The sequence below is a fragment of the Rutilus rutilus genome (assembly GCF_951802725.1).
Source record: "Rutilus rutilus genome assembly, chromosome: 6".
NCBI lineage: Eukaryota > Metazoa > Chordata > Actinopteri > Cypriniformes > Leuciscidae > Rutilus > Rutilus rutilus.
In genome coordinates, this window is record NC_140214.1 from 32,813,105 (window position 1) to 33,098,097 (window position 284,993).

General features: G+C 38.9%; 11 protein-coding genes and 1 long non-coding RNA gene across 18 annotated transcripts; 7 read left to right on the top strand and 5 right to left on the bottom strand.

The window, feature by feature from the left end:
• Positions 1 to 2,042: 2,042 nt before the first annotated feature.
• Positions 2,043 to 7,101, bottom strand: cldn15la (claudin 15-like a). Its single transcript, XM_084411576.1, has 5 exons — positions 6,755 to 7,101; positions 5,462 to 5,626; positions 5,265 to 5,346; positions 4,502 to 4,615; positions 2,043 to 2,924 (listed from the first exon to the last, which is right to left on the bottom strand). Exons 1-5 carry the CDS (start codon positions 6,969 to 6,971, stop codon positions 2,843 to 2,845), a joined length of 660 nt encoding a protein of 219 aa, XP_084267702.1. The 5' UTR covers positions 6,972 to 7,101; the 3' UTR covers positions 2,043 to 2,842.
• A 10,800-nt stretch (positions 7,102 to 17,901) lies between these two features.
• On the top strand, positions 17,902 to 25,693 carry crfb16 (cytokine receptor family member B16). Its single transcript, XM_084411570.1, has 7 exons — positions 17,902 to 18,214; positions 20,099 to 20,222; positions 21,952 to 22,139; positions 22,234 to 22,358; positions 23,510 to 23,657; positions 23,805 to 23,953; positions 24,815 to 25,693. Exons 1-7 carry the CDS (start codon positions 18,157 to 18,159, stop codon positions 24,917 to 24,919), a joined length of 897 nt encoding a protein of 298 aa, XP_084267696.1. The 5' UTR covers positions 17,902 to 18,156; the 3' UTR covers positions 24,920 to 25,693.
• A 1-nt stretch (position 25,694) lies between these two features.
• Positions 25,695 to 37,580, bottom strand: parla (presenilin associated, rhomboid-like a). Its single transcript, XM_084411566.1, has 10 exons — positions 37,206 to 37,580; positions 36,697 to 36,892; positions 36,116 to 36,229; positions 35,908 to 36,037; positions 30,005 to 30,100; positions 29,405 to 29,554; positions 29,235 to 29,305; positions 27,732 to 27,833; positions 27,545 to 27,642; positions 25,695 to 26,485 (listed from the first exon to the last, which is right to left on the bottom strand). Exons 1-10 carry the CDS (start codon positions 37,442 to 37,444, stop codon positions 26,359 to 26,361), a joined length of 1,323 nt encoding a protein of 440 aa, XP_084267692.1. The 5' UTR covers positions 37,445 to 37,580; the 3' UTR covers positions 25,695 to 26,358.
• Positions 37,581 to 38,920: 1,340 nt separating this feature from the next.
• Positions 38,921 to 51,673, top strand: mb21d2 (Mab-21 domain containing 2). Its single transcript, XM_084411563.1, has 2 exons — positions 38,921 to 39,241; positions 48,824 to 51,673. The coding sequence occupies exons 1-2, from the start codon at positions 38,986 to 38,988 to the stop codon at positions 50,092 to 50,094; spliced, it is 1,527 nt and encodes a 508-aa protein (XP_084267689.1). The 5' UTR covers positions 38,921 to 38,985; the 3' UTR covers positions 50,095 to 51,673.
• Positions 51,674 to 53,437: 1,764 nt separating this feature from the next.
• On the top strand, positions 53,438 to 127,728 carry fgf12a (fibroblast growth factor 12a). Of its 4 annotated transcripts, XM_084411571.1 has the most exons (6): positions 82,714 to 83,037; positions 83,986 to 84,033; positions 88,435 to 88,545; positions 109,264 to 109,367; positions 124,686 to 124,884; positions 127,502 to 127,728. In XM_084411571.1, the coding sequence occupies exons 1-6, from the start codon at positions 82,842 to 82,844 to the stop codon at positions 127,615 to 127,617; spliced, it is 774 nt and encodes a 257-aa protein (XP_084267697.1). In that variant the 5' UTR covers positions 82,714 to 82,841; the 3' UTR covers positions 127,618 to 127,728. The 4 variants fall into 4 exon arrangements, with proteins under 4 accessions (XP_084267700.1, XP_084267699.1, XP_084267697.1 ...); XM_084411574.1 differs by lacking the exons at positions 82,714 to 83,037; positions 83,986 to 84,033 and adding an exon at positions 53,438 to 53,493; XM_084411573.1 differs by lacking the exons at positions 82,714 to 83,037; positions 83,986 to 84,033 and adding an exon at positions 61,794 to 62,003.
• On the top strand, positions 68,047 to 71,632 carry LOC311292107. Its single transcript, XR_014627669.1, has 5 exons — positions 68,047 to 68,093; positions 69,116 to 69,148; positions 69,295 to 69,353; positions 69,535 to 69,700; positions 71,126 to 71,632. It is a non-coding gene; the product is annotated as an uncharacterized lncRNA (long non-coding RNA).
• Positions 127,729 to 153,929: 26,201 nt separating the features above from the next.
• On the top strand, positions 153,930 to 171,865 carry LOC311292103 (uncharacterized protein). 4 transcript variants are annotated; one of them, XM_084411579.1, is made up of 4 exons: positions 153,930 to 154,083; positions 169,174 to 169,257; positions 169,380 to 169,540; positions 170,079 to 170,871. In XM_084411579.1, exons 2-4 carry the CDS (start codon positions 169,174 to 169,176, stop codon positions 170,389 to 170,391), a joined length of 558 nt encoding a protein of 185 aa, XP_084267705.1. In that variant the 5' UTR covers positions 153,930 to 154,083; the 3' UTR covers positions 170,392 to 170,871. The 4 variants fall into 4 exon arrangements, with proteins under 4 accessions (XP_084267705.1, XP_084267704.1, XP_084267706.1 ...); XM_084411578.1 differs by lacking the exon at positions 153,930 to 154,083 and adding an exon at positions 168,069 to 168,382 and having other exon boundaries at positions 170,079 to 171,865; XM_084411580.1 differs by lacking the exon at positions 153,930 to 154,083 and adding an exon at positions 168,069 to 168,382 and having other exon boundaries at positions 169,032 to 169,257.
• A 1,824-nt stretch (positions 171,866 to 173,689) lies between these two features.
• cwc25 (CWC25 spliceosome associated protein homolog) lies at positions 173,690 to 191,895 on the top strand. Its single transcript, XM_084411565.1, has 9 exons — positions 173,690 to 173,841; positions 174,093 to 174,265; positions 174,493 to 174,729; positions 175,104 to 175,173; positions 175,606 to 175,745; positions 175,883 to 175,952; positions 190,406 to 190,611; positions 190,811 to 190,975; positions 191,223 to 191,895. The coding sequence occupies exons 1-9, from the start codon at positions 173,824 to 173,826 to the stop codon at positions 191,335 to 191,337; spliced, it is 1,194 nt and encodes a 397-aa protein (XP_084267691.1). The 5' UTR covers positions 173,690 to 173,823; the 3' UTR covers positions 191,338 to 191,895.
• A 776-nt stretch (positions 191,896 to 192,671) lies between these two features.
• Positions 192,672 to 193,432, bottom strand: sst2 (somatostatin 2). The gene is made up of 2 exons (XM_084411584.1): positions 193,223 to 193,432; positions 192,672 to 193,090 (listed from the first exon to the last, which is right to left on the bottom strand). The coding sequence occupies exons 1-2, from the start codon at positions 193,358 to 193,360 to the stop codon at positions 192,899 to 192,901; spliced, it is 330 nt and encodes a 109-aa protein (XP_084267710.1). The 5' UTR covers positions 193,361 to 193,432; the 3' UTR covers positions 192,672 to 192,898.
• An 11,748-nt stretch (positions 193,433 to 205,180) lies between these two features.
• Positions 205,181 to 231,989, bottom strand: nyap2b (neuronal tyrosine-phosphorylated phosphoinositide-3-kinase adaptor 2b). Its single transcript, XM_084411562.1, has 7 exons — positions 231,373 to 231,989; positions 229,547 to 229,752; positions 219,590 to 219,894; positions 215,961 to 217,046; positions 208,649 to 209,566; positions 207,452 to 207,549; positions 205,181 to 207,368 (listed from the first exon to the last, which is right to left on the bottom strand). The coding sequence occupies exons 2-7, from the start codon at positions 229,723 to 229,725 to the stop codon at positions 207,138 to 207,140; spliced, it is 2,817 nt and encodes a 938-aa protein (XP_084267688.1). The 5' UTR covers positions 229,726 to 229,752; positions 231,373 to 231,989; the 3' UTR covers positions 205,181 to 207,137.
• A 3,545-nt stretch (positions 231,990 to 235,534) lies between these two features.
• slc35d1b (solute carrier family 35 member D1b) lies at positions 235,535 to 242,082 on the top strand. The gene is made up of 13 exons (XM_084412729.1): positions 235,535 to 235,827; positions 236,229 to 236,262; positions 237,322 to 237,408; positions 237,497 to 237,564; positions 237,699 to 237,770; positions 237,887 to 237,955; positions 238,162 to 238,264; positions 239,018 to 239,110; positions 239,270 to 239,337; positions 240,826 to 240,904; positions 240,997 to 241,079; positions 241,386 to 241,438; positions 241,597 to 242,082. The coding sequence occupies exons 1-13, from the start codon at positions 235,646 to 235,648 to the stop codon at positions 241,605 to 241,607; spliced, it is 1,002 nt and encodes a 333-aa protein (XP_084268855.1). The 5' UTR covers positions 235,535 to 235,645; the 3' UTR covers positions 241,608 to 242,082.
• A 3,887-nt stretch (positions 242,083 to 245,969) lies between these two features.
• mier1b (mesoderm induction early response 1b, transcriptional regulator) lies at positions 245,970 to 276,247 on the bottom strand. The gene is made up of 13 exons (XM_084411678.1): positions 276,162 to 276,247; positions 275,138 to 275,162; positions 274,923 to 275,023; positions 271,914 to 272,102; positions 266,522 to 266,648; positions 266,376 to 266,440; positions 266,215 to 266,287; positions 263,932 to 264,083; positions 263,730 to 263,811; positions 262,547 to 262,641; positions 262,156 to 262,283; positions 247,365 to 247,492; positions 245,970 to 247,202 (listed from the first exon to the last, which is right to left on the bottom strand). The coding sequence occupies exons 1-13, from the start codon at positions 276,168 to 276,170 to the stop codon at positions 246,913 to 246,915; spliced, it is 1,464 nt and encodes a 487-aa protein (XP_084267804.1). The 5' UTR covers positions 276,171 to 276,247; the 3' UTR covers positions 245,970 to 246,912.
• Positions 276,248 to 284,993: the final 8,746 nt, after the last annotated feature.

The following is a 284,993-nucleotide window of genomic DNA, read 5'->3' on the forward strand; positions in this document are numbered from 1 at the left end:
AGAATAAGGAATTAATATGTGCTTTATAAGTAATAATAAACAGACAAAATCCTAGTTATATGCATGCTAATAAGCAACTAATAGTGAGAATTGGACCCCAAACTATAGTGTTACCGAATGAATTATACATTATGCATTATTAATGTTAATTATGAACCTGTATATAGTGGTTCTCCTCTGGCAGGTATGAAAAAAATAGTAGTTATTGATGAGCTAATGTGAATATCACATTTGAGACACTATTTCTTAAATAGTGCATCAAAGTTTCTTGTTAGTTAATGGTAGTTACTAGAGTGTTAATAGGGCATTACTCATTTGTTCCTGTGTATTTATTCATTGATGATGGAACAGTATTACCAAAAATTGAAATATATATATTCCAGTTTGTGGTCCTTTGTGTTAGGTTTTCATTCTGTTTTATGGACTTTTCGTTTGTATCTCCTTTTCTGGTGTTCTGTTCCTGTTTCCTTTGTTCCCCACATTATCGCTCTTCATTTGTTGTCATGGTTACTGTAGTTTTTGATAGACATAAACACAGAAGTTGTTTTGCTCTACACTTAGTTTATTGAACTGCCCTCTCCACATCTGTGCTCTCTGTTCCACGTCATGGGAGGAGGGGCTGGCCTTAAAGGGAAATACCACATAACTCTACAGCAGGGGTGCCCAATCCTACTCCTGCCGATCGACTGTCCGGCACAGTTCATCTCCAACCCTAATCAAACACACCTGTCTTTAATTTTCAAGTGATCCTGAAGACGTTAATTGGTTGCTTCAGGTGTGTTTGATTAGGGTTGGAGATGAACTGTGCCGGACAGTCGATCGGCAGGAGCAGGATTGGGCACCCCTGCTCTACAGTAACTAATGATGTTGTACACCTGGTTCTGGTTAAGTTTGTCATTTAGTCCTGTATATTTAAGCCCTGAATTTGGTTCAGTTCATTGTCCTGTTTTGTTTTTGAGCTTAAGTCAAAGCTGTTACATTTTGTAGGCTACTCCTGCGATTCCTGTATTTTTGATCATCTTCTTTGTTTTGTTTATTAATAAAGTTTAATAGCTGATACTGAGATCCACCTATCTTTGCTCTTCCATCATCTTCGTCTGCATGGCCCAACGTAAGACTTTGATTTCAGTTTTGGTTCCATTTGAATCAAAACTAGTTTAGCTTTACAGGGATTACACTTTGAAAGATATGATGTGAGGTTAGCCTGGGTTTCCTTATGCTGCCTTGCGCGCAGCGCGATTTTATTCACGCTGCTAGGCAGCCTGGACACCATGGACCAGATTTTCCCCTCAAAAAGGGAACCAATCACAGAACGGGGAGGGAGCAGCAAGACAATGACGACGTCTATGCGACACTCCGAAGGAGTTTGTTTATATCTATGGATCCAACATGGCATCAGACGCTACGTTACCTTTCGATGCAGCCTTAGATAGTGTTCTAAGTAGTTTAGCCGCTGAGCGCCATCGTGTACACATAAATCTCTGGCCCATCGTCTTCTTCCTCGTCGAATTTCTGTCGCTCTATGTCATCTGGTATAATACGATTGGCTATGAGCTACGTACAGGCGCATTTGATAGACATTCGTAGCACCCAATAAACGGCTGTGGGCATTCGTAAACCACGCCTCAAATACGAGAAAATGAACATGTGGTTCAATGAGACAAGGTCTGACGTTAGCCAGGCTAATGTGATGTGGTAATTGGCAACATTTATCCATTAATTTTCAGAAATCAGAACCATAAAATTGTCAGTTAAAAAATTATTTATTCACATTTCAATTTTGACATATTGTGTAGTAAATTGGGCATTGGACGGTCTCTACTCAAACTAAGCATGTTAAGAGGAGAAGGGCTAGTTGTTACATTAGGAAGTTGTCTCAAAGGCTATTTCTCAGTAACTATATGATTTTATATATTTTATTAAATGTTTTATTACAAATCATATTTTATATGTATTATATCAATTTGTGAAATCTGACATTCTCCTAATTACATGTCCAATTTCACCATATTTTTATGAACACATGTGGGATACATTATGATAATGTAGAAGTCATTATTGTTTTATTTAAACAGCCGGTCCCAAATACCAAATACAATGTGACAACATGCCCTGCCAGCTATCATGTGATCACGTGTGTTTGTTTCCTAGGGTAATAACAGTATAAATGTTACAAAGTGTTTCTGTAGCCAATGTGTAATATAAGTTCCCATAGAGAAATTACATTTCAAAAATGAACCTACGAGGAGAAATATTCTCTGCAGTAAAAATCTTTCCCCAGTCTCCCCATACATAAAAACACAAGTCTAAACACCATGGCAAAACATCTAGATAACACTTTACAATAAGGTTCATTAGTTTAAATTAGTTAATGTATTAACTAACATGAACTAACCATGAGCATTTGTTACTGTGTTGGTTAATCTTTGTTAACATTAGTTAATAATAAAAAAACAGCTGTTAATTGTTAGTTAACAGTGCATTAACTAATGTTAACAAGATTTTAATGAAGTATTAGTAAATGTTGAAATTAACATTAACAAAGATTAATAAATGCTCTATACATGCAGTTCATTATTAGTTCATGTTAACTAATGTACAGTAGTTAACTAATGTTCACTAACAAACCTTATTGTAAAGTGTTACCAATATCTAGATATCTTAATTCACAGAACATATTTTATTCCTGAAGGTCAGCATTCATGACAATTTAAGTGATCTTTACATTTGTCATGATTTAGTCCTAAAATGACAACAACAAAAAAAGTAGCAAAAACATAATTGAGTAAAACGACGTAACAAAAGTTCAGCCTTGTTAATATGGGTGGGTAATATGGGTGTCTCAAACGAAAGCTTTTGACGTCTCTGCAGTAGATGAAGCGGGAGTATAGATTGTCTTTGGCTTTCCACCTGGGTAGTATGCCCTGTTAAAAAGAGAAAAAAAACATTATCAAAAGTTCAAAAAACAGCAAGATTAGAAATATAAGGAGTAAAAAATACTATGACAATGTTTCCAGTTTTACAGAATGCCTGTTTATTAAGTATAACCGTATATTTCATTACGTGATATAATGTTAATATACCTACTTTATACTTTATAATATACCTACTAAGCAAAATCTGCATTTTTACATTACAATGTATAATATCCACCACAAAAATACTAGTGGCAGGTTTATCATAAGATGCCTGTTCATAGCACGGTCAATACTCATGTATAGACATTTACTAAATAGACTATTACATAGACTATTACTGGCCCACAAATGGCCCAGCCTTCCCCAACACGCCTCCCCTCCAGTCGCACTGCTCCCTCAGGTCATCAGACGGATCAGGGAGGACAGACAACCGTGGTTCCCAGAGTTGACACAGCTGCACTCAGCAGCCCTGTTGTGGGCCCTTCGCCTCTGACCTCTTGAGAGTCGTGAACACTATTTCTGAGGTTAGAACCCCGTCACAAGACGCCTCTAGGCAGTTTAGGCAGTCTGAGGAGCTCTTTGCGTGCTTCGGTGGCTGCACCAAAGGTCATCCGGTCACGAAGGAAAGACTGTCCCACTGGATAGTGGATGCGATTGCGTTGGCCTACGCTTCGATGGGCCTATAGTGCCCAACTGGAGTTAAAGCACACTCCACCAGAGGCATGGCCTCATCCTGGTATGGTCCAGCGGAGTGTCTATTGGCGACATTTGTGCGGCGGCTGGCTGGTCCTCGCCGTCCACATTCACCAGATTCTATAACCTGGATGTCCCTTGGAAGCACAAGTACTGTCTGTGTAAGCTGGCCATTGACCTCTATGTGAGCTCAACCCGCTAGAACCCCCCATGCGAGTCCCATGTTGTTGGGCTTTATATTACCCTATCTTAGCCTTGGCACCCTTGGGCCCTTATTCATACGTCCTGGGCCAGGGCCCCAGAATGATTGTCGTTTTGTAGTTCTAAGCACGGCACGATTGGACAGGGTTTCCATTGAATCTAGCGATGCAGTACGAGTGAACCGTATCCAAAGGGAACGTACTCAGTTACTAACGTAACCTTGGTTCCCTGAGATAACTGGTACGAGTACTGCGTCACTGGCCATGCTTTCACGCTGCACGACTCAGTCAAATTAACCTGATTCCCTATGGCAGAATGGCAGGCTTTCTCTCCATAGGTTCGTGCAGCTCCGCTGCTCAGCCATTGGTTCCTGCAGTTTTATTGCGTTATTCTATAATCTTCAGTAATCATAAAAAGAAAAAGAAATCCCATTGCATCTAGCGACACAGTACTCATTGCAGTTATCTCAGGGAACCGAGGTTACGTCAGTAACCAAGTACATTTTTCTTTGCATAAAAATTCCATATGTTTGACAGTATTTTACAGTAAAATTACAGATAATGTGATGTTAAACCATTCACAGGGTTTCCACCGTATATGGTAAGGTAACTTAAAGTTAACCAGTTAACTAATTTTTCTAGTTAATGTTTTTTTACAGTGTAGAGAATTGTCTTATGTGTGATATTTACCCTTTGTCTTTCGCTTGAGAGGCTCTTTTATAGGCACTGCACTGGAATGCACCACCCAGGATACACAGCGCTGCACCAGCCCAACCTATATAGAGACCAGTACCCAGCTCAAATCTGCAAACAAAGGCAGATAGTTAGGTGTATGTGGCTACTTAATATATCTGGAACAAATTTGTATCCGAAAGTGTGCTAAACCTGACAATAGACCTACTCCGTTTGAGGATGTCCTATTTTGTAAAACACAATGTACTTGATATATAATGAGTTGCCATCTATGTTTCTGTTGATTTCTTGGTCTGGTGATTCAGTGGGGAGTCAGATGTGTTTTATAAGGGTTGGAGCTAAACTCTGCAGGACAGTGGCCCTTCAGGAGCGGAATTTGACACCATTACCCAAGAGCAGGAGTATCCAAACTCGGTCCTGGAGGGCCACTGTCCTAGAGAGTTTAGCTCCAACTCGCCTCAACACACCTGCCTAGAGGATTCTACTATGCCAAGTAAGACATTGATTAGCTGGTTCAGGTGAGTTAAATTGGAGTTACAGCTGAACTCCAGGAGCAGAATTGGATACCCCTCGTTTAGAGGGTCATAGAGGGTCAATTGTAGAAATGCAGAACGTTTTCTGTAAGTGTTACGGTTAGAATGTAGATTAGAGTTAGGCTATAGTAATTAGCTGTATGAAAACAGAAGTCTATGGAATGTCCCCATTTAGATAAGTAATTGTGTGTGCATTTAAGAATGTGTGTGAATGTGAGTCTTCTCACCTGACGCCTCCATAGAACGGGTCATTGAATTCTTGAACAATCCGTGCAGCATACCAAGATACAGCCACCATAGTGCAAAGACCTATGGAGAAATAAATATTTCTCAATTATTATAGATGCTAAATAGGTGGAAACATGCAGACAACTAAATAGTAATAGAAACTGCATATTCATATGGACAATGTATTTCTGTTTACCTGCAAGGACGAAGATAATGCCGCCAATGACCATAGTCTTGCCTTTTGCCTCATCTGTTTTTGACCCAAACTTAATGCACTTCAGCCCCATGGTAGATAAAATTATACCGACCAGCCCCATGATCAGGGCGATGATCGTTAATGCTCGACATGCTTGAATATGAACTGAAAACAAGAAAAAAAAGAGTTTAGTCTTTGATTTTTGAGTTTAGAGTTTAGTCTTCTTTTATAGGCTATTGTAACTTTGGTGTGTGCAGGTTTACCGTTACAATATAGGTCAGACTTTCATTGTATCTAAAATTTGGTAAAGTGTTTATAAAATTATGCATATAAAAGGTTATCATTAATCATTATAGTGGTCTTTGTTATGATTGGCATCATTGATCTATGGTAGTGATAGGTGCTTTCATTAACACTGCATCATGAAGCTTCTAAACTTTTTTGAATCTTTTGTTTCGAATCAGTGCTTCAAAGCGCGCATCAAACTGGCCTATGTAGCCTACAGCAAACATCATACACTGTTTCAAAACGTTTTACAGTTTCAGTGGTTCTGCCGCTAGGGGCATTGAACTGGTAAACCCATGCATGAACTAGTGTATAATATGGTTTTAACTGATCTTGCGTCAGTTTTATTAATATAGATTAAGTTTTAATGACAAAAACAGTTTGTATGTGTTAGAGTGCTTCAAAACACTTAGAAAATAAAGATTCCAAAAGGAGGTTTTAGCAGCAATCTCATAGAAGAACCATTTTTGGTTCCACAAAGAACCTTTCAGTGTACAGATCTTAAAATAAATAAAAAATTATAGTGTGAAGAACATTTTAAAAATCCAAAGAAAAATTGTCCACAGTAAAGAAGCATTTGCGGATTATAATAGTTCCATTGATATACAATGTTCTTCGCAGAACCATTATTTTTAAGATTAAATCATTTTGCAAAGCAATTGTTTCAATTGTTTCGGAGTCTCAAAAAGCTCTGTTTCTTCGATTACTAGTGTATATGTTTATGATTTAATAAAAGCCAGTAATACTTGAAAAATTAAATCAAGAGATAAAAGTGGATGTAGGCGGTTCTCCATATTGTTACAACACAAAATGGCTGCCAGAGATTGAAAATGGAGAAAGAGTTTTACCAAGTTCCAGGTCCAAGTATAGTTCCTCAAAAATCCAATGCAAGATTCTAAAACAGTCTTGTATACGTTTATATTCATGATAGGAATTAATTACTCTTAAGGTGTGCTGATATTACAGAGCAAGCCTAATAACCTGGTTTCATTTTAAATTGGTTCCTACCTGGCAAGGCTAACATGGATTGAAAGTCTTGGCAGTTGGCCTTTCCAGTGCTGTCCTCGCCGCAGGCATGCCATAGGTTCTCATAGAGGCGGTTTGAAACGATTACGGTGCCTTGAACACTAGATATCTTCCAGTAGTCATTAGCCACAGCAAGGCCAGTAACCACCCAGCCGACCAAACACATGAAGAATCCAGTCACCTCTAATGCTGTCGACATTTTTACCCTTCGCACACAAAGTGAGTGTAATAGAAGATGGATAGAATAGGCTAGAATAATGTGCTAGAATAGTCCTGTGAACCTTTCTCTACTCCAGATAACCACGTTTGAATTTTTCTTCCGTTGAGCAGCAGGACTTCAACCTTTGTGGAGGGTCATAAAGCCATTGCCACACCCAAGAACCCACTCAGCTAATGACAATGATGACTGTTGATGATGGGTGTGATCGTTTCATATAGTGAGACACACATTTACTCTGGTCACACCATTACCATATATAGTTATCATATGATTGTAGTCTCTTTCTGTGATTATATCAAAACTAATGTAATAAATATTGCATAAAAATAGAGCCTACGACAATCTGAGAGTGTGACTGGCTCTTTTAGTCACCAAATTATTTATCCATCAATCCATTTTCCTAACTGATTGTCCTATGTATGATCGCGGATGCTGGGACTATCCCTGCGTCTCGGGAAAGTCCATCGCCAGGATAACACACTAAACTTTACACTCAGTTACCGATTCAGTGGAAAACTATAAAAAGATCCACTAACAGCATGTACCAATATGTGTTTAATATAAAAAAAAATTAAATCAGAGAAATCTCATATCAGTGTAATACTGGTGCTAGTGGTATTGTATTGTATTGCATAATTATTGTGAGCATAGTGCGAATGGTAATAGATCAAAAGAGAAACTGAAATGTCATTGCCAGTGACTGAGGGAACTGAAAAAAAATAAATCCCTTTATGGATGGGATAGCTGACTGGATAATCCCCTTCTACATGACATGATGACAAAAGTTGCCAGGACGTACTTATGTAGGACGCAGAGTTTGTTTCATACCGAAAAACATTCCAAATTGATACCATATCAGTTCAGACAATATTGAAAATATTGGAAAATATTGTCTCATTGATCCACATTTCATGGACTGCTTTCCGGATGGTTTTGCTGGGACACAATATTAATGGTCTTCTCTATGTAATATTGATGAGCAATACAAAGGGTGTCAGTTATACAAATGCTCCCCAGTGTACATCAGTGTGTCAGTACACACAGTAAGTGAGAGAACTTAATTTACAACAGGAATTAGCTTCAGGATTACACTTAAAGGATTTATTAATAAGTAAGTTTGTGGTAACTCTTTTAAAAAACGAATTTGTCAGTTTCCCTTTTTATTAATGGTAGTTGATGCTGTGAATAAAAAAGCATATTCATAAATATAAATTAAAATGATGTCTCTCTCTTTGGTTTCACTGTAACCTGTTTTCAACAGTTAGGACCATATTTGGGTCATATATCTTCATGGTTTTATGGCTTGCCAGTTAATGGTTGATTATCTTCAGAGCTCAAAGTCCAAGCTCTCTCAATAAACAGATGACTTCAGAGTTTCTTTGTTTTTCTCTCCCTCTTTTTCTCATTGCCAACCCATCATTTTTTCACTCTCTACCTCACTATCTATTGGAAGATAATAGTCTTAGTTTTTATTTTGTCATACAGATATCTATTATCATGTCCTCATAAAAGGCTATTAGCAGGTAGTGGAACTGTGTCATATGTAAATGAGCATTCTATAATTGCCAGAAAATAAAATAAATAAAAATGTAAAAGCTTTTAAGCAATTGAACATAACACAGAGACCACTGAGCTATTGCTTTAAGGGGCAACTGGGCAACACACATGATTACATTGTTATCCCAGCTAACAGGGAACATTCCCAGAACATTCACTAACGTTCTTTAAAACTTGTGTAAATGTTAGTACAAAACGTTATTAAAATAATGTTTTAGTTAATAAAATAACGTTCTTGTAACGTTGGTAGAAAACGTTCTTAGAACAACGTTCTTGGAACGTCTTTATGACGGTATTTGTGATTGATGAAAGTTCTCATAACGTTGATAGAAAAAGTTCTTAGAACAAGGTTCTTGGAACATCTTTATGACTTTATTTGGGATTGATGAACGTTTTCATAACGTTGATAGAAAACGTTCTTAGAACAACATTCTCAGAACGTCCTTATAATGTTATTCGTATTTTCTGAATGTTATATTTAGGCTATCATAAAACGTTCTGGGAACATTTATTTATTTATTTATTTTTATTTATTTATTTATTTATTATTACAGGGACAGTGCATATTAATAAACATTTCTGCCAATATGCCAGAGTTAGCCAGAAGGCTATTTTTCATCTGCAGTCCCCGGACAGATGTTAAAAGTCACCCTAAAAGAGAGTAAAATTACATGTTGTTTGCTGAACATTCATAATGTTAAGTACACTTGTTAACAAATGTGCGCTTCTTAACATTAGTTTACAATCACTAGATTTGTATAATATGACTATATATATCCATATGAACATTTTAAACATCACAGTAGTTTATAACACCACCCCAATAAACCAGCACTTATATAGCCTATTAATAAATTAATATTAACTAGTGCAAAATGCCTGTGCAAAATCAGTTTTTGTGAGTGTTTTTAGTAATTGTTGTTTTGGTGTGTTTGAGTGCTCATTGTTACAATTACACAGCAAAAGTTCAGTGACATTTTTATTTGTGGATGGTAGAAAGCAAATACTGATCCTGAAATAATGACATAAAATAAATGTGGAAAATTGAACTACACGATGCAGGGAGCAGGCTACACAGTGAACTCAGAGAAAACGCTACGCTTGAGCAAAAACAGTTTGTGAATAGGCTACTAAAAATTATGCCCGTGAAAGAGATTGTGAATGCATTGAATATGATATGTTTTGTTGGTTAACAGTAGCGATAACGTTAAGCGCACCAGAATGAAATATAATATTCAGAAGTAAACAGTATAGCTGACTTACAGATTCAGTTAACATCCACAAATGAATAAGTGCAACGATTCAGGAAGCAGGCTACACAGTGAACTCAGAGAAAACGCTACACTTGAGCAACAGTGTGTGAATAGGTTACTACAAATGATGGCAAAGTGCCCGTGCAAAATCAGTTCTTGTGATTGTTTTTAATAATTGTTGGTTTGGTGTGTTTGAGTGCTCATTGTTACAATTACACAGCAAAAGTTCAGTGACATTTTTATTTGTGCATGGTAGAAAGCACCAAGGAAAATTTAACTACACAATTTAGGGAGCAGGCTACACAGTGAACTCCGAGAAAAGCTGTGAATAAAATACAGTATTCAGAAGTAAACAGTGTAGCTGACAGAGTGTTTATGTCAGAATGTTTATTTTTAAACAGTTACCTTCTTTTACCGATATATTTAACAATATCTTTTGCATTTCTAATCCAAACAACGTCAAACTTGACACTGCACTTACTCCTGCCCATAGCAAGAAAACTGTCAAGTTTGAAATCCATTGGACTAACGGTTTGAGAGCTATGTTGTTAACAGACAGACAGACAGACAGACCTTCCTGTAATTTATAGATAGACTAGTGCAAAATGCCCGTGCAAAATCAGTTTTTGTGTGTGTTTTTAGTAATTGTTGGTTCGGTGTGTTTGAGTGCTCATTGTTACAATTACACAGCAAAAGTTCAGTGACATTTTTATTTATGCATGGTAGAAAGCAAATACTGATACTGACATAATGATATGCAATAAATATGGAAAATTGAACTACACGATTGAAGGAGCAGGCTACACAGTGAACTCTGAGAAAACGCTAGCTTGAGCAAACAGTTTGTGAATAAGCTACTACAAAGGATGGCCGTGAAAGAGACTGTGAGCGCATTGAATAGGATATGTTTAGTTGGTGAATAGCATAAGCTACTATTACACAGTAGCGATAACGTTAAGCACACCAGAATAAAATATAATATTCAGAAATAAACAGTGTAGCTTACTTACAGATTCAGTTAACATCCACAAATAAATAAGCGTGACGATTCAGGGAGCAGACTACACTGTGAACTCAGAGAAAACGCTACTTAAGCTCCGCTGCTTTCTTCTACCCTCTCTGTCTCTGGTCCTGCGCTGTGCTCACTCAGTGTCAGTGTGAGAGGGGGAGTGGCCAGTGGCTAGAGCGGCAAAAGTCAATGTGTGCTTCTTTTACCGATATATTTACCTTATAGGCTACTACAAATGATGGCCGTGAATAAAATATAATATTCAGAAGTAAACAGTGTAGCTGACTTAATGTTTAGATGACAGAGTGTTTATGTTAGAATGTTTATTTTTTAAACCACAACCCTCTAATGTCAGAATGTTTATTTTTTAAACCACAACCCTCTAATGTCAGAATGTTTCTTTTTAAACCACAACCCTCTAATGTCAGAATGTTTATTTTTAAACCACAACCCTCTAATGTCAGAATGTTTATTTTTAAACCACAACCCTCTAATGTCAGAATGTTTATTTTTAAACCACAACCTTCTAAGTGCTTCTTTTAGCACTTTTTTAATTCACGTGACGGAATGCCCACCTGGAGGGCAAATTGGGGTTTTTATAATGGCATTTATGCCTAGTATTAACATGAATGTCACGCAAACGCTTAACGTAAGTTTCAAGTTGAATCACCGTTTTATATTAATGTGCTCTTTTAATTTAAGCATACAGCCGCACACACACACATACGTTACACACAGATGAATAACCTTACTTCAAAAAATGTATATATTCCTGGACAAGCTACTTTTTTTTTTTTACAAGTGAATGAACGATTTGGTAACACTTTATAATAACTGCACGCTATTAATCAGTAGTTAAGCATTAGTAAACAGTTAATTCGTCATTTATAAAGCATTAATAGACATTAATAAGCAGTTTATAAATACAGTTATAAATGATTTGTTCTTGATTTATAAGCATATCTATAATGTTTAATAATTGTATTTTCATACTTTATTAATGTAAAAAAAAACTGTTTAAACACATATTATTATTCAGATATATAATAATAGTTACTTAGTGTGTTAATAAATGCTTTATTAACATGTATTTCTACTGTAATTCAGGGTTAATTCAGGTAGTTATAAAGCATTTAGTAGTGGTCAGTGAACTATTTTTGTGAGCTCATCACAAACATAGTTAACTGACCACTACTAAATGCTTTATAACTACCTGCATTTACGACATTTACTTACACTTTCTAACTGATCTTAATAATCAATGACAAGACCTAGTTTGTAAATAATGGTAAATAATGTAACTGGTTTGTAAATAATGCAATACTTCATTTAGAAATGATAAATTGATCATTAATAAAGTATGAAAATACAATTATTAAACATATTATAGATATGCTTATAAATCAAGAATAAAGCATTTATAGCTGTATTTATAAACTGCTTATTAATGTCTATTAATGGTTTATAAATGATGAATTAACTGTTTAGTAATGCTTAACAATTGATTAATAGCATGCAGTTAATATAAAGTGTTACCAACGATTTATTTGTCCAAAGGACAAGTACAAGACCAGGGTTAATGCCAAGCCCTGGTTTATACATTTTTATAATTTTATTATAATAGCTTCAGAAGACCTTTCTCAATGCTGCTATTGTCATACAATGAAAGTATTATATTCCTACTTCCATAGATACTATGGCAAATTAGTACAAATTAGAAAAGTTTAGCAGGTACAGAATTTTGATGCACATTATGTTATTTTCCCCTCAATGATGGAAGGTTTCATTTTCAGGTAGCTAATCCTTTAATGTGTTATGGAACCTTTCCATTGTATAACATTTGTAAGCTACATTTTAATCTTGTGTGGTTTAATATTTATAGTACTCAAAGCACAGCCTAAATAACTTAAGGGTTAACATTTATGGAGTAGCCACACTGTTATTATTAAATGTTTATGAAATAATAAATCACCATTAGTAACATCAGTCAGTCTGTTCACTTTACAGACGGGGCATGAAGAGACTGGACGACAGACTGGACCACAGTGCTAGTTTGGCACCCCCACACTACTTATATTTAAGGTTAGTTCACCCAAAAATGAATATTCTGTCAGTAATTATACACCCTCATGTTGTTCCAACCCCTTAAGACTTCCGTTCATCTTCAGAACACAAATTAAGATATTTTGCTGAAATATGAAAGCTGGCTCACTCCTCCATAGTCTTCTAGGCAATTTCATTCTACCGGCCCAGAAAGTTAGTAAAGACATCGTTAAAATAGTCCAAGTGACTACAGTGGCTCAATCTTAAAGGGATACTCCACTTATTTTGGAAATAGGCTCATTTTACAACTCCCCCAGAGTTAAACAGTTGAGTTTTACCGTTTTCGAATCCATTCAGCCGAACTCCGGGTCTGGCGGTACCACTTTTAGCATAGCTTAGCATAGATCATTGAATCGGACAGGACCATTAGCATCTCTCTCAAAAAAATGACCAAAGAGTTTCGATATTTTTCCTATTTAAAACTTGACTCTCCTGTAGTTACATCGTGTACTAAGACCGACTATACTCTCATTCCTGCGTAATAATCAAGAAACTTTGCTGCCGTACCATGGGTGCAGCAGGCGTAATGATATGACGCATGAGCCATATGAGCCAGCTCTCAGATTTCATCAAAAATATCTTAATTTGTGTTCTGAAGATGAACGGAAGTCTTACGGGGTTGGAATAACATGAGGGTGAGTAATTACTGACAGAATTTTTTGGTGAACTAACCCTTAAACACCGTTTTCATTTCATTTAAATGTTTATATCTTTAAATCTGATGGGGCATTGCAGGGCCATATAAGTGTAAGCTAAAGCAATTGCGTTTACTATCCAGTGGGATAGCCTCTGCTTTGTGACCGGATGACCTTTGGTGTGGCCGCCGAAGCACACAAAAAGCTGCTCTGACTGCCTAAGAAGGGCCGAGCGCTCAATATATACTCTTAAAGCCCAAACAGGGCAGAGTAAATTAGACTCCTGGCCATCCGCAGCTGGGGGAAAAGCAGAGAGAGAAATAACCAGTGCTCGAAAGTCGAGAGCACTTTGGGCACATAGCCATGCCTTGGTTTGAGGACAATCTTACAGTCATTAGGCCCGAACTCAAGGCAGGAGGGGCTCACAGAGAGAGCCTGCAAGTCACCCACTCGCTTGACCAATGCTAGGACTAGCAGGAGGGTGGTCTTCAGCGAAAAGGGTCATTAGTCGGCCAGGTGGAGTGGCTCGAAAGGAGGGCCCTGAGGACTGTGGACAAGTCCCATGTGGGAACCATGAGGGGGGCGAGGCAGGTTTGGCCTCTTGGACCCCTTCAGAAAATGAACAACCAGGTTGTTCTTGCCCACCAACCGGCCGGCCACTGGAGCGTGGAAAGCTGCAATGGCCGCCACATAGACTTTGAGCGTGGAAGGGGTACGGCCCTTATTCAATAGCTCTTGAAGAAAAGACAGAACCTATGGGATGTCACAGGACGTCGGGTCTTGGGAAAGGAGGTCCTTCCTCAAAGGAATTGACCACGGAGCTGCTGAGAGCAGCTGTGTCAACTCCGGGAACCACGGTTGGTTTCACCAGAGGGGGGCCACCAGAAGGACTGTGCATCTGTTCTCCCTGATCCGTCTGATGACCTGAGGGAGCAGCGCGTCCGGGAGAAATGTGTAAAGGGGACGGTTTTGCCATTCGTGGGCCAGCGAGTCACTGTCCTTTGAAAAATAAAGTTGGCAGTGAGAGTTGTCTTTTGAAACGAAGAGGTCAACCTCTGCCTTCCCGAAGACACTCCATATCATTTGAACCGTCTGGGGATGGAGCGTCCACTCTTCTTCTGAGGAGACTTTACCCCTGGACAGCATGTCTGCCCCTAGGTTCAGCCTGCCCAGCATGTGTCACTCTTAGCAAGCGCAGGTTTGATTGTGCCCATAAGAGGCGGTGTCTCACCAGTCTGTATGTCTGACTATCTGGGGGCTATCTGGATATGAAAGTATGCGCCTTTCAGATCCACTGAGAAAAACCAATCCCCTGGGCACACTTGCGAAAGGATTTGTTTCCACGTTAACATCTTGAATGGCCATTTCACAAGGGTGCAGTTCAGATGTCTGAGGTTGAGGATGGGCCTGAGGCCACCATCCTTCTTTGGAATGAGGAAAGGAATGAGGCAGCTGTAAAAGCCTGACTCGCTGTGGTTAGGGGGAACTATTTCTACAGCTCCTTTCGCTAGCAAAGTAATCACTTAGGAGAGGAGGACGTGAGCCACATTGCTCCCATGAAGCGGGGGGGCCTGCGAGCGAATTGAAACGAGTAACCTCATATGATTGTCACTCAAATCCAGCTTACACTCCGGGGGTGGCCTGCCATGTCCTGAGTCGAGTGGCATATGGTTGAAGTATTACAGGCTGCGTCTCACTCTGAGGTAGGAGAACAGCACCTGTTACAGCATTGAGATAAAATGGGTAGCGTTAAAGATGCTCTTTAGGGAGAAATATGCTCTATGAGTCTTACCTGATAATTGAGGAGAACGTCATACACAGTTGCCGAGCTGTCTGCGCTGTACTCGCTCTCGCAGTGCAAGCAGCACTGGGGAATCCTCTCGCTGGGGAATCCTCTCACTGCAGGGAGAGTGAGACATGCAAAATATCGACCGGCATGAGCTCACTTAGTCCCGTTCACTTAGCCCAGCGGCTCTGTTGTTGCTTCGTCTCATGCTTGAGAGAAAGAGAACGGTGGAGAATGAGGGGAGGAGTCATTTTCTTTAGAGAAACAGTCCATGAATGCCGCGAGACGAGACTCACGCTCTCGTAGTGACCGGCATGAGCTCACTTAGTCCCGTTCACTCAGCCGTGATTCCATTGTTTCTTCATCTCAGTTTGAGAGAAAGAGAACGTTTTTAAACAAACAGTTTCACTGCGTGATTTTATTAAAACTTCAGTAAATTGGAGAAAAATGAGTTTTCCCATTGCGTCTAGTGACGCAGTATGAGTATACCGTATCGATAGAGAACTTGGAGTCACAGATTAAAACAACCATTACAACATAAACAATACAGATCAAAGAACTAACTCAAACTGAGGACTAAAAGAGCAAACAAAAGGAACTAAATGGCACACAGGTGAATCGAATTAATAACAAGGCCAATCAAATCAGTAACTATGACAACCAATGAGGCGTGGGATCATGGGAAATTAGATCAAACTAAACAGGCTAACAGAAACAGGGAAATCAGAACATACACTTGACAGTTACTAGGGTTATTATTACTTTTCTATTTAATATTTATTATAATTCACAGGGTTCAATAATTCAATAATTCCATGAGTAAGATACATTTCAGACTTATTTATTATTTATCAAAACCTTTAAATGAGTGAAATCATTTAGATTGAATTCACAAATTCAATAGCATGTTGCTATTATGACAAATATTCAATTAAAATATGGATAATAAATTTACCTATTAGATTAAATTTACCTATTGATTTACCTGGGATTTTGCTTTGACTGCCATCTGTTATCAATAATTAATAGTTGATGTCATATTTTATAATGATGCATTTCTAAGAAGGATTTCAAGTCATTTCTACATTCTTTATACAAAGTTTAGCCAGTTTTTGACACAAATCAGAAATAATTGGAATATATCCAACAAAATAAAACAAATTAATCTACAGGATATTAATGTACAATAGGGTCTCGGTTCATGTTCATTTGACTTTAAACTTGTTTTACTCCTGCTTTATTTCTTTTTAGACCACAATACAGATTTAAAATGTTGGTTATAATTCTTCATTTCATCTGTCCACTGGATAGTTAAGTTACTTCAGTCCCTGACAATCCTACTGACATCTGTTCAACTAAATGTCACAGTTATCACAAAGGGTTGTAGGAAAACGCACGACGATGAAGAATCAGATGCAAACAGTCTTTAATAGTATCCACAGGTAATTAAACACAAGGCAGGCAAGGAAACACAACCATAGTATAGGTGAGACCGGACAAAACTCAAATGAAACACAAGGAAATAGAATCAGGTAATTAATAACGAACAGCTGAACAGAATGACGAAATCAAATGATGACGTGAGAAACTCAGGCGGGAAAACAGCAAACAAAGTCCAAACATAACAGAACCGTGACAACAGTGAAATAACATGAAACAGGCTAACAACAACAACCATCTTTGTGCTGTTTCACACAGAAGAAAGAGCTTAATGTTCTTAAGCTAGTAGTCGGCTAGAGGAACTGACTGTGCTCTTTAAAATTTAAGACATTTTATTTATTCATTTAAATTAATGTTTAAATAATGTTACAAATAATGTCTGGCAAACCTTATTGGTCCTCATCTGATCATATCAAAAATTGATCATATTTTTAATCATTTAAAATAAAAGACTCATTTTGGGTGTTCTCAGTTCTGGTTGTCCAGTGACTTCCTGCAAGACACTCTTCTGCCATCTTCAGGGTAAAACTTGACATTTCATGTGACAATTAGTTGCTTGCACAAACTTATTATTATTATCTTGGATAGTTTATTTTGTTTGGCAGCCTTTTAATTATATTTAAATATGAATTATGACTTCACTTCAGCTGATGGTGTCTGATCATTTCACCCCTTTTGTCATCATGCATATTCTGAGTGATGTCATGAACGTGCATATGAATTTTGTATATCTGTAACTGCACATTTGAGTCTACAAATATAGAGCGTTTTGTTACATTTATAAGAATGTTTGACTTATCTAATCTTATCTTATCATCTTATGTTTCACTGGAAGTCCATTCATTGGGCTTGTGATCATGATCCTATAGCTACCAATGATGCTACTGGTATTTTATCAAAAATATATATGTCGAATGGCAAACTTTATAAAGTATTTTTAATCTTAGATGTAAAATTCCTAAAACATGCATTTTCAATCCAGTGCAAAATGCAATTTCAAACAATTTAGGCTTAATTAACACACCTCATCTTACAAAGGGACTCTCCTTTTGTTTAACATAGTTTCATATAGTTTCGTAAATCTCATGCAACCGTAATTTTCAAACAGGTCCTACAGGTTTATTCCAGAGCGTGAGGTATCTCGCCCAACGAGTCATGCTGTTCGTTGCACCTTTCGTTTTTCAAGTCTCAAGTTTCTCCTTTAGGCTTGTTTACAGGCGCAGATAACATGAAGACTCCTCTAACACCATTATTTTCAGGGACCATTTTACTTGAAAAGGGACAGTGGGAAAACCCTGGACTCTTTTGGGTTGTTACAAAGGAAGAGGGATCCAGGACTTGACCAGGGCTGGCATCCACCGAGACGGGAGAACAGAAGGTTATGGGCAGCGGTTTGATCAAGAGCCTGTTTCCTCTGCTTCTGCACTTTACCATTAACTGTACGTATAACCTCTCAGCAACTACTCATCATGGTAGTGGGATACGTGATACAGTTTTTCTGTCTTGACGGCATAATTTTTTTGTCAAGGGTTAGGTCAATCTCAATCAGTCAATCTCATGACCTATTTTGTTTCCCAAATCATCATTAGTATTAACTTTTAGTATTCTGACAATTATAACTACATACATACAGGTCCAAAAAAAAAAAAAAAAAGAAGAAGAAGAAAATAAAGTTCAGGGGTCTTGTTTCTTTTAGTGGAATAGAAACCTGTTGTTCCATTGTATAAAATAGAGTTTGGCATTTTAAACCTGGCCTAATAGCAGTGGTGTAAAGTATTGGAGTAAATGTAATTAGTTTACTGTACTTTACTGTACCTGTTGCCTTGGCTTTTGGCTTGCTTAGTTGGGGACGTTTAATATTCAACAATATTATTGATCTGCCTTACTTAAGGTGGACGATGACGCAATTTTCTTCTAGAAACAAACTTTGTTGTATTATTTTCATGTTATCAATATGAAGCTGCTTTGATACAATCTGTATTGTAAAAAGCGCTATATAAATAAAGGTGACTTGACTTGACTAATGTTAAGCATCTTTCGGCTTCTTTGTAGTTTTACTGAGTATCAAAGATATTAGTAGTTTCAAAAGTATATGTACTCTTTACTCCAATACATTTGTGATAAGTAATGCAATTACTCGTAAAATTTTTGCATGGTATACCTAACTTTTTCTGCAGCACTATATTTCTGATACAAACAAAGCAATATTGTCATCTACTGGGAGGGTATTAGGTACTATATCTTACTCTGATAGTACTACATCTTGTGCGTTTTACCCTTCCTCACTCAAACTTGTCAACAAGGCGAATGTGAGCGCATTAGCAGGTAGTTGTGAATCGCAGGTGTTTCATACATGAGATGAGGACACGGCTGCAGCTGGTGATCCAGAACATCCAGTGCAATAGGCTTTGACTTAACAGTATTTTATTTTTCCATTATATTGAAAAGACCTTTTTGAGGATATTGGTTTACTTATGCCCACTTGAACTTAACTGAGACTTGAGTGAGATGTTTCTTGTGTCGACCTCGATTTATTGTGATTTTGAGGTGTTCATTTTAATTTAGATTTTAGAAAATAAACATGTGATTGTTCTCTTCACAAATCAGCTGTTTCTTGTTTTCCACTGGCATGTCAATTGGGTGTTGAGGACTAATGCATCTTTGAGCCTTTCAGCACGAGTAAAAATCAGATACTCTAAGACTTTTACTGGAGTAGTATTGGAATTGGTGACTTGTAATGGAGTCATTTACACTGTATCTGTACTTTTACTCAAAAATGTTTTTTAGGTATTCTTTACACCTCTGCCTAATATCATAACATGCGTATAGTACCATGTCAGTGTATTTACATACTTTTCTGATGCTTACAAAGCATTTCACTTAATCATTAAACAGTCACATATTTTTAAGTTACAGTAAATTTGACTTATTTTCCCTTCCACATTGTAACATTTATCTGAACATTAGCTTCTTTAGCTTTGGTGGAAATTAACTTATTGTATGTTTAACATAATAAAAATGTAAATAATAAAAAAATCAAAACAGTGATTGGTAAATCCTCTGTCGCAGTGCTACGACCCACCTTATTAGAGGTAGGGTGTATAGATATTACATTATGTTATGTAATTTGGCACCACAGTATTTATGGTCCTGAACATGTTTATGTAATGAATTTAAGGTTTGACATTCTCAAAATGCTTTTAAGCGATGCAAAGCGTGAATGAATGTTGCTTGAAGCTCTGAACACTCTGAGAGAATACAAGAAAAGAGAATACAATTCTTCCAAATGTATGTCAAATGTTAATATTGTTCATGCATTTCAGATTCAAGTACACTACCGACACCTCTTAACACCTCAATGCATTCAGTAAACATGAAGCACATTCTGAAATGGAGCCCCTTGCAGGCGTCCTGTTCCACTGTCAACTACTCTGTGCAATTTCAAGGGTATGCATATTTCTCAATGTTTTTTTTTCTTTTCTTTTTTTTTTCTTCTTTATTGCTTAGGAATACTGTTTAAAAATGCATTGTGTACAGTATGTCAGCATTTTATGTTATGATACACAATAAATATCAGACTAAAACAATGAAATCATCACATGACCAGTATGGCCACAAACTGCCCAGTAATGTATTTCTTTGCTTACTGAGCTATTGGTGACTGACCTGTCCTTCAAAAAGACTGGAATGCTTATTTGTGCTTCTGTACATTAAAAGATCAAATTCTGAGTTTCTATATCCAACAGTAACTGTAAAATGTAAGGTATTGTCACTTTTTTTTTAGCAGAAAAAAAAAATCACTTAAAGGGATACTATTTTTTGGAAATAGGCTCATTTTACAACTCCCCCAGAGTTAAACAGTTGAGTTTTACCGTTTTTGAATCCATTCAGCCGATCTCCGGGTCTGGGGGTCCCACTTTTAGCATAGCTTAGCATAATGAATTGAACCGGACAAGACCATTAGCATCTCTCTCAAAAAAATGAACAAAGAGTTTAGACATTTTTCCTATTTAAAACTTGACTCTTCTGTAGTTACATCGTGTACTAAGACCGACAGAAAATGAAAAATGAAAATTTTCTAGGCTGATATGGCTAGGAACTATACTCTCATTCCTGCGTAATAATCAAGAAACTTTGCTGCAGTACCATGGGTGAAGCAGGCGTAATGATATGACGCAGCACATGCCGCCTGATAGATAATAGGCTACTGAGCTGGGGACTATTATCAGGTGCTGCGTCATATCATTACGCCTGCTTCACCCATGGTACTGCAGCAAAGTTTCTTGATTATGTAGATCATGTAAAATGAGCCTATTTCCAAAAAAGTGGAGTATCCCTTTAAGTTAACACTTAAATATGACGTCACATTTATTTATAGCGCTTTAACAATATTGATTGTTTCAAAGAAGCTTCACAGAAATAAACAGGACAAAATTGATCAATTTATCAATTATGAAATTACTTCAATCTCAAGTCAGTTCAAGTCAGTGTCGGTGTTGCAAAGTTCAGTTTACATTCTAGACTGCAATTCGTTGAACAAGATGACGTTTATTGATGCCAAAAATAGGCTGGCAGAACAAGTATTCTTAATGTTTAATCTCCTCTCCAAGCAAAAACATGTTAGGCATCATATAGTCGTTGCAAAAACACTTTATTTTGTCTGCCAAAAAAAGACTGCCAGGCCAAAAAAAAAAAAAAAAACACTGTTTGGATTTAATAATCAAACGTTTAAGAATGATTGGATCATTATTGCAGTGATTATTATGTTTCTAGCATGTAATAAATGTTGTGATGTTATTTCCATCAAGAGGTGCATACATTTTTGGTCCAGATCTTGTATTGACAACACAAGAGTCCAGCACTCTGTAAAGTCTCCTCCACCTCATCCCAAAGACTTTCAGTGAATTAAGCTCTGAACTCAGTGATGCCAATTCATGTGTGAAAATGATTCTTCATGCTCCTCCCAAACATTCTTTCACAATTCGAGCCTGATGAATCATGACATTGTCATCCTGGAATATGGCCATGATATGTTTTTCTACATGGTTGTTTAAGAAATGAAAATCTACACACTCTATCAATTAGGGTTAAAAGAAACCCTAACATGCCAAACATATAACATGCTAGACACAGTGTACACTGTATCAATATTACTCATCTCTGATTCTCAATGTAGGGAGTATGAGTTCTACAAACTTAATGGAACTTGGATGAATGCGTATGACTGCCAAGAGATCAGTGAAAACAGGTGTGATCTCACCCATGACCTGGCCTCCAACTCTGACTACAGCATCCGCATAAACACGAACTGTGATGGACAAAAGTCATGGACACAACTACCAGCGACTTTCAACAGGAGAGACAGTTGAGCATTATTGGCATTATTTTTACAAAAACAAAATTAGAGATGTCTGAAATGGATCAGTTGGGTCACATGTCCATTTGTGGTCTTTTATAGCAGTGTTGCTGGCTCCGAAAATGACCGTGAATGTGGAGGGGGATCCCGTCCAGGTGGGCTTCAGTACAACACTTTCTGATATGACCGTCAACCTTAAAGTCTGGAAGGAGGGGGACGAACAGAATGTGAGAATATTTTCATACTTTCATTTTGTACCCACTATATTTAATGTGATATTCGCTATTAGCTCTCTGTATACAGTAGATGTCTGGCTTTGCTAATGAATGATGTGGACCTAAGAGACAGTAGGGGTGTAACAATATATCGTGTCACAATATATCGCAATACAAAAATGCATCAATATGTATCGTGGATACTAGTGACAATATGTATTGTGTATGGACAACTGTGTGAGAAAAAAAATCAAGTTTACAGAGTTTTAGTGTCAGTACTACATTAAACTACTATTTATAATTTTGAATATAATGTATAATAATACAATGGGGGAATATTTGTTGGACCTGATACCAAATATCTGTTGGCGCAAGCATATTCATCTAAAAGAATTCTGTATTTTCAGCTTTAGAATCATGAATATTTTTATTCTGGTGTCACTATTGTCCTGTGCATTGGGTTACCAGCACCAAGTGCAAGCCTATTCATTTACACACACATTGTAATATAAATATTTAGCATTTTAATCAACAGTGCATTTTTGTCAACCTTTTACCATATGTCTTGGAGTATCGCAAAAATATTGTATTGTGAGTTCAGTATCGTGATATGTATCAAATCGTGAAATGAGGATATCGTTACACCCCTAGTAGACGGCATATTTCATGAGTGTCACTATGTTGCTCAGAGATGCAACAGTTCCTACATTGGAACTTTCAATTGGAACTTTTTTTTTTTTTTTTTTGGGCCGAGCAAAAATAGACAAAAATAACTATGGCAATATTGTGTCTAAAACATGGTTACTTAATTATTCACTTCTGGCTGCAGTGAACTACCTATAAAAGCAATCATGCTGTCAGCTTAAATATTAACACAGTTATGATTGTGCGTGCTAATATTCGTAACAACAGCACGATTATGACTGTGATATTGCTTAAGCATAACATGTGGTGCCAGCATTGATATTACATCTTTCCAGTAGTAAAAAAAAAAAAAAGCTGGAAAATATGCCCTGTGAAAAGTACAACCTACTGAACAGACTGTACATCTAACACTCTTGTCTTCATTTGTGTAAAATAAAATGAAAGTAAGTATAAAGTAAATCAAATCTAAGCTGTCTGTCCTGACGGGTCGATTGTGACCTTGATGGTTGTCGTTGCAGGCCTTAATTTATGCGATCAGAGCTTACCCCTATCAATTTTCCATTGCCGCCCATCGAGGGCAAGAGAAGATGTGCTTCAGGGCAGAAGCAGTAGTAGAAGCCATTAACAAGATCTGCAGCATTGACACGCAATGCGTCATCATTCCTGGTGAGTGATCAGCGATCAAGGAAATGGTAGATAGATGTAATTACATGTCTACAGAATAATGCATTAGGAAGAAACTATGAAGATAATTGACAAGATGGTAAATGTAATACTATGCTTGTTCACACTGACCTGTGATTTCCTCTCTAGAGCAGACATCTGACTTTGTGAAGCCGATGATAGTAAGCGTCGCTGTAGTAGTAGCGGTTGTCATGGCCTTTATTATGGGATGGTCGGCAACACACTTTGGACCACAGATCAAAGAGATTTGCCACAGGGAGCCCATTCCCAGTGTACTGGTGAGTGTGTGTTTAACCTCATGATCAGTTCCTGTCCAGCAGTGCTGGCTAAGTTACTCTAAAAAAGTAATTAATTACTAGCTAATTACATATTCAACCGTGTAGTTAGATTACTCCACTAATTACTCTCTCTAAAAAGTATTGCATTATTATTCCTTATTACTTTCTAAATCCCATATCAACCTGGACCAGTTACATAATACAAGGATAGACATGAAACTGCTCTTTTAATTATTTCAAATAAACAATAATTACATGAATTATTCTTGAACTGACCAAAGTGTGGAGAGGGAGAAGTTTACATTAAAACATTCATTTTAACATTACATTCTGATGTTAAATCCACTATGGTTTTAATTGTTCTATAGTCTGTGTTTAATGCAATTACATCTGAAGTCATTTTCTCCAGAATTGCTTTATAGAAGAAATTAACTCATTTAATAATTGATTATCTTGATTTGGATCTGATAGATCTGATGCATAATTTTCACTGTAATGCTGCTTTGAAACAATCTGTATTGTATAAAGCACTATATAAATAAAGGTGACTTGACTTGAAGTAAGTGTAATTAAAAAATATATAATAATTTTAGTTAGGGTAACCCCTATTTTGTTTAGGGGAAAGTATTTAAATCACAGTTATTAGATTATTAAGTAATTACAATGCTGCCCAGACATCTGAATGAGCTCATCTTAATTTCCTTTAGAAACAGCTTTGTTTTGCTTTACAGAGCACAGTAGCCTACATCTGACCCGTTAAAATAGAACAAAGAAAATACACCAAACCATAACTATTTCTAGAAGTGATGACTTACAGTATTAGATAGAATGACCACTTGATCTTGTTTTTGTTTCCTCCAGCTTGATGACTGGCCCACCAGCACAACCATCCTTTGTACTGCTGTTCCACTGGAGCCCACAGACCTCCTTCTGCTGCCCGCAGTGCAGCTGGAGGGAACAGTTTGAGCGAGGTGGAGCCTCTGAACAGAAGGGCCTCCTCTTCCACTTGAAAAAGAGCCTCAGAGTTGCAAAGGCCTCTTCTCAGAACATGAGTTGAAACTTCAGACTGAATTACTGAAAAGTGCCTGAAGCACTGATGTCACGTGTAGATGGACTGCAGTTACTAACAGCCCGACCTTCTTAATTTAGACAGAAGAAATGGTGAGTGAGATGTTTTGGGCTGGGCGTTGAAATTATTCAGATCGCCTCTTGTTGGAAAATGGGACAAATGAAAGTCATTGATTTCATGCTGTATGCACAGCGAGGTAACAGTGTGGTGCTCTTTATTAGCATCTCTGTTTTTAAATGTTTTGTAATAAGTGTTAAAAATAGAATATTTCCTTTTTTGATCATACATGAACAACTGTGTGTGACCCGATTTGCCGTTTACAAATAACAATAAACACGTGGTGAATCAGAATTATAAGAATTATAGTCACATCACATTATTACATTCTCTATGTCTCCAAGATTCTATGGGATTATTCTAACTGTCTAACTTCCTGTTTTCATGTGCTTTGTGTACGTTTAAATATTTTAAGTGTAGTATCTCAGTATTGGTATGTTTACAAAAAGGTAAATTTTTTCTTAAGGTATAGCTATTATAAGTAATTTCCCTTTTTATAAGAAAAAACTCATGAAAATATGACAGTAAACAGCTATCTTAAGGGTTATCTACCTATTTTAAAGGAGATAAATGTCCACAGAAATCTGCAGTCAGCATTAAAGAAGAGATCATGCAAACTTTGAATACATTTATTGTCTCATAATATTTTGACAGTATTCTCTCCTGAGGTAGAAAGCTTTTCATGAAAGTCCACCAATAACTTTATCTAATAAATAGATTCATATTTTAAAATCCTTTGTAAAAACATAACACAGTCATGTTATATTGGACATGGATGCCTTTGGCCTGTATTTCAGTCAGATGCTCTTTTGAAACATTCATTCTCAGATAATCTGATCTCTTGTACAGACTCGTTAACATGCTGATGTCAGAGATTTGCTTATTCGATTAGTGACCAAGAAATAGTGCAAAGAAGTATTACATTTTAATTTTATTTTTTTCATAAAATCATAACACCTTGCTTATTTCCAGGTTATACATTAAATTCTGAATCCCAGATTTTCTATATGGTCTCAGACCTCACTATACACAAACATATTGAGCTCCACATACAGTAGAGGAGATCAATGCCTTTGTCCTCAGACAATAGTGCTGCTGCGAAATGTCATGAGGATTCTTTTTATAGGCTTCTGATAGGACAACAGTCTTGAAAAAAGAAGGTGAAGGGAGAGACACGTGTACTGAGCATCTGCACCAATTCTTTGAATTTACGTTAGTCAGTCTAACTGACTGTTTCTGAAATAAGAGGGTCCAGTGATCTTGAGGTAGCTGAATAATCCTAAACTTGACCACCACCTCCACCCGGTCGGGGTCTGCCGTTGGGCTTGTTCCTTAGTTCATGCCAGAATCTCACCAGTGGCTCACGGTTCCTCCAGATCATTTCATTACCATATGCAATGTACCACCTGGAAGAAGGGGAGAAAAGGAAATTAAAGGTGAGAGAGAACCTAACAAAAGTCCAAATGATTAAATCCCTCATGATAAATCACTTGATGAGTGCAACTATTTCTCTTATATTGAAACAGTAAGTTTTTTTTTTTTTTTTTTGTTATTTAAAGGGCGCATTAGTCAAATTGAGCCTATAGGCGGGTCCACAATGCGCGTACACTCTGCTTATTAAACACACAATGTGCAGCAGCACACAAACATTCCAAATATTAAAAATAAAAGGATTACAATGTAAAAGATTATCATAGTGTTCATAAAGATATGGTTGAATACGGCTTGTCCTGTAGATGGTCTACTTGCACGCTTTAACCTCGCATACAAGCAGATCCGTTTTCTCTCTGGAGAAGCGTTCAGTCTTTCTGCTTGCAAATTGCAAAAAACACACCCATTACTCATTAAGAAAATAGGGACAACCCATTTAAACCACGCGCCGGGTGCGCCGACCATTTTTCCTGTCGTTAAACTAGCAAAAGTGGATTCGGACACGACCTCGCACACTTGCGCCGTGCCTTTTAGACCATGCGCTTAGATCCTTAAATTAGGGCCCATGGACTAAAAGTGACAAAACGGATAGTTCTGGTCCTTGATTATGATTGGTTGAGCTGCGCTCTAAGCTGTTGTAAATGACTCTACAAACATAGACCTGTGACCCAGCCGCGGCTCGTCTGAATGGGCAGGCGGGGCAGAACCGTTTAATAAAAGCAGTAAGCCTCATGAAGCCGTGATTTACAGTGAATTTAGAACGGGCTTTTTTGGGCTTCCGCTCCGTGCCGTGCCTAACAACACCCCTTAGCTGATCTAAATTTACTGTAAATCATGGTTTCTTGGGACTTATTGCTTAATTTTGGTCTTTAGGTCTTTTTCTTTTTAGGTCTTTAATTCAATTCAGAAAAAAAAAACGGTAACATCTAAAGAAAAATGGGTAGATATCTATTCTTTACACCCCCTATAGAGGCACTGTTGTGAAATAATGAACCTGTTGAAATCAGTTGTGTGGAGAACAGTGAAGCACTCACACTCCAAACAGAGCTCCACCAAGATGGGCCGCATGATCAAAAAACCTCCATCCCAGAAGGAGACCAGCTATATCCAAAGCAACAAGAGCTTTCAAAGCCTAAAACATATGAAACAACATTATTGACATCTCACTCCACAAATACAAAAGAACAAGATACACCTGAATTATTTTACACTCTCACTTACATTTCCTGCAGTGAAGCTGACCATAGGAAGCAAGACGATGCCCAGCTTAGCTTCAGGAATCTTGGTGCAGACTGCTGCCAGAACCGTCATGATGGCCCCTGACTGCAGGACACAAATCAATACTCTTAAAGAGGGCTTTATAGCATTGAAACACCGGCAGTGTTTAATATTAACTGTTACGACAACTTTATAATACAGTTATAACAACTGAACTGCCAAAAAGGGAAGAAAAAAAATCTGAATTAAAAAAATTCTGGGCTTGTTCTGGGTGTTGCTGGGCTTGCTTCAATGACTATTTCATAAAGGAGAGATAAATACTTGTGTGTGTGTGTGTGTGTGTGTGTGTGTGTGTGTGTGTGTGTGTGTGTGTGTGTGTGTGTGTGTGTGTGTGTGTGTGTGTGTGTGTGTATATATATATATATATATTCCCCACAAAATATGCAGATTTCTTCATTTCTTCATGTTCAAAATTACTGCAATTTATATTAAGATGAAATATATAAGTTAATTGATATTTTAAATTAACATGTTAATCCCCCAACAGCATTGTTTTTTTTAAAGTTGCCATTGTCATTTTCATGTCCCCCCAAATATTTTGTTGTAATATCTGAAAATGCAATACATCAAAAGAAAGAACGGACATCTGCTTGATGTCTGCTTGAAAATGAAAAAATCTAGCTTAATAATGCATTCTTTTTTATCAACACTTGAATGTGGGTTGAAACTTTCTTAAGAAAAGTTTCATAAAAAAACAAATAAAAAAAACTTTTTGACCAAATAGCTAGGAAAGTCTCCTTTTTGTCAAAGACTGCGTCTGGATAGGATTCAGAACAATGATCAAAAAATAGTTGGAATAGATCGAGTCCATCAACACCCCCAAAGCTTCACAGTCCTATAGCTCGTCCTGGGTTGACATTTCATTCGGTAATGCTAGGCAGTTTTGATTTATATGTTGTTTAACATAATATAGTTGTATATAATAAATAATATAATATTATATGTTGATTGCGTTATTTTACATATTCATCTGCTTACATATGCTATAGTTTGTTTATGCTTCTTTTTCACCCCCGTTTTTTGATCCAGAGTTTCTGTACTCTTTCTGATGATGTGTCATAGCGCCCCCTAACATATAACGGTGAAAACACGGAATTCCGTAAATGGCAGGGAAGCGTTGTATCATAAATTACGGAAAATTTCATCAATAATGGGGAAAGAGTTAACTTTTACAGCTTTTAACATGCAGAAAAGAGTTTTTTACGGGAGTTATTATAGCATGTGCATTCATTAATTTGTTATGTTTGTTATGGTTATTAGATAGCAGAAGATTTTCTGGTAAGAAAATGCACCATGCACAAATGCACCCTGCACCAGATGCAACAAAAATAACTATGGGTGCTGTTACTATATCGTGGATTTGAGCATGCATTGACCAATAAGCATTCAATTTGTTCATTTATGATTGGCTTTTCAGTTGGATTTTGCAGGGCGCAGGAAACTCACCGCTCCTAGCGAAGGACCCAGGCGACCAGTAGCTGTCTTAAACACGTAACTGACAAATGTCGAGATTACACCTGAAGAAAGTACATTTATCAAATTAGACCAGAACTGTATATGTACTAAAATACAGACAGCTAATATTTTGTTTGTGTTTATTAAACAATTAGTGCTACCTCCAGACAGATAAAGGGCCAAAAACTGCTCTCTCCCAAGCAGAGAGACAATGCTAGTAGAGAAGGTCCATAGCACATACATGTTGGTCAACATGTGAATGATGGAGTAATGGCTGAAAGAAGAGAGAACCATGGGAAGGCAACGTGTCTCTGAAATAAAAACAAAGCAGGCTGAAGGTTGATGGCAAAACCTACCAGGAACATCTCGCCAAAAAATGGTGGTTACACACAAATCAATGGTATCTGTCAAAATAAATACACTTAAAGCAATAGTTCACCTCAAAATGAAAATGCTGTCATTATTTCCTCACCCTCATGTCGTTCCAAACTTGTATGACTTTTTTTTTTTTTTCTGCGGAACACAAAAGATATTTTGAAGAAAGTTTCCATTGTATTTGCCCATTCAATGAAAGGCAGTGGGATCCAGAAGAACATTGGAACCCAGTGACTTTCATTGTACAGACAAAATAAATAACACTGAGATATTTTCTGAGTATCTTCTTTTGTGTTCTGCAGAAGAAAGTCATACAGATGATGAATTTTCATTCTGGGTGAACTTTCTCAGTGAACCACATTGAATGACTCTCAGCACTCACTTACTGGAGGCAGGGTTAGATGTGAAGTACTTGACCAAAGAGCGTTGCATTGAAGGTATTCTCCAACAACACAGAACCAGAGTGTTTAGAGCTATGATACCTAAAAAACAAGATGATAATGGGGCGTGAACTAAAAGGCAGAAAGCAGACTATAGTGTGGACATACAGAAGAGGGCTTTTCACACTTGAAATATTTGTACCCTGAATGAAACATTGTAAACCCTGGTTAAACATTGCTTCACTTTCTTTTTTGTTTATTTAAAGGACAAGTTCGGTATTTTACACTTAAAGCCCTGTTTACAGATCGTTTCTGATGAAATAGAATGGTTAAGATTAAAATTTGGACACATGCTACTGTCCCGAGAATTTTAGGTTTCTTTCGCTTTCCCCAAAACCTCTAGAATGGGTGTATAGGTGCACTGGAACAATCCTTCATAAAACACATTAAACTTTCGTTTACAAAGACGTGAAACTCACCGAGTGGTCAGGGGTGTTCACTGATATGCTCACACAAAAATCGCTGCAAAAGATGCTTTCCAACAGGTTTTATCGTAGTTTTTGTCCAACTCCATTGAGTTGTATTGAATGTGCAGTGTGAGGTACGGTATTACTCCGCCGCTTCTTCTTCTGCTTCTTCTGTGTATTCAATGAAATGCCAGCGGTTTGCTTGCAATTGGCAAAGGTGCATTATCGCCACCAACTGGGCTGGAGTGTCTATTATTCAAGCTCTCAACGGAAGAATCTACGGGTGTGAGACGTTTGGAAAAATAGGTCCACAGTTTTACAACGAATGGTAAAACACCTGTTGGAAAGCATCTTTTGCAGCGATTTTTGTGTGAGCATATCAGTGAACACCCCTGACCACTCGGTGAGTTTCACGTCTTTGTAAACGAAAGTTTAATGCGTTTTAGGAAGGATTGTTCCAGTGCACCTATACACCCATTCTAGAGGTTTTGGGGAAAGCGAAAGAAACCTAAAATTCTCGGGACAGCAGCATGTGTCCAAATTTTAATCTTAACCGTTCTATTTCATCAGAAACGATCTGTAAACAGGGCTTTAAGTGTAAAATACCGAACTTGTCCGTTAACAGGGACAATGCAGAAACATATTGCTCTAATTTCAAGTAGCTGATGCTCTACATACAGGCTTTTAGCCAAAGGATAAATATCAGCCCCAATCCCTAGTTAGGCTTTAAAAAAAAACTAAACAATAATAACAAGCTGAGACTGTGTACCACCATCAACGTTTACAACCCTGCCCTTTTTTTTAAGGTTTCTTTGAAAAATGCTCCATTTTGTTTGCATTTTCAGTTCAACTGGCAAACTGATCCAAAGCAGTGTACCTTTAACTAAAAATGTGGATTGTGCAAATGTAGTTTTTCTCTTTGGTACTATGCAATTCTGATTAGTTGCACCTCTTACTACTCCGGGGTGCGTTTCCCAAAAGCATCGTTAGCCAACTATGTTCGCAAGTTCCGTCGTTATCAGCATAGTTTAACGAGTCAGTGTTTCCCGAAACTATCGTTCTAAATCGTTGGAACGACAGCTCTCGACCTGTGGTTAGAAGCATAGTTTCTAGTTTGCATGATATGTGGACTTAATATATCTTGAGCAAAATAAGCAAGTTGACATTCATTTAAAGCACCGTTTTTGAAGAGTGCGCATGTGCGAACGTGCTCTACTATGTAAGAACGAGCCTATGATTGAATCTGGAAATAAAGCAAAATAACTGAGAAAAAATGATCCTCAGATACCATGTCTGTAATTTATAGCAAAACATCTAGTATTAATTCGATCTCAAACAGATTCATTAAAAGAAGTTATTACTCCACCACGTGCATGACATCATAAACCAACGTGGTTGAACGACCACTTTGCGACAGTACGGTTTCGGGAAACAGTTGTGACTAGCCAGTTGATTTCTTCAACGATGCATCGTACTATGGTAGTTAAGCAGCGAGTTACGTCGTTGTTTGGGAAACTCACTCTTGTTTGGATATTAATTGGCATATGATATCTGGAGCAAGATTGTTTATACATTTAAAAACCATTTTAATTAGAGACAATTGTATAACATTTTCAAAACTAAGCAAACTATTTTTTTCTTTAAAAGATTACAATGATTCCACCTAACAGATTTCTTGTCCAAAATGTATAGTGTTTGTTTATATAAAGATCTAACAAGTTTAATAGTCAATTGAGCAACCAGACTCCAGACAGTCACACAATAAGATAAATGTAAGAAGACCACTGCATGCATGTATAACTTTCCCCAGGAACTAGGGACTTTGGGGTGGTACTCGGTGTGTTTCGACTGCACGGACAGGGGTCTAAATGAAGTTCTGGGTAGAAATTTCCCCCTCAGAAAGTCCCTGTTCGCGAGGTAGTACTTTTTCAAAGTTCAGGAACTTTCAGGGGTGGGACTTGGGCGCTGAACTGATTAATTGAGTTATTTTGATTGGCTGACTCCACACAGCATTTTATTTCAACCACCATTTTTAAAAGTCTTTATGATTTAAAAATATACGACCTATGAACCGACGACGAGGTTCAGGCTTTATTAAGCTTACATGCGGAGGACGAAATCCAGCTGGAACTGGAAAGCCGTGCGCAGTCTTACGTCACTAGACTAATTTGCCTAATCTTCACGGTACTTTAGACTGAGACAGCAACAGGTCTGGGGGGAAATAGTTCCTGGGACAAAGTGTTCCGGGTAATTTCAGTGGAAATGCGGTTTTAGCTGCTTTGGGGATATATATATATATATATACACACACACACGGTCTAATCATAAAACAATTGGTTTGTTTGATAGTTCTACACAGCATCTTTACATGCACATCAGATTTTAATAGAGAATCTAAAATAACACCTAGATATTTAAAATCATTAACTGTCTTTATTGCCTTTTGATTAAACTTAATTATGAAACCATTCACATTGCTTATAATTTCCCCAGGGTCAACAATTCATCCTGGGTATTCATGTGCTGCCGTAGGGGTGGGCGATATGGCAAAAATATCATATCATGATTTTTTTCAGGAAAATCACGATTCACGATTTTATCACGATTCTTTTTTATGTTGGTTTTACTATTTTGTGACTGAGCATTACAGCCAAACTAATGTCCATATTTTAAAAACAAAGCCTTAGGTAACAAAATATAAAATAAAAAAGAATGTCAGACAGGGGCGAAGATAAAAAAATGTGTCATTATTTTCTTTGTTATTAAATATTAAGATCAAAGATACACATTACACATACACAAATTAATATACAAATTAAATAAACAGTGCTTTATGTTTTCAGCTACAGTAGGTGTATTTAACAGTAGCATTGAAGAAAGTAATTAAATGAACAAATATGAAAATAAAACAAAACAGACTTCACTGTATAAATTATACATGATACTTATTAAAGCTACTATTAAAAGTTATCAGTCAAGAGCAGTGAGTAATTATCTCTTTGCATTTTGTTGTTTTATTAACATTAAAGGGATAGTTCCCCTAAAAATTCAAATTGTCAATTTACTCTCTCAAGTTCTTTTAAACTCGAATAAGTTTATTTCTTCTGTTGAAAATAAGTTATTTGGAAGAATGTGGGTAACCAAACAGTTGATGTACCCCAGTGACTTCCATAGTATATTTTTCTCCTATGGAAGTCAATGGGGACAAGCTACTGCTTGGATAGCCACATTCTTCAAAATATTAATATTAGAAAAATATTAGAAAATACTATAAGGAAATTAATACAGGTTTGGAACAACATTAGAGTGCGTAAATATTTTTGGGTGAACTATCCCTTTAAGGACAAGCGGCAGCGTGTTTACTATTAAGGCCTATTTATACTTCTGCGTCGGACCTACGCCGGAGCCTCTACACTGTAGGCAACACGTTGATTTTCATTTATACTTCTGCGTCGTTGTCCGCATTGACGCGCAATTACATTTGAAGAAGGAGCATGTGAAACCCGAGGGAGCGGTCCTAGCAGACCAATCACAGCGCTTGCGTCCGCGTAGAGTTGACGCGTTGTTAAATTTTTGGAGAGGTGCACGTCAGGGTACGCCGAAGGGTATGCGCGCTACACATAGCCTACGACGTAGCTATGGCGTGAGTTCGACGCAGAAGTATAAATAGGCCTTTACTACTGTCTCTAAGAGCTGCGCGCGGAATGTGGCTTTGCGTCTAATATACACGCATTTGACAAGCAGATTTTCTCTCAATTTTCTCAAGTTTGCTTTCACTTTAGACATAACTGACTTTGTTTATGTAAACCATGCGTGTATTTGACAGTATTAGCACAATAAGACTCGAAAGATAACTTAGTCCAGTATTCAGGTGCTGGTAGACAGGCTTTTAGTGCATGTGAGCTTCACATCTACGCGCTGAGAAACGCACACGTTAGAACAGCGCATCAGCACGCGAATTAAATGTTTAACCAACAAGGCATTAAAGCACATGCAAATTATGAACTGCAGTGTCTCGTTCCGCTGCGTTAACATTTTATGTGAATATACGTCGCGTTGTTCAGTATGTTGGGACAGAGGCACCAGAACAGCAACTGATAGAATGCACGATACTATGATATTTCTTCAAAAGCAGATCGTGGAGACATTTTAATTGTCCACGATCAAAAATCGTCATATCGCACACCCCTATGCTGCCGTTTCATACTGTACATCCCTAAACCCTGGGTTAACATCCTTGTTTGCATATTCACATATGTTCACATAACAGCTCTAGCATTGCACATCTATCAAGTTTTTTATTTAAAGGATTAGTTCACTTCAGAATTAAAAATGTCCTGATAATTTACTCATCCCCACATCATACAAGATATTCATGTCTTTCTTTCTTCAGTCAAAAAGAAATTAAGGTTTTTGAGTAAAACATTCCAGGATATTTCTCCATATAGTGGACTTAGCAGTTTCAATGCAGCTTCAAAGGGCTCTACACGATCCCAGCCGAGGAATAGTGAATCTAGTGAAACGATCTGTCATTAAAAAAACTAAAACTAACATTTATATACTTTTTAACCACAAATGCTCGTCTTGCACTACCAGTGATGCACCAATAATTACGTAATCCCGTTGAAAGGTCACTCGTGATGTAGGCGGAAGTACTGACCAAGTGTTTACAAAGCAAACGTGCATAGACTAAAAGTTTTTCGCCCTACCCTACATTTTCCGCCTACGTCAGGCAGTACTTTTCAACGTGATGACATAATGCGTGAAGTCGTAGACGTGCAAGACAAGCATTTGTGGTTAAAAAGTATATATTATTTTATTTTTAGAAAATTACCAATCGTTTTGCTAGATAAGACCCTTGTTCCTTGGCTGAGATCATGCAGTGGAAATTGTAATTTGGACCTTCACCTCGTTGGTTCCCGTTGAAGTCCACTATATGGAGAAAAATCCTGGAATGTTTTCCTTAAAAAAAACGTAATTTATTTTCGACTATATAACTAAGAATGAAATGGTATCTTTTTACACTCCAGTTGCGTTTTCAATCACTATTTAAAATTTTCCCCTCAAACGCTAAAACTACTGTTTATACAATGTGCAGTGTTTCTGTGACTGTCCAAAGCATCTAGTCGTAACATTCTAACTTGTTTCACACTGTGGAGAAAAATCCTGGAATGTTTTCCTTAAAAAAACTTAATTTCTTTTCGACTGAAGAAAGAAAGACATGAACATTTTGCAATGCACTCCGGAGCAGGGTTAGCACCACTTTTGCGCTGTTTTCATAACACTGGGTAAAAAGCACTGCAAATCCTACTTTTTAAAGTGTGAAACGTTCCTCAACTCTGGGTTAAAAGCGGTGTTAAGAACAACAATGACCCAGGGTTAAGCGCAGTGTAAAAAAAAAGCCCTAAGGCCCTAATCATATATTTTCAATGTAGAACCGACCTGTGACCGTCTTTTGTCCTTCACTGAGCCCACTCCACCAATCATCGACCACAGACATGACCAGAATCACCTGCTTCTGGAAGTGTGACAGTTGATTCCACCAGTTATGCCAGTATGTTGTGTTATGACCCTGCACAGAATGCAACCGCAGTGTGATGAACACGACTGGAAATTTTTCTGGTCTTATAAAACTGTTCTACACTGATACCTCTCCGAGTTTATCCCGCTTCTTCTCTTTGGCCTCCTCCATGGCCATCTGCACTCGTGACTTTACTGATTCATACTGCAAGATGGCAGCCGTGCCGAAGGAGCAGCCTGTAAACTGAAATGGTGTTAGAACAGCCTCTACAGAAACCAACAAATCAACATTTGACAAGCTGAATAAAGATCAATAATCATGCATAAAGAAAATATGTATGGTATGTTTTCAAAATGGCTCATTTTTTGACCAAAAATTTGCATGACTCCTCAAGTCAATACATGATACATTAGATCTCTGTAAAATGGCTTCTAAAGAAATCCATAGAATACTGGACATCCAGTATTATCATTTGTAAGCCATATATTTTGTAAAACAATGATTTAGTAGCATGCAAATGTCTCCAACAAGACCCTTAACAGACAGACTCACAATCGCGTTTTAATCTAAGTCGAGAATTAAAAATTCTTATCAACATATCAGATTTTACTCATTTCCATGACTTTTGCAAACCTGAAAGTCACAATTTTAAATGTAATAATCACATTTCCAGGTTTCTCATGATCGTGGCGGTAAGAAGAAAGACGTACCCCCACTGTGAACACCAGGGGCCTGAAGAGTCTATGTGGTTTTCTGGGTGGCAGTGGCATAGGAGGCACCGGTTCTCCTGGGGGTGGCACAGCATGCTTTTGACCCGCATCAGTCTCCTCTTGCAGACCTCTTTTTGTCTCGGATTGTCTCTGAGCTTTCTTGAAGCCACATCTTTGCTGAGGACGGATGGTTAATCTACCAAGCAGATTATATATGTTTTTAGCACCTTTCCCATGTTCTACCGTAATATAGGCTAGTTTTCCTGTTACATTCATTAGAGCAATTTGACCTTTAGTTTGCTATCTAGTGTGAGAACAGTATCAAAAACGCTCAGTGGAGCAAAACATATAGGCTATAAATCACAACCACGAGAAACTATAAGAGCCAACTTAAAGCACGTTTAAAAAACTACTCCAAAACGGTCATCTCAACATTGGAGGAGAGTGAAAAGTACTTCATGTCAATCTTAGCAAAGCGTGAAAACTACATGCAAGACTCTGGTAGTTACCTGGAGCTTTTTGGAGACAGGAATTGTGCATATTGCGAGTTTATTTTGGCCCATTTCATAAAGCAACCCCTCCATGCCATGTCCCTGGTTTGCAGAATGCACTGCTGGATCGGGGCAATGTTTTGTAATACGTGTTGTTTTCGCAACGTCAAGAACCACGTGGTACAACAACCCGTGTGCTTTGACTTACACAAACTTAATGTACAAAGGTCCAAACCGAACGTGTTTGATAACATCATAAAAATAGTATAATTATTAGATTGAATTGCAGCCCGTTCACAATTTGATACAACCCGAAATTAATATTAACAAAACAAATGTTCAAGGAGGCTATATCTGCGTCATGTCTGCGCAGAACATCAGCACTGAAGCCCCATCGCCCCGCCCCTAATGCCCCTTTTCAACAGCATCACCCTGGATTAGATGATTAGATGTAATATTCTTTTACAGTCTATGTGTAATGCATACTTTCCTACAACAGCCAAATTAGTAATGTGATGAGTTATTTTTGTCTTCCAACTCTACTTATTTAGTTGAACATTTATTTATTACTTAACTAATTAGCAAATGTAATAATAATAAGTATTATTATTATTATTATTATTATTATTATAAACACAGCCGTTCTAAGGTTCAAAAGGAAACTTTTTTTTTGACAGATACTGATTCTGTTCACTAAGGTAGAAAACTGGTTTTGTTTCCTATTGTTTCTTATTTTTTATATGCCTACTTTAAAATTTAATTTGTAACTTTGATGGCAAAATTTTAAGAGTGAGAGAAAGTCTACTAAGAAAAAACTGTATTATATAATCCTTAAGAAGTCACTGTTAATGTGCAAATTTCATAACATTTTATTATTATAACCACAGTTGAAAAGAGTTTTATGAAAAATAAATGTAATTGTCAAACACATTTCTCCAGAAACTCAGCCTTGTTCTTTTAAGAGATGAAGACTATACTGTCTTAACAGAAGAAAGCAATGATACACAGACCAGCCAAACACTGCATTAGTGAAGAGAAGACTCTGTTGGCCCTTTAGGCAGTTTCTGTGAAAAAGACACTGTAAATAAGAATAAAACAAGAAGAAAAGGGTAGAATGGACCAATAAATATCGTAAAGATTAGACGTTTTGAAAAAGAATTCTATGAGAAGTGCTACAGACTGCAAGGGTTGAAAAACTTTCACTTTATTGTAAGGTGTCCATGTTACAGTGTGATTATACTGTACATTTAACGACTGAGTAATAATATAGGGTTAGGATTATGTTTTGGTTTAGGATTAGTTGCATGTAATTAATGCATAATTTTGTAACTAATAGGCTATAGCAGTATAATTGCATGCAACATGTTTACAAGGACACTGTAAAATACAGTATTATCAACAACAACAACAACAAAAGAACTGCTGGATTGTCAATTTCTATATATCAATAATGTATCCTTTGTAAGCTAAATAAATGGGCTATTGTTTTTTTAAACTCTTTCTCTCTCTAATATATTCTAGCCTATTTATCAACACTAGGCTTATGTTTCGTTATACAAATGTGCAAAATTACGATTTACAAATGTCTGAACCAAAATAGACTACAGGCTAGCCTACTACTCGATTTTTCACTACCTATTTCTCATGTTTATTTTGAAATGGGCTGTTCTGTAAGACTGCATGTGGATCGCATGACATCACGGCTCCATTCAAAGACCACCTGATCTATTAAAAAAGGAGGGGAACCCACCACGTCCACGAGAAGCGTCGCATCCCCGACGGTACTTTTGGCGTGAAGATGGCGGTCCCAGCTCCGAGCAGCCGGACCGGATCCGTTAGCAGCCTGGGGAACAGTCCAACCGCAGCACCGGGAGGCTTAAACAACAACAACCACAAGCTGTGGTGCTGCCACGAGCTGGACTTCAGGTCCGGAGTGAAGATCGAGGAGCTCAATCGACTCATCCATGAATTCAGCAAACAAGACCAACGAGAGTATGATGACCAGAGGGCACTGGAAATACACACCGCCAAGGATTTCATCTTCTCTATGCTCGGTAATAGCATCTTCAAACCTATTAATATTTTGTTCAAATTATCAGATTTGTTATTCATTAGGCCCATCATTCATTTTTATTCTGTTTTATTAAGTGAAAAATAATAGGTTATCTATTATAATGGTATGCTATAAAGAAATGGTCAGATGTTCTGTACCAATAATAATAATAAAAATGTCACCCGTATTTCATGTAAGAGGTTTTAGATTAATAGATTTATACTATATTAATCTAGGTTATGAAATTATTTTAACTTAATTTGCATAGGTTGATCGTTGTATGATGAAGGTGTGTTACAATCTGTATAGTGCTTTGTGCTTTATGCTTTATGCCACATCTTAGCATCTTACGTTATCCAAACACTGAATCCATTTTGGTCTGTTCTTAAGCGGGTTTATGTTTGACCTCTTGCAGAATAATTCCACAGTAGTCGGATGAATGCATGCCCCTAATCTACTATTTGAAGGGATCAGAATGATTATGTCCACATGTTGAATCCCTCTAACCGCTTACACATGAAAAAGTGAAGTTTATACCTTTGACAAAGAGCAGTACGGACAGAGCAAACATGGTGCATAAATTGATAATGTATATATTGTATATATTGGGGTTAGTTTAAAAATACATGAAAAAGTGAATGACTTGAGTTCAGTTAGAATTTAATATTTACTAAAAGCTTTGGATTAAAGCGTCTGCTAAATGAATAAATGTAAATGTAAAATGTAATAAACAAGCTGAAAAATGTATCACCAATTACAAAAATGATAAAGTACAGTACAATAATTTCAGGTTTCTATTGTGCAATTAATAACTTCAACTCAATACTAGTTTCAAGATATTGGGTCCTTATTAAAGGGATTGGTCAACTAAAAACGAAAATTCTGTCATAATTTACTCACCCTCAAGTTGTTCCAAACCTGTATGAATTTCTTCTGCTGAACACAAAAGAAAATATTTTGAAGAATGTTGACGGTAACCATTGACTTCCATTGTATGGGGGAAAAAAACCTATGGAAGTCAATGAAGCCCATTAACTGTTTGGTTACCTATATTCTTCCAGATATCTTCTTTTGTGTTCAGAAGAAACTTGAGGGAGAGTAAATGATGACAGAATTTTCGTTTTTGGTTTAACTATCCCTTTAAACCCCTCTTTTGTTACATTCAGAGTATGTGTGTTTATTTGTTAATCTTTTTTTATTTTTGATTTAACTAGTCATACATGTCTAAAAATAATTGTATGACTAATCTAAGACAGATTTAGAATTGTGGATATTTTTCACAGAAATTCAATAGGCTTGTCCAGCACTGGGTTTATTTCCAAACTAGGGGGAAGTGGGTGTTAGGAGGCATTCAGGCAATTATGGGAACCCATCCATTGAGGCAGAAGTAATGTACAGCTTCCTCTCATTCTGTTCTCACACTTTCACTCACTGCCATTCACCCAGCTCAATTCAGAAAGCAGGAGGCTGATTGGCCTGCAGTGTCTGTGTATGCAAATGAGACAGATGGAACAAAAGTGACACTGCATGTCTTTGAGAGTTGGAATCTCTGTGGGAGACAGATTTAAAGAATGATGGGTGGAGGGATGTGGGAATAGTTTGGGTTTTTGCTAAACATTAGGGGGAATTGTAGGAAGGAAGGTTTAATTGGGAAAGTACTAATTCCTGTTGTTTTATATGAGATATATATTTTTTAGTGTTGTAATAAGTAAGCTTTTCTATCTGTGTAAAATTATATTGTTTTATCTCAGATGTTTACTAAATTCCATTGAATTATACTGCCATGAAAAAAGTATTTGAATGGCTTCAAATCATCAAATATACATTTATATTTAGCATTCTATAGCAAAAATAAAGCATTCTTTTAAAATCATTTTTTCCTTAATTCTATTTGTAAAAAATGCATCAATTACCTATAATGTCCCTGTGAAAAAAGTAATTGTCCCCATAATCTGGAAACCATCAAAACAACTACATTTCTGTAAAACAAATGCAGTGTTCCACTATAAGAACGCCATTCTTATTATGCTGTACACCAGACAATTCTTCAGGAGAATGTCCGTGCATGAGCTGAAGTTTATTTGGATGATGCAGCAAGACAATGATCCAAAACACCAAATCAAGTCAACTTCTGAATGTCTGAAAAGAAAAAAACTAAATTAGGACTTGAAAGAGCAGTTTATGCTTATAGACCTGCCTGCCGGAGAGGGTCAAGATTCCTCAACAGAGATGAGCAAGGCTCAAATTTAGTGTTTTGCCAGCCAGATATCAGGTTTAAGGGGGAATTTTTGCATTCTCAGTGATATATAATGCATATACTCACCGGCCACTTTATATCTTTCTAGTACCGGGTTGGACCCCCCATTTTGCTTTCAGACCTGAAACTTATCAAGTGAGCATAACACTCAGCAGCTGATATGTGAAAAAATCAAAACAGTCTGCCCTACTTTTTGTGAGGAAATTTGTCATTAGAAGTGTTAGGAGATATTAAAAATATATGGTAAATGACAAAAGAGGGTAAAGAAATTTACCACATTGAATGATTCCAAGGACACTGAGTCAAACTGCCCCATTCAGGGAACAGCTATAAATATTTGAGTGCATCCCCATCCTCAATGGGGACAGATGAAAGCTCAGCTTGTGTGAGCCTGGATGCTTAAGAACAATTAGACATGCTTGAGAACATTAAACCGCCAGCTGCATCCTTGCTCAGCAGCAACTCTCTGTGCCCTAAAAGCCAGTATAGGCACACAATAGAGTGTGAACAAATGTAAATGTTACATTCCTCCTCCTTCCTGATGCTTTTACCTTGTGCTGCTGGTGTCAACTTTCAGGTCCTCTTATTGATCCACTGGAAATAGACGCCAAAAGAAAGTGCTCTGCTGTCTTCATCAGTGAAGAGGAAGAGCTTTTGGTCATGTGACAGGAAGCTTAAATTGTTCAATATTATGTAATTAATTCTATATGTGGATAAGAAATGTACATGAAGACCTAATAACAACATCACAACATCACATTCATTGCATGAACAATCATGAGGCCTCTTACACATGACAAGAGTAAAAACTGATCATTTTTATAGTATAGTATAGAAACAAATGCATCCTAGACAACAAATGACAGTAACACTACAGCAAACTTCAATTCATTACCATACGTTAATCCATTAAATATCATGAACTAACAATGAACATACTGTCACGGTGGGTTGCAGGAAGGCAGATGAAGAATATAATATCCAATACAATGTTAATAATAATCCAGTAGACAGGTAAACAGGCTGAGCAACACACACTTACACATAATGGTGATCGGACAGAGAATGGATGTGAGGGACAAACTTATAAAGCAAACACAAATGAGGATGATTAATCAAACACAGCTGAACCAAATGTACTCATAATGGAGACCATGGTAACAAAGGCATGGCGGGAAAACTGAACAAAGGAAAACATGTGACTAATGGAAACAAACTGTGACATAACGCCCCCTCCGAGTAGGCGCGACCTCGTGCCGTAAGAAGAACATAAACAGATGAGGGAGGAGGTTTTGGAGGTGGGCGAGGGGCTGGAGAAGGGCAGGTAATGGCTGGACGACGATTCCCTGGCGGTGAGGGTGGAGATGGTCCGCAAGCACAGACCCAGAGCTCCCCAGTGCCGACAGACCACGGCGGAGTCGAGAGAGGGAGGAGTCCAGATGGTGGATCCGCAGGTGCAGACCGAGGGTTGAGGGAGCTAAGCGACATCGCTAGTGCAGGAGACCCAGGCGATGTCGCAGCGACGAGCATCGTAGGTGGAGCCAGAGTACCCGAGGGCTGGGGCGACGATGGTGTGAGCGAGGACAGAGGCGGTGCCGACGGGAGAGAGGAACCTGCTGCAGCTGAAGGGGTGGAGGGACAGAGTGCAGTGGATGGCCTGAAAGTCCGTGGCAGAAGTGGTGAGACAGACGACTGACCAAGAGGGAGCTGGTGGGACGAGGGAATCTGGAGGAGCCACTAGACTGATCTCGGGTCTCTGGTGGAGCCGAAGGTGGGAGGAGCCAAGACGGAGCCGACAGGTCGACATGCCTAGATGGAGCGAAGAGATCCGAGGCCGGAGGCAGAGCCGAAGGATCCTCCTGGATAGGTGCTGCTGGTGGTTGCTCGACCTGCGGCTCGACGTCAATGCAGGGACTCCCCAGAGACGACGCAGGGCTGCAAACATCCGGCAGCGATGGGACTGGAGGACTGGCTGAGCTCTGTGATGGTGGTGATGAAACAAGACTTGAGATGACATAGGTAATCATTACACAGTTCACACAGGATACGGCAAAAAAAAGTTCCCAGTTCTCGACGTTCTCTTTGAGTAATATAGATGATTTAGATAGCGGGTGGGATAGGGTGGAGTTGACTATTCCCCATCGAAACCTATCAGCCAGTCCCCCGTTTCAGTTCCCTCGGCCAATGGTGTCTCGGGATTACACCCCTGGTCAGATCCACGCTGGGGCACATACCGCCAACACTAACTGTATGCTATAATTGTAATAAATGTATATACTTGGCGAAGTGGTCCTGACTGAAATTACATTACTTTAAATGAGACCACCCCCCAAGATCACAGTTATAAACATGAATCTCATCTGAAAGGCAAAGGGGGAGGTGTTTCTGTAATATTTAGAAATATTCTCAGAATTACTAAGAAGTCTAGTTTCAAATATAATTCTTTTGAAGTGTTGGTGCTTAATGTAACAATATATAGTGTAAATGATAAATCACGTATGAGATTTTTGCTGGCTTCCGTATACAGGCCAACAGAGCACCATGCAGACTTTATCAAAGAATATGCTGACTTTCTATCAGAGTTAGTACTGGCTGCAGATAAAGTCCTAATTGTTGGTGGTTTTAATATACATGTAGATAACGAAAAATATGCATTGGGATTGGCATTTAAAGACATTCTTAACTCTGTCAGGACCTACTCATTGTCGTAATCATACTCTAGATCTAATATTATCACATGGAATCAATGTTGATGCCGTTGAAATTCTGCAGCAGAGCGATGACATCTCAGATCATTATCTAGTCTCGTGTAAACTTAATTTAGCCAAAGCTGCAAAGCCGACTCTGTGTTACAAATATGTTAGACCTATCACTTCTGCCACTAAAGATTGGTTTATTAATAATCTTCCAGATCAGTTTCATTATCTCAGCATCCCAGATAGCTTAGAAGAACTTGATATTGTGACAGAAACTTTTAACTCTCCCTTTTCCAGCACTTTAGACACATTTGCTCCTTTGCGCTTAAAGAAGATTAAAGAAAATAGTCCAACACCGTGGTACAACGAGCACAGTCAGGCTCTTAAAGCTACACTGTGATATTTTCCCCCATCTAGCGGTGAAATTGTATATGACTACCCAGTGAATATTAGTTTCTGTTCCTTTCAATTCCGAGGGCGTTTTAACTCCTACGGTGGCTGTATTATTCCAAGATTAACATGGCTTCCAGTTCGACTTCGTCCATGAGTGTTCCTTCAAGTGATGAGGTTACTTTAGAAAACTATTACAAAGTGCATTTAGTTATTTAGTCAGTTAAGTATATTTATTCAGTTAACATGTAGGTTATGACCTCTATGTAAAATAAATAATAGTGAATAATAGTTTTATGTTTTTGTTATTTTGGTACCATTTCATTGCTAATACCTGTGATCCGTCGCAGCACAGATTTATGTTACAAGGTAAACAATACTTTTTCCCCATTGACGCGAGGAAAAGTAACGCAAGTTATACTAGAGGTCGTTCTGGCGTTATGCACAACAATGCTATGGTTAGACAAGCAACTATAACATTTCAAATTTACACAAATAGGCTGAATTACCTGTCGAGAAGAAAGCAGGCAACCTCAGCGTCCGTTTTAAAATCTTTGCTCCTCATGAGCTCTTTCCATCTGGGAAAAGTTACTCCAATATTGACTTTGGTCTTGCTGATTTGCCTGTCGCGTTGATGTTTTAATTCTCTCTTTCGCTTCCTTGCCGACTCTGCTACATGTCCTCGAAAATAGGCGTGATCCTCCATCTTCAGCAATCTTTCAAATCTGCCTGCAGTCGCAAGTAATCTCCCCCTCACATTCGTCATGGTGTCACTGAGTGTAAAACGCGAAAGGAGAATGTATTTTCAAGATGGAGGCGCAACATGGCTGCCGCCATTCGAGTGACTTGCTCGTATGTATTATAAATGGCAGATTTTACGCTTACGAGAATACTTTATTAGTTGGTGGAAGTAATTAAACATGAATGAGCACATATACTTTTGATAGAACAAAGTGTTTTTTGCTAAGAATCAACTTAAAAAGTTACACAGTGTAGCTTTAAGAGAACAGCCAGAAAAATGGAGCGCAACTGGAAGAAAACAAAACTAGAGGTATTTCTCATTTCATGGAAAGAGAGCTCGATTGCATACAGAGAGGCCTTAAAAGCTAACCCTATTAGAAGAAAATAAACAAAACCCAAGGTATTTATTTGAAACTAAAGCTTCAAGCCCAGATGTTTCCAAGCAGCACAGCAGTAATGACTTTTTGAACTTCTTCACTTATAAGATTGATAATATCAGGGATAAAATTATAACTATGCAACCGTCTACTACAGTATCGCATCAGGCAGTGCATTGTAGTCTCCCTGAGGAAAAATTTGATTCATTCATTGCTATAGGAGAGGAAGAATTTTTTTAACTCGTTAAATCATCTAAATCGACAACATGTATGTTAGACCCTATACTGACTAAGCTACTGAAAGAGATGCTTCCAGAGGTAATAGATCCTCTTCTTAATACCATTAATTCATCTTTGTCTCTAGGATACGTACCAAAAACTTTTTAAGCTGGCTATGATTAAACCGCTTGTTAAAAAAACGCAACTTGATCCTACAGAATTAGTAAATTACAGGCCGATCTCGAATCTACCTGTTCTGTCAAAGATACTAGAAAAGGCAGTATCTTCACAACTATTTTCTTTTTTAGAAAGAAATTATATCTGCTAGGATTTTCAATCAGGATTTAGACCGTACCATATAATGAGACAGCTCTCATTAGAGTCACAAATGATTTGCTATTATCATCCAATTGTGGTTGTATCTCTCTATTAGTGTTTCTCGATCTTAGTGCTGCATTTGACACTATCGACCACAATATTCTCTTAAATAGACTCGAAAATTATGTTGGCATTAGTGGAATTGCATTAGCATGGTTTAAATCATACTTATCTGACTGTTATCAGTTTGTAGCAGTAAATGAAGAGATGTCTTATCGATCAAAAGTTCAGTATGGTGTACCACAAGGCTCAGTACTAGGACTGTTGCTGTTCACTCTGTAAATGCTACCCTTGGGAGATATCTTTAGAAAGCATGGCATTAGTTTTCACTGTTATGCTGATGATACCATTGACTGTAAAAAGAGATGGACGACGCCCCTTCGCTCTCTTCCTTTGGTGAGACGTGAAGCCGCCAGTGTCCCGATATGGCGCTGACATAGCGATCTCTGGACCTGAGTCTGCGCAGTAGTGAGCAGGAAGTAAAGCCGCGAAATCAAGGCCCTGCCTTCACTCTCGCAGAATCAATGAATCAATCGCAAGCACACGCTCCTGCTCTTTTTTTTAATTAATTATAGAAATTTAGAATTTAAAATTTAGGATCCCGAAAAAAAGTCTGTTGGTGCTTCAGTGACTACTTTGCTCAGAGAACCTGTCAATCACAGCTGTCAATTATGACGTCACACCACAGCATCAGATAACTAACTAAAACCAAACTTATTTTAAAAACAAACACTTGAACTTACATCAGTGTGATAAAAACTACAGTAAATGACAGAAACCATCTTTGGAAAAAAGATATTTGAAGTGTAATTTAATTGTTTAGTTGGTCTCAAGTGCCGTTAAATAACACGGGAGGCGGGGTTTATGACCTATACTAGGACCAGTCATCGGGGGGCAATCGAGATGTTTTGGCTTCACTTTTCAGGGCTTGTGTGGCATGCTTAGATGATACACAGCTCTATATTTCTTCACACCCTGACGAAACTTCCAATTCACAAAATTCACAAAAACAGAGATTGTAATTATTGGACAAAAAACCTCCTCACGTAATAACCTAGAATACTGTCTCAAACTTGATGGATGCTCTGTCAAGTCCTCGTCGTCGGTTAGGAACCTGGGTGTGCTCTTTGATACCAATCTTTCATTTGAAAGTCACGTGTCTAGTATCTGTAAAACCGCATTTTTTCATCTTAAAAATATATCTAAATTACGTCATATGCTCTCAATGAAATGCTAGATTATTGTAATGCTATTATGGGTGGTTGCCCTGCACACCTAATAAACAAACTACAGCTGGTCCAACATGCAGCAGCTAGAGTTCTTACCAGAACCACGAAGTATGACCATATTAGCCCGGTTCTGTCAACACTACATTGGCTCCCTATTAAACATATTACCCTTGGACTGAACACTTAATGCGCATGTGCGTCTGCGTTTTCGCGGGTTTGCGTATGGAACATAAAAACTCTAGGCTGGGTGGGACCAGCAGGGAAACAGAAAACTCTCGGCTGGGTGGGACCAGTGGGGAAACGAAAAAACTCTAGGCTGGGTGGGACCATTGGGGAAACAGAAAGCTCTAGACTGGGCAGTACCAGCAGGGATGGGAGAGACAGGGGAATTACCTCCTAAAAAGTTGTAAACAGTTTCCAGAGGCCAGGCAGAACTCATTCCCAGCTTCCATCCATGCCCTCGAATTCCATTAGTATTCCCTTGATGACAGGGTTGTTGTCGACTCCTGGTCAGATTCTCCATGTGGTTCGTGCTCCTGGGGAGATGCGGGGAGCAAGGATTGTATGTTCTGCAAAGAGAGAGGGGGGTAAATAAATATTTTTGCAATGTGCTGCTGGTCAAGCAAATGTTTGTGCTTTGTTTCCCGCTGCCCTGTATCTTGCTCTCTCATTGGCCGTAGGTCATCGCGATGTAGTTTTCAGTCAGAACACATTCACACAGTAGGATTTTGGACTTATCGGTGATTCTCTCAGATTGCGTTTTTGATCAATCACACTGTGATTGTCACTCACGTGAACGAGCACCGATTTGTTTATGATTTCGGGCATTTGTCTGCGATCTCGCAAAACTTGTTGGCGAGCGAAAATCTGGCCTAAAATCGTGCAGTGTGAACTCGGCATTAGACACATCAACTCCAAAAAGTCCCTGGTGTGTGACTCCAGGGAGCAGTCATTCTGCTCCAGACATAAGAGGTGTACTGTTTGCAGGTCCACATGTGAGCGAAAGAGGGAAAAATAGGACTGGACAAAACAAAACATTTTCTTCAATATTTCTTATGTGCTACTTGTTGGTTTGACAATAAAATATTAATTTAGCCAACACTTTTATCCAGAGTGACTTACAAATGAGAAACATCACAAGCAAAGTAATATCAATAGAATAGTTGTATTGAACAGAATTATAGGTACTTGTGTTTTTGAAAGAAATATTTCATTTTTTGTACACTTATCATCTATAAGAATCTTTGTTATGATGTACATTTATACCATATATACTCCGTTTTTTCTCTGTTTCAGGCATGGTGCAAAAGCTGGACCAAAAGTTGCCTGTTGCCAATGAGTACCTATTGTTGTCCGGTGGTGTGCGAGAAGGTGTGGTGGACATGGATCTGGATGAGCTTGGCATCTATAACCGTGGCTCTGACTATGACATGGCCTTCACCCTGTTGGTTCCTGCACTTAAGCTGCACGACCGGAACCAGCCTGTCACACTGGACATGCGCCACTCAGCACTGGGTCATTCTTGGCTCAGCTTGCGACTTTTTGACGAGGGTACCATTAACCGTTGGCGAGACTGCTGCACGCTGACTGACCATCTGAACGGCACCACCAATTACTTCTTCTCACCCACACTGGTAGCTGACTGGTTCCAAGAAGCTGTCGGACTGGTGCTGACGGAGTTACAGCGCAAGCCACAAAGGGGCACCCCAAGGGTGGAACGGGTCGAGCGTCACAGCACGCTGCTGTCTATGGTTTTAGGTGTGGGCAGCAGCCGCATGCTTTATGACATTGTTCCTGTGGTGTCTTTTAAAGGCTGGCCGGCGGTTGCTCAGAGCTGGTTGATGGAGAACCACTTCTGGGATGGCAAAATCACAGAGGAGGAGGTCATCAGTGGCTTCTATCTGCTGCCTGCCTGCTCAGCCTCTGGTTGCCAGGAAAATGAGTGGCGTCTCTCCTTCGCCCGCAGCGAGGTGCAGTTGAAAAAGTGCATCTCACCAGGCCTCATGCAAGCTTACCAGGCGTGCAAGGCGATAGTTGTAAAGCTGCTGGCTCAACCCACAGCTATCAGTCCCTACTACTTACGCAGCATTATGTTGTGGGCCTGTGACCGACTACCTGCAAGCTATTTGTCACAGGAAGACTACGCTGCACACTTCCTGCTAGGTCTCATTGATGACCTGCAGCACTGCCTTGTCAACAAGACCTGCCCTAACTATTTCATCCCGCAGTGTAACATGTTGGAGCACCTGTGTGACGAGACCGCCATATTTCATGCTCGTAAGCTAGCGCTTGTACGCTCGGATCCGGGCGAACACCTGCGCTCCGTCATCGAACAAGCCAAGGCGGCCAACAGACTGACGCTGGAGATGCAGCGTCGCGGGAGTTCCTCAGGACTGCCTTCTCCGCTGGCGGATCCTTCCTCAGCAGATCACCAGCAGCCAGATGACCGCTTGGCCAAGAAGCTACAGCAGTTGGTAACCGAGAATCCAGGCAAGTCCATCTCTGTGTTCATCAACCCTGACGACGTCACGCGACCTCACTTCCGTATTGATGACAAGTTCTTCTGAAAACTTAAGTCTATTTTCGGTTTAACCCGAGGGGTGTGCATGGCACTGTCCAGAAACTGGAGCTGTGTCCTTGTGCCTGCTTACATCAGACCGGAGAGGATCTTCTGGAGGAAATGACTGCAGCAGTTCTATAAGACTGGCCTTACTGAGTGGAAAATCCCAATTATTTGCATCTTCAGGGGATTTCATATCATGGTGACTCTGAGAAGAAGAGCTGTGTAAGTCTAGCACATTCTGGACAATGATTGACATAGTATATGAAAAAAATATAGCATATGTCCTGTAGATGGTATTGTTATTCTGATGAAAAGTCTGTTGTAACAAAAGAATCAGAATAGAATCGATATAGATTCTATTCTGAAGAATAGAATCAGACATGTGTTTTGCATCTGTGCTGATGGAGACGACACATTTCCATTTCCATTTATCACCTCTTTATCTTTGTGGACAATATCTTGTTATTTATTTAGAGGAAGCAACAACAAAAAAAGTAAATGAAAGCCAAACCTTTTCTATCTATAGGCGATTAAAATCATATTCCTTAAGTGCAATTAAAAGAATGTACATTAATGCCCAGTTAGAGTGAGGTTCTTGTATAGACAAAAACGTTCAACTATAACAATGCAGAATTGTCTAAAGTGGGGGTACTTGACTTAAAGCCCTGAAAATGTTGCTGCTATTGGAGAATAAAAGGATGCTATTTTGTTTTTGAATTATTGAAAGTGACTAGCAGCTATCCAATATAAGCCCACTTATTACTAATGTTAAAGGGATAGTTCTTTATTTGCCCTCAAGTTGTTCCAAACCTTTATAAATACAAAGGAAGATATTTTGAAGAATGTTTGTAGTCAAACAGTTGTGGGGCACCATTGACATGGAATTTTTTGTTCCATACTATGGAAGTCAGTGGCAACTGTTAGTTACCCACATTCTTCAAAAATATATTTGTTCAGCAGAAAAAATAAATGATTAAAGGTTTGAACTAAAAGAGTTAATGATGATGACAGAATTTTCATTTTTGGCTGAACTATCCCTTTAATTGTGTCTCAAACAAAAAAAATACAGAGTAGGACATCAATCGTGTTGTACTGTACCTCAAAAATCATCTAGCTTGCCTGTGTTGTTCCTCCAGTAAATAAAGAATTGTGCATTGTTTTGAAAGCTGTGTTGGTTTGGAACTTTGATTTGTTTGCTTGGTCAAAATCAGTCCTTTAAAATTGTTTTTGTTGAATACGTAAATAATACATAACGCAATAAATATTTGAAATCATTTATATTTAGAAAACAGGACATTCGAGCTATGCTGTAAACACAGGAAGGAATCATATGCATCATGGAAGTAAAATTTATGTTGCATATTTATGTATCAATTTATGTCACATATGTAAGCATATATAATGGTGTATTTATGCTTAAGAATATTGTGTAATTACAGGAATATTGAACATACAGTGGGAACAAGCTTTGCTACTCCAATGTCCTTTTACTTTCTCCATAATCTTTTAATTAAGGATAGGTTTTCCAAATCTTCAAAACTTTGTCTAGTCTCTTATTATTTAGTAAAAAGTTCATTTTGGCCTCCATTACTTGTGTATTTTCCTTTGAACTTGACAATAAATGCAAGAGTGCAGAGGCTTTAGGTTCCAATAAATTGGCTGATTTTGATAGTTCTACATCATATTCGTCACCACTGGACACTGCCATATTCTCTGTACTGTACTGTGCTTGTTTCATACCGACATAGTGAACTCCACAGACACGCTGAGTCAGCACATTCAGTGACATAATATCCCAGTCTGCACCTTTCCACACAACCACAACATCCCAGTTCCTGATAATGAACAATTGCATACATCTACAGCACAAATAGACATATCCACACAATGCTGACATGTGCTATTAAAGCATTATGTATAGAGATTCTGTAAAAAACTCATCTTTGAGAGGTCATTAAAATCGACCTTTGTGTTTGACATGACACTGTGCCTCTGATACCAGAACAGAACACTGAACTCTAATAGCAGCATCTAGTTCTTTTTTTAACAGCTGAGGTAACATAAGCCGCTATTCCCCTGTCCCTGTAAACTGCTGATGCTGCCGTTCTTCGCAGTTTGATCAATGAGATCATTACAATTATAGCATTCACATACATAAAGGGAAAATATGAATGTTTAGTGAATAGACATACAACATATTTTGCAGGGCTGTGTGACATTCAGAATTGAACCGAGAAAGTCTTTTAAATTCAATTTCTGAGGTGGAAAACAGGATGTAAAATTGCAATTTGAATGTAAAGAATTAAAATGGATCTCAATGTAATATATAAAATCTCAGTGTAATATATAATCCATAGATTCAAATTCAAATATCAATATTTATTTCTGTCTTTATTTCTGTATAGCAAAATTAAAATGTATTAATGGTGATTATCTATTGATATCAATTGTGTTAGTTTACAGTACTGAACAGTTTAAAGAAATAAGCCTATTGAGGGAAAATATATTCTACATATAAGGGAGCAAATACGCATAATTAGTCAAATGAACAATGTTATAATTCAGGTTTTGTGGAAAAATGTGTATGGCTTTGCTGAATTTAATTTCCAATTCAACATCCAACGCATGAATTCCCTATTCTTTAATTCTGAACTCTGAATATGTCACTTATTCGGTAACACTTTACAATAAGGTTCATTAGTTAACATTAGTTAATGTATTAACTAACATGAATTAACCATGAGCAATACATTTGTTACTGTATTTATTCATCTCTGTTAATGTTATAGTTAATGCAAATACAGCTGTTCATTGTTTGTTCATGTTAGTTCACAGTGCATTAACTAATGTTAACAAATACAACGTTTGATTTTAATAATGTATTGTTGAAATTAATATTAACTAAGATTAATAAATGCTGTAGAAGTGCAGTTCATTATTAGTTCATGTTAACTAATGTAGTTAACTAATGAACCTTATTGTAAAGTGTTACCACATATGCTTGCTTGTATTCAGTTAAACAATGTAATTATAACCAGATGCAGTGACTGTGCTGTGATTATGATTATTCACTCTTGGCAGCAACACAGACAAAGCGTTTCAGCACTACAGAAAGTGAACAGCTCCGTCGACAGCAATTCATTATTATCTCTTTTCTCTATATTTCTTTTCTCTATAACACACGTTCATGCACGAGTACAGTGCACTCCCCGCCCTGTGTGTCCGGGACACAACTCTCTCATACTCATTCATCAATAGCGCTATGTAAAGACTGCTCTGTGCTGCTCGACTACTGCGAGGTTCAGCACACTGCTGTATCTGTCCTTTACGCATCCCGCAACAAAAACTGCAACCACGAGAGATTCCTCCAAAACACCGCGCAAGATGGATAAAGGAGATAAAGGTAAGAAACTTCCAGAGTCATGGACGTGTTTTTTTTTTTTTTTTTTATCACGCGGGATAGAGTGAATGCGCTTTAGGGGTGTTCGGGGAAAGTGGACTGCGGAAGTGTGCTGAGCTCAATGCAGTATTCGGACTTTAAAGCTTAGCGAACTGCAAAAGATCCGGTACATGTGAACATTCTGTTAGGATGGGATGATTTTTAATGCTGTGTAGTTGGTGTTGAGTGGGTAGATCAGATGACTTATGAACATTAGCCTTGAGAGTGTGTGCCAAGATACCGGCAGCGGCTGCTTTCCTCTCCTCCTGTGCAGATGCTGAGCAAATCAAAATCCTGTAAACACACCACATCCACGCAAAGCACACAACTCACTGTTTCGTTACTCGAATTAACTATAAGTTGACTTTTCTTTTTATTCCATAGTGTTATATTTCATAAATTTGAACAAGAGCTTGTGTGACTTTTTGTGTGAATTTATTTATGTCAACCAGGGGCTGGGCCAGCTGCTCCTATAAAAAGTGCTGGTTGTCCCCTTTTTGGGAGACATGAATGTGTGATGTGGATTTTGTGGCACTGAGCCCGCCGATCAGCATGCCAGCATACAAGCAAAAAGAAACTCTCTCCATCACCATGTGCACTGCAATGTTGTTGAGTGATTTATTTAAAGGCAGAGAAGATAATCCACGATCAGTTTATGTTAAATCAAAAGGTTCTATTCTGAATGCACAAACATGGTGAATGTGTATTGATGTTAAACTGGCATATTACTTCAGCGTTGTGAGCTTTTGTTTTTATACTTCGACTGACTCCTTGTCAAAACAGGATAGAAATATATAGATAGATGCTGTGTGGATTCACAGTGTAAAGGTTTTCTTAGCTTCATTAATCCTGAAATCTTTCTGCTGACCTAAACATCTTTTCTGTTTGTCCATTGGGTTTTTTTTTTTCATGAAGAAGTGCACTCCATCCTCTCCATCTTTCTGCCTTAATATAGTTCTCTCTATATAGTTGTCTCTCATTTCTTCGATCCCTTCTCTTTATCCAACAACAATATTCATCATTCCCAATCCCACATCATTTCATTTTCTATCTATCTATCTATCTATCTATCTATCTATCTATCTATCTATCTATCTATCTATCTATCTATCTATCTATCTATCTATCTATCTATCTATCTATCTATCTATCTATCTATCTATCTATCTAAAGGGTTAATTCACCCAAAAATGAAAAGTCTGTCATTAATTACTAACCCTAATGTTGTTCCAAACCCGCAAGACTATCATTCATCTTCATTTTTTGTGATAAAATTTGGCATATTTCTGTCCGTCCATTGACAGCTGCTCAACTTCCACTTTGATGCATGAAAAAGTTCAAAAATAGATTGTAAAACTAATCCATATGATTTGAGCGGTTTAGTCCAAATTGTCTGAAAAGACTTGATCGCTTTATTTGATGAATAGATTTGATTCAGGCTTTTTTTACATATAAACATTGATCAGCGAAAATAAACAGAAGCTCAACCGAACCTGCTTGATGCACGAGAACAAACCAATAGGTTTAAACCTATTGCTGAAGCACAAACGTGCTGTGTAACACGAGAATGAACCTCACTGGTTCTTGCGAAAGCTCAAACTCGCTTCGTAACACGAGAATGAACCTCATTGGTTCTTGCAGAAGCTCAAACTCTGTGTAACATGAGAATGAACCTCATGGGTTCTTGCTGAGGCTCAAACTCACTGCGTAATACGAGGATGAACCTCATTGGTTCTTGCAGAAGCTCAAACGTGCTCATTGGTTATCATTGGTTCTTGCAGAAGCTCAAACATGATGCATAACACGAGAATGAACCTCATTGGTTCTTGCTGAAGCTCAAACGTGCTGCGTAACACGAGAATGAACCTCATTGGTTCTTGCTGAAGCTCAAACGTGCTGTGTAACAAGTTCAAGTTCAAGTTCAAGTTCAAGTTTCAGTTTTATTGTCATATGCATATTCGTACAGAGTACCACAGCAATGAAATACAATGTGCCTTAGCACTCTCTCAGCACCAGTCAAAAATAAGATAGAATAGAATAGAATAAAAAAAATTAATCTAAAAACATACGCTCAAACCTCAGCCCTCCTTCCTCTTACACTATCGTTCAGCAGCCTTACAGCCTGTGGATAAAAACTGTCCCTAAAACGTGACGTACGTGTTGGGATGCTCTGCCAACGTCTCCCTGATGGGAGTTGGGAGAAGAGACTATGTGCCGGATGACTAACATCCTGTATAATACTCAGTGCCTTCCCAGTGCTGCGTTTCCAATAAATATCCTGTAATGATTCCAATGGAACCCCAATAATTTTTGATGCAGTTTTAACCACCTTTGTCAAAAGATTCAATTCACTTGAAGTAGCCCTTCCAAACCACACGGTAATATTACCTGTCAGTATACTCTCAATTGTACAACGGTAAAATCTTTTTAAAATGTTAAGTGACATACCATATTTCTTAAGACACCTCAAGAAATAAAGCCTCTGGTGTGCCTTCTTAATGGCACAGGTGATATGGAAAGACCATGAAAGGGAGTCTGAAATATGAATGCCTAAAAACTTAAAAGTATTAACAATTTCAACTGCAGAGTTATTAATGTAGACAGGTGTATGTGTGGGTTTATTTCTTCTAAAATCTATGATGACCTCCTTAGTTTTCCCCACATTCAGGGACAGATTATTTCTTCGGCACCACATAATCAAATTTCTCACCTCATCCCTATAGGCAGTTTCATTATTGCTGTCAATGAGTCCTACCACAGTATTATCGTCTGCAAATTTCACAATACTATTTGTGGGATATTTTGCAATACAGTCATACAGACTATATAATAAAGGACTAAGACAGCAACCTTGAGGTGCTCCAGTATTTAACATTATTTGGGCTGAGTATGTAGTGCCTACTCTAACTGTCTGAGAACGGCCTGTTAGAAAGTCCTGTATCCACCTGCAGATGGAAGTACAGAGGCCCAGGTCTAACAGCTTAGATATTAAAATGGAAGGTCTGATGGTATTGAAGGCACTGCTATAATCAACAAACAGCATCCTGACATACGTATCCCTACCCTCTAGATGTTGAAGCTTCATGAAGCTTACACGAGAATGAACCTCATTGGTTCTTGCTGAAGCTCAAACGTGCTGCGAAACACGAGAATGAACCTCATGGGCTCTTGCTGAGGCTCAAACTCACTGCGTAATACGAGGATGAACCTCATTGGTTCTTGCAGAAGCTCAAACGTGCTCATTGGTTATCATTGGTTCTTGCAGAAGCTCAAACATGATGCGTAACACGAGAATGAACTTCATTGGTTCTTGCTGAAGCTCAAACGTGCTGCGTAACACGAGAATGAACCTCATTGGTTCTTGCTGAAGCTCAAACATGATGCGTAACACGAGAATGAACCTCACTGGTTCTTGCTGAAGCTCAAACTCGCTGCGTAACACGAGAATGAATCTCATTGGTTCTTGCAGAAGCACAAACTCGCTGCGTAACACGAGAATGAACCTCATTGGTTCTTGCAGAAGCTCAAACTCGCTGCTTAACACGAGAATGAACCTCATTGGTTCTTGCTGAAGCTCAAACGTGCTCATTGGTTATCATTGGTTCTTGCAGAAGCTCAAACATGATGCGTAACACGAGAATGAACCTCATTGGTTCTTGCTGAAGCTCAAACGTGCTGCGTAACACGAGAATGAACCTCATTGGTTCTTGCTTCTTTTAGAATTATATGTATTGTAGTTATAGAATTATAGATTTAGTTTTAAAGTCACATCTGTACAGGTTTCATACTCATAGATGTGAAAGGCAAAAGGTCAGAACATTCACAATTTTTTTGCTTCACATTTGTAAGGCCTCATGGCAACAAGACTGTCCTTAACCGCTCAGTGTGGACAAGTGAGGCATGGTTAGATGAAACTTTGCCCTGTTAGCAGGAAATGATCCTCTCAATAGCACAATGTGAATCTATCCTGAGCCACCTGTCCTTTACTTGTTCTCTTCATGCTTTTTCCAATCCTGTTCTTTATTCTTCACCCATCTCCCTGACCCTGGTTTTGGTGATGGAATGAGTTATTCTGCTGCAGAGACAACACACAACTCTGCTGCATAGGTCATGCATGCAGAAAAGCGCTTTATTTCTCTTACTTGCTTGTTTTTAGCACATTTTGTCAGTCATTAGGTACTCCAGTTTCCAAAAACAATTTAGACACATCTAGCAATTTGAAACAAACTGTCTCTGTAAGAAAGTTAGCCTTTTACAAAGTTATTTTAGTTTATACATGAACACCTTAAACGCTTGTCAGGATTTACAGTTTGAAGGTTGCAAGGACGCTATTGTGTGTTTCTATTACTCTGAAATGTGCAAGTTGGACATGGTGTTTGTATCTATTAGGTGGCTGTGAATTGAACGAAGAATCTACAACATATATGTTTCTTGGAATTAATAGATGGAATTTTTTGAAGCTTTAGATGGATTCTAAAGCTTTCCTTAAATGTTATTCTGGTAAATGTATGGCTTCATGTGTATTACAGTTTTTCTGAATTGCTAAATGGTTTTCTTGAAACCATCACTCACTTTCTCAAAACCTTAAACACAAAACCAAATTTTCAAACCACATTCAGAGAACCTCTGACTCTTCTGGCAAAATCAAACAATTGCCTCAAAACCATTTTATCTGTGCTCAAAATCAAACAATGCTTTCAGATCATACACACAGCGAGTTAATATTATAAACACTACAGATCATTCATTAGACACTACATCAAGAAAATGGAGAAAACAGAATCCAAAGCAAGCAGTTACAGAAAAAAAGTATATTGCAACAAAGTAAACAAATTTTGCAATTACGTAAAAAAGTATAGTAATAACAACTTACAGTAGTAAGGTGAATAAATTGTATACTGTATCCACTGCAAGTATTTTGAATAGTATGCCTATCGAATGTCTGTATATTTACCACTTGAATACTGTGAAAATACAGTGACCCAACTGCAAAAGCCAAAAAGGTTACAGTAAAAAACTCTAAATGAAAAGCATGTTAGAGTAAAGTACACTCAGAAGATTTGTGCAACTGCAAAATCACGTTCAGTGAGAGAGATTGATTCTGCTTCAGCATCATGTCTTCATGTTGGTCCGGCCAGAGACAATGGAAAAAGCATGTCTCAGACAATGTCATCTCTGCAGGCAAAGGGAAAAACCCTAAAGCCAAGAACCAGCCTTGACAACATTCTCCACACCTGCTCTTCCTCGTCCTCATCCTCTTCCTGCTTGTTCACTTCCTCTTACTCATCCTCTTCCTTCTCTCCCTCTTATATTGTTTCCATCCATTGTTGGTATCAACATTCAGTGCACATTTTTGATACAGTTTTTGGCTTGTATTATGTACAGTTGGTTTGGTCTCATCATTAGAAATAAGTGTGAACAATTTTGAGTTGTTGTGTGTAAACGATGACAACTGTGTTGTAGTTGTGTTTAATTTTCGCCTCCCTGTGTTTAGCGTTTTGAAACATAAGTGCATCACAGTGTGAAATGTGTTTTATTGAGTAAGCATGTGTTTAGAGTATAGAGAAAAAAGAGTGTATTAGATTTGCAAACAGTGTTTTAACTACCTGAACTTGTTTAATGTTTTACAGAAAGAGTGATTTATTCGACAAATTGGTTTAGACTATTGAGAATTTGGTTCAGAGAATGGGGTTTAGTGTTTTAGCAATTCAGAAAAACTGTATTTTTTTTGTAACATGCAGAAGGTTTGCAGCTTGATAACCAGCAAATGATAAAAAATTATAATTTTTTTAATGTTTTTAAAATAAGTATTTTCTGCTCTTAAAGGGATAGTTCACTTTGAAAATAATTTTTGATATGTTTTAGCTTACCTCAAGGGCATCCAAGATGTAGGTGTCTTTGTTTCCGCAGTAGTTTCAATTTTGATATTTTTAGGTCAAACCGTTCTTGTCTGTCAGTCATATAATGCAGGTCGATGGTCATTGTCTCAAAACACAAGCACAGAGTCCAAATTAAAACAATTCCCCATCGTCCAAATGAAACAATTCCCCATCATAAGTACACATTGATGGCCTAAGACACGAAACGAGCGGTTTGTGTGAGAAAACGAACAGTATTTATATCGTTGTTATCTCTTGAAAACAGCACACGTCCAAATGATCTGACGGCGCGGGCGGGTATAGATATATACATAGATGTCGCCTCGACGATGGGGAATTGTTTTAATTTGGACTCTGTGCTTGTGTTTTGAGACAATGACCATCGACCTGCATTATATGACTGACAGACAAGAACGGTTTGACCTAAAAATATCAAAATTGAAACTACTGCGGAAACAAAGACACCTACATCTTGGATGCCCTTGAGGTAAGCTAAAACATATCAAAAATTAATTTCAAAGTGAACTATCGCTTTAAGGCTCTTGTAACATTATAACTGTTCTCACTGGCACTTTGTCACTGCTGAATAAAAGTATTAATTTCTTTAATTTCTTTAAAAAAAGATCTTACTGACCACAAACTTTTGAACGGTAGAGTTTAATGTTACAAAAGCGTTCTATTTCAGATAAATGCTGTTCTTTTCAGCTTTCTATTCATCAAAGAATCCTGAAGAAAAAAAAATTACACAACTATTTTCAACATTGATAATTATTAAATGTTTCTTGAGCAGCAAATCAGCATATTATATTAGAATGATTTCTGAAGGATCATGTGACACTGAAGACTGGAGTAATGATGCTGAAAATTCAGCTTTATCATTGTAGGAATAAATCACATTTTACAATGTATTCATATAAAAAACATTTATTTTAAATTGTAAAAATATTTCACAATATTACTGTTTTTACTGTATTTTTTTATTAAATAAATGCAGCTTTGGTGAGCAGAAGAGACTTCTTTCAAAAACATAAAAACATCGTACCGATCTAAAACTTCTGAAGTTGTCATTGGCACAGTTGCTAACTTGTTTTTAGCTGGTCTTCCATTTGTACCACCTGTGTTATTGCCTTTACATTTTACAGTAACAAACAGATTTGAATAGTTTAGGTAGGTACATTTAAATGTAATGATATTACAATTTTTATGATGATGTTCTGGCAATCACAGCTGTGTGTGTGTGTGTGTGTGTGTGTGTGTGTGTGTGTGTGTGTGATAGTAATACCAGTCATTTTTGTAACCTTGTGAGGACATTGTTTGTTCCCAGGAGAAAAAAACGCTTATAAATCACACTATATTGTTTGTTTGTTTTGTTGTTGTTGTTTTTTTGTTTTTTTTTTGTTTTTTTTTTGTTATTTGAAGTAAAAATGCAGAAAGTTTTCTGTGGTCAAGTACAACACCTTGTGCAAGATTCCAATTTCATAATTTGCGAAATAATTTAAAAACTGTAAGGATTAATAAACCATCTGCAAGGGATTGTGTTTTGAATTTGCAAAATTGCCATGGTGAATACTGAATAAACAGTCCACCTAGTTTTGTTAATCACCTAAGCTACTCGGTTACACACACACACATGGTTTACTATCATTGTGGGGCTCTCCACAGGCGTAATGGTTTTTATACTGTACAAACGGTATATTCTCTCCCCTTACACTCACCCGACCCACAGAAAACTTTCTGCATTTTTACATAAAAAAAAATAATAATAATTAAATACAAAAAAAAAGATGGATTCTGTATGGTTTATAAGCTTGTTTCCTCATGGGGAATTCAATTTAGGTCCCCACGGTGACACAAGTCCCCATGAGTCTGTGTGCATTCAGGTTGAAGGGATAGAAAAACATGTACACACAGACACACACACACACACACACACGAGCGCGCGCGCGCGTTGTCCTACAGCGTCCTCTAGCGCACGGACCAGCTCAAGGCAGGTGCGAAACTTCTTGACCATGCGCTAAAAAAAATCCTTGTCTTTAAATGTAGGCTTCATCTGACGTAGGCTTTACGCCTCTCTCCGGCTCGGCTCCCCGTGGACACGGAACAATTGGCGTTTTAATCCAGCTATCTGTGCCTCCGGCTGCCCCGTAACGCATGCAACATGCACAGCGCGCATGACCTCATCAGCGGCCGTTCTGTCACTCATCACTGCAGCTGAACTTTCTCTCATTTCAAGACCGAGACATGTGCACATTACCCTAACGTCCTTGCGCTGCGCATCTGGAGCTAAATATGCTAAAGCGAGTACTCACTAGTCTACTACCGGCAAAGAAGCAGCAGGATGCACTCAAGATGCCTCGCTCGAGACTGTCTTCCTTTGCCCTCTGCTATTTTTGATGCTCCGAACACTGTATAGCCACCCGAGGGGCTCACACTACAGTCAACCTCTGTTGTGATCCTGTGCTCGTTTGCGTGGATTGACGAGGGACCCACACCAACTCAAGTCAATGAGGATTCTGAGGCTCTTCCTGAAGAAAGGAGCGCATATGCTGCAGTGTCTCTGTGGACAACGATCGGAGCCGACCACAACCACCAGCGGTGAGACATTTAGCTGTGCATGCTCTCAGTTGAGCGATGAAAAACGCTCTCATTGGCCGCTGGCGCTGGTGAGCACATCTTCCGTGTCTGCGGTATACTATGCGCTCCCACTCCACGCATTTGTGCTAACTTGTTTTGTGAGGGGCTCATGCGACTTTCTTGCGACCACTCATGTCATTCCATCTCACATCTTATGACCACGAAACGCATCTCCATCATGGTCATGAGCAGAAGCGCTTTAGTGGCGAAATCCGTGTCAAGGACATTTCTTTATTGGTACCGGGAACAAAGAAAGCAGGGTGAATGTAGGAAACTATTGATGCATATGCAGCAAATGCGGTCAGCGAGGCTATACGGCAGACAGACAGACACGTGCCGAGCTCGTTTGAGGTGAGATGAGCTTTCTAAAGGAAAGTGTGCGAGTGTCCTCCAGGACAGGGAACTTCAGCACCCCGGACAGCGACTCGATTCCGCATCGCTCCCAACTCTGGCTCATCTGAGAGTACCACCTCCTCCAAAGAGGAGCCTGTGCATCTCACTGCACATTGCAGACCACCAGGAGGCCCGTGCTTGTAATCATTTTATGTAACGTGTGTTACAAGTTTCATGAGATTATTTCATAATCAGCCCATTTGTCCTTTCTCTTTCTTTATGGAAGACAAATGGATATGACACCCTTATAGTCTCACTTTCTCATTCACTTTCATTGAATGAAGTACTGAAAGTGAATGGTCACTGAGGAAGTCATCCGGTTCAACATCTTCCATTGTGTTCTACTGAAGAAATATGATTTTTGGAAAGACATTATAGAATGAGCAAATTATTATGCAATAGCTTTAAAGGGATAGTTCACACAAAAATTTTAATTAGCTCATGATTTACTCACCCTCAAGTCATCTGTATATGACATTCTTCTTTCAGACGAATACAATTGGAGTTATATTTCCATCTATCCATCATAAAAGTGCAGCCAAACTACCAGTCGTTTGTTCGTTTGGCCGGAAGCTAGTTATTTTACTTTATAAAGTTTTAAATATATATATATATATATATATATATATATATATATATATATATTATTATTATATTATTATTATTTATTTTTATTTTATTTTTTATATTAATATTTTCACGTGGAGCACTTTTATCATGGATAGATGCACTTTTATGATGGATAGATGCACTTTTATAGACTTCAAAACAGAAACGTCTATTCACTGCCATTTTAAAGCTTGGAAGAGCCAGAACATTTTTTTAATATTACTCCGATTGTATTCGTATGAAAGAAGATCGTCATATACATCTAGGTTGACTTGAGGGTGAGTAAATCATGGGCTAATTTAAATTTTTGGGTGAGCTATCCCTTTTCGGACTATACAACTTTCAACTTTATATAAGCTTTCAACTTTCAACTTTATATAATTATATATATTATTTCCACACAGACAAACTAATATACACAGCATACTTAACTATGTTATGCTGCTGCTGCTGTGCAATCCTTCACTTCATTAGACTTGACAAGCTTTTGCTGACCTATACACCTTTTATGTTTATCCATTCTTTTGCAGGCAACTCGATTGTGCACAGAAGATCAGTTCTATTCAGCTGTGCTGCAACACATTTTTTTTATACTTTGAATTAATTGTTTATTTTTGCCATTATTTTTTTTGTAGTTAATCTGTTAACACAGTAAAATCTAAAGGGTTATATAGTTCACCCAAAAATTAAAATTATGTAATTATTTACACCATTGACTTGCATAGTATGAAAAAAATATATATTTATATACTATGGAAGTCAATGGGGCCTGTCAACTGTTTGGTTACCAACATTCTTCAAAATATCTTCTTTTGTGTTCAGCAGAGGAAAGAAATTCATACAGGTTTGGAACAACTTGAGGGTGAGTAAATTATGACAGAATTTTCATTTTTTGGGTGAACTATCCCTTTAAATGCACAAATTTGATTTCAGAAATGTTTCTTGTTGTAAAAAAAAAACATACGTAAATATGCAATATAATGAAATAATCTAACAATATTATAAATTTATATTAAAATGCAGTATTATATTAATTTAAAAAAGTTACAATAAATTTAAGAAGTTAAAGTTAAACTAAATGTTTCGTTGTCCCTCCCACATTAAAACGTGTTTGTCACAGCTGGCTGACGTGAGAAATAAAATAAAGCTGGATCTATTCGCAGCAGCATACTTTATTAACACACTCAAAAAGAAACAAATCACTCTCAAAAAACACAGACAGAACAACCAACTTTAAAGGCACAAATACGGAACAAAGACTTCAAACAAACTCAATGTATATTAACTCAAACCAATCAATTCTACAAAATAAACAGGTGCAGTGTCGTAATCAAACAATAAATCCCAAAGAAACAAATAAACAAAGGAAACCGATCAGAAAAACCAACTCAAAAGTCAAATCAAAGTCAAACCAAACATGACAGTTTTAGGTAAAATTATGATTTAAAATGTGTTACAAGCTATGCGACGATGTACATAGTACATAGTAAACAGCAGGTCTCTTCTCCATTGCTCTGCCCACTCCGGACCCTTGAATGTAGATCACTGCTCTACTGGCCTGTTGACTGGTCAAGTCAAGTCACCTTTATTTATTTAGTGCTTTTTACAATATAAATTGTTTCAAAGCAGCTTTACAGTGATAACAGGAAATAATGCAACAAAGTTTGTTTCTGCTGTACAGCTGATCTAGAAGAAAATAGCGTCACAGTCCATCTTAAGTAAGTTGAGTGATCATTTTCGTTGTAATAAAGTAATTAATTTAGTTCATTTATATATATAGCCGCTCTGGAGAAAACCGTGATGTCATCGTCCAGCTCAGTTCAGTTCTTATATAATGGTGTCAGTGCAGGCAGATCGATAATATTGTTGAATATTAAATTTCCCTCGACTAAGCAAGCCAAAAGCCAAATGCGACAAAGGCGACGGTGGCAAGGAACCAAAACTCCATCAGTGACAGAATGGAGAAAAAAACCTTGGGAGAACCCAGGCTCAGTCGGGGGCCAGTTCTCCTCTGGCCAACGAACGAACAGTGTATGATTATGATTCAGGCAGCATTACAGGTCAGAAGTCAGATTGGATCAGAACATTCAGAATATTATCCAGTTCCATCTGTTGTCCTTAATTATCATGCAGAACAGAATGATAAGTCAAATGCCAAATTTAATTAAAATGTTAACTGTTTAAAAAATAAAAAAATAAAAAACAACAACAATGGCACTGCAACAAACCTGTTCTCAACCCTGGTCCTGGAGTCCCTCCAGCACTGCACAGTTTAGGAGTGAATTCCTTGAAGGGCACTTCGGGAAAGGGGCCATTTGTTCCAGACGAAAGTGAATACCTGAGGGCCCTTCCACAAGCCGTTAGTGAAGGGTACATGGGCCAATTCCAGTCGGAAGTGAGCATCCCTATGCCCTACTCACTCCGAAGGGCAGAGCTCTTGAAGTAGGGACTTTTGAGGGAGCAGGGCACTTGTGTGTCATAATGAAGCTGTTTGGAACGCACTTGGCGAAGGGAGCAATGAAAGACCGCATAATTTCCTCAGTAGCATCACATGGAATGTTTACCCGACAAAGCTAGGCAGCGACAACAGGAATATCTTATTATTGCTGTTAATAAAATACAAATAAATGTACATTTATAAGGAAGTTTTTATATTTCATATATTAAATATGCTTTGTGTGTGTGTGTGCGTGTGTGTGTGAGTGAGTGTGTGCGTGTTCCCGATCTGTTCTTAACTTTATAAGTTAAGCATTAAACACATAAAGCATTAAACACAAATATTAAACTTTTTTAAACTTAAAGGCCCCCTGAAGTACCTTGGAACATGCAGCTTTGTATGATGCGTTGACATAATTTCCACTGAAACAGGAAGCTAAGGCGGGACATGTTAAATGGCCCCTCCCCCTTTTTCAAATAGCCAATAGAATTTAGTTTACCACTCAGACTGCAAATCGTACTTGAAACTCAGCACCATGGAAGTGAATCCGAGCGCTGATGATACGTTGGATTCAATAGTTGAGGTATAAATTAATTCCAGCCATTTCATTCTTAACCAATGGAGGACGGAATAAAACTCGAGTGTCTGAGCAACCGAAATCACATCTTCAACCCATATTGCTCCGTGAATGGTCGCTTTGGCCAGGTGGTATTTATAGCATAGAGGGCGGGATTCGTGGGACACTTTAGATTCTAGAGAGCATTTGATTGGACAGAAGATGTGATGAGAAGCTGAAGTCCGCAGTGATGTCCTAAAAATCAGTGATCCAATTTTAGCGGAAGTGAGAGACTGTAAGTTTTGAAGGCTTAGATCTCCTAAATGCGAATTTTGTCATTGTTTTGGAACACACCAGCTTATTCATAACCTTAAGGCTAACAAATTCATACTTAAAGGCAGGGTAGGTAGGACTATATAAAAATAAAAGATCCAAATTTGTTAAAACTTTCTATATATATCAATACATAATTAAAATGTAAGTACTCTGAAAAAAAGAGTATAAAAATCAAGTGACTCTAGACCGTTTAATCTGTATTAAACACAGCTCATTATTTCGATTCGGGACGAATCAAAGGATTGGCTTAGGCGACTGTCACTCTCTCTCGCAACCATGGCAACCACCCTTTTGCCACGGGATCTGCCCACTTGCGCGCGCACGTTTGATTTGAGGAATTCGAGAGGCACTGAACCTAGGAATAGCAAAACAATGGCAGAGAAAGAGCAATCAAAATTCACATTACTGGCATGCAGTTAGCGAAGGCAAACAAGGCAAAAAAAGAAGACAGTACAAGAAAAGGTAAAATTAACAAAAAGTCCTTGGATAAACAAAGAAATAAAACGCGTGTCAATATCATCGTGGCTTTCCAGCGACCACCCCGTCCTCAGCCTCTACTTCCTCGGACCCTAGTTGCAGGCCACGGCCTCTTGCACGACCTCCTCTGCTTCGCCCTAAAATTATTTTTATTTTACAAAAGGACATTTTACAATGCACGCACTTTTCCAGTCACAACACAGCAATCAAAGGAGGACGCGCTGAAAACTGTAATGCTGTTCTCTTCCTTCATAACTCGTACTGAGAAGGTTTGAGTTGCAGAGGAATTTGTGACTGTTTCAGCTGTTCAACCACATCAAAGTTTCGTAATTAGTAAGTCCGTGCTTTTTCTCTTTTTGTTATTATGTGCTGAAGGGCTGCTGTGCCTTGGTGAAACGGTGTTTGTACGTACGTGAAGAGCTCTTTTCCAAAACGCCATAAACCTAAAAAGCTGCCTCAAAGAACCAGCAAAAGTAATGATTATGAATGTGTAAAATATTGCAATAAGACATTTTAATTGTTTATTAATTTCTTTGTCGGCTGCAAAGATGAAGTTGACGATATTTGACTCGCGATCTTCGCAGTAGGCTAGTGAACGCATGCACCGGAGAAATGCACATTTAGGCTACATAGTTTTATTTTGTTTTGGATGGTTTTGTTTAGAACCAGATTTCTGTAAATATATTCCACATTTTTTAGGCCTGTGAGGCGAGGCTACGGTTCGGTTCACGATGATATAATCTCCAGTTCAAGCACCTTATGTTGTGATTGATAGCCTATATTTACTTTATGTATTTAATCCAGGAATGAAAATATTAATGAATTAATGAAAAAAAAATATTAAAATTAAGATACAATTAATACACTGTTAAAAATTACCAGCAATTCACAATAATTAACAGTATTATTTTACAGTAACTTGTTGTAATTAAGTTTCCCTGTAATATCCCAATGAATACCTGTAAAAACTACAGTATCCTTGGATTTTACAGCATTTAACTCTTATTTTACAGTAAAATATTGCAATCTAAAACCTGCTGTTATATCACAACAAGGTCTGTAATATCACAGCAACACAGTGAAAAAAAAAAGGATTTCACAGCATTAAACAGTATTATTACAGTGAAATATTGTATTGAAATTATGCCCTGGAAAGTCACATGACATAACCGAACTGTTTTGAATTTGAACTGAAAAGGCGCGGTCGTGTCCCTCTTCTGAATTTCCGGGCTGAATGGAGAAGGTGAGTACTGAGTAGCATACATGTTTGCAGCACTTACACCCATGTTATTTTAATATGATGATAATATTTACTTTCAAATAAACGTTTATCGCATGACACAGTTCACATTTTGTTAGCAAGTGCCCGGAATTGTTGAAAGTTCTCTCACAGCATTTGCTAATAGTAGTAATGTTAGTAGCTAATGAAGAGAGTTTCGCTATAATTTTTCATGTCACTATCACCGTTTAGACAAATCTGGTGTTTGTAAAGTTTATAAAAACCAATGATGGGACAAACATTACTATTTATGTGTGCACATTTCTGTAATTAGTCAAGGTTATCATAGATTAGCAGGGCTAACCGTTAGCTGTTTAACTTTAATAACTTAGTGATTCAAACGGTCCATGAAAAAATATTTTTTTCAGCGGATATCCTAGTTACATCATGATTGAGCTAACTGTTAAGGGGGTCGCACACCGGATGCGCAGCTCGGCGCCGCGCCGCGTCTTTTAAATTCGAACACATTATTCTCTATGAGAATGTAAGAGGAAGATATACATCTCTATAAATGTAAATTTTATATAAAACCATGTAAATGGCGCTCTGTGGCGCGGCAGGATTTTGAACACGGTCCTGAGCCGTTGCTGGGCGTCGCGGACAGACGCCGAAAGGCGCCGCCGGTGTGTGTACTCTCATAGAGAATAATGTGTTCGAATTTAAAAGACGTGGCGCGGCGCGGCGCCGAGCTGCGCATCCGGTGTGTGACCCCCTTTAGTCTCATGTCGTGTTCGACAACGGGAGGGTTTTAACATTAGGGTTTCCCACTTGTCCTGATATGAATGAATAATAATTGTAAAAGTTGTAAATGCACGTTATTGAGTGAGCAATCTCAAAGTGCTACAGAAAAAAAACACTATATATATATACCACTATCATTTTTGACATACGGCTAAAATTAAATTACAATGATCAATGATCATAAAAACTGAAATTCTTATTTTTGGTTGCATTTGTGTAATTTCTCCTTTTTCTTTTCTTTCCAGGTCATCAGAGAGAGTTTGATGCTTGAAGTTGATGTAAGATTTTTTATTCAAATATTTAAAATGCAAAATGAGTGATTACATTATCAACATTTACCTTGCATGATTTACTACCTCTGACCAATGAACAATATTTATCCTTTATCCTAAATCCATGCTATTGTGTGTTAACTATGTTACAGCCATGTGCCACTGGTCAATACTGCAGAACTCCCCAGCAGCCCCTGCTTGATCATTCAAGGTAATGTTACTTTGATCTAGTATCGACATTTCTAACTCATTATTTTGTTTTCATTCTAGAAATCTACAAGACCACAATAAGTAATAATAATTATAATAATAATTACATTTGTATAGCCATTTGTATCTTAAGCAGATCGCAAAGTGCTCATAACACATAATGCTGTATCTGTTCATTTCAGGTGACATGATGAAGCCCTCTGGATGGCTTATATCCATCGAGGGACATGTCGTGATGGGCCCACACCCTTTCTTTTTACACGGAGTAGCTGCTTTCTTCAGCAGCTATTACGTCTTCAACCTTGAGTATCCTGCCGCTGGATCGTCAACGCTGGAGTTCATTCAAAGGTATTTTATAAAGATCACATTTAATCTTGTAATTCACATTATAGTACAGGCTTCCAACTCAATGATTGTCTTGAGGTCTAAAATGCTGACAAACGAGGTACCTGAGGCCCCGTCCACACTACCGCGTTTTTGTTTAAAAACGGAGACCTTTTGCTACGTTTACACCTCCCGTCTACACTAAAACGGCAAAAACGGAGACCCAAAACGGAGAAGTTTAGAAACGCTGCCGACCCGTTTTTCGTTTTGAAACTCCGGAGGGCGTTTTAGTGTGGACGGGTCAAAACGGAGGACTTTAGAAACGATGACGCAGAGGCTCGCGCTCGGCTCTATGATTGGGTGTCATCAGTCATGGAGTATACACAGGTAATATTCAGTACCAGTAAACTCCACCCGCTGGAACAGTTTCTTACAGTAAGAAGAAGAAGAAACTGCCTCTTGGAAGCGTCTCAGGTGCGGCTCGCGCAGTAAACGCATAGCACTACATGTTATATAGAACCGACGCCTATTTTTCATGCGACACGCAAGCGTGTTGGAAGCGTTTCCAAGAAAAATAGAATAGGAAAACATGTTTATATGTCATTTTGAAACAAATACATATTAATAAATGACATTTTGATGTTTGAAAGCATTTTTTTACAGTCTATGTTTGAAAGTCTCTAGGTTTACACCGGCACGCGCATGCCCAGTGTTGGTGAATGGTCACGTGATACGCGTTTTCAGTCGTTTTAATGTGGACGGAGATCAATTCTAATATGCAGCTAAAACGCTGGTGTGGATGGCGATCGTATTCGTTTTAATTCTCCGTTTCTAAACTAAAACGCAGTAGTGTGGACGGGGCCTGAGGCTAGCCTGGTGAGACCACCCTGATCTCGCGAACTCATTCAATTTCGCTCTGCAGATCAGTCTGGGTTTCTACACATTTTATGCTGACAAATACCTGCTGGTCCAATCACAGCTATTTATTTTGTTTTGGGGCAGGCTATGTGATGATGATTTTGAAACGTCTATTGCGAAATGCGAATGTATTGAATGAAGTAGATGAAATTTTCTTTCAAAGCAGAACAAAATGCTCTCAGGCCCTTTATTGAAAAGGATATGTTTGTCATACTTTCAACAGGGTTTGGTTTTAATTTACCAACTGGCCAATTGCGTGAAGATGCATTTCAGTGGCGGCACACGTTGATATGGCCTCTCATAGTAGAAAATCAACCCTATTTGCCTCAGGCAAACCTAACCTGAGGCACCTTGGCTAAAAATGGCTAAAAAAAAATTATGGTGAGAGTAAGATCTAACAAGTTTGGATTATAAATCTATTAGGGTTTGATGTGGGGAAAAAGCACAGCAAAAAGCACACCTTGATAAATGCTGTCTGCAATACCTACTGTAAGTCTATTTGAAACTGAAACTATCTTTGCTTATTAACAGGTGCTTCCTGGGCATCAATCCTGAAAGAGGCTCAAAGACCAAGAAGCGGACAACAATGAACCCTCATGTGAGCACCCTTTTGAGGAAACTTATTGACTTTGAGTGGGCATCATAGTTTTTTTTTGCAGCGGTAGTTGTCAGGCTCAGTTTTGAGTAGCCTTGTTCTTTTTGTAATTTTTCAAGACAACTTTGCACTACAAGATTTTTACACAATGCTGTTGCGTGTGGACTCATTATAATGTTTGAGACTGAGAGGAGCGCCTGACCCCTTTACGACATTCCTTCATCGCTCTCTTATCTTGCCATGAAGGCCTCATTCCCATCCTGTCCATTACTGTTATTGTGACACAGCTAGTTGAATTGCAAGTTTGCACAATTTCTCTGCATTTTCTGACTTTTATGACTAGAAAGTTGAATTTCTTGAACTCTTGAAGTTCTTGGCATCTGCTGTACATTGAAAAATATGTATTTGTTAATAAATATGCCATTGGGCTAACATTGACTTTACCTCAGAGTTGTTTGTTGGGGGGAGGGGGTTAATTGTACAATGATTGTAAATTCACAGTATATTATTGTCAACTTGTACATTACTTTCAAAGTACACACTGTAAAAGTACAGGGCCTTGTAACAATGTACAGCAAAAGATTGTAATTCCCCAGTAATGTACTGTAATATCACAGTAATTGCTTTGTCATTGAAGCTGTGAAGTTACAGTATACAGTTGTGCTTTTACAACAATGCATTGTAATATCACAGATATAAAATTACAGTAAATTGCTGTGAGTATATTTCACAGTATATTGCTGTAATCCTTACTGTGAAAGTCATGCAAAATTTATCCAATTATTTATTGTAAATTCACAACGAAAAATTTTGCAGTGTACAAAACGAAATTCGTTTTTAAGGAAGGCTTTGTGCTTTCTGTTTTGAGGTCTCTGTTAAAGTTTGAAAGTCTTAGTGCAGCTTTCAGAGCGCTCGCGTCCATAATGGAGAACTGTCAAGTAATATTGTTTTTTCCTCATAAATGCAAACACGAAAAATAAAAGACAAAAACTTTTTTAAAAAGACAAACCATAAATAAAAAAAAAAAAAAAAGATGGATTTATAGCGTTTTGGGGGAAAAATGAATGGATTTATACCGTTTTGAAAATGTTATTTTTTTTTTTACTTTGAATTGATCATCAACAATATTGTTGTTTGATTTAATAATCACTGTTGCAAGAAGTGCCTAGTTAAGTTTTTTTTTTTTTTTTTTTTTTTTTGTAAGTGGAAAAAGTAGGGGCTGCCACAGATTATGTTTAGTTAGCTCTTTTATTGTTTTTTTCTATAGCCTAGAATAATATAGGTCAAATGCAGCAAGTCAAAAGACCAACTGGACCTTCTTTGCCAGTTTGCTCACATTTCTTTGAAGGATGGCAAAAATATCGCCTGAATATCGATATCTAGATATTGGAAAAAAATATCGAGATATTCATTTTTGTCAATATCTCCCACCCCTACATGCAGAACACCATATATGTTATGAATCTTACACGAAATTCATCTTCATCACAATATAACTGATGGTAATGTAAAAAAGTGTATCAATGCAACCTCTTTTTAGCTTATATAACTAGCTCGTTAGCGAATCAAAAAATATATATTTTAAATTTACCAATATCAATATGCTAGCTTGATAGTGAGTACTAAAATACATCTTATTTGTTTATATTCATAAGCAATTAGCGTTAGATTTTTTTATTACATGTGATTCTGACATGATGTCACTACATGCACTGTGCTCCTTCCTCTCTGCTTGTCTCAGGTAAATAATGCGTCTTCAGCTCAGCGGTTGGAGTCGCGCGTTCATGTGTTTTGGGGGCGTGGCTTTGGAAGGAGCCCAGGAGGGAGGGGGTGGAGTGAATGGAAATAATGAGCTGTCTTTAAAACAGTCCTGAGAGGTCTACAGACACTCGATTTTTATACTTTCTTTTTCAGAGTACTTACATTTTAATTATGTATTGATATGTACATAAAGTTTAAACAAATTTGAAAAAGAAGTTTTTTAGACCATTCCTACCTACCCTGCCTTTAAAGCTAAAAAAACATAAATTTTGATTTCAGGGGGCCTTTAATATGAAATACATTGCAAAAATGTGTAATATATCTCAACAAAACAAATCAACTTAAATTATATTTATCAATTATATATATTGGTCAATGGCTCAGTATATTTCAGTTGCCTCAAAATAGCAACGCGCCAACAATGCGCCTGAACACACCTCGTTTTCAGACCAGCGCGCACAAATGGGCGCAAATGCATTTGCTATTTAAACAACGCAGAACGTGAAAATGATAACAGCGTCGGGCTGAAACACTCGCTGGAATTGCGCCAGGTGTATGATAGGGCTCTTTGGGGTTTTTTTGTTTATTTAGTGCATCATATGGGTATTTAAAGTGCACCAAAGTGTGCAGTGTTGGGGGTACTTCAGTGCCAGGTTTAGAAAACATTGGCCTATACCTAACAACAATTTTGACAGCTCTTGTTAAATTAATCTAATTTGTTTTAGATATTGCACATCCATTCCTAAGTATATGGATAGTATAGTTCACTTTGCAGATTTAGTTAAATATATCTTTTTCAGAGTGTCTATTTACACTAAGTGCAAAAAGCCTGCCTTGTTGGCAGAGACTATTAACACTAATTCCACCCACCAATGTTAGGTTGGGCCAGACAAAAGTACAGGAACGCCTGTGACCTGCCAGCAGCAGTGGTGTAGGGATTAAGGTGCATTGCAGATACTTTTGACGCGATTGACCCGAGTTCGAGTCTTCTCCCTTTTCCCATCGTATATCAGATTGGAAAGGCATTTATTTTCAATAAATATGAAGAAAATATGTCAAAAGTGTACATAAAAAAAGTTGATGTAAAGTACTTAATAATTAAATAATCATTAGGCACTTTAATTCGACTTTTCACATATTTTCTTCATATTTATTGATATTGATTCTTCATACATACTTACAATAAATTAACTATTTGCACCTCAGTATTTAGTACAATATAAAAGAGTATGCAGTAATAACATATTAAGTGCAAATGATAATATTTTTTAAATAAATGTCGCCTTATTGGGACAATAAAGTCCTCCCACCCCGACCAGGACTGTTCCAAACTTCCAAAAGTCTCATATAATGAGATATAATACACGTAATACAATACCCTTCTTTTGGTTTTGTGCAAAACCTGATGATCATGTTATCTCAGCGTGATTTGAGAATGTTCATTGGAAACAAGAACATCTGACCATCTGTACAAAAGAGGTCATATGGTCATTGCCACAAATGTGCTTATTTGAATAGTGACCTAATAAACAGTGCAGAATCTTAATTATTTATTATTCATTTTACATCATAAGTTTTGTTTTACATTTTTTCAAACCATAAGCTTTCAGGTTTAAATGTCCAACCTTTGGACTGTATTGCATATATGTATATCTTCCTATCAAAAGTGGAAAAAAATATATATTTTTGATCATTTGAGTATAGCTTGCAGCCACATCTTATTCATATGAGCATTTCATATGAATCCTGCAACAATGACATTTTGTCTAATTGATGGTGATGTGAGACGTATGGGTTGGGTATATTCAGGGTTCACCTTCTCCTTGGCCAGTGGCATGTGATGAGCAAAATGTGCTGATATAACACTTTGTGTTCCATCACAGGGGTGCCTTGCTCCTCAGGTTTTGATTGCTAATGGCCCCATGACTAAATTGGGTTTCGAAACCAGGACAGCATTTCTCAGGAGCATGTTCAGGAGCCATCATGCACAGATCACCATATCTGCCAGATGTAATGAGTTAACACTCCTCCCTTCAATTTGTTCATATGTCTTGGGAGAGTTCAAAATAAGTGTACCATCATTTTTTACATTTATTTATTTGTGGTGCTTGTGAAGCAAAGCATCACTATTGTTATTCCTTATACTTATTATTATTATTCTGGACAAAACTTCGGAGCGTAACTCATCCCGCACTGTTTGTCAAAGCCCCATGAATGATGTGCCAAATCGACTGGTTTATTGAGGAGTTGTGTGCTATGACTTCTCCGCTGTGCGATCGATAAAACGAAAAAGTGGGCAAAAAAATCCCATAGACTTACATTGACAAAATGTTCATGAATTTGAATCTCAACTGTCAAATTCACGCCTTTCTCTCTCTCTCTCTCTCTCTCACTCATTCTCTAACTCTCTCTCACACTCATTTGATTTATTTTATCAAGCAGCCAATAAGTAATGGCCTAAAATCTTCACAGCCACAGCCTTGCGCAACCACTCTGCACCTAAAAAAAATTGCTGTAAAAAAACTGGCCACATTTTGACAGTAACATGCTGTTTTCCAATAAAATAGCAATATACAGTAGAAAAAAATGCATTCTGGGTGATATTTGTCGTTTTCGAGAAAGTAGCCTACAGGAATATACTGTGAATTAACAGCGCTCAAAGTCGACACTCAGGGGTACTGTTCCAAATCACACCCTATTCCCTACATTATTTCACTAATATAGTCCACTTGACTGAGTGAATAATTTCATAGTTAATTCAGTTAATTTTCAAAGTTAATTCAGACACTGATGAACACCTGCTGTTAACAAACAGAATCACTGAAGGAAAGAGGAACAAGAAGAACAGAAAAAAAGATGAAATCAACTAAAGATAAAAGACATTAAATATTTGAATATGTTAGCAGAGGAGGATTGAACTCCACAAACAGCATCACCACTAAAAAAAACCCACATTACCATAAAACACTAACCAGTTTGAATTTATTTCTGTCAGGCGTCTACAGAAGGTCTTATTAAAAGGTGACAGAGGTTTAGATTTAGCTGTGTCTTTAAAATACATTTGCTATGGCAAAACAGCTGAAAGAAAACAGGATCAGATGACAATGACTGTTTGTTAATGTTCACAATCATAGTGACCCAATTCACTGATCTATTTTATTGTCTAATGTATTTATATGGGTGAGATTTTCTATTTTTGATTATGGTATCACTGTGATTTTACAGATCGAGATCTATCAGAATTTAGACAAGCAGAAAATATGAAGGATTAAAAAAAAATTATGCTCAGAACAGTTTCATACTGCAATGCATGTTGCGTACCAGCATAGTACAAAAAAATCGATATTGAATAAATTATGCAGCTGAATTGTCTGGTTATTTTCTTTAATTTTTACTTTTTGCTTTTTTTTTGCTGTTATTTTTTTGTGTTGACTTTTAGTAGCGTGTTTTGTGATGTTCAGATTTGATGTTATCTTTTTTCATTGATTTTCACCATTGTTGAGATTCATTGGCTGATTCTTGATGTCTGTGTGTGTCAAACTGAAGCCTAAAAGTTCACCTTTTTTTTTTTTGTGAAAGATGGAAAAAATAAATCCTTCATAATTGATTTGTGGAGACCTGCTTGATCTTTTGCTGTTATTTCACAGTGTAGTATTATACAATTATTATTATTATAATCTCATTATGTGATGAGATCATAATCAGCAGCACCTGATCTCATTTTTGTTGGCATTGTTTTTGCAAATGCATCTTAAAAACACACAGTTACAACAGACAAAGAAAAACGAATGTTAAAGTCAAGGGTCACTGATCTCCATAATGGTAACATCAAATGAAACAAAACAACGTCTAAACCTCTGTTAATTCTCAATAGAAATTTCTGTAGTATGAAAAAATAAAGTCAATCTGCTTAGTAATAAGTGAAGCTGGTAATGCTATTTTTTTTTTTATTAAGTTGTTCTCCTCTGCTGAGAGCTTGAGAGATTTAATGTTTTCTGTGGCTGAAGTCAGTTGAAGTTCTTGTGTTCCTCTGTCCTTCAGTGATTCTGCTTTTTAACATCAGGTGTTCATCCCTAATGCTCAATCATCAGTTAATTAATTACTGAATTATATCATTAACTTCAACACTGCTTCAGTGTTACTCCAACACTCTGTAGTGTGGACTCACAAGTGTTCATTTAAAACTGAAGATTTTGCAGTGGGGTTAAAAGGGTGTAAAAAAAAAAAAAAAAAAAACAGAATGAAGTGTAATTTAATGGTAATCACCTGTAAATTAAATTACGGCATAAAACTGTAGAAAAACAGCAATTTACTGGTAACCACAGCTGCCAGTAGATTACCATAAAATCAAGGAAAACCAGTAATATACTGTAAAATGTATCAGTCAGATTTACTAAACGAAAGAAGTTAATTTCACTGAAATATTAGTGAAAGTTCATAGAAAAAAGTTATGCGAAGTCAATAACTGATAAGGAGAGTAAATCTTAAACTGAAGTGGAACTGGACTGTGACGCTATTTTCTTCTGGAAACAAAATTTGTTGCATTTTCCTGTTATCTCTGTAAAGCTGCTTTGAATCAATCTGTATTGTAAAAAGCGCTATATAAATAAATGTGACTTGACTTGTAAATTAACAGTTAATTGCTGGCAACCACAGCTGCCAGTAGATTACCGTTATTTTACAGCGCATTGCACTAAAAAAATAGATGAGAGGGAGATGTATAGATTAGATCATCATAGAGACACATGAGTTTGGCTCTTTTGATTTGGGCTATTAGTCTATTAGTTTAACGCTGCTAACTGTCTGACCATGCCCTAGCAACCATTTAGAGCAACCATATAACATCATGAATAAGCCATATTTCAGCACCAGAACACTATACAGACTTTGGCTCGGCTCTCTTGCTGTCACTTGCATCACGGTAGCGACTGTCTAGTGCAGATTTTTTCCATGGCAAGCAGCAATCACATTTTCTTCAGAAAAATGTACTCTGCCATTTAAAAGTTTTGTATTGGTATTATTTTTTGTTTTTAAAATAAGTCTCTTCTGCTCACCAAGGCTGCATTTACTGTATTTGATTAAAATACAACAAAAAAACAGTAATATTGTTAAATTATGACAATTTAATTATGACGAGTTAAAAACTCTTTTCTATTTTAATATATTTTAAAATGTAATTTATTCCTGTGATCAAAGCTGAATTTTCAGCATCATTACTCCAGTATTCTGTGTCACATGATCCTTCAGAAATAATTCTAATATGCGGATTTAATGCTCAAAAAACATTCGTTATTATTATTAGTGTTGAAAACAGTTATTTACATTTTGATTTCAGGATTCTTTAATGAATAGAAAGAACAGCATTTATCTGAAATAGAATCTTGTGTAACATTATAAATGTCTTTACTGTAACTTTCTGTACTGTAACTTGATGAATAGAAGTATTGATTTAGTTTATTTCTTTCCCCCCAAAAATTTAATAAAAATTCTTACTGACCCCAAACTTTTAAACGGTAGTGTTTAATGTTGCAAAAGCTTTCTATGTCAGATCAATGCTGTTCTTTTGATTTTTCTATTCATCAAAGAATCCTGAAATAAAAATGTAAGTAACTGTTTTCAACATTGGTAATGGTGTCGTGAGCATCAAATCATCCTATTAGAATGATTTCTGAAGAATCATGTGACACTGAAGACTGGAGTAATGATGCTGAAAATTCAGCTTTGATCACAGGAATAAATTACACTACTATATATTCACATAGAAAACAGCTATTTTAATTTGTAATAGTATTTCACAAAATATTATTTTGTTTTTATTTTATTTATTTTTTGTAATCAAATAAATGCAGCCTTGGCAAGCAGAAGATACTTCTTTTAAAAACATTCAAAACGTTTGACTGGTAGTGTCTAGTTATTATTATTATTATTATTATTATTATTATTATGTTTAAGACATTCTTGTGAACATGCAATATACAGTATACTTGACTAATGCTGTTAAAACATTTTAGCATATTGAACTGCTTGCTCTGTGCCCTCTGCATCATGGCATTGATGTTTACATTTGATGCCGTGGGCATAAAAGCATTAGCAATAAAAATTGTTTGATAGTGTTAAGGCATAGTGCTGGCTCAGCTAATAGAACTGCATAATACAGCACACTCTCATCACAATAAAAGCTGACAGGTTGATGAGAGACGCCTCTGTGCATTTTCATACTGTGAACACTAGGTGTCGATCTTGGACTGATGCTTATATCTCTCAGTTTGAATGTGGAATAGCAAGGCTTGATACTTGTAATAATACCTTTTTTGCACTGTATGCCTTAGTTAAGTGATTCTTGATCATCTCTGTTTATTCAGTGTTGTGGTCGGTTATATCTCAGTTCCGCTTCTGCACCTGGTTCAATTTGTAATTCAGAATTTGTACATTTATCACATGGTGAGTTCATATCTTGAGTTGTTACATTTCTTGAAATGCCATACACTTTGTTCAGCTGGAAGAAACTCAAACCATATATTACAAGTGGCATTTGGATGTTGTTTTTGCTGTAATTTATTAACATCACTGTCACTTATCAGAAATACTGCCAACTGGAAATGAATTGTTTGTTGCATTTCAGCAAAGGCACGTACATGGAAACACATTAAAGTGTTTGACGCAACACTCATTTTATTCATATTCAAATTGGGATGTGAGTGTTATATAACTGAGCACAATTCTCAGAACACTAATGGATTTGGGTTGTAGGCGCATTGTCATGGTCTGTTGAGTAAACCTGTCCTTAACACTTGCTGACAATCAATATTAGTTAAGTTTTTAGGCAGATTTTTTGTAGTTCTAGAATTGCATGAGGAGCTCTCCTCTCCTGAGGTAATAAAAACAGTACTGTGACAAATGACATGTACCATTCTGTCTCAAGAGCAGCTTTTGTGTCAGAGATTAATGAAAACAAAATCCTGTGTGTCATTCGTTCAGAGATAGACCTCTGAATTTAGAGGTACTTCTAACTAATAGGGTACATGTGACAACAACACCGTTGTAAATCTTCTCATCCATGACTTACTTCCATTACATTAAACAGTTTCAGTAATTTATAGTAATTTATATTACACAAGTCTTATCTATCCCATCTTCTAATTTTGTAACCAGATTTTCTATGGTTTTTGAGGAATGGGTTATTCAGACCAAGTACCAATAAAATGAAGCACATCAAAGTGCCGCTGTACTTGAATGGCATTGTGTTAAGCCCATGTTAATGCAAGGAGATGGCTGGAAGTGAATTCTTAGTCCCACATTAAATTTGGAAGAGGATGAAAGAGCTCACTCCCAAAGCAGTGAATCTTTAATGCTGCTTTTTCGCAAGAGGCAAAGAGGCTTTTCGTGTCCGATCCACGTGATCCACCCTCTCAGCGTCCGCAATGTCAGAAACCAGTGTATACCCCTACATGAGGACATGAACCCCATCCGTGGATGATTTTTTTCTTCTCTAAAACGTGATTGTCTTTTTGCAGCTGACAGACAGCCTATCAATTATCACTTTTGTAGGGTCACGTGTCGTGAATTTCAATGATTTTTTTAACTCTGATCAGTTGGCAAAGAAGATGGTTATTCCTTGGCAGAGTATGTTCCAGTTTAAAGGTTATTTTTGTTTTCAATGTTTGCTTTGTTCGCCTAAAACGCATTGGTAAAAGGTTCGGCAATGACGATTCACAAACAGTCTTGTCAACCACACAGTATCATTATTTCATTCTGCATTACAAATATTCAAATTATCACAGAAGTATTGGAATAAAAGTTTGCAAAACGTTTTTTACAAAATGTGCAGAGCAGTGGGTCCCCAGGACCGGAGTTGAGAACCACTGCTGTATAAGAACTTATCTCTTCAGTGAGGCACAGTCAAAGCATGACATAAATGCAGCATTGTGGTGTTATAATTGCAATAGTTAGATATGGCTGTATCTCTAAAGGGGAGGTATTGTGTTATTGCATTCATTTCTAAAGTAGAACATCTCTACAGTGTGTTAACTTGTTACTAGTATTCTGCAGCAGTATAGCCTTAATACATTTCTACATCAGTGTTATCTTATGTTACTACATCACTGCTACTTTTCAGTGTGTGTACCATAAACTGAACTCATGAACAACTCTTACGAGCAGCTGGCCACTTTGGCCAATCGATCTGTTTGTTCTATCTACATAACAGTTTTATTTCTGTCCCGAACCAGCTCAACTTTTTCTAGCCCTCCACCTTCCCCAGCACCACCTGCCTAGATCGGATAGGGGGGTTCTCCGTACTTTCCTTGCAGCTGCACGCATTCTTTTCGTTGTATTTATGTACATTTTTCGGCAATAGTCGTCACTTAAACAGCAGCAGCAGTGTGGCAGATCTAGTCCGCCAAGACTATATACGTTTCATTTTTATCAATAAATACTGTTTAAATATATTCCGAGGGTTGTCATTATTGACACCTACATACATCTAATCAAACACTAGTATCACAGTGTCTCACTGAAGAGCTAAGGTCTTCTACAGCACTGGGTTTAAGAGGGTATTCAAATGAGAGGGTAATCAGTAAGCTGGCTGCATTCCCGGCTTCTTCTTTTTTTTCAGACGGGATAGCAGTTTGGAAATTTAGTAAGGCATTTTTGTACAACAGTTAATGGATGAAAATGACATACTCGTGTGAAAAAGTGATTGCAGTGTGGGCGGTTAATGGATTGGATCAGCCAGACCTTAATATTATAGGCTGCCACATTAGCACCAAATACACTGAACAATTACAACAGTGACAAACAGGAGGATGATCTTTATCATTAGTGTGTTTTTCAGTCCGAGTAATAAACAGATGGACGAAGGGATACATTAACCACATATCTGGCGATGAGAGGCAATGACAAGCAGAATTTGAATTGAAATTGTTCGCTGTCACGGGATATGTCACATTCAAACATACATAATGAACCAGAGGTTACCATCTGTTGGACAATCCTCCTCTGCCACCCCATTAATGTATTTGATCTCCTTTACTAGCTCGCTCTCATTTACCGCTACAAATTCCTCATCCAAACCTCAATCACGTATGATTGCGTAGAGAGAGAGAGAGAGAGAGAGAGAGAGAGAGAGAGAGAGAGAGAGAGAGAGAGAGAGAGAGAGAGAGAGAGCCTGCCTGAGAAAGCCCATTCACTGTCTCACTGTCAGTGTACCACAGGCAGCACTAGTCTCGATTTTACATTTTTACATTTAACATTCCCTCGAATGACTTCAAGGATTCGCACAGTTCTCGTTGTACTGGACACTTGACCTTTAAATTACAATTCGTGTTGAGCATAATAAGAAATTTCGACGTGAGGAACAATGCGATGAACTCGATCAGAAGAACTATGAAGAGCTGTAAAATAATTTGGAGAGCGTTGGTCACTCATATACCACTATAGTGCCTGAGAACGCGCGTTCTTGTGCCATGGGCTCCGTTTATTAGCAGGATGCATGCAAAGTTATGTGGAACGAACTAGACATGTGAATCATGTAGCAGTCGCTTGGAGGTGGAATCACGCGTCTGCTGTCTTCGGCACCTGGGATACCTGCGTGACAGGTTATCCACGTTCACATAGGACGTCTTTTTAATTTATCTATATTTTTTTATTTTTGCATCTAAGATGGAGAGCGGAAAATGTGCTTTATATAATCTCATGTGAAACCAGTAGATCGTCTGAGAAGAGGATGAGATTTCAGTCCTAATTCACAGGATCCTCTGGGTTTTTTTTTTTTTTTTTTTTTTGCAGGGAATCGGAATGAAATCTGTCTGAATTTAATTCAGTATCGTTTTATACATTATTCCCAGTTATTGCGTTAACAGCTGCACAGGCTCGTTTTACTGACTACTCGAGATGGCTGCGATCGCCAGTTCTCTGATCCGACAGAAACGCCAGGCGCGGGAATCCAACAGCGAGCGGGTCTCTACCTCCAAACGACGCCCCAGTCCCAGCAAAGACCCCCGCTCTCTCTGCGAGCGACATTTCCTGGGGGTCTTCAGTAAAGTCCGCTTCTGCAGCGGCAAGAAAAGACCTGTTCGCCGGCGACCAGGTCAGTGCTGGATGCTTTTTAAGACTACAGCCCCCACCCGAAGCCTCTACCGCAGTCTACAGATCCGCCGGAGGAACATATATCCTCCACTGTATTTTATTGCAATGCAAACCCTCCCCAAAATCCCACCTGTTTCATAGCTCAAGTGTTGTCTATCGGTATTCAATCACCAAACGATTTGCCATCTTAACAATCTGAATGCACAAATCGTTTTATGTTTATATATATGATATCTATATACATATATATATATGTTTTATTGATGTCATTATTACTGTTATCGATTAATTCAGTGGTTGTCATTTTGATCAGAGGCTGTGCAATTGTTAAAAGATCCATTTCTGCAAGAATGCAATTGACAAGTTTGCCCGTTATGTAGTGCAACAATGCAATTTTGTAATAGCTAGAATCCAGTGGCACTGCAGTGCACCAGGGCTTTCTTAGATGAAATGTTAAGTGGTAAATGTTTCCCTGATGAAAAATCCAGCAAACTGGCAAATGTGTTTTGGAATATGACAGAACCATCTTGAACCAGCAACAAACCAGCTACCAGGTGGTTGAGCTGGATTTTCAGTTTAGACCAGCTAGAAACCACAAACACATTTACCAGCTGAAGCTGTATTTTCCAACAGGGACTGCTTTACTGCAGTGTAGGGAGGGATTGTACAGTTAGTTTTATTGATGGACATGGTCTCACTGCCCACTGAACCACGCTATCGTCCTTTTTCGGCTCACGGAAAATGGCACGAAGCGTGTGAAATGATTTAAAAAAAACTACACAGCTTTCCTCTCTTCCTCCTCCTCCTCCTCCTCCTTAAAAAAAAAAAAAAACCCTTCTCATGATGTAGGACAAGCGCATACCCTCTTCCCAAAATATGCTCACTTATTTGACGGCTGTTGCTGTAGAATCTGTCTGTAAAAATGTTGTTTTTCCTTCTCCCCCGTAAGATGCGCCCTCGAAACCTCCACAGGTGTCCCGTAAGGGCGTCAGGCTAGGTCAGTAGCTCAGCCTCCATCCATGTGCTGTGTCTTCCAGTTTCCCACCCCATTTCGTGCTCATGGGGGACTAGCTCCTGTCTAACGGCAGTCGCCGATGTCTGCCTTGTCCTTGTAGTATGCTTACGACTATTGTTCTATCTCTCTGTCTCTGTATTCTTTTTTATGTATGTCTTACTGTCTTCTCTCTGGCTCTCCCTCCTTTTTTTCTTTTGTCCCTTCTTTACTCCCTCTGAGCCCCTCTTTTCGGTCTCTCTCTACCTCTTATGTTTCTGTCCCCGTTCTCATGTGTGCTCTGTCCCCTCCGTCTGTTTCCGTGCAGTGAGGCTCGTGTTTGCTCTGTGCTGCTGATGTGTCATGTTTCTCTTGTCAGTTGTGGTGACTTAAGTAGTCAAGGTGACCATTCACCATTTCATGATCATGGCATCATCTATCAACACATCCGATTGTAACTGTTTCTGTTTCTGGTATGAGGCAATATGGAACATGTATGGTTCAACAGAATTATACTGTTTTTGCATTGTTTGGGAAAATATGCAAACAGTGTTGATAAAAATGTGACATGCATTATCTCAGGTGAATAGACACACGCTTATACATTAAGTGCATACATTGCTACATGAGTAGAGACATGCATGCACACAAATCTCACAGAATCTGTCTGGAACATGTCCAAGTCATATTTGACCCCAAAAATCAAATAAGAAATTGTATTTTGCACAAAGACAATTTCAATGTTTTTTTTGTTTAGTTTTTTTACATCGTGACATTATTTTTAATGCCTCCAAATGTCTTATTTTTAATGCAAACATGCATCCTCATAATGTCATAAAGAACCCCTATGTTTCATTTAATTATTATTATATTATAAATTATGTATACATCATTAATATTTGTTGTACTCTTTTAACCTTCTATTTATTTTTATTTTTTTTAAATAGATTGTATTAAATAGGGGTGGGTGATATGACCAAAATCTTATTTCACGGTAATGATATACTGTGCAAAAGCCTGAGGCACATTCGTATTTTCACCCCAAATAAATGGGTTTAAGCCTGTTATTTATATCTTTTGTTGTAGTGTGTCAGTAGGAAATAGTTTATATTTCCAAACATTCCTTTTGCCATTAAATGTTATAATCCAGTGAGATTTTTGTATGCACAAGGAGTCACAAGAAACAGAAAAAACTGAGACAGAATAAATCCAGAAGAACTGCGGCAACGTCTCCAAGATGTAATCCCAGACAGACTCGATGATGGTGAGATCAGATCTCCGTGTGGATCAGACCAGCTGTTGTCAGACTCCTGGCGCTTACAAAAAATCTCACTGGATTGTTACAATTAGTGGCAAAATGAATTAAAACAATATTTTTTGTGTGAAAATTCGAACGTGCCTGAGACTTTTGCACAGTACTGTATATCACGATATATTGTCATCAGCGACAACGAGAGCAGCAGGTATACTGTATTAAGCCTTGTTCATACTTTCACCTGACTCTGTAGCATGAGCCTCCGCTGACTACTGTCCTGTCCAAATGGACGAGGCGTTTATAATTGATACGCTCGCCATTGTACTATTCTTTGAAACGACAGGGGGCGACTCTGAGTAATTGTCCTCTAAGCAGGTACACACGTGACGTGTCAATGTTTGTTTTTATTACCACCGCTTAAGACGCAGTGGATTAGTTTTATTTTTGAAGGGAATGCGCCTCCATATACCTAAATTCATCTATGTCTGCGCAAATCATTTTAAACTAGACTGCTTTGTGAACGAGGGTCAATACAGGGACAAAACAAAACACAGGTTTTGCTAAAAAAAGTTGTTACTAAAGGTTGGATCAGTACCAACTGTTCATGATCCAGTTCATGATCCAGTCTCTGGAACGACACTGGTCACAGCATGAAAGGGAGAGCATGCATTTTATTACAGTTCATCTGAGTTGTTTTAAGGTTATAAAGTTTACCAGTTTATTAAGCACCCCCTGAAATAGTCCGTATATATTTGTTTACTGTTAGTTGTAATGAGTGCTTTTGTGTAATTCGCTGTGTATGCTGATGATAATGTAAGGGAGAGAGAGAGTTTATGGCTAAGACTTTAATGCGTACTTCTTATACTGTGTTTTATTCAGCTCTTATGCTGATTTTCTGGAGTGAAAATGGACGCTTAATCTTTTGTGCTTAGTGATAATAATAAATAATAACAAATAATAAACTTCATCAGTAAAGTTTTGGCCATCATTCAGACGGGGTCAGCTACAACAGGCTTGTAGCGTGCCGCACAAATGCTGAAAAGTGAAGCCAAAGCGTCTTGATTGCCTTTAGGACTTTGGCGGCTTCACTTTTCACCAATGGAAGAGAGTGAAGGGGCATCGTCCATCTTTTTTTACAGTCTATGGCTTGTACTAATAGTGGATAAAAGCAAAATGACAACATAAGTTATAACTGTAATTAAACTAAACTATACATGTTCTATCCAACCCGATCTCACGGCAATTTGTACGTATTTTACGAGGTGGCTAATTCATACCAATGCATACAACCTCACTCGTCTGAATTCGTACTATTTTTGCTAAAACGTACATATTTTACGAGTCAAAAATTCAAATGAATTTATACGAATGACCTACCCCTTTACCCTGCCCCTAAACCTACCCATCAGTGGGGTTTAGACAAATCGTATGAATTCGTACGACTGAGGTCGTACGAATCCGAACGAATTAGCCACTTCGTACGAATTCATATGAACTGGTCGTGAGATAGCGTTGGTTCTATCTCCATGCAGCATATATTCTCTGGCTTTTGTAGGCATCATTGTCCGACTCCGGTTCGAAAATATAAGGCTGAACACCCCTACTGACAGTTTCTGACAGTTTCAGTGCGTGAGATTGTCCTGTTTTGTTGTTGCATGAGCTCTTGAAGCTCCGCCCTCTTCTTGAAAGGGGGCCGGGAGCAGCAGCTCATTTGCATTTAAAGGGACACGCAAAAATGCTGTGTTTTTGCTCACCCCCAAAAAGTGGCAATTTTAACATGCTATAAAAATGATCTGTGGGGTATTTTGAGCTAAAACTTCACATACATACTCTGAGGACATCAGATACTTATTTTACAGCTTTTTATTTTAAATAGGGGCTTGCATCATAGGTCCCCTTTAAACAACATATCTTAAATATTTTCTATTCAAATTAGACATTTTCATTTAATTTCATGAACATTTTTAATAAACATGAACCTTTATTTTCATTAAAAGCTTATTTCTGCTAGTGTAGGCTCATTTTGCAAATATAAGCAATTAATTTAGATACACGCAAACTGGGTACTGGTAAGATGCCGGTACAGATGAGACGTACCTGCTCAGCCAGAGTCGCCTCTCAGTCCCGCATCTTCCGAAAAAGTTGCAAAAAATGCTGTGCAAACCACCACGCGAAATCGAGTCTCGCGCACTCAATCTTCATTCGTGTTCCGAAGATGAACAAAAGTCTTTTTTTTTTTTTTGGGTGAACTAACCCTTTAACATCAAGTTCGTCCTTATGATGTCTGAGGCTGAGACTAATATCTATTAAAAACCCAAAACCAAAAGGTGCATTATAGTAATGAGAATTTGGAATCAATGCTTGATTTTTATAAAAAAAATGTCACTGTGAAAATAAATAAATCTAATTAGTCCTTAAAATTCTTACATTTCTTAATTCGGGGAAATAATGACCTGGACATGTTTTTCAAGAGATAGATTCACACACATACATGTGTTAAACCCAAACCTTTTTTCCCCAGGTAGAGTCATGTCCTATGGGGGCCCTATACTCCAGTCTTTGTTATAGAGGTGTGGATTCCGTATGTGATTTAGTAATGTTCTTCCTGATGGATGCAGGCAGGCTCGTTTGTGTGATTGATGGCCCTTCCAGCCTGTCAGAGATACTGGGGCTGCAGTGGATAGATGAGGCCCATGATGAATAGCTGATCATGACCATCATGGACATTCACAACTCTTCTAAACTCTGGTCTTGAAAGCTGTGGGACTTTGCTGCATGCCAGGTCATCCATGTGGCCCTCTTCACTCCTCACCTCTCAGGCCTGCCTCTAAACATTTATTGTACCCGCTTGTACAGATCACCGCTTCATCAGAAAACACCTGTTATGGCTACAGCTGGTCTTCTAAACGCCAGGTGTCCATAGTGAAATTGATTAATGAGGTCGCAGAAACAAATATGCAGAGTTTTATCAACACAGCCATTCACAAATACATTCACTACCATCACCAGATAAGAAGTCAAGAACGTATTTTAAATTCTTCATTTTTTTCTTCTGTTAACATGAAAAAAAAGAAAAAAAAAATGCAATGTGTTGGGGTGGATTCTGATAAAAATGTGGGTTGGGGACGGGGCTGTGTGTTTATTTGTTCCAGAGCCACAGCTGAAAGGCATTGTGACACGACTGTTCAGCCAGCAGGGTTTTTACCTGCAGATGCAGCCAGACGGAACCATCGATGGCACCAAGGATGAGAACAGCGACAACAGTGAGTGATTGGAACTGCACCAAGTGTGCAGCGCACACAGAGTTCAATGTACCACACTAATTGGATATGGGGAGACCGTTGTCGTACATTTTACATCAGTGAACATTCCTCAGGGTTTATTTATGAAGGTTTGTTTCTGAAAAGGCATAATCCTTAAAGGTATAGTAGGTAATTATATATATATAAAGGTAATTATATATATATATATATATATATATATATATATAATTAAAATTCATCATTTTAAAAGTCATCATTTTACACACACACATATATATGTGTGATGATAAAATGATGACAGATTTGAATAGGCTTTTCAGCAAAATGAACGGTAAAACAATCTTTAAACACAACAATTCAAAAATGTATACAAGGTAACAAATTTATCAAACTATTGATTGATTCAGCACAAACTGTAATTTATTAACTGGAGAACAAGATTGGGGAAGAAATTTGGGGGGAAAAAACTACCTTCATTATATAGCTGACTTTTGACTGAATGTGTCTTTCATAGCTATAACTAATATGATGAAATATACCAGACATCTGTTTGAAGACAAGCATTTGTATAATTGGACTTTTGTCTTATTGAAAATCGTATTGTTTCTCGTAAAACTGTTATGATGTCTTTCGATTCATTTAGATTACTTCTATGAATACGAATTTCTTAGATTATTTAAACGCACACCATCAATGAGAATGACATGACATAATTGTTAAGTGGATATTTGCTACTGGTAATATATTATTGCTCTAATCATGAAAGAGCAATGTTATTTCAATGTTTTAATTCATATGAATTTGAATTGTTTTGAATGCAAATTATTATTCAAAGGTAAGTGTAGATGAGTTGAGAGAGATCAGAATTGTTACAACGTACTGGAAGGCAGGGCAATCCCACTTAACCAGGTTTGCAGCACTTCTCTATTGCCAGCGCTCTCTCTATGAGTCATCCTTTTCTGTAGGGCTGTCTAACAAAGGCAATACACTCGTGGCCCATGATGAGAGTAGTTAAATGTGTGAATTGTATGCATTTCCTACAGTTTGTGCTGTCTCTTGTGAAAGAACCGACTGCCTAGGATTTCCATGGAGTCGTGCTAAAGTGTTTACATTGCTTATTCATTAAAGTTGGTTCTTATGAGGAACAGTCGGCCGTCAAAACTACATTTATATAGTATGGCCATAAAGAATAGGTATAACTTTTGTATAAACATTAGTTTCTCAATGGGTATTACACTTTTACACCAATGCCCTTTCACAACAGACAAACAGTCCCCTCGGAGGGAACAGCTTCTGAACAAATGAACTCTCCAGGGCCCTGTAGGTCGTTCCAGTCCCCTAACATCATCTGTGTCCAGAACAGACTTTGGTGAAAAACAGAGAAGACTTCTTAAAATCCCCTAAAAAGTTTTTTATGTGGCATTTGTAAATCACAAATGATTTGACAATGATTTGACACTGTCTTTGGCCAGAGGAGAACTGGCCCCCGACTGAGCCTGGGTTCTCCCAAGGTTTTTTTCTCCATTCTGTCACCTTGATGGAGTTTTGGTTCCTTGCTTAGTTGGGGACATTTAATATTCAACAATATTATTGATCTGCCTTGCTTAAGGTGGATGATGATGCAATTTTCTTCTAGAAACAAACTGTTGTATTATTTTCATGTTATCACTGTGAAGCTGCTTTGATACAATCTGTATTGTAAAAAGCGCTATATAAATAAAGGTGACTTGACTTGACGGCAGAAGAAACCTCATGGGCCCTATCATACACATGGCGCAATGCGGCACCAGGCGTGACGCAAGTGTTTTTTGCTAGTTTCAGCCTGACGCAGTTATCATTTTCACGTCCTGCACCACGTAGTTTAAATAGCTAATGCATTTGCGCCCATTTGTGCGCCCGTGGGCGTGCCCATGCGCTGGTCTGAAAACGAGGTGTGTTCAGGCGCATTGTTGGCCCATTGCTATTTTGGAGGCAACTGAAATAGACCAACTGAAACCTGGTCTAAACTCAATGGCGCAATATTTTTTTTGTTATTTAAAGAGTGAGTTAGTAATATGCGCCTTTATGGGTCCACAACGCGTGTACACTTTGTCCCGTAGATGGTCTGCTTGCACGATTTAACCTCGCGCACGAGCAGATCTGTTTCCTTTCTAGAGAAGCGTTCAGTTTTTCCGCTTGCAAATTCCACCATGTAAATAGCGAATTCGCCATGGCGCGAGTGCAACTGGCTTTTAAAGGGAATGGGAGATGAGACTCTGATTGGTTTTCTGCAGAACTTCTCCTGTCCCGCCATTCATCAGTTTTTGGTTGGATTAATTGCAATTTACCATGACATTCAGATTGAATACTTAAACTCTGGCCTATAGGTTATGATGAATAAAGACAATTTACATCTAATTCATGGGAATATTAAATAATAGCTCAATTGTTAAAATTAATTTGAATGAAATAATAATAATAATAAAAATAAACAGGTCACCAGGAGTTTGTGATTTTTGCATTTGTATGGTTATACTTTTTTGAAGTAGAATTTTATGCTTAATTAAAAAAAAAAAGTGTGAACCCATAATGAATTGTGAGTTCTGCATGAAATATTCATGCGCTGACTTTACACACAGTTGGTGGTGGATAAGAGAACCTTACTGTTATTTCATATCTATTCATATCCACCATTTACCCTTTTGAAATGCTACAGGGAAATGGGAGTGCAATGTCTTTTTTATATCTCTGAGAAAGTGGAGACTTTCAGAGAATGTAAAACTGTCCTGTTTGCAGATTGAAAATAAGGTGTGGAGTGAGATGGAAGAAAGCTGAAGGGAGCTTCTGGAATAGCCTCAGGCTGTTCTTTAACTCAGCTGAACTGAGAAGTCCTTTCCACCTCTAATCCTCACATTTATCTGTCAGTCTGTTCCACAGGCAGAGATCAGTAAACTAGTAAGCTGTTAATAATTCAGCAAGCAAACTCTAAAAATTTCCCTCTCCATTTTTAACCACGGGCAGGCTGGATAAAGAAGGCAAGCAGAGGATAGTGGCTTGAAGTGCAAAGGTTTTTAATAAATGTTTATTTTTTCACAATGGTCTTTAAGTCCAAAAAAACAAAACCACATAATAAATATAAACATAACCAGAAACCAGGAACTCGGAGGGAAACAGAAACAAAGGACAAATCCAAAACAGGGGTTACAACAACAAGCACAAGGGAAAACAAGTCGTCACCTTTATTTTTATAGCGCTTTATACAATAGAAATAGTTTCAAAGCAGCTTCACAATAATAAACTGAAAAGTTACAGAATTACATAAACTTCATCAAATATGAGACAAGTTCAAAATTTGCTGTAAAGCAGAGGTAGCAAGATAATGGTTTCATTATTCACTCAAATCATTTCAGTGTTGATTCAGTTCTGTTTAATAATTTTGTAAGGTTCAAGCCTGGTCTCATTGTTAATACGTAACATTTATAGGTACAAAATTAACTTTTTGTACATTTGGATAGATGCTCTGGCAACAACTAAACATAAACATTATTAAGTTTTTACAGCATAAACATAAAATGAACATAAAATATTTACAAATCTTTTATATTATAAAGATATTTGTATAATTGCCCTTTTACTATTTTATAGACACATTTTAGATCCCTAAACCCTACCCCAAACCTAAACATAACCATTTTATAGAGAATATAAAAAGAATATAAACAATGTAATTGTCACGATCTCACCTGTCACTTCTGCAATACATCTCCCATAATCCCTCCTGGCTTTCTATCACAGCACACACGCTCACCAGCATACTGATCAGCCGCACCTGCCACCAATCTGCACCCACATCAGTTCTCCTATAAAGGCACACGTCTCCTCTTATTGTCCAGTCTCTTTCTAACAAAGTGGACTTACTTGATCTCAAGCGTATTTTGCTGTGATTATCTCCAGCGTTTTTCTACAGTGATTATCTCCAGAGTGTCTTCCCTTCCCTTGTGTCTACAGTGTTCCTGTCTGTTTGCCTGCAAGGTCAAAATTACCTTCATACTTACCTGTCACAATGAGGTGTGTGCTTCCATCTGTCATCCATGATCTCCTGCACCTGCAAAAAAGAAAAATCTGTTACCAAGCTGATTAGACTGCGTATCTGCGCCCACATTTTTCCAAAATGGTCATCCGATCGAGAATTACACGAAGGAATTTTTTGAGCTCTCCAACATGGTGCCTTGGAATGAGGGCACCTTAAAGATCGTATTCTGGAGTGGATTGGACAATCATCTTTTCAAACAGATTCTGACGGCTTCAGTTACCTCCTGTTCCCTGCAGCGTTACATCAAGGATGTCCTGTGGCTAAGTGGATCGTCCTACACTGTAGGTGAAGCAGAAGTAGTCATCATCCCACCATCCCAACCTGCGCATCAGTCCTTCAGTCTCCAGTAGTCCAATCCACAGAGTCCTCATCAACCTCAGAACTCTTCACACAAGCGCAAGATTCTAGAGTTCCCCAACTCAGAGTCTCCTTCCCCAAGCCTAGGAAAGCTAATCCTGGAGTATGAATCTTGTTTCCACGCTTGCTGATCCTCCAATAATATCTGTATGGGTAGCTATGAGGAAGGGTGGTATTTCCCAACGCCCGTCCACTCCTGTTCCAGTTTCCCGAGCACAGCCAATACATACCCTATACATGCATCCCGGGGGCTATACATACGGCATCCTCCACAGAGGCTGATCCTCCTTGGCTCCCAGAACTGCTGGCATCTCCTAGGCTCCCTAAACTACCACCGCCGCCTCCCTCGCTCCCAGCTGCCCTGGCGAACTCCCATCCTTCCGGCACTGGTCACCGATCCTCTACCTGTCACTCTTCCAACTCCAAGGCGCCCACCCTCCAGGGGGAGGACTGTCATGATCTCACCTCTCACTTCTGCACTACATCTCCCATAATCCCTCTTGGCTCCCTACAACAGCAAACATCAGTACTCCTATAAAGGCACACACCTTGTCTCCCTGACTTACTTGATCTCCAGCGTATTTCTCCAGAGTGTGTCTTCCCTTCCCTCATGACTCCAGTGTTCCTGTCTTTTTGCCTGCAAGGTCAAGTTCACCTTCATTCTTACCAGGTTTTGAATAAAATTTGGATTTCATACATTAATTTCTTATTCAAACATAATCCTGTCATCCAGCCATCTCCTCCCTTCCTCTTTCATCCTCATCCTTTTCACAAAAAAAATATTTTAGGTAGACAGATCAATACAGTACAAAGAACTTTAAAAAAAAATTAGGATGTTGGAAAATAACCATGTCTTTTGTGTTAACCTATTGCTTTTTAATATTCACCATTGCATCAATGCAAATGAACAAGCACACCGTTGTTTGTTGCATAGTGAAGTGTGTGTTCAAGTAAGCCAGATATGAGCAGATTCTGCGCAATACGCTGTATTTAATATATCATGATGACTCATGAATTGAGTATTTGCATTAAATCTGCACAGATTTGGCTTACACAAACGTTCCCGGCAAAGTGAGTAAACCTACTAATAAGGAAAACGCCAAACTGGCTAGTGATTTGAGAGGGTTACTCGCCACAGCTGATTTTTACCCGCATTTGGCGGGTGTTAATTTCAAACCCTGATTCTTACCTGTCACAACGAAGTGTGTGCTTCCATCTGCCATCCTGCATCTGTCATCCACAATCTCCTGAAAGCTATTTCCCCTTGAAGTCTATTTGAACTGAATAGGCCTACTACTCACCCATTTCTGCCCTGTTGCTCTGTGCTGTCAATAAATACTTCCGTTAATGTCATATTTTGTGTCTGAGTCTACATTCCGTTACAGTAATGGACAGAAATGTGCAGGAAAATGACAATATAGCATTAAAAAATTTGAGCCGTTAATCCCTCTAAACCTAACCATAGCCATTTCTTAAAAATATGTAGGCCTACTGTAACAGTTGTAAAGAAAAACATAACAGACAGACAAGTGGAATCTCAATTTATTTATTGCAAAAATGTCAAAAGTAGTCCAAATGATGTGTTGCAGTTGCAGTCCTCTGTGTCAGTATATAATAGTTTTGTATGAGGTACAGAACAGAATTTAAGTTGTTTACCGCTGAAATATTATCCCGATCAACTCGGTGAAGGTGCACATTTCTCATCCAAATGCAGATCAACCGAAACATGAAACAGGCCCTGGGCCAATGAGCGTTTGATATCACTGCCGTAAAATGTGCCATAAAACTTCTTGAGGGGGCAATTTTTTTATTCATAACGAGTGCAGGATTTGACGTTTACAGTCGCTGCTGTGAATGAAGATCAAGATTGCAGAATAAAAGCCTGAATTTGGATCTGTCCTGAATTTGGATCTGTTCGCAATCATATGGATTTGTAAAGATTTGGATTACAATGACTACAGTGAGAAAATGCCTTTTGTGTCCCACGCAAACCAAATAAATATTACACGATAGATAATGGTTAAACGATTACAAGAATGTTATTAATTGAAAGTTTTTAAAGTGTAGTCTTGTTAAACATTATGTAATCCTTCTAAATGAGTTTGCAGCAGGTCATGAACAGGGCGAAATGTTATAGTTTCATATAGATGAGTAAATTGCGTTTAATAAATGCGACTGAAAACATCATTGATATGACAATTGAATACAACTGAATCAAAATATTACTGCTACGAATTTTATATTTATAAATAAGAATTCGTACACATTTGTACATTTGTAAAGTTGTTCATATGTGAGTAATTTACACTTTAGTAGGGGGACCAGTCCTCCTCTCGCCTAGATGACCGAACATGGTGTGTAATTGATCAGGATCAATGTGGCGGGCATTGGGTGAGAAGGAAAAGTTGTAATCTGCCCAGCAGGTTGAAACATTAAGGTAGAGGCCCAGCTAACAGGGAACATTCTCAGATCTTCGTGGCAAGTTCTTTTAGAGATATGAACAAAAATTATTCCATGAACATTAATAGAATGTTTTTTTTTAAAGGTGATCTGGTCTTTAATAATGTTCTCAAAATGTTGTAACCTCCATTCCCTGATGAAGGGAACGAGACGTTGTGTCTATGTACTGACACTAGGGGTCGCTCTTGGGAGCCCCAAACACCTCTGATACTTTGAGAAAAAGCCAATGAGAATTGGTGACGCCATCCACTCATTCAGGTTTGTGCTGAGGAGCCGAGACAGTGTCGAGAGTTCAGCACTGTGGCGGGGACCAACGTCCATCAGGTATCTGAGGTTACAATAGTAACCAAGACGTTCCCTATCTGTCAGTCACTTCAATGTTGTGTCGATGTACTGGTATCAGGGAAACACCACAGCCAGCTGAAACCAGCAAGTGCACTCGCAATATCATAACCTTCCCATTGCCCCACATAAGCGACGTCGTCCTCTGTACCATGAAAGGGGTAGTAAGGACCGTACATACAGTGAGAATAGGTCACTTCAGCCTTTTCTTGACCTTTTTTGAAAAAAATATTTATTAAATAAAAACCTACAGCTGTGCAGACCAGAAGTTAGCGATGGGGGAAGTGCTCTTTTTCATATTCAGAAAAAAGAACACTACAGAGACCCCTTCCTGCCCAAAGGGAGGTTAACATGTGGAAAATACATCACATGGACTTACCAACGAGGAAGTACCACACATGGAAAGAAGTCACAGGCATCCAAGGGCAGCGCTTACAAGCTCACCACTTGATCCCTAAATGAGGTTGTGGGAACTCTGGGCACGTAGCCCGGGCAGGGTCTTATAGGATCACGTGAGAGTATCCCGGACCGAACTCTAAGCACGTTTCACTGACATAGAACGCCTGCAGGTCTAGGCAAGACTACAGTGAGTTTCCAACAGGAAATATGGCACGGCCTTGGGTTTAACCTCCTGGCGCCTATAAGAAACCTGATTATCAGGTCGTGTTTCCTTAAGGACTTACTGTCCACTGCATCGTGTTGTGTCGCTATTGCGGCCACATACACTTTTAAGGTGGAGAAGCTTCAGCCGTCCCTCCAACACTCTAAAAAGTAATTCCATTTATAGTTCCTGTTACCACAACTTAAATAAATGCTAATGCTTATGGCTGCAAGCACCAATCTATATAAATGATTGAATTGCTCGTGATGTCGTAAATTTCGACGTAGGTAGGTTTCTAGTTCCCAGCATGATTTTAAAGCTGCATTCAGTAACTTCGGGATTTCTTCGCTGTATTCTCGCTTTTTGCTCGCAGGTTTCTCTCTAGAGCTCCCCCCACAGCTTCGGAATAGATATTTGACAACACTGTTGTAAAAACTCGTTGGCTATTCTCAGACACCAGAGGCTAGTAGATCAACGACATCAAAGCAGATGGGACATTCTTTAAAACGTCTTCTTCATTCGGGTTCGAACAGCGTGAGGGAGCGCAATAATGACAGCATTTTAGCAGATTTCTTTTGGCCGTAAAGCAATTGTTTACATCGCGAGACCTGATATCACGCGAGACTTCCTGACGCGGCGGCCGGCGGCCCGCCGGCTCAAAGTTGCAAGTGCGCATTTTCCGCTCAGGGGCACCAGGGGGGTGCGAAACGACCACCATTCAACCCGAAATAAGTAATATAACCATTCCAATGACTCCGAAGCTGTTCAGTTAAGGTAAAAAAAGTTACTTAGTTCACCTTTAATAGAACTGGGTTCAGAGAATAAATGTTGAAATTAAGTGTTATTTTATTAGTTCTTTTAGAGAATGGAAAGACCTGTTTGTGTTTAATGATGTCATGTTTGACATTTTCTGTTATGTTGAATTTGTTGTTATCACCGCTGGTGATAGACTATTAAGGTCTACTGCATCCCGTCCAGACGTGGAGGTTCCAGAGGTCTGGTTGCGGGTGCCAAATTGTGCCCTGCTTCTGAGAAAGAAGTTGATTCCTCAGGGGAATCTGCCAGGGAGGGGCTGTTGCAAAAAGCATGAGCTCCGAGTCCGGGTGGGCCAACTCAGGCCCCGTTTACACGATGGGAAAACGCAGATATTTCCCTGCGTTTTGGCCTGTCATTTACACGAAAATGCCGTTTTTATCCAAGAAAACGATTATTTCTAAAAACTCCGGCCAAAGTGGAGATTTCTGAAAACGCCGGTTATGTGTTGCTGTGTCAACTGGGAGAAACGGGGTTTTAGGTTCTCAAACGTCACATTATGCGCCAGAAAATGCTTACGTCATGTGAGCGCCCTATGTTTAGAGTTTGTTTGGCTACTATTTGATCATGGATGCTGTTAAGGTGGTACTCATTTTTACTTTTGTGCAAACGTTTTTGGCCTGTTTGCATTTGCTTCGCTGTCTGTCCACACAAACGAATCTCGCGCCATGTCTGTTGTTTTGAAAGGAACTGTAGAAGTCGCTCGTGCTATTCGTTGTTGTCGATTTTGAGGATTCTGATTGGCTTGCATGGCTTTACCCTTCTCCCTACACTGCCGCCCATAGGTTTGGCATAATTATTATGTTGCTCTACGGCGTATTTATGTGGGTTGATGTAAACGACAACTTTTTTGAAAACGATGTTGTGTGTACGATGTTATTTTTGAAAACGGAGGGGGAGAAATATTCGTTTCTCTAAATACCCGGCTATGTGTAAATGTGGCCTCAGTGCAACCATCAAGACCTGTTTTTCGTCCTCCCTGACTTTGCACAACGTCTGTGCAATCAGGCTCACCGGGGGAAACGCATCCTTGCTGAGGCCCCAAGGCCAGCTGTGTGCCAGCGTGTCCGTGCTGAGAGAAGCTTTGGACATGGAATACCACAGCGGGCAATGGGAGGATGCCTGGGAAGTGAACAAGTCTACAACGTACCTGTGCTTCACTGAATCCTCTCCAAATCAGCTGGACTACCTGGGGGGTTGGAGTCTTCACTCTCTTTCAAGCATTACTCGTCGTGAGAGCAGGTCCACTGCATGATTGAGTTCACCTGTCATATGAGTGGCTCGTGGAGGAAATAGCGGGTGAGTTGCAACATACGACATGTCCTGCCCAAAGCTGTGTGCCTGTTGCATACGGCGCCCCAGCCTGTCTTGGACACTTGTTCTAAGGGAACCCCTGCCCATAGAAATGCAAGGTCTGCTGAGTGTGCTCGTTCGTGAGACGCCCCGTCATAGTGACTGAGTCCAACTCCATCCCGAGAAAAGAGATGCTCTCGACTGGAGAGAGCTTACTTTTTTCCCAATTGGCCTGAAGCCACAATTGGCTGAGGTGTCTGAGCACAAGGTCCCTGTGCACACACAATAAATCTCGAGAGTGAGCTAGAATCAGCCAGTCATCAAGATAATTGAGGATGCAAATGCCCACTTCCCTTAGCTGGGCAGGGGCAGCCTCTGCGACTTTTGTGAAGGTGACACGAGGTGACAGGGACAGCCCAAAAAAGAGGACCTTGTACTGGTATGCCTGATCCTTGAAAGCAAACCAAATAAATGGTCTGTGTTGAGAATCGAGTCATAAATGTATGCTTCAGGTCTATCCTTCAGGTCTAATGCCGCAAACCAATCTTGATGGCGAACACATGTCAAAATGCGTTTCTGTGTTAATATCTTCAACGGCAGCTTGTGTAGGGCTTGATTCAAAACTCAATAAAATAAAATAAAGTAATAACAAATAAGTAAGTAAATACAAAAAAGCTGGGCAATGTGCCAATCCATGGCTAGGCCACCTGGATTTCACTTTTCCCGGCTACTTCCGATGGGCAGTCCGAGACTGCCTTATATTTAACGCAGTTATTATATTAATAATAAAAATGATGGCACATCGGGTGATAAGGTCGTCCTCTGTGTTGAGTCTTTTAAACTACTCAACGTGCATGCCACACCCCCGTGCTAATGGTACAGCCCACGTCACAAATTTCAAGACAAATTTTTTTTGAAAAATAGAAAAGCGGTTAGATTTTATTTATTCAAATGGTTGTTTTTGAAGTCACAATTTAGCAAAATTTTGTACAATTTAAATCAAGGGGAAAAAATGGAAAATATCCATTGATGATGTCTGAAAAACAAGAACAATTATCTTTCAATAAGTTTAAATTAATTTAAAATGTTTCATTTTTGCATTTGAGTTGTATGGTCTGAAAACTGAATTGTGAAGCGTTACATGGACCAAAACTGCTGAAATAACTACATTAACAAAACTGAAATAAGAGTGCGCAGGTTATCTATCAGTCAGACGCGCATTAAAGTTTCGTTTGTTACTATAGCAACAGTAGACACCTAACCCGTCTCAGAACCATCATAAGGAAAATGTTCTGTATAAAGAGAACAAAGAGGGCTTTTCTTACTATTCCGTGAAGAGAAGTTAGTTTAGGATTAGTTGGGCATGATATTCTAGGGTAGTCTCTCCATGAAAGCATTAATAAGGATGAGGAGCCATTAACACTATCCTACACAATATTTAGCATGAACTAATAATACTTCTAAAACCTTTTTTAAATTTTGGCTTATGTAAATTTCTACAAATGCCAATTTGTATAGGCTATTAAAATAAAGTTATGTAGCATCAATAAGAACCAACATGAACCAACATTAACAATTGAAAAAAGGTTGTTGTTGTTGTTGTTTTTTGCCCCCACTCTCTGTTCCCCGAACATTGGGGGAAGCATTTAAATAATCCTTTGAATGCATATAAAAAATGCAGAATTAAATTTAATTAATCGAAATCGCATCAAATTGTTATGTGTATCGTCTCAAATCCAATCATTCTGAATGTGCAAAAATCATTATTGACTCGAATCGAAAACCTATGAATCATGATTAACCTATGATTAACTGTCTACCCAAAGATTCACAGCCTTAGTCGTAACCCACCACCTTTCTTTAGTATGATGAAGGACTATACAACTCTCTTTAATTCTGGCTGGAGGGACAGGCTCTATTGCATCCTTCGCCAAGAGGACTGCAAACTGCAGGGCCGTCTTTGCCTGCTACCGAGGTAAAAAGCACGCCGCTGAATCGGGGTGAGATCTAGCAATCTGAATCGCATAGCCGAGTCTGACTGTCCTGATGAGCCAGTGCGAAGGGTTGGGGAGTGCTAAACATGCATCCCAAGCTCCGTACAAGTGGCAACAGAGGGACAATATTTTTTTTACATATCTGCGGCAGGGCAGCGATGCGGAGCGTTGGCCACCGCGTTAGGAGACAAAGATGCTCTCCATCTGTGCAAGCTCTTTTAGGGAGACTGCTCTTTTGCTGAAGAGCCCTGGGAAAGCTCTCTGCACTTAGCTGTGCATTGGGAGACAGATCGCTGTAATTTGAGGGCAAGAATGTGCACATTATACCATGACATCGGACTATTCGCCTTAATCTTCTTTGAGCACAAAGGAGCAACTGTGTGCTAAAAAAGAGAGAGTCCATAATTTATGCTGACCAGTTGAGACAAATCAGGAAGATTATTTACAAAGCATTCTTCGGTATTAAAAGTTCTACCATATTCACAAGGGCTAATAAGGAAACTAGAAACACCTATAGGAAGGAGAATAGGCTAATTAACATAAAAACTACAAGTGGAATACAAAATGGCACAAGGAAACAGGTTTTACAAACTAAAAGACCCAATACCCAAAGACACAGGCTGAATCCGAAATCGCCCCCTAAACCCTCATTCACTATTCCCTACGTTAGACCACTAATACTGTTCACTTGTAGGAGTAAATGAAAACGAGTGAGCGAATTCAGACAGTCGCTGGATGGATGTCCCCTCAAATAACACCCTATTTGAGGGTATAGGGGGTGATTTCGGATTCAGCTACAGAAAACATGCAGAAAGTGTAACACCATTTGTACCAGTTTAATTGTTCCCACTATTACAAGCAACCTGAAGTTCGTAAAGTTATGGAGATAAAATAAAATAAAAATGAAAGCACAGTTTAGCATTCAGATCAAGCCCAAAATAAATTATCAGAATAATACATTACTTCCACCTTGAAATGACTGACCCTTTGAGCCCTACTGATTATGTTGATGAGAATCAACTCCTGAGATCAATTCCTGAATTACCTTTCTATTGAAGCTGTCAGCAGATCAGAGAAAGAAATGCCTACAGAATATTACATGCACCATGACTGGTGCAGTTCCTGATACTACAGAGCACCCTCATTTAAATTTATTTAGCTTTAACTTAAAAAAAGGTGGTACAGGTGGGCACCCAAGTAAGATTTAAATTGATGTCATTTAAATGAAATGATATTAGAGTTAAAAAAAAAACTTGTGGCAAAGAGACTTAAGAGTTAAATTACTAAATTAAATGAATACATGAAAGGGGTCATGAACTGCATTGTTTTATTGTTTTATAATGTTTTTGGGGGTGCACTTATAGGGCCCTATTTTAACGATCTGAAACGCAAGTATCAAGCGCGAAACACAAGTAACTTTGTGGGCGGGTCTTAGGCGCTGTTGCTATTATACTGGCGGGATAAATGACTCTTGCGCCCGACGCAAATCTAAAATGGGTTGGTCTGAAGTAGCTTCATTATTCATAGGTGTGGTTTGGGCGTAACGTGAAATAAACCAATCAGAGCGACATCTCACATTCCCTTTAAGAGCAGGCGCTTTTTCCATGGCAGATTGCTATTGTAACGGCGGATTTGCCAGGCGCGCGCCAGGAGCGTTTCACAGCCGAGGAGAGCAACGTTCTCGTCACGGCCGTGAGACACAGAGAAGTGACATTGGGGATGGGAGAAACCCACCAAAAATTAGCTTCGGTTAAACAGGCGTATAATAATTTGGGTAAATGTGTAAGCTAGATTTATGCCTATTTTTTGACATCCTCATGGACACAACAATGATTTCCCTCGTGTGTTAATATTATTCCTTGTAATAATGTATGGTTTTATAAAAATGAGAACTGCTGCGTCTGTGTGTAGATAAGATAAGCAAAGTGTATGCGCGTTGTGCACACGCTACATTGATTATGGCCAAGCATGCACCCTTAAAATAGCATATGAATAACATGCGCAACACACCACTGACTTTAGACTAGGTTTTTCCTGGTCAGTGGCGGAATTGTTTTCTAAACCTGCAAAATAGCACCAGGGAACGTTTGCGCCGGAACACATCTCCTCTTTGCGCTGAACCGCCCCCGGGAGCGCAAGTTCATTTCCTAACTTACTGACGTGCGTCTGCGGAGGGAAAAGTCCGCTGTGCGCGGGTGCAAAATAGAAATGATACATGCGTCTGTGTACAAAGTCAATTGCGCTGGTTGCAAGATAGGGCCCATAATGTCAGTATGATTTTTACATCAAAAATTTGAGACTTCAGTGTAAACGCCCACTGCTGTGATTGGCTAACATCTTTGCATATGAAATAGCTAAGTGTGGAACTCTTTCGAAAACTTTTGCCATGTTTTTACTATTACAGCTCTCAAGGTTAACTAATCGTGTTAAAAGTGTTGATTATAGCATTATATTTAAATCTATAGGATTATTTTGAGATCGTGGCATGAAAGGTTGCGGTGATGAGCATCGTAGCCGATCACACACATGTTGAGCGTTTGAATGCAGTGATCTCGTCACTGCAACTCGATTTCTGCACACTAACCAATGCTTTCGTCATAACTAACAGTGCAAACACAATGTAAATAAGAGATTCATTGATTATAACGGGAGTTATGGTGAGAGTCCAGAACTCAGTTACTGATAAACTTGCGCTGTTTGATTGACATCTCCAGCGATTTGAAAGGGAGCGTTCTATGATCTCTTTCTATAAATAATTTAATCACAGTTTAAATAACAGATTATTTTCATTTTACTAAGAGAAACTATGTGTAGTTGACCATTTAATCACTGGTTTGATTTACTAAAACATAGACAAACATCTGACAGAACATGAATCATTACATATCAGAAATCACTGTGTCGCAGATCAGGCATTAGAATGAACACGGTTACTTATATGTTATCGCATTTCTGTCGAGTCCATATCCCAAAAGTCTGTTTGCAAAGCCTGCGCCGCAATTGTGATGGATTTACCAAAGAATCCACAGTGAAATGTACCTAATATAAATAAATAATGCTCAACTGAGACATTCACATTGTTGAAAATAAATAACCACATGCCTAGCATTAGGTAATGTTACTTTTAGTCCAGTGACCCTGTATCGCTCTTCTCTCCTCGTCATCTCACTAACTAACACACCAGTGGGTGGGGCCAAAGACGCGATGATGAAGTAGGCATTGGTTTTGTTCTGCAGAGGCGGACTTTCACCTATCATAAATAGGCACATTCCACAGCGAGTCGTTCTCTGGGCTTGGTTACAATAAAAGCTGTTTTTGGACTAACACTTTCATTTCTGAAACTTACAGGATAGTCTTATATATATATATATATATATATATATATATATGTTTTATATAAAAGCTGTTTTGAATAAATATTCTGAATGTTCTCATCCAATCTGACTTCTGACCTATAATGCTGCCTGAATCATTCACTGTTCGTTCGTTGGCTAGAGGAGAACTGGCCCCCGACTGAGCCTGGTGTCACATTCACCGTCTGTCTTCGTCCTGTTCACTACAGTTCCCAGTATCCTCCTTGTCTCCACACCTGAACTCACTCCCTCAATTACCCACCTGCTCATCGTTACCATCATTTGCATCACCTGTCTTGTGTTCATTATCTGTGTATTTAGTTCCCCTTCTCACTCATGTCTGTGTCGGTTATTGTTTGTGCTCCAGCACACTGTTTCTTGTTTGTTTTGAGTTACCTCCTGTTAAATAAACCTTTGTTATTTTGGTACTTCGCTTGGCTTGTCTCCTTCCTCAACCCGGACCTGACACCTGGGTTCTCCCAAGGTTTTTTTTATCCATCCTGTCACCTGATGGAGTTTTGGTTCCTTGCCACTGTCGCCTTTGGCTTTTGGCTTCACTGTTAGACCTTACCAGGCTTTTTTACAGTAAAATACTGGCAACACTGTTGCCAGTAATTTACTGTTAATTGTACTGTTCTTTATTGCAATCTACAGTATGTTACTGTAATGCACAAAATTAAAACTTGAGTTAACTAATTTCACTTACAGAAACCGACTGCCTTAAATTGACCAACTGTCATTTAAATGTATTAACTAAATTTGTAATGCACGGATAATGTGAGCAAAGTATTGCTGTGAAATTATTTCATTTGAGACCACTAAAAAATATTGTACATAAAAAGATTTTCACTGGACCAGCAACTACACAGTCACCACCTGTTAAATAAAGTAACATGCAGCATATCATCAATGTTTCTACATCTTCTCCTGGATTAAAGGACAGGCTCTACTCTTCAGCACAATGGTGACCCAAAAAAACAAAATTTTACAGTAAACTACTGGCAACAGTGTTATACCAGTATATACCAGTTTTATAATTTACAGTTTATTACTGTTAAAATGCATTCGTGGGTGTGTCTTTTTATCTTACACTGTTAACCCTTTCAAGCCCACATGAAAATCCACACTACAAAAAGTAAAAAATAACACTGACTGAGTGTTGCAGTGAGATAATTAAGTGAATATGTAAGTGATTGTTGAGCATTAGTGATGAACACCTGCTGTTAACAAGCAGAATCACTGAAGGAAATAGGCACACAAGAACAGAAAATAGAGAAACACAAGAACTACAACTGTCTTCCAGCTATTACACTTATTATTACCCAGTATGACTTTATTTCTGTCATACATCTACAGAAGTTGTTATTGAGATGTTTCATTGAAAATGTTTGGTTTGAAGTTACCATTACAGAGATCAGTGTTTGCTTTAGTTGAAATGCTGACCCTTGTCTTTTTAACATTAGCTTTTCTCTTGCTGCTTGAACTGGTTTTTTTTTTGTTTGTTTTTGCAAGCCACACTTGTGCGCACACACATGGTTTGTGAATGCAGTTTGTTATATTGATAATGATGACAAAAAATCATATAGCCTGTTCATTCATTAATCTCATTCAGAGTTTAATCCAGTATCAAACGTGTTACATTACCACCTCTGTGAAACTACAGTAATGAGTTACAATGACAATTTTTTTAACAGATCATGGCACAACCAAATAAACAGAGCTATATTCTCTTGTAGAAACACAGAGATATCATAAAGCAGCACATGTTGAGATTCATGTGCTGATTGTTGATGTCTGTGTGTGTCTGAGTCAAGCAGGAGTTCAAAATGTTTTAATGCACTCTATGATTTCAATATTCTTCAGAATAACTGATTACAGAAACATTGCTGGTTTTCATGTTGTAGATTAACCAATATATGATACATATTAAATACCCATTAATTCAAAGCTATTTATAAATGCTTTATAAACTCACAGTTACAGCAGCCAGAGAAAAACTACTGTTATAGTCAAGGGTCAAGAGCCCAACTAAAGCAAATACTGATCTCCATCATGGTGACTACAAACTTTATTATTTTCAATAAAACATCAACAACTAAATATCTGTTAATACTCAACAAGAACTTTTGTACATGTATGAAAGAAATAATGTTAAACTGGTTTGTAAACTGTTTTCACACTGTGGCTGAAAGTCAGTTGTAGTTCTTGTGTTTCTCTTTTTTCTGTTCTTGTTTCTCTGTCCTTCAGAGATTGTGCTTATCAGGTGTTCATCAGTAGCCGCGTTTCCATTACCCTTCAAATTGCGCAAATTGAAATTGCGAATTGGAAATACGCCCAATGGAAACACGTCAATTTCGCAAAAGCTCCTGTTTATCGCAAAGAAGTTTTTACGCTCAGATGAGGTGGTTTTTCAGGCAATTCGAAAAAGGAATATTTTGCAAAACTGCAATGGAAACAGTTTTTGCGCATTTACAGTCACCTGACTTAGAAGGTGTGGTGTGTTTGGACAGAATACGAGACAGAGTTCCTTATTAAATTCAACTGGATTCTAAACCTCATGGACGTGCCAAAATCAAGACCTCGGAGCAGAAATGAGTGAGAAACACCCAGAAACACCTCATATGTGCCGCTCACAGTAAGGGTCTTTCCTTGCCATTAATGCTTGGATAACACGTCTACGTTTCCTTGCATTAATAATAATAATGTCTAGTGCGGTGGCTGTGATATATATAAACCTACCAACGTCCGTTGCCATGATTTTTGGAATGACTTATCGCGAGAGGAAAAAATGACGTTTTAGTCGCATAACATTGGTTAATGGAACCGCCGTCATTTCGCAATAGTTTTTTTATCGATATTTTGAAAAAATCGCAAAAGTTTTGCGCAAATCTGTAATGGAAACGCGGCTAGTGTCTCAATTCACTCACTTTTTTCATTCAAGTGGACTATTTTAGTGACCTAATGTAGGGAATAGTTAATGAGGGATTATGGGTGTGATTTGGAACACAACCTCTGAGTGTCGACTTTGATCGCTGTTAATTCACAGTAAATTCCTGTTGGCTATTTTCTCAAAAACAACAAATATAACCCAGAATGCATTGCTTTCTACGGTATATTACTGTTTTAATGGAAAATGGTATGGTACTGTCAGAATTTTACCTTTTTTTACAGCAAGGGTTAACAGTGTTGCTTAGTTGAGTACATTTAATATTCAACAAAATTATTGATCTGCCTGCATTGACACCATTATATGAGAACTGAACTGAGCTGGATGATGACGTCACTGTTATATATTTAAATTAACTAAATTAATTACTTTTTTACAACAAAAATGAACCATCACTGAACTTACTTAAGCTAGACTATGACACTATTTTCTTCTAGATCTGCAGTACAGCAGAAACAAACTTTGTTGATTTTTTTTCCTGTTATCACTGTAAAGCTGCTTTGAAACCATCTGTATTGTAAAAAGCGCTATATAAATGTATAAAATAGATTTTTCCGTTCATGATCCTTTAACATATAGGTTCAGACTGAGCTTAACAATAGCAAATTTCAGCATCTGAGTGTTCAAAAAATGCAAATTTGATGATTCATGTGTTGTGGAGGCACCATAGATCACATATGATTACAAACTGTCTGCTTCAGCAGTCAATAAGATTAGAATCTGATGATGTGGTACAGTCCATTCCTGTTCCCCTCCATCAAAATGATTCAAATTGGTTGTCATCAGATGGAAGCATTTAAGAAACCATTTTGTAAAGTGGATGTACTCAAAATTACCAGCAAATAACCTTGCGCATTTTCAAATCCCTCTTGGTTATTTGAAAATGTTTGCCATTGATTAATCATTAATGTCAAGGTAATTTGACTGTCTGCGTTTATAGTCGTTAATCATAAGTAAAAAAGGTTTGTCAGAATGCAGTATCTATGACAGCGTCTCCTCTCAGACACAGATTAGGAACAGAGGGCTGACTCTTTAGACGTCTGCTTCTTGGTGCTTCACTTTGAGATTCGTGTCTAAATGAATTACAGTTCTTGTGCCTCCTGTCTTGATCCTACCATTCCTGAAACCCATGTGTTGCGTATCAGAACAGCCTGTCGATTCAGTACTGTATTCAGTCATTACTGTAAGACTGCTTAGACTTGATGCATCAACAAAATAATCACTCAAAAAATTTCACAATTTTTGTCTTAGTTATAGAAATACAACAACCAATGTAAAATAAAATGTTGCCAGGTTCACATTCAGCTGTTTCTGAATCAGAATTCATCTGTCCAATCAAAATGCCCTCTGTGAATGACTCTCCCCCTATTAACCCCGCAATTAACTAGCGATTGCCAGATAATTTTTTTTTTTTTTAATGGGGACAGCACCTTCAAAATGTCCACCCAAATATCCAGTTTTAATCGCAAGCTTTAATACTAGTTTAATTCTGCTTTGAAGAAGTTACTTTTTAATAGTATTATGCAGTACATCTACTTTTCTAAAGGGTAGACTAACTGTATTGAACTACTAGCTTTAGATTTTCAAAGAAGCTTCAGCACAAATAGAAACTGATAGACCCACTGAAGTATTCGCAGCTTTTCAGGCAAATTTACACCACAGAGCAGCAGGCACTGATTTTTTTCAAGTGAGATTGAATCAGCTCATGATTCAATCATGGGCATGCTGGCACCTTTCCAAGCCCCAATTCTGAGCATCAGCAGACTGGGCTCATTCCTTCACTTGAAAACTGTATAGAAGGAGGAAGAGTGCGTTGCCCCTTTAATCTATGGTAATCATGTCTACCAAATACAGATGACTTGAGCAGGTAAAATTTGTTTAATGTTTACATTTTGTCCATGACTTATAGTCATGTGCACATTATACTTGTTTTTTAATTGCCTGCTATGCCAACTAAAATCTAAAGATTATCTATTAATTTAACAAAATGGTAGATGTGGGGTAAAGTGTGCCAGATGTTTCTTTGCTTCTAAGCTGTTCCAGTGATTACACCAAATGATGGAAATGCTACGACAGTGGTCTGGTTGAAAAATATGAAATCACAGACAATTTTTATTTGTTTATTTATTTTTATTTGAGATTGCAGACAAAAAAACTCAAAATAATTCAAAGAAAATGATCAAGTACTTTTCTCACAAGGTTATTGAAGAACCAACAGTACCTCTCATCCTCACAAAGGGAAAATGCAAGGAGAGCTGTATTTCATATTTGTCTGCAAACATGCTAGGAATGTGGGATATAGTAATGTCTTGATTTGGATATTTTTGTTAACTTTTCTTTTTTTTTTCTTTTTTTCTAAGAGTGAAAAACCAAAATGTTGAACATGTTTCCTTTTCGAGGGAACTCAAAAGGAAAGGTTTCTAGTGTGGTTCTAGTAGTGCCAAACATATTGTTACATAACATGTCCTCCTTATTTTTTTCCCTAGCTCTTTTCAACCTCATCCCTGTCGGCTTAAGAGTGGTGGCCATTCAGGGAGTCAAAGGAGGTTTCTACATCGGCATGAATGCGGAGGGCTTCCTCTACAGCTCAGTAAGATTCCCCTTAATCAGTTTGCATGCATGTGTGCGTGTGTGTATACATGGAGGAATGCTGCATGCAGTGCATACTGTATTCTTGGAGCTCATTTATATTTATACATGTACTCTGTGAGCTCAGTTTCATTAGCACAAAAAAGTGAAAAGTGCTGCATTCCCACTGAGAAACCTTGTCTTTGCTATCTTGATTCAGTCGTTAAACCCTTGCAGTGTAAAATTCAGAAAAAGGGCTGCTTTTAGCATGGCTTAACAGCGTGACAGCAACTGTGTTCCCTGTAGGCTTCAGTTGAGTTATGGTGGATGACAGGCATATGTTCTTGCCCCCACTCAGTCAGCAGTTGAAACAGGTTTGTGGAAAAGTGTCGGAGTGAGTTACAGACTTCTGGCAGATTATATAACGGCTGGTCACAGAACTCTTAATCCTGTTAAAGACAATCTAAGAAGAAAGGAATAAATTAATTTCTTGTTACCATTGCCATGAGGTTGGTTGGCATAGATTCGTTTTAGGCCATATTAATGTTCAGCATTCATAACTAAATCAGTTCACAAAAAATCCCTAATTTTTAACTCTTTACTGTGCATAAACTGTATATTAAATAAATGCTTTGAAGAACAGAACACTGTAAAAAAATTCTAACCTCTCCAAGTCAAAATTTTCTAGTGACTGGTCACATCTAAATTTTTTAATTGGCCCAAGTGCAATTCTTGTTGCAATAGTCTGTTAACATTGGCTCAATGAGAAATAATACGTCAGACTAATTGAAAAATTTAGATGTGACCAGTCACTAGAAAATTTTGACTTGGGGATGTATTTTTTTTTTTACAGTGAAAGAAGTCGGAAATTAAGTGCACAAATGTAACAAAATTGACATGGTTCAGAATAATTATTTTTTAAAGAATTTTTTTTTTTTTTATGAGAAGTGGGATATGTCTGGTATTTTATGTTCGTAGCACAAACTGACCAATAGTGCTGAGCTTTTGTATTTGAAATGCTTACAAACTCATTACTTTTAATGACAGAAATAACATGCATGCAAAATTAGTTGGCTTCACACCATAAAAAGATATGTAGCCATTTAAAATAAACAAACAGAAGTAGAACGTGCACCAAAAGCAACAGGGCTCAATTGGCTTCACTACTTGAGTAATAATTAAGACCCTTAAACATTATGAAACAGCTGCAGATTATTAAGTATATATATATTAAATAATCTCAATTAGGCAACATATCAATATGAATGTCTTTTTGACTGATGGATTAAAAATAGTGGTTCAAGAGCCAGATATGACTGGGATTGGGACAAATAATGTTACCAAGCAGTGAGCAGAAGTCTAGTAGTTCAGATTGACATATTGTTAAAGCAAGAGGAACATATTTAAGAATGTGGCTTTGAAACAACATAGCTTTTTAATTAAATGGAGGAAAACACTCCCTTGCTATTTATATTGTCTCCCTTTTGGTGCCCATAATGTGTAATTAACTTGCTGAAATAAAACCCAAGATCAGATGGTTTCACAAACAGTGGAATGCTTTTATTCAGTATTTACCAAGCAATGCCAGTGATTAGATAAGGGGACTGATTCCCACATATTTCTATTTAGTGGCAGTCTATGCATTTTAGATGCATTTTTATTTATGTTTTACTGTATAATGCATTCTACACAATTTACACAGTGCACTGTTTTATTCGTTTTATGTTTTGTATACTTTTTACTTTTTGAACCTATCTACCTCTGCTGCTCTAATGTCTGAATTTCCCTCATGGGATCCATTAAGTCTTACCTTTTGGTTTTCCTATTTCACAAAATCAGAAGGAGGGCACTTCTCTTTAATAAGTAACCATCTGTTCTTCAGTTTCTTAACAAGTGCAAGTGCTCAACCATATGCAATGCAGGATGTAGTGTGTCTGGATTTTAGGCTATTCAAGATGCACACATACTTTATATAACAGACTTTTTTAATGACCAAGAAGTAAGTTCTGTAACACTTTAGAATACTGTTCCTTCATTAATGAATAACTACACAGGAACAAATGAGTAACACACTATTATTTCTAGTAACTACTATTAACTAACAAGATTTACAAATTAGTAATTAATAGTGCTCATTTGAATGTGGTGGTTCACTATAGCTGATCAGTAATTATTATTATTTTTTTTCATAACACCTTATAACTATACAGGTTCATAATTAACTGGAATAAAGCATCATATATAATTAATTATAAAGTAAAGATCATGGTAATCCACTAGTAATGACTCAAGTGTTACCTAATCCTTCAGAATGAATTACTAAATATTTGGATCAGTATTCTAAAGTGAAAAACTTGATAACTCTCTAGTAATGATTGAAATCATTGGAAACTTTTGAGATTTTTGTAAGGTTTTGGACAGTAATGACTCAAGTGTTACTACATCCTTCAAAAGGAATTACTAGTTATTTGGATCAGTATTCTAAAGTGAAGATCTTGGTAACCCACTAGTAATAACTCAAATGTTACCAAATCCATTGGAAGGAATTACTATCCAATCCTTTACTAAACCCTTAAAAGCTTACAATGACTTCAGTAATTACCAGGGAGTTATCATTATTTTATTTATTTATTTATTTTATTATTATAATCAGGACTTTACCTAGGATTGTCAGAAGGGGAGAATCTGGTCCAAAATCGCCCCGAATATCTTGTAGTATGTGCCCAGAATTAGTTGTGGCTGGACTTTCAAGCTCCACCCATCACCATGTTCCAGATGACTTCCCACACAGTAATATACTTGTACTTACAGCAGGGTATAATTTCTCTTTTTAGATGTCCTCTGTTGAGGTTATTCAGTCACACCACTTTCTGTCATTGTTAGTTTCTTTTTGTTAAATTGCTCAGTTATTATAATGATGTTGTAGGAACTTTTAAGTTTATGAGACTTTCCCTGTTTTGGATTATCTTGTGACATACTGTATACATATTAAAATTTTTATAGTTGTTATTCTCTGTTTAAGGCATATGTCTGAAAGATTTATGCAATGACGGATGTGAAGGTTAATGTTCTTTACTTAGTATTGAGAGCAAGCGCGCTCATCTCCCAAATCGTTTATGGGTGCGAGTAATAAAGAAGTTATCAAAAATAAAAAATAAAAACCGCACTCTCAAAGTATACTTTCATAGATTTATTGTTACCATGTCCACACAGACGCGTTTCGGCCTAAGCCATCATCAGTGTGTACTGTGAAACACCGAAAAGATTGTTTTTTGAAAAAACATCACAGGTGAACCTCATTCCTCAAATCATCAGCACCATCAGGTGCATCAAGTTACCAACATTATGGAAACACAAGGAATAACACAACACAACATGCCATAGATAATGTTCACGTGACCCATTATCTATGGCATGTTGTGTTGTGTTATTCCTTATGTTTCCATAATGTTGGTAACTTGATGCACCTGATGGTGCTGATGATTTGAGGAATGAGGTTCACCTGTGATGTTTTTTTTTTAAAAACAATATTTTCGGTGTTTCACAGTATACACTGATGATGGCTTAGGCCGAAACGCGTCTGTGTGGACATGGTAACAAAAAAATCTATGAAAGTATACTTTGAGAGTGCGGGTTTTCATTTTTATTTTTAATGTTCTGTACTCCCTTCTAACAACTTGACTGACTCTACATCAACAAATTTTGGTCAATCTCATAAGCTATAATGTTATTGTCTGATTGAGAAGTTCTGCTGAATTGGAATTTGAAGGAATCAATTTTGTCACTGCACAGATGCTGTTGTAGTCCTCCAGGGCTGCAATTACTTGAGGAAGTTTCCCTTGCTCATTATCTCTGGACCCCTGGAGATATGTTGAGAGGAGGTTATGATTCCTTGCTCCATGAGCTCGGTGAAGTCTTGGCTGTCTTCTCCCTGCTTTAATGATGTAGTTCTTACTTGCTGTGGAAGGCTTTGATCCTTGCTTTGATCCTTGCTGGCTCTGGATTAATCATCAACCTTCCAAAGCTCTTAGAGCCCCAAGCTATTGCAGAACACAGTCCTATCAACCATTTTTTGAATGAAGACAGTTGACACTCTTATCTTGAGATAGCATCTACAATGGCTGTATTTAAAATATTTAGACATTTTAACACTTTTTAATTCACTCTATGCCTTTGCAAGAACAATTTTGGTCTGAAGCTCTTAGTCAGAGACAAAGCAGTAGATTTAGTAAAGAACTTGTAAAGAGTAAAATTCTGTTGTTCAGTGTGTGTTTTTTTTACTTCAAAACATATTTTATATCTTTAAAAAAAAACATAGAATATATATTTTAATCTATTTTCAGAATGATTTCTTAAATTATTTCTAGAGAGTCCACCATGCATTTAGTCCTGTACAGTAATGCACATGTAAGTAAATTTGTAAGTACCCTAAGCAAAGAATATGCACTTTTAAAGTACATTTTACAACAATAGCTTTCTTTAATAAATTATGATCTCTCCATGAGTAGAAAATGTTACAGATCAGTATCTGAGATGTTTGAAGGTCTGAAAGTGCTACAGTACTAAAGGGCTACAGTACAGTCTCATAACCACATATTCAACATAATTCAGTAATTTAATTAAAATATCTATGTGATCTGTGAAATACCTAATCAAATATGCTTTGTAATTGATTGTGTCCTTTACAGTGGACAGATGTATTTTCAGTTATGGAATGTAAATTACAACAACTGGATTAATAATTAATGAATTAATGAAAAGTGTTCCCTAGATCTTTTTCTACTGGAAAAAAATCTTCTGGAAGTTTGGGGAAGATTTAGTGCTAAACTACTTTTGTCAGCCATGCTGAATTTATGTTGTCATAAAAAAAAAAACACATTGACATATAAAGGGCAGTAGGGCACAGTCATATAGAATTATGGGAAAGGGTCAAAGGTGATCGCCATGATGGCTATTAAAGAATGGTGTGAAGTGCGAAGTATAAATAATGACTATTAAAATCTGTCCACTGTAGTGGATTCCAGCATCAGAGGGTTAATATAAATCTGGCTACTCCACACTGGCTCCCACTGATGTGACACCAAGATAGTCAGAACCCTGTAGTAAGTATGATCTGCACATTTTTATAATTATTTATTTTCTTTAGCACCTTAAAACATGCCCATGGGTATCCAGTCCTACAGAGTTAGCTCCACCATGTCCCAACACACTTGCTTGGAAGTTTCTAGCTGTAACGGTTATGCTGCATATAAAGGCAAATTAGAAACCATGACGACAAACTAGTTGCAGGAAAAGGTGCAACTGAGTCTAAATAGGGTAATATTGTGACATTTTGCCCCCTCCCGGAAGGCGTGACCTTGCGCCAAAGAAGAGATGAGGGAGAGAGAGGGCTTTGGAGGTGGACGAGGAGCAGGCGAAGGGCTGGTAAGAGGGGCAGGCAAAGGGCTGGTGAGAGCAGGCAGACAGACAGGCAGAGAAGACCAGGAAGGTGATGATGGTGGGTTCGACCAGGGGGTGGACTTGAGCAGGGATGGTCTGATGGCGCACCAGGCCACAGCCAGGACAGCGTCCCATGGCAGCGTTGCTGGAGGGAGGAGCCATGGTGGTCAGGGTCTCCACGCCACCCTGGGGAGGATTGGAGGTAACAGAGCCCATGAAGGTGGAGCCCTAGGCGCAGACAGAGAGCCGAAGGAGAGGAGTGACGCTGACGGTACCTGAGTCCACGACGGAGCTGCTGTGACAACCCCCCGAGATGGAAGCAGGGTACCGGAGGGCTGAGGTGGAGCTGGAATGACTGAGGGCTGAGGCATAGCTTGAGCGAAAGCGGAGCAAAACGGAGCCATAGGGGTGGAGGGCTAGAGAGCAGCAAACGGCCTCCAAGTCTGTGGTAATGTGATGGCGATGTCTGATCCAGGTAGTCCAGTGGAGCCGAAAGCTTGATGGTCGCTGTTGGAGTTGAGGGAGGAAGGAGCAAAGGTGGAGGAGTCAGGGTGATGGGCCGAGGTGGCACAACGGGATCTGAGGCCTGAGGCAGAGCCACAGGATCTCCACGCACAGGAGAATCTGGCTCACAGCGAGCGGGCCCCAGGTGTTGCAGCGCCACTGAGGGAAGGCTGATGAGGAACTGAGGGACTGATGGGAGACAGTGAGGGCTGGGTATCAGGTGTGGCTGAGGGCTGGAGAAAGGAGTGATGATGAACAGAGGGATTGGCGGAAAACATTTTTTTTGTCAAAAGTCAGGAGAGGAGGCGGGAGAGGGAGAGGGAGGCTGGGCGGGACCAGCTCGTTCAAAATAGAGCAGACAGGCTTGTGAGGGATTAAAGGGGGTAGGGGTTATTCCTCTCCAAAATCTTTGCCTCTAGCAGGTGGATGGCTTCTTGATCTTGTTTGGATCTGGTGGCAAGTTTCTCACTCCTGTAGGGCAGTACATCGAGTTGCCACAGTTTCTCAATATGTCTGAACAGTTCACTGGAAGGGGAACGAATTGATATTGAGTCATTGTTGGGTGAGTAGTGGATCTTGCACAAGCTTAGCAGGCCCTTGGACTGTCGAGCCTAGTCTCGTCTTCACTGCTGCCAGTCCACTGGGAGGACCCAAGCGTACATGCTCAATCGGGGTTACTAAGTGAGGATAGTCAGATAGTCAGAGCCGATTAATAGGAAGGGCTGAACACTGTCAAAGGAAGGGATTGGCAGCCCTCTGTGGTGTCTGTATTTATTCTGTAGGGTTGCAGCTGGACATGTGTGTTCAGCTAGCCTCAAATGGTCTGCAGTAAATGACCTGTGTATCTTAAAGACCCTTTGAGGCAGACAGGCTGGAGAGATGGTGAAGGACACTGAATTACTATGTTTGACTCTCATGTCCTGTCTAACAGTTCTCAGAGCAAAGTCTTCTGGTTTTCTATGTAGCTTCAGTTTCTGAGCAGCTGCTTGCAAAATGGCAAATGTCTCAAGGGTATGTTCTCCATTCTGATGAATTACATTTATGACCTTTAACAGTACCTGAGTGCAGCCTAATGGTCGGTCTAGGTACAAGATCTCATTGGTGTTGTTGACAAGACAAGTGTTCTTATTGACTCTCTCATTCAACTCTTGAAGAGCCTTGAGATGTTTGCCCTTGCATACCTTACAGTTGGTTTTCAAATGACACTGCGCTGCCTGATGAGCTCGGCCACAACGCCAGCATCTCTTATTAGTTTTCCTCCAGTTAGTTTTCTGTTCTTTGGTGAGCTGGCTGAAATTCTGGCACTGATTCAAATAATGCTGGGTATTTGTGCAGTAGGGTCATAACATTTTTGGGTTGTCCTGAGGTTTAGCCACACTTGAACTGTACTCTCCTGGGCATCCCCCTGTTTGTCTAGCATGCCTACCAGTGCTCTGACTTTCAATGCACCCCTTTAGAATCCACTGGCATCATGGCTATGGATAGAAGGGTCGACCATTTAATCAGCAATTTGCTGCAAGGCTAATTGCTGAGATTGCCCATATTGCTACTTAAAATTGATACTTAAATCTCTATCCTCAGATAGAAGATTGTCTAATGAGACCTTCAGTCATGCCAAATCCTGTGGGTCTCCCTTGGTGAAGTCAGGGATTTTTGGGTGTAGGCCAATCCAAGACTGTCTATCTTCTATAGCTGAGGGTAGTCAGGATGCTGTCCTGTGTCTCTATAGAATGGCATGCTTGCAGTAGGTGCTGTTTGGGGATGCCTGGACTTTGGATAGTTACGCGCCCTCTGCGGTGGGGTTGCTGCCATAGGGTACCTCTTGGGTTCACAGCTCTCAGGTGTTGATGCGCAGGAGGGAGATTCATCTTTATTCCCTAATTTCTGCAGGCTAGTGATTATTTCCTCCACCAAATCTGATATGTTGTGTCTAGGAGGTAGGGGTGGTATATCCATTGCGTGGGGAAGGAAGTCATCATCCACTACAGGAGGTGGTGGCAGTAGCCAGTCTTCATATTCTGGTAAAGGCACTGTCATATGGCAAAGGCACTGCTGCGACGACAATGCAGTCCTGAAGTGTCCACTAGTCTCTCCCCTGTAAAGGCCTCCCTCCCCTCCATTTACCTCTCTACAGATAAAGCGTTGGCGGGATAATTCCAGTTTGCGTGGCTACACGGAAGTGATACAAATTCTGTATTATACATTTTAAGGCCAGACAAGTAGTTTGTTGAGGGTTGGTTTGTAGGGAAGGACTGCACGCCTGCGCACATATATTCAAACACGCATACCTATAGACTGAACTCGTCAAGTCAAGTCAAGTCATCTTCATATAGCGCTTTTAACAATGTAGAGGCTGCGGGAAAACCTTGAGATAAACAAAAACACAAAAATTAGCATAGATGCCATTCTTCTTATGATGTAACGAGTACATCAGGATTTATGGGAAGTGTTCCCGGTTCCGGCTGACCTGATCTATGCAGCCTAACATTGAATTCTAGAAGTCTATAATGTGTTAAATAATACACATGTGCACACCATCAGCGTTCTCACGGGTTTGCGTTTTTGAAAGTTTGCGTAGAAGAGTTTTCTGTTAAAACGGTGTCGTGTTAGCGGCCCTTAAGTTAATAACTAATGATAGTTGCGACGGAAGTGAATCAATTAAAACTAACTTTAGCTGGACAATAACTTTATTCTAGAGCTGCTATAAAGCCAAAACAATCTCTGTTACTTTATTTTCCTATTATCACTGTAAAGCCGCTTTGGAACAATCTACATTGTTAAAAGCGCTATATAAATGAAGATGGCTTGACTCTTTGGTGGATTGAGGAGGCTCTGTTAATGCCCATTTGCTGTTGCATATGTAACACTGTAGATTGAAGTTGTTGATTTTCTTGTTAAAGCTGCAGCATCATTTTCAGAATCTCCAATACATCCTCCATTGTTACAGGTGTGCTTTCATATCTTGGTCCAGTGGGTGGTGAACGACTTAAGGCCAGAAGTCATTATTCACTTTTGTTATCTTATCTGTAAATTATTTAACTTTGGTCAGACCGGGATTCGAACCCGCAGCCATAGCATCAATGACATAGACAGCGTATGCATAACAGAATGACAAAGCACTTTTCTTAGCGTACTCGACAATATCAACAATTAGTATATACACAATGAAAGGCAATTACACTTATGCTAGATATAAACAACAAGGAAGAACTCTGTAAACAATTATAAACATGCAATAAGATAATATAGGCAGGTTGATCGGCCATATAGGCGACATTAATTTGGCCTAATTAAAGTAACAAACAGAATTGATTATAACTCATAAACAGTGAAATAAGATATATAAACATTGAAACTTACTTTTAAATGCACGCACAAGATTAAATAACACCACTTTATGAAATGAGGCAAACTTTATACACTCTATGGATTCATAACAACAACTGACGCCCTTTGAGCACATTCTAAGTTGGGGAGAGCGGGGCACAACCTAACACATTTTGGTTTTGGCTCAATTATTTAAAAAATAATTAAGTTAGATTCATCTTTTTTTCTTTTCTTTTTTACACAAGCAACATACACGTCTCTGCTATTTAAACCATTTTTAAAAATCATACTTTGATGTTTAAATTCCAGCATTGTTTGTGAAAGTCCAACAAAGTTAAATGTGGTAAAATAAATATATAAATAAATACTCAAACCTGAAAAGTTGTGTGGATCCCTGTTTTCATTTCATTATCGTTGTACACTTGGCGGCTTAGTTGTAACACTGTACTACAACTAACCCCGCTGTGTAAAAAATGTTTTAAGCCTAGCTAACAGTTGCTAGGAGTTGCTGACATGTTTCAAAATGGTGCTATGTTTTAGCCAATAAGACAGTGATTAAGGTAATATAAAGTTAGATTTGGTGACGTACACACCCAACTCAGAAACCGAAAAAAACAGATGAGGAAAAAATGTACTTGCATGGTGTCACTCAAAGAACACTCTTTGTCCAGTATCTTCACGAAATCTTATCAAAACTTTCCACAAATCAGCGGGAGACCATCTTCTGGCAGCGAGAGAAAATATGCTGAAACACAACCTGCTTGACCCTGACTAACTATGTAAAAGGTCCGTGTTACATTTAACCCCACGTTAGGTTGTGCCCCCGCGCTCCCCTACTCTGTAATTCCACTAGGGGACGTTAACAGTACATAGTCAATGGGCCCTATCATACACCTGGGCGACACAAGTGTTTTTTGCTAGTTTCAGCCCGACACAGTTATCCTTTTCACGTCCTGTGCCACGTTGTTTAAATAGCCTAATGTATTTACATTTGCGCCCATTTGTGCGCCCATGGGCATGCTGGTCTGAAAAAAGTGTTCAGGCGCATTGTTGGTGCGTTGCTATTTTGAGGCAACTGAAATAGACTGCGCCATTGACCAACAAAAACCTGGTGTAAATAGCAAATCCGCCATGGCACAAGCGCAACTGGCTTTTAAAAGGAATGGGAGATGAAACTCTGATTGGTTTATTGCACGTTACGCCTAAAACACACCCTTTACTCAAATAGGGACAACCATTTTTAAACTTTAAACTAGTAAAAGTAGATTCGGACACAACCTAAGTGCACTTGCGCCGTGCGCTTTACACCATGCGCTTAGATCATTAAAATAGGGCCTATTGAATGTGTCAACTCCCAGTCAGAAACCCCTACTAATATAAATCTATTACCTGAAGTGCAGAATACAGGGCCCTTTGTAACAATTATGCTATCTATTGATTTACTTGGAAAGCCTATTTGCCATTACATTGGATGATAATATTTTAAATAGATTTATTCATTTCAGCTTTGGTAATTGAGACCGGCTCTGTGACTGGCACTCAGAAATACAATAATACAGACATAATTGAAATGCGGGACACTACTTAGGTCTTGCGGGACATGGGCCAAAACTCCCAGTTTCGGGACTGTCACCCTACCTTTATCAACTTGAATTTGAATAAGTGATGACAGGGTTTCTTTTAAAGGTGCTGTTACACTTGAATCGTCTTTAAAAGAACCAAACTCATGTGCCTTGAAGTGAACCAAGAGGTAGTAATGGTGCCTTAGCTTCTCAATGGACCAAGTGTGAAAACACCCTCTGCTTGCCAGTTGGATTCAATTGTGTTTGATGCAAAATGGCATTAATAGACTGCTGCTAGATAGACAAAACGGTCAGTGAGTGGTCAATATTTTCCTGCAGACATTTTGTGCATTCAAAGAGATGTGCTAATTTGAGCTCAGCTTGTGTGTTATTCGTGCTGAGGGCCGCTGGTTTGTAGTGTTAACCGCTAGCTTGTGTGGGAGTTTGGGTCTAGCTATAGTAAGGAGTCCTCTTCCATTATTTATCACGCTTTCACTGTGACCTACTTTACAACACAGCAGTAACCACAATTCCCTCTGTACTTTAAATGCGTGTATCTTTAATTAATATGTGCGAACATCCAACACCCAAAGCCAAAAACTGAGATCTCATTCATACAAGAATTTACCACTTGCACACTGAAAAACACCCACCAATCTTCTCTAACTCTGCACCAGTGCTGTACAACATGTGTACACATAGATAAAGCAACGAGGTAGTTCTGCACAATGCCTGTTAATGTTGTATATTCACGTATCAGTTTTGCACCTCAGCTGTTCTAATTGTTTCCGCCCAGTAGCCCAATGAATTACTGGATTTTCTTCTGCCATTTTACTGCAGTACAGCACTCAGAAGACAATGGGGCAACAGAAGAATGGGGATTTTAGTTTTAATGGGACATAATTTACATTATGTACACACACACACACACACACACACACACACACACACACACACACACACACACACACACACACACACACACACACACACACACACACACACACACACACACACACACACACACACACACACACACAGATACTGCCACACACTCTGTATAAAAGCCTAAATATCAGTCTGCTCTTACATTAGCAGAAGAGGTTTGATTGACACAATGGTTGTACCAATGGTTGTTTTATAAAAAAAAAAAAAACATATATTTGTTGTATTTTGGCACTCATGAAAATCCAGTGCTGGCCCTGGTACATTTTTATTCAGCAATGTTTACACGTTACAGAAATGTATTTTGATATCAGATTGCAGAGGCTTAGTTTCATTTTACTGCACAGTTATTTATGTTTTCAGGAAGAAGAAAAAATTCTATGACATAGAAGATGTTTATTTTTTATCTTATATCAAGTTACCAGTTACACATTTTTTTCTTTCTTTTTTTTTTGCATCCTGAAATAAATATTTGTTCTGTATCACTCTGTGTTGTGTTTATTTCCTTTTTCTGTTTAGAAGATAACTGAGCCTTTAAAACTCCTTTGTAAAAGCTTTACGAAGCATAAATAGTCCTCACTTTAGATGACCTCACAAAAATAGTTAACTGACAACTACTAAATGTTTTAAAACTACCTGCATAAATCGTGAATTACAGCAGGAATACATTTAAATAGTTTATTAATCATTTACTTAAAATTGACCACTGACAACTCCTAAATAACTGGTTTGTAAATAATGTAATACATAATTTAGAAATTATTAACTGATCATTAATAAAGTATGTCTATTAATTATTTATAAATGATTAATTAACTATTTACTAATGCTTAACTAATTATTCATAGCATGCAGTTATTATGAAGTGTTACCGGATATTCTGCATGACCATATTTTACATCCCTTAATCCATCCCAATGCCTAAACTTAACAACTATCACCTTACTAACTATTAATAAGCAGTAATTATGAGTTTATTGAAAAGTCATGGAATAATTAGTTAATAGTGAGAATTGGACCCTAATCTAAACCCTTTTTTATTTATTTATTTTTTTAAATTTCTTCTTTTAGAAGTACTGTTCAGATTGGACTTTTTCTTCTGTATCCTGGATTTTGGATGCATGCATACCACTCATACATCTTGCTATGTGGATGTATAATGCTGTCCTCTACTTTTCTTCACTCACTGAGATGGAACTGTGTCCTTTCCAGGCGTCCAATGTGAATGAGGCGGCTGTCTAGACGTTGCCCTGCCGCCCTTATCCTTTGAATAGTAATGACCTGTCAGATAGAACTCAAGAATAAAGAATTCATAGATTAAGCAGCAGAGCTAATCCAGACTCACACAAATCCATCTTCCTTAACGTCTTTTTGCCTTCCTCACAGGGGCTTTTTTATTTTACACATGCACACCACCATTAATAGTTGCACATTTATCAAGCTACACTATTAGACTCATTTTGCAAACTCAACAACGTTTTTTTTTTTTTTTGGTTATTCAAATGTCTGTCCTCTGCAGTGTTCGCAGTTCATTTATTCAGGGTATTTTTTTTTCCCCATTCTCACTCAATTTAAATGACGCTGCTTTATTCTGCTTTAAGATATCTACTTTTTTGCCTTATTGGTCCATGATGGCCTCATTTGATACAGATTGTTTATAGCTTTACAGCAATAAACAGGAAATGCATGATCAATGATATTAACAGAATTATCAGCAGCTCTAGACAATATAGTGTCATTATTAAGTTGGAGTCAGTTCATTGTTGATTCAGTTCAGTTCAGTTCAATAACTGTGTAAAGTACATTATGAAATGAGTTCATTTCATCTATAAAGCAGCTCTGGGTAACAGTGATGTCATCATCCAGCTCAGACTCAGTTCTCATCCAATAGTGTCAGTGCAGTCAAATCAATAATATTACTGAACTTAGCCAAAGGCAAAGTGGCAAGGAAACCAAACCAAAAAAAAAAAAAACCTTTGGAGAATCCAGGCTCAATCGCCAGTTCTCCTCTGACCAAATGAACAAACATGATGTGATTATGATTCCAGGCTGCATCGCAAGTCAGATTGTGAAATGATATCATTCAGAATATTTCATCCAGTTCCTTCGGCTTGAAGATCGCGGGTACATCATGCCGGCATATGACTATGTAGGGGGAACCATTTTACCAGGTTTTCGGGAAACAATCGTGACTCTCTAGTTAATTTCTATAATGCATCATTAAGTGGTTAAGCAGTGAGTTGCATCGTTGTACGGGAAACTAGAGCTATTGTGCCAAATGCAGCAGACAGGAATTTTTTTTTACATGATTGTAAAATCCCTCCATATTCTTAACCACTGGTAAAACATCTACTATAAAATAATGAATTATTTGCCGTTTAAATGTTTCTTGCACAAATATAAGCAGAATACTACTTTAGAACGGCTGTCAATTGAGAAAGATATTCTTTGGAACCAGATGGTAGTTACATCATCTAACAGCAGAGGCTAAAAGGGCCGTACTAACCAGCCACCGTTGACCCCTCGGCTGCTGAAGAGTTCTTTAGCTTACTAATGTGTAATACCTTTAGCTTACTCATTCCACTCTCAGTGGATCTGTTGGAGTTTGAATTAAAGGATTGTATTTTGATCTCCAGTCTAATTGCCTCTCTGACACGGTGTGCCAGCAGAATAAACACTGTTCTTTACCCATTCTTTTCTTTTCCTTTTGTCTTATTTTATTTTTCAAATGCTGTTCTGAACCTGATGTTCATTTAAAGTGGTGTGGCATGCGGAATAATTAATTTTATTATTGTTTATATGTAAATAAAAACTGTGGCACTAGAAAAATTTACTAAAATGCTATTTAAAATCAGAAAAAGTCAAGTTCAGCACCCTTATTTATATAGTGCTTTTTACAATACAATTTTTTTTCAAAGCAGCTTTACAGTGATAACCGGAAAATAATGCAACAAAGTTTGTTTCCAGAAGAAAATAGCGCCACAGTCCAGCTTAAGTAAGTTCAGTGATGGTTCATTTTTGTTTTAAAAAAGTTATTCATTTAGTTTATATTTTATATATAGCCGCTCTGGAGAAAACAGTGATGTCATCGTCCAGCTCAGTTCAGTTCTCATACAATGGTGTCACTGCAGGCAATAATATTGTTGAATATTAAATATACAAAATATTAAAAATACACTTCTCTTTAGGTCAAACTGCATTGAAACATACAGTGCTCTTGTGGACAGGAGCAGGGACGATCTGTTAGGTTTTTAAGTTCATCAGTTTTGGCTAGAGTCCGCCAAGCCACATTGACCTCTGTAGCATCCCTAGCAAGGTAGCGTCTGCTGCGTGTCACCTGACCCAGATAAGAGATGCTAACTCCTGCTGCCTCTCTAACCTTCACATATTCTGAACACACACACTTGCACACAAACACACACTTTCATAGTCCTTCAAGCTACATTACAACACCTGCAGCCTCCCTGGGGACTCCCCTACAGGACTGTCTGACCCCTTTTTCTCCTCTAACCACACATCAAGGGACGAGTTCATTCACGTATTGTTGTTGTTTTCATCCGCAGGAGATGTTCACACCTGAGTGTAAATTCAAGGAGTCTGTGTTTGAGAACTACTACGTTATCTACTCGTCCACCATGTACCGTCAACAGGAGTCGGGTCGAGCCTGGTTCCTGGGCCTCACCAAGGAGGGTCAGGTCATGAAAGGGAATCGAGTAAAGAAAACTAAGCCCTCCTCACACTTTGTACCAAGACCCATTGAAGGTAGTGTTTTTAGTGTTTTAGTGTGTTTCCAGCATTCAAGAACCCTGTTATGGTATTCAGTACCAAAATAAATATTAAAACATGACCAAATGAAAAAGAATGTGATAAAATGTATTATATACCGTGTGTAGATTGTATAGAGAGGGACTAAGGGTACTTCGCTATATTGACGAACTTGGAACTCCATTGGTTTCATATGCATGCCTCATGCGTCAGGTCAAGATGCATTTAATTATTTGCATGCATTTGTAAAAGTAGAAATTATTTTCATATATATTTATACTTGTATAGATTTTTTTGTGCATCTAACCACACCCTACCCTAAACCTAACCGCTAATGATACATCAATATAAAACTCGTAACAAGTACAGGTACAGTATAATACTGTAAAAAATGGACAGTACTGTATATAATTTACAAACAACTGATGTTGCATTCCAAGTCTTCTGAAGCCATACTATCTTTATGTGAGGAACAGAGTAAAAAACAGACAAATTGTATGTCACGAGACACACGAGACCCAATGGCATTTCACAATTAAAGCTGATGAATATGTTGTGTTTGGAGTGTTATAGCAGATTAAGATGTTGACTAGCTTGTTCAATCTTGAACAATGACTAAAACTTTGTATTACACTGTAAAAAAGAATACATTGATTTTATTGATATCTAATCAATAAAATTGAGGCAACAGATTACAAGCAATATTATTAATTAAATTTAACAAATTAGAATTGAGTAATAATTAATCAAATTAATTCCTTAAAAGTTAACCATTTAAAATGAGTAAAATTTACAAAATATCTTTTATTGCCAACATTGAAGACACCTGGTGTTAACAAGCAGAATCACTGAAGGAGAAAACCATAATTAAAGTCACCATTGTGGAGATCAGTGTGTGTTTTAGTTGGGCTCTTGACCCTTAAATTATTAACTTTAAGTTTTGTTTGGCTGCTGTACATGAGTTATAACAGCCAGATGAACAAATAGAAAAGGTGATCTGATGGTGGTGGTGGTTGTGTTTTAACATAATCATTATTTTACAATCATTTGACCTGAATCACTGAACTCATATCCTTTTATTTAGTTCAACTAAAGCTATACTTAAGTATATTTGATTGTGCTGAAATGGAACTATTGAAAGTATACTTTAGGTACACTTTAAATATCTTACATTTAAAGACTGATACAGAGATCAAACTACTAATAGTGATATTAAAATGCATTTAAGGCCTAGTAATTAAGAGATGTGCATTGTGCTATAAAGAAATACTCCAAATAAAGTTTAATTATAATATTTATATTAGTATAAAGCGTAATGTCAAGTAAATATGTTAATGGTTTTTTGTACTATATAAATGCATTTTTACGGAAGCGTATTGCATTCACTTGAGGAAAAATAATCTACTCTGTTTTTATGAATTAACGAGTTAATTATCTCAGAATTACGAGATAATTTTTCATGAATAAAAAGTTTTTGCTCTGTTTTTTTCTGAATGAATGACTTAATTATCTCAAAATTATGAGATAATTTTTCTTGAAATAAAATGTATTTGCTCTGTTTTTCTGAATTATTGAGTTAATTATCTCAGAATTATGTGATCATTTTTCATAAAAAAAATATTTTGATCTGTTTTTCTGAATTAACGAGTTAATTATCTCAGAATTACGAGATAATTTTTAATGAATAAAAGTTTTTGCTCTGTTTTTCTGAATTATTGAGTTAATTATCTCAGAATTATGAGATAATTTTTAATGAATAAAAGTTTTTGCTCTGTTTTTCTGAATTATTGAGTTAATTATCTCAGAATTATGAGATAATTAAATAATTAAGTCAAATTTTTTATGAAAAATGATCTCATAATTCTGAGATAATTAACTCAATAATTCAGAAAAACAGAGCAAAAACTTTTTATTAATGAAAAATTATCTCGTAATTCTGAGATAATTAACTCGTTAATTCAGAAAAACAGAGCAAAAACTTTTTTTCATGAAAAATTATCTCGTAATTCTGAGATAATTAACTCGTTAATTCATAAAAACAGAGTAGATTATTTTTCCTCAAGTGAATGCAATACGCTTCCGTACATTTTAAATACATTTTGGTATAGTATTTTTTAGCTAGGAAAATTGGAGTGGAAAATTTTCCAAGTTTGTCAATATAGCGATGCCTAGATGAAACTTTAGCATAATAATAATAACAGTGATACTTCAGTTTTTGACACTTTGGCAGTAAGTACGGGTGAAAAGTGGGTGTTACATACCAGAATGGAGCCAGATGGTTTGAGACAAGGGGCAAAAAACTAAGAGGGCTAGAAAAATGGCAGAAAGAAAAATTGTTACACAAAATAGTTACGCAACAAGACAAACCATTTTTTCTTTGGAATTACATGCACTGATGAATCGCACACAGCAATACCAACATAAAGCAAGCAAATATGTTCAGCTTTGATTTCATTTTCACTTTAACCTTTAATATTCATGCATTTTTTAAATAAATCAAAAATCTACAATGCAAAGCTAAAAAGTATGTCAGTCTATAGATTGTCTCATTACTCATAATGATCGCAGTCAAAAGTAATGGGTATTAATCTCTTGATGTGTTTGCATATTGCAGTTTGCATGTATAGAGAGCCTTCACTGCATGAGATTGAAGAGAAGCAACGCTCCAGGAAAAGCTCAGGAACCCCAACGATGAACGGAGGTAAAGCGGTCAACCAGGACTCCACATAGCAGGGCTTAAACACAGGAGGCAGAGCAGCCCCTTCCCCTCGCCCTCGCCTCCAACCACGGGGATCTACAACAAGATGACAAACTGAACTCTTGCCTGAGAAAACTTCTAGAAGAACAGCAGAGGCTAAAAGGGCCGTACTTTTAAAAAGGGGGGGGGGGGGGGGGGGGGGATAAATAAATATTCCAATCAGGAGTTGAACTCACATTTTATGCAAAAAAAAAGTTTAATGGGCAGTCATTTGGTTCACAACAATAGTAATATTCTTTGTTTGGGGTTTATGCTGTGAGAAATGAGCTTTAAAATGTTCTCATGTGTTCATTTTCATGTGAATGCTCTTCATGCTTTACTTTCATCAAGAAAAATGAGAACTTTTCTCTCTTTGCTCAATGCTCATTGCTATTGATTCTGTTTGTGGATATTATACAGATTTGAACAAGGTTTTCTGTTTTCTTTTATTGATTTTTTTTCCTTTTTTTTATTTATTATTATTATTATTATTATTACCCAAGAGGCGAATGCACTTTGTGACTCCAGATTGCTGGAATGTCTGGAGGGTGAATGTAGAATGTATGCTCTGTTACTTCAGAAGCTTTTGGGGGTGGTCTTGGATCGTTTCGTTGCCTATTCATTTTGGTAAGAGATAATATCCATGCAACACTTTCTTCAAAAATCTTGGCCGCCTTGGGGCACATACGTCCAGCACAGGTACACTGTATGTGTGTATGTTTGTGTGTCCGTGGCACTGCTCACCATCTCTAAACTGCGACTTGGTTTCAGCTGGAGTGCGACGCTCTTTATTACGATGGACAGCTAAGCTTTAGATGGAAAGTAGGCGATTTCCTGTGAATTATTCTCAAATTTCCTTGCACCCAAGCAAACTTAAGTATTATATTTAGCTCAAAGTATGACAAGCAACTCAGGAAGCTCTAGTCTTAGAAGTGTGACCCTGACACCAGCCCTGTCCAGTAAAAAAAAGCACAAAGAAGGCCAGTTTATTGCCCCTTTATGGGTTTGGAAGTCGGCCTGGACAGGGTGGGTGGATTGTGGACTATAGGAGGAGCCTGGCATTCATAAGTCTTCCAGTATAAATGGCATGAGAGCTGTGCCCAAGTATGCAGCAACAAAATGCAGAGACTTAAACGCATGAGTCCTCAGAAAAGTGTGTTTATAGTTAAGTGAGAAATTGTCAAATGAATAACATGTATGTGACAAAGAGTGTAAAAAAAAACAGACACCCAGTGCAAAGATTGTCCAGATCAAATGAGTTTCCAGACAAGAAAACACTGTAATGGGAGTGTGTCCTTTCGCTGTGTACAAACAGAACTCTTTATTTTTCATGTTTGCAGATGTTTTCACCTAAATGAAACACTATCATATATGCATTATGAATAATGAGATGTATAAAATATGCATTGATATTATAAAGCAGAATGAAATTAGGATTGTTTAAGAATAAAAGTATGATATTTAAAGCTTTCAGCCCTGTGTCACTGCATAGCTTATTTTCCAATGATTCTCTTGAGCAACTTTACTCAAGTACGTGCATTACAGTAACTGCATTTAATGTAGCACAGAGGCAGAATAAATGCATTTACACAGGTATAATAATGTTATGATGATTGGCACTTCCCAAACAGAGTACAAAATTTGCCTGAAATTATTCTTCAAACATTAAAATGGACATGAAATGTCTGTAAAATGGTCAGTATTTTAGTATTTTATTTTGATACAGTACTTTTATTTTCATTTTTTTATAAATTAAATTATTTTTTATTTTATTTTTATACAGTATTCAGTATTTTACTGAAATGTTATGGTCAGTAAAATTTACATGATTAACTTCAAAATGTGCCTATCAAATTAAATAATGTACAGGCTTTTTATTTTATTTTTAAATTATAGGAGGTTTGAATGTGTAGACTTGGAATTAAGCCTCTTTCCCTGTTATTATTTTATTCACGGAACCGGACACCAGTTATCTTGCCAAGAAAAATCTTTATTCGTCAGCATAGGAGAGAAACTTGAGAAGATTATTCGGGCCAGGTCTATGTGTTCCCGATGTTTCTCTGCCGTATACAGTAAGATTGAGCTTATATACACCACTGAGCGACTTTCAACTTCCTTGTAAGGTAGAAAAACATTTTGCTTATGTTTAAAAATGGAACGTATATCTCATGCTTACCATGTGTACAATCCACTTTCCATTTTAAGAAACTATTTCTCAGTGTATACATTCGTGGTACATTTTCATCAGTTGAAAAACATTCCTTTCCTTGTAAAGAACATGCCAATTGTACACATTTAATGTATCATCATCATTGGAACATCTCTGCTCAGTGAACGTTGCATTGCACACATTCCTCTAAGCAAAACTCTCCCAGCTCCCCTCCTTGTGTCTAAAATATGATCCTTAAACACGTGTCCATGCAATCTATAGTCTAACTCATGCATTTTAAACTTCATAGGATAATACAACTGATTATGAATACTATGAAAGAATAATACTACAGATACATAATATTAAATAATGAAATTATATTAAAAGATTAAATTTTAGTCTTCAGTATGGAAGCTTGTTTCCGCCACAGAATGAAAAATAAAAAAGGTACGACTTTTTATCTCATAATTATGACTTTTTTTCACAATTGCGAGTTTACATCTCGCAATTCTGACTTTTTATCTCAGAACTTTATATTTGCGACTTTTTTATAATTGCAACTTTATATCACACAATTGCGACTTTATATAACGCAATTGTGACTTTATATCATGCAATTCTGACTTTATAACACGTATTTGAAACTTTATATCACGCAATTGCGAGTTTATATCACACAATTCTGACTTTATATCACACAATTGTGAGTATATCTCGCAATTCTGACTTTATATCATGCAATTGTGAGTTTATATCTCACAATTCTGACTTTATAACACCAATTGCGAGTTTATATCACGCAATTCTGACTTTATAACACAAACTGCAAGTTTATATCACGTAATTCTGACTTTATATCACGCAATTGCGAGTTTATATCTTGCAATTCTGACTTTATAACATGCAATTGCGAGTTTATATCTCACAATTCTGACTTCATAACACGCAATTGCGACTTTATATCTTGCAATTGTTAGATGAAAAGTCACAATTATCAATTTTATCATTTAACTTTAATTATATTAAATGTTTTATTCTGTGGCGGAAACAAGCTTCCATAGGTTTGCCATCAAACCTTTGTTTATCATTTTTGTGATATGGTATTTTCCAGCAATAAACATAAACATTTCTGCCTAATTGTTTTGGGGCTATAGCAGGTTTGAGACCAAATGTTGATTTATAGTTGCTCAGAAGCTTATTTTCATGTATTTTTTTTTTTTTTTTTTTTTCTTACAGTGACTTGGGTAACAGGATTGAATGGCTGAGTTTGAAGAATGCATTAAACACAACTTTTTTATAAAATTTTATTTAAAAGTTTATAGACTTGTCAGCCCAGCATTCTATGTCTGGTTCATTCGATAAATAATAGATATCAACTAAATCCATTTGATTTGTGCCTTTAATACTGGGACACAATTTGTAAAAGATGTCAAATATAGATAAATGAAATTATGGATGAAAAATATGACATTGAAAAATACAAATTTGAAATGATAAATGATAAAAGTTACAATAACAAAGGACTGTCAAATCACCTTTATTTACGGAGTCAAATCACCTTTATTTATATAGCGCTTTTTACAAAACAGATTGTATCGAAGCAGCTTCACAGTGAAAACATGAAAATAATACAACAAAGTTTGTTTCTAGAAGAAAATTACATCATCGTCCACCTTAAGTAAGGCAGATCAATAATATTGTTGAATATTAAATGTCCCCAACTAAGCAAGCCAAAAGCCAAGGCAACAGTGGCAAGGAACCAAAACTCCATCAGGTGACAGAATGGAGAAAAAAGGCGCAGGTCCACCATCTGATCTGGATACGGCCAGGATCCGGCTGACTTCAGTAAACAGGGGAGGGACTGGTTGACACTTCAGGACTGCGTTCTCATCATGTCCAGGTGCAGATCCTTCATCAGATCTGGATACGGCCTGGATCTGGCGGACTGCGGTAAACCTCGGATAAACAGAGAGACTAATATTAGCGTAGATGCCATCCTTCTTATGATGTAACAAGTACATCAGGATTTATGGGGATTGTTCTGACCTAAACTATGCAGCCTAACATTGAATTATAGAAGTCTATAATGTGTTATATGCTAGGCCAAAGAGATGTGTTTTTAGTCTAGATTTGAACTGACAGAGTGTGTCTGCTTCCCGGACAATGTTAGGAAGATTGTTCCAAAGTTTTGGTGCTAAATAGGAAAAAGATCTACCGCCGTCAGTCGATTTTGATATTCTAGGTATTATCAACTGGCCGGAATTTTGAGATTGCAATAGACGTGAAGGACTATAATGCGTTAAGAGCTCGCTCAAGTACTGGGGAGCTAAACCATTTAGTGCTTTGTAAGTAATCAGCAATATTTTAAAGTTTATACAATGTTTAATAGGGAGCCAATGCAGTGTTGACAGAACGGGGCTGATATGGTCATACTTCCTGGTTCTGGTAAGAACTCGAGCTGCTGCATTTTGGACCAGCTGTAGTTTGTTTATTAAGCGTGCAGTGCAACCACCCATAATAGCATTACAATAATCTAGCCTTGATGTCATAAACGCATGAACTAATTGTTCTGCATTTTTCATTGAGAGCATATGACATAATTTAGATATATTTTTAAGATGAAAAAATGCAGTTTTAAAGATGCTAGATGTGACTTTCAAATAAAAGATTGGTATCAAATATCAAGTTAGACAGTATTCTAGATTATTACGTGAGGAAGTTTTTTGTCCAATAATTAGAATCTCAATTTTTTTCAGAATTAAGTAGTAGGAAGTTGCTAGTCATCCAGTTTTTTTATATCACACTGTTAACCCTTGCTGTAAAAAATGCCAAATTCTGACAATATCATACCATTTTCCATTAAAACAGTAATATACCGTAGAAAACAAAAATAGACTACAAGAATATACTGTGAATTAACAGCACTCAACGGCTGTTTTCCCAATCACACCCTATACCCTCATTCACTGTTCCCTACATTAGTTCACTAATATAGTCCACTTAACAGAGTGAATGAAAAGAAGTAAGTGAATTGAGACACTGATGAACACCTGATAAGCAGAATCACTGCAGGACAGAGAAACAAGAACAGAAAAAAGAGAAACACAAGAACTACAATTTACTTCCAGCAACACCTGAGTATGAAAACAGTTTACAAACCAGTTTAACATTATTTCTTTCGTACAAAAGTTATTGTTGAGAATTAACAGATATTTAGTTGATGTTTTATTGAAAATAATAAAGTTATCACCATGATGGAGATCAGTATTTGCTTTAGTTGGGCTCTTCACCCTTGACTTTATAATATTAGTCTCTCTCTGGCTGCTGTAACTCTGAGTTTATAAAACACATTTGCTATGGCAAGAAAAAGTCAAGAGGAAGATGATCAGGTGTTTTTGACTGTTGTGATGATTACATAATTGTCCTGGACATGTCTGATTCTCTGATTGCATTCACTATATAAGCTTTGAATTTATGGGTATTTCATATTTATCGTGTATCTGTTAATCTACAACAGTAAATATTTCTGTAACCAGTTATTCTGAAGGATATTGAAATCCTATAGTGCTTTAAAACACTCCTGGTTATCTCAGACACACACAGACATCAACAATCAGCACATGAATCTCAACAATGGTGACAATCAAAGGTCTCATGTCACAATGCATGCTGGGTTTCAGGATAGTATAATAGTATATAGTATACACGCGCTTTTAGCCAGAACTGCAGCGGGCGCATGCGAAGCAGACCCAGCTGAAGCACTGGAGATGCTGAAGCCATGAGACCCAGCATCTTCTGAAACTTTTTGAGCGGGACTAAAGTGCCGTGGCGAAAAGTTTTCATCATGCGCTGAATACTCAGTCTGCGCTGTGGCGACAGTTGTGCTGTCATAGACAGCGAGTCCAGTTCTGTACCCAGAAAAGATATTGTCTGACTGGGAGACAGCGAACTCTTCGCCCAATTGACTTTGAGACCTAGATTCTCGAGGTGATCGAGTAATATGGTCCTGTGTTCTATGAGCTCTGAGTGTGATCGAGCTAGAACCAGCCAATCGTCCAAATAATTCAGAACTCGTATGCCCCGGAGTTTCAGGGGTGCGAGCGCTGCATCCATGCACATCGTGAATGTACGAGGTGCTAGGGACAGGCCAAACGGCAGGACTGTGTATTGATATGCCTGGCCCTCGAAGGCGAATCTCAAAAATCGCCTGTGACGTGACGTTATTGGTATTTGGAAATAAGCGTCTTTCAGATCTATTGACATAAACCAGTCCCCTTGGCGAATTTGCGAGAGGATTTTCTTGGTTGTGAGCATTCTGAACCGTCGTTTCAGAAGTGCTTTGTTCAGCTGTCTTAGATCTAAAATGGGTCTTTTTTGGGTACCAGAAAATATCTGCTGTACATGCCCCCTTCGCTTTGAGCTTGTGATACGGGTTCTATAGCCCCTTTGCTCAATAGTTTCGCTATTTCGGCTCGAAGTAGGTGTGCTACTTCCTTTTCCACCGTAGTTTCGGTTCGCGCCGCATGACATCGCGGGCGTCGAACGAACTGTAGCGAATAGCCTCTTTTTATAATGTTCAGCACCCACTCTGATATCCCGGGAAGCTTTGCCCATGCGTTCACGTGAGTAGCTAGGGGTAGAATGATATCTGGGTATCTGGATATCTGGTCGCGACCTAGTGGCGAGCGGAGAGCACCGGTGTGCTGTAACATACACTCCGTGCTTGCAGCGTGTGAGGCCGGGGGCGCGCTGATAACAGCGGGCAGCCTGCCCGTGCTCTGCTCTCCTATAGCGGTACACTGAGAGAGAGAGAGCGGGGCGAACCCCGTAGGGTTTATCATGTCTATGAGCAAATGAGGGCGCGGGACAGCGGACCCATTCATAACGCTGAAAACACCGTCTGCTTGGGCAGACTGTATGTGCGTTGGTTTCGTTTTTACAGAAACCGTGAGACATGCAGTGTGTAGTGTTTGTGGGCACTGGGTCGTGGGCACATTCACTACATCTAGTGCACAATCGACGTGAGTCGATTTTATTTGTGCGAGCCGTGTGTGGCGGGCTGTGCTTGTGTGTAGGAATGAGCACTGGGCAGTGGGCATTTTTACTACACTCATAACACCATCGGCCGTGGCCGGAATACCAGAAAATACACTCTTTATGGGATTTATCTGGGTCGCCGTAAAAACGGCGTTTGTGTGCAGGCAAGCGGGCTGTATTACCGACTTGTTTACTGCAGAATACACTGGAACAGTCGCAATTACTGGAACTGAACGAGCGAGAAGTTTCGGTGGAAGTCCGGCCGCGGCGGGACTTGAACACCGTCGTTTCCCTAGGCTGGCTAGGAAGACTTTGAGGCCTCGGGCTTTATCTCAATCTTCGGCCGGGGCCCACGCGGAGGGGGGCGGCGGCCGGTGGAGTGAGAGCGCGGTCTCTGGTCCCAGGTCTGACGGCGCTGTGAAGCAGCGGCAGTCGGCGGGGGTTGCGGCTCGGAGCTGCGAGCAGACGGCTGTTTAGAGCGACCTGCTGCGGAGCTGGAGCGCTTGGGCAGAAAATGCTTCATGGCCTGCGATGTCTTCTGTACCTCAGCGAATCTGTCTGTGAAGTCTCTGACAGAAGATCCGAAGAGGCCAGCGGGAGAGACGGGGGCGTCGACGAACGCGGAGCGCTCCGAGTCCGACATCTCAGAAAGCGTGAGCCAGAGGTGTCTCTCAGCCACAGTGAGAGAGGCCATGTTCCGCCCTATGGCCTGTGCGGCGGATTTAGTGGTGCGAAGGGCGAGATCCGTCTCGCTCCTCAAATCCGGCAGGCTAACAGCTTCCGGTCCTTCCTCGTCCATCTTACGGAGAAGGTTGGCCTGGAAGATCTGTAGTATGGCCATGGAGTGTAGCGCAGAGACAGCGTGCCCGGCGGCGACTTCTTCATGAAGCTCAGGAAGAAAAGGCGCTGGTCTCGAAGGCGGCGAAGCACGGTCCCCTTGCAGAAAACAGCCGTCCAGTCGGTTGTGTGCAGGCTCCTGGGGCATCGACCACTCAAGTAGTAGTAGTAGTAGTAGTAGTAGTAGTAGTAGTAGTAGTAGCTTTATTGTCACTTAGTCACAAGTACCAGCGAAATTAGCCATCAACCTGTCCATACAGACATACATACAATATGACAAGGGGGTAGACAGGACAGGAAGACAGAGCATTGAGGAAAAAAATACAGCATAACATGAGGAGAGGTGAGGAGAAAAAAAGGCAACCCCCAGACTATGCTCCTATAAGGAGTACAGTTTGGGAACAGTAAAAAACACCTCAGCAACCCCATACACAAAAGAATTGTATTTGAAATATATTTTCTGGATATGTTTTGGAATATATGCAAATATTTGAAATTGGCCCAATAAATATATTTCATACTTATATTTCATATATTTTTGTTATATTTCAGAATATATTTCAATGTATTTGGAATATATGCCACATATATTTTTGACACTTTTGGGGACCCGTACAGAAAAAAATACATTGAAATATATTCTGAAATATAACAAAAATATATGAAATATAAGTATGAAATATATTTATTGGGCCAATTTCAAATATGTGCATATATTCCAAAACATATCCAGAAAATATATTTCTTTTGTGTATGGGACATTAGCACATAATCAGTACACAACATGAACACACAAGACTTGCAACAGGGGAGGGCAGTGGGGGATGGAGGTAACCCAAGGCCGAGGCTCGCGACGGCCTGCTCGAGCAGACGCATGAGCTCTGCTTCAATGTTGGCTCTTTTCCCAGAGGGCCGGTGAGAAGAAGGTGCGAGATCCGCAGAGCTCGACCAGTCCTCACTGCCCGACGCTAGGAGAGAGCAACTGTCGTCCTCCACACACACGGCTTCCTCGTAGTCTCCTATGGCGAAAGCAGTGGCAGAGGCAGTGGCAGCGGTGGCAGTGAGAGACTCGGGTGAAGCAGGCGGCGAAGCTGGCGGGCGCACCGGCGAGCTTTCGCGGGTTGGAGGTGGTTCCGGGACCCGCTGAGCGCGGCGCTTTTTACGGCGCGGCAATGCAGCGGGCGAAGGTGCAGTCTCGGAGAAAAATGACAGGTGAGTCCGCAGAGTCACCATGGGCATTAGCTCGCAATGAGGGCAGCCGCCTTCAGCGAGCGCGAGAGCTGCATGACACCCTCACCCAGGCAGGAAACACAGATGACATGGTGGTCCCTGTCGCTGAGTGGAGCTCGGCATGAGCCACAGGATGTGCGAGGCATCTTGAGAAAGACGCTCGGCTCTTTTAGATAGGGAGTGTGTGGCGGCGAGCACACACAGCAGAGAAAAGGATATAGACGCCGGAAAGCGTGAGCAGGAACGGCGACTGAAGGCGGCGATTTGTCGACCAGCGGCTTCAGGTGCAAAGGCTCGTCCCGCAGAAGGCTTATCAGACGGCACGGCTTCTTCCTCTCGGGATCCAGCGATGCGTGAGCTTCGCTTGAAGAGATGAAAAATCAGCTAGACCAGCCTCCCGAGGCTATATTTATAGCCCAAGGCCCCGACCGTTTCGGCGGGACGTGACGCAGTGGGCGCGAAGCGCCCTCATTGGATCTGACGTCATGAGGGGTCTCTCTCGATAGGCTGGTGCAGTTGCCGCAGAGCAGCCAATGGGCGCGCGAGCCGTCTCGCCCATGTCTGCATGCTGCTGCAACGTGTTTTACAATATTACAAAATTAAGGATAATTTTTGGCTTCAATATCTCGTGGAAAAGAGTTTTTCCCCTAGCGTAAGCTATTACGCAGTACGAGAGAACCTCTCGTAAGAGAACTAATGCCATGCTTCCTAATGATATCTCCCAAGGGTAGCATGTACAGAGTGAACAGCAACGGTCCTAGCACTGAGCCTTGTGGTACACCATACTGAACTTGTAATCGATAAGACATCTCTTCATTTACTGCTACAAACTGATAACGGTCAGATAAGTATGATTTAAACCATGCTAATGCAATACCACTAATGCCAACATAATTTTCGAGTCTATTTAAAAGAATGTTGAGGTCGATAGTGTCAAATGCAGCACTAACATTGAGTAACACTAATAGAGAGATACAACCACGATTGGATGATAAGAGCAAATCATTTGTGACTCTAATGAGAGCAGTCTAGATCCTGACTGGAAATCCTCACAGATAACATTTCTTTCCAAAAAGGAACATAGTTGTGAAGATACTGCCTTTTCTAGTACTTTTGACAGAAAAGGTAGATTCGAGATCGGCCTGTAATTTACTAATTCTGTAGGATCAAGTTGCGTTTTTTTAACAAGCGATTTAATCATAGCCAGCTTAAAAGTTTACAAATCCTAAAGACAAAGATGAATTAATGATATTAAGAAGAGGATCTATGACCTCTGGAAGCATCTCTTTCAGTAGCTTAGTCGGTATAGGGTCTAACATACATGTTGTCGATTTAGATGATTTAACGAGTTTAGACAATTCTTCCTCTCCTATAGCAATGAATGAATCGAATTTTTCCGTAGGGAGACTACAATGCACTGCCTGATGCTATACTGCAGTAGACGGTTTCATAGTTATAATTTTCTCCCTGATATTATCAATATTATAAGTGAAGAAGTTCATAAAGTCATTACTGCTGTGCTGCTTGGAAACTTCTGGGCTTAAAGCTTTATTTTTCATTAGTTTAGCCACTGTTTCAAATAAATACCTTGGGTTTAGGGAATTTTCTTCTAATAGGGTTGAAAAATTACCAGATCTAGCAGCTTTTAAGGCCTCTCTGTATGCAATCGAGCTCTCTTTTCATGTGAAATACCTCTAGGTTTGTTTTCTTCCAGTTGCGCTCCATTTTTCTGGCCGCTCTCTTAAGGGCCTGAGTGTGCTCGTTGTACCACGGCGTTGGACTATTTTCTTTAATCTTCTTTAAGCGCAACGGAGCAACTGTGTCTAAAGTGCTGGAAGAGAGAGAGTTTCTGTCGCAATATCGAGTTATTCTAATCTATCTGAAGTAAATGAAGAGAGGTGAGTCAGAGATCCGTGCATAAATAATTTAGTACGGCTTTTAATGTGGCATTGTGTCTCTACACAGAATTTGAAGTTGGCACATAGTCTCCTCAGAGCAATCTTCACTCCTTACAACAGTCAAATGACTGATAATGATTTATCTGATTGGAGGCAAGTCCAGGTATGGGTAAATCATATCAGCCTGAAAGTTAAAACACTCAGGCAGCAATCCAACTTGACATTTTAGGATTGCACTTCTCTGGGCTTAATTCTACTCGTTGTCATGGAAACAGACTTTCCCTACTGTCTGTAAGGAGAACGAAGAGGAGGAGATGGAGGGGGAGGAGGGCTGCAGAGGATTTATTATTTTCTTTTTCTGGAGAACAGATTGAGATTGTGTTTGAGATTGTTTCTCTCTTTGTCTTTTTAAAGTCACATACATATGGTAACATAGCAGTGATGTACAATTACAAGTCTCTGAGGAGTGTGTGCGTGTGTGTGTGTGTGTGTGTGTGTGTGTGTGTGTGTGGGTGTGGGTGTTGTTGTTGTTGTTGTTGTGTGAAAGATACTGAGAGGAAGGAAATCATTACCAGTAGACAGCTAGAAGAAGCACCTTAATTAGGCTTTAAGAATTGAAAATTCCCTCATCAAGGACATTTATAAAATTGATGACTACCTAACATTTCATGTCATTTGGCTCTCTCTTTTTTTGTCGTGTAAACTTCTCACAGAATTCTGTAAACAGTCTTTGACATTTTTTATCCATAATACCTGTGAGTAACGTAACTGCAAAGCCACGCTGAGCTAAGTTGAACTGGTTCTGTCAGTGCCGTAGGATCATACAGGATCCTGTGTACCCTAAAGCCAATGACTTGTGTGAAAAACTGCCTGCCTGTAAAACCCCTCCTTTCTTGAAGAATATTGATCTGATTAAATCTACTGCAGCTGTAAACATTCACTCTGCTATTCCATTCTGTCATTCTCGCATTGATCCGCCATCTTTCTCGGTTTTATTTTAGCGCTCATCTTAACTGATTCTGATGTTTGGTTAGAGATTTTAATCTTAAGGGATTGATTGGTTTTGGGGCAATCAATGGGGCAGGACGGCCCTTGCAGACCTGGAACATCAAGTTCTTCATTAAGAAATAATTGGTCTTCTTTCAATGAACATGATTGGCCTTGTCTCTTAGATCTTCAATCCAACAGAGCATCAAAGATTTGATTATGTTGGGTTATGTTTTTTTCAGTGATAAAGCCATAATAATGAGCTGCTGGTAGAATTCATTAGAAATAACATGATGAAAAACATGACATTATTTTTCATGAAATGTTTTTAGCTTTTTAAAATAGCTTTTGAATTATGGAGAACTGTGACGTTTTATCTGTTTCAAACAAACACAAACAGCTATACAAACAAATGTAAACTCTCATTCCTTTTCTTTATATTTGACAACAGTCATACTGACAGCATTAGATGTGCAAATCTGCTGCAATTCAGTTGTCAGTTGTTAAATAGTATTAAAAAGAATAATTTCTTAATTTATTCAACAAACTAGAATTAATTTGAACCCTTTCCACATTTTAACAGTGGAAAGATCATGTGGGCATCGGTACACAACCCTAAAGGAAAAAAATATTTATTTCCATATATATATATATATATATATATATATATATATATATATATATATATACTGTATATATATATATATATATGATCAATATATTACATGGTGTAAATATACTGAAAAATATATTAAATACATTGCATTCATATAATGTGTTATATATTACAATATATTGAATAATACACAAGGAATTGCCGCTTCTCATATATTGAAAAATATATTTACAATATACTGTATTTACACTGTAAAAGGTCATTAGATGAGTATACTTCAAAAACATGTGGAAAAAGGAGGTTTTACTCAAAGATGCTAAACAAAGACAAAAATGTGTTGGGACAATGACAGACTGTGCATTTATTTGTATTTATTAAACTGAAAATACTTTGCACATGTCAAACTTAACAGAATATATATATTTTTTTTATTTTTTTAACAATGCAATAGATTATTGCATTTTAAATGAAGCAGCATCCAGCATATTCTCAATGGTTCTGGATCTTCTCCTGGACTGAAGCACAGGCTCTACTCTTCAACACAATGGTGACCCCTAAAACTCAGACAACAGAAACCCTTAAAATCCTTAAATCCCAACAGAATATTAAACACTAACAGATCTCTCAAGATCTCAGCAGAGGCTGCATTAAAACATTAAACACCAAAGACAGCATTACCAGCTTCACTTGTAAACTAACCAGATTGACTTTATTTATGTCATACGTCTACAGAAGTTCTTATTTAAAATGAACAGGTTTAGATGTTGATGATTTATTTAAAATAATATAATTTCAGTCCATGATGGAGATCAGTGTTTGCTTTAGTTGGGCAGTTTCACTCTTCACTGTCTGCTGTGTTTTAGGACACTGTCTTTATTGGCTAAAAAGAGCCAAGAAAAATGCTGGATATGATCTGATGGGTATTTGTTCACTGATCTCATCCTGAATTGTATTGGTGTACAAAAGTATTCTCAGATTATAAAATTAGAAACCCTACAAAATAATAATAAATTCATGAAAAACTCATGCTAAAGAGTCGAGTCAAAAGCCCAACTAAAACAAACACTGATCTCCATAATGGTGACTCTAAAGTTATATTTTTTCAATAAATCATCAACATCTAAACCTCTGTTAATTTTCATCAAGACCTTCTGTAGATGTATAACAGAATATAGTCGATCTGGTTAGTAACAAGTGAAGCTGGTAATGCTGTTTTTGTTGTTTAACCCTTGCAAGATCTATTAGTGTTTAATGTTCTTTTGGGATTTAAAGGGTTTCTGTTGTCTGAGTTTTGTGGGTCACCATTGTTTTGAAGAGAAGAGTCAGTGCTTTAGTCCAGCAGAAGACCAAGAAACATTGTTTATATGTTGCAGGTTGCTTTATTTAAAATGCAGAGATCTACTGCAGTCATTTCTATTAACTTTGTATGTTGATGTTTTTATTTAAAACATTTTAAGTTAAGTTTCTTTTTAATAAATACAATTTAATCCACACTGTCAATCATTGTCCTGACACTCTTTATGTGTTTTTATAGTAGAAACGTATGACTTTGAGTAAAACATCCAATTTAAGGCAGTCATTTTCCATGTTTTGATATACTCAACTAATTACATTTTACAGAGTAAATATATTGTAAATACATTTTTCAATATATGAAAAGCGGCAATTCCTTATGTATTATTCAATATATTGTAATATATAACACAATTATATTAACACAATATATTATTTCATATATATTTTTCAGTATATTTACACCATATAATATATTGATCATAAATATATGGAAATATATTTTTGTTCCTTAAGAGAATGCAAGCTGGAATCGACTTTACATACTTGAATCCCACATCTCACAACACCAAGAGTCTGGAGCATGTTCACAACAGAAATTATGCATTTTAGCCCAATCCATAAATACATTTTTGCAATGATGCACTCTTATTTTAAGCTATACAAGTTGAATCCAAGTTTAGTAAATAAATAAAGTAAATAAATAAAACTTCGGATCATCCACCTCTGCAAAACCCTCTAGCACTGAAGGTTAGTATTGCAATTTATCTCTTCCTCGTCTCAACAGCTCAAGAGCAAAGCAAATTGATCCATTACCCATTCTGCAAGAACAACGTCTGTGTCCTTCCTAAGAGGAATTGCCTTATTGAAAGGCATTTTCTATATTTTGCTTCATGCAGGCATTTTTGACTTAACAGAATGTCTTGCCCTGTGAGTTTAACTAAGACTTCAGTATCTGCCGACATGCTCACATATTTCCTCTGATAGACAGACTATGAACGAACTCTAAGGGCCCTATCTTGCACCCAGCGCAATTGACTTTGTACACCGACGCATGTATCATTCCTATTTTGCACCCGCGCAAAGCGGACTTTTCCCTCCACAGATGCACGTCGGTTAACTAAGAAATACACTTGCGCTCCCCGCGGCGGTTCAGCGCAAAGAGGAGGCGTGTTCCGGCGCAAACGTTCCCTCATGCTATTTTACAGGTTTAGAAAACAATTGCGCCACTGACCGAAAAAAAGTTTAAAGTCAGTGGCGCGTTGCGCATGTTATGCTATTTTAAGGGCGCATGCTTGGCCTTAATCAATGTAGCGTGTGCACAACGCGCATACACTTTGATTCTCTCATCTACACACAGCAGTTATTTTTGCAAATCATACATTATTACGATAGATAGATAGATAGATAGATAGATAGATAGATAGATAGATAGATAGATAGATAGATAGATAGATAGATAGATAGACATTTTATTATAAAAGCATACATCTAGCTTACACATTTACCCAAATTGTCATACGCCTGTTTAACCGAAGTTAATTTGGGTGTGTTTCTCCATCCCCAACGTCCCTGACGAGAACGTCGGTCTCCTCGGCCTTGAACCGCTCCTGTCGTGCGCCTGGCAAATCCGCATTATAATAGGAATCCGCTTTAGAACAAGCGCGCCTGCTCTTAAAGGGAATGTGAGATGTCGCTCTCATTGGTTTATTTCACGTTACGCCCAAACCACACCTATGAATAATGAAGCTACTTCAGACCAACCCCTTTTAGATTTGCGCCAGGCGCAAGAGTCATTTATCCCGCCGGGAAAATAGCAACAGCGCCAAGACCCGCCCACAAAGTTACTTGCGCTTTGCGCTTTGCGCTTTGACACTTGCGTTTCAGATCGTTAAAATAGGGCCCATAAACTATGTTTGTGTAATGCAATAAATTGTGAAACAGTGGAGTGACTCAAATCATACTGAAAAAGCTGTAATAAACCAAACAAGTTCGAGAATGAGAAACATTTAAAGGGATGTCAAAAACAGCCTACAGAAGCTATAGAAGATCATTTTAAGTAGATTTACCTCCTCTGATATAGTAAAGTTGGTAACACTTTACAATGAGGCTCAGTTTGTTAACATCAGTTAACAAATTAGATAGCATGAGCTAACAATGAACAATTTGTTATACTAACACTGTAATTTGCTCTGGCCCCCTTCATGTTCGCCGGAGTGATGAGATACTTAGTAGTCGGTCCTCACTCAATGGCTGGCTGTCTAAGTGGTGTCCGCAAAATAATATAGGGTTCATAGACAATTGGAAAAAATTTTGGGGCAGACCTGACCTGTTGAAAAGAGATGGTATTCATCCCTCTTGGGATGGTGCCGCTCTTCTCTCTAGTAATATGACACAGTCTTAGAGCTCAAACCTTAATTGGGGCTCAGGTCATGAAGCAGACAGACTGGCTAAACTGATGTCTGCTAGCTGTCTCATGTCACCAAGGTCAGATAAATCCCATCACACAGAGACTCTTTCACCTAGATATCATCATGTCTGTTCCCCGAATTAGGACATACAAAAAACTCCCAAACCCATTTAAGGGTAAAAATTTAACCGATGTTCAACAAAAAATAAATAGATATAATACAGATGAACAAATGATAAAGCTTGGGTTGCTGAATATTTGATCCCTTACTTCAAAAGCACTTATTGTTAATGATATGATAACATGATTATAACCTAGACGTGTTGTGTCTGACAGAAACCTGGTTAAAACCAGCCAATTACATTACTTTAAATGAGTCCACCCCCCAAGATTACTGTTATAAAAATGAGCCACGTCTGAAAGGAAAAGGGGGTGGTGTTGCTGTAATATATAGTGAAGGGGGTGGATTGGAATCCACTGCTGGTTCAATGTATATGTAATGAGTGATTATCATCAAGGTATTAATCATTATTTTTCCTTCTAAATATCACATGAGTTGAATGACTTCTCTGGAGATTTTATTTTGTTATTGAAGTTACCAGTGTGATTACTGAAATGTTATTTTCATGTATTCATGTATGTCAGTATTTGATATTTGAATATAGTAACAGTGCTTGCCTATTTATCCCGGCTTCCAGAAATTAAATAGGATCACCATAATGGTGTCTTAAAAAAAAATATTTTCTCCTTTGGTGATTCAGCTTGTTAACATCAGGTGTCTTCAATAATGATCAATCATCACTCAATGAATCACTTAATTAGCTCATTAACTTTAACATTCATATTTTAACACTTTAACACTCTTGAGTCTGGAGCCATATAAAGTCCTAGGAGAGTTCATTAACAGTGGAGTTTTTGCTGTGCACTGGATTATTTGTTTTGGTTGAATGTAAAAATATTAATTTTAGGATAATTGAACTTAATTAACTTAATTGTTTTGGACAAAAGACTGTTAACCTTATTCAACTAAAAGGCATTGGATTAACCTTATGTAATTAACTTAAGTTAATTGAAATAAATAATGTTACATAAATCCAACGTAACCTAGTTACGTGGAACCTGTTGACATAAAAAGTTAAAAAGCCAACATAGCATTTTTTAGAGTGTATGTTCATTTTTAGAAAGAAATGGTATCTGCGAGGATTTCCAGTCAGGATTTAGACCGTACCATAGTACTAAGACTATTCTCATTAGAGTTGCAAATGATTTGCTCTTATCATCCGATCGTGGTTGTATCTCTCTAGTGTTACTTGATCTTAGTGCTGCATTTGATACCATTGACCACAACATTCTTTTAAATAGACTCGAAAATTATGTTTGCATATGTTGGCATTAGTGGAATTGCATTAGCATGGTTTAAATCATACTTATCTGACGTTATCAGTTTGTAGCAGTAAATGAAGAGATGTCTTATCGATCACAAGTTCAGTATGGTGTACCACAAGGCTCAGTACTAGGACCGTTGCTGTTCACTCTGTACATGCTACCCTTGGGAGATATCATTAGGAAGCATGGGATTAGTTTTCACTCTTCACACCCCGACGAAACTTGCCAATTCAAGAAATTAAGGGAATGCATAGCTGATATAAAAATTTGGATGACTAGCAATTTCCTGTTACTTCATTCTGATAAAACAGAGTTTCCAATGATTGGACCAAAAACCTCTGCACGCACTAACCTAGAATACTGTCTAACAATTGATGGCTGCTCTGTCAAATCTTCGTCGTCAGTTAGGAACCTGGGTGTGCTCTTTGATACCAATATTTCATTTGAAAGCCACGTTTCTAGCATCTGTAAAACCGCATACTTAAAAATATATGTAAATTACAACATATGCTTTCAATGAAAAATGTGGAACAGTTAGTTCATGCGTTCATGACCTCAAGGCTAGATTATTGTAATGCTCTTATGGGTGGTTGCCCTGCACGCATAATAAACAAACTACAGCTGGTCAAAAACGCAGCAGCTCGAGTTCTTACTAGAACCTGGAAGTATGACTATATTAGCCCTGTTCTGTTAACACTGCATTGGCTCCCTATTAAACATCATATACATTTTCAAATATTGCTGATTACTTACAAAGTACTAAATAGCTCCCCAGTACTTGAGCGAGCTCTTAGCGCACATACACTCCCTTCTATAGTCTACAGTCCTTCACGTCTATTGCGATCTCAAAACTCTGGCCAGTTGATAATACCTAGAATATCAAAATCGACTACTGGTGGTAGATCCTTTTCCTATTTAGCATCTAAACTCTGGAACAGTCTTCCTAGCATTGTCCGGGAAGCAGACACACTCTGTCAGTTTAAATCTAGACTAAAAACACATCTCTTTAACCTGGCATACACAAAATTATACTTTCCTATTATTCAAATCAGTTAAATGATTATTAGGCTGCATAAATTAGGTCAACCGGAACCGGGAACACTTCCTATAACACCCGATGTAATCGTTACATCATAAGAAGAATGGCATCTACGTTAATGTTAGTCTTTCTGCTTATTCCGAGGTTTACTGTAATCAGCCAGATCTGGGCCGTATCCAGACCAAATGGTGGACCTGCGCCTGGACACAACCACAATGCATCCCTGAAGTGTCAGCAGAGATTGTGTCAACTAGACTCTCCCCTGTGAAGGCTTCATCGGCATGACAGCGGACAGCCATCGGCACTGATCCTCAACAAACCCGTCTCCATACCGGCGTGACTCCAATCTTCAACCAAATGGAACTGGATAATATTCTTATTGTTCCAAACCAATCTGACTTCTGACCTGTAATGCTGCCTGAATAATCATACACTGTTTGTTCAATGGCCAGAGGAGAACTGGCCCCCGACTGAGCCTGGGTTCTCCCAAAGTTTTTTTCTCCATTCTGCCACCTGATGGAGTTTTGGTTCCTTGCCACTGTCGCCTTTTTTCACCTTTGTTGCCATTGACTTGGTTTGCTTAGTTAGGGAAATTAAATTTAACATTTAATTTAATATTCAACAATAATATTGATCTGCCTGCATTGACACTATTATACAAGAACTGAACTGGACGATGACATCGCGGTTTACTCCAGAGCGGATATATATATATACTGAACAACTTTTTTTAAACAAAAATAAAACATCACTGATCTTACTTAAGCTGGAATGTGATGCTATTTTCTTCTGGAAACAAACTTTGTTGCATTATTTACCTGCTTTCTCTGTAAAGCTACTTTGAAACAATCTGTATTGTAAAAAGCGCTATAATAAATGTGAATAAAACAAAACCTAAAAACCTATAATTCTAGGTTAAAATGACTTTCTACTTATAATAATGTATTTTTAATATTTCAATTTAATAAATTAACAGTAGTTAAATGCTGTAAGATTATTTTTTTCTTGTGTTAACAAATTGAACCTTATTTTAAGGTGTTACATAAAAAAACGTATGATTACAATATGATTTTTTTTTTGCATTGTCATAATCACAAACTGCCTGTTTTTGTTTCATTTTCATGAACTTTATATTTGCTTTTATCAGTCACCATTGTTCCAGTTTCCCGCTCCTCTCTTGTTACCATGGTTTCTGATTAATGAGTCATCACCTGTTCATCATTTGAGTTCAATCACCATGTGTATTTAAGTTCTTCCTTTTATTCAGTTGTTGAACTGTAAAAAAAAAAAAAAACCTAATTTTACAGAAAATTACTGTGATTTTTTGACGTGCATTTTCTTTCATTTTAGATTGTACTCAAAACTCTGTAAAATTAAAAATAATATCTGTGAATTAAAAAATCAGCTGTAATGTTAGGTATTGTGACATGAATGAAAAATTGCAGTAATTCACATTTTTTTATACAGAAAATGTACTGTATTTTTCATACAGTATTTTTTTCTGTTTTCTTAAATTACATAAAAATGTATGTAAAATGACATATATAATCCGTAATTAAACAGTAACAATACAGTTTAATGATAAAACGGCCGAATGACTGGCAGCCAGAGAAAAACTAATGTTAAAAACTGAAGGGTCAAAAGCCCAACTAAAGCAAACACTGTGTCACGGTTCATGAATTCACTGCTTTCTTCATGTCTCGTGTATTTGTTGTTCTGTGTGTGTGGGTGTGTGTGAGTGGGCGTGGCTGCTCATTTCTGCTGATCAGCGCGCCAGCTGATCTTATTCCCCTCACCAGCTGCTGCCAATTCACTCGCCTATATAGACTCATCGCACTCTCCTTTCTTTGTCAGATCGTTGTTTTTGGTGTCTTCAGTGTGTCGTTGTGTACCATTCCAGTCCTGTCCTGATCCTGTTCCTGATCCTGTTCCTGTTCGGTGTTTTCGTGGAGTTCGTCGCGTTGGATGTTCACTTCACTGGATTCACCGTCACCTGTCTTCACCTTCACGCTGACCATCTAGTCCCTGTGCCACCAGCCCACCCGCGAATTGTGCCTTGAGTCTTTCTGACCTTCAATAAAAGAGTACTTGCATATTTGCTTCCGCTTCGTGAATTATGACAGAACGATCTGACCAAGCGATGGAAGCAGCAAGTGGATCCTCTTCTCCTCTGGATGATTTCATCAGATCCACCGTTGCTCGGATAGAGGCTCAGGAGAGGAGTTCTAGTGAGTCGGGTCGGGCCATTCAAGCACTCGTGGCGCAGGTGTCCGAGCTCACCCAGCAGTTACAACATCTACGAGCTCCCACTGCGCCACCCACACCGGCCGCTCCCCCAGTACCACCACAGAGCGTCTCCCAGTCAGAACCCCGCCTACCGGTTCCTGAATCATATAATGGTGAGCCTAATTTCTGCAGAGCATTTCTTACACGCTGTTCAATGCATTTTTCTCTGCAGCCACATTTGCCACCGAAGGGAGCAAAGTGGCGTTCGTACTCACCCTACTGACTGGGAGGGCAGCTCTATGGGGGACGGCGGTGTGGGAGAACCAAGATCCATGCTGTGCCTCGTTCCAGACACTCGCCGCCGAAATGAAGATGGTGTTCGACCGCGCGGTCGCGGGAAGAGAAGCAGCACGAACCCTAGCGGACCTGAAGCAGGGTGGTAAATCTGTATCTGATTATGCCATTGAATTTCGGACTTTGGCGGCTGAGTGTCAGTGGAACGAGGCGGCGCAGTGGGACATGTTCCTGCATGGGCTGGCTGACCGCGTCCTGAAGGAAATCTATGCCTTGGATTTACCCACTACACTCAATGGACTTATTGATCTGGCGCTTCGCGTGGATTCTCGACTTTCCCGGGTGGAACGTATGAAGATACCAGCTCGGGCTTCTGCAGCAGTTGAAACCACGCGAGCCAGCGGCGGGGACGCGGTCAGCCCCGTCTACGATCACGAGCCCATGCAGGTCGGGCGAGCTCGGCTTTCCCGGGAGGAGAAGGAAAGGCGGAGATCCCAGGGCCTTTGCCTTTACTGTGGAAGTGCTGGACATTTCGCTTACAACTGCCCGGTAAAAGGGCCAGCCTGGCAGTAAATCTGAGGCTACTGTCGGGTGGGATCTCCGCTGAGAAGACCTCATCAACATCTACGCTCCTCCCGGTAAGACTTAGATGGTCAGCCAACACTCACGACTGTCAAGCACTTTTGGACTCCGGGGCAGAGGGTAACTTTATGGACTACACATTCGCTCATAAGATTCAGATTCCCCTGTTACCCCACACCATTGCAGTCCACGCTCTCAACGGTCAAGCTCTTCCTACCATTTCATTCACCACTGGACCCATTACACTTACAGTTTCCGGAAACCACACAGAGACTACCTCATTTTACATTCTGGACTCCCCCCTTGCACCTATTGTTCTCGGTCACCCCTGGCTCATCAAACATAACCCCAAGATTGACTGGCAGCAGAAATCAGTGTTGGAGTGGAGCAGTTTATGTCATGAGTCCTGTCTTGTGTCTGCTTGTTCGTCTGTTGTTGTTTCTGCGTTGCAGGAGGAGGCAGTGGATTTGTCTAACGTGCCCACGGAGTATCAGGACCTGAAGGAAGTGTTCAGTAAGTCTCGGGCTGCTTCTCTCCCTCCGCATCGTCCCTATGACTGTGCTATAGATCTACTGCCAGGTACGTCTCCGCCTAAGGGCAAGCTTTACTCTCTGTCTGTTCCCGAGAGGGAGGCCATGGAGAAATATATTTCTGATTCTCTGGCATCCAAATTCATCCGACCTTCCTCTTCTCCAGCGGGGGCGGGGTTCTTTTTCGTGGGGAAGAAGGACGGTTCTCTGCGACCTTGCATTGACTACCGAGGGTTGAATAACATCACGGTAAAGAATACTTATCCTTTGCCGTTGATGTCTTCAGCCTTCGAGAGGTTGCAGGGAGCGTCGGTCTTCACAAAACTGGACTTACGTAATGCTTATCATTTGGTCCGCATCAGGAAGGGGGATGAATGGAAGACCGCTTTTAACACCCCCAGGGGGCACTTTGAATATTTGGTTATGCCTTTTGGGCTCTCCAATAGCCCAGCGGTCTTCCAGGCACTCGTCAATGATGTGCTGAGAGACATGGTCAATCAGTTCATTTATGTCTACCTGGATGGCATATTGATTTTTTCTTCGTCTCTCCAGGAACACGTTCAGCACGTCAGACGAGTGCTTCAGAGGTTGCTAGAGAATGGGCTTTTTGTCAAGGCGGAGAAATGCGCTTTTCATGCACAGTCTGTTCCTTTCTTAGGGTACATTGTGTCGTCTGAGGGTATGCGTATGGATCCTGAGAAAGTTAAGGCTGTGGTGGATTGGCCAAGTCCAGATTCCCGTAAGGCCCTACAGAGGTTTCTGGGGTTCGCCAATTTCTACCGGCGGTTCATTCGCAACTTCAGCCAACTAGCCTCACCTCTGACCGCCTTGACCTCCCCCAGAACTACGTTCAGGTGGTCAGACGCAGCTGAGGCTGCGTTTGCCAAACTGAAAGGCCGCTTTGTTTCAGCCCCCATCTTAGTTAACCCTGATCCATCACGTCAGTTCGTGGTGGAGGTCGATGCGTCAGAGGTGGGGGTAGGTGCAGTGTTATCCCAACGTTCTTCTTCAGACGACAAAATGCATCCATGCGCGTTTTTGTCTCATCGTTTGTCCCCTGCCGAACGTAATTATGATATTGGTAACAGAGAGTTGTTGGCAGTCAAGTTAGCATTGGAAGAGTGGCGTCACTGGTTAGAAGGGTCGGGGGTACCTTTTATCGTTTGGACCGATCATAAGAATCTGGAATACATTAGAACCGCTAAAAGATTGAACTCTAGGCAGGCTCGGTGGGCACTTTTTTTCGGACGTTTTGACTTTACTCTCTCGTACCGCCCGGGCTCCAAAAACATCAAGCCCGATTCTTTGTCACGTATTTTTGACCATTCCGATCGCCCGTCTACTCCCGAGTGCATTTTTCTGGAGACCCTAATTATCTCCACACTCTCATGGGAGGTCGAATCGAAGGTCAGGACGGCCTTACAAGGGGTAACGCCTCCGCCCGGTTGTCCACCGAACCGTTTATTTGTGCCAGAGGAATTACGGTCCAACGTTATTCAGTGGGGGCATTGTTCCAATGTGGCTTGTCATCCAGGAGTCAGTCGCACTACATCTTTAGTTAAGCAACGATTTTGGTGGCCACGTATGGCTCGTGACGTTCACAGTTTTGTTTTGGCTTGCTCAGTTTGCGCCACTGGTAAGACTTCCAATCGACCCCCAGATGGGCTCCTTCAACCGCTGCCGATCCCTTCGAGACCCTGGTCCCATATCGCACTAGATTTTGTCACCGCCCTCCCACCCTCTCAGGGTAACATGGTAGTTTTGACCGTGGTGGACCGGTTCTCGAAGGCGGTCCATTTCATTCCCTTGCCCAAATTACCCTCAGCCAAGGAGACAGCGTTGACAGTCGTTAACCACGTCTTTCGGTTACATGGCCTCCCGACGGACGTGGTTTCCGACAGAGGACCCCAATTTGTGTCCAAATTTTGGCAAGAGTTTTGTAGATTACTGGGTGCGACGGTTAGTCTGTCCTCAGGGTTTCATCCCCAGAGCAATGGCCAAACTGAGAGAGCCAACCAGGATTTGGAGAGAACGTTGCGATGTCTGGTCTCCAAGAATCCTTCCTCATGGAGCCAACAACTGTCAATGGTGGAGTACGCCCACAATTCGTTACCAGTATCATCTACGGGCCTATCTCCGTTTGAGTGTAGTCTAGGTTACCAGCCACCAATTTTTCCTAGTCTGGAATCTGAAGTCGCGGTTCCCTCCGCTCACGCCTTTGTCCAGAGGTGCCGTCGCACTTGGACTAGAGCCCGCGAGACTCTACTCCAAGCGGGAGCGCGCACCAAGGCTAAAGCCGATCGCCACCGGTCTAGGCCTCCCGTATACGTCGTTGGTCAAAAAGTGTGGCTTTCTACCAAGAACATTCCTCTCCGTTCCGTCTCTAATAAACTAGCTCCCAAATTTATTGGCCCGTTCACTGTCACCAAGATCATTAGCCCGGTGGCAGTCCGCCTCAAACTCCCTCCAGTGTACAGGAGGATTCATTCCGCCTTCCATGTTTCCAAAATAAAGCCCGTGTTTCGTTCTCATTTTAACCCGCCTGTCCCGGTTCCCCCCCTGCCGCGTCTCGTAGAAGGGGAACCTACGTATTCGGTTAATCGTATTCTTTAAAATACAGTAACTGTTTACAGTAAAGTCACAGCAAATCAGGCATATAGTTAAATGATCAGTAATCCTGAAAGTGAATAAAAATCATGAGCAAATAATATTTTTATCAAATTTATTATGCAGTCACACTCAGGCATCAAGAATTTGCATATGAATCACAACAACGGTGACAATCAAAACAAAAAAAGCTTCATGCTGCAATGCATTTCAGGGTGGCTTCATATATAATACAAAACTCATCCTTGACTCCCAAGCTTTTTTTGTTTTAATTGTCACCATTGTTGCAACCATCAGTGGTTGGAGAGAGCTGTGGTGAGGAGACCTGAAGAACCAGCCAGCAGTGATCAACCTGAAGCTTTACCTGCACTCCCACTGAAGCTCAGGACGGTTGAGCTTGGTATTCATCTGGGTGGGAAACCTCCTGGATACTAGGCAGCTGGAAGAGGTGTTAGAGAGGCCAACAGGTCTGATCAACCTGAGGCCTGAGTGGGTCCTAACACCCCAGTACAGTTGCAATAAGCTGTACTGTAAAAAGGGAAACCCTGGTGTAAAATAGTTCCTCCAGCACATATTGCCAACGTCCCAGTATAGTCATCATAAACTGTACTGAATAAAGGGTTAAAATAAACCCCAATCAATAAGGGGTATAGCCTAGGGCAAAAATTAATCCCTAATATCACATTCCTATAGTTAGTTAGTTTCACATGACAAATGATATAGTAATTTATTTAGTTCTTACAACTACATGGAAGAAAAAAAAAAGCAATGAATGAAGTATCTTATCCTCATCAAGCCTGCATTTATTTGATCAAAAATACATAAAAAAAAAACTGTAATATTATTACAATTTAAAATAAGGGTTTTCTATTTTAATATACTTTAAAATATTTTTTTTATTTCTGTAATGCAAAGCTGAATTTTCAGCATCGTTATTCCAGTCTTCAGTGTCACATGCTGTTTCTGGAGGGCCACTGTCCTGCAGAGTTTAGCTAAATAAATAAATAAAATAAACAAATAACTAGTGGTGGGCCGTTATCGGCGTTAACGTGCTGCGTTAACGCGAGACTCTTATCGCGCGATAAAAAAAAATCGCCGTTAATCTATTCTCAAAGTTGGGTTGGGAGCTGATGACGCAATCTACTCGAGGCCGCGAGGTACACCCGGCTGCAACGCATCATATTCGTCGTCATCTTAAGTAAACACGGCTGAAAGTGAAAGCTGGTGAAAAAGATCGGTGCAACATACATTATTTGGACTTGGTTTGGATTTAAGCCGTCCGACGAGCAGCAGCAAACTACATAGACATAATGTGTGGGGTAGCCTAACAGTTCGGTAAGTTAACACACGACTAATCCCTTCTACCACCTCAAATTCAAAACGAAACATATGATATCACTGAATATCAGCGCGACCGTATTATTCCCAATATATCGTCGTGTAGCACATAATCTCTGTCTGCGCCCGATTTTAAGAATAATTGTTGTGTTTCTTTTTAACTGAAAAGACATCAGTTAGACAATATTCTCATTTTAAATTTGGGGTTTCATAAGCTCCAAGCCATAATAAACATTAGACCTACTTAAGTCTCTGCAGCTAGTGTACTTAAATTTTATTTATCTGCAAAATTATGTTGTATACTTACAGTTTTAGACAATATTTGTTCTCAAAACTACATACACCCTTAAAAAAAAAAAAAAAAAAAAAAACATTTAGCAGTTGTTTAGCAGGGTCTGTGTAACCTGTTCTGAAATAGTTTTATTATAATATATATCGTTATCGCAAGAGGCTGCAATGTATATCACAATATGGATTTTATGCCATATCGCCCATCCCTAATTGATAGCCTATAGTAGTTGATAATAACATAGGCCTACCTAATGTTGCCTACGGACGGTAACAGTACAGTAGTAACCTTTTACAGTCTATGAGTAGAACAGCTTTCTCAAGCAGTTTGTGATACATTTTGGAAACAGGAGATGAGCCCCTGGTCTAATGCGCCACCTGGCTTGAGAAACCCGTTCTCAAAGACTTACTTTTATAGTCATTATTTGGGTAGCACACATATTCTGAATGCCTTCGGCAGAATTCAAATGAGCCATTTTAATCTATATTAATCTATATTAATTTCTAAATTAATCTAGATTAAAAAAAATAATCTATGCCCACCTCTACAAATAACCTAAATAAACACACCTGGACCAACTAATCAAGACCTTCAGACACACTACAAAAAAAAAAAAACAGTGTTAAATTAGCTCAGCGTTTATTTGGCTCTGATTCTGATTGATCCAATCTGATACACAAATATTCGAATGTGGCCTGACAGTCTGAATTTAGCCTTTGAGTTCACACTCAGGAAGCAGTGTTAAAGTTAATGAGATAATGAAGTGATTAATTTAGTGTTGATTGACAATTAGTGATGAACTCATGATGTTAACAAGCAGAATCACTGAAGGAAAGAGTCAGTTTTTAAGTCACCATTATGGAGATCAGTGTTTGCTTTAGTTGGGCTCTTGGCCATTGATTATTTTGCATAGCTTTTCTAACTCTGTGTTCATAAGGCAAATTTGCTATGGTGATGAAAGCCAAGAAAAAAAAAAAATCTGGTCATGTGTTGGCAGCTATGGTTTAATCTCATTAAATCTTTCTCAATGTTAATACACTGATTATAGAAAGTAAATGAACTTTTTCTTGTTGATTTTAACAGCCCTGCGATTCTCAATCTGACGAACTTTCAAAAGTTGTTGTGCACCTTTTGATCTACTCTATCATTTACAGCGTATGAATCTCAACAATGGTGACAATCAAAAAGCATGCTGCAGTGCATTTTAAGTGCACCAATCAAATGCATCCATGGATCCCAGCATACATTGAGGCATGAATAAATTATGAGCTGAATTGTCTTAGTAACTTCTGTTCATTTTACTTTTTTCTTTTTTCTTTTTGCTCTTTTGATGTGACTTTTTAGTAGCTTGCTTTGTGATGTTCAAAGCTCTGTTTATCAAACAGATTGTCACGATTGTTGTCAGATTGTTGAGATTCATATGTTCATTCTTGATGTGTGTGTGTCTGAATGAATGATAAAACAGTTCAAGATTTTTTGTGTAAAGTCTCATGCTGTTACGTCACAGGACTGCTTTACAGTTTTTCTCAATTGCTAAAATGCAATTTCTGAAACCATTAAACACAAAACCTCATCTTCAAGCACTATTTACAAAACCTCTGACTTCTTTTGCAAAATTAAACTTTTGCCGCAAAACGTACTCGGTTACTAACGTAACCTCGGTTCTCTCTAGTAGAGGGAACGAGTACTGCGTCTTAGCTAAGACGCTGCGGGAAAAGTCTCTTTTCACGAATATTGAAGCAAAAAATTATCCTTAATTTTAATATTTGTAAAACGCATTTGCAGCAGTATGCAGCCATAGGCAAGACGGCTCGTTTGCTCATTGGCTGTTCTACTAGCAAATGCATAAGCCTATCGAGCGCAGGCTGATGCAACATCAGACCAATGAGGCCACTTCCCGCCGACGCGGGCGTGGCCTAGCCCTATAAAGGTAGCTCGAAAAGGCTGACTCACTTGATTTATTTCATCGAAGAAGCGAACCAAAGTGAATCGTACGCACGGCAAGGAACGCAGTACTCGTTCCCTCTACTAGAGAGAACCGAGGTTACGTTAGTAACCGAGTACGTTCTCTTACGAGAGTTCTCTCGTACTGCGTCTTAGCTAAGACGCTGCGGGAACCCAATGTAAGACGCCGTGCGTGCAGGGATTAACAACCATAAACCTGGAGGCGGACTTAGGATTTACAGTGCACAATCACCAGAGGGACTCACAGAGAGTCCTAGAACAGGAGGAGGAACTCTCCGTTCTGATATGTGGCTGCGTCCGCAGACGCAATATAAGACATCACTTAGACAAGACACCCTTGACTAAAGTGGGAATATGGGTCTTACGTAAAACTGCCCGTAAGATAGTAGTAACGCACTGTGCTTGTATTCTCAGTGTTCAATTACACCGATAACAGCTTAGCCTGCAAAGCGGGAACCTCAAGGTTATAAAACCTGATAAATGTAGACGGCGAGGCCCAGCCTGCCGCCATACAAATATCCTGTAAAGATATCCCACTAGACCAGGCCCACGAAGAGGCAACGCCTCTCGTGGAGTGCGCTCTGACACCCAGTGGGCACTGAAGACCTCTGGAGGTGTATGCTAACGCTATGGCGTCAACTATCCATCTGGATAGGCTTTGTTTCGAAACAGCCATTCCCTTGGAACGTCCACTGAACGAGACAAATAGTTGCTCAGTCTGTCTAAAGGCAGCAGAGCGAGACACATAGGCTCTTAAAACCCCGACAGGGCAGAGAGAGCTCAAGTCTCCTTCCTCTTCTAACACCGGCAGGGCGGACAGGGATATAACCTGAGCCCGAAACGGCGTGTTGAGGGATTTCGGCACATAGCCGTGCCTAGGTTTGAGTATGACTCTCGAGTCACTAGGCCCAAACTCCAGACACGACGGGCTCACCAAGAGCGCGTGCAGGTCCCCTATGCGCTTCACTGAAGCAAGGGCCAGCAAAAACACTGTCTTAAATGACAGATGTTTGAGACTAATCGTCTGGATGGGCTCGAAAGGGGAACCTTTCATGGCCTCCAGAACCGTAGAGAGGTCCCAAACAGGGACCGACGGGGGTCTGGGAGGGTTCAGTCTCCTAGCTCCCCTGAGGAAGCGGATGACCAAATCGTTCCTTCCTATCGACTGACCGAGCGTTATCTCAGCGAACGCTGCGATAGCCGCCACATATACTTTGAGCGTGGATGGGGCTCTGCCCTTATCCAACAGCTCTTGAAGGAAGGAGAGAACCTCCGTTACCTCACAGTCGAGGGGTGAGCATCCCCGAGCCACACACCAACTGGAGAATACCGACCACTTTGAGGCATAGAGCCGTCGAGTCGACAGTGCTCTAGCCTGAGTGATAGTATTTAGCACTCCTACTGAGAAATCAGCGGGTAACCGTTGAGAGCCCACACGTGTAGGGCCCACAACTTTGGTTGAGGGTGCCAAATCGAGCCCCTGGCCTGCGAGAGAAGGTCCCTTCTCAATGGCACCGGCCATGGGGCAGTGTCTGCCAACTGCATCAGCTCTGGAAACCAAGGTTGGTTCCTCCAGAGTGGTGCTACAAGCAGCACTGAGCATTTCGTTTCCCTCACTCGTTCTATCACCTCTGGAAGGAGGGAGACGGGGGGAAAGGCATAGAGCGGGCAGCGCGGCCACCTCTGGGACAGCGCGCTTTCGCTCTTGGAAAAGAACGCGGGGCAGTGAGCGTTTTCGCTGGACGCGAAGAGGTCCACTTCCGCTCTGCCAAATCTCTCCCACAGCAGCTGGACTGTTTGTGGGTGTAGAGACCATTCGCCCGCGGGAATGTTGTTCCTGGACAGCCTGTCTGGACCCACATTCTGTATCCCAGGCACATGAGCTGCTTTCAGCGAGCGCAAGTTGTGCTGAGCCCATACCAGGAGGCGTTCCGCCAACCTGTACAGATCTCGGGATCTGAGACCGCCCTGGCGATTTATGTAGGACACCACAGACATGTTGTCCGAACGGACTAAGACGTGATGGCCCTTGATATGGGGACGAAAACGTATCAGCGCGTTTTCTACTGCCAGCATTTCCAGACAGTTGATGTGTCGGAGCTTTTCCCGTTCTGACCACAGGCCATATAACGGTCTGCCCTCGAGCAGCGCTCCCCATCCCGAGGTGGAGGCGTCCGTAGACACCACTCTCACTCTCGAGGAAGTCCCCAGGCTTGCACCTGTTTGGTACCAGCCGTTCACCGTCCAAGGTTCTAGAGCTGTAACACAGCTCTGGTTGACCTTGAGGCGCAGTCGACCAGAAGTCCACGCTCTGCGTGGTACCCGCGCTTTCAGCCAGAACTGTAGGGGGCGCATGCGGAGCAGGCCCAGCTGAAGAACTGGCGATGCTGAGGCCATGAGACCTAGCATCTTCTGAAACGTCTTGAGCGGGAAGGACGCGTCGCAGCGGAGAGATCTCGCTGCGCGCTGAATGCCGAGCGCGCGCTGTGGCGACAGCCGCGCCGTCATAGACTGTGAGTCCAGAACTATGCCCAAAAACGAAATCGTTTGACTGGGGTTCAGTGAACTCTTCGTCCAATTGACTCTGAGACCGAGTTTCTCGAGGTGATCGAGTAACATGGTCCTGTGCTCCACGAGCTCTGATCGTGAATGAGCCAGAATCAGCCAGTCGTCCAAATAGTTCAGCACTCGCATGCCTCTGAGTCTGAGAGGGGCGAGCGCTGCGTCCATGCACTTCGTAAATGTGCGAGGTGCTAGGGACAGACCGAATGGCAGGACTGTATACTGGTATGTCTGACCGTCGAAGGCGAATCTCAAGTATTGCCTGTGACGTGACGCTATCTGTATTTGAAAATACGCGTCCTTCAGATCTATTGACATGAACCAGTCTCCTTCGCGAATATGCGCGAGGATTTTCCTGGTCGTAAGCATTCTGAAACTGCGTTTCACTAATGCTTTGTTCAGCTGTCTCAGATCCAGTATGGGTCTGCAGCCCCCGTCTTTTTTGGGAACCAGAAAGTATCTGCTGTACAGCCCCCGTTCGCTTTGAGCATGAGATACAGGCTCTATAGCCCCTTTGCTCATCAGTTTTGAAATTTCGGCTCGGAGTAGGTGTGCTACTTCCGAATTCACCGTAGTTTCGACACGCGCCGTAAAGCGGGGAGGGCGTCGATAAAACTGTAGCGAGTAGCCTCTCTTTATAATGCTTAGCACCCATTCCGAAACCCCTGGAAGCGCTGCCCATGCATCTGCATGGATGGCTAAGGGTTGGATGCGAAGCGCACTCTGTTGGCTGAGCAACGGAAGCGCTTCGGTGTGCTGTAACACAGGCGTTATGTCTGTGGCATTCGAGGCGTGGGGCGCGCTGATGACAGCGGGCAGAGCGCTCGTCCTCGACCCCGCTATGGCGCTTAGCCGAGTGAGGGAGGGCTGAGCGAGTCCCATGGAACTCGTATCGTCTGTGAGTAAATGTGGGCTGGAAGCGCGCACCTTTACTACTTTTGGCGCGTTGTCTGTCTGAGCAGAACGAACGTGCACGGGTTTCGTTTTTACAGAAACCGTCAGACGTGCGTGACATAGTGTTCGTGTGCACTGAGGAGTGGGCACGTCTACTATGCAGTGCGCGCGATCGACTTGAGTCGATTTTATGGGCGCGAGCCCTGTGTGAAGGGCTGTGCTTGTGTGTACGGATGGGCACTGAATAGTGGGCATCAGCGTTACATTTATAGCACCATCGGCCGTGGCCGGGACACCAGAAAATACACTCTTTATTGGATATATCTGGGTAGCCGTGAAAACGGCTTTTGTGTGCAGGCAAGCGGGCAACTGTACAGGCTTGCGCGTTGCATAAGACGCTGAGACAGTCGCAATACCTGGAACTGAAACAGCGGCGCGCTTGGGTGGGAGCCCGGCCGCAGCGGGACTCGTACACCGGCGCTTTCCTAGGCGTGCTAGGATGTGTTCGGGGCTTCCGGTTTCACCACAATCCTCTGCCGTGGACCACGCGGCGCGGGGCGACGGCTGGTAGAGCGAGAGCGAGGTCTCGCGCTGCGTTGCTGTCGTGATGACGCAGCAGGAGGAGGGGGCTGTGGCTGAGAGCTCCGCTGGGTCGGCTTAGCACGACTCGCTGCAGAACTGGAGCGCTTCGGCAGGAAGTGCTTAAAGGCTTGCGACGCTTTCTGGTCCTCTGCGAATCTCTCTATGAACTCATTGACAGAGGATCCGAAGAGGCCAGTGGGATTCAGCGGGGCGTCGAGGAACGCGGTGCGCTCAGACTCGGCCATGTCTGAAAACGTCAGCCAAAGATGTCTTTCAGCCACAGTGGCGGAAGCCATAACACGTCCCATAGCTTGAGCGGCAGACTTAGTAGCGCGAAGGGTGAGATCCGAAGCGCTTCTCAAATCCGCGAGGCAGATTGCATCAGGTCCCATCTCGTCCAGTTTACGGAGGAGATCTCCCTGGAAAATCTGCAGCGTGGCCATGGTGTGTAGTGCAGACGCAGCCTGCCCAGCAGCGGAAAAGATTCGCGCGAGCAGCGATGACGTCGTGCGGCAGGCTTTGGATGGCAACACTGGTTTCGTCCGCCGTCCAGCAGAGGGCGGGCAAAGGTGCGTCGCTATCGCCTGTTCCACCGGCGGAAGTGACTGGTAGCCTCTGTTTTTAGCATCGTCCAGGGCGGAGAATGCTGGAGAAACAGACGAACGAGTTCGTGCTGAGAAGGGAGCGTTCCAGGCCTTTGCCACTTCTTCATGAAGCTCAGGAAGAAAGGGGGCGGGCTTAGACTCAGGAGAAGCATGCTCACCGGGAAGGAAGCTACCATCCAGCCGGGTACGAGAGGGAGGTGCTGGTGCAGACCACTCGAGGCCGAGACTCGTCGCGGCCAGCGAGAGCACTCGCATCAACTCCTTCTCGATGTTAGCTCGTCTGCTAGGCTTACGAGCAGCGAGCGCGAGATCCTCAGAGCTCGACCAATCGCCGCTACCCGAAGCTAACAGAGAGCACGTGTCCTCATCCCCCGACGCGGCTTTGAAATCGACTTCCTCTGATGAAGCGGCGGCAGACTGCGGGCGCTGAGCATCAGGAAGTGATTCAGGCGAGGCCGGCGAAGCGAGCGGGCGCTCCGGCGAGCTCGGTCGGGCTGTAGAGAGCTCCGGAATCCGCTGGGAGCGGCGCTTTTTACGGCGCGGCAACACTTGAAAAATCAAGTGAGTCAGCCTTTTCGAGCTACCTTTATAGGGCTAGGCCACGCCCGCGTCGGCGGGAAGTGGCCTCATTGGTCTGATGTTGCATCAGCCTGCGCTCGATAGGCTTATGCATTTGCTAGTAGAACAGCCAATGAGCAAACGAGCCGTCTTGCCTATGGCTGCATACTGCTGCAAATGCGTTTTACAAATATTAAAATTAAGGATAATTTTTTGCTTCAATATTCGTGAAAAGAGACTTTTCCCGCAGCGTCTTAGCTAAGACGCAGTACGAGAGAACTCTCGTAAGAGAACAGTTTTACCTGTGTTCAAAATCAAACATTGCTCTTAAATCATAAACAAAGTGATCAAAATGATATACACTATCAAGCAGTCAGTAAACAATACATCAAAAAATTGAAAACACATTGTTTAAAACATATAGTTCTAAGGGAGAAGTAAATTTTTAATCTCAAAACAAATTTAATAATTTTCCGTCATTGTCTTTTGATGAACAAAAACATGTTCTATCATAGTAGCTCAACATTTATTAGAAATTACTACTTTGCTTTGCTCTTTGCAATTTTTTGTTCTTCCTCCTCCTTGTGCCCCTATTTTTACAGTACTGTACCCTGCATCTCACAAACTTGTCCTTTGTCTCTGTGATACTGTAATTCTTGTTCTTTGTTGATACCTGCAACTGTCAAAATCTATTGAGCAGTCAGTACTGTTAACAAATGGAAAGCACAATGTTCAGGGCCATACAATGTGTTCATTGTACAGTATACAGCCTACAATGCACTGTAATACAATACTACAGTAAAAGGGACACAAATGAAAGGAGTAAATGTGATCAGTGTGCTTTTTGTCTTTGGGCATCATTTGAAATAGGTTAAATCAGTTTTGAGTGGTTGTGTTCAATGAATGACATGTATTCTCTATTTGTATTTGATTGTTGCCACTTGTGTTTACCAGTATTGATGACTTGTGCATTAGATTGCAGAATTTGTTTTGAGAATGAGAATGTGTTTAGAGCTTTGCTGAAAAGTCTAAGTGAGATCTGCAAATTGTGTTTTATCATGTGAAATGGTTTAAGGTATTGACAACAGACTGCACAATTAGCTAAATGAGTTCAGGCAACTGAGAACTTTGTTCAGCCAATGGGTTTTAGTGTTTTAGCAATTGAGAAAAACTGTAACACCTAATGACATTTTAATGACAAATTCAATTTGTACCACTGGGAAAAAAAAGTGGTCAGAAATGTAATGTTAACCCATAAAGCTAAGTAGTTTCTTAAGTTTGATGATTAATCTGCTATGTCATGTTTATGACATATGTATGACAGGTTAGACAGGTTATGATGTATTGTTGTTGTCATAAGTTGTCATAACAAAGACATCTTAACCCTCTGGGGTCCTTCGGGTCCAAATGGACCCGAAGCGTTTAAATAAAAAAATGTTAAAAATCATAGCTTCATTGGAATGGTCCGAGATTTGGTGACTTTGTTGGTACTTGGTATATGAACACCCAAAAAAACAGGATTTGAATAGTCTAAGTGGTTGTAAAAAAAATAGTCACACTCAGGACCTTCGGGTCCAAATGGACCCGCCATAGGAAATGAATGGGAAATTGGCAAAAATGTGAAAATGCAGAGTTTTTTTGTGCGTACAATCTACAAATCAGCCACGATCCAGAAAAAAAGCACACAACAGTGAAGGGGTTAATCTATAAAACATCAAGAGTGCAAAACAGACACATCCACACACACACACACACACACACACACACACACACACACACACAAACACACTTTTATACACATACACACTAATAAATTCAGATTACAAAAATCTGTTTTGAATTTTTAAAAATCACAGCTTCATCGGAATTTTCCGAAACTTGGTGACTTTTATGGTATTAGGTATGTGAACACACAAAAAATATTGGGGTCATGATCCAAGCACGTCACACTTCTGCTCTTTGGTCAAAAATTACCCCCATAGGAAATGAATGGGAAATTGTCAAAAATATGAAAACACAGAATTTTTTTGTGCATACAATCTACAAATCAGCCAGGATGCAGAAAAAAAGGACTCAACGGTGAAGGGGTGAATCTCTAAAACATCAAGAGTACAAAAAAACACACACACACACACATTTTTTTAATAAAAAAAAAATATATATAAAAAATGTCTATTATATTCAATGGGAAAAAATGGGTCATAATTATTGAATAAATATTAATTAAAATCATAAAATTATCTCAAAACACCAAAAAAGAAAAGAAAAAATATTATAAAAAACAAGTTAAAAAAAAAAAAGTGATTTTTTATATATATATATTAATCCCGCCCTCCGGGTCCATTTGGACCCGAAGGTCCTGAGTGTGACTGTTAAACGAAGGACCCCAGAGGGTTAAACAATGTCATATTTGCATTAAAAATTACATAACTGAGCGAATGACACTAAATGACAGTTGTCATTAACATGCATAAAACCTCCTTCATATTCATGACGTGTCATGTCATGATTATGAAGGTGTCATGTCAGTCTTATGCACACCCCTTCAAGTAAAGTGTTACCGACAATTCTTCCTCTCCTGTAGTAATGAATGAATAAAAAATTTCCTCAGGGAGACTACAATGCACTGTCTGATGTGATGCTGTAGTAGACGGTTGCATAGTTATAATTTTCTCCCTAAAATTATCAAACTTGACAAGCTGCTGTGCTGTTTGGAAACGTCCGATGTTGAAGCTATATTTTTCGCTAATTTAGCCACTGTTTCAAATAAATACCTAGGGTTGTGTTCTCCACGAAATGCGGAGAGCCAGAGCCCACCACGACAACAGAGCCGAAGCCCAGCAAGAATGTAGAGCCAAAGCCCACCACAGACCCAGTGCCTTGAAGAGCCAAGTCTGACCAGGTGCGTGAGCCGGCCATCCCTTCTTTAATGGAGCTTACCCCTGAGGACACTATCATCCCAGAGCTTTAGCTTCAGCTCCTTCAGCTCCTCCTTTGTTGGCTACACCTTGTAGCTCAGATCAGCCTTGGGCTTCCAGTTTCCCAGCTCTGCCTAGGTGTGTCGATCCTGCGGCTCCACCTCAAGCCTCCGAGTCCCGGACTCCACCTCACCCTGATGACCCATCGGCTCCACATTGGCTCCACGCACCCTTGGCTCCACCATGCTTGACCCATCATTCCTCAAGCCTGCCAGACTCCCTCATCCCTCCGGTCCAGCGGCTACACCTCGTCTATCCACCCCTGTGTTCTGTGCTCTGAGCATTGTGCACTGTGCTCTTCCTTCCCTCCAGCTCCACCTTTTTCCTTGCATTTCCTTGCTAAATGAGGCATTAAGTTAGGGTTTTTCCGCAGATAGGGGTAAAAATTGAAGAATCTATTCAAGATGTTTCAAAACTATAAATACCACAATAAGATTTTTAATAAAGGCATTGGAAGTGGACTTTTCGGTTTGGGCAGCAGTGCTGACTAAACTGGAACTCCTGTCATTGTATATTAATTTGTCTTTATGAATGATTAGTCTTTCTTGCATTTTTACATTTTATTGTTTATATGTTTTCTGTATAAGTGATTCACTCATTACAAAAATGAATATGTCTCATTGAAATTTCATTGCTTTTACACCCACATTAACTCACTGGTAAGGACATGTTTAGACAAATTACTTTGTCACTCCACATTTCATGCCTATTTCATCAAACCACCCACAGAAATCTATTTCAGCTTAGTATAACCCCTATAATATTGAGGCATATGTTTGTAAGTGGGAAGTACTAGAATAAATAAACAATGAGGGAGAATAAATAAGCTGCGGGGGCACCTACTTGCAGAATTATGCAATATTCCCAGTTCGCAGGAACATTTATCATGGAGACAGTAGACATGACATGAGCTTAGTATAAGAGCAGCATTGCAAGTGGCAGTACAACCTAAAGGAGAGACAGTGTCCCAGAATAACTGCAGAAGGAAAACCTCAACAAAGCCACTGCGGCTGCGGTTAGACAGATGGAGCAAGATAATGTGACTAATGAAAACATGGTTATGGGAACCGTAACTGTTGGTAGTCAAATGTATTTTTTTATTGCAGATAATGCATAGTATATTGGATAGCTATTATACAAGAGTTCTGAAATGTAGTTTCAACAGTACTGGGACATTTCACTGTTTGTATGAATTCAGCATTACATGGTGAAGTTTTCACGGTAATTTTTACTGTAAACTTCATTACAGCAGTGAGTTATTGAATCACTCAACCAACCAAAAGGTTAAAAAAAACGGAGTAATTCAGTAACAAAACCACACTACTGTGTGTTGCTCAGAGACACTTTCTGCTTTGGATTTGTTTGGAACTATTTCCACTACTATTTTTTCCAATCCCTGTTTGCATTAATGTCTTGTTTACTGAATTTTTGGATAAAATTACTTTCTCCATTCAGTTGAAGACAGAGCATTTGCTTTACCTTAAAGAGAGAATATATTATAGTTTTGGAGCTTTGTTGGCTCAACACCTTCCTGCCATAAAGCTACAGTCTAGGGACAAATTCGCTGACAAACGCAATTTTTGTGGTGAAAAAGACATAAAAATGGAGCAGTTACATTAAAGTTGTGTTTTTAATCCTGTGGAAATATGATTAAATTCAACCCCATGGGTGTTTCTCCAAACTTAAGTGTGACAATTACACTGCCCAGTGAATATAATGACAAACTGTATGCTTCGTGCTCTTTGCCCAGTGCACCCACAACAGAACTAGAGGATTTGGCAAGTATACACAAACTGGCAAGTATAAAATTTCCTCCCTTGCCAAAAATATTCCATGTATGGATCACAAGACTACAGCTCATTCAAGACAAAATAGGCAGATGGTTAGTCTGGTGTGGAAATACTATTACTATTTATTTAGAAATCAAAGCTTAATCCAAACCAGTGTGTACAGTAAAACAGATTTTTTGACAGATGTTTAATAGACTGTAATTTCCAAAGATACAATGAAACAGCTTCGGATGTGTTTGGCTCCACAAATCTTTGCAATATTCTAAAAATACATTCTACTGTCTACTGTCAAGTGTGTCTATTCTCTTCCATTCTCTAAAAGTCTTTCTGGGAATCAGTGACAGAGAGCTAACAGAGAGCTAACAGAGAGCTGAGATTGACTAAAGTTACACATTTTTCAGTCCTCCTTTTAAATAATTACAGATATATTGCCTTATTTATTTTTTTAACTGCTTACACATATTTTCAAAACTTTGCCTCTTTTTTTTCAAAACTTTACACACAAATCCAAGAATTGCACACACAAAATGCAAAATGCCTCACATCTCTTGCAAAATGAAGCACCGCATTAAAAATATCACAAACACATCTCAAAAGCAAACATTTGTCTTACGTTGCAAACACCTTTGCCATAATATTATATTTTTGGATATATCAGATACACACAGTTATTCAAAACCTAAATCTCTTCTTTCATGAGCTCCTGTCCATTTCTGTAGAAGATTGAAAGTAATTGGCAGAGAGATGTTGAAAAATTCACAGTAAACACGAAAGCAAGATTGAAACCAAACTATTTATTTTTTTACTATAAGAACTTGTGGTTGAGAATACAGTATTACACAGTCAGAAAAACCTATAACTTGACCTTTGGCCTATTGTAAAGCCATGATTGGTTGGTGATAAGTAAAGCAATGAGTGTTTGCATATGTGAGGAGTTAGTGTGAGGCACTGATGAATTAGTGTGGCATTTTGATAGGTTGTGTTGAAATCAAGATACTTCCTGTTAGATTTTTGTGTGTTACATAGAGAATTGTGTGTTGTGGTTTGCAAAAAGTGTTTTATGAAATGTATTTTCTGGTGTTTGATTGTCAGGTTTCAGAAATTGTGTGACAAGTAAGGATTTTGTGTGTACGCAGTTGAAAAAAAACTGGAAACAATTAAGATCCATTATTTTATGTAAAGAGCCTTCACATAGTTTCTTTGCTCTGAAACCAACCATGTAATGATGCGGTTTGAGAACATAGACGTGACTATTGTTCTCCCAGTCAAGGATCTGAGGAACACTCACTCCCTCTGCTGGTGAAGGGAAGTTGTTCTGGGATGTTTAACGCCTCCACACCCTTTTTTCTAAAGTAACTCTGACGCTTCTTGCAATGCAATATCCATGTTATTTGCGAGATATACATATCCGAGTTAAAAATATCAATTCATGGTCTTATTTCTGTGTTGGCAGGTCAATGCTGATCCATTTAAATGCATACAGTCTGAGCCTGCAACAACTGTCTTTAGACTCCCCTAGTTTTTACAACACATACTCAGCGCAATGTAATTCTGCTGCACTAAAGGGCGTCAGAGTGCAAATGTCATAAGTGTGATTTTATTGAACCCCCCCCCCCCCCCCTCCTCCTCCTCCTCCTCCTCCTCATACACACATAAATACACAAGGGGGCATTAAAAGGTCAGCCTTAGTCAGATGTGCCCTGGCATTGGTCACTGAGTCTAATAAAAGAAATGGGCCCCAGCCACCCTCTTAACTAACAGTCTGAAGCTTGACAACCAACAGCTCAACACCTAGTTTATAAGAACAAGGTGACAGACTCGGTTATGTGCAAAAGAGTGAAAAGACAGCTAGAGTTACTGACACATTTCTATCAAGCACCTTTATAGATATTTGATAACACATGGGACTCTGGTAAAGGGTGATGATGATGTCATGGAAATGGATGATGCTGATTGGAGAGACAGGGATCCAGGGGAATCTATAAAATAGTTATTAAAGGGATCGAAGCAAGAGGGGAAAGAAGACTCAATATTGAAACTTCATCTTTGCAGTGAATCCTGCTGTTGAGAAAGGTGAGGAAATGTGAAAGGGATGTATTTGTGATGGATCGGTTTAGGATGAGGAAACGGGCATCATCACATCATGATTTATATGATCTCGCCTATTTGGTGCATTTTACTAGATTTAACTTTTAACTTTGGAATTTTTTCTTTATCTTAATGTTTTTTGTCGTCTTGTCTGAAGCTTGGTCTCCACTTACACTAATAGCTGATCTTCTGTATGGTTTAGAGTCATAAGTCTTTTTGCCATGCATAATAACTGATACATGATTATATATTATAGAGTTTTAGGATGTTTTAAATATCTGTCTAGTTATAACACAAATACTCTTTTGCTTCTTTCTGTTTTGCATGCAGCAAATTTTAGCAGTTCAATGAATAGTAATAATTTCTTTGCCCAATATTTTAATTCTTAATCACAGACTTTGTAACTCATTTCATTTCATTTTTGACTGTTCCGATTCAACTTTTTTGGGTCGGGCACTTAGTTTAGGTGATTAGCACATTGTCCTTTTCCAGGATCAGTGAATAATGCATTGATGACTGGGATTACTTGCCTGCTATGAGAGTTGGTCCTCACAAGGGGACTCTCCTTGGGGACACGGTGCCCCCGTGGTCAGAAATAGCTACATTATTTCCATCTCTTTGACCTTTTCTAAAGGGACATCAGTGGTGAACATGTGCCACAGTCGGGCAGGACCATTCCAGTGAATCCAAAGTCAAATCCTAATCAAAGATATCCTATTAGTCTGATTATGTTTACTCACAGTTATGCTGGTCACAGGTCTGTGTACATCTTTCAGATGCAGATTTGGATGTGGCTGATTCTGTCTGGTGTGTTCACGGTCACCTTGTCTTACTGCAGTGGCTTAAGTCTTCAACAGAAGGTAAAAGAGACCAGCTGGGAATGATGGTTTCTGCCAGTCCTGATGAACCTTTAAAATGTGTCTCTGGTAGTAATTAATCAGAGTGACGATTTGATTCTTTTGGGTTTTTGTTTTGACCTTAGAATCGAACTAAACTCTTGGCCAGAGAGACTGATGTTGCTGATCAAGGTCAGTTTGAGAACGGAACTAAAGTTCAAGGAGTTCACAAGAAGATCCCGGGCTTCGGAACACCCCTTGACCCCCTTTCCAGGAGTTTCATGAAAACAAAGAAAGATAAAAAGAGGTACTATGCAAAAGGAATTTCATGCTTTCCTCTGCAAGAGTGAGTATGCAAATACATGTAGAACACGGAGGTGTTGAAATCAACATGGAGAAAAGATCAACTTCCGATCAATCAGTCCAAGTTATGATCACACGCTGACTGATCTTACTGTTGTGGAGAAAGTGTTTCCTCGCAACTTCAGTCATCTTCCATGAATAGAATTATCACTATGGGGATTCTAGACTGGACAGCAGAGACAACTGCTTTGGTCTATGAATAAAACAATGGATCAGTTTAATGTGATCTAATTATCACCCGGGGACATTTCATCTACAAATGTAAAACAGGGCTCTAGTTCCTTGGAAACAATGGAAACATGTTCTTGTTTCCTGAGCTACAGTACAACAGAATACAACAGTTATTACAGCTGGACAAGGCATATTGGCATTGAGTGACCTGAAATAATGATGTTAATTAAGAATGTAAAATATGCGATCACATCAAAGTTTTTAATATATCATTTGTATACAACTTCTATAATTTCATTTCCTTCCTGTAGGCAAAGCAAAACTCCTCAAAAATGGCCTGGACAAAAAGATTTTGTAGAGCAGATAGTGTCTGGAGAGAGCAGTACTTTTACAGTTATCAGGCCAGGAGACACGGGCTCTATTGACAAGGCTCAACTTGGAGAAAGCAGTCCTGTGCAGCCACCAAGGACCAAACCGAACGGCCCCATGGATGTTTCAACATCTGACAGAAATCCCACTGACCATGCCAGAATAAGAGGTTCAAATAAAAGAGGCCAGTCAGGAGGATTTGGTCTCCCAATTGATCGCATAGGTCTGGGACGTTTACCACATGGAAGAAGCTAGAACAATACAGTCTCTGTGCTTTCAAGAAGGTTTTTTTTGTTTTTTTGTTTTTTTTTCTGCAAACGTCTGTGTGATGACTATTTCTAAATTGTCTGAATATGGATCTGGTCAAAATAACCTGATATTATTTGTGTTCATGAGGAACAGTAAATGCTGAAAATGAAAGAAAAAAACATTTACTTCATGTGTATCCTTGTTATTTTTATGTAAAGATTGTCTCTTTCTTTTGTCAATCATATATCACAACTGTGATATTGTAAAGGAGAAATCTGAGAGGTGACTTACTGTATAACACCAATTAGAAATGAGCTTCATGGCATTATCAAATTAAATTTACAGATTTTCACTTGGGCCAATTGAAATGTACAGAATTTCACTTGGGCCATTTGAAAAATTAAGATGTGACCAGTCACTAGAAAATTTTGAGTTAGGGAGGTTAGAAATTTTTTACAGTGTAGGCTAAATGAGGCCCTAGATTCTGTTCTCAAAAAAAAAAAAATAATAATATAATGGCTGGAACCACAAAGACTGCACAAAATATCAGGGCAGTGTAAACATTTGCCACGTGATATAGGTCTCAGCAAATAATAGCACGGTTATACTTAACCTATCAATTAAATATTTCAATTTTTTTACTTAAAAACACTTTTTGTTGACCATTTCAAATACAGTGGCGGTAGAGGATGTCACAAAGGTCCTCTCCTTAGACATTCACCAAATTGTTCACGTCAGCTCTAGATCATGCTGGCAAAATGTTATTTACAGAATTTTGATCTATTAAACCATGTAGCGTTAGTCTGGTATGGCACATTGTGACTATCATGGCTATATTTTGTGTGCAAAAAGTCTAAACTTCTTTAAACTGGAGAACAAATACAAATCATTTTGAGCAAACATGAATTTATGGTGGTCAGGAGGCTAACAGCAAATTCTAAACTAAACCAGCCATTTCAAATGATGATGAAGGCTGTGATATTAATGTTGTTCCACAGGATAAGGAATTTTTTAAGCCTATTTTTTATATTTTTTCTACCAGTTTTCAACCCTTTGAATGGGATTTTTATTTAATTTTTTTTACGTAAATTCATTTGAATAACTATGGTATACTGGTAGTATAGTTTCATAATTAGCGTAGGCTTGAGATTTGTGGAGATCATTAAATGTTTAACTTTTATAGACTCCAATAACATACATTTTTCAAGTTTCCAGACATGATTAAATATAGGCCATTTCTGTACAAAAACCACATCAAAAGATACATTTCAATTGAATTACTAATCACCCACATGGGCTATATTGCTTTCCAATGAATATATTATTTAAAGAAGTACATTTTCTTAGCACAATTCAAGCACAAAAATTAAATGTGTTTAATATTGTTATACTCCCCGAGAGCTGTAACAGCCACACTTTGTTTGACATTGATTTACACAGAATTTGTAGCAGATAAAAAATAAAAATGAAATTGTGTTGTAACACTCACTCATGCATTGGACAAGCGCAACCTGAAAAAAACACCTTTTAATTTTAGCAAGCGGTCCATGTTTTATAGTACAAAAACCTGCAGCCTTCCTTGCGTTTAGTCTGTTTCACTGTGAAGACTTCCGTGGGGGGTTCAGCTTCATTCTCCTGTCTTTTCATGGGACCTGCATCTCTGTCGAGAAGAGTTCCTCTGAAGAGCATGTTATTGTCCTGTTCGGCATCCTTTGTGTTTGAGAGCAGTATAAGGAGTCGCGGGATGTAGCCTTCAGATAGTCCTGTCTAATAGGAAATACAGGTAAAAGTCTGCCCCGCCTTGAAAAACATGGCATAAGCGTTTAGCAAAAACTCTGAAACTATTGGCTAAAATATATTTTGCATGCATAGAAACAAAATATCCGTTTAGATTTAGATTACATTGAATTCACACTGACAGTTTCAGCACCTTGGAGAGGGCGCTAAGTTTACAGAAGACTCACTGAAACAGTTTCAACACTGTCTAAACTAAAGCCTACCTGTGTGTCTGCTGAGGTTTCCGTGGCTCTGTTGGAAAACACGCGCAGGTTTGACAGATGCACCTCCGCATGGCAGCAGCAGGGGGGAGAAGAAGAGGAAAACAAGGGCAATGGGAAGCATTCTTCAGTAATGGTGGAGCACAATCTATTATGTCTCTGTTGCAGTGAGGTTATTTGTTTTGCATTAGCCCTTTTAAATACACTGGGCTCATCTTGTATGACTTTGTTCTGATGTCATTTGAACTCATTTTCGAAAGGGAGTAATAAAGACTTTCCCAAATCCATCTGCTACAAGCCCTGAAGAGTGAACTATGTGTTTTGTGGACTATATCTTTAAAAAAAAAAAAAGAAAAAAAAAAGGCTCATGAAAATGCATCAGTTTTTATCATGTATTTATTTATATTAGCCTACTTTTATAAATAAATGAATTAATGGATGGATGGATGGATGGATGTCCAAGTGACTAAACAAATAAGCATGCCTTAAACTAGTCTGATCTAGTCGGTCTGAACAGGTAGCAGCTTGCCTCTAACTTTTCTGCTCCAACTCTCCCACCTCATCACTCTCTCACACAAACAACCATGCCATATTTCCATATCTATCATGTCTTCATTCCTGGGCAGACTGTGTTCACTCATTTGAAATAAACGAGCAGTTATAATCTAATGTGCCTGTAGGTAATGGAAAAAGTGACTGGGAAAGTTCATAAAATGTGGCGTAGGGCAGGCTACACGTTTACAACATGACAAGAGGACGGGTGAAATGATTAGATGTAACCAGTGAAGCACATAAAACACTTAACATTTGCTGATGTGGCAGTGACTCCCAATACAGTCGAAATGTCTCTATCTGTCTGTCTATCTATCTATCTATCTATCTATCTATCTATCTATCTATCTATCTATCTATCTATCTATCTATCTGTCTGTCTGTCTGTCTGTCTAAGAATCTGTGTCTATCTATCTATCTGTCTGTCTAAGAATCTGTCTGTCTATCTGTCTGTCTGTCTGTCTAAGAATCTCTATCTATCTATCTATCTATCTATCTATCTATCTATCTATCTATCTATCTATCTATCTATCTATCTATCTATCTATCCATCCATCTATTTGAAAATCATATGGCCTTTACAAAAAGCAAATTGATTCAAGGTTGTGATCGCAGGGCTGCTGTGACCCCGCGCTAGTCCTGAATCTATAGTATATCCAGCTACTGATCCTGAAGTTTTCAGGAGATGTGAGCTGTCTGAGCTGGATCAAAAGTGCACTCTAAATGTCATGAGGACTTTTATTTTGCAAATGTATGGTTGAACCGGAAGTACGTTCGAGCTTCGTTCCACAACAAAAATGGAAGTGTAGATGTATGCTATCGACATTAGGATTGTGGGTTTAAAATAATAAATTCTAACATATTATAATATCAGTACAGCCTCAACAACATGGGAGGTGGTGACCTTGTAAGTACAATTTTTTTTGTCAGTAACGTTAGCGCAATTATGCTAAATCACGAGAAACCAGTTGCTAATGATAATCTGCGTGGCTTAGTTTAATTCGGTGTTAGTTTAATTCGGCTTGTTTATGACCACCAACTCAATTATTTTAACTAAGAAGTCCATTTGAAAAAAGTCTGTCCATTTTCATAAAAGAGATTCACTCCACATATTTTTGTCTTTACCTACTTTTATTTATCTCCGGCGAATCTCACCAGAACTTGAAAAAGAGTTGGCATCCGCAAACTCTGAAGAACATCGAGCGAGTGTGGAAAGCGGAGCAGAAACATGAGGCTGAGAGGAAGAAGATCGAGGAACTGCAAAAGGAGCTTAAAGATGAGCGAGCCCGAGAAGAGATGACCAGATATGCGCAAGAGACAGGCGCTGTAAAGTGTGTAACATTCAGTCAACCCCAGCACCATGCTATTTCATTACAAAAATGTATTATAATTTATAACACATCTAACGTTATACCTCAAAAATGAGATGCTAACGTTACATCTCAAGGGGCTATATATCCTTTCAATAAATTAAATTCAATAATTAACTTAGACATGACAACAACGAACTCTGGTTTCTGTAGCCTGTAATGTAATATCAGATTCCTCACTATTGCAGGAAGAAAGATGACCGTCTGGACTGGATGTACCAGGGTCCATCGGGACAGATCTCTCGGGATGAATACCTCATGGGTCGCCCCATTGACAAGCAGATCACCCAGCAGTACGAGGAGCCTGAGAGCGGGCCATCGGCTGAGACGGGCCTTCTGCCTGGCTCTATATTTAACCCCACAGGTTCTGCCTCTACTAATGATATGGCTGCTAAGATCAGAGAAGACCCTCTTTTTGAGATCCGGTAAGCTGGAATGGTGTAAATGGTGTATTTTTATTTTTACCTAGAAGGCTTGTAATGATACACAAAAATATCGGTTTGGTGCGTACCTTGGTTTTGGAGTCACGGTTCGGTATATTTGCGGAACAGTAGGGGCAAAACCAAAAAGTAAAATTGCTTCATGTTTTCTTTTTTTATTAAAGGGTTAGTTAAAATTAGCACATGATTTACTCACCCTCAAGCTATCCTGGGTGTATATGACTGTCTTCTTTCAGCCAAACAAAATCGGAGTTATATAAACAAAAAAAATGTCCTGGTTCTGAGTCTTCCCAGCTTTATAATGGGAGCGAGTAGAACATGAGTTTTATGTATATAAAACATACCCTGTTTGTTTTCAGCAAACGCGAGGAGGAGAAGAAGAGAGGAGTTCTTACAAATCCTGTTAAAATGAAAGAAATCCAAAAGATGGTGAGTAGTATATTTTGCATGATATTTAGTGGTCAGTTAACTCCCTTTTAATTAATTATTTGGAATTTGACATTAACTGGTCACACCTCACAAGAAGTTGCACTGGAAGTTTAATTGACAAGAATAGGAATTTACCCAATTACAATCCAAGAAATTCATCAGTTAATGGAATTCTGGGAAATTAAGTGTTATTTCACTCTGGTCCACAAGATAAAAGTTAATTTATTAAATATAATGTTTTTCTTTTCAAACTTTTTAAAGTGAACTCTCAGTGAACTTTTCTATTTAAAGTAAAATTCTAACTGAATAATAATGCGTTCTCTTTGTGGTCTTGAGTTCAAATTCAATATATGAATTAGCCATTTTTTGTTGAATTTTGAATGGAGTTTCAACCATGCTGGTCTGTGACATTTTTGTTTTCTACCCCTGTAGTTGCGTCACAATCTTGAGAAAGAGAAAAAGAAGAAACGGAAGAAGGACAAAAAGGAGAAAAGAGAGGAGAAAGAGAGGAGGAAGGAGAAAAAGCACAGAAAAAGGAGTTCAAGCTCTGATGAGGAGGACCGGAAGCATAGGTACAAATTACATTTTTAATCTACTTGTAAATTGTTTTATTTACTGGCATGAATCTCTCTTTGTTCTTTGTTTGGGAGACAGCATTCTTAATTTAAATAAGTTCTTTAACAATATGTGTGTCTGTTTGGCCAACCAGGTCAAAAGAGGAACGATCAGATCATGTGACAACCTCTAATGGACATCATAAATCAGGTTATGGGCTTCAAGTAAGTGATTTTCTCCCTGCTTTCTCACTGACATATTTCTTTTGGATTTTTATTATTACCTTTTATTTAATTTTAATATTTAATTCAATTCATTGGCATTCTGCATTACCATAATAGGTTATGCTGACCTCAGTAATAGACACTTAGAGTACTTATTAAATCTGCATGACTTAATACTTTGAGTTTCAGTTATGATGTTCCCACACCATTGCTTAACATTGATCTGGTAATATTTATCAAATATTTATTTTTGCAATCAAAATTGACCATTCTTTTTTTTTTATTTTTTTTTATGGAATATTATTTATTTTAAATGAGTTCCCTTTCGTCCTGGGAACTCCGACGTGTTGTCGGGGGAGTTCCCTGACGAATTGGGATCACGCTAGGGAGACCAATTGCCTACGAGTGAATTAAAACGAGCCAATGAAAATTGGCATGCAGGATTTGCATTCCGTAGCCCGCCTACCAGCGCAGGTATAAAAAGGCGGAAGCAACGCATGCATAGTGCTTTTAGCTTCGGAGCCGACCGATTGTGTCCTCTCTGAGTGAATGAGCTTTAAGATTGTCTCTAAGCTTGCAGTTTCCCCGCTGTGTTGCCGCGTTGGGTCCCTGTGTGCTTCAGCACAATAGAGAGAGTACTTTTTTCCTGAAAGAGCAACACGAGTGAAGATCGCGTCCTTTTCAGGATGACGTTTCACTCGTGTGTTTCTGGATGCGATCGTTTCCTGTCCTCATTTGACGGCCACGTTCATTGTTTCACATGCCTAATCAGTGTGTGAGACTACGTTCATGGGTGGTTCATGTTCTCTCAGGAGTGCATGACCACGTCGGCAAGTTGTTCGTCTCCCCTTTTTAAAGGCTCGAGCCGCTCAGCGTGCCGAGCGCCGACTGACAGCGCGGGTTGTCACGGCAACCAGGGTCCGAAATTAACTTTTTGGCTCACCTGCCACGGGGACTGGTAGATGAAAAAATCCACCAGCCAAGCATATTTTTTACCGGCCAAAATAATAAACAGCCCTTTTTTTTGTCACATATACATTCATTTCAGTACTTTTAATCGAGATAATAAGGTAGGCATATTATTTTGAATACAAACATAAAAAATTGTCCAGAGCAAAATTTGAAATGTATAATAAAAAAAAAATAATAATAATAATTATACATATATATATATATATATATATACACACACACACACACACACACACACATATATATATATATATATATATATATATATATATATATATATATATATATATATATATATATATATATATATATATTGATCAAAATGAGAGAAATATATGAAATATTACTATCATTGGGGTGAAATCAATATTTTTTTATTTTTTTTGTCAGTTTTGTTTCCTGACTCATATGTGCAAAGGAAGGCAGAACGTACTCGGCTAAGTTACTTACGTAACCTCGGTTCCCTGAGAGATAAGGGAACGAGTATTGCGTTGCAAACGCTATGAGAAAACTAATTTTATCGAGAAAAGACCGGCCACGGTGTGTAAAGCAGAAGCAGCCTGGCCAGCGGCTGAGTATGCACGATCCGCGAGTACTGAAGACGCTCTGCACGGCTTTGATGAGCAGGACACAAATGGGCGGCGACCGCTTCTTCCAGTGGCGGGAGCTTCACATATCCTTTTTCCTCAGCGCCGTCAACAGATAGAGCGTTAATTGTAACGTACACACCGCCGCCGACTTGAGCTGCAAAGAAGCTCTGGCCGCCCTGTCAAGGACGCTTGTCAAAAAGTACGGGGAAGCTTGACGCTTGTCCGCTTTGAATAGTGAGTGCGCGCGCGCGGCCGGGGCTCACTCACTCGCTCTCGCTCTCTCTCTCTGCTCGTAGGAGGCAGAAGAGCGCGTGCGCGCTGACAATTTTATTATTTTGGTATGAACATTCACCCGCCACTGTGGCGGATAGCCTTTTGAGATATACTCGCCAAACGGAAAATCTACCCGCATTTGGCGCTTGGCGGGTGTTAATTTCGGACCCTGACGGCAACCCAGCACGCGTCATGCGGCGCTCTAGATGCGCGGTCAAGACTCGTGTACCTCTACGAGGTTGAGTCCCTTTGCTTGTTCCCCAATCTATTTCCTTTTCTAAAAAGGGGAGGACTACTTTGGCTAATGAGCATTTGGTGATCTGGGGGTTACAGTGCGGAACGTCTCGCCAGGTGAAAGACCCTCACGAGCTTCCCACTCCTCTAGCGCATCGCAAACATGCTGAGACTGTGTTCGTGGGTGGTTTATGCTTTCTTATGAGAGCATGACCACGTCGGCACGTTGTTCGCCTTGCCTGAAGGCTTGAGCGCCCAACGTGCCGTGTGTCATCGAGGCGATGGCCACGTTCACTGTCTTGCATGTCTGGTTGGCGGCCACGATCACTGTTTCACATGCCTAATCAGTGTGTTGAGACTGCGTTTGTGGGTGGTTCATGTTCTCTCATGAGTGCATGACCACGTCGGCACGTTGTTCGTCTCCCCTTTCGCGTAAAGGCTTGAGCCGCTCAGCATGCAGTGTGCCGTCGAGGCTTTCGGATGGGATTCTGGTCCTTCTCATGAGGGACCAAGCATTTCATTCGGGGCTCCAGGGGAGGACAGATGTCGATCGCTACATCGGAGAGAGGGCTGTTATACTCTGAAAATGATGCTGAGTTCCTACTATAATGGTGTGTTCTCGTGCTGAAGATTCAGACTTGACAGCCACACTTCCTGGGTCTAAAGTGCCTGGATGGGTGTGAAAAATTTTGGCAGTATGGAAGCATTTTGGTGCCAATATGGCAAGCCAAACATGCCTAAATCTGCAGAAGTTTTTCTCGTGCACGTGGGTAGTTCTGATTCGGGGTGGAGCTGCGCTTAGTGACTGACCGTGATTAGTCACAGCGCTGGCCCTCGGTCAGACGATGTCCACACTGGTGGTCCAGAAGCGCCTCAAAACCAGCCCACTCGGAGTTCCACGGACCAGGACACGAGGAGTCAGGGCCTCGTTCCTCGTCTCTCCCCCTCCCCTCGCCACCGGGCAGCCCGCAGCAGAATGCCCACGGGCCTTCTCCGCCGTCTGCCCACAGGTGGAAGCAGGTTGGTGTCAAGTTCCACGCCCAGACCTACAACGCCACCAGAGCCGGGTCCCTGCCTTCCACCTCGCTGCCCGTCCGCGGGTACGCCGGTGGTTCGGGTAGGCTCGTTGGGACAGTCTCTCCCGATGTCCGTCCCGATGGCTCATCCGCACCATCCGGTTCGGCTATGCAATTCAGTTTGCACGCCGGCCTCCCAAGTTCAGAGGCATCCACTTCACCTGTGTGCGGTCAGTGGATGCCCCTGTCTTGCGGAAAGAGATCGATGTCCTGCTGGCGAAGGACGCGATCGAGCCGGTCCCTCCTGCCGAGATGAGGTCCGGGTTTTTACAGGTCCCCTACTTCATTGTACCCAAGAAAGGCGGTGGGTTACGGCCAATCCTGGACCTGCGAGTTTTGAATCGGGCCCTGCACAAACTCCCGTTCAAAATGCTCACGCAAAAGTGCATTTTCGAATGCATCCGTCCCCAGGATTGGTTTGCAGCGATCGAACTGAAGGACGCGTACTTTCACGTCTCGATTTTTCCTCGACACAGACCGTTTCTACGGTTTGCGTTCGAGGGTCGAGCGTATCAGTACAAAGTCCTTCCCTTCGGGCTGGCCCTGTCGCCCCGCGTCTTCACGGAAGTCGCGGAGGCGGCCATTGTTCCCATGAGAGAACAAGGCGTTCGCATTCTCAACTATCTCGACGACTGGCTCATTCTAGCTCACTCGCGAGATGTTGTGCGATCACAGGGACATGGTGCTTCGGCACCTCAGCCGGTTGGGGCTTCAGGTCTACTGGGACAAGAGCAAACTCTGCCCCGTGCAGAGGATCTCTTATCTCTGTATGGAACTGGACTCGGTCGCCCGGACTGCGCGCCTCACGGAGGAACGCGTCCAGTCAGTGCTCACCTGCCTCAGGTCCTTTCGAGGCAGGACAGCGGTTCCACTGAAACCATTTCAGAGGCTCCTGGGGCATATGGCAGCCGCAGTAACGCCGCTCGGCCTGTTACATATGAGACCGCTTCAGCGCTGGCTTCACGATCGAGTCCCGAGGTGGGCGTGGCAGAGCGGCACGTTCCGGGTCAAAGTAACCCCGCACTGTCGCCAAACCTTCTCCCCATGGTCGGATCCTGTGTTTCTTCGGGCCAGAGTGCCCTTAGTCCAGGTTTCCAGGCATGCTGTGGTTTTCACAGATGCCTCTGCCATGGGGTGGGGGGCCACGTACAAAGGGCATGCAGTCTCGGGTCTGTGGACGGGGCCCCAGCTGCATTGGCACATCAACTGCCTAGAGTTGCAAGCAGTACGCCTAGCCTTGTGTCACCTCAAGGGGTTTCTCAGACACAAGCACGTACTGGTCCGTACGGACAGCACTGCGACCGTTGCGTACATCAACCATCAAGGTAGTCTACGCTCCTGTCGTATGTCGCGACTCGCCTCCCACCTCCTCCTATGGAGTCAGAAGCATCTGAGGTCGCTTCGTGCCGTTCATGTTCCAGGGGAGCTCAACCATGTGGCAGACGAGCTTTCACGGCTGCCTCCCCTGCCAGGAGAATGGCTACTCCATCCCCAGACGGTCCAGCTGACTTGGAGTGTCTTCGGAGTCGCACAGGTAGACCTGTTTGCCTCTCCAGACACGACCCATTGCCAGTTGTTTTATTCCCTGACCGAGGGGACCCTCGGCACGGACGCCCTGGCTCACAGCTGGCCCCGGGACTTGCGCAAGTATACGTTTCCCCCAGTGAGCCTTCTTGCACAGACCCTGTGCAAGGTCAGGGAGGACGAGGAGCAGGTCCTTCTAGTGGCGCCGTATTGGCCCACCAGGACTTGGTTCACGGAACTCATCCTCGCGACAGCCCCTCCTTGGCCGATTCTTCTGAGGAAGGACCTCCTTTCTCAGAGACGGGGCACTCTATGGCACCCGCGTCCAGACCTCTGGAAACTCCATGTCTGGTCCCTGGATGGGACGCGGAGGTTCTAGGTGATCTACCACAGGCAGTGGTAGACACCATCACTTCCGCTAGAGCCCCCTCTACGAGGCGCCTCTATGCATTGAAGTGGAACCTGTTCGTCGAATGGTGTTCCTCCCGTCAGGAGGACCCCCGAATTTGCCCGATCAGAGTCGTGCTTTCCTTCCTTCCTGGGTTGGAGCGAAGGCTGTCTCCCTCCACCCTCAAAGTGTATGTCGCTGCAATAGCCGCGCATCACAATGCAGTAGAAGGTAAGTCTTTGGGGAAGCATGACCTGATCATCAGATTCCTTAAGGAGTCTTAACCTAGGAGGTTAAATCCACCTCGTGTTTTGCACTCTGTACCCTCTTGGGACCTAGCTCTGGTACTTAGAGCTCTTCTTTCCTCCCTTTGAGCCTTTGTTGACAGTCGAGCTTAATATCCTGTCCATTAAGACAGCGCTCCTGTTAGCATTGGCCTCTTTCAAGAGGGTCGGGGATCTGCAGGCATTTTCGGTCGACGAATCGTGCCTAGAGTTCGGGCCAGGCCTTTCTCACGTTGTATTGAGACCCCGGCTCGGATATGTGCCCAAGGTTCCTACCACTCCCTTCGCGGATCAGGTAGTGAACCTGCAAGCGCTGCCCCAGGAGGAGGCTGACCCAGCCCTAGCTTTTTCTCTGTCCCGTATAAGCCTTCGGGTTTATATTGACAGAATGCAAATTTTCAGGACCTCAGATCAGCTCTTTGTCTGTTACGGAGGCCAGCAGAAGGGGAAGGCTGTCTCCAAGCAGAGGTTAGCCCACTGGTTAGTGGATGCTATCACCCGAGCGTATGAGTCTCTGGGTGAGCCTTGTCCTCCCAGGTTGCGTGCTCACTCTACTAGAGGTGTTGCCGCTTCCTGGGCTTTGGCTCAAGGCGCCTCGCTGACAGACATCTGTAGAGCTGCGGGCTGGGCGACACCGAACACGTTCGCTAGGTTCTATAGCCTTATATAGAACCTGTTTCCTCCCGAGTACTCGCTACGGCCAGTGGTGCGAGGGAATAGGTTGTGTCGGCTTGCTACGCCACTCCGTGCCTCGGCCGGATACGTGGGTCCTTTGCTCCGTATGGCGCCCTACGTTGGTGAGCCTCGTGAGTTCCTCCATCACCCCTCCGGTGCCGGGCGTGGCGGACCACCCGGCGCCAGGTCTGCTACCTCTAGTAGGAGTTGCTAGTAGACTGGGTGTTTTTTCCAGTGGTCTCTACGGTGACCCATGATGCCACGTGCAGTTCAGCCGTGTCTTCCCCTTGACAGACTCGTTCTGTCGTCTCTGTTGAGTACGCTCCCACTTCCCTTGGATTGGGACCACCTCAGGGACTGCCATATGTTTCAGTATCCCACTGGGCTAGTACATATGTGTATTCCAGGCCTTCCTCGGGTTGGCCGAGTTCAGGGGACGGAGACGTGTCGTCCCTTCGCCATGTTGCTGTACCTTCGCGGAGGACTGGACACCGTTCGGCTCCTCAGCGGAAAGCGCTATGCATGTGTTGCTTCCGCCTTATTATACCCGCACTGGTAGGCGGGCTGCGGAATGCAAATCCTGCATGCCAATTTTCATTGGCTCGTTTTAATTCACTCGTTGGCAATTGGTCTCCCTAGCGTGATCCCAATTTGTCAGGGAACTCCCCCGACGACAACTCTCCGTTCCCTGAACTCAGGGAACGAGGGTTACATACGTAACCGAGACGTTTTCCAACAGGGTTCCCACGGGTCCTTGAAACACTTCATGGCCTATGCATACTAACCCAAATATGTTCAGTCAATGAACAGTCAGTCAGTTCAATTGTGTTCAATAAACATAACACATTTGTGATCATCTGTTGCCAAAATATTTTATTTTATTTAATGTAATGTTGAATTGCTTTGCTTGTTAAGATAATGTAAACCCATGAGGCAAGAAAAACTTAACTTAAAGGGACACTAAGTAGGAATTTCTCCCATCTAGTGGTGAAACTGTATTTTGCATTCAAACGAATAATGCTCTCCAGCGCCTCACTTTTTCAAATGCGCGTTGCATCTACGGTAGACGTTATGTACCAAAAAGCTATGACAGGATGTCTTATAATAGCACTTCGAGTTTTCCTTCGGGTGAACAGGTTTGTTATTTAAAACAAACTGAAACTTGAATCAACGAAAAAAAGAATGTTACAGTATAAATTACTGACTGTGAAAAACATTAACTATGGTAGTTAGTAGTAATGCCGCCTTTATTCGTTATATTTTTGAAGTACGTGCACTGTTAGATATCATCATCATCCGTGCCTTCTCTAACGTTACTTTACTCAATAGCGGCTATTCATCAAAGAGCCTGTTTAACTTACTATGAATAGATAAATAGATATAACTATAAATGTTCTACTATCTATATAATAAAGTTCACAACCAAGCAATGAAAAATAAGCTTGTAATTAAGACCGTAACATTGACTTACCTGTCGAGAAGAAAGCAGGCAACTTCAGCATCTCTTGTTTTGAAAGCTTTCTCCTGCATTAGCTATCCCGACATTAACCCTTGTTTTTGTAATCTCCGGTCACGTTTCCTTTTACGGTCTATTTTGGACTTTTTCGATGACGAGGACTCCTTATCCTGTGACTCATATGTATGTATGAATGAACGGTGTATAAATAACCGTGCAGTGCATCCTTTTAAACTTGCCGCGGCAGTGACAAGCGCCTCTCAACTGCTCTGCTCCTCCGCTTCTGCTGCCTTCAGTCACGTGACGCTGGCTCTGAACGAAACGCGTTGGCCTAGTACTTTTTGTCCCTCTCTGCTATTATAGTTTTTCAAGCTGGCGGAACTACATGGAAGCCACCGTGGACCTACCCGTCCCATGTATATAAAGATAATAAATTCTTCGTTTACGAGGATTAGTCTGATCATTGGCAGAGGTATTTGTACACCATTGAGGGCATATTTATGAATAAAAATATTGATTTGAGATAATAAAATACCTAAAAAGCTACTTATTGTCCCTTTAAAAGCATATTCATATCTTAAAACTTCTGGTTAGATGAGCCTAAGCTCTTTTCAATAAAATCCATGCAAAAGTTAATATCAGATCATTTTAGAATACAGTATAGGATATATTCTTCAGTTTTATGCAAAACAGAAGTATGACAAATAGAAAATCAGATCTCTGTCATATGGCCACAAAAAAAAAAAAAATGCTTTTGAAAAATGACACATGAAAACTGTAACAATGTAACTTACAAGGTAACACGATGTAACCTTGCTCTTACTTGAAATGTGTTCTCTTACATTAACCCTCTGGGGTCTGAGGTGTTTTTGGGGTCCTTGAGATGTTCTGACATGCCCTGACATTTGTGCTTTTTTCAGTTGCTTATAAACATATTAATGGCAAAGGTGTAATTACACTCTATTTAGCACAAACAGGGCTACCATAATATGTGAGCAACATGAATGTACATGTTTGTATTTTTGAGAGAATAATGTTTATGCATGGTTATTGAAAAAAACTAAAAACTAAAGTTTCTGAAATAAGGCCACAAAACACATACTAAATATGTGTCAATAAGACTTTTGACTAATGGATGTTGTCGCCTAGGGTTTTTTTCTTCAAAATGATGTGAAAATCATCCTGCCTAATCATTCACATAACACAATACATTGATTTCCATTTTGCAAAACACTTTCTGTTTGGAAAGGCAATATGCGAGGGGGGCGTCAACGATCCAACACCATCATGCATATTTAGTGGTTCGCACCTGAGGAGACAATGGGGCCCGCATACTTAATGAGCCATTCATTCAGGTGTGTCACTGAGCCACAAGAAACAATGCAAGAGCAACAGTTGGAAGCATCTCAAATTTATTTATTTTTTTTTCACAAATTGTGCTTGCAAATTGGCCTATAATATCCAAGGAAAACATGTCTAGTAATTGTGCAGTTAATTCTCATACTGTATTTTCAGTTTTGGAATATTTATCCTCTCCCCAAATTTGTCACTAATAAAACACAATACAAATTATTTAAAGAAAAGGCTTATATTTACCTTTTAATAGTTTGTTTATTACCTTGTAAATATATATATATTTTTTATTAAAAAGGTTACAATTACAACAACAATTCAAGTGTAATCTTTCTTTGTAAAAACTAAAGTATACATTTTATCATACATATTTCAAAGTTAAGGATTCATTACTTGAATATAGCCTAGGCTACATTGGAATAAACACTATAACATATTATTTGATTACTTTATTTTTGACAAAACATACTATATTTAACATATGAGCAAAAATTGGCAAACAAAAGCTTATTTGAGGTGGCAGATATTTTACAGTAAAAATGTATAATCTATCCAAAACTAATCAACGAAATGTTGTCTTTCATATGTCTGTAACATAGGTCTTTCGTTTTTATTATAAGAAATATAAATGTTAATTTGCAGTTTAATACGTTGCTTATACAAATACATTTTATTTCAACATATTTCAGTCGATTTTTACTCAGTATAGCAATACAGTTTGCTAAAAGCGAAACATTCATTCACACACAGAAACGCGATTCAAATTTAAACCGTTTTTTTTGTGAGTTGTGTTAAACAGCGCGCATCTCTGCCGTTCGTTCGTTCATTCATTCACACACACACAGAAACGCGATTCACTTGAGAATGAAAAAAAAACTTACTACAGTATTCCATAGCTCAGGATCTGTTGCTCCTCGAAATACCCGCACTTCTGAGGTACATTTTCCATTATTATTATTATTATTACGATAGTATTATTCCTCACAGCGCTGCGAGACGGTGTAAACAAGTACAATGATCTGAATAAGCTTGATGTGTTTTCTCGAGCTGATATGGGGGCGTTCACAGTTTGCATGGATTGCCTCAGTCATTTGCGTTTGAATACCGCGCGTTCTCCGTGGGCGGGGTCAAATTAAAAATAATGAGCTGAGATGAGAACGACTGACATCTCTCTCTTTTCATACAGATTGCATAAACTGAGAATATTTGTTTTTTATAAAAATTACTTCATTTAAAAGAAGAGAATTCAAGCTTCATGCCTGTGTGACTGTTTGACTGAGTATTCGCTGAGTTATGGTTCATTTTCGGACGCGTTTCAGAATGGACTTAACTGACAGAGAGAAGGCAGACCTTGCTTCGTGTTTATTTTTCTTTATTTGGCAAAAAGCACAACACTGTTTTTATTGTGAGTATACACAAAAAAATACACACTTAACAGGAGAGATTGATGTATGAAACTCCTATGGAAAATCAAAGTCAACAGAGTATTTATGAGTCTCTTTTACACTGATAAAAAAAAAAGCGAGCTGGTATCGCCGGCGATACCGCCGACCCCAGGGGGTTAAGTCCTTGAATTTGACCTGGAAAGTCCTTGAAAGGTCCTTGAAGTTAAAGGGATGGTTCGGCGTAAAATCAACCTAGGATCTTTTGCACCATGACCTCGAGCCAAACACACCCCCCAAGAAGCCTTTTTTCTGGGGAAAAACTTTTTGGGAAAATGTATAAGTACATCGGGAGTTTATTTAAATAACACTTGCCTAATTACCGCTAACCCGCACATCAAGGTCACTTCAGTAATTAGGGAAAAGCACGTAAAAGTCCTGGCAGAAAGCCAGTATATCCAACATTTTTTATTGCTTTCAACATCGCTTTCTGCCAGGACTTTTACGTGCTTTTCCCTAATCACTGAAGTGACCTTGACGTGCGGGTTGGCGGTAGCATTAACCATCAGGCAAGTGTTATTTAAAGGAGACATATCATGCTTTTAAATCGTTCCTTTTTACATATAAATTAGAGCCCGACCAATATGGATTTTTGGGCGCCGATGCCGATACCGATAAAAAAAAGCCAGATACCGATATATCGGCCGATATTATTTGTGTGTATATTATAATACAGTAGCAATATTATTTATGTGTATTATAGTACAGTAAGTTTGGACACACTTTCCAATTGGTGTGTACAAACTTTTGATGGGTACTGTATATAGAATACACAGTATAAACAGAATAAATATATAAACGTTTTGCAATGATAACTCAAATGTGGTGATTAAACACTTGTGTGACAAAGATATGTAATGGAGGCAGGGTGAATGATAGAATGAGAATTTGAGCTGTAACCAAACTAGTTTGCATTGCATTTTATATTATATTATATTCTAAATACTCTTCTATTTTTAATCTTAATTTAGTGGAGGAAGAACTCAGATCTTTTTAGTAAAGTAAAATTAATAATATCATAATGAAAACGTTTATAATTACATATGTACAGTAGTTTTATACTATTTTAAATAAGTAGTAAGCAAAATGTACTAAACGTGAAACTAGGCTACAGGGCTGGACCCGAATATTCGTTCGGTGGGTTGGTATTCGATTTGAAAATTTGACATTTGAATATGTGTTGTTGTTTTTTTTTCACATCTGGGATCCCCCGCGAAACGGTTCTCATTCGCGCTTGAATAAGGCCGGCGACACACTGACTGCGTGGCATGGCCGTTTTTATTTCGGCTCCCATGTTAACAGGTTGGAGTTTGCACACTGCCTGCGTGAGACACACGTCTCTCAGGCGCGGCTCGAGCCACTCGGAAAACGCGTGCATGCCAGAAATAGAACCGACGCGCAAGTCTTCTCTGGCAAGAGCGCAGAACAGCGGAGTTTGTATGGACCGAAGTGCATGTCTGAGCTTGTGTTTTAGATTAAGCTGTGTTGCTTTGACATTGTGGAAAATAGAATAATAGAAACAAAATGTATTAGACTTTTTACCCGTTATTATCAATCTAAATTAATCTCGTTTTTTAATTTAATTTCGTTTTTCTTTATTTAAATTTCGTTTAATTTCTTAATTTAAATTTCGTTTAATTTCTTTATTTAAATTTCGTTTAATTTCTTTATTTAAATTTCATTTCTTTATTTAAATTTCGTTTCTTTATTTAAATTTCGTTTCTTTATTTAAATTTCGTTTTTCTTTATTTAAATTTTGTTTCTTTATTTAAATTTCGTTTAATTTCTTTATTTAAATTTCGTTTAATTTCTTTATTTAAATTTCGTTTAATTTCTTTATTTAAATTTCGTTTTTCTTTATTTAAATCTACCCTTTACTGTGTCAGTAATTTTGTTAGTTAAAAAAATATTAGACTACCTTAAAAGTATTGCTTAATTTAACAGACCTGTGTGTGCGTTTTATATCACTAACAGTGTCCGTTCTCAGACGCGTTCTCTGCCCGCGTGAGGTGCGCCGCTTCCCGCTCGCGCTGTTCTGTAGTTTACTAAAAGTGTATTAATTCTGAACGTGTGGCGTCTCCATCTGGCTACTTTTAATGCAAAATGGCCCTATATAAAGTGTTATAATTACATAAATTATTGGAATATTGCTTGATGTTGTAACGTAGCAGAATGAGCTTTAACACTGTGTCTACACCGGACGCAGCTGTTATTTTTTTTGCCACTTTTGCCAGTTCTTTGTAACAGCTTTTAGGTGCTTTATTGGCAGCGCCATCCTTACATAAATCACTGCACACTGCGTTTTTTTTTATTTTAATTTATCGGCCGTTATAAATGCCGATACCGATAGTTTGGAAAATGCCTAATATCGGCCGATAATATCGGCCTGCCGATCTATCGGTCGGGCTTTAATATAAATCATACATTTGTGGTCTATATAAAGCGGAACTGCAATGCTTGGGTCTGAATTCCTCATTATTATATCTCCACAGGCCCCTTTTCTACTCCTTTTCTGATGTGCGTCTGAGAGCAACTCGTTTTGGTGCGGTCTCTTTAAATGCAAATGTGACACTTCATACCCCGCTCCCTCTCCAGGTTGCAGAGGTGACACTCGGTTCAACTCCACCCCGTTCTGCCATTTTTGTAGTTTGATAGCAGAGATACGATTCTCTAGCGGCACAGAAACTTTTTATTCACACGTTCTCCGAATGCTCCACATGAAACTTTGGTCTTCCGACCTTTTACCACCGTGTCGATTTATTTTGATTAATATGTGCGAGGGAGAGAGAGCAAGACAGCGCCTAATTTGGAGACAGTGAAGTCTTGTTTACACTTTCGCCTGGCTCCGAAGAGAGAGAGTGCGTGCGCGACCGGGTCTCTCTCTCTGCTCGTTCTTTCAGTTAAACATGTGCCCTGTCACAAGCGCGGCAGTTCATCTACATTACTCACCGATCAAATAAGACTTTGGCGGGACAAAAAAATCGTTTTGGCGGGCGCTAAAACAAGTTCAATGCAGGAAAAACCCTGTTATTGCAAACGGCATAATTTGTCTCGTTTCGTAAAATAAAGCCAATAAGCTTTAGATCGCCTCTTCCTCTCCATGATTACCTCCTCTGCTCAAATCACTTTGACGTCATGACGAAAGTTGTGAGTTCACAGTCTATGGCTGGGACTCGGAGCAGGAGCATTGATAAGAGGAATCGTTAACGTCGAGGGCATACAATATCGATTGTTCATAAAACTTAGAACCGGTTCTCGAGTGAAACCGGTTTTCAATTCCCATCCCTAGTCATGACACTCAACAACAGTAATACTGCTACAGACGTGTACTTAAAAAAAAAAAAAAAAAAAAAAGAGAGAAAAAAAAAACAAAGGTACTGCTAAACCATGACCACCGTGTGTTTTAAGAAAGTAAAGTAGAAAAATCGGAACAGGTTGCAAAATATGACCAAACCAGAATATTAAGATATCAACAAAGCACCTGAAGAGACTAATTTAAACTTTTCTGTACTTCTAAACATTCCAAATATACAACAAAATGCATTTAAGGGCTAAAAAAGTGGATTTAGCATGATATGTCCCCTTTAAATAAACTCCTGAAGTACTTAGAAACTTTCCAATGCCTCGTTTTATGAGTACAGAACCTATTAGTACTACTGTAGAACCATTGGTACCATTCTGGGCATTATTAGTGGGGTAATTTACGAGATACAGCCTAGGATCCATTAGCGCCTGCACTAAGTCATCCGGCTGATATCTCCAAATAAGCTCTAACTTTAATAATGTTCGACCAAGGGAAAAAAGGCTTCTGGGGGGGATGTTTGGCTCGAGGTCATGGTGCAAAGGACCCTAGGTTGATATTACTCTGAACCATCCCTTTAACCAAGGTGTGGGAACCCTGTTCCATGTACATCATTTATTTATTTATTTGACTATTATTATTTTTTAATTCATGTGTCCTTATAATCTTTAAATAACTTCCCCTCCCTCTTGCAACGATCTTCTCTGATGACATGTTTACTGGCGCGAGGAACCCACCAATAGCAAACCACAATGGTTGACTGATTCAATCAATTCCCGATGGACTAAATCGAGTCCTGCTTGCTTTCTTGTTGGAGAAGCCGTTTCACTTTCAACTTCCGTTTCGTGCCAACTTTGAAATGTACTCCTTTCTTCCCTGTTTCAGTTACCAGAAAACAGATCCCATCACTCTTCAGCGTCTAACCACACAGATCATCATTCAAGAGACAGGAGTCGATCCCCGTTTTCTCACAAAGCAGACCGGGACAATCCTTCCTCTCGAGAGTCAGAGCGAAGACCTAAACCCAAAGCCCCCAGCCCGCCGAGACACCGGGACCGCCATCAAAGACCACAGTACACCAATTACAGCAAGTATGACACTTCCTTGAGTTGCTGTATCATGTAGTAGATTTAATAAAGAATGAATGTTTTGTTTATGTGTTGGTAATTCTGAACATGAGTCTTATTTTAAACCTCTGGCATGATCACATGTCATTTGTTTCTTTAGCTGTAGAAGACTTTCAGTTTTGTTGGCCACATAAAATGCAACTACATTTTTCCATTCTCTCAGACGCCTCTCAGCTGAAGAGTTGGAGAAGAAGAGAAGGGAAATGATGGATTTTGCCCGTGAAAGAGAAATTGAAAGGGAAAGTAATGTGCAGAGATACAAGCGACAAGAGGACCAGGAGAAAGCCAGAGAGAGTGCCAAACAGGACCGTCATGCTGGCTTCATACAGTCAGTATTTTTATTACTGAAAACAGAATTCTTAACACTGTTGCACCCAGTGGTTTTACTTGTAGCAAACTTGTGGATCACCATGGAAAAGTTGATGGTTTATGTTAATTGGCACAGAAGTGGGAATCAGGAATATCTTAATTCTGCTCCAGCATACATGCAAATGGGCACTTTTAGCATTAAGAAATGATTTGGATAATAATGTATTGCTCACTAATTAATTTGTGTGTGTGTAATCTATTTACAGTGACATGAAGCTAGAGAGTGCTGCCACGTCGTCTCTGGAGGACCGTGTGAAAAGAAACATTCACTCCATTCAGAGGACCCCTGCTGCTCTGGAGAAGAACTTCATGAGAAGATGAGGAGAACATAAAAATACAAACATTTACCTCTGTCTTTTGTATTTTACTGGTTTAAGATTGTTTTAAATTTGTCGTTTTTATTGAAGCTCTTGCTTGTAAATAAAATGCAATGGGCTTTGTACTTAACCAACATTCTCCAGTCATCAGCATCAGTAGGTCACAGACACACACACAAACAGACACACACGTTAGACAATGAAATTGTCTATGAAAACCACAATGATTTATTATTATGGTGTCAGGCCTCCTTTTGTGGCCAATACAGAATCAGTTCATCTAAGGAATGACAGTCCCTAACAGTGGCCAGAGGAATTTTGAGCCTTTCCTGTTGTATGTTGTAATTAACTTGATGCAGTCATATACATTTATATATTTGTTATTTTAATTTAGCTCTTTAATTTCATCATTGTTTTTTTTTTTTTTTTTTTTTTTTTTTTGTAGTGGAGGCTTCAAATAAGCCTTTTGGTTTTTTTTTTTAGCCTCTCCCTGCACAGCATATGGGTTGTACTTTCTTGTTTTTATTGTATATATTTTATATTTGTGCAAATAAACTACTGTAAAAAAAAAAAAAAAAAAAAGTCCCCTTGCAGAGCATTGGCCAGGTCACTACATGATGCTGGTGGAGGAAAATGTTTTCTGACTCACTCCACCCTCAAAGTGGCTCAATAATATTCAGATCTGGTGACTGTGCCATGGGAGATGTTCACTTTCGCGTTCATCAAACCACTCTGTCTCGCTGTCTGTATTATTTTAATATATGGCACAACCTACTGGCATTGACGCACCCTTCTATCACAAGTAGTGGGCCAAGGGAATGCCATGATATTACAACCCAAACCATCATTGATCCATCCCTGTGATTCACTTTGGTCATGCAACACTCTTGGTGATCTGGGGCTTCTCCACACTGGAATTCTCCTGAGAATTACAAGAGAAGGTAGACACTTCATACACACAAGATTTCCACTCCTGGCACCATTGGACCAAAGGTTTGGCATTTGCAGCCCGACCATGAATATTGACTCTGTGGAGCTCAAGGTGTGTCAAGGTGCATATTTAATTCTGCAGTGAGTTGGGCAGCTGTGATTTTATGTTTTTGTTATCCAATCTGGGTCAATACCCAGACATCTCTTTCAGACAGCTTCCTTTTGCATGTACAAATACCCCTGTTGGATGTGGTTTGTCCTGTGTGTGTGTGTGTGTGTGTGTGTGTGTGTGTGTGTGTGTGTGTATATATATATATATATATTGTTTGAGAACTTAGATTGTCTCTGTAACATCTAGTATATATAAACCCAGCAGCAAATAAAACATCACAGGCCAGCATTTTTTTTATGCTGTATTCAGTTTATTGCAAGCAGTCAATGCTTCAGAGCAAGATAATACTGAGATTAAGGAACACTCTTCACAGATAATGGCTACAATTACTCAGACTCACTCCTGTCTAAGACAGTGACTGTCATATGACGAGTGTGGATTCAGGAAAGAGAATGAGCATGTGATCGGCAGCGTGTCGATAGTGGCGGATGCCTCAGGCTTGGACCCGTTGGCCTGCCTGTGGTTAGCATGCTGTTCTGGATTTCCAGAAGTAGTTCTTGCAGCCTGGCTTTCGTTCTTTTTCTCCATTGTCTCTCCTCATTAGGTCCAGTCCATTTTGTAGTAATCCCAGAGATGGGCTGTCAGACTGGATGGCTGCTAGGTCTGGGTTACTGAGCAACCACTGGAGCTCTGGAAGGGAGTATCTCTCTGGCATCTGAAGAATTAAAGCATTTTTTTCAGGTTGCAATACTTTATTATGCCTTAAAACAATTATATGTGCTTCCAAGATGGTGTATTACTTCTATTCAAATGCACTGAGGTTTTGAGTGTGACCTTCAAAGCTTACCTCTTCATCAGCTGAAGTGCCATGAGATGCCTGAAGCCCAGAGTTCAAGACCATGTGGGATCGACCGCCTGATATGATGCCTGCTGTCATGGCCAAACAGAGCAGGGAGACACTGAGGTGAAGTTGGGAGGAGGCCATCTCTGCTGTCTTGAAGGATGTGGCTTGTTCAACCTTGGTTTCGAGCCTCTTTTTTGCCCTGTGCTCCCTTAGTGTGTCCCTTGCTTATCTGGACTGTATTTTATACTGGTGCCTCCTCCCATGCCGAGTCAAAATTAGTTACGCACTGAAAAGTTTTACAATTTAAATATTAACAAATTAAACTGGTCCCAGCTGGTATCTTCGGGCCAGATGTAACTTCAATTACAGGTACATCTTGTTTTCCATCTTTGTTAATTTGTGTTTTCCTGCTGTCTAAACAGAGTGCATCCAACTGAAGCAAGACCCCCAATAAACCACTTATTAGCCCCCATCACATTGATCTGTTGCTAGAGTGACCTCCCTACCACAGTTTCTGGGTCATAAATTCTTTCATGGTAAATGGATGTTACTAGGAAACGGGTCAAAGAACACTTTTTTTAAAACAGGTTCTTATTTCCTCCATCTGGGAAAAATACATTTTAATGAATCATTTGACCATTTTCTGCTTGTGTTTACAGTATATACTCAGCAAAAAAGAAAGAAACGTCCTCACATTCAGCTGCTTTTATTCCTGCTTTAAAATTTAAAACGTGTAAATATTTGTATGAACAAAATAATTCAACAACAGCCTGCCGTTCAAACGTTTTGGATTGGTAAGGTTTTTAAAAGAAGTCTCTTCTGCTCACCAAGTTTATTTGATTTAAAGCATCATTACTCCAGTCTTCAGTCACATGATCCTTCAGAAATCATTCTATTATGTGGATATGATGCTCAAAAAACATTCATTATTATTATCAATGTTGAAAACAGTTGTGTATTATTTTTTTTTATTTTTTTCAGGATTCTTTGATGAATAGAAAGTTCAAAAGAACAGCATTTATTTGAAATAGAATCTTTTGTTTTCACTAAAAACACGGTAGTGTAAACTGAACAAATTTGACAGAAATGGAATAACAGGAGGAAGAAAGATCTTACATGACTCTCACTACAGTCAAAGACTCTGTTCCAAAATATTGGAAATATTGCTGTTTTGACCTCATAGGATTTTAAAGGAACACTCCACCGTTTTTTGAAATAGGGCTTATTCACCTTCTTTCCCACATTTAAATAGGTGGGCAAATGCATTTTTGTCTCAGTGCATGCATTGTCTAGTTTGACAGGGTCGGCGCTAGTTTAGCTTAGCACAATGAATGGAATCCTTTGTTGCCAGCTAACATGTCCTGAGTAAAAGTGATAAAAAAATAAAATAAAACCACACCTAATTACTTCTTGTGGCCTGCGTATTCACAACAAGTACAAATAGCGATGCAGATTAACACTAGGCGATTTCCTAGGCAGATATTGACTTGGGACTATATTAGGGGGAAGCACAGGCGAAGCACTGCTGCTTAGGCGAAGCACTGCTACTTGGGCACAGAGATATCACGCAACACATGAACTTCCGTCAACATACCGGCGTGAATAGTAGCTGGCTATTTTTCCTACAGTACATGAATGGCAATGAACATGGCTAATTTTGTGAAAGACAAAGAGGGTGACAGTCAAGAGCCAGAGCTAGAACCATACCTGAGTTTTCAGAAGATGAGCTGCGTGCTTTGGAAATAGAATGACAGGAGGAGGAGGTCACGATCGCTCAACAGCCTGAGGACGTGAGGATGAGAGCCAACACGAACTGGTGGTGTGAGTGTGGGGGAATATGCCAATCTATCCCGACTGAAATAGTGTCTGTGCTGTAGAGAGTGGGACAAGTTACTGCCGTCGATGACCAGGCTCAGCGCGTCAGATCAAGATGAGCGTGCCTGCAGTTGTGTCACAGCTACCGAGGATTTCACGGCGCTGATCCATCCTGCAGTAACTTTTACTCTATTTTTTTCCTGGTGTGATAAAGTGAACTGGAAAAAAAGCCCCACGCCGAATGGACCAAATTGACAACTGTCCACAGAGTAAGTGATTATTTTAAACATGACGCATGTATAGATCAACCCATATTATACCTGTACTCACATTCACATACCACATATTCACATTTCATGTGTTGCGTGATATCTCTGCGTCCAAGCAGCAATGCTTCGCCTAAGCAGCAGTGCTTCGCCTGTGCTTCCCCCTAATATAGTCCCAAGTCAATATCTGCCTAGGAAATCGCCTAGTGTTAATCTGCATCGCTATTTGTACTCGTTGTGAATACGCAGGCCACAAGAAGTAATTATGTGTTTGTTTGTTTGTTTTTTTATCACTTTTACTCAGGCCATGCTAGCTGGCAACAAAGGATTCCATTCATTGTGCTAAGCTAAGCTAACGCCGACCCTGTCAAACTAAAACCAAAACCAAAAATGCATTTGCCCACCTATCTAAATGTGGGAAAGAAGGTGAATAAGCCCTATTTCAAAAAACGGTGGAGTGTTCCTTTAAAGTATGCTTATTTTCACACCTGCCACAGTCAGCCATAAATAAGGCAATGACGGTGTTTTGCATTCTTTTTTATTAATAACATATTTTTGTACCTATGACAATGGGATTATATAGCTGTTATTTGCATTGAAAAAAGTATTAATGACAAACAAAGTCTTTCCAATGTGAAAAAGAAGTACGCTTATTTGTTTTGAATGTGTACTTGTTATGTAATGAAATCTTTAAAGTATACCTTAAAAACTGTACTTGCAGAATATGAAGTCAATTAAATTAAAGGTCACTTGGATGTACTTATAGAGTACACTTTCATGACTGTTTTTTTATACACTTAAGTATACTTTTAAAAAGTGCACTTTGCAGTCAAACTAAAGTTAAAACTTTAAATTAATCTTTGAAATAGATAAATTGAACTTTAAAGTACATTTCCAATCATTATGTTTTAATACTAAAATTAAGCAATAAGCCCTGTGAAGCCGTGTTTTACAGTGAATTTAGCAACTAGCAACTATAGAAAAACCTCCTTTTTCCATGTTTTCTAAGTACACTCATCTAATGACATTTTACAGTGTAAATATATTTTTCAATATATGAAAAGCGGCAATTCCTTATGTATTATTCAATATAATGCAATTCATAGCACAGTATATTAATACAATATATAATTTCATATATTTTTCAGTATATTTAAACCATATAATATATTGATCTTAAATATATGGAAATACATTTTTGTTCCGTAAGGGACAAAACATAACATTTTTGTTACGTTTGGGGTCTCTACAATTCACATTCTCACATAAACATAAAATTAAGAAGAAAAAAGTCAATATAATAAGCACAAAAAGGTTCCAGCTGATATACCCTAAAATCATATTTATCATGTTATATTAATACTGATAGTCATGAATGAAACGCTGCATGTATAACATATGGTGTGGGAGAACCACTGCTTTAAAATATGTTTTACTTTAGAGTAAAATTGTTTTATTATTATTATTATTATTATTTTTAAATCTACAAAATATGTCTTCAAAATATAGCAGTACATATTTAGCTCATTCTAATGTGGTTTATTTAAAAATATCTGCACTCAGTAGGCTACCTTTAACATATTTTCAGAAGTCTTCTATCTTCTTTTAAATGTTGTCTATTTAGTACTCCGCACTTTGACCACAAATACAGTTACTATTTAATGAATTAGATTCATTTCAGTTTCAAACCAGTTAAACACATGTTTCTGATATTACATATGATGCTGTAGTAATATATAGCAAACTCCAAAAACATGGTAATTTGTTCACTGCCCTTGAATATGCATTGCAGAAAGATGAAATGTATTCTTTTTAAAATTCAGTTGCATTTTTTCTCAGCAAACTCAAAAAAAAAATTAACTGCTGTAAAGTACATTGAAGTGTGAACTTCTTCTCCCCACATTTCCCACAGATGATGTGAGAATGATCTTTGCTGTCAGGGAAAGAACATTCACAAAAGATTTGAACCTTTTCTGTGCATAACTTTTGGTCAGAGTTTGCACCTCTTCCTTTTTTTGGGGCCTTCATCAACTGCATTTGTAATCGTATACTAGCAGATAATACATTTGATGAAGAGTTAGGGCCCAAGCGCTGAAAGGGCGAACCTTGGGTGTGTATACGTCAGAATCGCTGAGGAAGAACGGGGAAGAATGCTAATGTGCCAATGAAAACACACTACTCTGTAGGCATATTTGAATATGATCTGAGGCTAATTCTTGGCTCAGAGCAAAAAGGCACAGCAGACTTTTAAGAAAGTTTAACTATAGTGTGTTATTTTACATTACATTTACCCCCGGTTTCACAGACAAGGCTAGTCCTAGACTAAAATGCATGTTTGAGCTGTTTTAACTGAAAGGAACTCCTTGCACAGGCATGTATTAAAAGTATGTCAGTGGCATTGTTTTGTCTCAAGATCACACCAGTAATGTGTTTTTTTTTTTTCTAAGGCACATTTATAAAAGCTACTAAATGCCCTTATTAAACTAAGGCCTAATCCTGGTTTAATCTAAGCCCTGTCTAATTCCTGTAAAACCAGAAATTAATATATGTTTAAATGTAATAAATTGCAACATCATCATTACAAATGTGTAATTAGAAAATATATTTAAAATCATGACGTACAAGTTTTAATAGAAAATACATTAAAGCATATTTTAGTTTAATATATAAAACCCTGGCAGTACATTGAACCATTTTCCAAAAACAATATAATGTCATTATGAAATTATATATAAAATGTGTTTTGTGGAATTGCATTGGATACCAGTTCATCAAGTAATTGATTTTAAGGTTCTTTTATTAGTTTATAAAACACTGCACAATCTGGCACCTCTATACATTTCAGACTGTCTGTCGAGATATGTCCCGAATCGTAGTTTAAGATCCTGTAGTGCTAGCCTTCTGGCACATTATACAGTAAGGCATAAACGATCTGGTGGTACTGCTTTTAGCCAATATGCTCCAAAAATGTGGAATTGTCTACCAGATGAAGTAAAAGAGGCTACTAGCATTCATATTTTTAAAAAGAGGTTTAAGACATATCTTTTTAAAGTTCCTTATCAATATAACAATATGGTGTTGTAATATAACAAAGCTGTGTGTAAGTCAGTTTTAGGTTCTATTTTACGTTCTAATTGTTTCTCGTTGTTTTATTTATTTGATTTGATTTTATATTGATACTGAGGTCAAATGTTGCCAATTTACTTTATTTTACATGCTAAATCTTTATAGTTGTTTTCGAATATGTTTATATTTACATTGTGTGATTGTATTATTTGATTTTATGCTTGTGAAGCTCTTTGAGTTACATAGTAACCAGTCATTACCAAACACTCCTTTTCTATTCAATATGTCTTAAAATGACATTGGCAAAATTAAAATGGTTGTTATTTGCATATAGTTATTATCAATCACATCTGTTGTCTCACTGCGTACTGTTAGCCACTAGATGTCCACATTGCTTTCCCCACTTGTTCATCTGAACTCTCTGTTAGTCTCACTTCACTGTCATGGCAGGATATTCACCACCTGTTTCCCCAGTAGTTCTCCTGTTTTTCAGTGGCACATTCCTCAGATATTTGGATCCATATTGTCATGAAAGCATTTTAAAGAGATGTGCAGGTTAAAGAGATGTGTTTTTAGTCTGATGTGTTTGTAGATTTAAACTGACAGAGTGTGTCTGCTTCCCGGACAATGTTAGGAAGACTGTTCCAGAGTTTAGGTGCTAAATAGGAAAGCAGTCTCTGGCGGTAGAATAATTATCTGCTTTCCATTCATCATAAACCTTTTAGGACCCTGCCAAGTATGCACAATGGAGAACGAATATTTGTAGCTCTTTAATTTTTTCTGAGTTCACCACGAGAGAGAATGTGAATCCCTAATCCTTCCTTATGTCCTACCTCATGATTTATCAATGCCTTTATTTTAGTTCAACTTTCGCTTCTGTAACTCATTTGTTCCTGTGTAGTTATTCATTAATGAAGGAACCATATTCTAAAGTGTTACCAAAATGAACTTCTCATAAATTTTGCAACATTAACACATTATTTTCCTGTTCATTACTGTGAAGATGCTTTGAAACAATCTGTATTGTATAAAGTGCTATTTAAAAGTGACTTGACTTGACTTAATCTTACTTTAAATCATATAATTTACCCCACCTTAAAATATACCATACAAAGTAATCAGAGAAGATGATCAGCTTGTGAGCATGACACACAAGTTAACACGGGCACATTGTCTTGATCATGCAAACCATTTTACAACAAATAAACTGATTTGAATATCAAGTTCCTTTTGTTTATTATAGCTGTCAAATAGCTAAACTTATAATAAGCATCATTGTCAGCTGCTATATGTTAGCAATGGATGAGTTCAAAACCTGTTACATTGGTGAACTTTATAGGCCACTTTTTGGTTGATTTTGTGTACTTTTGTACTAGTGTACTAATACATTATTAAAATCAAATGTTGTATTTTTGAACATTAGTCTTTTTCCCATCTTAAAAATATATCTAAATGAAGTTATATGCTTTGATTGACAAATGCAGAACAATTAGTTCATGCGTTCATGATATCAAGGCTAGATTATTGTAATTAATATTATGAGTGGTTGCACTGCACGCTTAATAAACAAACTACAGCTGATCCAAAACGCAGCAGCTCGAGTTCTTACCAGGAAGTATGACCATATTAGTCCGGTTCTGTCAACACTGCATTGGCTCCCTATCAAACATCGTATAAATTAAAAAATATTGCTGATCACTTACAAAGCACTAAATGGTTTAGCTCCGCAGTACTTGAGCGAGCTCTTAACGCATTATAGTCCTTCACGTCTATTGCGATCTCAAAATTCCGGCCAGTTGATAATACCCAGAATATCAAAATCGACTGCTGGCGGTAGATCCTTTCGTATTTAGCACCAAAACTCTGGAACATTCTTCCTAAAATTGTCCGGGAAGCAGACACACTCTGTCAGTTCAAATCTAGAATAAAAACACATCTCTTTGACCTAGCATACACATAACACATACAAATTCAATGTTAGGCTGCATAGATTAGGTCAGCCAGAATCGGGAACACTTCCCATAAATCCTGATGTACTTGTTACATCATTAGAAGAATGCCGTCTACGCTAATATTAGTCTCTCTGTTTATCCCGAGGTTTACCGCAGTCCGCCGGATCCAGGCCGTATCCAGTTCTGATGAAGGACCTGCGCCTGGACATGAAGAAAACGCAGTCCTGAAGTGAACTAGTCTCTCCCCTGTGAAGGCCTCCTTCCCTTCCCTTTACTTCTGTACAGATAAAACGTTGTCGGGATAATTCCGGTTTGCGTGGCTATGCGGAGGCAATAAAAATTCTGTATTATAAATTTTAAGGCCAGACAAGTAGTTTGTTGAGGGTTGGATTGTAAAGAAGGAGTACACGCCTGCGCACATATATATTCAAACGCACATACCTATAGACTAAACACGTAATATGCATGTGCACGCCATCAGCGTTCTCACAGGTTCGCGTTTTTAAAGTTTGCGTAGAGGTAACTTAAGGGTTTTCTGTTAAAACGGTGGCCCCTAAGTTAATAACTAATGATCGTTGCGAAGGAAGTGAATCAATCAAAACTAACTTAAGCTGGACAATAACTTTATTCTAGAGCTGCTGTAAAGCCAAAACAATCTCTGTTACTTTAATTTCCTATTATCACTGTAAAGCTGCTTTGAAACAATCTATATTATTAAAAGCGTTATATGAAGGTGACTTGACTTGACTTGACTTGTGGCCACACTAATAAGAAGTCTGCAATATCTAAAGAAAGCATTTCCATTAATCTATTCAAGAATTGCCAGAAAGAGATTCCAAACGTAAATCTTTGCTATCAGGACCACAGGTTTTTTAATGACCCTATGTAAATTTCAACATTTACTACAGTTTTTCTCAATTGTTTACACACAAATACTGGTACTTGAGACACAATGACCACAACATGTAACTCATTCACCAACCCCCTGAACCAATTCTGCTAAACTACAAGCACAATTCCTGCTTTACACTCAAATTGCAGTTCTAAAACACACTTTTTTCAAAACACTACACACAATTCTCTGCTTTTGGCACAATTTTCATACAGAAAATCTCTTGTTTTCACAAGGAACACACTGCCATTCAAATATACACACTGACTCATCACATGGGCAAACACCCGTCACACAGTTTTACAATTAGCAGTCAGAGCTTTAGCATAAAAGGGCAACAGGTGAGCTCTTCAATGGAGCAATGAATGCCAACATTGTATTTTTTTATTTTTTTTACTGTATACAGTCAATTCTTCTGTTGTTTTGTATGTAGACCACTGTATGTGCAGCTTTGTGTTGGTTGGGGATGTACACTGTGTACATTGTTTTTGTGGAAAAAAAATTAATATATTTGTTACCGTGTATTTGTGTGTTCTGAGTATAAAAACAATATTCTAAAATATTTTACAACACACTTATGTATGTACTGTCTTTAGTAAGTGTAACACTGAACCAAATAAAGGCCTAAGTCATTATGATGAATGGAAAAGAAGTGTTTTCCATTCATCATAGTGTTTTACATTGAGCATATCAGTGTTCAACTGGTTCTTATAAATGTCTATTCATGTGATGGTTTGTGTGTGTCATTTGAAAACAAAATACCATTTTGAGAAGAAATAACATTGTTTTGAATGTAAAGTTTCATTTTGCAGGAGAATTGAGGGGTTTTGCCCATTGTGTGTGTGTTTTTTGATTTGTGTGTAGAGTTCTGAGAATATGAGGCATGCTTTCAGAAAATGTGTGTAAACAATTGAGAAAAACTGTAATACATTATTAAAATCATATCTTGTATTTGTTAACATTGGTCAATGCACTGTGAACTAACATAAACAATGAACAACAGTAATTGTATTAACTAACATTAACAAACATTAATAAATACTGTAAAAAATGTATTGCTTATTGTAAGTTTATGTTCGTCAATACTAGATAATGTTACAGTTTTTCTCGATTGCTTAAACACATTTCTTGAAACTATGCCTCGTATTCTCAAAAAGAAAAAGAAAAAATCTCAAAAATTCCCTATTCAGGTCAAAATGAAGCTCTACACTCAAAACCATTCACTCTTGCTGAAAAACCAAACTTTGCCCTCAGACAGGACACACAAGCCCTCAAAATCACACACACTACAACATAGTCTAACACACTGGTGCAATAAATTCAAAACAACATTTCCAAAACTGGTAAGTTATGTTGCTTGTGGTTCCCCCCCTCACAAACCATTTCACATGATGAACACAAATGACACAACCAATGGATACATTGGCACATTTTTATTCATTCATGTACTACACAGTACAACACACACACACACACACACACATTTTCCTGTTTTACTCTTCTTCTTTTTTTACTCTCTCCTTTAAACATTTATTTTATATTTACTTACTGTAAGATGTGTGTGACCATCATATGACAGTAAAAGAGCACACACAAACCATATTCAAATATGGAATTGTATTGGAATGGTAAAGAATGTTGGTACATGACAGGAGGGCCTCCACTCAAGGAGACAATATGATGAACAAGTCTAAGAATGTTCCCCATATGGTTGAAATACCATCATTGGCCTAGAAAGATCATTCTGGGAGTCAAGACCATAAAGGAGAAAGGATGCCCTCCCTTCACCGTCACACTCAGACTGCAGCCACTCTGCTGTACGACTGCTGGCCTTTTCTTGCAGAAAATAAACCTCATCAAAGACTATTGGAAATGCTTGTCTCTTATTCAGTGATAGAATTTTGTTTGCCACCACACCTCCCTGAAGGTTCTCGAGGCGACAGTAAAGCGACTCAAATTTGGCCTTCCAGCCTCCCTCATAGTCATACCATTGACTAAGACATGGGCAACTAGAGTGGCTTGAATTTCATCTGAGACTGCTTGTATTCTTGCCCTTGCTTCTCCTCCTTCTTATCCCTCCTCCATCTCTTCCTTCATGTCTTTCTGGATCCATTGTTCCAAAACTCAGTAAACTGATTTGGCCCTTTTTATCTATCTATTGAAGGATCTGATTGATGTGTGTTAAATTTTGACTCTTAGTGTTTCCACTTGGGTAATTGTGTGCTAACTGAGCTGAAGCTGTGCTGACTTGAGTGAACAATATTGAATGCTAGTGCTTTCTAAATGACAACATGGTCTAGGCAATGAGAAATAAAGGGATTTGTGTGTAGAGTTTTGCAGTGAAAGTTCAACAAATATGACTCATGTGTTAAAACAGGGAATAGTGTTTATAGTTTAGGGAAATGGGTGTGCTTTTTGATAAATGGCATTATGGTTTTGAAATTTTAGTTCAAAAGCTTATAGTGTTTAAGCAATCGAGAAAAACTGTAACAAAAGAGACCTTATTGTAAAGTGTTACCCATTGTTATGTTGAATCACAACTCACAACTTGGATTGGTCATTCCAATCCAAATTCAACATCCAGTGGGCATAGTGGCCAATTTAATTCAAATTACAGTAATACATCAAAAGGGTGCCAAATCTTAAATAAACACTGCTGTAGGGTGTATATTCAGTGTTGATATGCCTAAAATGAAGGTAGGTCTCCTATTGGAATTAGACTGCTTTTAAATATGCCAGCTGCTTCTGACTCTCCAGGTTTGTGCAGTGTTCAGCGCACCAACTCCAGCTGTGGTATTGCAGAGCCAACACCAGATTAACACCAGTGTGTCCATCTGGATAGGCTCCTCCATAATGCTGAGTATGTCTTTGCTTTTTGTTTGTTTGTTTTATTTTTATGCAGTTCATGTAAATTTGGAAACAGCTTTTTCAACACGCTAATATTAGTCTCTCTGTTTATCCCGAGGTTTCCCGCAGTCCGCCGAATCCAGGCCGTATCCGGCATCAGATGAAGGACCTGCGCCTGGACGCGACGACAGCGCAGTCCTGAAGTGTCAACTAGTCTCTCCCCTGTGAAGGCCTCCTTCCCTTCCCTTTACCTCAGTACAGATAAAATGTTTTCGGATAATTCCGGTTCACGTGGCTACGTGGAAGCATTAAAAATTCTGTATGATACATTTTAAGGCCAGACAAGTAGTTTGTTGAAGATTGGTTTGTAAAGTATAGGAATACACGCCTGCGCACATATATATTCAAATGCGCATACCTATAGACTAAACACGTAATACGCATGTGCGCGCCATCAGCTTTCTCACAGGTTCGCGTTTTTAAAGTAACTTTGTTCTAAAGTAACTGCAATAACTTTATTCTAGAGCTGCTGTAAAGCCAAAACAATCTCTGTTACTTTAATTTCCTATTATCACTGCTTTGAAACAATCTATATTGTTAAAAGCGTTATATAAATGAAGGTGACTTGACTTGACTTGACTTGACTTTACTTGTGGCCACACTAATAAGAAGTCTGCAATATCTAAAGAAAGCATTTCCATTGATCTATTTAAGAATTGCCAGAAAGAGATTCCAAACTTCCATCTTTGCTATCAGGACCACAATTTTTTCACCTGAGATGTAGCTGTAGCAATGTGACCAGGCAGTCTCTGGAGCAGCAGGAAAAGATTTTGTCTGATTGTCCAAGGCCTTCACTTGAAATTATTCTGACCTGTGGTGTGTAAAGGTCACATTTACCATTGCTCAATTCAATCGTTCCAATGGGAATTTTAAATTTAGCTAATGTGACAGCATAAGGCAGCAGAAAGGTAGGAATAAAAGTCAATTTTGCACTGTACACATACTGAATAGTGACTATCTTACTGAGCCAATAAAGTATGTTCACAAAGAATGTTCTTTGAATACCATATTACTGTAATTGGCATAATTTTGAAGAAAGAAAAAAGAGACTCAGCACATCACAGAAGTTTGAGGTTTATATTTATTGTTTCATCTTGAAAAGTCTCTTGTGACAATCAGCATACTTTTTTCAAACATTTCTGTACAGATAAGAGAACACTCAGTGCAATAAGACAAAGGACATAGGCTTTCTACCCGTCACAGTGCACATTTTACATACAAAGAGATTGTACATTGTTACATTTCCAAACGGCACCCTCTGGCCACAAGAGAGTGAATTTCAAACAATCATCTTTATTTTTGATCTGCATTCAGCATAGCTTGGCACACATACAAACAAACAGGCTACACTATATCAGAACCTCCATGTTTTTTGAGACTGCAGACCAAGTGCTACCTCGGTTATTTGCTCCCCTTAACCTCGAACCTTGGATCAGCTTTCTCAAACTCTTTGACTACTATGAGGAAGATAAAATGGACCATCTGTCTCATACTGGATCTCAAACGCAATTTCAGCTGTTTAATAGTTTTATTCCTCCCCCAAATCCAAAACGCCTGTAAACTAGCAACCGGTACACGATACCTTTACCTCTGAAAGTCTACAGTCTTCGTGACCTCTCACCCAATGTGACCCAGTTACAGTGAGTACCGGTCTCCAAGGCAACCCATTTTGTACAGGCATCAGTTTCCAACATGGAGGTCAAAGGGAGGAATGAGAGAGGGGGATTGAGAGGGGATTTTACTACAAGATCCAAGTACTTTGGCAATGCAATGCTGCATTTGTTTGTTGCATTGTTTGTGCAAATGAATGACCACTTGAACTGATCTGAGAGGTTGAGGTAGAGGGAGAACTGTGTGTATCCAGGTAAAGGATTGTGGAATTGCAGCTCTCTTGTGTACAGCCTCTTTGTTTATGCAGCCATAATTCCTGTTGCCAGACCATGTGGCCATGTGTACTACATACAATAGCTGAGAGCTATCAGTCATTGGTTTGTGTTGCTAATACAGATATTGTGTCTGTCTGAAATTTCCAATCAATCTACTCCATAAACATATGATAAATAATGGCACAGTCATTCTATACAAGACCATTGCGCAAAAAAAAAAAAAAAAAAAACTTCTCATTTTACAATTATTCATGTACACAATTCTTCAATAATGCTGAGATGCAAAAAATACAACTTTGATATTCCAGATTGTCATTAATCTCTGGGTGACCCTCCTTTGGAGGATTCTCACTGGCACCCGCCAGCTATTGCCACAGACCCAAAGAGGAGAGGGTCACCCCTTGTTTTTACAGCTCTTCACACACCATGTACACACAGAGCAGTTACAACATCCCTTTAAAGAGACATTTTCTGTTTTACACAGAAAATAACTGTTACCCTTTTTCTATGTGCAATGACCCGACATTTAATCAGAGTAAATCATACTCTCTGAAACCTACCACTATAGAAACTAAAGGCAGAACAATGAAATGAAGTCCTTCTCGAAGGACTTTTGAAAAATGCATGATCTGTTTATTTCTTAATATTAGACATTCAAATAAATGATCTAATAATGTGTGGAAAGGCAGCGAGAAGTAAGCTAGCCCTAATCCAATCTCCATAACATCCAGTGTTAAAATAGAGTTCATTCAGTATGGACGTCTTGAAATAGAAAGCTATTGATGAAAAGGTACTGTGTATTGCGATGTTAAAAAATAAATAAATAAATGAAAATGGAAATAAATTAAAGGTAGAAAAACAACAATTGCATTGGACTAACTCTACATAATCTTTGCAAAGATATTCCATTTAATTTAGAAAATATCTATTGATGCTAGGTCATTAAGGAATTACACTGAGTATAAAAATATTAGATATTAACAATGATACGAAAACCTCATAAACTACAACCTCTGAAATATTGCTATATGAACCCCACCCACCCATCCTCAGGTGGGAGCACACTCTGATTGGCTTCAACCCTGCCTGAAAATAAAGGGCAGAGCATGACCCTAAAGTGCTCACAAGACCAAGTCAAATGGCCGTGTCCCAGAAGACAGTGGTCTGAGTTGGGTAGGGAGGTGGGCTGTACTTCTTCGCCCCGTTTGATTTCTTCCAACTGGGCATGGTAGGCAGGCTTTCTTTTTTGCATGGGCTACGGTCAGGAAGCCGTTGACGAGACCGTATCTCCCGGCAGAGGCGTTGTTTCCTCTCGATCATCTCCAGCATGGTGCTGTCACCATACAGCCATGGCATAGGGGGCATCTGTTGGACACAAGGAGAAGACAGGCTGTCAGGTCTGTTATTTTACAGCTGCACAAATACAAGTTCAGTGATAAAGACAGTACCTGTTGGACATCTGAAGGCTGTTTCTGAGGTGTGCCTATTGGAGATTGTGCTACTGCTGTGGAAGAAGACCATCCTGCCTTTGAAACTGTCTTCAGGTCTGCAAGGAAAGATGAACAGATGAACATGAAACATCAACTATGACATTGTCTTTCCAGCTGAAAAGATCAGCTTTGACCAGCATGAATTTCTGTGCTGTTCCAGAATAGATCAGGGGTGCGTTTCCCGTACAACGAAGTAACTCGCTGCTTTATTACCATAGTACGATGCATCGTTGAAGAAATCAGCTAGCTAGTCACGACTGTTTCCCGAAACTGTACTGTCGCAAATTTGTCATTCAACCACGTTGATTAATGATGTCACATAGGTGGTGTGAAGTCATAACTTATTTTGACCTTGATCTATTCAAGTTCATCTCTTCAAGCGGTTAATCTGTTTGAGATCGAATTAATGCTAGATGTTTTGCTATAAATTATGGACATGGGATCTGAGAACTATTTCAAATTTTTCTAAGTTATGTTGCTTTATTTCCAGATTCAATCATAGGCTCGTCATTATGTACTAGAACGCAGTAGAACTAATACGCACATACGCACTCTTCAAAAACGGTGCATTAAATCTTTTGACAAACTAAAAGACGTAAATGACATTTCTATGTATAAAAGATATAGATTGTACTGAATGTCAGCTTGCTTATTTTGCTCAAGATAAGGTTATTTTGAGTCCACATGTCATGCGAACAAGAAACTATAGACTATACAAGAAACATAACTAACAAGAAACTAAGACCTTCCAACCACAGGTCTAGAGCTGTCGTTCCAACCACACAACTTTGCGATGATGTTTGCGAAAGTTCGTTAGAATATGTTTAACTGACTCGTTAAACTATGCTGATAACGGGGTTAGGGTTAGGCAAAACTTGCAACCATAGTTGGCTAACGATGCTTTTGGGAAACAAACCCCAGGCTGATTTATGCTGGTTATTTCTAGCACATTTATAGTGAAGCTGATCAACCAGTTGATAAAACTTCTTAAACTAGCCAAAGCTGGTTTCCCAGCCTGATGGGGTTGATCTGTTGGCTGATTTTAGAGAGGTTTCAGCACTCTTTTAGCGAGTCAGGCTGAGATAACAGCTGGATACAGAATTTGGCCCATCAGTAACATCAACTGACCAGCTGTCAAACAAATGCTATTCTTACCAGAGTTTGAGTTCCCCAACATTATATTCGGACTCATGGAGGATCGCCCGGATCGATTGGATGACACCATGGCTGAAGATCCAGACCTTGTGTCCTTGTCCTGTGCTTTGGGTGATTCTGTGTTATAGTTGCTTCTATCTTTCGCCTCATACCAGGGTAAAGTCTCAGGTGTGTGTACTCCCCTATCTTTGCAGTCCCGCCTGCTCATGACATCACTGCCATTGCTAATCCTTTCCTTGCTCCCCCGCCTGCACTCTGAGCTCTTCTCCTTGTCCTGACCAGATTCTGTGCCATGCTTGCCACCATCTTTACTATTCCGTCGACTTTCCATGCCTGTTCTACCCTGTTCCTTATTTTCATGTCTGTGAGGAAGGTCTATCCCATAGCAAACTTTCTCTCGACTGTCACGTCTGGTGTCATGGCCATTTCTTAGCAGTTCTTTACTGTCTTGTCTGGACAAGAGCTCTGGAACAATACAACCTCTGTCTTTACTGTCCCGTCTGGTGATGGGTTCTGCACTGCTGCGGTGATCGGTCCTGTCTTTGCTGTCCCGTCTGGTGATGGGTTCTGCACTGCTGCGGTGATCGGTCCTGTCTTTGCTGTCCCGTTGAGGCAGTACCTCAGCGCTACTGCCTCGATCTTTGCTCTCTTGTCGGTGAAGCTGCTCTGGGCCGTTACATCCAGTGTCCTTGCTGTCCCTTCTGGGTAATGGCTCAGCGTTGCTGTAGCTGCAGTCCTTGCTGTCATGTCGAGATAAGACTTCAAAGCCATTTTGCTCTTTGTCTTTGCTGTCCCGTCGATGCGAGGACTTGCCATTGCTGCTGCGGTCTTTATCTCGCTTGGATTCTTTGCTGTGATGGCTCCTCTCCTTGTGCTCCCGTTTGGACTCAGAACTGTGACCCTTTCCCTTGGTTTCACCTAGAAGAGATAAAACATTACAGATATTTCAGTGACTACATTTCATGCTGAACTCTTCACACTGATGCATTCCAAAAAAAAAAAAAAAAAAAATTGGTAACTCTTTATTTCGATTGTCCAGTTTAGACATTCTACTAACTATATGTAACTTTGCAACTACATGTCAGTTAACTCTCATTCGAGTATTAGTAGACTTACTGATGTTGTCTTAATATCTGCTAACACACTATTTTTATGGTCTCCCAACAGACATTAACAGACAACAGTAACTTTGCAAGTACATGTCAACTTATTCTACTAACATTATGCATTATGCAATATTGAAAGCTAGCGGTTGAAATGGGTACTGCAGTCCAAATAAATAAATAAAATATTAGAGAGAGTTGTTTCCCTCGCTCCCTCCTCCTCAGACTCAACGCTCATGAGGGTTGCCAGATTGAGGACACGCAACTGCAATCTCTGACCCAGTTTATTTGCTGGCTTCCATGGCTTCAAATACGCAGTGTTTTCTGCCAGCTGGCAACCCAGGGTGTCGAAATACTATTGGGTAAATTGACAGTGGACATTTCAAGGTAGAATAACTGGCTGCAGCATTGTTTTTTGGAGAAACAAGCATTTGATATGGGCTTTGATACACCCCCCACCCCCCGATGGAGGGATGCCAAAACAGCTGATGTCGGAGGAAGGTGAGCGGCTGCTTATATGCTCTACCGGTTAATTGAAAGATTAGATGGGTTCACTCCTCCCGAAATTAAGTTGTGTACTTCACTTTGCTGACATATAGTTGCAAAGTTACTTCTAGTCAGAAGAATGTCTAAAGTGGACCATCAAAGTGTAACCATTTTCTGTTGCAATACTGGAATTTGGTCACTAGGTGTCCCCGTGAATTCATAAAGTGGTTTGTTTGGTGTTCCTCTTTGGACTGTGTGTGGTTTTGTGTCAGTGAATTTGTGACAGGTGTGGCACACACATTAAATATACAGATGTGCAGCACAATATGTTTCTACCCTAATCTGGGCAGATGGAAAGTGTATTGATATTTCTTTGATTTCTTTTTTTATTACATTAACACATTAACTTAAATTGGCCTGTTATAACACTATATTGAACTTGGATTTGTGTGTGTGTGTGTGTGTGTGTGTGTGTGTGTGTGTGTGTGTGTGTGTGTGTGTGTGTGTGTGTGTGTGTGTGTGTGTGTGTGTGTGTGTGTGTGTGATGAGTATGACCAGCATCATTTCCTCACCCTCATGTTATTCTAAACATGCATGCATTTTTTTTCTTCTTTAAAAAGAAGATATTTTCAAAACTGTCTCAATTGATTTTCATCATATCTACAAAATAAAAAATACAAATAAATCTCCTTTTGTGTTCTGCAGACAAAATGACATGATGACAAGGAAATGACAGAATACAAATTTTGGGGTGAACTTTACCTTTAATGACTCAAGATATTTTTTGTTATGTATACACATACACCTTTCTATTCTACTTTTCTCTGCCTTCTGTGTACTGCCAGGTAGTATTGTTTAAATGTGCGGTAGGCCTGTTCTTTGCTTTCAACACAATCGATGAGTGGGTTCATAAATAGGTCACGCACTGTTTTCCACAGTGAAGGACAGATGATACTCTTGCATCAGCACAGCCATAACCTGTGCCAACGCAGTCTTTGCATGATACAACATACAGGTGCAGCACAGGTGCAAGACCCAAATAGGCCATATGTAAATGTGCAAAATCAACCATCCCGACAACAACAGATACACACTTCATGAGTACCAGGTAAAAACCTAAAAGCCACATGGCAACCAGGGGCCGGTTGCATAAACCACTAAGACTAGTCTTACAAGTTAGTCTATGCAACTGGCCCCAGGCAACACCAGCAAACTCAAATAAAATGGTAACACTTTAGAATACCGTTCCTTCATTAATGAATAACTACACAGGAACAAATGAGTAACGCACTATTAACATTCTAGTAACTACTATTAACTAACAAGAAACTCTGATTAACAAATTAGTAAGTAATAGTGCTCAGTCGAATGTGGTAGTTCAGCTAATCAGTATTTTTCATACCTCACTGAAGACTACTAAGAACTACTACAGGTGCTGGTCATAAAATTAGAATATCATCAAAAAGTTGATTTATTTCAAGGATTCAACTTAACAGGTGAAACTAAAATATTATATAGACTCATTACATGCAAAGTGAGATATTTCAAGCCTTTATTTGTTATAATTTTGATCGAAATCAAAATCCCAGAAAATTTGAATATTACATGAAATCACACAGTAATTACACAGTAATACCATGGTCATTGAACCAGGTTTTGGTTCTTTTGGCAGTGTGGGCAGGTGCAAATCCTGCTGGAAAATGAAGGAAGCATGAAGTGCTCTGAAAATGTCCTGGTAGACGGCTGCGTTGACTCTGGATTTAATAAAGCACAGTGGACCAAAGTTCTCTTTTCTGATGAGAGCAAATTTTGCATCTCATCAGAGAGGCACACAATCCAAGATGCTTGAAGTCCAGTGTGAAGTTTCCACAGTCTGTGTTGGTTTGGGGAGCCATGTCATCGGCTGGTGTTGGTCCACTGTGCTGTCCACTCAACGCAGGCTGTCTACCAGGACATTTTCAGAGCACTTCATGCTTCCTTCAGCAGACAAGCTTTATGGAGATGCTTCCTTCATTTTCCAGCAGGATTTGCACCTGCCCATACTGCCAAAAGAACCAAAACCTGGTTCAATGACCATGGTATTACTGTGTAATTACTATGTGATTTCATGTAATATTCAAATTTTCTGGGATTTTGATTTCGTGGGTTTCATAAGCTGTACGCCATAATCATAAAAATTATAACAAATAAAGGCTTGAAATATCTCACTGTGCATGTAATGAGTCTATATAATTTATTAGTTTCACCTGTTAAGTTGAATTCTTGAAATAAATCAACTTTTTGATGATATTCTAATTTTATGACCAGCACCTGTATATACAGGTTCATAATTAATATTAATAATGCATAATGTATAATCTAAGGTAATGGTAACCCATTAGTAATGACTCAAAGTGTTACTACATCTTTCCTAAGGAACTACTAATTATTTGGATCAGTATTCTAAAGTGAAGATCATGGGAAGGAACACACTAGTAATGACTAAAGTTTATTACTCAGAATTACTCAAAAGCTTACAATGACTTCAGTCAATATTAGGTAGTTATCATGTTTTTCACTTTAGAATACTGATCCAAATAATTAGTAGTTCCTTTAGAAGGATGTAGTAACACTTGAGTCATTACTAGTGGGTTACCGTTACCTTTTATAATAAATTATGCATTACTCATGTTAATTATGAACCTGTATCATCATATCAATTATTAACATCACCCTCATGTCGTTCCAATTCCGTAAGACCTTTGTTCATCTTCAACACACAAATGAATTTATGAAATCTGAGAACTTTCTGACTTGTCTATAGACAGCAATGTAACGACCACTTTCAAGGCCAAGAAAGGTAGTAAAGACATTGCTAAAATAGTCGATGTGACTCCAGTGGTTCAACCTTAAAGGTATAGCAGAGGATTTTCCCGAATTTTAAAAAAGAACCGCCCTCTACACTTCTTGAAAAAATGCACATGCGCAACACTCTACCTGCTCCCGAGAGGGAACGCATATTAAACGTGTGCACGAGAGAGCATGCACGAGCTAATCATAGCTTACATTAACTTTTACTAGCAGTGATTTTAAATGGATTTCTCCAAATAGCATGCCAAACTTTACCTGTCAAGTAGAAACTTCGCGACTGAGGCATCAGTGGGAAGCCCAACCTGTGTTTTGAGCACACGCCATCGTGTGAATCGTGTGCACGAGCACGTATGACGGCCTTACGTAAACATATCACCAGAATGATTGACACTTAGGAGGACCAATAGTCTTGATGATCCACCCGGAAAAAGAAAATCCTCCGCTATACCTTTAATGTTATGAAGCGACAAGAATACTTTTTGTGCACAAAAAAACAAACAAAAATAATGACTTTATTGAATGATTTCATCTCTTGTGTGTCAGTAACCACAGTGCAGCGCTTCCGGGTTCTACGTCAAAATGCTGATGCCAGTTGGCCATTACTGTTCACATGAGCTCCACGACGCATGCGAGTGATGCTGACGCAGGAGCCGGCCAATACAAAGCCTGCGTTCTGACGTAGAACCCGGAAGCGCTGCAGTGTGTTTACTACGTCAACAGTGTAGGAAACTGACAAAGAAGAGAAGAAATTCTTCAATAAAGTCGTTTTTTTTTTTTTTTTTTTTTGTGCACAGAACGTATTCTCACCATTTCATTACATTAAGGTTGAAGCACTGGAGTCACATGGACTATTTTAACTATTCTTTACTACCTTTCTGGGCCTTGAAAGTTGGATATGCCTGATGAAGGTCATGAGACCGAAACATTGCTAATACAATTTTGATACTCGTTTGCAAGTATTGATAGTGTGCGGGATTTCCTTGTGTTTTTTTTGGGGCCTTGAAAGTTGCAATGACGTTGCTGTCAATGGAGGGACAGAAAGCTCTCAGATTTAATCAAAAAGATTTTAATTTGTGTCCCGAAGATGAACGACGGTCTTACGGGTTTGGAACGACATGAGGGTGAGTAAATGATGACAGAATTTTCATTTTGGGGTGAACTATCCCTTTAAGTTAAAGGCTTCATTTTTTTTCTTAAGCACAGTACGTGCCTGTGCAGGTATAGCTCTGCTCACTGGCTTTGCACGTTCATTGCACTGAGTGCTGAGAGCTTCACACATTCACTGCAATGTGGCTGCCGTGACCTGCATCGGGATTGGTCTTTAAATCCTTTGAGGGAGACTCTGCAGGGAGACACCACCCCCCTCCTCCTCCTCCTCCTCCTCCTCCTCCTCTTTTAGATGAGCAGTAATGTGCTTTTGCATTTGAAGTGCAGTGGACCATTTTTTCAATGGGATGAAGTGATATCAAGGCCTTTTTGACAATCTGACCTTTTTTGAGAGGTGTTGCCAGAGGTGAGATTCAATGACAAATGACAGTTCACATCTTGTAACTTACATTAAGTAACGATAGTCGACATGTATGGAGAGATTGCAATCACAGTCTTGTTATGCAAAAACATGCAAAATAAAGCAATAAGCCGCAAAAGACTGTGCATTAAATTGATTTTTACATGGATAGGAGGTGTTCTTTTAGAGTCTGTTTTATAATTGTTGTTTTTTTAGCCTTTTGCACTTATGAAAATGTGAGTAAGCCATATAAAACTGTCTGCAATATGATCCCACATAATTAGATAATTCAATTCTAATGGATGATATTCACAGTTAATAACTGACACTACCTTAACTGCCACCACATGCAGATAAACACTTATGTACCTTTATAAAGACTTAAAAAAATTGTTTTTTTAGAGCAGTTGTTAAGAACTGTTTACATATTAAAATAAACATGCTACTGGTTTAATGCATCAGCAGCAGGTCTGGGGAATGAACACTGACTGCTTTAGCCTCTTAATCTCTCTGGATTAAATTTTATGATCTATGTCAGTCTGTAAAAATCTGATTAAACTTTTGTGCAGAGAGAAGCATGCCAAAACACAAGGGCAGAATGGATGGCATGCTTTGAATAATTATAATTATATCATGGTGTTAGGTCCAACACAGAGTGTCTTAGAAACTTCACAAATACATAGTGAATATAATAGACCCGCAGGATTTAATGGACTTTGGACAACTTTCATGAGGAAAATAATAAAACAGGCCTACAACTCACTCAATCCCCACACTAGCTCTCTCAGTCCCTGCAATTTTCCCAAAATCATCCACAGGTGCACAAAATCCAAAATAAAAGTCTTCACGTAACAAAGTACTAACACTTTATTTTGATAGTCCATTTTACACATTCTACTAACAATAAGTAATTTTGCAACTACATGTCAACTGCAAGTCATCAGAGTATTAGTAGACTGTCTGCTTTATATCAGCCTAAAACTTTCTACTGACTATAAGTAAATTTGTAAGTATGTCAATTTATTCTACTAACCCTAACCTAACAGTCTAATATTACTCTAATAAGAGTTAGTTAGACAAGAGTTAGACATGTAGTTGCAAAGCTATTTATAATTAGTAGAATGTCTGAAGTGAAGTATCGTAATAAAGTATAACCAATAAAATTACTGCAAAAATACAAAACTTTAAATCTGTTTTTACTAAATGTATTTTGCATGAATGTTGAACACTAACTGTTTTTGCACGATGTGTCTTTTTGTGTAACTAATACACTTGAGCGAATGTTTGAAGGTTTCGACACTGGTGAACAATTACTAAAAATTTGTGACTACATATATTAATCTGAGAAATAGACAATCGCACTCACTTTCTCCCGGCTCCTTGCTCTTTCTGCCACTGGTATTCTTTTTCAGCATGTTCCTGCCAGTAGTGAAGAGGTTGGTGAGCTCATCCAGTGGGCTAGTAGGCGTCCGTGAGCGTGCCACTGAGACGTTCTGCATAGATCCGTGATGCCGCCCCCCTGAGCTTGAATCCTGTGGCGGGGATGCCTTTCCATGAGGTGTGGCCGAGGCGCTGCGAGGAAGGCCTGCTGTGGGAAACGGACCGTCAAAAGGCGGTGAGCGCATGAGGCTGAGGGGCGTCAGGCAGCGGCCCATGCTGACAGGTGAGGGGCAGGCGGAGTGGCTGCGCTGATAACCGTGTGAAGAGGAGGAACTTTTATAGAGGGCACAGGGCAACGGCGGTGCCGACGATCGCCCAGATACTGTTAATGTAGGAGTGGCTGTTAGCTCCCTCTCAGCACGTCTTAGGTGCGATGTAGAGGCAGAGCCAGAAGGTTCCAGAGAAGTTGGTGACTTGCCATAAGAGCCGTTCTCTAACATAGGAAGCTTTGTTACATCGAGAGGGGTGAGTGGGGACTCGTCTGAGTTGGGCGAGCACTGAGCAGGGGCAGGAGGGAAAACCAGTAAAGGTGGCCTGTGGGCCAACAAGTTGGGGAATGGGGCGGGGATGTCACAAAGGAGGGGCGTGCCTCGAGGGGTGGTACAACGGCTCAGGGGGGCATGGATGTCAAGCTCAGGTGGGCAGGGTGTGGCACACTGCGATCGACAGCTCAAAAGATCCCAACGGGAGTCGAACTCGTCAAGGGTAGGGTACTTCATCTCTTCATAGACAGCCTCACCCGGCTCGTCTTCCTCAGCACGAGGGGTCGGTTCTTGGCCCACGTTCCCAGACATCTCAATATAGATGGGTTCATCAAAGTCTGAGTCCTGTGGGCCCTGTGGCTGAGGAGGAGAAGGGGCTTGGCTATCCCTTGAGAAGATAGAGGGAGAACTTTTTGAACCATGATTGCGGATATAAGACTCATCAAAGGAAGTGCTCAGTTGCGTGTTGGGATTCCTTTTAGGTTTTGGTGGGGGAACTTTCCTGCAGTCTTCACTGCAGCCTTGTGTTCCTGAGTAAGCAGAAAAAAAAAACATAAAGAAAGATATGGATTAGCATAGTAGCAGAGAGTTCGAGTCATCTGTACATAGGATGATTTAATAACTTTCATTTATTCAGATGCCAGATGGTCCTGCTGCACCAACTCAGTCACCAACTTTATCACCAATTCCATACACGCACACAGTAATTTATTTTATATGACATACAATAAAAAAAGCTGTTTTTTAAATACACACGTCGGCAAACACAATCTGGACACTCCCTCAAAAGTGACACACACGAGTATAGATGATAATCTTGTACACAAGCTCTACTGTTCCAACTCCACTCTGAGAATAAAAATGACAAAACGCCTTGATTTTCAGTACTGAGAAAAGATCATCTTTCATCATATCCAAAGAACATTTTCTCATAAACGTTTTGTGGGTGTGTAAAGAGGGAAAAGAGTACAATTGCACAAGATTAAAGTCATTTTTCATGTTCTCTCTGGGAGTCAGTGAATCCCTTTGCGCATGCCTGGAGAAAGAAAAAATATATATATGTGTGTTAATTCAGTGAAAGTGAAGACTGGTGGATCTTGTGATCCGTTTCAACGCCTCTGAATGTGCCCTTGCTCCTGCTCTCTCTGCCTCTTCCCTCCCTACGAGAGGATGTGTTTACCCTCGCCCCCTCTCCTCCAGGGGAACTAAATCTAGGTCAATCGCTACTCCTGAATGAATTCTGCGCTGGTCCCTCCCCCCACACACCCTCCACCCCCCGCCCCCCGCTTCAACACGCAACTGTTCTCTGAATGAGGGACATCCCCCACTCTTTGGTGCGCATTGGCTAAAGGGCTGTTGAGCTGGCTGCCTGCCCATTCCTCATTGGCTGTTGCCGCGCTCTAACTTCCTGTCACCTCGCTGACGATTGGTGGAGGCTGATGTCTGATGTCTGGATTGGTTGAGCAGCAGGGGGTCTCTGTTTCTGTGGGCTGGTTGCCGTGGCATTGAGGAAGATCTGCGTGCACATTGTGATCCCTTCAAATTCTGACGAAAAGCAACTCTCACAACATACGTCAGTACTGCAGAAACATAAATCAACTTAATACTTTTGCAGCCTGCAGCTTTGGTTCTTTGACGAATGTTCTGTAACTCATCAGAGTTTTGGAATATTAAACCAAAGAGTCTGATCTGCTTTTGTATCTATGAGGGTAAACATAATTAACATTAGAATCCTATTTTGCATTTACTGCATGACATGCATCTATGGAAAGGGATGCATATCTTGTTCTTTTCAACAACAACTTAAAATTAACACAAAAACACATTATGCTTGTTTACTACTTGAAAACAAAAAGAGAGCAATCACTACATGGAAATAAAGTGATGGGCTTGTTGAGATCTGCATGAGGATATCCCTTGGGACAGTGTTGACATAACATGACAAGAGTGGGTGTTGTTGAGAACAGCAAAGAACTCAGTTGTATTAACCCTACAATTCGTAGCTCATTCACAACACTGCACTCATATTTACAATCACTTTGCTATATGTTAATCATGAAAGGGTGGAATGGGTATACTCTGCACTTCAGCTGGACAAAAGGACGATGGACGTAAATGGCTAATTGCGTTCATGAAATGGCAGCAACAGCACTGCTCAAGAAAGAATTAGATGTACAACTGAACAGAATAAACAATATAGTTAAGTTAATTATGCTGCTGTTAAACAGTTTGGGCCCCAATGCAGCGTAGGCGCAGTTTGGGCCACAACGCAGCGCAGGCGCAACGCAAGTGTTTTTTGCTAGTTTCAGCCCAACGCGGTTATCATTTTCACGTCCAAGTTGTTTAAATAGCAAATGCATTTGCGCCTATTTGTGCACCCATGGGCGTGCTGGTCTGAAAATTAGGTGTGTTCAGGCACATTGTTGGCGTGTTGCTATTTTGAGGCAACTGAAATAGACTGCGCTATTGACCAACAAAAACCTGGTCTAAAGTCAATGGCGCAGTATTATTTTTTTTGTTATTTAAAGAGCACGTTAGTAATGTGCGCCAATAGGCGGGTCCACTATGCGCATACACTTTAACCCATAGATGGTCTGCTTGCACTTTAACCTCGCGCAAGAGCAGACTTTTTTTGGCCTATTTGCCACCTTTATTGATAAAAGAGTGGAGAGAGGACAGGAAATAGTAAGCTAAATGGTTAATTAGCAGGCACTTTACAGTTCACCTATAACAAGAACAAACCCACCTACTGTGACTGAAAGGAAATGCTGGGAGACAATTTTAGGGTCAACTGTATACACCTTTGCTCAATGTGTAAAAATGTTGTCCTGCAACTGGAGGACTATGAAACATCATCTACTACAGTCTTGTTTCCACAGCTTAGTCCAGCTAAGGCTTCACATTATTTGACTATTCAAAATGATGGTACTGTCCACATTGTTGACTCAGGTGTGTTTGCTTTTAGCCAAGATTCAGTTGAACCAATTTTTCAGCATCAGCTAGTGTATAAGTACAGAATCAGTGGATCTCAACAGGAAATGTGAAGCTTGGATTAAACACCATGGCATCTTACCGTCACACCTCTCTGAATCATCGCCTTTACACCCGGTGGGACTGAAGTCCACAGCTTCAGAGGAGATGCTGAGTTTAGTGCTGGGGTCCCGCCGGGGCTTGGGTGGGGGCTGCTTACGGGATGTGGGGCTGCCCTCCTCTTCCACTCCTCCTCCCACGGAGTGCAGGGACTGGGAGCGAACGGCGAAGCCCGGATTACAGGGGGTCTGTTGCTGGTGCTGGTGAGGGGACACGTGCTCCGCAGGGGCTGGCATGCTCATTGAGCCCATTCGCAGGTGCTTACCCTCGACGACCACCTCTTCCCCCCTGAGAAGAGACCACACATATAGGAATAAAACAGTTCATGAATGGATTCTGAAGTCAAGAGCAGCATTGTATGATATATGGTAACACTTATAAGGTTCATTAGTTAATGTATTAACTAACATGAACTAACAATGAGCAAAACATTTGTTATTTATTAATCTTTGTTAATGTTAGTTAAAATCCAGCTGTTCATTGTTTGTTCATGTTAGTTCTTAGTGCATTAACTAATGTAAACAAATACAACCTTTGATTTTAATAATGTATTAGTAAATGTTGAATTTAATATTAACTAAGATTAATAAATGCTGTAGAAGTATTAGGTCATGTTAACTAATGTAGTTAACAAATGTTAAGTAATGAACCTTATTGTAAAGTGTTACCATATATTAAAGCATTAAGCCACAATTTAATTGATGTTCGTTCAGTATATTTACATTTTTAGATTGTATGTAATAATAACAGTATGAAAACTCTGTTTTATAGTTTCTATTCTGAAGTACGGAATACACTAAACACATGTATGTGTTCGGCTCAGCCCGAAAGAGCGACGTGGGGCCGCCTTCCCGTGGGCTCACCACCTGCAGGAGGGACCGTAAGGGGCCGGTGCTGAGAGGATTGGGCGGCAGTCGAAGGTGGGGGCCTTGACAACCCGATCCCTGCACGGAAACTAGCTCTAGGGACGTGGAACGTCACCTCGCTGGCGGGGAAGGAGCCTGAGATTGTGCGTGAGGTTGAGAGGTTCCGACTAGAGATAGTCGGGATCACCTCTACGCACGGCTTGGGCTCTGGAACCACACTCCTTGAGAGAGGATGGACTCTTCACCACTCTGGAGTTGCCCATGGTGAGAGGCGGCGGGCTGGTGTGGGTTTGCTTATAGCCCCCCAGCTCAGCCGCCATGTGTTGGAGTACACCCCGGTGAATGAGAGGGTCGTTTCCCTGCGCCTGCGCCTACGGGTCGGGGATAGGTCTCTCACTGTCGTGTGTGCCTACGGGCCAAACAGCAGTGTAGAGTACCCGGCCTTCTTGGGTCTCTGGGAGGGGTGCTGGAAAGTGCTCCGACTGGGGACTCTGTCGTTCTACTGGGGGACTTCAACGCCCACGTGGGCAACGACAGTGACACCTGGAGGGGCGTGATTGGGAGGAACGGCCCCCCTGATCTGAACCCGAGCGGTGTTCAGTTATTGGACTTCTGTGCTAGTTACAGTTTGTCTAAAACGAACACCATGTTCAAGCATAAGGGTGTCCATCAGTGCACGTGGCACCAGGACACCCTAGGCCGTAGGTCGATGATCGACTTTGTGGTCGTTTCATCTGACCTGCGGCCGTATGTCTTGGACACTCGGGTAAAGAGAGGGGCGGAGCTGTCAACTGATCACCACCTGGTGATGAGTTGGATCCGATGGCGGGGGAGGAAGCTGGACAGACTCGGCAGACCCAAGCGTACTGTGAGGGTCTGCTGGGAACGTTTGGCCGAGTCTCCTGTCAGAGAGATCTTCAACTCCCACCTCCGGCGGAGCTTCGACCGGATCCCAAGGGAGGCTGGAGATATTGAGTCCGAGTGGACCATGTTCTCCACCTCCATTGTCGAAGCGGCCGCTCGGAGCTGTGGCCGTAAGGTCTCCGGTGCCTGTCGAGGTGGCAATCCCCGAACCCGGTGGTGGACACCGGAAGTAAGGGATGCTGTCAAGCTGAAGAAGGAGTCCTATCGGGCCTGGTTGGCTTGCGGGACTCCTGAGGCAGCTAACGGGTACCGGCAGGCCAAGCGAACTGCAGCCCGGGTGGTTGTGGAGGCAAAAACTCGGGCCTGGGAGGAGTTCGGTGAGGCCATGGAGAAGGACTATCGGCTGGCCTCGAAGAGATTCTGGCAAACCGTCCGGTGCCTCAGGAGAGGGAAGCAGTGCCCTACCAACGCTGTTTACAGTGGAGGTGGGCAGCTGTTGACCTCAACTGGGGATGTCGTTGGACGGTGGAAGGAATACTTCGAGGATCTCCTCAATCCCGCCGTCACGTCTTCCATTGAGGAAGCAGAGGGTGAAGGCTCAGAGGTGGACTCGTCCATCACCCAAGCTGAAGTCACCGAGGTAGTCAAGAAACTCCTCGGTGGCAAGGCACCGGGGGTGGATGAGATCCGCCCTGAGTACCTCAAGTCTCTGGATGTTGTGGGGCTGTCTTGGCTGACACGCCTCTGCAGCATCGCGTAGCGGTCGGGGACAGTGCTTCTGGGATGGCAGACCGGGGTGGTGGTCCCTCTTTTTAAGAAGGGGGACCGGAGGGTGTGTTCCAACTACAGGGGGATCACACTTCTCAGCCTCCCTGGGAAAGTCTATGCCAGGGTACTGGAGAGGAGAATACGGCCGATAGTAGAACCTCGGATTCAGGAGGAACAGTGAGGTTTTCGTCCAGGCCGTGGAACACTGGACCAGCTCTATACCCTCTACAGGGTGCTGGAGGGTTCATGGGAGTTTGCCCAACCAGTCCACATGTGCTTTGTGGATTTGGAGAAGGCATACGACTGTGTCCCTCGCGGCGGCCTGTGGAGGGTGCTCTGGGAGTATGGGGTCCGGGGTCCTTTGCTAAGGGCTGTCCGGTCCCTGTACGACCGGAGCAGGAGCTTGGTTCGCATTGCCGGCAGTAAGTCAGATTTCTTCCCGGTGCATGTTGGACTCCGGCAGGGCTGCCCTTTGTCGCCGGTTCTGTTCATAATTTTTTTGGACAGAATTTCTAGGCGCAGCCAGGGGCCGGAGGGGGTCAGGTTTGGGGACAACACGATTTCGTCTCTGCTCTTTGCGGATGATGTTGTCGTGTTGGCCCCTTCAGACCAGGACCTTCAGCATGCACTGGGACGGTTTGCAGCAGAGTGTGAAGCGGCTGGGATGAGAATCAGCACCTCCAAATCCGAGGCCATGGTCCTCAGTCGGAAAAGGGTGGCATGCCCACTTCAGGTTGGTGGAGAGTTCCTGCCTCAAGTGGAGGAGTTTAAGTATCTTGGGGTTTTGTCCACGAGTGAGGGAAGGATGGAACGGGAGATTGACAGACGGATCGGTGCAGCTTCTGCAGTAATGCAGTCGATGTACCGGCCTGTCGTGGTGAAGAAAGAGCTGAGGCGAAGCTCTCGATTTACCGGTCAATCTACGTTCCTACTCTCACCTATGGTCATGAGCTTTGGGTCATGACCGAAAGGACAAGATCCCAGATACAGGCGGCCGAAATGAGCTTTCTCCGCAGGGTGGCTGGGCGATCCCTTAGAGATAGGGTGAGAAGCTCGGTCACTCGGGAGGAGCTCAGAGTAGAGCCGCTGCTCCTCCACATCGAGAGGGGTCAGCTGAGGTGGCTTGGGCATCTGTTCCGGATGCCTCCTGGACACCTTCCCAGGAAGGTGTTCCGGGCGCGTCCCACTGGGAGGAGGCCTGGGAACGTCTCGGTGTCCCCCCGGAAGAGCTAGAGGAAGTGTCTAGGGAGAGGGAAGTCTGGGCATCTCTGCTTAGACTGCTACCCCCGCGACCCGGCCCCGGATAAGCGGAAGAAGATGACATGACATGACATGTATGTAATCCACAAGATGACACAGAGAAACACAAGGAATTAATGAAAACATTGTTGTTTCTACAATATTTTGGATTATTTAATTATTTTGAGCATAATTGATAAAGAGCGCTCATGAACATTACAGTCAAATGCACTACAGTTCTCTAAACCAAGAGTTTTTCAGCCTCTTAATGTCAAGTACCCTCCAAAATGATGACTCCCTCCATATATATATATATATATATATATATATATATATATATATATACAGCTGTAAATGTTCACAAATGAAAATACTAATTAATTGGCTTTAACTAATACTTTTAGAGTACTGTTATGTATAAACCTAAAAAGAAACATTTGAAATTAAATTTTTAGTGGACCCCCTGGGCTTTCCTGAGAACCCCTGCCCTAAACCACACAGCGCTGCTTAGTAAATCATTCTGTGCTGATGTGTGTCTGTGCACGTAATTAGCAACGCTCTGATGAGATCTGTGATGAAGTTACTCATCTGAATGAATGGCTTATTTAGAGCTATTGATTTTTGTTTAGCACCCCTTCCGACTTGTAATGAGACAGTAAAAGGCCCTCGACGTAGCAGGAATAGATTTTTAAAGTGGATATTTTGATTGCACTTTCATGGAGCTTGACCAATTGGAAAAAAAAGTTAGTTGTTAAATAAACAACTAACTTTGTCAAGGAATATAGGCCTAAATAGCATGGAGATCATTTTCCAGGATTTGATGCAATAACGACAATGATACAATGTTACAAATATATGACATAATGCTCAATGGACTGCATTGGAAAATATCTTTGATCTTCCTTGGTCTCTATTTTAACTTTTAAACATGCTTCCTATTTACTCCCTACTATATCTAAGTCTCCGTTAAGTTCACTCTCTCGCTCTCTTTATTCCCTAAAGATTTCTGTCCCACAAAAGAGAATGACTTTACTCGTCATTAGTTTGATTTCAAGGACGTACGTCTATTACCTGAGCATGAACATGTGTTTGTGTAACTTGGTAACTTCCGAACATACAGCTGCTGAACAGCAGGAGTCTCGAGAGAAGGGTTCATTGGTCAGGGGCTTAACTTTGCCTAGCAACAGGGTACCTACGGAAACCAAACACAAAATCTGCTACTGTTGCTCTGTGCAACCAGTCCCCTCACACACACACACGTGACGGATCAGGTATTAAGCTCTCATTAGGAAGAGGAACAGTGATGTTGGAGCAGCTGTCTGCACTGCATGTGATTGCTCCTGCTCGGCAAAGACAAGTCTCCTACTGTTAAAAATAGCTGATGCCATACTTCTCCTTAGCAAAGTGTTCAGTGCAGTTTTACACAATCTTTTTCTCAGATTCTGAAGGAAGAATTGCAATTATGCTGCAGTTTGTTTTTTGTTTTGTTTTGTTTTTTTTGCATTAAAACTTAAATTGACTTGAAAACTGATAAATAAAAACTGATTCAAGATGTGTTTTGAATTTTCTATCCTGTCCCATTTTGACTCTTATCTCTGACAATTATAGCTCCGCCATCTGAAGGTAGATTTCCACAAACAGTGTAAAAACTCGGGCTCTGTTGCACTTTTCAAAACTTTGCACTGCAACACAACCAATGGCATGAGTCTGGGGTGGGGCTATTTGTTTATCCAACCAATGGAGGCCGTATCTAGAAAAACACGATTGAAAATATCAAGTCAAGTCACCTTTATTTATATAGCGCTTTATACAAAACAGATTGTTTCAAAGCAGCTTGACAGTGATAACAGGAAAATTATGCATTCCAGCTGTTGTTCAGCTGAAGTCAGTTCAGTGTTGATTAAGTTCCGTTGTAAAGATCATTAATTATTAAAATAGTTAATTTCATCTATAAAGCAGTTCTGCAAAAAAGGCTGTTATCGTTCAGCTCAGTTCAGTTCTCATACAACAGCATCAGTACAGTCAGATCAATAATATTATTGCATATTGAGTGACCCCATAGTCATTAGGTGTGTGCTTAGGTGTGTACTCGCGGTACTTTGATGTCATAGATCGGTCTGCGCAGCGCCGCTTCAAATTGAACACACCTACTATTTTGCCAATTCTGTTTAGTGACAGAAATTGCATTACCTTTAAATATGGGAAATTAAACAGACTGAAAACAGGAAAACAGTTCTTTAAAAAAAAAAAAAAAAAAAAAAAAAAAGATGACCGAATCCTGCTTGAGAATTAGTCCTAGTGTGTGCATGTGTGGCACTGTATTATTTATCGCATTGCCCTTGCCCAGTAAAAGGGTAATGTCTTTAAAGCCAGTGCACTGTAGGACAGCATAGCCTACTTTCCAGCCTTTTCAAATTTTAGAAAAAAGAAAAGCAATTCCATATATTAAAATGCTAAACATAGAATAATACATTACATTCAATTGTTTTTCAATCCTACATAGTATAATTTAAACAATATCATTCCCATTTATTTCTGTCCACGCTTTTCAGTGTTTACAGCATAGTTGTTGTATGCAAATTAGCACGTGAGACAAAGTTTCCGTGTGCTCCCAGAGACAGTGGAAGGGCCAACAGAATGGCAGAGAATGAATGAAGACCCACCCCACTCAGAGCAATGAAGGAATCTGATTGGTCGGCGGCTGCTCCAGCTGTCACTAGGCAGAACGCATTTCCAGCAAGCACGGTCTTCACACTTAATCTCTTTCTAACAGATTTTTCTCTCTCCCTCTTTTCCTTCCTCTCTCTTCCCATCAGTTCCTGTAAAAATGGGTCGTCTCATTGACCCACTTATATGCCTCATGAAAAATCCAGCTATTCTTTTTTTCTAGCACTCATCCTCCAGCCACCGAGTATGAATATTTTATATAAGCAACAGCTGATAAGCAGACCAGGAGTAGACCAATATCAGAAGGTAAAGACTCTTCTATACCCTTTACAGCCCAAGAGTGTGACTTGTGGTCACATTTTGGTGAAAATTCTTCAGGTTCAAGCAGCCGCAACAGTGAAGTGTCTTACATAAATCAGGGCCTCACTGAAGACTCAATTTAATTAAACACTGCATCTGGTGGCCAATCAAATGTACCTAATTTAGGAGATTTTTGACTGGGACCAGACATCAACAGACAGAGTTAGCAAAATGAAGGTTTGTCGAGATGACCTAAAAAGTGAATAATCATAATCTGGAACATTGGGTTGTGTAGGACACCTCAAATCTGTTGGGTACATTTCTTGTTCAGTATTTTATCATGACTGTATTCTAGATGGGTTGTCTCATTTGCTGATCCAAAGGGCCCTATCATATATCCGGTACAATGCAGCGCCAGGCGCGACTTAAGTGTTTTTTGCTAGTTTCAGCCCGACACAGTTATCATTTTCACGTCCTGCGCATAGCAAATGAATTTGCGCCCATTTGTGCATCCATGAGCATGTGCTGGTCTGAAAACGAGGTGTATTCAGGCGCATTGTTGGCGCGTTGCTATTTTGAGGCAGCTGAAATAGACTGAGCCATTGACCAACAAAAACCTGTTTTAAAGTCAATGGCGCAGTTTTTTTTTTTTTGTTATTTAAAGACTGCTTTAGTAATGTGCGCCTATAGGCGGGTCCACAACGCGCGTACACTTTGTCCTGTAGATGGTCTGCTTACGCGCTTTAACCTCGTGCACGAGCAGATCCGTTTCCTCGCTAGAGAAGCATTCAGTTTTAAAGGGATACTCCACCGTTTTTTCATATTAAACTATGTTATTCCCTTAAATAAGACGAGTTGATACATACCTCTCTCGTCTCAGTGCGTGCACTAATTCGCTCTGGTGCGCGGCGAAACTTTGTTAGCACTTAGCTTAGCCCAGTTCATTCAATATGGGCCAAGCAGAGAAGCTACCAAACACCTCCACGTTTTCCCCATTTAAATACAGTTACTCGCGTAGTGTAACTCGACCTAGGACGGTGACACAAAACAAAACGTTGCGCTTTTCTAAGCGTGTAAAATGGATAACTATATTGTATGGCGGAATACCATAGCAAGTGCTTAGAAGCACTTCGACTTCGGCGCAGTAATATCTTCACTAGAGGGAGCGGGGGCCGGTGAGAGGATTTTTCACGAGTGAAGATATTACTGCGCCGAAGTCGAAGTGCTTCCAAGCACTTGCTATGGCATTCCGCCATACAATATAGTTATCCATTTTACACGCTTAGAAAAGCGCAACGTTTTGTTTTGTGTCACCGTCCTAGGTCGAGTTACACTACGCGAGTAACTGTACTTAAATAGGGAAAACGTGGAGGTGTTTGGTAGCTTCTCTGCTTGGCCCATATTGAATGAACTGGGCTAAGCTAAGTGCTAACAAAGTTTCGCCGCAAGACAGAGCGATTTAGTGCACGCACTGAGACGAGAGAGGTATGTATCAACTCGTCTTAGTTAAGGGAATAACATAGTTTAATATGAAAAAACGGTGGAGTATCCCTTTAACGCTTGCAAATTCTACCATGTAAATAGCAAATCTGGCATGGCGCGAGCGCAACTGGCTTTTAAAGGGAATGGGAGATGAGCCTCTGATTGGTTTGTTGCACGTTACACCCAAAATACATTGCTCATTACTCATTAAGAGAATAGGGACAACCCTTTTAGACCATGCGCCGGGTGCACTGACCATTTTTCCCAATGTAAACTAGCAAAAGTTGATTCGGACATGACCTAATTGCACTTAGATCCTTTAAATAGGGCCCAAAGAGTTTGGATGACAACTATAAATTAACCACAAATTGCTTCATCCCTAAAGTGGTTTTGATTATTTTTCTGGTTTGTAATAAATAAAAAGTCCAAACCAAACTCAAGCCTAAATCATTAAAAGATGAGCACAGCTGAAGACAAAAATGTCTGCTGTGCATGTTTTACCATGCAAATTATTCTTTGCAGTAACATGTGTATTACGATTAGCCGGCATTCCCCATAAGCCCAAACTAATGCCATGTCAGAGCTGAAATTAATGCTTTTTAGGTAGTTGAATCCTGAGCCAAATGCGTGAAAGAGGTCTCTGACAGCATTCAGCTTTTATTGCACTTAGAAGACAGTGCCAAATGTGATCGATGCAATCTATGCCAACAGGTCTAGGGCAGCACTCAACAGTAAATTGCCCACTGACACAATTACAGCATGCGTTGATGTTATCAAGGCCATGGATTTGAAGTGTCAAAATGCATCTGACGCCTTTGGTCATGACTACAATCATTTTTGTATGACTGAAATGACATTAAGATGAAAACCTAGACTTTATTTAATGACTAGTGTGAAATTGATACAACTGTAGTGAGTGGACCAGTAATGTAGAGCAACATTATCCATTTTGTGGGTGCGTGTCTTGCACATAAATCTCTGCCAAGGTTGAAAGTCGTTATGAAGTTCAAGCCCCAAATATGTCACAATTAGAAAATTAATCAACCTCTACATGTTGAAGAGGACATGGTCTTTTTCTGCCATCAACAACATCCCACTATGCCATTGCCAGTGGGACTTAGTGTAAGGGAGCACCAAAGGTTTGTTTCCTTGTGTGGCTGTCATTTACATACATGTGTGTCAACTTGAGTTGCAATCTGCAATCTAACAGTTTTTCTCAGTCGTTTTTGTTCATTTCTTGAATCATCATTAACATTTGCAAACCAGTTAGTGTATTTCTCAAAACAATTCATATAAACAGCACTACACAATGGAGTACCTGCAAAAGCCTGTAACTTGCTCAAAACCCTTAGTTCATCTCTCAAAAGTATTTATGCCATCAGAATGATAAGTGCTTGCATCATTGTTCACAAACAAGATACTTAGCCATGTTGTCAGTATAACAGTATACTCTGTATATTTACTGTATACTGTAAAATGAAAGTGAACTGTATAATATATTATGGTCAACATGACAATTGATAATGTAGGAAACAGCAGACAACTGTATGAAATCCATTGCATCAACGTACTGAAGCATTAGTTCAAAAGAATGAAAATTATTTTTTTTGATGTGCACAAGTGACCAGATGATGCTGTGATCTGAGAAATGCACCAAAGCAACTGAGAAAAACTGTAAGTGAGAATATTTGCAATATGAGCAATCTTTTAAGATTTCATATGCATGCATTGCTGACATATCTCGAACCACTTACCTTTTAATGGCTTCTTCCTGCTTTCGCTTCTTGTCGTTTTTCTCCTGAAAGTTAATCTTGTTTTTCTCATTCCACACGTGGTCAATGCTCTGTGTGACCAATCTGTTATATGCCTTCAGTCCACAGTCTTCAACATACTGCAAAAACATTAGTGAATCCTCCTCTTTAGAGCTAATCATTGCTTACAGGCATTCCAAAGGGGCTTTCTGCAAATAAAAATAGTGACATTAAAGTTACAATTGTGAGCATTTGAATTATTGGTTTGTAATTATTATTATTATTTGAATTATCATAATGCTTTAGATTATAGATAGAGAGAGAGAGAGAGATAGATAGATAGATAGATAGATAGATAGATAGATAGATAGATAGATAGATAGATAGATAGATAGATAGATAGATAGATAGATAGATAGATAAGTTAAAGTTCTGTTTTCTATCCTATTAGAGTCATGATAATGCAATGATAATGATATGCTTAGAACTGTTGAATTCATACGGCATTCATACTATTTTAACGGGTTACTGTGTAAATAAACAAGGATTCTGGGTCAATGAGATTCTCCCTTCATCAGCAAACGCAGAGAGCCTCGCTCTAAGCCTCAGCAGCACATCTACAAAGAAATTGTTTACTAGTAAGCTGTAGTATTGTATACAGCTGGTTATCACAAAAACAGGCCAGTACATTTCTCAAACTGGAAAATGAAGCATCCAGTAGCAGGACACTGGTTAGTGGGCCATTTGTGCTGCATTTAATGAGTTGGTTGTGTGACTGTACACAGTTTTTTGAGCTTGAGTAACCCTTAAACCCTTAAGTAAGCATATTTATATGGGGGGGGGGGTGCACGTAAAATCATACTGATGCAGTAATGCAGAGTGTGTGGGTGTGAAGTCTTTTGCAGTGTACATCTGCAGAAGTCTAGGAGAAGGAGGAGACAGGATTCGGTATTATGTAGGTCAGTATTTTTTAGAGTGATCCATGAATCTGGGCATGCTTGTTTACATGTGAGGGGCAGTGTGTGTGTGTGTGTGTGTGTGTGTGTGTGTGTGTGTGTGTGTGTGTGTGTGTGTGTGTGTGTGTGTGTGTGTGTGTGTGTGTGTGTGTGTGTGTGTGTGTGTGTGTGTGTGTGTGTGTGTGTGTGTGTGTGTGTGTGTGTGTGTGTGTGTGAGGAGGGGGTTGGAGGGGGGAAGGGGGGTTAAAGCAGCCAGATGGGTAATGCACTACCAGCTCAGAGACCCACCACCATTGTCCAGCGTCCTTCTGCAACATGGCATCTTCGGTCTTCGACCTTAGAGCAACTTGTGTTGACTGGACTATTTCATATTCGCTGTTGCATTTAATGTCACATGACCTTGCTGAGTTAGTAAGTAGCAAGTTTGAGTTTGCAAACTGCAAAAAAATATTTTCTTCTTTAACCCAATTCAGGTTAAAGCACACTGTTTATGGCCTGTCAGAAACACTGTAATTTAGCCCGCTTCCCTTCAAATTGTCTCCTTACTAGATTCTCTATATCATGCTCTTCCAACATCTCATCTTATCCTCCATCATTCATACACTTGACAAAATGTGCAGCATTTGACCCTCTGAGGAGAGATGACTATTCTCCAAAGGTGAGCACAAAAGATGTATTTAGGTAATCGCTAGGGAGATGGATACATCTTCAATGTAAAATGTTAAGGCCAGTCTGTAGAGTGTAGCTATAATGTCCCATCAAGAGACGGTCTATCCAGCAAGTTAGATGCCTAAAAACATAAGGTTGTATGTAAGGTTATATATAAGGATGAATGTAAAGTTCCAAGAGCTCAGATGAGAGTTATGTACTTACAGAGGAACTAGGTCCCTGCTGGCTACAGTGTCAGCCAGTTCAGGTAGATCCATTAGACTCCCAAAAGTACCTGGGACAAAACCTGACTGATATCCTGAGATTACAACTCCAGTCCAACGGGAAAGATTCAAGCCATTGCAAAGTCACGCTCCAGTCCGCAAAGTAGAATTCCCGGGCATAAAATCAGGAGGCAGTGAGAATGAAGTCTGCAGCTCCTTATAGCTGGAGAACCTTCAGCCCGCTGGGAATGTGCAGTGCGTAACTCCAGTCTGAAAGATGCTCTCCTCTTCATCGGTACATGCTACACCTGCAAGAGCGCAACAACATCAAAAGGGAAAGCATCCTTCCTAACTCCCATCCACATGCACTTTTAAAAAGTCCAACAACAGCGCAAAACAAAACGAAAATCTCCTGGACTCTTCCGAGATGAACCGTGCACACTCAGGTGAAGACCTTCTTAAGTGAAACCTTGTTTTTGTTTTTGAAGGACGCAGCTCTCACGGCAGTGCTGGTTCTCGGATGTGGGGCTCGTCTCTGAGTGGATGCCACCGCGGATTAACTCGGGCTTCACAACACAAAGAACACGCCTCCACCCTCCTCCTCTTCCCCCCCTCACATGCACTCGCTCACACCGTTCCTCGCTCTCAGCACCAAGGACAGCTCCTCTGCCGCTCTGCTGTAGTAAACGGGGCAGGAGAGCATGTGTCAGTCATGGCACAGTGGGCGGGACGGGCATACAGGGTGTGACCTCATTAGACTGAGCACCACTCCCAGTGTCCTCAACCAGTAAACAACACAGTGGAAAAGCCAACAGACAAGCCCTATATTAAAAGTCACACTTCAAAGTAAACTATAGTTCATTTATGCATTCTTTTTTTTTTTTATTCTAAAAGCAAAAATAACAAAATTAACAAAAATTCTTTCCAGGAAATCAACAAAATAGCTTTCTCTGAATCTTTAAGTCAAAAAGTATAGGGGAAAACAAAAAATCACAGCATCATAGAGAAACAGAGAGTTGGTGTGTTTGAGATTTGTTTACATGATTGATGCGGTGAGCATGGGCTTGTTCAAATGGATTATTACTGTCGACACAAAGGGATGAAGGGCAGCGATCTGTTGTTTTGCTCAAGCCCCCCTCTCTCCCCCTCCCTCACTTTCCCCCTCCCTGCCTCCCACAGTTTCTGTGTCTGCGACTGATCTAGCATCCAAAAAAACAGGGGAACTATGTCAGAGGCACAAGTGTGCAAAGACATCTCTTACTTGCAGAAAATGACAGAGCTCACATGCTTTTTTGCTGAGAGAAACAGGGACAATAATTAGGTAAACATCTCATTGGTTGCTTTGCTTGGCAAACACAAAACGAGATAGTTCATCCAAGTAAAGCTGCTAACAAAGGCCAGCCTGACCTCTTGAAATGAGCTTTGTGTTGAGGTCACAGATTAGACTCTTAAATGCAGAATCAATAACATGCTGTGTAAATAATTTAGGTAAGCGTGAAGACAGTGATCATTTTTTCTACCAGTTAAAGATTGATAGGTGTTGTTAAGCAGATTTGCAGTTGGTTTTGGCTCTTGGGCTGTTTTTGGGGAATAATAGGGTCATCAAGGGGTGGGCTGGTTTTATTACTCTGGAAAGGAAGAGGTGAGGATCAGCAGGTCAGTGGATGAGAAAGGACATTTTAAAGGTGACATGCTTTCATTAAAATTCCACTGCAACTTTCTTTTTCAGCATCAATGCCTCACCAACTAAAGTGGGCCACCAGTCTATGTTTTCACCTTGATTGGAAATGAAAATCTCTTTCACACACACACACACACACACACACACACACACACACACACACACACACACACACACACACACACACACACACACACACACACACACAATGATGTTTAAAGGGATAATTAACATTCTGTTAACATAAAAATAAACTTTCTGTAATCAGTTTCTCACCCTCCCTTAGTAAAAAAAGGATAGTTTATTGTATTTGAAATATATTCCCTTTTTCAATAGTACATTGCAAATATACTAACAAAAAAGGTACTATCTTTAAATATATTAAAAGTAGATTAGCATCATGCTTTTACATATTTTCACAATACAAATTTTAACACACTTTAAAATAATTGTACTTTAGTATATTTTATAAAAAAATATATTTTATAAAAATATATTTGAAGGGAATTTTTCTTTTTTAAGTGTATTTCTTTGCACTTTACTTAAAAATATATTTTAGGGATATTTTACCTGTGTGCAATTTCAATGCATTGAAAGTATACTTTCAAAATACATTATAGTATACAATAGTATATTGTACAAAGTATAGCTAAGTAATATTTTTTTATTAATGTGCATTTGTTATTCAAGACAAAGTGTGCAATTTGTAGCATTTGGAATAAGCCAAATGTATTATACTGAGCAAATACTTTTTACACAAATATAATACACTTATGGTATATTGCTTGTATGTTTCGAAGACACTCGTAATGAATTTGTAATGTACTTGTAATACAAATAAAGTATACTTCACTTTAATATTACTAATCAAACATCGAATTGGTATACTTAAAGTATACTAAGTATACTTGAAGTTGTTCCAATATTGTTCCAATATAGTACACAAAAGTACACTAAATACACTTAAAGTTATGCTTTACAATTGAATTACTACTAAAATATACTTAGTACAAAATTTGTTGTTCCAAATTAGCACACTTCAAGTTAACTAACTATCATTAACACAGTTGAAGTATAGTAAATGAGTCTGGCTGCAAGTATACTTAGCAGATATTTTTTTCTCACTATGATCATATTGTTCCAAATTCTGTGGAACAAAAAAATAAGATATTTTTGAGTAATGTTTGTGTTTTTTTGTCCACAATGGAAGCTGTTTGGTAGCCACTTTCCTGCAGAGCGTAGCTCCAAACCTAAAACACATCTGAACAAGGTTTTCAATATTATTATTAAAGCTACAGGCAGGTGAGTTTGATCTAAACTCTGCAGCGAAGTGGATCTCGAGGGCCAGAGTTACCTATCCATGCTCTAAAACATCTATAGGAATGAGTTAAATCCATTCAGTGGCATCAAAATTCAAATGATCTTTAAGGTGCATGCCAACAAAACCCATATAGCCTCCAGTAACACTAAGCACTAGTATATATACTCATGTATATAGTATGTATACTCACACCCATCCCCCATGACAGGATCACACATCCCGACGAGTGTGAGATGTTGTAAGAGCAGTGATACTGAGGTGAAAATTGGGGTCTGGGGGCCACATTCCCTCAAACAGGCAGCAGATTAAATCTAGGATTTTGCCTCTTACAGCTCATAAATCCACAATGGGCCCTTATCCTGCAGACAAATGAGGTACACCTGATTTTTGAATGGTCTGAAACAGGTCTGCAGTTTTTAATCTTGTTTTCAGTTTAACACAATGACAAAACAACCTCATTACCACCAGGGGACCCCTTAAAACGACTCGCAACCAACACTGCAAAAAATCTTGTAATTTGTATAGGAAAAATACTTTACTATACAGTGAGAAAATGTCAAATTAAATAGTAAAACACTGTCAAATTTAGGTTTTATATTTTTGTACTTCTACATGTTTCTACATGTTTCAGACTCATTGTTTTAATTGAATTGTGTTAACAAATATAGGCTGATATATAAATAAACTGTATCTTTTTGTAGACAAGAGTTGAAGTTATGTGCCTACAAAAATAATAATAAACATACCCTCAGAAATGTTAGTGAAATGGAGCTCATGTACTTTTTTTTTTTTAAAGATCACAAGATCAATCACTATATGTACAAATATGTAGGCCTACTCTTCACTTATGAGGTTTTTGTTAGCAAAATGTGGTTTACCACTCAACTACTGTGTACAGTACATATTTGAGGTGCTTTAGCTCCACCTGCTGGCTACTGTTAATAATATTTTGCAATAATGCAATAATTTTGCTATTGGAGCAAATGGGAATAAAAAAAAAATACATTTGCAGTAGTTTCCTGTTCACTGCTATAGAAGTTTACCAAACTATGAGGATATCCACTTCTGAGAACCCCAGAGATGTGAAAAGGGTCCATTAACAGTGCCAGGGACCCGATACGGCCCCGCTTCCGCGTTCCACACCCGGAAATGTGAAAATGGTCCGTGGAACACTGTCCCTTTAAAACTTTAGTGAACGAGTGAAGGGAACATTTTACTCTGCAGAAAAGTAATTGGACCTTTTCGTCCGATAAACACTAGCATCAGGTAGACATGGCGGACATACGAAAAGTTCACTCTGCGAGATATACTCAGAATAACGCAAAATATAATGTTTCGCTAGGAGAAAGCAGTGGCAAATCTGCGTTATTTTTGAAGTTATTTGCTGCAGTTTTCTACGGGATCTCTTCTTTTGTCATTGTTGTCATTAACAAGAGTGTTCTTACTAATTACAGGTAATGAATCGCATTCATATTCATTCATGTTTTCTTTCAGCACATTCATATTCAATAGGTGTGTTTTATTACCAGATGCGACCGAGAAAGTATAGTGATGGATCTGACCGCGTAAACTCTTGTGTTTCGCGAGATTTTGACTCTCACTCACCTTTGCTATGATATGACATATTGCTTGGTCATAGCTGCTGTTAGCACATATGCAAAACACGTTAATACATTACTGTTTACTCTAATGTAATCTAATCTCCCGTATTATGATTTTTAGTCTTTTAAACAGACAAACTAGACAGTGTGGACACTTAGACATATTAATCGTTTCGAGTAAATGAGCGCTCTATATGCATTTCATTAAGATGTTTATTATTTTGTGCACTGTTATTCTGTGTTTTCCCACTCAGATTTCCTTCCTCTTTAGCATTGGGAATTGGCCAGGTAAGAATGTTATTGCTCATGCCGTTACATTTCTGATAATTTGTGTTAGGTCTTCAGTGTGTGTTAATTGTTAATCTCACGAAGCCTATTAATTAGATCCTTTTTTTTTTTTTTTGCATTTACATTTTCATAAATGCATAACATTTTTAAGAAATCATTTAATTATTGTATTTTATATTAAATATATAAATTATATTTATATGAAATTATTTAATTATCTTGAAGCTCATGCTAAGATAACTAGTCCATTGCAACAATATAATATTAGATTATTCATTATGCATTATTCATCTGCAATCCAGTCAAGTAATGTGTAGAAAGTACCAAGCGTAAGTTTCCAGAAGTACCAAGCCTACTTGTGTGTAAATTTAGCCTCCTGTTTTGTTGTTCTTCTGAGTGATATTCTCATTTTCTTTATTTAACTGGAGCAAAGTTAGCAAAAGTTAGCCTAGATGTTTAGCACGACAGTAGTACTAAAGTCAAAGGCCACAGTCAGTATCTGTTTCAAGACATAAAATGGTGCCAATTACCTCTTCTCATCTGTGTTTGAATATAGAGAGAGACTGCAGATTGTTCATTGTACTGAAATATTTTACTGCTCAATCCTGCGATTGACCACAGGATGTTCCAAGCAACTGTGTAATAAGACATTTTCTTGTCAGGTTTTCTGAGATTAACCTCACTTTAGTTTAGTGACATGCCACTATATTGACTTGCTCAATATTCATCTAAATAGAACGATTGCTCTCAGAAGTAAGGTGGAATGTACATGTTCAGCACTTAGCTTTCATAATCTGTTAGATTAATTCACACATGTAGGCCTACTTGCAGTATTTGGTGTTTTAGTGACTGTGACATCACAGACAGCAACATAGTGTCGGCCCAGATCCGGCCCGATTTCTGGTACACGTGGATTCCACAAGGCCCAGATGTGGGCCGGACCTGGGCCGACACTATGTTGCTGTCTGGTCTCAAGCATTTTGTTTATTAAACATATATTTTACATGCATTTAGCACTTCGATTCCAGTAGCTGATGAAATTTCATTGTTTTTTTGCAGATGTTTGCAACTGTTGTTGTGCTGCGAGCAGCAAAATCATTAAATGTGATTGATTTCCTAGATTTTGATAGGCATGTACCTCATAAGGTAGGTCTGAGCACACTCAAGGCCAAACTATACTTCAGTTTTCATGTATTCAAGTATAAGTTCAATTCTCACCATATTTACTGTGTAGGTATTTCCACTTCCCTTTCTGTATGTGGGAAATCAGTTAACAGGCCTGTTTGGAACGAAACAACTGAAGTAAGTGTGTGGTATTCTGAAGAAAAGAAAACAATGCTATAAAACATTTTGTAAACTTTCATGCACAGCTGTTGTTTTTATTATTATATACTGAATGTACAATAATATAACATGCTGTATGATCTCTTTTGCAGTCTTCCAATGTTTACTGTGCTCAGGCGATTCTCCATTTTATTCACGATGCTGTTTGAGGGTTACCTCCTAAAGTATGTCTCCACAGTATGATTCTGCTTTTGTATCAGTGTGCAGTTGACCCAGTTCGAGTTGTACGAGATGTGAGATTTACACTCACATTTATTGTTTGTTGTTTCTCTATTTGTAGAAAGACGTTTTCATGGTCCATAAAGGCAACCGTATTCACCATGATCCTAGGAGCTTTTATTGCTGCAAGGTAGCTTCAAATGCAAACTCAATAAAAATATTGCATTTGAGATTTAATTCCTTGACCTCACAGAAAACCAAATTCTTTTCACCTGTTTATGAAAGTAATCGCAACTCTGCGATGTTCTAGGAGTATTTATGAACAGTGCCGGTTCTTTTGAAATCTGAGAAATGGCTTGTCACTTCGATTAATTTGCCTTTATTTTACTTTCACAGCACAGATTTAGCTTTTGACCTCCATGGATATGTGTTCATTACACTTAACAACATTCTGACTGCTGCAAATGGGGCTTATATGAAACAAAAACTGGACTCCAAGGTAATTTAACCCTTAAGCCTAGTTTTGTGAACAAGGCTTCAAGTCCAATATCTCTCAGATGTTCTGGTTTAGAAAGAGAATGCCTTTTGTATAAATGTGTTCAGACTATGAAACACAAGTGTTTAATATGTGTATATGGAAACTGTACATTCTGTCATCTTTATTTATTACTTAGTTAGGGTGAATTCAGTTAAATTAGGACATGTTTCGCCATGGAAATGACTGGGAAAAAATGGCCCAATAATCCTGAATTAAACACTTGGGCCTGGTTTCAGACTTTGATTAAGCCAGAATTAGTCCAGTTTAGTTTGGACATTTGAGTAGTTCTTATAAATGTGCCTTTTTCTAGAGAAAAAGCCATGACACTGACATATTTTAAGATATGTTAGTGCCAGTTGCTTTCTGTTCAAATGATTCAAACATGCATTTTAGTCTAGGACTAGGCTTAAGCCTTGTCTGTGAAACCGGGAGTAGTGTTTAGGCTTGTGGTGTCTCCCCAATTTCATGCTTTCATGAGCCCAGCCACATAGTCGGTCTACAAAATGTATGTTTTAGTTTTTTTTTTTAAATATCACAGATATTTTATTTGGACAGAATACATTGTTACTTTAGAATTCTTGCACCTGCACCTGCAGCAGAGACCTGCTGACCCCTTCTTTTAACCCATTTTTAGTCTAAAATAAACTCTAGTTAAAAATGTTGGTTAATTTTTCTCTTATTTTACCAAATGATTTCCCCCTCCTTGCATTTCAGGAACTTGGAAAATATGGGCTGCTGTATTACAATGCTTTATTCATGATTATTCCCACTATGATTTTAGCATACTTAACTGGAGACATTCAGAAAGTAAGAATTTTAATAAATAAACATATTTATTTATTACACTAAATGTTTTGATAAATGAAGGACAGTTGGAAAAATAGATCTATATTCTGCTTGACTTTTTAAGAAAATGTACATAAAAATCAATAAAAAGAATAAATATGATCTCTTGTGAATTTTCAGACTTTGGAGTATGATGGTTGGACCGACGTTTTCTTTGTGATTCAGTTTGTGTTGTCTTGTGTCATGGGGTAAGTCTGATATTTCTAATCTTTTTCTTTACTTACAAGTCACAGTTGCTCTACAGTGTTATCCTACTCAACTGCTTACTCCTGACACATAGCAACACAGCTAAAATGATTCCTAATATATTGGACCTTTTATTGAAAGTAGTCTATTTTTACCTGTTGAGACCAAGCGGCAACCTTCCGGTCTCTCTCTTGAATCCAACAAGTGACTTAAACTGCAGTTCATCGACTAGCCACTAGAGACAGGCTCCAAAAGAGAGTCAATCCCATGTTAAAATGCCCAACTTTACAGCAGAAAAAAATAAATTACAACCTGGTACAAAAAGTGGTTTTGGTCTATATAGCTTATTTTGTCCTTCATGACAACTGTGAGGGAGGTGAATTTTTATATAATAACTCATCCATTTAAATTAATTATGATTTCACTTTTTTAACTTTAGTTAGTGTGTAATATTGCTGTTTGAGCATAAACAACATCTGCAAAGTTACAACGCTCAGAGTTCAAAGCAAAAGGAGATATTTGCTTTTAAAAATCGCTTTTTAAGGACAAACGGCTGGTATAGGGACTACACGACATTCCTCCAGGGTTAGTGACATCACAAACCCTAAAATTTACATAAACCCCACCCCCAGAACACAATTTATAGATTATCAAGATAGAATATGCTAATCAATGACTAGAAGATAACTACACATAAGCTGAATCCGGTTTGAACATAAAAGGCTAAAAGTTTTTTAAATGTTCAGTGCGTGTCTGTGTGAGTGCAAGCTGTTGAAGCTCCGCCCTCTGTCCCGGGAGCAGCAGCTCATTTGCATTTAAAGGAACAGACACAAAACGGTGCGTTTTTGCTCACCCTCAAAAATGGACAATTTTAACATGCTATATAAAAATATCTGTGGGGTATTTTGAGCTAAAACTTCACATACACACTCTGGGGACATCAAAGACTTATTTTACATCTTGTGAAAAGGGCATTATACCACCCCTATAAGCCTTAAAGTTGTGCATAATTAAGGGCATGGCCACTTGAGTGACAGGTGGATTGCGGCTGCTGTCACTACTAGCCGTTTGTCTGCTGTCGGTTAGTGTCTCGTCACCTCAGATAATCCCGCCTCTTTGCCCATTTTCGTTTATCCGGGACGCACAGTGACACGCGGTGACGCGCTGCCAAGATGGCGACGGCTGGTTCCGCCCACTTTGGGCTTCAGAAATGCTCTTCAGAAACCTACGGGTGATGTCACGGACACTACATCCATTGTTTTTTACAGTCTAGGGTTGAGACGTGCCTGCACAAGCACCCGTAAGAGTTGTTTGAGTTGGGAGAGAGGCATGACGTGCGAAAGGGGCATTTACTAAATATGCTGTACTTTTCTACGTGTTGCAGAAACTACATACTTCACCTTTAAGCTGTTTTTTGTTTTTGTAATTTTTTGAGATGTTAAAACTGATATTCTTTTTTGTGATTCTAATGTCATTGGTTGTTTTGGCAGGTTTATACTCATGTACTCAATTATGTTATGCACACATTATAACTCCGCTTTGACGACTACAATTGTTGGCTGTATCAAGGTTGGTAATTCACTGAATCTTGGTGATTGAGAAGTGTATTGTAAATATGATCAATTAAGAGTTAACTGTGTTTCCTTTAACCAACCCAACAGAATATCTTAGTGACATACATCGGGATGGTGTTTGGTGGAGATTACATCTTTACTTGGGTTAACTTTATCGGCCTAAACATCAGGTAAATAGGTCCATTGTAAAATGACAGTGAAGAAACTTAGCCACAGAATTTTATCTCCGTATGAGGGTCATTCATTCTCATGAAAAGACTGTAAAAGAAACTACAAAATATGATGTCTTTTCCTTGAATGATCAAGATGCGGCAACACTGAGAAATTCTGGATTTTCTCAGAAAACATGAATTTAGAATAAATAATTAAGATATTAAATGTGAATAAAAACTAAATTTAGGTAGAATTCACAATGTAAATCTGTATAACCCATACATTATTTTATTTTTTTACTTTTCTTACTTTCCCCCCAATAGCATTGCTGGCAGTCTTGTGTACTCGCACATCACGTTCACTAAGGAACAAAAAAGTAAGTGCAGGAAAAATGTGCATTTGTGTGTGAATCAAAACAAGGATCTGTTCAAATCCATCTCATAATTTCCATGTCATGGTTTCATTTTGTTTAATACTATTGAATAAGGATAAGTGTATTTGAGATGACATGTAAAATGTTGTGTCTTTTAATAGAAACAAGTTGATGGAACAATAGGAGAATGTTGATAATACTCATGGGAGTCAAGAACCCAGTCCGTGTCATTTCACAGCGCCTTGAGGTCAACTGTGTCCAGCAATCTTTTCAGCAACTTTGCCTCATTAATCAGTTTCTGTTGCCATGGTAACTGACTTACTGATTTTTTATTTTTTTTTACATTTAATAATATTGATTTTGTTTATTTAGAAAAAAACAACAACAAAAAACAAGATGGATTGTTTGCATTATGCAAATCATGCAAAGTATTTCTATAATTTTTTTAAAGAATTTTTTAATGGTCTAATGATATTTGGAAAGATGAATGTTAAAAAAAAAAGTGTAAAAAAAAAGTTTTATTGAAGTTTTTTTTTGCTATGTTATGAGATCAACATTTTCTTTTGTCTCTGTAAATTGTAAATGTCTATCTTAGTTCAAATTGAACTGATCAATTCTAAACAATAAAAATTTGTAAAAATGTTCTGTATTGGACGAGTTTATTTGTTTTTCAACTGAGTGAGGAATCAAAATGATTTTCTGTGGTAATTAACATTATGCCGCAAAAGCTGTTGATAGAGCTTATATTGAATTAAAAGGTTATAATAAGGTTAGAAACACACGATCAGGGGTTCAACCCAGAGATTTTATATGGTCTGGAAGCCATTTCTGGATTATTTTAACTTACAATTTCCTGCTGGAAACACTGGGACATAATTGATTCACAGGCTCTGTAACTCTGTAACGTGTCAGTTTATCTATTTTTTATTTTTATTTTATTTCTATTTTATTTTTTGGTTATTGTCATTTATTATTGTGTATGTTGGGGTTGCTGTATGGGGACTTGTTAATTGTTTTATAAGTGTTTACAATTCAAAACCCAATATAATAAGGTTATAAAAAACCCAGGAACTTTGCCTACATGCAAAAAAAAAAAAAAAAAAACCCTGAATTGATATATCAAACATATCGAAAAGGAATCGCCTTTTTCCACCTTTGTTGCCATTGGCTTGGCTTGCTTAATTGGGGACATTCAATTTAATATTCAACAATAATATTGATCTGCCTGCACTGACACCATTATATGAGAACTGAACTGAGCTGGACGATGACATCACGGTTTTCTCCAGAGCGGATATATATACAGTGGGTACGGAAAGTATTCAGACCCCCTTAAATTTTTCACTCTTTGTTATATTGCAGGCATTTGCTAAGATCATTTAAGTTCATTTTTTTTTTCCTCATTATTGTACACACAGCACCCCACATTGACAGAAAAACACAGAATTGTTGACATTTTTGCACATTTATTAAAAAAGAAAAACTGAAATATCACATGGTCCTAAGTATTCAGACCCTTTGCTGTGACACTCATATATTTAACTCAGGTGCTGTCCATTTCTTCTGATCATCCTTGAGATGGTTCTACACCTTCATTTGAGTCCAGCTGTGTTTGATTATACTGATTGGACTTGATTAGGAAAGCCACACACCTGTCTATATAAGACCTTACAGCTCACAGTGCGTGTCAGGGCAAATGAGAATCATGAGGTCAAAGGAACTGCCTGAAGAGCTCAGAGACAGAATTGTGGCAAGGCACAGATCTGGCCAAGGTTACAAAAAAAAAATTCTGCTGCACTTAAGGTTCCTAAGAGCACAGTGGCCTCCATAATCCTTAAATGGAAGACGTTTGGGACGACCAGAACCCTTCCTAGAGCTGGCCATCCCTGAGCTATCGGGGGAGAAGAGCCTTGGTGAGAGAGGTAAAGAAGAACCCAAAGATCACTGTGGCTGAGCTCCAGAGATGCAGTCGGGAGATGGGAGAAAGTTGTAGTAAGTCAACCATCACTGCAGCCATCCACCAGTCGGGGCTTTATGGCAGAGTGGTCAGACGGAAGCCTCTCCTCAGTGCAAGACACATGAAAGCACACCTGAAGGACTCCAAGATGGTGATAAATAAGATTCTCTGCTCATCACCTGTCCAATACAGTCTCAACAGTGAAGCATGGTGGTGGCAGCATCATGCTGTGGGGGTGTTTTTCAGCTGCAGGGACAGGACGACTGGTTGCAATCGAGGGAAAGATGAATGCGGCCAAGTACAGGGATATCCTGGACGAAAACCTTCTCCAGAGTGCTCTGGACCTCAGACTGGGCCGAAGGTTCACCTTCCAACAAGACAATGACCCTAAGCACACAGCTAAAATAACGAAGGAGTGGCTTCACAACAACTCTGTGACTGTTCTTGAATGGCCCAGCCAGAACCCTGACTTAAACCCAATTGAGCATCTCTGGAGAGACCTGAAAATGGCTGTCCACCAACGTTTACCATCCAAACTGACAGAACGGGAGAGGATCTGCAAGGAGGAATGGCAGAGGATACCCAAATCCAGGTGTGAAAAACTTGTTGCATCTTTCCCAAAAAGACTCATGGCTGTATCAGATCAAAAGGGTGCTTCTACTAAATACTGAGCAAAGGGTCTGAATACTTAGGACCATGTGATATTTCAGTTTTTCTTTTTTAATAAATGTGCAAAAATGTCAACAATTCTGTGTTTTTTTGTCAATATGGGGTGCTGTGTGTACAATAATGAGGAAAAAAAATGAACTTAAATGATTTTAGCAAATGGCTGCAATATAACAAAGAGTGAAAAATTTAAGGGGGTCTGAATACTTTCCGTACCCACAGTATATAAATTAACTAAATTAATAACTGTTTTTAAACCAAAAATGAAACATCACTGAACTTACTTAAACTGGACTGTGATGCGATTTCCTTCTGGAAACAAACTTTTTTGTTCAGCAAGTTTATGACAGATATTTCAACCTTAAAGGATTAGTAAAGGACAATTCTGTCATTTACTCACCCTCAAGTTGCTTCGAACCTGAGAATTTCTTTCATCTGTTGAACACAAAAAAAGATATTTTGAAGAATGTCGGTAACCAAACAGTTGATGTACTCCATTGACTTACATAGTATTTTTTTTTCCTACTATGGAAGTCAATGGGGTCCATCAACTGTTTGGTTACCGACATTCTTCAAAATATCATCTTTTGTGTTCAGCAAAAGAAAGAAACTCATACAGGTTTGAAAGAACTTGAGAGTGAGTAAATGATGACAGAAGTGAACTATTCCTTTATTTTGAGCTCTTTTTACAAATTCGAATCAGATGAAATAACAAAATCCGTTTTCTTTTGTTTATTCTTTTCTAATTTAATTAGAGCCAAACAGAAATAAGGGTTTTGCATAGAAGTACTAATAAAAGACAGAAGACACAGGAAACCTTCTGCGACCCTACTGGAATCGCCATTGCATTCTGATGTAGTATTTCCATTGCTCAGTAAATTCACAATAACATATATTAGATATATGGCAGTGGATCAAAGTCTGTTCATCGATTTAAATAAACACCTCTCTGCACTACTCCAAAAATACCATCAGTAATGAACCAGTGTGGATTCCAAAATCATTGCTATTTAAGATGTATTTAATGCATAAGTTCTGATCAGAATGAGTGCATACATCGCACTCTAGACCATTTAAAATAAGATTAATGCTACGGTCACATACATGAAGCTAAGAGAACTCTTCAAATGGTGACAAACAACACAAATGACAATAAATAAGCCAATGAAGATGACCAGAGGAAATATAGCACCATGATTTCTTAAGTGTAAATGAACATCTACCACAGAACGAAGTGTAAAAGCGAACTTTTTTCTAGAAGCTGAGTGCATGTTTATAAAGGAGTACTGGAGCTGTATTACAGTGAATTCCTGTCAACAAAATACTCAAATATTATTATTAAAATGTGGTTATGGACATATCTGTGGCCATAAGATCCAGTTTCCATGTTTCATTAATTCAAAACATTGCAATAAACATGGCTCTAGGGAAGTACAACTTGTTAAATCCAACTGACCCACAAAGTAAACAGTTTTAAAACATAAAATAAAAAACATTGTTTTTGGTCAAAGATATTCCATAAATTCCTCTGGGCTATTTTATAAATTTGGAGTACATATTTGCATTGATTTGAATTATAGAACTATGAATTCTGACTGCTTTTAAAACTGTTGGCTGAAACATGTTACTTAAATTCACTGTTATTGGGAATTCTGTTATAGCTCGTTGGCTACAAACCGTATAATCATCCAGTTTCATTAATTGTAAGAATTTGAGTTCTCACAATCAGCTTCTGAATATCATGTACAAAATACACAAAAAGTAAAATCTAAAGATGGATTTGCAGTGCGAATATCAAAACAACATGTGCAAGAAATCTATTCCAACCTACACATATGACAAGAGCCTCTTTTACCATCATAAACAATGAGAAATGCCCACGGGTACTGCCAATAACATGCCCTCTAATCATTTTTAATTTTCAAAAGAAATAAATTATATTTTGCTCAAAGAAAACGAAGCCCATTTTAGAGCTATAACATTTTTGAATATTCTTATTACATTAATGTGAAAATATGTACATAGAAAAGTATTTCTATATCACGGTAGTATAGCCTATATAAAAAAAAAATCTTTGTCTTTATTTATGGCAGTTGTAGTTTTAAATCAATCATTGTGTCCAGACTGGGTGATATTTCTGCTCAATGTATTACAGTAATCTACGAGAAATGAATGAGAATGACTAAAACATTAGATACCTTTAGGTATAATGCAAAATAATGGTCCCAAAAATGGGCTTCATTTCCTTTACACTATTAAAAAACACCAACAAAAAAACAATGAAAAGTAAACAGATTCACTCAGTTAATAGAAAATACAACTAACAAACCAATTTTCTGGACACTTTACAAACACAAAGCTTAGAAGGAGTGATTCCATTGGCTTATTTATTTTGACTACATCTGTGGGGAGCTCGCAGTATGCCTCCACTAACACAAACCAGCTGAGCAGTGAAACATTAGTATATAATGTAAACCAAAACACAACTTGATTTGCCTGGAGACATACTGGCCCCGCCCTAAACACAAGAGACCACGCCCACCAGCATTCATCCTCATGTATTACGTATAATGGCTTATACAGCATATTCACCCATTTTCAAAATGTCTCAATAAAAAATATAAATATCTTGTTGATAAAAAAATATCAGAAAAATTCCATTACATATAGAATATACATTTCTCTGTAAAATGGTTTCTTGAAAAAGGAGCATTAATCAGCTGTGGTTGGGTTTGGAGGGTGGTGTTTTTGGAGCAGCTCAGCTTTGGGTTTAGGGTGAATAGGGTGAGAGGTGTCACAGCCCTGTCCCATCTCCCCAGTTTAAGATTTTGGCCTGACCTTTGGTCTTGGTCTCTCAGTCTTCTTTTACCCTGGAAGGGTCCGTCTCAACCTGGGCCAGTGACTCTGATTCTGTCCGGCACTTTTTTGTTGGTCTGTCTAGGCTCTGGCAGTCATGTTGGTGATTCACTGAGCCATTTCTGTCTGAGTTATGAGTGTCTGTAAGGTTACAGCCGTTGGAGTCCAGATGATCTGTGAGTAGACTGTGTTTAGATGCTCCGTTTGACTGAACAGATTCACTCTTCAGCTCATTCACACTACTCAACATCTGTGTGGCGACTGCACTGGAGCTGTGACTGATGAGTCCTGAATTGAGAACCACAGAATCAGGCTTTAATACATAGTAGTAACAAACGATTCAAACACACCACATACAAATTTAATCCAACCTGGTTTCTACTAAATATCTTGAAAGAGGCACCAAAGCATTTCAATTTAGTGTGTAAAAACCGACACTGTGTACTGTACCGTTGTGGCCGCTAGTGTCCTCTCGCTCTGATTGGCTGGTGCAGCTGCTGGAGGCGGCAGGAAGAGGCGTGGCTGCTCGACTGGAGGCAGTGCTTTCTGTTTCATCTAGAAGTCTGTCCATGTAATCCCTACCCAAAAAAACACAAACACACCTTATTTTGAGAAACAGCAGACACAAAAATGACTCTTACTTTCAAGAGTGTTAACTCTTGGGTTCACTCTTTACAAAGACCAACCAACACTACAAGTTACAACATAAATATTTCTGTCAGGACCACTATCGTCAAATACGATTGACAATTAGCAGACAGTTTGGATTGGCGGTATGGTTCTGATAGACGTGGATCAGCAGAGAGTCAGCTGATGTGAACTTGACTAACGTGACCTGCCAGAACTGATGCTTGATGTTTAAAATTAAGAGATTTTTGATTTCTTAAATACTGTTGTCATGGCAACACATTAAAGGAGTCATGACAATTTTTACTTTTTTATTATTTAAATATGTTCCTTGAGGTTCACTTATAATAATTCTAAAGTTTTCACAACCAAAAGCTTTCCAACTTGCGTGTGCAAAATTTTGCGCGCATTTGTGAATTTGTGAAATAGATGGGTAGTTTTGCACACATTAATAATCAGCACCAGGCGTAATCAATGACTACGTTTACAAGCTGTTAAAATTAGGGTTATGGTCGGGTTAAGGTCACTATTTGGGTTTCTGAAACATTTGGAATAACCCGTTTACATGCGTGAGCAGAGAGAGTTACTCCTGTATACATGGAATTTGTAATCAATTGGCAATATTCCGATGTAAACGGCAACGCACGGTTAGCGTCTGGACGTACGGACAACCCAGAGCCATATAGAGAGAGAGTTGCGACAACGGAAGTTCAAAATGCTTAGTTGTCACGTGATTCGCGTAGACCTCAGATAGTTCCAGGAAGTGCTTCGGAATCAACTAGCATGCTTTAAAACACAAGTTTATTTGATTCAGATAATCTGATAATATACAATCTTATTCTTTAAACGTCTTATCTTTTAAAACTGCATCACAAACGGTCTGTTCTACCGCGCTGCTGTTACTTCCGGGAACTATTGAAAGGCTCTACGAGCCGCCATTGCTGTAAAAAAAGCGTTCCATTGTAGTCAATGGAGTTGTCGCAACTCTCTCTCTATATGGCTCTGGGACAACCTTAAGACGCAATATGCGTCATTTCCGATTCTTCTTCCTGTATCCAAAGGCAACAACAACAGCAGCAACACGCGGATAATGAATAGTTCGGGGCAGATAGCGATCGCCTTTGTTTGCGCTTTCCTCCTTGCTCCAAAAGTGTGGTGCTGTGCTGCGTCTCGCCATGTTTACCTCTACTTCTTGTTTACTTCCGGTATACTGCACGCGGGTTTCTGTATGCGCCGTCTCTACTCAAAAGACCAAGATTCCTTGCGAATAGAACATGCGCAGAACACAATTCAATGTTCCTTTTGATGGGGATATGCCGATACGCATATGACCAAAATATGACCAAATATTTGGGTTAGAAAAGGGGTACCCCAGGTATAATATCTGGGTTTTTAAAAAACGGGATATGAGCATATCCGGCCATGGCCGTGCGCGACCGGGTTATTGGCTGCATGTAAACGTAGTCATTGATAGTTGTTTGTGTGTGGGTTGTAAAATGCTTGAAAACTGCAAAAAGAAAGTCTCAAAATCCAAATGAATAAAATGAGATCGACTCAGAAAAGACGTCAATGCACGGGTCACCTGATCCACAAATGCACTTCTTTGTTGCATGCGCAAATTATGATACACTAATACAAAAGAAAATTTTACAAATTATTATACACTAATACAAAAGACTCTATTTGTGCAAACTGCAGCATATTCATTTCATTTTGAATTTTGTACATGCAAGTTGAAAGGCATTTGATTGTGGATAGTAAAACATATCTGCAACATTTATCAAGTTCATGGGTAATTGTGCATGCATTTGTTAATCATCATTATGAGTCTAATTTAATCCCATAAAAGTGCTGTACAGGAGCATGACAATCACATATGCAAATAAAAATATATAAAGCATTACAAAGACAAACATAAGCCTGAGTTTTCAAAAGAGATTTACAAACCGACAAGGAAGGAGCTATTCTAAGTTGTACTGGCGTGGCAAGCTATTCCATAATCTGGACCAAACCACCGAAAAAGCTCTATCCCCTCAGCGTTTCAGCCTCTAGCAAGGGACTGTTAGTTAGTTTTGATCATCAGATCTTAAAACAAAGTTGAGTTGAGTTGAGACTGTAGTTCAGACAGATTAGAACGGTGTCGTGTTAGCGGCCCCTAAGTTAATAACTAATGATCTTTGCAACAGAAGTGAATCAATCAAAACTAACTTTAGCTGGACAATAACTTTATTCTAGAGCTGCTGTAAAGCCAAAACAATCTCTGTTACTTTAATTTCCTATTATCACTGTAAAGCTGCTTTGAAACAGCACTATATAAATGAAGGTGACTTGACTTACAGATAGATAAATAGGAGCTATATTATGTGAGCATTTTTACAAAAATAAGAGAATTTTAAAATGAATCCTAAATTGAACTGGTAACCAATGTAGAGCTCAAAGAATGGAGTAGATAACTGTTTTTTTTCCAGACACAAAGTGTTTAATTTTAGATAGTAGGCGAAGCTGAAAAACTAGAGGCAACAACAGAGGAATCGTGTTTAATGTTAGCCGACTATCCAAGAAAACACCAAAGTTCTGTACTCATTGGGAATTAAAAACAAAGATTCCACAGGTCAATGTTATTGACCTCAGATTTGTCGGATGAGACAAAACCTATAACCTCGGCCTTGGATTCATTTAAAGATAGAAAATTACTAGCTAACCAAAGCTTTACCTCATCCAGACACGCTAACAAAGGTTGTATAGCCGAGAACGAGGAGTCGTTTCTTTTTAAGCAAATAATTTTGAGTGTCATCTGCATATAAGTGGAAAGATCAATAGAATTGAAGCCAAGGGAAGCATGTAAAGAGAGGAGAGCGATGGTGCCAGTCCAGAGTTAGAGAGAGCAGCAGAGGAGGTCGAATTGCGTATCCTGACAGAAAAATATCTGTCTGATAAATAAGATTTAAACCAGTTAAGAACGAAACCTTATTGCCCCACATAGGATTCTAATCTAGATAAAAGTAACGTGCAATCAACAGTCAAATCTAAAAGAACTAGAACACAGAATCACCAGCATTAGTAACCAATAAAGTATAATTGAGTACTCACAGATTCATTGCTATGAAAAGACTTAACACCTGACTAAAAAATTCAAAGATATGATTAAAAATGACTGAAGTTGAGGCAACTTAACTTTTTTCCAATATCTTAGAGAGAAAAGGAATGACAGAAATAGGTCGGAAATGAATTAAAACAGATGTGCCTAGAGAAGGCTTCTTGAGTAAAGTAGTAACAGTGGCCAATTTTAGGCAGGCATGGACAGAACAAGTTAGTAAACATTTTTCAGGAAGGATTATAGACCTAGGCCAACAGACTCGATTTAAAATACTGAGGGTGCATCACATCAAAAGGGCAGAAAGAGGGTTTAAGGGTGGGAATTATTTATTTAAGGGATTGTAGGGAAATGGGATTAGAAACCTCCCAGGAGACTTCAAGATCAGAAATAGAAAACCCATGGGTGAGCACTAGGTCCAGAGTGTCTATGGATACGAGTAGGATCCTTTCCTTTGCCAACATGACTCCTTTGGGTTTTGTACACAAAAAAGTTATATATTCTTAATGAATTATTATTTGCAACTTTCATTTTGACACTCAATGCTGTACTATCAATGCCATCCACTATTGTATGCGAGTTGAGTAAGTGTTTTGAAAACATTATTCATAAATGCTTATTTACAGACTTTACAATTACTCACGCTTTGTGATGTGACTGCTATCGAATGGTTTGCTGCTTCATCTTTCATCAAAAGTTTAGGCTACCTTCACACTTAGTACTCAATTCCAATTTATTGCTCAGATCAGATTTTTTTATATAGCTATTCACATTATTGTTTTAAATGTGGTCAATATCAGATTCCAGTGTGAACAGATCATAGTCCTAGACTGACCCGCACGAGCAAAAGAACAATAAAAGACGTCACGCAGCACGCTGTCATACGCAAGTGAACATGGTTATTTGGTAAGGTTATTATAATGGAGGTTATTAAAGTAAGGAATTACGAATTTATTTGTAGTGCAAAACATCTGACCTGTATCGGATTTAGGACCACATATAGAAGTGGCCCATATCAGTATTAAAAATATCAGATTCCATGTGGTTTGTACTGTTCACACTGTCATGACAAAAACAGACCTGAGTCACATGAGCAAAAAATTCCACATTTACCTGCATTCTGAACATAGCCTATGTGAACCCTGCATGACATTGTGCCTCGTTTAGAAAACAATCCACAGTGAAATGCTCCAAACAAGCATTTAATCCTCAGACGCAATCCAGGACATCAGTAGAAATATACCATCCACTCGTTCCTAGTGCTGGGGTCCTTTGGATGTCTGAACCGAGACGCAAACACGCTGTCTAAACTGAACGCATCAAAATGACCGATCAAAATATTACTTCCTTTCCTCATCCATTTGTCCAGTTGTGAGGAGTAGCTCTAGCATGTCCATCAGAGCTAATTCCAAATGAATAAAATGAGATGGACAGCACAACGTCTGGATAAAGGTTGTTTACAATTATGAAGTTTTAGGTCTTTTGGAATTTACATTTCTCATCTTTAAAATATGCTATCTAGGGTAAACAAGCCATTGACTGACCATGTGGCATATCCAAAATAATGAACTTCATTCAATACCATTCATTCATTCTTTCTTCCAAAACATTGGTTGCTGCTGTTGTAGCTATGTTTTTAGGTGTGAGTGGGTATGTAGGTTACTGTTTATGTATTCTATGGTTCTGTTATGTATTGGGGGGGGTCTATAAAAAAAAAGAAGAAAAAAAGTAAGATACAAATGTAAAATTATTAAAGGGACACTCCACCCATTTGCATTAAGCTTTGTATTGTTAGAAACCCAGTCATACTATTGAATTGTCGTGCAACACTCTCTCATTTTCCCCTGAGACGGGAGAAATCCGTTATTTACCTTTTACACTTCCTCCTACAATGACGCAAAAATCGTCATTTTGCGTCATTGTAGGAGGAAGTGTAAGAGGGGGGGATTTCTGTTGAGACTACAAGCACTAGTTCCTCATCTTTCCCAGGGGGCGGGACCCGCTCACGCTACAGACCTATTACAGATCAGTGGGTGGGACTTTACTCTCTGAAACTGAAAGCAATATCCTCCATCTTGTTTGAAGCTAAGCTAACAGGCGCTGTGGAGACAGATGTAAAGTTATGACAATAGCGGAGGAGAGTGCTCAATATGATATAGAAGAAGAGGATTTCGGAAGTCTGATGCTTGAATCAGGTGTTTGTGGCTACTTTTACAAGCCGCATTATAGCGAAGAGCAGCCGAGGCAGAAGACCTGCCTGCCGCGGACGAGGAGCCCGGACTGGCTCGAGTTAGGGCGGACTGGTGGCGCCGGTGATCTCACTATGCAACTCATAGACTGTAAGATGCAACTACGAACACAAAGATAGAGTCATGCAGGCATGCAGTCATTTGTCTGCGGCAAAGAATTTCAACGATGACAATTTCTCCTGGACGAAATCTCTGAATCAGACGAGGACACGGACGTTTGTGTTGAGAACTATCCTAGTTTCGCACCGCATATGTTCTGACTGAACATCCAGGTACCATGCAATAATTCACCTTTTCGAAAGAAATACAAACGAGGAGTAATGAGTTCGCCAACTAACTAGACATTTTGTGTGAATGTGAAATTAATTTCAAGCTCTGGTGGTAGCTAGCCTTGTAGACGGAAGAGTGATTTCTCTTATAGGCAGATATGCGCTTTCTGGATTAGTGGGAGTGGCTTGCAGAGCTGTGCAATGTGGTGCATTGTGGGAGTTGTTGTCTTTCATACAAATGCGTCCTGAAGTTATTTTTTGTCTTTCCTCGGTCACGAAGGCACCAAATTCAAAATTTATTTTACATTTCGACTACATATATGACCCACTTTAAATAAAAAACAATGTTCAAATGGGTGGAATGCCCCTTTAACCCTCTGAGGTCGGCAAACGCGCCCACGCGTTTTGCTGGATTTTTTTCAGTTCAGTTCAAAAGAAATTAATTTTGCTCTGTTGACTTTGATATTACAAGCAAGTTTCATACATCAATCGATTCTGTTAAATGTGTATTATTTTTGTGTATACTCACAATAAAAACAAACTGTTGTGCTTTTTGCCAAATAAAGAAAAATAAACGTGATGCTAGTTCTGCCTTCTCTCTGTCAGTGAAGACCATTCTGAAACGCGTCCGAAAATGAACAATAACTCAGCGAATACTGAGTCAAACAGGCATACAGACATACAGGCATGAAGCTTGAATTCTCTTCTTTAAAATGAGGTAATTTATATAAAAAACAAATATTCTCATCTTGTGAAATCTGTATTAAAAGAGAGCGATTCCAGTCGAGCTAATTAGAGCTCATTCAAATGTAATGTGACTCCGCCCACGGAGAGCGCGTGCTATTCAAACGCAAATTACTGAGGCAAACCTGTGAACGCCCCCCATATCAGCTCGAGGAAACACAAGTTTAATCATATCATTGTAGCCTACGTGTTTACACCATCTGGCAGCGCTGTGAGGAATAATAATAACGGAAAATCTACCTCAGAGTGCGGGTATTGCAGGAGAGAGGATCCGAATATGTAGTAAGTTTTTTTTCCTTCTCAAGTTAATCTGTTCTGTGAATGAATGAACGGAAGCCGCAGAGATGCGCGCTGTTTACCACAGCTCGCAAAAAGACAGTTTAAATTTAAATTGCGTCTCTGTGTGAATGAATGATGATGTTTTAGCAAACTGTATTGCTATACTGAGCTGAGTAAAAATCGACAGAAATATGTTGAAATAAAATGTAGGCTATTTGTATAAGCAACGTATTAAACTGAAAATTAACATTTATATGCCCTAATATTTCATAAAAACAATGTTACAGTCAGGCGTTTCTGTTTGTGAATGAATGTTTCGGTTTTAGCAAACTGTATTGCTATACTGAGTAAAAATCGACTGAAATATGTTGAAATAAAATGTATTTGTATAAGCAACGTATTAAACTGCAAATTAACATTTATATTTCTTATAATAAAAATGAAAGACCTATGTTACAGACATATAAGACATAAAATATCTGCCAACTCAAATAAGCTTTTGTTTGCCAATATTTGCTCATGTTAAATATAGCATGTTTTATCAAAAATAAAGTAATCAAATAATCAATCAAATCCTTAACTTTGAAATATGTATGATAAAATGTATACTTTAGTTTTTACAAAGAAAGATTACACTTGAATTGTTGTTGTAATTGTAACCTTTTTAATAAAAAAATATATTTACAAGGTAGATGTAAACAAACTTTTAAAAGGTAAATATAAGCCTTTTCTTTAAATAATTTTTATTGTGTTTTATTAGTGACAAATTTGGGGAGAGGATAAATATTCCAAAACTGAAAATACAGTATGAGAATTAACTGCACAATTACTAGACATGTTTTCCTTGGATATTATAGGCCAAATTGCAAGCACAATATGTGGAAAAATAAAATAGAATTGAGATGCTTCCAACTGTTTGCTCTTGCATTCTTGTGGCTCAGTGACTCACCTGAATGAATGGCTAATTAAGTATGCAGGCCCCATTGTCTCCTAAGGTGTGAACCACTAAATATGCATGATCTGTGACGCCCACTCCGCATATTGCCTTTCCAAACAGAAAGTGCTTTGCAAAATTCAAATCAATGTATTGTGTTATGTGAATGATTAGGCAGGGTGATTTTCACATCATTTTGAAGAAAAAACACTAGGCAATGACATCTATTAGACAAAAGTCTTATTGGCACATATTTAGTATGTGTTTTATGGCCTTATTTCAGAAACTTTAGTTTTTAGTTTTTTCAATAACCACGCATAAACATTATTCTCTCAAAAATGCAGACATGTACATTCTTGTTGCTCACATATTATGGTAGCCCTGTTTGTGCTAAATAGTGTGTAATTTTTTTTTGCCATTAATATGTTTATAAGCAACTGAAAAAAGCACAAATGTCAGGGCATGTCAGAACATCTCAAGGACCCCAAAAACACCTCAGACCCCAGAGGGTTAAAGGATTTTGATCTGACATTCAGTTTCCATGTCAACACAAACATTATTATGCTGTTTATGTTTATTTATGCCTTTTTCGGGTGCTTGGCATGCTTGAAATGCTTGAATTTTCATGATCTTTTGCACTCACGTAGTGCCCCCTTGAATGCAGTCAAAAACTTGAATCCATATATCATACATACTTGCACGTATATGTACGTAGTTCTCATTGAGCCGAACACTGAATTCTCATTGGGATCTGTAGCACCCTCTTTTGACTAAAGTGGTGGGGTTAGTCTTACCTACAGTCACCAAACTCTGTACTTGTACTCTGTACTTTTCTCATCAACTATCTAAATTACAGTCATTAGCTCCAACCAACAGGAAGTCAGCTATTTTGGATTTAATGTGTGATTGTTTGAAAAAATTGCAGGTTCTGAATTTTTAAATACTGCTCCTAGAGGATTCATGCGATACACACCAAACTTTGTCAACATGATTCAAAAACATTGGCTGTTTCTCAATTCCAAAAGCGAAACTCATGGAGACCGGTCTTGACAGGCGACCTTGAAAGAACGAACCTGGAAGGACGCGAGGACACAGAACGCATCTTTGTGAGAAATTGAGAACTACTAATGCCGAGTTCACACTGCACGATTTTCATACTCGGGTCACTGTTCTTTTCACACTGTACGACTATCTGGGGTATCGTTCAGTTGCTGCTGTGTGCACACTGCACGATGGATCGGCAACAGGAGGTTTCACACTCGATGTCTTTACAAAAGAAAGAATCCCCGACATTAACTTCTGTCTGGTTTCACAACCAAACGCACCTGAGAAGTAATAAGGAAATAACGCAAGATCACGTGTGCGTAAGACCAGGACTAGAATTGTTATTAAAAATTATAGCCTGCAAGAAGATTGCAATCCAAATTGTCACAGCTGCACACAAGCACACAGCTGATTTGCAGAGAAAATGAGAAAAGGAAAAACATTATGCAAGAGGAAATGGTTGGGGAGACGGGGAGCAAGGATTGTGTGTTCTGCAAAGAGAGTAGGGGGTAAATAACAATGTGGTTTTGCAATGTGCAGCAAATGTCTGTGCTTTGTTCCTGTTTGATATAATTGTAAACATATCTATTAAAATACGGATATTCTGGTCTATAACTCCTCCCTGAACAACCCGCTGCCCTGTATCTTGCTCTCTCAATGGCTATAGGTCGTCGCCGATTAAGTTTTCAGTCAGAACACATTCACACAGCAGGATTTTGAATTACGCATTCGGCGATTCTCTCAGATTGCGTCTTTGATCATTCACACTGTGTTATTGTCACTCATGTGAACGAGCACCGATTTGCCTATGATTTCGGGCATTTGTCTGCGATCTCGCAAAACCTGTCGGCGAGCGAAAATCGGTGTGAACGATTGCATAACTGGTTCTGTTCCTACATGCCTGAAAGTGGCCACTGTTACTCCTCTACTCAAGATGCCTTCTTTAGACACATCTGTTTTAAACAATTATCTTCCAATCTCTGTGGTTCCCTTTATCTCTAAGGTGCTGGAAAAAGTTGTGTTGTGCCAACTTCAGTCATTTTTAAATAAGAAGGTTAAGCCTTTTCAGTTTCACAGCACTGAATCTGCTCTGTTGGGAGTCTTAAATTATATTTTTGTTGCTACTGATGTTGGTGACTATGATTGTAGTTCTCTTAGACTTATCTGCAGCCTTCGATACTATCGATCACACATTGCCCCTATCTAGACTAGAATCCCATGTGGGGCTAAAAAATTCAGTTCTTAATTGGTTTAAATCTTATCTATCTGAGAGATATTTCTGTGTCAGGATTGGCAATTTTCCCTCTGCTGCCCCCCTTGAATCTGGACTTCCTCAGGGCTCTATCTTGGCACCATTGCTCTTCTCCCTCTACAAGCTCCCCTTAGGTTAGATTCTGAGAAAGTATGGAGTGTCCTTCCATTTTTATGCAGATGATACTCAGATCTACCTGCCGATAAAAATAACTGACCCTTTTACATTACATACTCTATTTTCCTGCCTCGGTTTTTATTTTATGTTTTTTATTCTAATTGTGCACGTAACCTTGGTGTTTTCCTAAGTAGCCGGTTAATATTAGACAAACGTATGACGTTCCCTCTAGCTTTTTCAGCTTCGTTTACTATCTAAAATAAAAACATTTTTGTCAGAAAAGTCTCTTGAGATAGCCATTCACATTTTTACAACCTCATGTTTGGATTATTGCAATTCTCTGTTCTATGGTATTTCTAAGTCCCAGGTAGCTCAACTTCAACTGGTTCAAAATGCTGCAGCCAAACTTCAAGAATAGTCGCAAATATGATCATGCCACTCCCATTTGGCAACCTCTCCATTGGCTTCCAGTCCAATTTAGGATCGACTTTAAAATTCTTCTATTTGTGTATAAATGCTTACATAACCTTACTCCTAACTACCTGTCTGATCTATTGTGTCCCTACAATCCTCCCAGAAGTTTAAGATCTGGTAACCTTAACTTACTGACAGTCCCTTGCACAAGACTAAAACGTAGAGGAGATAGAGCCTTTTCGGTGGTGGGGCCTAGATTGTGGAATAGCTTGCCAGTGCAACTTAGAGCAGCCTCCTCTTTTTCAGTTTTTAAATCTCTTCTCAAAACTCATTTGTTTTCCTTAGCTTTTAATATATGTTAATAGTCGCTCCTTTTTATGTTTTAATCTTCTGTATTTCTTTACTTTGCTCATGTACAGCATTTTGGTCAGTCTTGAGGCTGTTTTAAATGTGATTTATAAATAAATAACCTTGACCCATAACAAGTGGTTCCCTACATTATTATTACAGGACGTTTGCAGGTCAAGAAGTTTCATGAACGCAAACATCCAAAGCGCGCGTCCTGAAAGCTACCTCAGACAGTGCGAATTGAACTGAATTCTCTTTGACGTCTTCCACCTGAACCGACAAATTCACACAAAATTATGTTAAACGTCTGTCTTGGTGAGTATCCTGGTAAACATAGTCGGTTATATCTTAATGAACATAAAGAAAACTCATACAGTAGGGCAGGCTATATTGGATCTGTGCATTCAGTCTGAAAGGGACAGCAGCCTAATTTTGAAGCTTCTGTTGCTGTGTTTTTTACAGTTACTGTCAAACTACAAAAAACAAAGTAAACACTCGCTGCAATTACTTTTGTAATTTTATAAAGATTCATCTATATTTAATTTATACAATGATGAAATTGCAGAATTATTACACATTTGATTACTTTATTCAAATTATGTACCTGAAAACTACTGTTAGACCTACCTGAAAACCCCCCAAAACAGCTGTTTATTTCATTTGTAGCCTTTCTTTGTTCTATTGTATTTATTTGTGCTATTTGTAATTTGATTATTTGTTCTATTTTATTTCTGACTACTTACTTGTCTTTAGTAATGTTTTACATTTACATTAATTAGGCTAGTTGAATTTAAGGCCCTAACGCCAGCGAAAGATTCTTGGAGAAAACCGTGGGCCGAATTTAAGCCCCAGTATAGCTCTGCTGGCAACCTCGTAATCGTCATGCTCTCTTTGCTATGGGGAAAAATGCGTCGATTATCTGTAAACACCGGCAAATATGTGTGTTAGAGTTTAGCGATCTCCACTGTGATATTTTGCTCAAATGAAAGTGTAATACAGCCAGTCTGTCTTCTTTACATGGTCGTTTGCGCTGCTTGCTGCGACTAAATCTGCGATGAACTTTAGTAAATCTATTATAATGTTCGTGATTGTGGCAGCTGAATAAATGCACTGTGCCACAATACAAGCTCATTTCTGTTGTTGTTTTGATAGTCATTAACATCATCTGGAATTATTGGAGATAATATTAGGAATTTTACTGTTTCAGCTTTTGAGAGAAGCTTCTTATACTAGTTTTCTTATTGTAATTAGTGTTAATTTGTATGATAAATATAATACATTAAGAAACTAGATGAAATAAAATAAACTATTAGAGCTGACATAATCCGTGTATCATTCGTTCGGTCGTTTTTTTATTTAATATTGAAAGTAGAAAAATGAGAAAACAGTTCCTTTTTCGATTTTCATTTTTTCCAAAAAAACGAAAAACAAGAATTCAGCTTGATTTTTCGTTTTTCGTTCTGAGGTAGAAAAATGTATAAACAGCTGGAATATTCGAATTTTACACGTGGGCGGGAATGAAACGCCCCTTTCATTTTATTTGTCAGCCGAAGATCAAACTGTCCCGTCATCAGTTCTTCCTCAGTTCTTCACTGCAGAATAAGAGTCCTCGCGGTGTGATTCCTAACACGTTTTTTGCAACTACATTTCATCTTTTTTTCCCATCAAATAACCAGACTAACATGGCTCGACACAACCCGTACTGGGAAAAACACTAGACAGGGCTTTCTTCTGTGTAGATATAAATTCACCTACGCTTTGCATCAGCTGGGTATGCCTAAATGACGGCTGTTAGCCTACATGGTCGCCCTCGCCCAGTAATTTTTTTTTTAAATAATAAATGAAGATATAAATCAATATAATTAGTTGTAAATTTAATATTTTTAACACTAATACAAAAAGAAAAGAATAATGCATTGACAATATAATATTTCTATATTAACGTAAACGCATGACATTCAGACTGACTATCTAACAACCGGAGAACAGAGAACAACAGAGATATTAAAATACATACTCTTCTGAGTTTTATGATGTAGGCCTTGTGTTTTATTAAAATTTATTAATTTATATCTCAAAGATGTGCGCTTGTACGCAGCGCACCGGGTCATGTTGAGAGGGAAACAAACGCATTTTATTATTAGCCTATTCAGAATCAGAAATAGTGTAAAAGATCGGTAAATAAAATGCAACATTAACATTATAAACACTATTAATAACATATAGGCTATGTCTATGCGTATTTTACTTCCCCTTACTGTAGCCTAGGCCTATGTCAAATCCTTAAATGAATGGTAGGCCTATTCAGAAAACAACAAGAATGAAAAATAAGTAGCCACGTATAATAAAAATATAGCCTAATAGCTTATAAAAATAGCCTATTTTGTCCTTTATTATAAACAACATGTAGCCAATTTTAAACGCCAAGCCTAAACGAATTTATTTGAATCGAAACTGAACCTGTACCGACGTTGGTTTCGCGCATCTCTCATTCGGTCCAAAGTTTCCATATTTGCAATGTAACATTTGGATGCTAACTAGTAATGTAAAGAAGGCTTTATACTTAAGTCGAGTCCCAATACACGTATAGGCTAAATCAGCATCTTCACAGCAAGGGAAATGAGTTTGGAATAACAGCAAGTAGCCTACTGTGCGGCACAGCCTTTATATTGTACAACAGACCAATTAAATTAAGCAGAATAACTTTTTATATGTTTGGTTGACTGTGTTTTATTTTAATAATGAACAGGCTGCGATGTTAGCAATGCCAGAAGTGAACTGATAATAGCCTAGAGATGCTGTGTGAGCGAGCGATGCGCCGGCGACATCACTTGGATTTGTTGCTCAGCAGGGGAAATAATAATATTCTGTCGTTTAATACTCTGTCATTCGAAACAGTAACATTTATATTTTTATTTGTGTACATTCAAAATGACTACAAAATGTCATGCCTTTGGAAAATAAAGAAAACAATATGATGCGCTGCTTTAGCGCGTCTCAGTCTCCTTGAACATCTTTCTGGCGCACACCAAAAATGAACCAAAATAGAGTGAATAGCCTTCTGACGCACCTACTTTTCAAAGTCAACATTTAGATTATTTTAAGTAAAATGCATTATATAGTCACTTAAGAATAAAACACAGCGTGGTTCATGATAAAAAAAAAAAAAAAAAAAAATAAAAACCGTGACTTTACAGTTCGGAAATAGGAAAATAGCAAACCCCTGGCACTTGAGAACTCCTGGTCTACACAGAAGAAAGCCCTGTCTAGTGTTTTTCCCAGTACGGGTTGTGTCGAGCCATGTTAGTCTGGTTATTTGATGGAAAAAAAAGATGAAATGTAGTTGCAATAAACGCGTTAAGAATCACAACGTGAGGACTCTTATTCTGCAGTGCAGAACTGAGGAAGAACTGATGACGGGACAGTTTGATCTTCGGCTGACAAATCAAATGAAAGGGGCGTTTCATTCCCGCCCACGTGTAAAATTCGAATATTCCAGCTGTTTATAAATTTTTCTACCTCAGAACGAAAAACGAAAACTCAAGCTGAATTCTTGTTTTTCGTTGTTTTGGAAAAAATGAAAATCGAAAAAGGAACTGTTTTATATTAATATTAAATATTAAATAAAAAAACGACTGAACGAATGATACACGGATTTGACATTCTCTTGATTAGTGCTTATGTGAAACAATTCTGATTCTATATTTTTTAAATTACAATAATCGTGATTATAATTTGAGCAAAATAACTGTATCAGTTTAACCATTATTGTGCAGTCCTATTGCATAAATCCAGCCAATGTTCATAAACAATGATCTAACTTATTTTGTTATTGCATCAAGACTGGCAAAATGCATTAGAGATACTTACGTTACTCCAGGATGAAGGTTGTATTTCCTTTTTCCAAGCCTAGTTTGTTGCGCAAAGAAATCATACCGCTCCGACTTCTTCCACATGTAATAAAAAGCCACACAATCTCCGACAGACCGAGTTCTGACCTGAAATTGGATAAAGTTTGCTAAACACAAGGTTTGAATTGCCACATCTAGTGGCCCATATACTTATTTAGCAGAGATAACGGCTAGACACATTTAAGAGCCCCACAGGTTTTTATTTAAATTTTTTTAACATTTATACGCATTGAAATGTCAATACGGGAATGTGAAGGTGGCCAATATGGATTGACATTCTTCAAGTGTAAATGAAGTGATTTGCCGATTGGAATAAACTTGTTATTATGAATGCATAAAATGAGCACTACCTTGTTGGCCTGGATAAAATGAAAGTCTTTTCCATAAGCTTTTAATCCTTGTTCAAAATTCCTACATTCTTCCTCTGACCAAACAGATAGTTCCTCTGTAAGAAAGATTAAACAAAGCAATACATGTAAGATTAAGGCTGTCAATGGATTAAACCTTTAATTGTGAATGATTTTTTTGTATGGAACATATTCAATTTCTTTTAAAAGAAAAATCAGTCATTCATTACAGAATTAATCAATTAAAATAAAATTGAACAAATGTTACTAAAGATTTTTTTTAATTACAGCTTATTCATATTGAATTTTTTGCATGACAGTCCTTGTAACTGCACAGTCCTCGTACACTTTAATTCTATACACTGATCTTTCAACAGATATCCACATAAATCAAGTTTATACTACTAATCAAACACAAACGCAAGCTTTATGTGTGCGCTTGAGCTCGGAATAGGCATATATTTTGTCCTCCGAATGCGAATGTAACAGGGAGGAGAGTAAAGATGGAAAGCTCCTAAAGCTTAGTTCCATATAAATTCACAGATAATTTGTTGTTTTGTCGTTAATGAAAATCAATATTGACCTTGTATTTGAAAAAGGATCCTCATGTAAGAAACAATACTCAAATTCAGAGTCAAAGTTTCATGTTGTGTCGAGCCTTCTTAGTGTTGTAAAAATAGCAATTTTGATGCTATCATAGTCGTGCCCCTAGCACTCCCATTCAAAAGGCAATTTGACCGAAAACGAAAATACTGTCAAACTTAAAAGTGGCGTTTCCATTCTAAATATGCTTTTAAACGAAAGTTTGTCTCGGGTAGATTAACAAAAAGACACTAGGTTGCATTTTGGCGAGAGTTACGCCAAAATGAGAGTTTACACTAGACATTAGTAAAAGTCTAATAATAATACAATTACACAAAAAAGTAATTTAAAATGAGAAAATAATAATTCTTTTTAAAAAGGTCATTTTCAGTTTCAGTTTTTGGCCAAGTGCATCCAGAATTTTCGGTTTCGGTGCATCCCTACCAGAAATCATTTTCTAGAGCCACAGCGGTTTAAGCAGCAGAAACACTGTCAGTGTGAAAGGAAAGCACAAATCCAGTCTGTTGAAATGCATAACGTTTTGTACTGCCTCAAACATTAGATGAAAGACGATGATGACATTTAACAGCTTTGTAAGGCTCACCTCTGGCTGCTTTAACGTTAAATCTTAATCTTCGTAAAGCTTCATCTGTATCAAAATTACATTTCACCAGCTCATATAATGCCTGAGGGGAGAAAACACTATTTGTATTGTGTATTATGTCACAGTTCAGCATTTGATTACAAATAAAATAATTACAATATTATCATTATTATTATTAAATCACAGAGGCGGTCCTTAGTACCTGCTCATTATCTTTAACGTGGGATCCTTCTGGAATAGCATCTACACCTGTCTCCTCTCCCGTCCGTCGACAGGCTTCAGTGAGAAACTCAACCACAGTGTTTTCAGGAAGGATTTCAGGATTCCACAGCAGCTGATCGTCATTTTCATACACTGTGAATGATAAAGATATCAGAGATTCAAAGCATATCACAAGAATGCGTAACATATTGATTTGTCTCCAAAAATGTTAACCGTTTCCAATTGTCATGTAATAAAAAGAATGAGTTAAAAAATGACATCATACTATGACTGGTTCAGTTCTCATTTTATCAGTGGAACTGATGGTCCCAGACCATGGTCTGTCTGAATACTTGATTCTGATTGGCTTGAAGGTGTGCATTAAAACAGTTTAATGCACAGGTAGTTGCAAGTCAGTTTAATCACCGTTCTATATTAATGCGCTGCTTTTATTTAAACACACAAATACATCACTCACACACAGAGATTGGAGATTGCACTGCGCACTAGGGGCCCTATTTTAAGGATCTAAGCGCATGGTCTAAAGCGCATGGCGCAAGTGCACTTAGTGCGTGTCCGAATCCACTTTTGCTGGTTTAACGACGGGACAAATGGCCGGCGCACCCGGCGCATGGTCTAAAAGGGTTGTCCCTATTCTCTTAATGAGTAATGGGTGTGTTTTGGGCGTAACGTGCAATAAACCAATCAGTCTCATCTCCCATTCCCTTTAAAAGCCATTTGCGCTTGCGCCATGGCGGATTCGCTATTTAACATGGCGGAATTTGCAAGCGGAAACATTAAATGCTTCTCTAGCGAGGAAATGGATCTGCTCGTGCACGAGGTTAAAGCACAAGCAGACCATCTACAGGACAAAGTGTACGCGCATTGTGGATCCGCCTATAGTCTGCATTGCGCCGGGTGTATGATAGGGCACGGTTCGGTTTGTATCACGGCTTTAGGGTCACGGTTTCAGTATGTGCTATGCTCAGGGGAAAAAAGGACTACTGCCAAATAAATATAAAGAAAATAAGAATGAATAATCATACAAGCAACAACACATAATAAATACAATTAGAACAAAGAAAAATAAACAGTGCTTTTCAGGTTATTTAGGTAGGCTATCTTACAGTAGTTTTCAGGTACAACATCATTGCATATAATCTTTGGTATAAATTAAATAAAGATGAATCCTTATTAAAGTCACAAAAGCTATTCAGTCAAGAGCAGTGAGTGATTTCTTTGTCTTTTGTTGCTTGATTAACATTAAAACAAAGACAGCAGGAAAGTTTAGGGGACGCCAGAATGCGTATCCAGCGACATACATTACCCTAACTCTGTCTGTTTTATTTATTTTCGACAAAGCATATAGATGCGCCGTCAGATTTGAGATGAACCGCAGTGCAAGTGCGTGCCGAACCGTGGGTGAAGAACAGTACAGTAAGATTTTATTACAGAGAACCGTTACACTCCTACTGCGCACACACACAGAAACATTCAGGAGCACAGAAACTTCTTGTCAATGCTGCCCCGTGACTTTTATGAATAAATTTGATTCGCTACTGAATCGCTAAATTATATTACTCAGCAAGCAGATTGTGAAGTGTTTTTAAAGTAATTAAACTCACAGGTTATTCACACATTCATCTCTCTCCCTCTCTTCATAGGCTAATTCGTTCAAATAAATGTTATAATTCAATCAAATAAATGTAACCTTACCTAACTACTTCATCTCTGTTTCTGATTTAAAATAGACAGAATGCTAGATCTAATGAGTCCTAGCGGATGAAAATAACCACCATTTGAATCCTTCCAGTCAAATTCAGTGATGCAAACATGACAATGACAGCTTTAACTTGTCAATGCTGACAAATGGCCATGGTATAAGCGGGATAATCCACAGCTAGCTGTGCTTTAAATTATTTGAATGCACTCTTCTTCTTTGCCTCCGCATTGTTGTCAGTGTTTCCTACAGGATTCATTCAATATTTGGTCCCAACTATTTTTGTAACCCAATTTAATATATATATATATATATATATATATATATATATATTTTTTTTTAAATAATTTAAAAAGCAAACATTTGCATAACATGTAACTGCACGTTGTCGTGTGAATAAAAAGTCACACATAACAGTTCACAGTTCTTTTGGAGCAATGACTTTCAATAGACTGATTCACACTGACAACTCCTGAAACCTTTCTTTTGTTGTGGTGCAGTACTGTATAATCCTGCCAAAGCCATTTTTTTTTATTTTAATAGATTAGCATATGTAAAATCTACCTTTCTCACAGTCTTTGTATTTGCAGAGTCCAGATGGTGTTTCTGCCTGATACATGGAACCAACCATGATTTCCTGTTAAGAACATATACATTTGTCAAACATTTCATGGTAAATTATAGACAAAATCCATAAAGAAAAATATGATAATGAAAGTTTTTACTTTCTTCCAGTCTTCAGATGGAATATAGTCATCATCCTCCTCTGACTCTTCATCAACTTCATTATCTAAAAATGTTACGTAAAAACAGAACTTAAGCATAATTCAAAGATTATGTTGATAAACATAAAATCAAATGAGGAGCTTACTCTGAAAGTAGCCACGGTTCTGTGATCGTATGAGTTCAGCTGTGTTGCAGGCTTTTACTGCACAAGCTCGACTCTCAGCGGAGTGGCTCTCATTCGTCATTCTTGTGGATACATTTGCTCCATCCTCCTGAAAAAATAATTAAAACACAGTAAAAGATTAATGAACTGAAAATTTATTGCGAAATATTGACAAATTATTCTAAATGCTATCCATAATTTTGACAGATATTTAAAAGAAATCTGGTCTATTGAGTGTCCTTACTTTAGAAATGTCCAGTGAAGGATAGGTATGGCTTTATAACACTTTTTCATGTTAGATACCGATAACGTAGCCTTGAGTAGCTGCTGATACACCAGTACTGTTACACCAGTACTGTTTTTTTTCTTGATCAGGTTAGATACTACACTCTGCTTCATTGTAAATAAAGAGAAAAGAGAAAAATAAATAGGATAATTGTTCACACCAAGAACGATATCTATAAAAATAACTATAATGATAAATATATTAGTGTCCGCACCAACTCACAATAACGTTCTGTTTATTTTTAATCGTGCACAGCAGTTAAATAATAACTTTAAATGCTTGAGCTCAAGCTAGATTCTAATTAGCTGTCAATGTTTTTATCGTTCATCAGCTGGAAAAATCATTCTGAAATTAATTCTAAAGATATCGTTCCTCTGTGTCCAGCATTGACTTTCCTATTCTCATGGAATTAGAATGATTATTACAACTTTTTAGTTAGCATTATAGTTTTTATAGTTTTTTTTGTATTGTACGTACATAGCACTACCACAGTGTTCGCAGTGAATGTTTGCTTTATTTATGAAGAAACACCCCAACACTGAACCGCTTTTTAACAAGCAAACCTGGAAATCACTTGTGCTGAAATCGATTAATCAGCACTCAATTAGCGTAACCATTTAACCATTAACATACCTAATTCCAAGTATAGATCAAATAGAGTAATGAATGGACCACAACATGCATACACTGTCTGTTTTTTCACATCTGTGTTATGAGAAAAATCAACAGAACAGTTTGCTTTATAACACTATCATGTTTGATACTGATATCTTTGAACTTGAAGACAGTTTTTTAAATATCCAGCTAAAGTAGGGTTTGATAAAAGCAATGCAAGTTCCATGTTTTAAAATCTGGTAGTGATCACAGCAGTATATACATAAGAAGATGACAAATGCACTGCAGCAGATTTGTGTTCATTTTCATGACGCCTGTAGCTAGTCCAAAATGCTGCAGCCAAGCTTTTAACCAGGTCAAGAAAGAGTGACCACATTAACCCCAGTAATGGTGTCTCTACAAAAGATAAACTGTGAAGTTTACAGCTGATTTTAAAATGGGTTTTTTTTTGTTTACAAGGCCCAAATATTTTCTTGACCTTCTTCACCCTTACTCTACCGTCAGAGTGCTCAGGTCTCGTGCTCAGTTACTGCTGAGTATTTCCCGCTGCCTAAGATATTTCTGCGCTTGGCCCTAAACTCTTCAATTGTCTTCCTCACAATGTGAAATCAGCACCATCAATAGTCGCTGTTTTTTTTTTGTTTTTTTGTCTTTCAATATGTTAAAATATAATAGTTTGCACTTAAAGGGTTACTTCACCCAAAAAATTGTATTCTGTCATTAATTATTCATATGAACTACTGTAGTTACATGGACCATTTCAACGATGATTGTACTACCTTTCTGGGCCATGAAAGTTGCAATGACATTGCTGTCAATGGAGGGACAGAAAGCTGATTTCATCAAAAATATCTTCATTTGTGTTCCGAAGATGAACGAAGGTCTTATGGGGTTGGAACGACATGAGGGTGAGTAATTAATGACAGAATTTACATTTTTGGGTGAACTAACCCTTTAAGGTCAACTTCTGTTCTTGTAAATGTGCTAAATAAATAAAGGTCGACTTCGTCCATTTTTAAGACCTGTTTCCACTTGTTCATGCCTTTTCTCTGATCAGACAGCTTTCCAATCGTGAAAACGCCAGGTGTAAAAGACGGATTTACATCCGATCACTTAAACCACTTCATGAGGTGGTTTGAGACACATTCCAAACGAAAATGGACAAGTTTAAATGCATCTGGTTGTTAAAGCCACATAAGTAAATTTTACTCCTTCCAAAATAGTAACAATAAACACGTGAGCGTGTTATAGGCTACCGGCTACTGCAACACACATGGCGTTCGCCATAGGTGAGTAGCTAAGCATCTCTTCAGCAAGCCGACACTAGGGCTGGGTATCGTTCAGAAAATTTCGATACCGATACCTTGATTTCGAAACCGGTTCCTGAACGATACTTTTTTCGATACCATTTTATGAAATCCATTACCTCAGAAAAACTTTGGTTTTATTTTTTTTCAGTTTGACTCATGCTCCTTAGCCAGTGCACAAAGGAACACATTTTTTTTATAAAGAGCTCATGCTCACCAATGCTGAATTTGTTTGATCAAAAATACAGTAAAACTTGTAACATTGTGAAATAGTATTACAATTTAAAATCTTATTTAAATATATTTCTAAATGTATTCCTGTGATGTCAAAGCTGAATTTTCAAAATAATTTCTTCAGTGTTACATGATCCTTCAGAAATATGAAAACAGTTTGCAGCTTAATATTTTGGAAACTATGATAAATTACTTAAAATTGTATTACTTAAAATACTTTGATGAATAAAAATTTAAAAAGAACAGCATTTATTTGAAACAGAAATCTTTTGTAACATTACACGTTTTAAGGTCATTTTTGATCACTTTAATGCATCCGATTCCTTACTGAAAAAATATTCTGACTAACCAACATATTTTTGAACGGCAGTGTACATTTAGTAGGTCATTATTGCAATATAAACACTGTCAGAGTGATCAACAAGGTATCTCTTCATTTACCAGTCGAAGACGGAGCAAGTTCTGCTCTTATGTTTACTCCGTGCACTGTCAAGGTCTTCATCATCTGTCGTGGTACCGGTCTTTGCAGCAATTATTTTACCGCAAATACTGCATCGCGCGCTGTTGGCATCGAGCCTGGAGAAATGTAGCCACACTTTTGATTGACTTTTCCACATCTTTAGGGTATTGTGTGTGTGTGTGGTCGCGTCTCATTGAGTATGTGCACGAGTTTGTGTGTGTGCTCGCGTCTCATATGAGTATGTGCGCAGAGAGTTCCGCACGTCTCGTGTGTGTAGAGTTTGCGTGTATGTGCGTGAGCGACTTTAGGTGTGTCGTTGTGCATTTCATGTATTTGTTTGAGCACTGACGTTGACGAGTTAACCCCTTAGGTATCGAAATCTGGTACCGAACAACAAGTCATTTTTCGATACTCGATAGTATTGAGGCATTCCTAAAAAGTATCGAACTCAGAACCCAGCCCTAGCCGACACACAAACTGACGCAAATGAAACTGAAAGTTTGCTGTTGCATCCTGAAGCCAAACACACAGTGATCTGCATTAAAGGGATACTTCAGGATTTAGCATTAAGCTTTGTATTAGTAGAAAACCTGTAGTATTTTCGAATTACCGTGCTTTCCACCCTCATATCCCCCTGAGAAGAGAGATTTATGTATTTTTTGTCTGGAAAAAATCCTCCGATGACGCAAAAATCGTCATTTTGCGTCATCGGAGGATTTTTTGGCCAGAGGCTAAAGATTACAGCCAGTAGTAGGAGCTAGTTCCGCATGTTTTCAACCCGCCCATAGAGGGTGGGATCTCACTCACAGAATGTACACAGTGTCAGCCAGCTTGTCTGAAGTTTAAAATCATTGGTTACCCGTAAGCCAATCACATAACGTTTGGTTATGATGTGTGTTATGCGCTGGCTCAGCCACATCAAACTTCCACTGTAAACACATGTATGATGCGAAAACGAAACCATCGAGCGAAATACCGGAGTGAACATGGCTGTGAACGACTTTTGCAGATTATGTGAAGTAAATCTAAGCATCCACGGTACAATCAGTGTCTACGTCACGGCTCTCAGCCCGCCCTCTGTTCGTTGATTGGCCGGCTGTTTTCAGGCCGGAGGAAAACGGGGAGATAGGTCGCTATCTCAGACTGAGTACAGAAGCGAACTGGAATTGAGCGGAAGTACGAAGTCTGACGTAGTCAGGCTAGGAGAAAGCTGAGTAGTAGGAGAAAGCTGAGTAGTAGGGGTTACCATCCTCTTTTTCCCGGACATTTCCAGCCGTCGACATCGTCCAAAATGTCCGGGATTCGGCTTTTGCTTTCTGCAGTCGCCATTCATTGTTTACATGCACACCTTTTGTTTCAATCTAACTGAATTCATCCCAATTGGTGAATCTGAATGTAGTGTTTACATGAGCGCTAAACAAGTGATCGGTTGATGTGCGTTTTAACATTGCTAAGAAAATTCCCGCTCCTCCGTGAGAGATACGAGACCAGTGCGTCTCACAGGTGTCGCTCATCAGTAGGCTAATCACGCCATCGGCCTCGCGCCATTCTCCCACGGCCCTCAGTCTCGTCCTGCTCGCCACAGTAAACATAATGAATGGCGACTGTAGAACACAAAAGCCGAATCCCGGACATTTTGGGCGATCTCGAAATCCCAGGCAGACTCGTCACGGAGACTCACTAGTAGCCTAGTCTTGTTGTTTAACTGCACGCTCTTACCGGTAGGCGTGGCTTGGGAGTGGCCTCGTAGAGCAGCGAAGCAAGTGCATTCTGGGAGTTGTTGTCTTTTATCCACATAAGCCAAAAAAAAAAAATCTGGCTTTTCTCAGTCTACAAAACTCCAAATTAAAAAGTAATTTCACATTTCTTCTACATAAATGACCCATTTTAAATACACATTCATCTTTTTGGAGGTGAAGTATCCCTTTAAAAGTAGTGAGATTAAATTATTGTACCAGTGCTGATGCCGCTCTCTATCCTATTGTGGCCTTTTATCTTGTAACTAGCTGATGATAAATCAAATGCAGTGCATATCTGTTGCTTTCGTCGAGGTGAACTCTGTTAAATTTGCATATAGTGCGGGGATTGAAGATCAGATTTATATTCATTTTGCAGAAACGTTAATGTGGCTAAGTGTAAACGGAACTGTTTTAACACATCAGATGGCAATCCAATCAGTAAAAGCACATGAAGTGACAAGGTGTGTGAACAGGCCCTTAGAGATCAGACTTAAAAATAGTCATTTCAGCCCAACTTTAACCATTTAAGTTTTTAACTTCTATGACATTTTTAGACTTCGTGTTTTCCAGGGCTGTGAGAACCCAGTTAGAAATCCATGTGGGAACCAATTTTAAGTTCTGGTTGTTTTTTGCTGTGTATGCATCCTGAGCTCAACAATAATATTATAATATAACTTAATACTCACATTTAAGTGATATGAATAATTGGGCATAGGTTTCTTATGGGACAGACCTTGCTCTTCTTCAGTTCTCCAGTGCTTCTGCTGCTTTCATCATTATCCATATCCTCTCCTTCATCATCATCCTCCTCCTCATCTCCATCCGCATCCTCTTCCTCATATTCCTCATCCTCTTCCTCAGGTGATCCACTGCCTGCATAACCATAAAGGCTCAGGAGCTCCTGAATGGGCATTTCTCCCTCCTGCAGTTCACAGAAATCAAGTTCACAGAATTATCCCAAATGATCACCTTTATTTATATAGCACTTTATGCAATACAGTTTCAAATCAGTTTCACAGAAATTAACAGGAAAATAACGATCAATAATGCAAGCTTCAAACGCACTCATTATTGAGTTCAATGTTGATCAGTTATATCAGTTCAGTTTGAAACAATTACCAGTTTGATAAACCACAATAAAATGTCCTGACAGTTATAGCATTATCATTTTAAATTTAATTATCATTAAAACGGAGTCAGATTATCACTATTTTGAAAACTCATGGTAAATCCTGTCTAGCCAGCACCAGTCTAGCACAGCCGCTGCATGCAACGTTGTTTTTTGACAGTCTTTTCAGTCTTCTTAGAGGACCAAATCTGAGGTGTGGTCATATTTTGCCTAAGAGAAACTTAAACTAAATTTAAATATAATGGAATTTATTCGTATAATTCATTACTTGGTGCAAGTGGCTTTGAATGTCCGTGGTATTACCCGTGCACTTTACTTTTACCAGGTAAGTACCAGTTCTTGTATGTCACGTCACGTCCCATCAATGGAATAAAAGCTGAAGTGGGTTCAGACTTTGGACTTAAATGTGGCTGGGGCATCTATTATTTTACTCACACTGCAGTCCGCCATCCCATTAAAAACCTCTTTTTCTTAGGCTAGTTAACTTATGTTCACGTTTGCCTCATTCTTGTGTCGAGGAGCCATGAAGTAGCGACGTTGGGAGCAGGGAAATCTATTTAAAGTGCCTTATTTTATTCATTAAAATATCAATATTTGATGCCAGCATATCGATTCTCGTATTGCATGGAGAAGGACAACTATATATTGCCCTATCGATATTTTGTCCCACCCCAAGTGAAGTTTGATTTATGTTCACTTAAATTAAAAGTTGTTATATTATTTAAAGCCTTATAAATGTAAAAAAAAATTAAAAAATGATAGCTTTCAATTATACTGTAATGCTGATTGCCTATAATTAATGGCTTAAATTGAGAAGAAAAAAGATACATTTCATAGAGACATCAGTTTATTGGTGGTCGGTGAGACTGACCTTCTTTCATAAAAATATGCCATTAAACAAATATTTAAATTATTATAGGTTACTGTCTATGTTGTTTCTACGTTAATTTGGAGATTAAATGTGATATTATTACATATAAAAATATATGATAAACTTTAATATTAGGTTTTAATCACGATTGATTACAGAAAAAAAATTGCAATTAATTAGTTAATTTCTTTTAATCGATTGGCAGCACTAATATATATATATATATATATATATATATATATATATATATATATATATATATTTATTAAGTATATATAAGTAAAATTATATATAAGTGCTGGTCAACAAAAGTTTGTGTTTACATAATATATGTGTGTGTATTGTGTATAATTATTTTGTATATATATAAATACATATATTTAAGAAATATTTGCATGGATATACTGTAAATATATTTATATATAATTTATATTAAACACATTTTTCTTGAATATATACATGCATGTGTGTGTATTTATATATACAAAATAATTATACACAGTACACACACATTTATTATGTAAACACAAAATTATATATATACATATATACATACATCCAAACAGGATATAGAGTGGTGCAGGTATGACGTCAGAACCCAGAAGACTACTTCGCCGCTGGTTCCTTCAAAAATGTCCTATGAGGTTTTATAATGGGGTTTTTCAATTTATGTGTGAAATAACGCCTGTGGTAAACATTCTATGATTATTCTATGATGTTTTTTTCTACAACATAAATGAATTGTGCTCATTTTTGAACCCGTACATTTTTAATAAGTAACTAGATAAGACAGCTTAGGGTGTGAGTGTGTGCAGTGTATGTTGTAAAACAAAGAGTCTAAGTATCGTCAAGTTATGTTTACCACAGGCTTTATTTTTACTCATTAAATGAAAAACCCCATTATAAAACCACACAGGAAAATCTCGAAGGAACCAGCGGCGAATTAGACTTGGATCGGATTCTGAAGTCATATTTGCACCGGTCTATTATTATCTCTATCATAACTTGTTATATCTAAGCTCTCTGCTCATTGTCTGTTAACTTAAATAATGTAATGACAAAAGTGTATTAAAGTGAAATGGTATTCAAATAAACTAAAAAACATTTATTTAAATCATTTTTAAGTAATTACATTCCTTCTTTTCATTTAGATGCATCCCAGACATCCCACTCTGCAAAAACTCTTCTTCTGTTTTTGTTCACTAATCAATTTATATGTGAATATGTTTATATCAGTTAACTGAATATGTTTATTCAGTTTATATGTGAATAAAGGCCTAAATTAAATCTGTTCATCATATGAAGCGATCGTGTCTCTTCAGAAAATTTGGACTAAACCACTCAATTCATATTGATTAGTTTTACGATCTCTTTATGAACTTTTTTAAAGTGACGTCAAAGTGGTAGTTGCGTAGCTGTCATTGGAGGGACAGAAATCACTCAGATTTCATTAAAAATATCATTTGTGTTCCGTATCAATGTGTGGGTATCAATTCTGTACTCGCATACTGAAGGAGGCAGTCCAAATTGTAAACCTAACCACCATGTGCACACACACACACCCAGTCACATACCCAGTTTATTCTCAGCTATCTGCATCTCCATAAACATAACTTTTTAAAGAATTAAAAACCTTTGAGTTATACTAACCCCTTGTGACATGCTGTTGTTGTTTTTTTACTTGAAAAGCATGTAAAGCAAAGATCAGCTGAAACGTGTTGAGAATCAGGATAAGATCAAACCTTTGCGAGTTCTTCAATTTCATTGCCAAAGTTAGTGTCTCCCTCTGGCAGCTCCTCATCTTCAGGAGTTTGATCATCATCATAATCAGGCAACAACATCTCTGTTGACACGTCAAAATCAACATTGTCAGAACCAACCAAAACTCATGGCATCAAATCGTGAGTATGTATAAAGACATGTTTTACCATGATAAGAAAAATAGTAACAGTCTTACCTGGGCTTGAACTCCCCAAGGAGGGCTAAAAATTCAATAAAAAAATAAGACATAAAAAGTTCAAAAGAAGCGGAAAAAATATATGCTGTAACATTTGGATGAACAATGTCTTTTTTGAAGAACTAACAGATATCAGGTTTGATTATGAGGACAGTGTTGTTACTGTGTTGGGTGGCTGTTGGATTTCTGAGATAAAATTTGTGTTCTGATGTAAAGTCAGTTGTGAACCACTGGACTAAAATAACAGTTTTAAAAAAAAATAACAGTTTAAAATACAACTTTTTTTATGCAGACTGTGGTTAAATCAGGAGTAAATCTTGCATAAAGCAAAACAGAAAATTATCAAAATGACCAGTGAAATCTGTTAATTGTAATGATCCATGATCTATGATAGATCTGTGTGGATGACTATGGCAGGCATCCAAGCAGACCTAATTCAGAATAAATAGACTGCAAAAGATGCAGTCTTTTCAGAGATCCATACTATTTTTATTTAGTTTATACACTAACAAAAATGCCTTCTGTTATATTAAACCTTACAGCAGGCCAGGGTTAAAACATCCATGATAAAACCAGAGGAATCAGAGATGCCTTGTGTGTATGACTTTGGAAGTTAAGGCTGATGTCTAGCTAATACTTTGTCTAGCCTTGATTAGGAACACTCTTTTAAGTACAAATCTGGGTATTGAAATATCCATAACTTCAGGATTTAGCTAAAATAATCAACACACTCGTCAGTGTTTATGTAAATATATCAGATATAATTAATGTACGGTAATGCATTAAAGTAAGGTGATAATAGAGTATCTGGCTAACTGAAGGCGAGCTAACTGCTATTAACTTTGCAGAAATAAAATTTCAAAGAATTCAACGCGTCTTTCGACCTAAATTACCGCACAACCTAATAAGAAATATATACGATTTACTGTAATTTTCAAATGCATTAACAAAAATATTTCTTCGTTTAACTGCTATTAAACGGTTATTTATTTCTGGAAAATAATTAAAATAATTTCCTTCTTACCTCCGCCATATTTACAGCGCTGCTGAGGGTCAGCGGAATGTGGGCGGAGTCAGTGGTAATCCCCGGATGTTCTCTCTCTCTCTCTCTCTCTCTCTCTCTCTCTCTCTCTCTCTCTCTCTAGTTTAGTTTTTAGGTTTAGCGTAATACAGATTTAAAGGTAGAAACAACAAAATAATGAAAATTAACCCTTATATCATTTTGGGGTGAAGTTTTGAGGTACACTATGATGTATTTCTTGAAGACTGAAGTTTTGTTCCACAATTTGTTATTTGAGACTAATGGAAAGTAAACATCCAAAATACAAATGTAAGTGTTAATTTTATTGGACTTTATCTATTTGCGTCTGTTTTTTTGTTTTTGTTTTTGCAAAATGAGAAGAAAATAAATGTCCATTTAGCACATACATAGGCCAAGGCTACAGTGGCCAAACTTTGATTTTTACTAAGGTATTTGTTCATGTTTTCCCTCGTTTTTTCTGGCTGTTATATATTCTGATTTATCGAGTCACAAAATGAGAATCAAAACCAAAAACTAGGCCCTAATAAATATTAATATATGTAAATAATTATTATTCACAGACTGTAAATCATAACTATTTATATGCAATAATTTAAATCCCATATCGAAAACACATATTTTGAATCTGTTATGTTTATTTAACAGCTGTCAGCTTCCATGCGGATCCAACATAAGCTACTTTAAACATTGAAATCTCAATCTCAGAGTCAATCTCAACCAAAAATAATGGTTTGGATCAAAAACTCAACATTCAATGTCATCAATGTCACCTTGTTATCTGGGATCTAATTTATTGGTTATCATGAATTAAATCAAATGTATCTAAAAACAAATGTTTGGAGGCCTTACTTCCAGTTACACCAAGTGCCCTGGTTTCTGAACAGAGATAGTATTTTGATAGTATAGTATTCATGACAATACAATGTTCTTTAACTGCAATATGGCACTTCAATTTCATAGTTCATCAATACTCAAAAGTTCACCATTAGAATTCAATATTATTTATTTTATTTATTTTTTAGTTATTTTTTTTACTAACGGCTGCAAAGTGAGGCTGTGTATGGCAGGAGGAATTGGCATATAAAACTATGTTTGACTATAAATATATTTTAGATAGTTACAACAATGATGTATTGTAGATGTATTTCAACAAGTCATAATTATCAGAAAAAAACGTAGGAAAAAATCCAGGTCCAGGCACTCAGTGGATACAAAAAGTGATACAAAAGTCTTTATTAGAGGGCTAAAAAATTAAAAAACACCAACGCGTATCGGCCCACTGGCCTTCATCAGGGTGTTAGTGACAAACAAACAGGAGCAATACTTATACAGTGATTGATTTCAGGTGTGCCACTCTGGCACATGTAACACAACTCTTTGGCCACTAGAGGCAAAAGTTAGGTTCATACAAGTAACAGGCAAAATACAATAAAAAAGATCTCTTAGTGGAAAAACAACACTTCAAATATCTAATATTCTCCACACAATATATAAGATCAATACGTGTGAATAGGCTACAGTTACCTCTCATAACTCTAGTGTCATAGACAAGATGATTCAAAACAGCATTAACCAGAAATGGGTACTACATTCGACGACAACAAACTGTACCTATAGAGGCATAAAAAAAAATAAAAAAAAATCACAAAAAAGGTGAGAGATCAAAATCCTCATTAAGACCTGGTGGCTTATTGATAACATACCCTTTGGACAGATCCAGAGACTAAGACGTATGTGTGATTCAGATCAGGATTTTCAAAATCAATCTACGGATATGCAGCGGCGTTTTCGACAAAGAGGTTATCGGTCACAAACTTTGATTCAAGCTCATGATAGAGCCCAATCACTTGAAAGGAAGAGCTTGCTCCAGTCTAGACCCAAAAAAGTGTCAACTCAGAAACCCTATTTTGTCACTCATTACAGCAAGGAGGCTGTTCAGATCAAACACTTTATAAGAAAAAACTGGAGCATTATTGAATGTGACCCGACTTTACGGGAAATATTCACAGAACCCCCTGGGATTAGCTTCAAGAGGGCCCCCACAATTAAAGATAAATTAGTAAAGAGTTACCTCCCTGCTCCTAAACGTGAATGCTGGCTGCGTCAACCCAAGGGAAACTTTCCTTGTGGTAATTGTAATTATTGTGAGAATATGACTAAAACTGACATGTTTTTGATGTTTTTAATAACAAGACTTACACTGTTAACAGCTTTATAAATTGCAATACTACCCATGTTGTTTATCGTTTGGAATGTCCCTGTGGTTGTTTTTACATAGGCCTCACCAAAAGGAGATTAAGAGACAGGCTAGCTGAACATCGGTATGCCATCCGGACTGGTAATATCAATTATCCAATGGCTAAACATTATATGGATGCTAATCATGGGAGGGATTCTACCTTAAGAGTAGTGGGCATTGAGGCTATTCGCCTTGATGCCAGGGGTGGGGACATAATTAGACGTCTCAAACAAAGGGAGACATACTGGATCTATTCTCTGAGGGCCACCAAACATCCAGGTCTTAATGAGGATTTTGATCTCTCACCTTTTTTGTGTTTTTTTTTTTTTTTATGCCTCTATAGGTACAGTTTGTTGTCGTCGAATGTAGTACCCATTTCTGGTCAATGCTGTTTTGAATCATCTTGTCTATGACACTAGAGTTATGAGAGGTAACTGTAGCCTATTCACACGTATTGATCTTATATATTGTGTGGAGAATATTAGATATTTGAAGTGTTGTTTTTCCACTAAGAGATCTTTTTTATTGTATTTTGCCTGTTACTTGTATGAACCTAACTTTTGCCTCTAGTGGCCAAAGAGTTGTGTTACATGTGTTACATGTGCACACCTGAAATCAATCACTGTATAAGTATTGCTCCTGTTTGTTTGTCACTAACACCCTGATGAAGGCCAGTGGGCCGATACGCGTTGGTGTTTTTTAATTTTTTAGCCCTCTAATAAAGACTTTTGTATCACTTTTTGTATCGACTGAGTGCCTGGACCTGGATTTTTTCCTACGTTTTTTTCAATTATTACCCTTCCAAGAGCACCGGAGGATACAAGGGATTTCAGCAGCGCTCCAGTTCCCTTTTGTCAAGTCATAATTATCATTTGACTTGTCAGATTGATAATTAGTGTTATCTGCAATTATAACTGCATTAGTAAGAAATTAAATCCGAGATATCTCGAATTAGTCAAATCAATAGACTGTAAAAAAAAAAGATGGACAACGCACCTTCACTCTCTTCCATTGTAGAGAAGTGAAGACGTCAATGTCCCAATATGGCCCTGACATCTTGCGCTGATTATGCTCGGAGCTCGCAGAGGCTGCCCACACTCCCACAGAATCGGTTAGTATAGTTTAACTGCAGAACAACAACTCATTATGCCAGTCTGAAATAAACAATTATATAATGTAGAAAAGAAATTAAAGTTAAAGCTTCAATCTCCTCCTGAAGATCCTGGAAAAAGTCTCAGTGACCTCAGTGACTACGTCTTTGCTGAACTTCGCTACTATGAAGCTGATTTTACTATTAGTTCTATCTCCTGGCTGAAAAACTGTGCTAATATAGCAAATCCAAATACTGAGGAGGACTTTTACTTTCTGAACCTGGACTTTACACCTCTGCCGTTTTTACAGCATCAAATAACTAACAAAAACCAAACTTATTTTAAAAACGAACACTTGAACTCAGTTTGATAAAAACTACTTAAAATGACAGAAACCTCAGTAGGCTACAGTACATATATTTTTCTCATCAAGCCGGACAACTTTCTAATTTACAGTCATTAGCTCTGATCAACAGGAATCGGCTATTTTGGTTTGAATGTGTTTTTGTTTTTGTTTTTTAAATCAGGCTCTGAATTTTTAACTACTACTCCTAGCGGGTTAATATGATTCACACCAAACTTTTTCAACATGATACCAAGACAATGAAGATGCTAAATTGGGAAGGGATATTGGATATCTCAAACACTGTTGCCATGGCTAGCGATTCAATTTATGACAACAGGGGTGACAGGAAGAGTCTCATATCTTGAAATAATCCTTTTACATTCACCCAGTTTAAATGCATGTTGCCTGTCGTGCACAGTCTCCCTAAAACCTCCGGGGGTGCAGTGGTGCAGGGGCTTGGGCCCGTCATTGCTGCTTGCAGCTATATTACAGTTTTCTTTCTTATGAATTTGTTTTACGCACCATTCTATAGGCCTGTATGTGTGCTTGGGCTGTTAAACATTAAATATAAACAAAAATTTATTATGAATACAATATTTACTAAATATTATATTTATATTATTCAGTATAAAAAAACACCCAAACTAAAATGATAACAATACAATATACTATAACTGTGTTAAAAAAACAGTAAGCTTAGGGTAGCTGCAAGTATTAAATATGGTTAAATGTCAAAATAATGCCAATATCAAACACTAGAGCTGTGTGGGGTGGGGGTAAATTAGGCACTATCTGCTATGACTTCACAATCATGTTGCATTGTTGTCTATGGATCTTTCTGAATTGTACATGTTGAGTAGACTCATTCCCACGGTCAAAATCGAGGGGTCGAGAGTCTGTCCAAAACTTCCTTCGTCCACTTGACGAAGTTGAACGCACTTCAAAATGGCGGGGGGGATTCCCCCGAGGGGAAGTGCTTAGGGAAGTGTATGTCTAAAAGTGGAGTTAATCGCAGCCCTAGAGAAAAGCTACTGGATGAATTACTTCAGGAATTATTAAATAATATCTGGATGCATTCATTTATGGAAAAGTTATCCAGCATGCCATGTATGTAGTGCTGTGACTTTAATTGAATCATGTTGCAAAACGGATCTACCAAGTGATTCACTGTTTCATTCATTCAATAATTTTTATTTTTATTTATTTTTATTGAATTATGACTAATCAAACACCAGTGAACAATATCTCAAATTATAATGTTTACTAGTGGTAATTCAATTGAGGATATCTCCAATTGAATTATCACTTGTAAAATTGTAATTTGAGATAGGCCTATCTCTAGTTATAATTATGCAAATTACAAAATCAGTTACAGATATCTTTAATTACAGTTTCTACTAGTCAAAACTCATTTGTAGATTTCAGAAATTATTTTCCAATGGAAGTCAATGGAAGAATATGACTAGTCAAAATAGCATTGTAGATATCTCAAATGTACTAGTCAAAATAACATTGTAGATATCTTCAATGCATATTATGACTAGACATAATCACGTTGTCTTAAATCCAATTAAGACAAGTCAAGTGGAAGTTGAAATTTGACTAGTTAAAATGAAGTTACAACTAGTACAGCCAGGGGCATTAAATGCTAAAATGGCCTGCCATAGGCTGTGTCCTTCAGTCCTTCTGAGGCCTCTGGCTAGACTCCTCCTCAGCATTGAACGCTATGAAACGGTGCGAGTGGCTGCGTCACACATGTTCCTGTCCCCACGGTCACGGCATGGAAATATTAATAAAACTTAATTTTGGATGAAATGGGTGATTGAAGGACGCGTTGGATACACTAAGTGCATCCTTCAGATATGCTGCCTTCCAAGGATCAATTAGGGTTGGAGCAAAACTTTGGGGTCTGAACAAATAACCCACACTTGCTGTCTTGGCCACTTGAGAGTACGCGTGCACGCGACAGGAAGTAAGTGTGCAAGACTGTCCCATGTCTTAAAAATGCCAAAGTGCAGTGCCCTTAATGCACACTAAACCCACACAGTCTCGAATACAGCTTTGGAGCGGTATTCGAGGGTAAGCGTATCCCATCATGCATTATGTTCGGGAACTCATGTGCCCTGAAATCGCGAGATGGCGAGGAAAACATTACACTGTAATTTAAATGAATTGGATACATATAATTTGGTAGTAAAAACATAAAGTGTTGCATATTTTATTGGTGCAAAGATGAGTATGGTATGGCCTATTTTGTACAATATTTGCAACTGTTTTAAATTTGTGTCTTCTGTTAATTGCATAGCGACTGAACAGACATGTAGAAGTTTATTTAAAAATGCAAAGTATTGAAAATATAATAAATAAAAGCTCTGTAAACACTTGCATTTTTTGCAAGACTATAAGTGTGTCCCATCAATAATCAAAAGATCTACACACACTTGAAGTCTTTACGCCTAGCTGAACACTTAGGCCAAATAGAGGAAATACGTCATGCAAGTAGACAAGTTGTCAAGGGCAAAGACCGCAAGTGTGGGTATTTGGACAAGGCATATCTCTAATATACCAAGTGGTATTTGATGTTAAGCGTATGCCAGCATTCATCATGTTCAGGAAATGTCTAGGAAACTTTCCAGTATAAGTTAAATTAATTAGATGTTACACATAATTTAATTGTAAAGTATAAAGTGTTCATGTTTTTGAATGAATTTACATTCTCATCTCTCAAAAAAATTATATGTTGGCTTTAATTAACTTTTTTGTCAACAGGTTCCACATAACTGGGTTACGTTAAACAAACATAATTTGTTCATGTAACTTCAACATCATGGAATTAAGTCATTTTAAGCGACTCGATTAAGTAGTCTCAAAGTAAATTTTTAAAGACTTCCTGACATGATTCAGATTCTTACATTTATATGTTCATTCATCCATCCATTAAGATTCCATCTATTCCAGTGACATACAATTGAATTGATAAACCATAATTACTAACAATAGCACATAGTAGCATTTTAAATGCTAATATGTACATGTTTCTTCAGCCAATGCAGTTATAAGTAATTGAATCAGTCCACAGCCTAAGAAAATGCTCCACAATGGTAACCCACTGTAATTTAAATGGTTCTAATAATTCTAATAATAATAATAATGCTATTGAAAATTAAACACAATTACACACTATCAAGTATTCCCATTTTCAAAAAAAAAAACCATAAAATAACACTTAATTTTAACATTTATTCTCTCTTAATTCAACCATATGCAAAGCATGCTGGGAACTAACAAGCACCGCCCAGTTTCAGTTAATGCAACACAAATCATTCATGTAATCCAACACAAACGGATTAAGTAAACTTAAATTTTACATATATTTAAGCAGACTGAACACAATCAAATTAAGTTAGGACAAAACAATTGTGTTGTTTAAGCTCATTTTAATTAAGCAGTTTGAACAAGCAGAAAAAAAAAAAAAAATTCAGTGATGTTGGGTATAACCCGTCCTTTACATTTCCCTTATAATCAATTACATATCTTAATAAAAAGGATCATCTCCATCACAGACCTCATATTATTCTCTACAGCAAAGTGCAGAGAAATCTATAGTTTATTTTTCAACAAATATGACTGAAATCATGGTTTTGTAAAAACTGTCAGCAGTTTTTCTGAGAAATAAAGAAAATATTCATTAATAAAAATCATTATGAGTTAAATAAGAAAAGACACTAAAAATACTGTGTATTAAAATATTGTTTTCTTATAGCCTCAGTTTTTCAAACATTAACTCGTTTGTTCTCAATGTAACATTTTGGAAGTAGTCTTCAATACTGCCTAAAAAGGCCATTAGACAAACTTTAAGCCTTATGTCTCTAAACAACACAAAAATCAACAGGGCAGAAATCACTTATTCCAGCAGCAGTTTAATCCACAGTGATGAGACACAAAATGTTGTGTATGGTTGTTTTCTGGAATTCCAAATGCAATGTGATTGGAACATTTACGCAATATGACATATTAATATATTACAGTTAACCAGTAGGCCTAATTCTTCAGGAATGATACAACATCCCCATTGTTGCAATACATATCATCACTGACTCAGCAACTCATTCGTTGATTCGTGTTAATTCTGTATTCTGCATTTTGTTAATTTCTGCACCATTAGTGCTCGTGTGCCCCTCAGTCACTTTTACAACCCATCCCACTTACATCACTTATTCTATCCATCTTGAAACCGAAGCAGTTTTTCCGTTTTTCTCTATTTTTGGGCGGTTGTTTTTTGCGTGAATTAGACTGATCTCCTGATGACGGCAGCTGTCTCGCGCCTTTGGCGCTCGTGTCCAGATCTTGCGGCTCTTTCGCTGCGCGAGACTTGTTCAGAGCTCGCGCGTCCTCGGTTCCATTCCTCACTGGTCGCGTGCTCCTGTTCTCTACCGGGACAGCTTTTGTGGACTGCAATTTAAAAATAAATGAAAGATTCCGTGAAAGAGAACACTTTTAACCGAAGAAACAGCTGGTATTCGTTTGCTCTAAATGTAACCTGTACTGTCATCCTATGCAATAAATAAAAAAGAACAAAAAAGAAAAAAGAAAATGTTTAGGCTATAGCTCTATATATCGCGTATAATACAAAGAAGGAAAATAACAGCATTTGCAGTAACTTTATTTACCAACATAACGTGCATTAAAATCCACAAACCTTGTTCTGGACTGTGGTGAGTGGTTCTGCGTAAAGTGACAGACTGACCATGAACAGTCCGCAGATGAGTGTGTAAATCATATCCATCCCAGCGACAAATCGCAGTAGGCTAATGCAAACGGTCCGGGTCACACTGTGTTTTATAATCCAGCTATGATGTCATGGTGATTTAAATAATAGTGTCATTTCCTTTTAATGCTTTAATGCCATTAGCTCCTTTTCTATCTTTAACTTAAATGTTGTTGTTTTATTTTATTATTATTATTATTTTTTAGAAACTTTCTCATCGAACTAACAAATGCATATATAAGCAAAGAAACCCACAAATAATAATACTAATAAAAAAGTTGTTTAGGGTTAATGATTAGAAAAAAATATATAAATCCCGCACTCTACTCAAACTTGCACCGTCACAATAAATATTTATTGGCGATGTTTC

Bases quoted from the DNA above. Each gene is read 5' to 3' on its own strand.
- fgf12a (XM_084411571.1), top strand. From the start codon at position 82,842: ATGGCTGCGATCGCCAGTTCTCTGATCCGACAGAAACGCCAGGCGCGG. The intron at 109,368-124,685 runs GTAAGATTCCCC...TTTCATCCGCAG, and splicing joins AGGGCTTCCTCTACAGCTCA to GAGATGTTCACACCTGAGTG. The intron at 124,885-127,501 runs GTAGTGTTTTTA...TGCATATTGCAG, and splicing joins TGTACCAAGACCCATTGAAG to TTTGCATGTATAGAGAGCCT.
- cldn15la (XM_084411576.1), bottom strand. From the start codon at position 6,971: ATGTCGACAGCATTAGAGGTGACTGGATTCTTCATGTGTTTGGTCGGC. The intron at 5,627-6,754 runs GTAGGAACCAAT...TCTTGTTTTCAG, and splicing joins ATCCATGTTAGCCTTGCCAG to TTCATATTCAAGCATGTCGA. The intron at 5,347-5,461 runs GTAAACAGAAAT...ATTTCTCCATAG, and splicing joins CATTATCTTCGTCCTTGCAG to GTCTTTGCACTATGGTGGCT.
- crfb16 (XM_084411570.1), top strand. From the start codon at position 18,157: ATGGGCAGCGGTTTGATCAAGAGCCTGTTTCCTCTGCTTCTGCACTTT. The intron at 20,223-21,951 runs GTATGCATATTT...TTCTCAATGTAG, and splicing joins TACTCTGTGCAATTTCAAGG to GGAGTATGAGTTCTACAAAC. The intron at 22,359-23,509 runs GTGAGAATATTT...TTGTCGTTGCAG, and splicing joins AGGAGGGGGACGAACAGAAT to GCCTTAATTTATGCGATCAG.
- slc35d1b (XM_084412729.1), top strand. From the start codon at position 235,646: ATGGCGGACATACGAAAAGTTCACTCTGCGAGATATACTCAGAATAAC. The intron at 236,263-237,321 runs GTAAGAATGTTA...GTTTTTTTGCAG, and splicing joins TAGCATTGGGAATTGGCCAG to ATGTTTGCAACTGTTGTTGT. The intron at 239,338-240,825 runs GTAAGTCTGATA...TTGTTTTGGCAG, and splicing joins GTGTTGTCTTGTGTCATGGG to GTTTATACTCATGTACTCAA.
- mb21d2 (XM_084411563.1), top strand. From the start codon at position 38,986: ATGGCGGTCCCAGCTCCGAGCAGCCGGACCGGATCCGTTAGCAGCCTG. The intron at 39,242-48,823 runs GTAATAGCATCT...TCTCTGTTTCAG, and splicing joins TTTCATCTTCTCTATGCTCG to GCATGGTGCAAAAGCTGGAC.
- cwc25 (XM_084411565.1), top strand. The intron at 174,730-175,103 runs GTAAGCTGGAAT...GTTTGTTTTCAG, and splicing joins GACCCTCTTTTTGAGATCCG to CAAACGCGAGGAGGAGAAGA. The intron at 190,612-190,810 runs GTATGACACTTC...CCATTCTCTCAG, and splicing joins CAGTACACCAATTACAGCAA to ACGCCTCTCAGCTGAAGAGT.
- LOC311292103 (XM_084411580.1), top strand. From the start codon at position 169,126: ATGTTTACTCACAGTTATGCTGGTCACAGGTCTGTGTACATCTTTCAG. The intron at 169,258-169,379 runs GTAAAAGAGACC...TTTTGACCTTAG, and splicing joins GCTTAAGTCTTCAACAGAAG to AATCGAACTAAACTCTTGGC. The intron at 169,541-170,078 runs GTACTATGCAAA...TCCTTCCTGTAG, and splicing joins ACAAAGAAAGATAAAAAGAG to GCAAAGCAAAACTCCTCAAA.
- parla (XM_084411566.1), bottom strand. From the start codon at position 37,444: ATGATGTTATCAAACACGTTCGGTTTGGACCTTTGTACATTAAGTTTG. The intron at 36,230-36,696 runs GTACGTCTTTCT...ACACCATTTCAG, and splicing joins CCCTGGTGTTCACAGTGGGG to TTTACAGGCTGCTCCTTCGG. The intron at 29,306-29,404 runs GTAGCACTAATT...TACTTTCTTCAG, and splicing joins GGCCCTTTATCTGTCTGGAG to GTGTAATCTCGACATTTGTC.
- nyap2b (XM_084411562.1), bottom strand. From the start codon at position 229,725: ATGATTAGCTCTAAAGAGGAGGATTCACTAATGTTTTTGCAGTATGTT. The intron at 209,567-215,960 runs GTGAGTGCGATT...TATCTCTTCTAG, and splicing joins GAGCAAGGAGCCGGGAGAAA to GTGAAACCAAGGGAAAGGGT. The intron at 207,550-208,648 runs GTAAGAATAGCA...CTTTCCTTGCAG, and splicing joins GTTGGGGAACTCAAACTCTG to ACCTGAAGACAGTTTCAAAG.
- sst2 (XM_084411584.1), bottom strand. From the start codon at position 193,360: ATGGCCTCCTCCCAACTTCACCTCAGTGTCTCCCTGCTCTGTTTGGCC. The intron at 193,091-193,222 runs GTAAGCTTTGAA...TTAATTCTTCAG, and splicing joins GCACTTCAGCTGATGAAGAG to ATGCCAGAGAGATACTCCCT.
- mier1b (XM_084411678.1), bottom strand. The intron at 266,288-266,375 runs GTAAAAACTTTC...TGTTCTTAACAG, and splicing joins CATCTGAAGACTGGAAGAAA to GAAATCATGGTTGGTTCCAT. The intron at 262,284-262,546 runs GTAGTGCTCATT...ATCCAATTTCAG, and splicing joins ATTTTATCCAGGCCAACAAG to GTCAGAACTCGGTCTGTCGG.